General features: G+C 36.8%; 15 protein-coding genes across 34 annotated transcripts; 8 read left to right on the forward strand and 7 right to left on the reverse strand.

Moving 5' to 3' along the window:
• The first annotated feature begins 7,783 nt into the window (after positions 1–7,783).
• Positions 7,784–137,540, forward strand: ANKHD1 (ankyrin repeat and KH domain containing 1). Of its 8 annotated transcripts, none has more exons than XM_074291557.1 (35): positions 7,784–8,308; positions 38,753–38,906; positions 57,043–57,199; positions 58,243–58,390; positions 59,302–59,449; positions 60,201–60,434; positions 63,091–63,185; positions 64,872–65,109; positions 65,422–65,613; positions 67,317–67,426; positions 79,796–79,855; positions 86,584–86,671; positions 88,011–88,138; positions 88,381–88,524; positions 89,651–89,753; positions 96,874–97,626; positions 103,039–103,184; positions 103,346–103,457; positions 103,921–104,066; positions 104,493–104,635; positions 105,004–105,217; positions 108,853–109,028; positions 109,202–109,364; positions 110,247–110,342; positions 112,842–112,958; positions 115,154–115,328; positions 116,764–117,220; positions 118,011–118,157; positions 127,936–128,085; positions 128,236–129,845; positions 132,879–133,055; positions 134,488–134,739; positions 135,427–135,599; positions 136,638–136,802; positions 137,040–137,540. In XM_074291557.1, the coding sequence occupies exons 1-35, from the start codon at positions 7,928–7,930 to the stop codon at positions 137,097–137,099; spliced, it is 7,812 nt and encodes a 2,603-aa protein (XP_074147658.1). In that variant the 5' UTR covers positions 7,784–7,927; the 3' UTR covers positions 137,100–137,540. The 8 variants fall into 8 exon arrangements, with proteins under 8 accessions (XP_074147658.1, XP_074147659.1, XP_074147657.1 ...); XM_074291558.1 differs by having other exon boundaries at positions 134,539–134,739; positions 135,424–135,599; XM_074291556.1 differs by having other exon boundaries at positions 116,767–117,220; positions 135,424–135,599.
• A 5,489-nt stretch (positions 137,541–143,029) lies between these two features.
• On the reverse strand, positions 143,030–149,582 carry SRA1 (steroid receptor RNA activator 1). Of its 3 annotated transcripts, none has more exons than XM_074291578.1 (6): positions 148,927–149,582; positions 148,230–148,355; positions 147,498–147,700; positions 146,447–146,555; positions 145,995–146,065; positions 143,030–143,631 (listed from the first exon to the last, which is right to left on the reverse strand). In XM_074291578.1, the coding sequence occupies exons 1-6, from the start codon at positions 149,030–149,032 to the stop codon at positions 143,611–143,613; spliced, it is 636 nt and encodes a 211-aa protein (XP_074147679.1). In that variant the 5' UTR covers positions 149,033–149,582; the 3' UTR covers positions 143,030–143,610. The 3 variants fall into 3 exon arrangements, with proteins under 3 accessions (XP_074147679.1, XP_074147680.1, XP_074147678.1); XM_074291579.1 differs by having other exon boundaries at positions 143,030–143,643; XM_074291577.1 differs by lacking the exon at positions 143,030–143,631 and having other exon boundaries at positions 145,569–146,065.
• A 3,457-nt stretch (positions 149,583–153,039) lies between these two features.
• APBB3 (amyloid beta precursor protein binding family B member 3) lies at positions 153,040–159,940 on the reverse strand. 2 transcript variants are annotated; one of them, XM_074291573.1, is made up of 12 exons: positions 159,690–159,940; positions 158,795–158,958; positions 158,611–158,687; positions 158,320–158,380; positions 157,691–157,837; positions 157,108–157,235; positions 156,454–156,568; positions 156,249–156,333; positions 155,840–155,923; positions 155,295–155,410; positions 154,863–155,060; positions 153,040–153,655 (listed from the first exon to the last, which is right to left on the reverse strand). In XM_074291573.1, exons 1-12 carry the CDS (start codon positions 159,736–159,738, stop codon positions 153,413–153,415), a joined length of 1,467 nt encoding a protein of 488 aa, XP_074147674.1. In that variant the 5' UTR covers positions 159,739–159,940; the 3' UTR covers positions 153,040–153,412. The 2 variants fall into 2 exon arrangements, with proteins under 2 accessions (XP_074147674.1, XP_074147675.1); XM_074291574.1 differs by having other exon boundaries at positions 154,863–155,054; positions 156,454–156,593; positions 157,106–157,235.
• Positions 159,941–160,149: 209 nt separating this feature from the next.
• LOC141556796 (SLC35A4 upstream open reading frame protein) lies at positions 160,150–164,770 on the forward strand. Its single transcript, XM_074291580.1, has 3 exons — positions 160,150–160,290; positions 161,306–161,404; positions 161,800–164,770. The coding sequence occupies exons 1-3, from the start codon at positions 160,276–160,278 to the stop codon at positions 161,995–161,997; spliced, it is 312 nt and encodes a 103-aa protein (XP_074147681.1). The 5' UTR covers positions 160,150–160,275; the 3' UTR covers positions 161,998–164,770.
• SLC35A4 (solute carrier family 35 member A4) lies at positions 162,432–164,770 on the forward strand. The gene has a single exon (XM_074291576.1). It carries the CDS (start codon positions 162,432–162,434, stop codon positions 163,392–163,394), a length of 963 nt encoding a protein of 320 aa, XP_074147677.1. The 3' UTR covers positions 163,395–164,770.
• A 6,810-nt stretch (positions 164,771–171,580) lies between these two features.
• LOC141556791 (uncharacterized) lies at positions 171,581–180,560 on the reverse strand. Of its 8 annotated transcripts, none has more exons than XM_074291565.1 (19): positions 180,167–180,560; positions 179,667–179,870; positions 179,538–179,592; positions 179,316–179,395; positions 179,174–179,221; positions 178,777–178,896; positions 178,591–178,668; positions 178,387–178,469; positions 177,759–177,845; positions 177,537–177,653; positions 177,282–177,412; positions 176,786–177,000; positions 176,622–176,705; positions 175,218–175,269; positions 175,036–175,121; positions 173,861–173,989; positions 173,619–173,783; positions 173,337–173,487; positions 171,581–173,165 (listed from the first exon to the last, which is right to left on the reverse strand). In XM_074291565.1, the coding sequence occupies exons 2-19, from the start codon at positions 179,682–179,684 to the stop codon at positions 173,137–173,139; spliced, it is 1,728 nt and encodes a 575-aa protein (XP_074147666.1). In that variant the 5' UTR covers positions 179,685–179,870; positions 180,167–180,560; the 3' UTR covers positions 171,581–173,136. The 8 variants fall into 8 exon arrangements, with proteins under 8 accessions (XP_074147666.1, XP_074147665.1, XP_074147671.1 ...); XM_074291564.1 differs by having other exon boundaries at positions 175,036–175,124; XM_074291570.1 differs by lacking the exon at positions 178,777–178,896.
• A 110-nt stretch (positions 180,561–180,670) lies between these two features.
• On the reverse strand, positions 180,671–183,206 carry CD14 (CD14 molecule). Its single transcript, XM_074291575.1, has 2 exons — positions 182,902–183,206; positions 180,671–181,991 (listed from the first exon to the last, which is right to left on the reverse strand). The coding sequence occupies exons 1-2, from the start codon at positions 182,902–182,904 to the stop codon at positions 180,849–180,851; spliced, it is 1,146 nt and encodes a 381-aa protein (XP_074147676.1). The 5' UTR covers positions 182,905–183,206; the 3' UTR covers positions 180,671–180,848.
• A 10,815-nt stretch (positions 183,207–194,021) lies between these two features.
• On the forward strand, positions 194,022–201,517 carry TMCO6 (transmembrane and coiled-coil domains 6). Its single transcript, XM_074291586.1, has 12 exons — positions 194,022–194,559; positions 195,379–195,491; positions 195,730–195,842; positions 196,151–196,334; positions 198,523–198,627; positions 198,740–198,825; positions 199,069–199,185; positions 199,496–199,607; positions 199,792–199,978; positions 200,203–200,297; positions 200,563–200,730; positions 201,119–201,517. Exons 1-12 carry the CDS (start codon positions 194,475–194,477, stop codon positions 201,263–201,265), a joined length of 1,512 nt encoding a protein of 503 aa, XP_074147687.1. The 5' UTR covers positions 194,022–194,474; the 3' UTR covers positions 201,266–201,517.
• Positions 201,472–202,855, reverse strand: NDUFA2 (NADH:ubiquinone oxidoreductase subunit A2). Its single transcript, XM_074291591.1, has 3 exons — positions 202,648–202,855; positions 202,240–202,346; positions 201,472–201,787 (listed from the first exon to the last, which is right to left on the reverse strand). Exons 1-3 carry the CDS (start codon positions 202,749–202,751, stop codon positions 201,696–201,698), a joined length of 303 nt encoding a protein of 100 aa, XP_074147692.1. The 5' UTR covers positions 202,752–202,855; the 3' UTR covers positions 201,472–201,695.
• Positions 202,856–203,089: 234 nt separating this feature from the next.
• Positions 203,090–217,211, forward strand: IK (IK cytokine). The gene is made up of 20 exons (XM_074291588.1): positions 203,090–203,222; positions 203,436–203,502; positions 204,112–204,204; positions 204,442–204,501; positions 205,116–205,283; positions 205,489–205,603; positions 205,798–205,868; positions 205,995–206,041; positions 207,631–207,794; positions 207,912–208,020; positions 210,501–210,540; positions 210,917–211,142; positions 211,757–211,775; positions 212,177–212,254; positions 212,909–212,990; positions 213,203–213,260; positions 216,270–216,358; positions 216,520–216,628; positions 216,866–216,900; positions 217,040–217,211. Exons 1-20 carry the CDS (start codon positions 203,207–203,209, stop codon positions 217,065–217,067), a joined length of 1,674 nt encoding a protein of 557 aa, XP_074147689.1. The 5' UTR covers positions 203,090–203,206; the 3' UTR covers positions 217,068–217,211.
• A 3,040-nt stretch (positions 217,212–220,251) lies between these two features.
• WDR55 (WD repeat domain 55) lies at positions 220,252–224,276 on the forward strand. The gene is made up of 7 exons (XM_074291587.1): positions 220,252–220,539; positions 220,749–220,849; positions 221,147–221,234; positions 221,343–221,522; positions 221,616–221,715; positions 221,818–221,987; positions 222,068–224,276. The coding sequence occupies exons 1-7, from the start codon at positions 220,301–220,303 to the stop codon at positions 222,381–222,383; spliced, it is 1,194 nt and encodes a 397-aa protein (XP_074147688.1). The 5' UTR covers positions 220,252–220,300; the 3' UTR covers positions 222,384–224,276.
• Positions 222,672–225,028, reverse strand: DND1 (DND microRNA-mediated repression inhibitor 1). The gene is made up of 4 exons (XM_074291589.1): positions 224,868–225,028; positions 224,621–224,738; positions 223,701–224,162; positions 222,672–223,473 (listed from the first exon to the last, which is right to left on the reverse strand). Exons 1-4 carry the CDS (start codon positions 224,889–224,891, stop codon positions 223,022–223,024), a joined length of 1,056 nt encoding a protein of 351 aa, XP_074147690.1. The 5' UTR covers positions 224,892–225,028; the 3' UTR covers positions 222,672–223,021.
• A 287-nt stretch (positions 225,029–225,315) lies between these two features.
• On the reverse strand, positions 225,316–234,420 carry HARS1 (histidyl-tRNA synthetase 1). Of its 3 annotated transcripts, none has more exons than XR_012486642.1 (13): positions 234,257–234,411; positions 233,822–233,911; positions 232,792–232,911; positions 231,970–232,065; positions 231,179–231,304; positions 230,616–230,723; positions 230,321–230,419; positions 230,012–230,105; positions 229,597–229,724; positions 229,263–229,505; positions 227,711–227,921; positions 227,429–227,601; positions 225,316–225,758 (listed from the first exon to the last, which is right to left on the reverse strand). XR_012486642.1 is itself a non-coding variant. In XM_074291583.1 (13 exons), the coding sequence occupies exons 1-13, from the start codon at positions 234,344–234,346 to the stop codon at positions 225,681–225,683; spliced, it is 1,536 nt and encodes a 511-aa protein (XP_074147684.1). In that variant the 5' UTR covers positions 234,347–234,420; the 3' UTR covers positions 225,316–225,680. The 3 variants fall into 3 exon arrangements, 2 of the variants coding, with proteins under 2 accessions (XP_074147684.1, XP_074147683.1); XM_074291583.1 differs by having other exon boundaries at positions 227,429–227,575; positions 227,805–227,921; positions 234,257–234,420; XM_074291582.1 differs by having other exon boundaries at positions 227,777–227,921.
• A 5-nt stretch (positions 234,421–234,425) lies between these two features.
• LOC141556798 (histidine--tRNA ligase, mitochondrial-like) lies at positions 234,426–242,202 on the forward strand. Its single transcript, XM_074291584.1, has 13 exons — positions 234,426–234,842; positions 237,159–237,233; positions 237,626–237,745; positions 237,857–237,952; positions 238,370–238,495; positions 238,606–238,713; positions 238,951–239,049; positions 239,610–239,703; positions 239,823–239,950; positions 240,042–240,284; positions 240,430–240,543; positions 240,750–240,896; positions 241,299–242,202. Exons 1-13 carry the CDS (start codon positions 234,708–234,710, stop codon positions 241,356–241,358), a joined length of 1,545 nt encoding a protein of 514 aa, XP_074147685.1. The 5' UTR covers positions 234,426–234,707; the 3' UTR covers positions 241,359–242,202.
• A 685-nt stretch (positions 242,203–242,887) lies between these two features.
• Positions 242,888–251,843, forward strand: ZMAT2 (zinc finger matrin-type 2). The gene is made up of 6 exons (XM_074291590.1): positions 242,888–243,312; positions 244,000–244,093; positions 247,566–247,689; positions 248,367–248,440; positions 249,099–249,244; positions 249,909–251,843. Exons 1-6 carry the CDS (start codon positions 243,295–243,297, stop codon positions 250,050–250,052), a joined length of 600 nt encoding a protein of 199 aa, XP_074147691.1. The 5' UTR covers positions 242,888–243,294; the 3' UTR covers positions 250,053–251,843.
• Positions 251,844–287,551: the final 35,708 nt, after the last annotated feature.

Genomic DNA, 287,551 nt, shown 5'->3' on the forward strand with positions numbered 1-287,551 from the left:
ACTGCGTCTACTAATTTATGGATCTGACCTCATAAGCAAGGGGGGTGCGGTGAACTGAGTTCAAAGACTAAATAAGAGTTCTTGGTTTAACCAGAAGGAAACTAGTTCCCACTTATAAACATGTTTGCTCCCCAAACAGGAGTTATGGGTAGATGCTCTTGAGACTTTGGTATATTTAAAATGTTTCTGATTCTTGATGGTAAAGTCAGAGGTTGAGGAATGGGTGTGGGAGACCATGTTATAAATTTCCCTGAGGCATATTGTACCAAATATGCAGCCTCACTAAATATAATTTTACATGTCATTCATTGAAAGATGAGTTGATCATAAATCAACCAATATCTAGTAGATATACATACTTCAGTGAGTTTGTAAATTGGTTTGAAAAGTTCCCAATTTTTCAAGACTCTTCCTATAAGCCAAGAAATACAGTCCTAAGTCTCCCTTGCTAGCGCAATATAAAGTCTTGGTACACATTCCTTTTTAGAATTTTAATTCAATTATTTGTCTGTGATAAGTTTCATTTACCTATTCTAATATTAACAAATACCAAATAAAATGGACATTTTTATGCTAATTAGACAGAAAAAGAAAATTGTATGTGAAAATGCAGACCTTTATTATGTATAGCTTACTTTACTTTTTAAATAAATAACAAATTAAGGTTTTCAAAACTGTCTTGTTTTTCTGGCTTCCTGTTTATTCTTAATTTAAAATAATATTTTAAAGAGATAAGACACATGTTTTCAATAACCATTTTTCTCCCCATCACATCAAGATAATATCTATTTCTAGAATAGTGATCCAAGGCATAAGTGGCAACTGTTTTTGGCCTGTGCTTTAGAAGTTTCTTTACTGAAATGGAGTCTGACTGGAGAAGGGCTCATGGCTCTAGATTCTTTGTAAGGGAATTTTAAAATCTACAATGTGAAGACCTACTTGGAATAATATGATAAAGAGGTTAAATACAGATTGGATGATTAACTAAAATGTGTAAGAACTCACCAGAATGAAAACAAATACAATACCAAAAAACCAAGTCTCTCCTACCTAGCTGCCAGGCCAGTAAACATAATCAAATGCTATTTCAAAATTCATTAAGAAGAACTTCAAATGGTTAAATTATGTATCAAAATGACCCATAATTTAGTAGACTGAGGTGCTTCTAGTTTGCATAATTTCTAGAATAATATCAAAACCTTTTGTCCTTAGTTCTTTAAAAGAAATGGTTTAGGAATTAAAGATCAGGAACTTCATGTAAGAATTTGCAGTGAGGCTAAATCTTGAAGGAAACTAGGGATTTCAAGAGACTGAGATGAGGCAAGAATGCATAAGCTAATTCAAAGGCAAGAGATAAGAGTATCATGTAAGAGAAATGATAAATTCTGTTTTGGGGGAAATTGTAGAGTGTGCAGAAGGGAATAATGCATAGTGTTGGAAAAGTAAGTTGGAATCAGCTTATAAAGAGTTTTAAAAACCAAAGAGAAGAGTTTATATTTGGTTTTGGACATAATAGGAAGTCAGTGGATTTTGATGAGTAGGAGAGTATCATGGGCAAATCCTTCAGGAAAATGACAGGAGAGGCACTTAAAGGCGACCAATTAGGAAGCTATTGCTATAATCAAGGGAGAGGTAATGAAGGACTGAACCAGAGTGGGAGCCAAGAGAAGAGTAGATGAAAGGGATATTGTATAAATAAAATTGATAAAATTTGGCAAATGAATGGATGTTAATTTCTGTATTTATAAGTGGATATGAAATGGATTTTCACATGTTTATCCACATGAATATTCATGTAAGGCCAGGGATGAAATCCCAGATCTGCTACTTATTACTTATCAGTAAAATGAGGGCATGTATTTTAAATGATCAATAAAGTTCTCTGTAGCTCAAAATATAAAATCCTACTATTTTAACTTCTATAACAATAGTGCTCTAACTAATTCCTTCCCCGTCTTCAATATTTTCTTCTTCTAATATTACAAATTATTATTGAATTACTATTTCAATCTCCACCACTATGATCATGTTAATCCCCTGCTCAAAAGCTTTCAATAGCCCTTAATGAATTTTCTTGTAGCATCCTACAAGTTGAAATCACCTAACGACATTTAAGATCCTCCAAAATATGGCTCTAATTTCGTATTTCTCCCACCCTCTATCTCCTTCACAGGTTTCTTTCAAGGGAAACCACTTAAAAGTGCCCCAGACATGGGAATTTCCAATTCTATGATCTTGTTCATGGGTACCTCTGTTTGGTATGGCAGTGAATCTTGCTTTGTTAACATGAATTGGTCTACCTGCCATCTGGGGAGGGGGTGGGGGGAAGGAGGGGAAAAGTTGGAACAGAAGGTTTTGCAAGAGTCAATGCTGAAAAATTACCCATGCCTATGTCTTGTAAATAAAAAGCTATAATAAAAAAAAATGTAATGGGAAAAAAAATAAAAAAAAAATTTAAAAAACAGATTAAGAAAAAAACAATTTAGGAAATCAACTATGTTTGATAAAACATGCAATATTTTATACCTATAGTCCTTCATCTCTGCAAAAAAGGTAGCCTTCCCCTCATTTCTGCTTATTAGCATCATGTCCATCTTTTATGGGAGATAAATGGCATCTCTTCCACAATCTTCTCCACCTGAAAGTGAACTCTTTTTCCTAAGAACTTTCATAGCACTTTATTAGTATACCTAAGATCACAGAATTTAGATCTAGAAGAGATTTTAGAAAATATTTTTGCCAACACCATCATTTTAGAGAAGGCAATAAAGGCCCAGAAAGATTAAATGTTTTGGCCAAGATCATATAAGTAAAAAATAGCAGACAGAGCTTGAACTGAGGTCTTCTCAATCCAAAACCAGTGAACATTCCTTTTATACCACACTGCCTCATGAATTTATTGCTTTCTGCATATCTTTTTTTTTTGCTGAGGCAATTGGGGTTAAGTGACTTGCCCAAGGTCACACAGTTAGGAAGTATTAAGTGTCTGAGGCCAGATTTGAACTCATGTCTTTATATACTGTACCACTTAGCTGCCCCTGATTTCTGCATATCTTGTATATTCCAAACTATATTGAGGGTAGGCACCATGTCTTTTTCATCTTCATGTGTCCCTCAGCCTAGCACAGGCCTCTTACCCATCAGCTGCTTAATAAATACTTGTTAATGGATTAAGATTATATAGAATTAAAGCTGGTTTTAAGGGTATAATTTGCTTGAATTGTGTCACAACTGCATGTAGATTTAAGAAACATATTTAAGGCATAAGAGCTACTTTCAGTGCTGAACAATCTCCAAAAAGCAACCTGGTAAATTCCCAAGATGCCAGAATACTAAGTAGTTTCTGAAACTTTGGCCTTGTCTCTGGAAACATGCAAAAGATGTGAGTAAAAATGACTGTCTTCTATGTAAGCCTTATTCTAAATTCCCTTTCCCCATTACCCTCCACCTCCTACCAAATCTCTCAAAGAGTAAATCAAATAAAAATGTGGTGGCAAATTTGGATTTTGTACTACATTGCCACTATTGTTTTTTTTTTTTTTTTATTTGACAAAAAGACAGGCCGAACACCATTCAAATTCAGTAGCCCATATACTTCTTGAAGTGGCATTATTAAGTTTTTAGTCAAGCAAAAAAAAAATAATAATAATAATTATTATTACTACTTCCATTCTCAAGACTTTATAAGGATTCACTAAAATTTATGTTGTTGGATGAAAGTAGAGAATTAAAGCATGTATGTAGTAGGGTGAAAAAGGCAATGTGGTTTGGTGGGATTCAGGTCTTAACCCTTTGGCTCTCAATCCTATAATGGATGACTTCCATAAATAGCTGATTAAACTATTCCTTAAGTATAAATTAGGTTTGTTGAAAAGTTGAAAAAGGAAGATAAAGAGTATTTTAACTCTTTTAAAATCCATACTAGGGAATCTCATCTCCTGGAACACTAAAATTATAATAAAACATTACTGTTCTCTGGATTATTTGGCTCATTATGTGACTTCTAGAGCCACATTTGCAATCACTTATTAATCAATCCATCCAATAACTGAGCAACAAACCTTTAATAAACACTTATATGCCAGGCACCATTCCAGATGTTTTAGATACAAAAATTAAAAAAAAAAAAAAAGTTCCCATCTGCAAGCAGCTTATTATATTTTAATGAATATACACACGTATATATGTCTTATCAAATAAATATGCTTACTGCATATCCTGAAGTACATCAAACATAAGGCATGTTGAAATTAGATGTCCTATAAAAAGCTTTGGGTTACATGTCAATAAAATGTGGATTGATAACTTCACTTTCATGAGTATATATCACTGGCTTGGCATTTTTAAATGAAATTATGGAGTTATAGAATTTTCCTTTCTTTGTCTTTCTCTACACTTCTTAGCTTTACATAATACTGTTTGTCTTTGTTAAACTTACTGTACAATAAATACTGTATATATGTTATATGCCTTAACCTTCTACTAAATTACTGAGTCTATGCACCTCCTTGTACCTCCTTCTCCAAGATCAGAACATAGTTATGCATATAAATGTTTGTTGAAATGAAATGACAGCTAAACTAGAGTCAAAGTTTATGTTCCAGCTTATGGATATTCAAATAAATATCCTGATCTCTTTTCTATGTTGTTCTCATATTAATTTTAAACAAAACATTTTCTTAAAGAGTTCTGTGTTCTTCAAAGTTCAATACGTACTAATAACATCTTTTCATTAGTTTACTAACATGTTTTAAAGTCTATTCACATCAGAATGAGTCTCATATGTTTAAAAATGTGGAAACTGAAGTCATTACAAATCATACTGATAAGAGTTTTATAACTTTATCTTGAATGTGCAACCTTATCAATTGTGATTGGGGGGAAGTGATTATAAAATAAGGAAAGATCTACTTTCTTAAAGACCATCTAGTCCAATTCCTTCATTTTACAGATAAGTAAACTGAGGTCCAAAAAGATTAGATGACTTGCTGAAGGTCACATAGTTAGGAAATAACAGAACTGGGATGTAAACTCTGGTCCTCTGATACCAAATCCAGTAATTTTTCAGAACACATTTCTTTCCTCTAACACAAGTTTCCCCTTTAGAAAAAGTTTTGTGTGTAAAAAAAAAATATTAGTTTTGGAGTAAGAAAGTCTTGGTTTCAGATTTTAAATCTTTTTTGAAATTTGAAAATTAAATGTGATAAGGTACATAAAGGACTATGAACCTTAAACTATCCAGTGAGAGCTATTATTAAACCCTGAAAAGTTAAATACTATTTAATATTCATTTTAAATATCAGCAAGTACAAGAGTAGGTTTGGAAATTTTAAAATACCACACTACCTGTAAAACCATTGAGCAAATGTCCTACCCATCATTGGGCAGTTAAATTTCTGGAGATAATTTATTTTACATCATCAGGAGAAAGTTTATTTTCTTAGGGCTGTCTGAAATAGTATACGATTCTAAAAGTCTCTGATGTTGAGTTCTTTTTAAAATAGATTAGAAAGTATAATATTTTTAGATAGTTCAAAAGTATGTTTTGTGTTTTGAGTTTGCAGGTATAGCAAGAAGACCCCTCTCCTCCCTAATAATGTTCTGTCAGCACCTATTTTTGTTACAGGATGCGTACAAGCTAAATCTGATTCATCCAGCTTTGAAGTGGGTTGGACAGTGTTGGGTTTCTTTTGTTATTAGTTTGGGTCATAAAATAGACTTTAAGATTCTAAAACACTGAGGATCTGAAATAATTATCTCATAGGTGCTAGATGAAGTCATAATAAGCTATCTTTAACTTAATATTCTTGTGTAGTATTTAAGAAGTATTCCTTTGCATTAAGTATAAACTCCTTTGAGTAGCTGAAAATAGCAAGCTTATCTAATAAGCTTTAAGGTGATTTCACAAAAAGGGGGGGGGGGAGATCATCATGTTATGAATACACTGCCAATCATCACGTTTCCTACTATTTTTGCAGAATCTGGTTAGATTTTATTTCCAAAGATTTTTTTTGTTACTAGTTCAAAAGAGATGAAACAATAAATACTGCACAACCAAGCTATATAAAAATTAAGCTTTACTAAGGCTGCAAGGCAGTACCAAGCAACGAAAAATCTTTAATAGTCTTTATTCAACTCATTATTCCGTTGACATTTTCTGGGTCTAGCGACAGAAGCTTCTCCAAAGTTCCTCTCTCACAGGGGACAGAGGACTGGCAGGTGGAGCAGAAAAAGCACTGGACCGGGTACTCTTACGGCCTGGATTTTGTTCCTAGCTCGGCCCCTACTTAACTGTGCGACCTCAAACAAGTGGATTTATTTATTGAAGCTCAATTCCTGTAGCTGTCCAATGATGTCCCTTCTAGCAGTGACATTTATTCTAGATCAGCCTCGATAAGACTTTTATCCCATTAGTGCCAATAGCACATAAACATTTTCTCCGGAGGAACCTAAAAGCAGCCCTAATTTAACCGATTTTCTTTTACAACGGAAAATCCCAGTGATAGGAAGCAGTCGAAACTAGGGTCTGTGGATGAACTGGGCCCTAGGCCCTGGGGCGGAAGAGGTCCTCAGCTCCCGCCGCTTGTCCTTTACTCCACAGTTGCAGCCGAGTTTCCCGGGCAGGCAGTCGGCGCAATCCCGACCTATTTCGACACACTTCAGCTTAGGGGTGTGGGGGGTGGGGAATGAAGGTGACACTGGAAGCCGCGGCAGCAGCTCTGGGCTGGGGGGAGGGGCGTAAGCCGAGACTTTGGGTCCGCAGCTGCCCGCGCCCCGGCCTGGGCGGAGTCACTGAGTGTGGGGCTGGAAGGCCTCCCGCGGAAATACCTCGGAGCAATTACCGTAGGCTGCTCCGCGCGCCCGAAGTCCATAGCTTCACCACAGGAGCGTAGAGGCCTGGACCCCAGAAATTTGAGGCTTCCGCAGCTCCCAAGAGTTTTTCTCTCCCTTTGGCAACTCACGACCTTCCACATGGTGGAGAAGGGGCCGGAGAAAGCCGCGGGGAACGCGGGAGGGTGGGATTCAAAGAGAAATGCAGCCTCACCTGCCCAAGAGGCGGAGCTCACTTGTACTGACTGACGGCCAGTTCTTCCAATCATAGTCCGACATGAGGGGCGGAGCCCTTCGTTGACTGACAGAATTTCTTCCTCCAATCATAGGGCGCACTTTCTCTGACCGGCCATAGTTTCCGCGCCTGTCTCAGAGCGGCGCCTAGGAATTGCGTTGCCCTCTTCTTACCCCTCCTTCTCTGGTTCTTTGGGCCTTTGCCACGGAAACCCAACCAACTGGAGAGTGAATGCTATTCCAAACCTCACCTATCCCTGGGCGTCATTCTCGCCAGCATTGAAATCTCGATTGGGGATTTCCCAGCCCCTTCCCGTCACCTCAGATGGGGGGCGGGATGACTGACATGATAACCGGCCAATTGCGCCACGCGACGTCGGGTGACCAAATGACCGACACTTCATTGCGCCAATGAAATCCCCCATTGTGAGGGGTCAACAGGACTGACGACACTGCCGTCTAATCCACATTAAGGTTGGGAAGCGATGGGCAAGGAAGCTAGCCAATAAGAACAGAGAAAGACCGGAAGTTGGCGCGCGCGGTGTAGAGGGTGGGCGCTCGCAACCGCCTCGGCCTGCGCTGCTCAACGCAGCTTGGTGGCCTCGAGCCAGCGAGCAGCGCGTGACGAAGGGACTGAGCGACGGGCAGCCGCGGCCAATAAACGGCGGCCGCCGGGGCTCTGCAGCCAGTGGCGAGTGGGGGGGCGGGAGGCAGCAGGTTAGGCTGTGGGAAGTTAGTGGCGCTGCTGGGACTGGGGGAAGGAGAAGCTTCTTCCTCCTGCAGTTCCTCTCGCTCCGGGGACCAGCGGCGGCGGCGGCGGCCGCGGGCTACTCGGCTGCGGCTCCGGCTCCGCGTGCGAACTATGCTGACAGACGGCGGCGGCGGGAGCGGCGGAGGCGGTGGTGGCTCCTTCGAGGAGGACCTGGACTCTGTGACTCCGCGCTCGGCCCCGGCCGGGGCCTCGGAGCCACCTCCGCCGGGAGGGGTCGGGCTGGGGCTCCGTACCGTGCGGCTCTTCGGGGAGGCCGGGCCCGCGCCGGGTGGCAGTGGTAGTGGCGGTGGCGGCGGCAGCGGTGGCGGTGGCAGTAGCAGTAGTGGCGGTGGAGGTGGCGGCGCGGGCGGAGGGGACGCGGCGCTGGATTTCAAGCTGGCAGCCGCGGTGCTGCGGACCGGGGGTGGCGGCAGCAGCGGCGGCGGCGGCGGTGGTGGCGGCTCCGGCAGTGATGAAGATGAGGTTTCGGAGGTACGTCTCCTCTCTCCGCCTCCCGGATCCTTCCCCACCATACCCGGGGGTGCTGCTCCCTCTAGGTCGAGTGGTGGAGTCAGTTCCCTTTGCCTCTTTCTCGGCTAAGCTGTCTCCTGACAGCCGGTGGGGCCCATGGCGGCGGCGCGGGGCCTACTGCGCACTCGGCCCCATCTTACAGCTTGGGGCTCGGGAGGACTGGCTCCCCGAGCTTCCCTTCGTCCTCTGAACACCGGGAAAGAGGAGACAGTCTGAGGCCCTTCGTCTTCCGGCCCCTCAGGGGAGCGAGGGGGTTCGTAATGGCCCCTCCCCCACCCACCTTCGGGCTTGAAGGGGAGCGGGCGTCGGTCAGAGTGTCCCTGTCCTTGGGACTGAGTAGAATCGGGGACTGTCGCCGAGCACCTGCATCACTTTTTATTTTTCGACGGGGAGAAGGATTAAGACCCTTTTCCCCGCCTTCCCAAACTTGAGTTGGATGCTCGCCATGAGTTCTCTTGCCTTTGGATTTAAGAGGCTTTTTAGTTAATGTGTCGTCTTGGTGTATATGGGAAGTAGGCATTCTAAAGAACATCCGAACGTGCGCTGAAAAATATTTCCTGTCCTCTTGAGAATACACTATGAAGATTGAGATGAAAAGTTGTATTGGTGCATTGTTCCGCTTCGGGATGATAGTTCCCATGGTCTTTAGAAGCCTGAGGAACATCTGGCACCCTAGGGCACCTTTTTTACGTAAAGAGAATTAGTCTTTCAAATCCTTGTTCTAGGAATATTTTCTGCCGTAGGATGAGACCTAGATACCGTTTTCCTTGGACCCTAGGGAGAACGGGATCAAAGAGTTCTTCTCTTCTTATGATTCTTTAGCATACGAGATTGCCTATGGTGCCATTCTTAATTTGTTCCTAAAGTTGTAACATGCAGTCAGCCATTTCATTCTTTTTTTGATATACATATATATACATGTATAACTTTTTTATGTATATCCCCATGCTTCTATGTACACGTCCTGTAAAGGGAAATATTGCTCATGGGCTACAGAGAACTCTGTCCCTTTTATGCTGTGCTAATTAAGGGGTCTTCCAGAATAGGATAAAAAGAGACAGTCTAAGATAATAGGGAAGGGAACTGGCCTTGGAGGCTAGCCGACCTGAGTTCAAATTAAGCCTCTGACACACACTTGCTGAGTGACTCTTCATATATACCTTCCTACAATATTCTACGAAACTCTAAAACTAAATAAGTTACAAAGGAGGTACCTGTGAGTGCACATTTGTAGAGGGACTTGATTTCATCCTGGAGTTACTTATATCAGTAAAATCACAGGTGCAATCCCTATTCATAACTGCACCAGGATTTTACTTAACTCAGGTAATTTGCTTTTTCTGGCTTTTGAAATTGGGGAGGAAGTCGGGGCTGAGATTTTGATTCTAGGATTAAGGAAATGTGTCTTAATTGTGTACCTCCTTTGATATGTGTCTTGCTGTTTAGTAGGTACTTAACAACAAATGTTTAATGAATGTGTGAAATCAAGGTGGGGCAGATAATATTTAAGTAGGCTTGGTTTAGCTGAAGTTAGGTTGTGGGGAGTGTCTAGTGCACTTACTGCCTTAGGCTTATAGATAATTCCCGGAGCTAAAAACCTCTACCCTTTTTAATTGAAAGTGTTAGGATGCACATTTAGAACTTGGAAGTGGGGGGTGGGTGCCGAGGGGGAGATCGAAGGAAAAAGGGAGAAACCTAGAAACTGCAGAGACTTAGGGGAAGAGAAAGTGAAGGAGGGGGGAGGAGAGAGAGAGTTCTGTTTACTGAACTGATTCTTTGGTTTTTTTCCTGTAAATTTGAGCATAGTCAATTGTCATGGGAGAAAAATTCTCTTGACTTTCATATTGTAGGTAACAAAAAAGATAAAAACACTTATTTACTTTATTTAAGTCAGTATTTCTAACCGTTTTCTGGAATTATAATGGGAGAGATCCCATTAGAGGAAGTTTTTGGCTAAGGTTTCACTTTCATGACTTATCATTTTATTAGTTATCTGACACTAGGCAAGTGACCAATCTGACATATTGGTAAAATAGGACACTAAAACTTAATCTATTCCACCTACCTCACAGGGTTGTTGTGAGGATCAAATGATATATTTTGTAAAATTGTAAAGTGATATGGAAGTATAACGTGATAACTTTTAATGTTATTTGGATAGAATTTGAAGGGAAAATTAACAACAGCATGTCTTTATTTGAAGTATCTCTAAAATTTAGTCTTTGGAGTATCCTTATTTTGTGCTCTATTGATAGTGGCAGAATTTTTCTTTTTCTTTTTTTTTTTTTAAATAGAGTACATTCTGCAAATACCCTTACCCTAATACAGATTTGTATGAAATGAAAAAATCGTTATTTGTGGGCCATATATAGATAATCTTTTTTATCCTCTTCCGAGTAAGGGTTATTCTAGAATAATATCAAAACCTTTTGTCCTTAGTTCTTTAAAAGAAATGGTTTAGGGATTTTTCTAGATTCTCTCATGTATTTCAAGGCTTAAATTTTATTTTGGGAATACTTTCTGACTTCCATGGAATAGTGGTGGTACAGGTCCTAAGGACCTACTTACTTACATATTCCCTGTACCTAAGGATTTTGGTGTTGATGTCCAGATAGGTCCACAGTTTTAAGATTGAATTTTTTTTCTACACGTTAAATTGAACAGTTAGATTATACCAAATGCTGGAGCAATTTATTTTTTTTTTAAGTTCAGTTAAAACATAGTCTCTACCCTCATGGAGCTTGAGCAAGAAGATGAGACACATAAGCAGAATATGATATACACTAATTCATGATAAGCCTAATAGAAAAGAGTAAAACAGACTGTTTTGTGATATCCTGATGAATAAAGGTTGTAATCCAACTGAGAGGAATAGGCTTTATGGTAAAGCTGCAATTTGAGGTGAGTGTTAGAGATGTCCAACACACATTATTTGTGACCTGCCCCGTAGGAGGAAGGATTTGTATTTCTATCATCTTTTTATTCCGACATATGTTAGAGGAGGAATCTCCAGAGGATCTGTGTCTTACATTGAATAAAACAAGAATGTTTTATGCACTCATTACTACCTTGTAGATGAAGAATAAGAATAACCTGATCAGGTAACAAGCTCAGTACTTTTTTTCTTTATTTCATGGGAAAGATTGAAACTTATCCTGTGTATCCATTTAATAGTTTGAGTCCTGTAGTTACTATGTAAAATCTTAAGTATTTATTGGGTAGATATAAAAGATATATAATACAGACTTTAGCATTTGTCAGATAATTTTTTGCCTCTTCTCCAAATAGTTTATGAAATCTAGAATTTTTGAAATAGGCTTGATTGAAGATCTATGCAGAATAGGAATTGCTCATGTTTTTAACCTGGGCACATTTGCGGTATTGGGTCATTTTAAGAAATTTTGTGAAGTAGTAAATACAAATATTATCTTCATTTTTAGTGATGAGGAAGGGAACTGATACTCAGAAAGATAAAATGACTTGATGAAGTAGTAAATACAAATATCATCTTCATTTTTAGTGAGGAGGAAGGGAATTGATATTCAGAAAGATAAAATGATTTGTCCAGAGAAACACAATACTAGGCCAGATCTTTTGGCTACACTCCCAAATGTTCTTTCCCCTATATCATGGGACTGGATGAAATAAACCTGGAATTATGCCAGATTTAGGAACTCCATATGGGATCTTTGGGCTTTTATTGCCTTAAATATAGAAGCAAGTATCCATAACATATGTGTTAAGTGAAGCACATCTTGGAATTAAAGTAGATTGTTAGTGTTCTTTATTCAGAGCCTTGAATAGAAAAGTCAGAATTTGAATTGTATCCCATTTAATTAATTGATAGCTATTACTTAGAGTGGAAGATCAGGTTGAAAAAAAGTTCTTTTAATTATCAGTCATTTAGAGATTGTTCAAAATTCATGTTCAAAAATTCAATGGATTCATTCTTGAATGTAGTCACATTTATTTATTAGGTTAAAAAAGAAGTAAAAGACTTTTACAAACTTAGGAATTTTAGACCTGTTTTCTTATTTGTCATCTATGAAGTTTAATTCCTACTTTGGATCATCTTTTTAAGTGATATTATAGTTGTACATATTCTGAAAGCTGTTCACTGGTTTATAAATCAAAAATGTATATTATCATTTTTGTTGGGTGTGAGCTAGCAATTAGGTATAAAATTAAAATTGAAATTTTTATTAGTAACTCAACATGAAAATCATTACTAAAATCTAAAGGTATACAAATGCATGTATAAATATGTATAAATAAAACAGGTCTTTAATCTGTATATATATCATATGAGTAGATTTAGGCTCAATTTAAGGGGGAAAAAATGATAAAACTAGAGCTGTCTCGTAATGTAATATAGGTTGTCTTTGGAAGGGAGTAGGGTTTTCTTTCATCAGGTTTTAAAGGAAGAAACTGAAGATCATTTGTCAGGTTAATTATAAAAGGAATTCTCTTATTTGAGTATAGCATAGATCAGGGCTTCTTAAACTTTCCATTCATGATCCCTTTTTGCTCAAGAAATTAGGTGACTCTGTAAATAAGTATACAAATCAAACATTTACTGATGGCAAATCATAATTTTGCAACTCTCACCTTGTTAAATCTATATGAGGGGTTTCAAACCACATTTAAGAAGCTGAGATGGCTTTCAATTTTGAGATTGATACTGTATAAAGAGAAAAACAGAGAATTACTACTCTCAGAGAGGAAAGCAAAGGCCTATTCTTTGGAGAATTGATTAAAATCTTATACTTTCTAGAGGCTACTTTCCTTATTGATGCTTCTGTCATCTTTATCATGAAAATCCCACCTTTATTCAGACTACATAGACTAGTAAGGTAAGTCACTGCTTTTAATAGCATCTTAAAGTTTATCCTTACTGTTTAGATTATGGAGAAATTAAAAGGGAATTTTGAAAAAAATTTAATGTAAAATTAAGGTTTTTATTTTTATTTTTTTGGTTGAATACCATTTTAAATATTAGCAAGAAGACTTTTGTAAAGAACAGCAGTCAATTGGGGAAAAATACTTGTTTTTAAAAAACCTTAATCAAATTTGCTTACATTTTTTTTTTTTACACAAACTTAACTGAACACTGTAGGAAAAGTAAAGTTAGTTTCTAAGTTTGTATTTTAAAAATGAAGCACAAATTCTTTTAGGCTAAGTTTTGAAGAAATTTTACAATACTTTGTAAATATAGGAATGACATGTTTGTATGCTGAAACATTCCCCTGAATAAAGGTGCAATTTATAAATGATGAATTTTTTTGGCAAAAGGTTGAGTTTTAAAGAAGTTTAATTTCATTGGAATTTTCAAAATGAAACTTTGAAATAAAAGATTTATACAGTTTTTAAAAAATTTCAATGGATTTGTGCTTTCTATAAAATTTTAGGAATGAAGTAAATCTATGAGAATAATTTGTTTAGTTTTATTTGAGAATGATTTGAGAGTTATAAGCCAGATGACTTTTGAACATCCATTTTAAAATGTCTCTAATTTCTTGAAAGATGAAAATAAGTTTTTTTTCCCCCACAATCGCCCTATGAAGTGGATAGTTAGAAAGATCAATGATAAAATTTAAATTCAAATAGTAAAGTATCATATTTGAAGGACAGAAAACATAGTTGCATTAATTATATAATAATAAGTTACAACAAAACAGGCCACATTTAAAAAATATGTAGAAATTGTTGGTTTTGAGCCAGCTTGCCTTTCCTTAGAACAACAAAAGTATCTTTAAAAAGAAAAGGAAGAAAATGAAATTAGCATTCTTTATTAATCACCTGAAAGAAAAAATTACTAGTTGTAAATAGCTGTGAGATTCTAAGGAAAAGAGGTGATAAAATATCTACCAGAAATTGAAATTTATATTGGCATTTAGATACAGGATAGAAAGGCAATAATAAGCTATAGTAGTAGGATTTAAGAAAGACACAGAGAATTGACTCATAAGATATTGACTTTTACTATCCAAATGTTTTTGTGTTTTTCTTTGAGGGATTGTGGGAGAAGAGTTTGGAGTGATTTAAAAGTCAGTATGTCCTTGATTGCCCAAAGTAGGCAGCTATTGGCCTACATTATACTTCAAAATTGAATAATTAGAAAAGGGTATCAAGTTAGCATATGTATTTAATAAAGATAGTAATTAGTGGTTTCATTGATAAAGAAACTCCTAGCTGAGAAAATTCTCTTTACACCAATTTATTAGTATTAAGAGAATTTATCTATACCAGGGCTGTTTAAACTTTTTCCAATTGCAACTCCTTTTTGCCTGAGAAATTTTTACTTGACTGTATATATAGGTATATAAAATAGGTATAAAAATCAAACATTTACTGATTATAAATCATAATTTCATGACTCCTACATTCAGTTATGCAATCCCATATGATATTGAGAACACAGTTTAAGCAGCTTTGACCTACAGCACTGAGAGGCTCAGTGGCTTGCTTAGCCTTTTCTACTTCCCCTCCTCACTCCCCCCCCCCCCCCCAATATGCTATAGTTCATGTGATTCAGAGTTGGAAGAGAGTTTAAAATTACACATTTTACAAAGGAGGAAACTGAGGAATACAAAAGTTTTAAGTGACTTGTCATAGGTCTTAAAACTATTACTATCTTAAGATGAAGGATTTGAATCTAGTTCTTCTTGATTCCAAGCCCTCTTCTATATCTGCTATGCTACACTTTTATGCACTTATTAAGGAGAAAAATAAAGGACATCTTTGTCTATATACATAGTTATATTTCTTTATATAGATAGCTTGATTTTTGGCACTATAAAGGATGTTTTTTAAGGAAGATTTATACACAAAAAATAATATTCTGAAGATTGGCAAAATGTTTAAGGTTCAAGGTTGCATGGGAAAATGTTTAAGGTTCAAGGTTGCAGTACACATATTATGTTGGTTAATAAATTTGTAGTTATTTTCTCTCTAGAAAGGAGTAAGATAATTCTCATTTTCACATGTCATTGGAATACCACACACATTCAATAAATATTGGTTGATTTCATTGAATCATTTGTGGGTTATCATATATTCATATTTTTCTGTTATCCATGACCTTGAAATGGAATGGCATAATTCAATGATATTTTTGAATTGTTATGACTTCTTGAAAAAAAGTTTTATAAAGTTTAAAAGCACTCTAAATGTGAGCTATCATTTTGAGACAGGCCATATAAATACATATACTTTTATTACTGAAATATAGTACATTATAAGATTTCCAAAATGTTCTCACTGTAACCTCTGAGAATAGTTGGTTTGAGGATTGTACTAATTTTACAGATAAACATTCTGATTTAAGGGATTTACCTCAGGGTTTTACACTTAGTACTTCTTGGAACCAAAGCTTAAATTTAACTATTCTAATTCTACCACTCTACATGCCCTACCACACTATTCTGATAGGAAATTTTATCTAATTTGGGGAAAAAATATCTTGACAATTGATTGGTGCTTCACCTTTGGAAATTAGGCCTTTAAAACTTTCAGAGGGAAGACCTGAATATCAGAAACAACTACATAACAGCTGTTCTTTTTAAATATATTTTTTTAAAGTACTTTATTTTTTCCCAGTTACATGTAAACATAATTTTTAACATTCATTCTCTCTCTCTCTCTCTCTCTCTCTCTCTCTCTCTCTCTCTCTCTCTCTCTCTCTCTCTCTCTCGGTGATAGCATTCTTTTTTTTTTTTTTTTTTTTTTTTTTAATTTGAGTTCCTAATTTTTTCTCTTTTTCTCTTCCTCTCATCTTCTCCCTTCCTGGGATAGTAAGCAATTTGTTATAGATTATAAACAATCATGCAAAATATATTAGTATATTGAGTCATGTTGTAAAGTAAGAGACAGATCCAATGGGGGGGGGGGGAATCACAAAAAATAATAAGCTTTGACCTGCCTTCATATCAACTATTTCTCTGGAGGTAGATAACATTTTTCATGAGTCCTTTGGAATTGTTTTGGATTATTGTATTGCTGAGAATAGCTAAGTCACTCACAATCAGCATACAGTATTGCCTGTTACTGTGTACAATGTTCCCCTGATTCTGCTAATTTTACTTTGTATCATGATAGTTCAAATAAGTCTTTCTAGATTTAAAAAAAAAAAAAAAGCCTGTTTATCATAATCTTAGAGTACAGTAAGATTCCATTACAATCACATACCTCAACTTATCCAGCTATTCCTCAATGGATAGGCATCCCCTTACATTCTTCTTAGCCATTACAAAAAGAGATGTTATAAATATTTTTAGACAGATAAATCATTCCTTCTCCCTCCATAGTTCCAAATTGCTCTCCAGATTGGTTAGATCAGTTCACAATTCCACGAACAGTGCATTAATGTCCCAAGTTTTCTTCATCCCTTCCAAGATTTGTTATTTTCCTTTTCTGTCATATAAGCTATCTAATTGATATGAAGTATTATCTCAGAGTATTTTTAATGTGCATTTCTGTAATCAGTAGTGATATAGAACATTTTTCATATGCTTTGATACAGATAGCTTTGATCTCTTCATCTGAAAACTGCCTCTAACAGCTCTTCTAAGAGACAATAGGAAAATGATTAACCAATTGTAAATCCCATAGATTCTGTTAATTTTTTAAAATTCCTTGTTGATTTCTAAAGCCATCCCTACTCAAAAGTGGCCCAGAGGCATCACAAGCTCAAAATGGCCAAAACAGTTTTTGTTCCAAATCGCTTTGACATATGATACTCATTTTAACCATATAAAACCAAACATTCCTTGTAGGATTTAGAAGGCTGTGAAAGTACCTAAGATACAGGCCAGAAATTAAAATACCTTGTTCTATTATGTTTTGTTTTGTTTTGTTTTAAACAAGTTAACTTAGAGAAAGTTAACTGGGAATACTTAAGGTGCCATTAAAACATAGTGGGTTTTGTTGTTGTTTTGATTTGTTTTTTTTACATATGGGTGTTATAAGTTGGAGTTTTCCTGGCATCTGAGTATATGATAAAATAGTTCTGAAATCCAAATTAAATAAATGAGATGTCCATTTTATATAGTATGACTTGGTTAGTTAGTCCTAATAGCCATAATTCTCCCTTTCCCACACAAATTATTGGAGGTTTTTTTTTTTTTTTTTTTTTTTTAAATGAACTAATTCATTGGTGATAGAAGTTGTAAATTGATCCATCCATTTTGGAAAGCAATCTGGAATTATGCCCCCAAAGTTATTAAACTCCCTATGTTCTTTGAAACCAGCATTGCCACTAACTTGGTCTATTTCCAAAGATGGTAAGGGAAAAAAGAAAAGAAAAAAAAATACTATGTTTTCTAAAATATGTAGAGCAATTCTCTTTATGGTGGCAAACAACTGGAAATTGCAGTGATGCTCATTAGTTGGAGAATGGATGAACAAGTTGTGATATATGATTGTGATGGAATGCTATAAGAAATCATGAGCTCAACAAATTTAGAAAAAAAAATGGAAACACTTGCATGAAATAATGAAGAAGAAAATGAGCAGAACTAAGAAAATATATAGTAACAACAATGTGTTTTAAGAATGTTTGAGTTAATAAGTTATTTTGACTACTATATAAACACCTGAGTTTAATCTCCATTCAGAAAAAAAGCTGATAAATAGAAGTATAGAATAATTTTACATATGTATGTGTATATATGTGTGAATGTATGTTATATGTATGGATGTATACATATATACACACCTATTTGTATCTAATGGTAGCTAAGATGGAGAGAGAAAAAAGGGAAAAAGATATTTACATTATAATTTCATTGTATATTTGAAAAGAATAGCAAATTATACATAGTAGATTTGCAGTTTCCTGTGCAATCATCTTTTTTTATTGTACTGTGTTTATGGGAATTTTTGTTTTATTCAATAAATTAAAAAATAAAATTAATTTAAAAATAAAAAGACCATAGATTCACATGGTAGGAAGGCACTTTAAAGATATTGCTCAATCCTCGGGGACAATTTAGTAATATCACAACTAAATAATCTATAAACCAGGACTTTTGACCTTTCCAGTACACTTTCTATTGACTATTCCATGCTGCCTCTCGTGTTATACTGGACCAGTGAACCAGTTAACATTCCACAGAAGCTGCTCTGGTAAATATTAGTTCCAGGTTAGTGTGTAGCATAGTTATGTTTATTTTTTTGTTATTAATTTTATAATTATAACATTTTTTGACAGTACATATGCATAGGTAAATTTTTACAACATTATCCCTTGTACTCCCTTCTGTTCCGAATTTTCCCCTCCTTTTCTCCACCTTCTCCCTTAGATGGCAGGCATTCCCATACATATTAAATATATTATAGTATATTCTAGATACAATATATGTGTGCAGAACCGATTTTTTGTTGTTGTTGTTGTTGCTGCAAAGGAAGAATTGGATTCGGAAAGTAAAAATAACCTGGGCAGAAAAACAAAAAATGCAGTTTACACTTATTTCCCAGTGTTCCTTCTCTGGGTGTAGCTGATTCTGTCCATCATTGATCAATTGGAACTGAATTAGATCTTCTTTATGTTGAAGATATCCACTTTCATCAGAATCATAGTTATGTTTATTGAGAATTGATTTAATATTAGCTGATAACTACATAGTTCAAAACTAAGTACTTAGAATAGTAACTTGCATAAAAGGAAAGATTGCTTATTGCTGCTTTGTTAATCTAGTATTTGATATCCAAAATATTTTAATAGCTAGGTTTTTTTTCTTTTGTTTGCTTGCTTTTTTTTCCCACAATAGTATTTTATTTTTCCAAATCCATGTAAAGATACTTTTCAACATTTATTTTTGTAAGACTTGGTATTCCAAATTTTTCTCTCTCCCTTATCTTCCCCTCCCCAATACAATAAGCAGTCTTGATATAAGTTAAACATGTACAGTCCTTTTAAACATTTCCATATTTGTCATGTTGTACAAGAAAAATCAGGCCAAAAAGGGGAAAAATCATGAAAAAGAAAAGACAAAGGAAAAAAGAGGTGAAAATTCTATGCCTCCGTCCACATTCAGTCTCCATAGTTTTCTCTCTGGATGCAGATGGTATTTTCCATCCCAAGTCTATTGGAAATGTCTTGAATCACCTCTTTGACAGCTAATTTTCATCAGGACTTTGCAAGTGTGCTTCAGGACTCGTCTTTTTGGTCTTATCACCTACTGGGGATTCTGTGGACTTGGAATTCGGAAGACCTCAATTCAAATAAAGCAGTAGACACTAACTATGTAAAAAAAGTCATTTAAACTCTGTTTCCCTCAATTTCCTCAGCAGGAAAACAGGAATAATAATGATAATAATAGTGCCTACTTCTTGTTGTGACCATCAAATGAGATAATATTTATACAATACTTAGTTCAGTGCCTAGCACATAATAGCCACTTAATAAATGCTTGTTTCCTTCCTTTTGTGGAATCAATTATTGTCTGCAAATGACTCCCCAGTCTACACCTTTTATTACTCTATTCTCTTCATACTAGTAGTCCTTGGTACACAATAAGTGCTTTTTAATTCATTTAACTCTCCTAAGCCCAAATTCCATATTGCCAAACCATCTATAAGATGTTTCTACCTGGATTTTCCAGAGGCATCTTAAACTCAACATTTCCCAAACAACTCATGTCTTTCCCCCTAAATTTACTACTCCTAACTCTTCTGTTTGTTTGGAGGGTACCATTATTCTTTGGTCACCCAGATTTACAATTTTTGAGTTATCTTTTGATACTAATCTTTCTCTCATACTTTCCCTCTCCAATCTGATTATTTGCTAATAATTTCCATTGTTTTATTACTTTCATCCCTTTTATTTTCACTCACATGACCACCATCTTAGTTCAGGCCATCATTTACCCTTTTGTCTAGACTTTTGTCAGTAAACTGGTTCCCCTGGCTCCAGTGTTTCTTTTCTCTCTATAATCATTTTTCTGTATATATGTTAAATTAACATATTCCTGAAGATCAGGTTTGTCTGTGTCACTGTTACTCAAGAAGTTTCATTAGTTTCCGTGGGACTCTAGGATGAAATATAAATTTCTGTGTTTAGCATTTGAAGCTTTTTATCATCTAATACCCACTTCTCTTTCTTTTTTTTTAAATATTTTTTTATTTTTCAAAATACATGCAAAGTTAATTTTCAACATTTATCCTTGCAAAACCTTATGTTCCAGCTTTTTCTCCCCCCTTTAACACCCCCTCTTCCCTCCTCTGGACCACAAGTAATTCAATATAGGTTAAACATGGCCCATTTCTTTTCTAGACTGATTTCATATGTGAAGCTAAACAGTATAACTATTCTAAACTTTAGTTTATACATGATATCATGTCTCCCATTTCTATTTTTATTATTTTTTTATTTTTAAATTATTTTTTAATTTTTGCTGAAGCAATTGGGGTTAAGTGAGTTGCCCAGGGTCACACAGCTAGGAAGTGGTATGTGTCTGAGATTAGATTTGAACTCAGGTCCTCCTGAATTCAGGGCTGGTGCTCTCTCTTATTATGCTACCTAGCTGCCTCCCCTCCCCCAGCTCTATTTTTTGGCACAGGATCCCCTCATATTCTTCTCACTTCTGTGTCTTTTCAGGATTATCTTAAATACTCTCCCTCATTTCTGGCTCTTTTAATCCTAAATTCCTTTTGAGACTAAAATGAACTGCCATCTTTTAGTGTAGAATTTCCTTGTTTTAACTACTCCCTCTTTCTATGCTGCCTTCCAATTACTTTTTAATTGTTATTTGTGTATTTTGTATTTACTTGTGAACTTGTTTCTCTTGAATAGAATGTAAACTACTAGAATGGCTAGGACAGTTTTGTTTCTATCTTTGTATACTTAGCACCTAGCTTAGTACTTAGCAAATAAGAGGTAATAGTTGAGTGAATGGTTATGAAATAACCCCAGATCCAGAAATAAGAGCTGTTACAAAGTATATTTTAGTAATAGAAGAAGCTCTCTGTTTTCAGTAGTTAATATATGGTACCTAGATTTATTTTATGAAAATTAACTTGCATGGCCTATTCTTTAGGGAAAGCAGATAAAAAGTCTCTTAATCACTGGAAGTGTTTTGTCCATCTGAATGGGATCAAAATTGTTTTACTCCAAATGGCACACCTTAGCCGAAGTTAGTATTGACTTAGTCCAAAAAGCTAATGTTGGATTATATGGCACTCAAGTTTACATGCAGTCCTTCAAAAATCATATTTTGTCTATATTCACACTTTAAAGGTTTGTTTAACTGGAGTGGCCCCCTCAGATGCTCAGCTACACACCACTGTAGTTTTTAAAAACCCAGTAACTAACTGTGGGAACAAAAAAGCAAGCAGAAGCACATTTTCAAGATACTTGGCTAATTTTCAGGTGATGTCTAATGACATTTTTTAGATTGAGAACAAGTGTTAGTTCATAAGAAATATATCCTTTTTGGGTCCATGATAATAGTAAGAGATTGAAGGTACTGCACATGAGAGAATATGAAGAAAAAAATTCTGCATGTGGCCTGTATGAACGCTCAGTGCTTCCTCTCCTGAAATATTTATTATTGCCTAGTTATTTTCAGTAAATATTTGCTGTTTGCCAGACACTGTTAAGAACCAAAGTTTCAAAGCAAAACAACAAAATCAGTCCCTGTCCTCAGCACCTCACTCTCTAAGATATAAGTGCTATGTTATAAGTAAAAGGTGATATAATAATTGACACAACACTCTTTAAAATTTGAAAAGCACTTTTATAAAAGCATTATTTTGTTTTAACCTCATTGCAGCCTTGGGAGGTAAATACAACATTTTACATGTGGGGAAACTATAGCTCTAGGAGAGATTCAGTAACTTGTCCATGGTTGTATAAAGTGTCACATTTGGGATTGAAGTTAGGACTATCCTTTCTCTTAGTACTTCTACTGTACCATGCTTTTATGATTAAGTTCTCTTTATTTACTTTCAAATATTCAGTAGACTACTTTTTAATTCTTGAAATGAATAGAGACTTGTTAGCATTTTATCACAACATTAAATTGTATAAACTTGTGTTATTTCTTTTACAAATACAAAATTTGGAAAGTTTTTTTCCTGTATATTTTGTGAAATTGGAGGCAGAAATTAAAAGGTCAAATCTTATTTGAAACTTTATATATCTTGTACATCATCTTATAAGTCTCAACATGTAGCCCTAACTGCCTCTATTCTTTTTTGAATATATAAATACTAATTTTTTTTTATTTTTTTTTTTTTTTTTAGTATTTCACTTTTTAAAGTTGTAAATGCTTTTTCATATGAGAGAAGGGATTTGGCAGGAACTAGTAAGGTGTGGGACAAATATAGAAGGAAATAGTAGTCAGATTAGATGAATAAATGCTAGTTCCTTTCATGGCTTAATTTCTGAATGGGAAGTGTGTATATATATATATATATATACATATATATTTTAATACATATATATATATATATATATTTTTTTTTTTTTTTTAAGGCTGAATTTCTGCTCACAATTTTTCCCTTTCTGTTCTGGATTTGAAATTGTGTCCAGTCTTTGAAATTTCAGTGCATCTCAGTGATGAATAGATGATGGCTTTCAAATAAGTCAAACTTGTCATCTAAACCAGGGTTTCTTACAGTTTTTCTACTTAAAACCTCTTTTTTGCTTGATTTTATAGATATCTCAGGCTGCTTTTTGAAAAACATGTCACAGAATCCATATAAAAACTTAAAACTTGTACTTGTTTTCCATTGGCAAAACCTTGACCTTCAAGATCTAATAATCTTTGTTGATGGAATTGATATTTGTTTCCTTATTTATTTACAAGAATTTTGGTAGAGAAGTGGCACTTCTTTTCACAACACCCACAATAAAACAATTTACTCAAGATTCCTGGATATTATCAGTTCAAGGATTCTTTTGAACATTTAAAATTGATTTGTCTTAACATCCAATACACCCATGTAAAGAACCTCTTAGCAGGATTTTTTTTACTTAAATGGAAAAACAGTGAATTGTTGGAAAATTGTACTGTGATTCATTGTTGGTAGGTGTTTTCCAGATTTTTTTTTTTCCTGTTATTAGGTTCACTTGGAGAATATCTGTTAGAATTTTCAGGTTGTATTATAATATATAAATCATTTTCCTTAAATTGTGTTAAGGAAATTTTATGAAATATAGTATAATGAGGATAGTAAATACCTTGAATGTTTTTCCACAGCATCAGATCCAAGAAAAGTATATAATTTCTCTGGCATATTGTATCAAAATTCACTGGTAAAGTTTATTTAGCACATTTAAGCTAAATTTTTTACTTTCAGCCTTATGTTGATAGGATTTAGAAGTGGAAGATTTTATGAAAACATTTTAGTTCATTCATTCCTCTTTATTATAAATGAGATATAACTGAAGCAGGGTGGGATGGGGAAACAAATAGCTTGTCTAAGATCATAGTAGTCAAAAGTAGTAGATCTAGGATCTGCACTCAGGCAGCTCCTCCAGGTCTAAATTCTGAAGTGCCAGAACTAAAAATTGAACCCAGGTCTTTTGATTCTACTACAGCATTCTAAATTGTTATCCTACAAATGAGTTAATCTTTTTTTTTTTTTTTTTTTTCCCTGAGGCTGGGGTTAAGTGACTTGCCCAGGGTCACACAGGTAGGAAGTGTTAAGTGTCTGAGACCAAATTTGAACTCTGGTCCTCCTGAATTCAAGGCTGGTGCTCTATCCACTGCACCACTTAGCTGCCCCCTGAGTTTATCTTAATAAATTGGAAGAGATTTTCTAAAAGTCATTTTTAGAAAATATGAGAAATAACCAGGTTTCAGATATCTTGGATTGTCTCAAAATTACAGATATAAGATATATTATTTTCCCTGTCTTTAGTAACTTAATAAGGATTCTGGCATGACTATTCAGAATTAATGCATATGCACTCAATATAACAATATTTGTTCACTAACATATCAGCATGATAAATTGAAGCATTTGGGAATAGAATTGAACATGTACTCCATCTACTGGCATCAAAGGAGCAAAGCAGGCACTGTACTGTGTTTATATAGGGCTTTAATGAGAGACACACCTGCTAACCAGGTGCAGAGAATGATACATGTGGGTCATTGAGGGTGAGTAGTTTGGGTAGACATGAAGAGGAGAACCTGGCGCTTACTTATTTTATTGGTTTTGATTAATGATTTATGATGTTTGAGGCTCTTTTGAAATTATTAAAGGACTTATTTCTTTTGCAAGTCAGTTAAAAACAATTTTTTTTTTTTTAAATAATGAGAAGATAGGGTTTATTCCAGTTACCACTTGGGAAGGAGTAACATGGATAGGATGCAAGGGCAGAACTTCATTTATTCAGTTGGCTTTTTTTATATTTTAGATTTATATAGGCTTTGTGGTGCTTGCCAAAGTAGGGCATTTTTTTTTTCTTTTGGTGCTATCAACTTTGGGGTAAGTACTGTTAACCCCCCCCCTTTCAGAATGAAAGATCTGTTCAAAGAAGTTAAGTGACATGCCCAAAGTTAAATAGCCAGTAACATGTGAGGCAGGATTTGAACATAGGTCTTTGAGAATTAAGCCCATGGTCCTATCTATTATACCATACTGTCTTTTTTTTTTTTTTTTTTTGCTGCTTGGTATTCTATTTTGTCAGCTTCATTAATATATTCCAAGTTTTCTTCTTGAGGCATTTTTAAAATTTTACCTAGTATAAAAGAGATAAATGTATTTACCAAAAGACACCAAATGAAAACTCTTTGCCCTTTTAGGATAAATCTGGTAAATAATGTGCTAATGGTATTGAAGGTTATCATTGTTGTGATCCTTCCCAAACTTAACCTTTGAAAGAACTTCTTCCAAGGTCCTTCTCACTTAGAATTTTAGGACTATAATAGACATTTTAAAAACCCATGCTGTCCAACTCCCTCACTTTACAGATGAACCATTTGAGACCTAAGGGAAAGTTATTTGCTCACAGTTTCAGAGCCTAGTTAGAAGTATATAACCTGGTTTTAGAACCTGTCTTCTTTCTCCTAATTCTTTACCTACACATCAAAGTTTTGATAGTACTCACTGCAAATAGACCATTTGCATTTACAAAATAAATAGACAAAACCTGGTGAATAAGATCAACTTTTTTTTTTTTCCTTTTAAGGTCTTAATTTCCATTTCTTCGGGGACTTATATGTGAAAAATGTTTAAGCTTTATGAGGGATAGCCTGTGAGGACTTTATTATTTCCTTAATGAATATGGTTAATTAAATTTAGGAAATAATAGCTTTATACTTGACTAACCATAACATGAGAGAAATATAAGAATGTTAGTTTAAATATTTAAAACACTAAAACAAAATCATATATGTTGAATTTAAATCAATCATGCATTTATCATTGCTTACAGTTCAGCCCTGTAATAAGCAAAGGGAATTTTAAGAAAAGGCAAAAGGAGTCTGCCCTCAGAAAGCTTAGGTGGGGGGAATTGACATGTAATTAATTAGGTGTATTCAAAATACATATGGAATAAGTGGGAGATAACCTTTAAGGATAATATTTTAAGGGGAAACTGAGAAAGGTTTCCATCAAGAATTTGGAATTTTAGCTGTATTAAAAGAAATCAGAGATTCTAAGAGACAAGTTGTAAGCAGCATCTAAATATGAGGAAAAGGCAGGTAGATGGGAGCTTATACAGTGCTGTTTATAAAGACTAGCAAGTAGATCAGCAATACTTGTATCAGTTAATGAACATTTTCAATTATCTACTATATGCCAGACATTGTACTATGTGCAGGGGATTCAAAATAAGGTAAAAAATGGTTCCTATTGTCCTTAGAAGAGTCAAGAAAGGCTTCATGTAAAAGATGGCATTCTAGCTGAGACTTGAAGCCAGGGAAACTGGGAGGTGTAGGTGAAGAGAGGAGAGATTTGTTCATGAGGGCAGCTGGGGGAAATGCCCCAAATAGTAGATTGAATGATTGTGTGAGGATCAAAGAATATGTGTTGCTTGAGAGTATTTGAGGAGTAGTATATAAGACTGGAAGGGTGGGAAGAGGGGGTAAGTTTTGAAGGGCTTTGAGAAATTAAGTTTTGGACATGTTGAGTTACATATGGAGTAATGAGTTTTATATATCTGGTAGACAATTGGAGATGTGAGGCAAGAGGTTTGTAGAGGGATTAGGAGTGGTATAAATAGATTTGAGAATCATTGGCATAGAAATGATAATTGAATTCATGGAAACTGATGAGATCACCATGTAAAGTAGAGGGAGAAGAGAAAAAATCTAAAACCAGTTTTGGGGGGCTACCCAGGATTAAAAGGTGTGACCTAAATGAAGATTTAGTATAGCAAACTGAAAAGGAACAGTTAGATTGGAAGAGAACCAGAAAAGATCAGTATCAAAAAATTTAGAGGAAAGAGAGTATCGAGATTGACAGCGTCAGTGTAGAGAGGAGTAAAATATAAGAAGACTAGAAAAGTATGTAGAGACCAGGTTGTAAATCTAAGCACTCTGACCACCATCTATCACTTAAAGTATTATTACTATTAGTGATAACAATCGATTACTGACTCAATTTGCTAAGTTTTTATTTGAAATTATAGTTTTAAATTAATGTTTTAGATTATGATTCCTGTCACTCCTGTACCTATTTCCTGTCATTCTACAATTGTTATTGCAAAATTGGAAAAGGGATATACAGATCTAAGGGCCATTTAATTTTTTTTTTTTTTTTGGTTGTTGTTTCTTTGGGGTTGCTGTGGCCAAAGAATTTTATCATCTCATGGGTAGCCTATTGAATTATAAAAGATAGTATGTTCATTTGGTAGCATGTAATATTGAGATGTAGGATGGCCCTTAGTATGTTGAGGAAAACATGGGAATCATAAATGCTAATGACACAATGATTTGCAGTCTTTTGGGTAGAATATCCAAATTGAGCTGACTCAATCAATTAATCCATTGAAATATGAAATGAATGCTTGCAGGAAGCTTTTGGTTATTTTGTCTCTGTGAATTTAGAAAGTTATCCTGAGAACTAGATGAACCGTATATTGCTATTTCTCAGTAAAAAGGCTTGTTATTAAAGCAGTTTTTATTTAAGTAGATTGTTTATAAAGTTTATAAAGCTCAGTTCTGTGATTTAGTGTCTCCACAGAAACTGTTAACCTTTTAAATGATTCATTTGAAATGTGAAATATAACAATTCTTGGATTGTTTTTGTTGGATTGAAGCGTGTGTGTGTGTGTGTGTGTGTGTGTGTGTGTGTGTGTGTGTAATGAAAAAAGGGGTAATAGTGAGGAAAAGTTACTGTAAGTTTTTGCCTTAGCCTCTTACTCTGTGACAGCTGATAGTTTTTGGTAGGCTTTATATACTTTTCCCCACTTGAATCTTCCCACTTGAGTCTAATCATGCTTAGAGAAAGCAAAGCCTTGTGGGACTAGTTTTAGAATGCTATGAGTCAGTGACTTGAAACAAATTTCCATGTTTTTGAAAAATATCATACCAATATAATGTATCTAAATATTTGTGAATGTAGCTTTTGGCCAGGGATGATAATGTGCAACTGTATCTTTTGAACAGTTTGAAGTTTATTATCATGAAGATCTTGTATTCTTTTAAGTGACAATGTTACTAGATATTTATGTAAGGCCTTATAGACATTGTATATGGCGTGTCATCACATGTTGCTAAAAATCTGCAGTGTTTTTTTATACATTTGTCTGATTTTAAAAATTTCTAATTATACATAACTTAATTTGATTTGAATATTGATATGCAAACTAACTTATGTGTTAGTATTTTAATATAAGTCATCAAAAGTGGCTCATTAATTTTTTTCCCAAACAGTAAATACATTACCTAGATATTCTCTCATTTTACTGGTTTCTTGAAACAGGGGAGCTAGAAGAGGGGTGCCAGTGTTAGAAATAAGAGTTTTCTTAGTATGATTGATTTACATGTAATAATAATGGCCTTTCTTAAAAAGTGTTGGTGCTATTTTAATGTGATAATTGTAATGTTTACTATTGGTACTATCTTAAAGGCAGGGCTTTTAAGACCTTGCATAATTTGGCATCATTGTACCTTCCATCCTTTTTCCCCCACTATTTCCTTTCACTTTTTTGTTCCCATCAAATGAAGATATTCTAAATTCAGTAGTCTAGACTCTACCTTTGAGTCTTTATATAAAGCTAATCCTCTTTTTTGAATGGCAATCCTTTCATTTTTGCCTCTCAGAATCCTAATTTTCTTTCAAGATTTAGTTCAGATGTTACCTCTTTTGAAGCTTTCTTTGATAATTGTCTTCTGACAGTGCCTTCTCCCTCTTTTTTTTTTTTTTTGAGAGCAATAGGAAGAGCAATAATTTCCTTGTATTATATTTAAGTATATTTAAAAAAAAACCTTTTAAAAGAAAGTAAACTCCCTTGGAAGAAGGGATTTTAATATTTTTCATGTCATGGACTCCTTTAGACATTGTCAGATCCCAAAGATAATGGTTTTGAATACATGAAATAAAATACTACAAACGTATAAAATAAACTAATATTGAAATAGTTATCAAATTATTAAAATAAAAACATTCATGGACTTTGGTTGAGAACCAGACCACCTGCTTTATGGATGAGAAGTTTGGTTTTTGTCTTCATATCCTCAATGTCTTGGACATAATAGGTACTTAATAAGTACTCCTTAAATTTAAAAATATTTTTATCATTTTACCTTACGATTGACCTCAAGTATATTATAATAAATTATGAAGAAATTATTATTCACATATTATATAATTAAAATGAAATATTATTTTATTATTTTAAAAACATTTTCTTAATTTAATTTTATTTTCAGATCTACATTCTTGCCTTCCCATTTCCCTAAAATTTTGATTATCTTTTCTAATTTGGTAGGAATTACACCCCCACCCCTTTACTGCATAGTATTTTGATTCTTAAGTCAAATTAGAAATATCCATACCTAAATAAACATTTAATGATTTGACTAAATACAAAGCATGCTTGAAATTCATAGCTTATGATTTTTTTTTAGAAGGATATAGTTTTAAAGTACAATTCTGTGTTTTGCTGATTAGTTGCCACAGCATCTCTCTAATCCATTTCCCTCCATTTACTTTACTCACTATCCTATTTCAGGTTCTCAGTTCTGTTATCACCCCCCAATGGTGTCCCTGTCCCATGTATCTCCTCTTTTCAAAAAATCCTTCACACTGAGCTGTCAGATTAACATCTTTAATGGACACTTTTGTCTCTGTCACTTCTGTTAAAAAATCTTTATAGTTCCTTAATTACTCTAGGTTAAAAATAAAATTTTTTCTGTTCGACTTTTCAAGGACGCCAGACAATCTTTTCAGACTTAGTGCACATTACTTCCCTTTTTGTACTCTAAATTCCAGCAGTATTGGCTTAAGTACTGTTCCTTGTGTAAGACAATCGAGTCCTTTTGTTGAGTTTTTGCATAAGCTTTTCCCCCCATTACAGGAATGCACTCTCTCTTTACCTTTACCTTTTTGAGTCCGTTTCCCAAGGTTTTACCTGGTGTTATTCCTACATGATTTTAAACACACACACACACACACACACACACACACACACACACACACACACACACACACACACACACACTCTCTGCTGGTAATATTATTTTCCTCCAACAAAATCTAAGCTCCTTAAGGGCAGGAACTATTTTTGTCTTTATATTCCCTGCCTGATACTTAGTCTCTTACGTTTATTAAATGATTGAATTATTATGCAGTAATTTGTTGAGTGAATGAATTACTATGTCAGTTTATATCCACTCACTAAGTTCCAGTAGCTTTGTAACCCCCAGAATGAAATAAAAATTCTTTTGTTTGGCATTTGAAGCTATTACATAAGCTGGCCCCCCATTCCATCTTTCTAATTTTCATATGCTTTCATCTTCATGAGTTCTAAATTCCAGCAATGTTGATCTTTGATTTCTTGAATAAGACACTTCCCATCTTCTTCCCCTTGTTCACTTTGTTCTGCCTCCTCACATTTGCATCTCCATTTCCCTGGTTTCCTTCAAGATTCAAATCAAATCTTCCCTGATGTCATGGTCATCCTAGAGAATGAAAGAGACATAATACATCCTACTTACTACAGGCCTTCTACATCCCTAAACTTTCTCCCCCTCTCCCAACTCCCCATTCATAGATCCTTTTAGAAATCTGAAGCCTATGGACTCTTTCTCAAAATGTTTTTTTTTTTTTAAAAGTATAAAGTAAAATAATGTATTACAAAAGAAATCAACTATATTGAAGTAGTTTTGAAAAAGTAACTATACTGCTTTCTCCTTATTCTGTATATATCTTGTCTAATTTGTTGTTTTATATGTCATTAGATGTAAGTTCCCAGAGAGCAGAATCTGGTTTTGCTTTTCTTTATAGCATTTAGCACATGCCTGATACGTAGCAAACGCAATAAATGCTTGTTGACTGACTGACAAAATGGCTTGTTAACTCTTTTGAGCTTCACAACTACCCTGTGAAGTAGGCAAGGTGTCTATTACCTTTTATGATAGATGGGAAACAGACATCAAGAAGCTTGCCTATGGTCATGCAGCATGTGTAGTGAGGGAGACATAACTAAGATTCAAATTACCCTTCTATATTAAATTGCTTTTCACAATCCATATCTTCATGACCTTCAAAATATGAAAGTATTCTGTTCAGTAAACTTGTGTTTCAGGTATTTTTTTCAGACTAGTCAAACTTTTTAAAATGAAGGCGAGAAGGGCAGCTAAGTGGTGCAGTGGATAGACCATTAACTTTGAAGTTAAGAGGACCGGAGTTCAAATGTTGTCTCAGACACTTAACACTTCCTAGGTGTATGAGCCTGGGCAAGTCACTTAACCCCAATTGCCTCGGCAAAAAATTAAAAAATAATAATAATAAATAAAATGAAGGTGAGAGTTTTTTGGACCACTCTATGTCTGTGTGTTTTTTGCCAGTTAAATGTAGATACTACTCAAGGCTTTCTCCTGAGTGATCTTTCTTCTTTTTCCATCTTCAATTTATATTTAGTGATCTCTTCTGTTTTCTTTGCTTTAATGATCCCCAGATTTAGATCTTCTCGGCTTCAGTCTTGCATTACCAACTGCCCATTGAACATCACAAATTGGATGGCCTATAAACATTTCAAATTCCACATAAACTCTGACTCATTTTTCTTACCTATTCCCACAATCACTCCTTTTTCTTTGCCTGATTTTCTATTTTTGTCATTGATATTACTATTCTCCTAGTCAAATTTAAAACCTTGGAGTCATCTTTGTTTCTTTTCCTTTTTTGTTCCCTCACATTCATCCCCTGTGGTTTTCAATTAGCCAACAAATATTTAATAAGCACCTACTATGTGTTCTAGGTATTATAAGTACTGGGATTACAAGAATAAAAAATGAAGCAATCTATTCATGAGGAGAGCTTAATGTTACAGTAGGGTAAAGTTTTCAAATCTTAAAGTGCTATATATTAGGTGGTAGTTGCCAAATCTAGCCCATTTCTTCTTTTCAGTGTGTATCCTGTATTCATTCCTTTTCTATTTTTGTCACTCTAGTTTAGTCCTTTTCCCCCTCTAATACTTTCCTAACTAGTTTCAATGTACATACCTTCCCTTTCTAATCTGTTTCACATACTGCTGCCAATATAGATCTAGAGTTCAAAGTTTCCTTAGAAATATCCTATCAACCTTTCCTCTCTCCACTGCTAGCTTGATACATTAGGAAACTGAGGTTCCAAGAGGCTGAGTAACTTGTCCAAAGTAACCTAGTTTTGAACTTTGGTTCTCTGATTCCAAAACCAGTTCACTAATCCACTTTCTTCTATTCTTTACTGTCTGTCAGTATCTTCTTCATGCAAAGTTTTGATCATTTCATTTTCCTTAACAACTTTTAGCTGCTCCTCATAGCCTATCATTTAAAACATAAACAGCCCAATTTTTAATGCCACAGCCCCAGTTTGCCATTGTTATCTTATGTTCCACTTCCTTATAGTTTCTCACTTTATCAGCCAATTGGAACCATTTTCTGTTCCCTGAACATGTGTCTGTGTTCATCTTCTCTTCTGCTGGAATTATAAAATATTTGTTGGGAGAAGTTGTTATAGAATAAGGAAGAAAAAAATAGACATATTAAGTGCTTACTATGTTCTAAATACTGTGCTTAAATGAAATGCATGACTTTGAATACCCTACCTTGAAGTTAATGCTTCTTCCTTTGATTTCATGTTGTGCTTTGGTATTTATGGCATCATTTCTATCTTGTCTCATATTTATTTGTATGGTTGTGTTATTGCTGTTAGAATGTATATAAGCTTTGTAATATCAGAGGCTGGATGTGTCATATTTGTGTTAATGTGTATATAAGAGATTTAGGGGGAGATGTGATAACAAAAGTACTGAACTTGTCAAGAGATAAGTATTTAAATCCACCCTCTTAGTATTTTATACATTGTGTGATCATAGGCAAGTTCTTTAATTTCTCAGAACTGTAGTTTCTTGTCTTTAAATAAGTAAAACCTATTAGTACCTGCCTCTTGGGATTGTTGTAAGAGCCAACTGAGAACATCTAAGTGCTTTACTGTAAAGTGTAAGTACTTTAAAGCGCAATATAAACATCAACTTCTTTATTTATATAACTCTTATAGTTCCATGACATATGTAGTAAATGATTATCAAGTTGAATTTAGTTAGAATTCATCAATAAGCATTTAGAGATAATGATTCTGAGCAATACATGGAATTATACATGTAAAAGCACTTTGCAAATTTGAATGTTACATAAGTGTTATTAGAACTACTGTAAGGGCAGCTAGGTGGCGCAGTGGATAGAGCACTAGCCCTGAAGTCAGGAGGACCTGAGTTCAAATTTGATCTCAGACACTTCCTAGCTGTGTGACCCTGGGGAAGTCACTTAACCCCAAGTGCCTCGGGGGGGGGGGGGGGGGACTACTGTTAGTTGGAACTTAAGGACAGAAATGAAAACAGTACTTTTTAAGAGGTTCATATTCTTTTTAAAAATAGTATATCATTTTTTTCAAATACATAGTTTTCAGCATTCACCTTTGCAAAACTTTGTGTTCCACAATTTTTTCCTGTCTCCTTTCTCCCACCTCTTCAAGACAACAAGCAATCTGATATAGATTAAACATTTGCAATTCTTCTAAATATATTTCCATATTCATCATGTTGCACTAGAAAAATGAGATCAAAAGAAAAACATGAGAGAGAGAAAAAAAAAAACCCACCAAGCAAACAACAACAACAAAAAGGTGAAAGTACTAGTCTTTGATCCACATTCAATCTTCATAGTTCTCTCTCTGGATGCCGATGACATTTTCCACCCTAAGTCTGTTGGAATTGCTTTGAAAATCACCGTATTGTTGAGAAGAGCCAAGTCCATTGCAGTTGATCATCACATAATGTTGTTGTTACTGTGTACAATGTTCTCTTGGTTCTGTTCACTTCACTTAGTTCACAACTCTTCCCTTCCCAGGCTTTTCTGAAATCAGCCTGCTCATCATTTCTCATAAAACAATAATATTCCATTACATCCATATACCATGATTTATTCAGCTGTTCCCCAACTGATGGAAATCCACTCAATTTCCAGTTCCTTACCACTACAAACGTTTTGCACATGTGTATTCTTTTCCCTCTTTTATGATCTCTTTGGGAAACAGACCCAGTAGAGATACTACTGGATCAAAGGGTATGCACAATTTTATAGCCATTTGGTCATAGTTCCAAATTGCTCTCCAGAATTGTTTTATCATTTCACAACTCCACCAACAAATACATTAATGTTTTCTTACATCTTCTGTCATCTTAGCCAGTCTGAGAGGTGTGAAGTGGTAAGGAGGATCCCATTCTATAGAAACATAAGCCTTGACGGGTTTTTTTTCCATTCTGTAGTGTTAACCTATGTTTAAATTCTCATCAAGTGCCAGATAATGCATAAACTGCCAAATAGTACATTTTTTAATCTAAAATAAGAAGTGTATCTAAATACAATCTTTAGTAGCAATGATAGACTTGATGTACAGTTTATTTAATTTGTTTGAAATTCTGTTCAGTTTTATCCTCAAAACTGACAAGTTAAGTTTGCCAGAAAATGCCCATCTCCCTTTCTGTGTTTATAACAATCTGTGTTGAGCAAGAAGTTAAAATGCAAGGTCATTTTGACAACTGGTAACTACATTTATCCTTCTGGCTTCAATCCAAAATGGATTTTTTTGGCCATTTGTAATTATATCTAAAGAAATAACATTGCAACATAATGTATGGTTTAATTTCAGAAGTTTTTAAGTGAAAGATTGATTATATAAGATAGTCATGCTTCCCAGATGTTCAGAGCTAGACAATTTCCAAACTGTTTGGTGTTTACCATCTTTTATGGGGTATCTCTCTGTTCTTGTCCTATTGACTGGGAACCATTTGGTATTCATTATGAATCATAAATCATCATATGGAGCAGATGCAATTTCTTATAGGCCACTGAAGTAAAAATTGTCATATTTAGAAGAAGAAAAATAATTAATTGGAGTTTTTAAAGCATATAATTTATGTTTATATATACATCTTATAACTATATGTGGTTATAGATTATGACTGTGCTCATCATCTCTTATAGCTTTTTCCTGTTGGTGTTTTTATGTTCCTCACAATCTGAACATTCCTTACTTTCTAGTGTTTGATTTTGGTTCTCTCTGCCATAATTCCTTGTACATAAAATTCCATATCTAGGCTCTTTGCCTTTGTACTAGCTTTCTATGTCTAGAATACTCCTATCTTCTCACCTCTACCTCTTAGAATTTCTGTGTTTCTCTAAGACTCAATTTAAATACCACCTTTTCCTGGAAGCTTTTTTCTTTTCCTTCCTTGGAGTCTAGAACTTTCCATCTCTGATTAACTTTTGTTTACTCTCTTTATCTGGTATATACTTAATTGTTTTCTTGTTGTCTCTTTAAAGACAAGGACTATTTTAACTGCACAGTTTCTGGAACATGTTTTTCAGTTGTGTTTGACTCTTTGTAACCCTATTTGGGGTTTTCTTGGCAAAGATCGGGGAGTGTTTTGCCCCTTTTTTCTCTAGCTCATCTTAAAGATAAGGAAATCAAGGCAACCAAGGTTAAATGATCTGCCCCAGAGTTACACAACTAGTAAATGTGAGGCCAGATTGGAACTCAGAAAAGTAAATCTTCCTAATTTCAGTCCTAGCACTTTTTCAACTGTTACCTAGTTGCCATTCTGGAACACAGTGTTTAAATAAAATATGAATGACAAGTAAGCATTTTAACTGATTGGTCTATTCCTTTGATCTGGTGGTAGTCAATAAATATTTATTTTGGAATATAGTAGATAGTTAAATGCTTGATCAGGGGAAGGAGGCCAGTCAGTCAGTCAAACTGCTTGTCACTCTTCTATTACTACAGCTACAGACAGTTCTACTATAATGCTTCATTTAAAAATATTTTTAAAAATGCTTCTTTTCCAATAGAATTGATATATTAGGGAACATTTTTGGCATAATTCAGATTTCTAATTGGTTTATTTAAAATTTCTTATGCAGCAACCGCACTATTTCACAGTAACATAGAAGCTGCTACTCCTTCATCTCCTACTTCCACAAACTTCAGGACCTTTGTTAAAACAAAGTGTCATATGTTCAGTTCAACTCAACAAGTATTTATTAAGCATATGTTTCACTATTCTAAGTGCTGGGGATACAGAAAGAAACAAAAGTCAGTTATTGCTCTCAAGGAACCCATGATCTAATGGAACAGAGAACCTGCAAACAAAAATATACAAAGCAAGCTATATACAGGATAAATAGAAAATAATTAAAAGGGGGAAAGAACTGAAATCAAGAAGTTTTAAGGAAAACTTCTTATAGCAGGTGAGATTTTAATTGGGACTTATAGGGAGATAAATAGGGTGGAGGAGGGAAAACATTTCAGGCATAAGAGACAGCCTCACAAAATGGGCAGAAAATTTCTGGTTCAATTGGAGTTATAGGATAACATAATCAGGAGTTTGATAAAGGAATATTTCAATACCTGGGATGGAAAGAAGATCAAGGCAAGGCACCAGGACAAAAAGAGATCCCAGAAGATTTCTTAGTAGGCAGAGGAGCAGCCCAAGGATACAACTCAAGGCCAAGGACTATGTCTATTTATGGATTTCCTAAATAGCTAATGTACTACTGTTATTTATTAGATTCTTATTAAAAAAAAAAAATGTAATTGACATTTCTGAGCATTGTGCCCCTTACCCATAAACCCTCTTGTTTTTAATTCCTTGATTTTGTATAGTACAATGCTTTTGAAGAACACATATGGACACTTGTTTCTAGTAGATTTTCCATAATTAACTCTTATAATAAGGAAGGAATTTAAATCATATTTTATCAGGCATCAAATCAGTTTTACCAGAAAATTAGGGAAATATCAGGAAAGCTTGCTGTTTTAGGGAAAATTGGTCCTTTCAGTTGTCTCCATGAAATTTTCTCTTCACGGACCTTTTTTACACCAATAATCTAAAACAAGATAGTCTATAAAATCTTTGATATATATAACTTGTATTGATTTTCTTTTCTTTTTTTTTTTTTCCTGAGGCTGGGGTTAAGTGACTTGCCCAGGGTCACACAGCTAGGATGTGTTAAGTGTCTGAGACCAGATTTGAACCCGGGTCCTCCTGAATTCAGGGCTGGTGCCCTATCCACTGCACCATCTAGCTGCCCCTATATAACTTGTATACACAAAGCAATGTAATTTATACAATTTATTGAAATAGGACAATGGTTTTTATATTAAAATAAATGTACTTATTTTCTAGGTTCATAGAGGTAAACAAATCCCTTCATAACATTTTACTAGTGACTTATGTTCTTACTGATTTACATTGGATTTATTGAAATGTATGAATCTGATTTGTTTAAGTTACTTTAAGTACATTGATGTAATGGTCTATAAGACCTTGGACGAGAGATTTTTTAACCTGGGCTACACAGACAACCTATTCCTAGAATTAGTAGATTTTAGGGGGTCTCTGTAACTTTATTTATTTATTTTTTATTAATAATTTTTTATTATATATATATTTTTTATAATATTATCCCTTGTATTCATTTTTCCAAATTATCCCCCCCTCCCTCTATTCCCTCCCCCCGATGACAGGCAATCCCATACATTTTACATGTGTTACAATATAGTCTAGATACAATACATGTGTGTGAATATCATTTTCTTGTTGCACAATAAACTTTAGATTCCGAAGGTACATGTAACCTGGGCAGACAGATATTAGTGCTAACAATTTACATTCACTTCCCACTGTTTCTTCTCTGGGTGTAGCTACCTCTGTCCATCATTGATCAACTGGAAGTGAGTTGGTTTTTCTTTATGTTGAAGATTTCCACTTCCATCAGAATACATCCTCATACAGTATTGTTGTTGAAGTGTACAGTGATCTTCTGGTTCTGCTCATTTCACTCAGCATCAGTTGATTTAAGTCTCTCCAGGCCTCTCTGTATTCCTCCTGCTGGTCATTTCTTACAGAGCAATAATATTCCATAACCTTCATATACCATAATTTACCCAACCATTCTCCAACTGATGGACATCCATTCATCTTCCAATTTCTAGCTACTACAAAAAGAGCTGCCACAAACATTTTGGCAATATATGTCTCTTTCTGCTCTTTAGTATTTCTTTGGGATATAAGCCCAGTAGTAGCGCTGCTGGGTCAAAGGGTATGCACAGTTTGATAACTTTTTGGGCATAATTCCAGATTGTTCTCCAGAATGGCTGGATTCTTTCGCAACTCCACCAGCAATGTATTAGTGTCCCAGTTTCCCCACATCCCCTCCAACATTCATCATTATTTGTTCCTGTCATCTTAGCCAATCTGACAGGTGTGTAGTGGTATCTCAGAGTTGTCTTAATTTGCATTTCTCTGATCAGTAGTGATTTGGAACACTCTTTCATGTGAGTGGATATAGTTTCAATTTCTTCCTCTGAGAATTGTCTGTTCATATCCTTTGACCATTTATCAATTGGAGAATGGTTCGGTTTCTTATAAATTAGGGTCAGTTCTCTATATATTTTGGAAATGGGTCTCTGTAACTTTAAAGAGGGAATTTTACTAACTAAAGACCAATACTAAATTTGGCATTGTTTCAAAAGTTTTTTCTATCCCCATGAGTCTATATCATTTATCTCTCTCTCTTTTTCTTCCTCTCCTTCTTTCCCTTTCTTTCATACACAGACAGAAACATACATCTTTTTTAAACTTAAGTTTAGCAAGGAAATTTGTCAGTAATTCTAGAGATATGCTGTGGATTTTACAAAATCTATTTAATGGACCTTGAATCTTTAATTCTCAAACAGGTTGAGTCATTTATTTTGGACCAAGAAGATCTGGATAACCCAGTGCTTAAAACAACATCAGAGTTATTCTTATCAAGTGCAGCAGAAGGGACAGATTTACGCACAGTGGATCCTGAGACGCAAGCAAGATTAGAAGCATTGTTGGAAGCAGCAGGTACTTTATTTGCATTCTCATGTTATCCTTGCCAAGTAATTCTCCCTTTATGTACATTTAAACTGTTAGCTGTCTATATAGAATTGATTAAATTTTTCCCATTATTAAGAATATGTTCACATTTGTAAAGTTGAACTTTAAAAATTCCAAGATTAAAAAATTAAATTTTTGAATACCTTAAATTTTAAGTTTTAATGACTTCTGGATTTATCTTTTTAATTAAGAGTATAAAGTTCTGTCATACTAATGGCAAACTCCTTTGCCCTCAACAGTTTATAAAATAAAAATAATATGGAAGATAATTCTCATTCAATTTGAGAAATCTTGACTTTGATTTATAAAATGCTATATATTTCTATGTGTAATCATGATAAACAAATTGAAATTTCCCTTGGAATAAATTAATCAATAGAAAATAAACTAAATTTTTGATAGCTCTACAAGTGATGCTAAATAAGCATAAATATTTTAAAAACAAATGGACAAGAATATTTAGGAACACAGTTTTGAGGTAAAAGTCAATTAATAGTAGACTTGTATTTTCAGACTTTAAAATGTATTTCAAAATATCTCAAAATCTAATATTTGGATTTTAAAAAAGAGATAGACAAACCCATGAAACAGAAGAGATTTCAGACATGGAATCAAAATATACAAAAGATTAATGTTTGGTCAACCTATAGAACGTAAAAGATAGGGAAAGGATTACTCTTTTAATAAATATTAAGAAAACTGGTTAGCAATATGATGGAAAATAGATTTTGTCTTCTAGCTCACATATCTACATGATTTTGTAGATTCAAAACTTTGTTTTAAAGCTTTTTATAAAAATAGAAGAAAACAGAGTAGCATATCTATGTCACTTCTGGAGGGGGGAGGTAAGTATCTATTAAAAGGAAGAAATTGGGGCAGCTAGGTGGCACAGTGGATAGAGCACCAGCCTTGAATTCAGGAGGACCCGAGTTCAAATGTGATCTCAGACACTTAACACTTCCTAGCTGTGTGACCCTGGGCAAGTCACTTAACCCCCCAGCCTCAGGGGGGGGGTGGAATATATATATATAATGAACACCCGTCAAATTTTGGAAAAAAAATGAATGTAGGTCTTCAATGCATACCATATCAAAAGATAGGAACATAAATTTACAAGAGAGGAATATGCATGGTCTTTAAAAAAAAAATCATATTAAAAATCCTTGACAACAAAGAAATGAACATTGAAACAGGTTTAAAGCATCACCTCATACCAATTGAATTATTTTTTGAAAAAATAAAATTTCATTGCTGGCATTATGATGAATAAATACACTCGTACATTTTGAATGAAATTGTAATCTCAAATTTTTTTTAACAAGCAATCAACCTAGCAGTACTCCAATTTTTAACAGAAAAAGAAAAAAAGTCTCTTTAAGTATATTTTTCTTGACACTTTGTTAATGTGAAAAAACTATGTGTTATTTCTGTGTGTGTGTATGCATATACATGTGTGTTTCTGTGTGCACATACACAGTAGTAGGAACTGGATAACTAGGTAGTACAGTGGATAGAATGTCAGGTCTGGAGTCAAGAAGACTTTCCTTTGTGAGTTCAAATATGACCTCAGACATGCAATAGCTGTATCACCCTGGACAAGCCACTTGACTCTTTTTGCATTAATTTTCTCTTCTGTAAAATGAGCTGGAGAAGGAGATAGCAAAACACTCCAATATCTAATAAGATGAAGTTGGAAAGACTCAAGGCACTATTAACCAACAACAAAAATAATAGGAATGTGGAAATAGCTGAATATATTGTTGTTAACAGAATAATCTAACATTATTAGTAAAATAATTATATATCTTATATATGAAGAATGTAAAGAATTTTGATGAAATAATAGAGTCCAAAAATCAGAACCAGAACAGAATGTATTCTAATTATTATTATATAAGATGAAAGTATGCAGAAAGGGATAGACAAATGAGGAAAGGTTATATAGATACCCAGAGAGATTCCCAACAAATTGTTGTTTGCCCTATATTTTTAAATTCATTTTAAATCCATTTTACACTGGGCTTTGTAAATTACCAAAAAGCTCCATAATCCTCAAAAATGAGGCAAGGCAAAAAGAAAAATATGTAAAATGTATGAAGCAATGTACACTTACCAGTTTTAATTTTATTTTAAACCCCTCTCCTTGATTATTTTCTATAAGAACTTTCCTTCAGTTGAAAGACAAGCTTTTTTTAGTGGATTACTCATTCAAGTAAAAATTAGTCTTTTTTGTCCTGTGTGCATAATAGTCTCTTATTTATATATTTTATTTTACTTTTTTAAAAAGTGTGTAAGAGAAGGAAATTTTATAGCTTCTTATCTCTATTTTAAAGAGCCCCTAGAAACATACTAAATGCTCTATATATACACCTTACTTAATGTTTTTAGTTTCATGAAAATAAACTATTAGGTAAAATAACATTACTGTAGGCAGTTATGTAGGAACAGCTTTTCTAAATGGGCAATTCACAGAATAAATTACAAAAAAGATTCTACAACTTTACAGTAGGCCTTTGATTATTATGTATTGTGAAATATTATTTGTCAGAAAAATTTTAAGGAAAACCCATTGATTTTTGTAGGATGGTATAGTGGAAAGAATACTAGATTTGTCAAGAGAACTGAGTTTAGATTGTGTTTGGGCAAGTTGCTTAATGTTTTTATGTTTTAGTCCCTTCATCTTTCAAATAGTGATAATATTTGTATGATTTACTGCATAGGGTCCTTGTGTTAAAAAAGGGCTTTGTAAATTTTAAAGTGATGATAAACAACACAGTGCTTGGCTTGACCAAATAATGATGAGGAATAAGTAAGGATTAAGGGATCAAAATTTAGGGGTGTTTTCATAAGATTATAGAAGAGAATAAGTTGTAAAATGCATATTTGTTTAGGATCTTATTTATCTATATTTATTTATACTATTTTGGAAAAGCAAAGGAAGGATTGCCAAGATGGACTTTCTGATTGTGATTTTTCTGATGAATTAGTGGATGGCTCTAAATTAGATTTATTACCATTATTAAAGCTTTGAACTTAAAAGATTTGAAGTAGAAAAAGATTTTGTTGTGATTACTTTAGATATAGTATAACAAGTGGGCTAAAAAGTACATAGCTTGTTTTAATTCCTTCTTTGTGACGTTAGTTGAGAGTAGATGCAAGGTACAGAAAATTTCATCTTTTTTTAAAATGATTTTGAAACACTGACGATGAGATAGGATCTAGCTAAAAAGTATTACTAATTTAGCCGCTGTATCCATCAAAAGTAAAGAGTAGTAATTAATTCAGAGGTGATCGAAATCATCAGAATGGTGACTCCTCTTCTTGGACCAAAAAAAGAAAAAAAGTTTGCATATATAGAAAACAGTTATAATTAGAAAATTTTGCTTTGTCCAATAGTATATTGTTTAAATATTCCTTATAGGACAAATTTTAACATGATGATCATTCATGGATTCTATTTAAAATAGATTTATTTTTTGAGGTTCTAAAAGAGCCACTATAACAAAGCATTTTTACTGAAAGGCCATCTCAAGAAGTACATATAGATAATAGCATTGTCATGAACACATACATTATTATGAATAATGTAGGAAAATATTTCTGACCTAGTTATGCTTTTTGCCCAAGTTTTTATCTTGTCAAGTTGATGCTGAATCCTTTTGAGAAGTAGGTGACTTTTCATGATGATGTTTTGTACTTGGAAACATTTGCTTTTCCTTTGATATATAATCACTTGATTTTATTTATTGGGGAGGGGAGGAAGGCAGGATTTACATAGCCTATCCAGGGAGGAAACCAAGTTTTGGCTGAATTCCAGTGATGGAGATATGGACTAGGGACAGACAATTACAGTCATTTCTCTTTGGAAGCATTTATACCTCTCTGGAAAGTTTCTAGGAAGCTGGATCAGCTTTGAGATTGACCCTAATGATTTAGGTCTTTTTTAGAGTGGAAATGGGGATCTAATTCATCTCAGATTGAAGGGAACCTAAAACCTTGTGCTTTTCTTACTTTGCTTATAATCTCAATTTGGGCCATAATTCACCTTTTAGTGATAGGTGCTCCTGTGCTATTTTGATGCAAAGGTTAGAACTTGAGATTTAATAATTGTGTGTCGATTTGTTTCTTATTCAGGATATTAAGCAGAATCTTGAGAGGTTTTTTAGAAACCATATAGGAACGTGTCATAAGTGTGTCACTTTTGTCAGCAGGTCTCCACTAAAGTCCTACTTCGATGCCTCATTGTGGCCTACAGGTGACCCTGGGTTCTTGAAGGTTATGCTAGCAGAGCGCAAGCTCCGGCAGGTCCTACCAAGCTGGAAAGGCTTCAAGTGTGGGCCCTTTGAATGGACTCTATATCTGTCATCCATGGACCAACCTAGCTAAGTTCGAAGAGGCTCATCACCAGAAGGTTGGACACCAGGTGATGAATTTTTTGGCTACAGCAATTCATGAAACAGTCTACTAAGGTATGGAGGGGTTGCAATATGCATAGGCAGAGGGAATTCCACCCACATGAATAGAATCATGCATCTTTTGAAGTATTGAAGTATGTCATTAGTCACTCTGAGAAAAGACACCTTAATTCTACATTCAAACAATGATGCCTCAGTAAAGTCCACTTCATAAATTCATAGGATAATAGATGTAGAGCTGAAAAGAACCTCAGAGGTTATCTATCTAATCCAACACCTTCATTTTTCCAATTGAAAATTTTTGTTTATCAAACATTTGTAATTTCCTTAAAATAGTCTTATGAATACTTAGATGTAGCCTTGCAGTTTTAGATTTTATTTAAGAATAATATAACTTTATGCTCTGAAATTATAAACAATTTTAAAAGTTTACAAAGAGTTGTACTTGGCTCAAGTTAAATACTCTTCTCCACAGAGAATCATTTGACAGTGAAAACTGTCTTGAAAATTAAAGTTTAGGAATATCTACTTTTATAATGTTGCTAACATTGAGCTTAGATGCAGGGAAGATATAATGTTAAAAAGTTGAAAAGTATCATCGTCAAGGCAGTTAACACCAATATTTAGAATGCCAACTATTAATACTTCATTACTTCAATGGATCTTATTGATGTGAATATTTTATTTAAGGATGCAGATTACAACCCATCCATGCCTTTTCATCCTATTCAGTTCTTGTCCATGTTATTTATGGGAATAAATTCTACTGAGAGGATCTACCCAGTATAGAGACTTCAGAGGTCTTCCCTCTAGGTCTTTTAACATGTTCTGGGTACTATTGCAGCCATTTGGACTCTCCATCTTTTATTCTTTGATCTTCCTACATGACCATCCCACCTTCTTTTATCATCATACATTTCCTGGGTGACTTTTTATACTACTTCTTGTGTACAAGTGATCCTGGTTTTACCTAATTTGAAGCCATAATAGTATCATAGAGAAAAAGAAGTGCTCATTTATTTTTTATTCATTTGTTTATTTATTGGTCAAGGAGCATCTTCAACTCCTTGAAAGCACTGTGTATTTCTTCCAAATGTAATCTGGTCTGTTCTTTTCTTTGTTCAGTTCTGGACCCAACTCATTGTCCATTTGCAGTGCCTGTCTGAGAATGTACTAATGAACTTACTTAATGTTTTGTTCATCTAACTGCATGTCTGGACAAAAGCACTTTTTCATCCTTTAGGCATTTCTGAATAGATTATTAGATCTATCTCTTCATCTTATGGTTTTTGTTGAAGACTAGCTGTACTGATATTTTAAAGTTTTGTATAAATAGTAGTATCTGGAGGATTTACCCCACCATTGAAAATGGTGGAAAATATCCTCTATGATGGTGAAAAAAAACCATCTTTAATGATCATGTATCCTCTTGTTATTTGCCTCATTTAATATGATAAATAATCATTGAACAGTTCTTCTGCTTATATTTACCAGAGAATCTTGTATGATAACAAAAACTGACATTCTATGACAATTCAAGATTTGATAAGTATTTTAAGTATATAATCTCATTTGAGCCTGACAGAATCCCTGGAAGTTGCAGCCACATGTATTGTTATTCTCCAGTTTAATCTGAGAGAAGTTTGTTGAATTGGCCATGGTGACAAAGTTAGTGTCATAGGCAAAATTTGATCTATGTTTTTCTAATTCTCAAGTACAGTGCTCTATCCATTCTGCCAAGTAGTTGCCTTTTAAATGGGAAAAAAGGAAAGAAATTAGCATTTGTTAAGTACTCTGCTAATGCATTACAAATATATCTTGTTTACAATAATCCTGTGAGGTAAGGGCTATATCATCCCCATTTTACAGTTGAGGAAACTGAGGAATACATAGGGTGACTTGCCAAAAGGTTACATAGATATGAAGTATCTGAGGTCACATTTGAATTTAGTTTTCCTGCCTCCTGGCCCAATATTGTATCTACTGTACCAAATAGATATATGGAAGATTTTTTTTTTTTTTTTTTAATATGACTATCATGGGATCTTATGTTTTTCCATATTTTTCCATCATTTGTGTGACTGTGAAGAAAAGTCTGCTGTGGTTTGTGAAAGCATATTTATTCTCTTCTCACATTTACATCAAGGTTACCTTTGATATATGTGTAGAATGTTCTTTTAAAGATCTTTTGGAGATTAGAATATGTTCCTATGAATTGATAGTCACTGACTTCCTCATTTTCCTTTTTGACTAATATATAGTCATTTTATCCACCCCAATTATTTGGTATTCTTTTGAGGTTTTAAAAATTGATTCCCTGATGCTTCAAAATTATGTTTATACAACAGATTTGATTTGTACTTAGTCTGGCCTAGTTACTTTTATTACTTTATCTAAATATCATTTCCATTTCCTCAAGTGTTTATTAAATCATTCCCAAATGTGATCCTGCTATCCACAGTGAGAATAGATAGCTTCATGTTCTGTTATCTTCCCTCCAATTTTATTTAGGAGTTTTTGAGATAAACTGTTCCATGCCATATTTTCTTCAGATTTATTTTTTACTTAATTACTTTTCCTTGTTTTGTGAGTTGATACTGCTCGTAGGCCACTATGATCCTCTGTAATGAATCTCCACTATTTTATATTCTAAATTACCATTCACTTCTTTTGCCAAATCTTTTCTGCTTGGCAACGAAGCCAGATATTTGTTGGCTACAGAAATTCTTGGGTTCTTTTGGTTACCATTGTGGTAACTGTTCTACCTTGATTAAACTTCTGTATGAAAAGGTAACAATTACTTTTGTTCATTTCTTGTTTAAAAAAAAAATCACTGAATTTGAGCTGTTATAATTGTTCAATGTATCTTCATTTTTAATTCGAAATTTGCTGCTATTTTAAAAATTTGCTTTAGCCGATAATTGATTTGATTTTATATAGTTCAGTTAGAACAGTTCAGTGACTAATAAATCAGTAAGCAACCAGTCATTTTCTGTTTGTTAAAATAAAGTACTTCTTTTTTGTGTGTGTCATATTACTTAGTGTTTGCCATGTCTTCTGTTTTTCAACTCTTTGAAGGAAGAAAGCATTTTGTATTGCACAGACATGAGGCTTCTGAGTTTGTCATCTATAATTTCATAATCTCAAACCATATCCCCTCTCTTGGTCATCTTTGCATTCATGTTATCTAAGTTTGAAGATATATTCAAACTTGTTCTGATGGATCTTGTTATATTTTTTTTGAATTTTTCTTTTACTCTGCCTTCCCCCCCCCCCCTGAGGCTGGGGTTAAGTGACTTGCCCAGGGTCACACAGCTAGGAAGTGTTAAGTGTCTGAGACCAGATTTAAACTCGGGTCCTCCTGAATTCAAGGCTGGTGCTCTATCTACTGCACCAACTAGCTGCCCCTTACTCTGCCTTTTCCACAGTGATTTTTATGTAAGCTACAATCATTTTTATAATGGTCATTATTACTTATGTTCACCATGTACACTGCAGAGTGAGATGACAATGTTATATGAATGATACTTATTGCCTTTTGGTACATGATGAAGCCAACTGCTTTATTTGCTTTCCCAGGTAGAATCTGTGAGTTATCCTTCCTTTTTAGTTTCTACTTTCTTATCTCTTATTTCATTTATATTGAGAATATCAATGTTGATATTCTAAACATATTAATATTGATGTTCATCTCTTCCAGTAGTATCTAATTTAGTTTCAATTGGCCATTGAACATTCTCGAATATTTCAATTACCTAGCATTAAAGTAATCTTTTTAGGTGAATTGAAAGTTACGTGAATCTTGTTATTCTCTGACCTCATTTCTGCCACAGCAGTGTAGAGTGATTAGGGTTTGTGCAGGATTGAGGGTTTATTTATTTATTTTTCTTTGTTTCATGAGTTGCCATGGCCAAATAATTCCTATCATATAGTGACCCAACATCTTCAGATTTGACTAGTTTCTTGATAATAATTCATGTCTGGGATTATACTCAGAGCTTATCTAGTTTGATTTGAGTGAGTTAGAGTTTGTACTCTCCTGGCATATTCTTCCAGTATCCAGAGTTACTGTCAAACCATGTTGAGGCACCAGAGGACTATCAGAGAAATAAATTATCAAGTAATCTTTCAAAAGTGTACTTTTTTACCTGTAAGAAATGAGTTTAGTGATGAAAATGCTCTTTAAAAAATAGCAAGGTAAAGATTATCGGTCATTTTGTGAAAATTTCCTATCTTGACTGTCCTTATTTGAAGGAACCACATTAATTAGATAAAAGTAACAAATGAAGAATGACTAGTTACAGGTAACAGAACACAAGCTTTATGGGTGAAGTGGGTAAGTTTTGTTGAAGATAGGTAAAACTTTATTAATTATGTAACATCAACATCATATTTATTCAACAAATTTTTTTTGGAGTGCTTACTATACACTATTTTGATTTGTTACCTAGTTTTTGTCAGTCAAATTGAATATTGTGTGCAAGGAATATAGCATTTTATTTTCAAAATAATGAAGCCATTACAAACAGACCTAGATTAAAAAATAATGAGGTAGCTAAGTTTGATGTTTGTGTTAAAAGCACTTTTGGAGATGAAAAGTTTTGGTGAATTTTGGTGAGTTGGAAATTTATGTTTGAAAAGTGGAAGGTCAACTTTTTCTGAAACACCAGGCACATTTGATTAAAAAAGCACATGGCAATATGCTTCTTACATATGTATTTATGACTAAATAAAAAGTACTTTAGGATTTGCTTAAACACCAGCTTTTATGAAGATAGGTAGAGATAGGTGATGAAGCTATGATCATGAAATAAGATACTGTCCTTGCTTTCAAGAAACTTATAGCCTAGTAGAAAATAAGATGAATCTGTAAGCGATTTCTGTGTGTGTGTGTGTGTGCATTTCATCCATTTTTGGAAGGCAGTATATAACATGCATGTGTATATCACACCCATGTCATAATACATATGTAAGTATAATGCATATCTGTCTATGATAAGTATACATAAAAATAGTATAAATAGATGTGTAACTCATCAAAGAAGAGGTGTTGGTATTTGTTAGTGAAAAAGCCTATAGAGTCCACTCTGAAGGGAGTTCACATTCATCATAGAACCCAATCTTCAGGACCCTGGGGCTGTAGAGTTGCTCTACAAGGAACTCATATTCATCATTGATCCTGAGATTTAAGGCATCAAAAGTACTGAAGTGGGGCCAGATCTGTGCAGATTGGGCAGTAAACTCTTTGTGTATGGGAAATCTTCTGAATGGGTCTTCCTCTCCCCCCCCCCCCCATCTTGGCATGAAGTCCAAGAGCTGGTGTTGTAGGAGTTTTTTAAACTTTTAACTTTTATTATGAAATTTTACTACTCATCAGCAAATGAATTTTGCTGCATACATGAAGAAGACTATATATAATAAAACCACAAATTTTTATTGTGTATACCTTGAGTTTTTTTTTTTTTTAAGTATATAACAAATTCAGCAAATTAATACCAAAGCTGGTGGACTTAATATCTTTCCCTAAATTTCAGTCTGTTCTCTTTTGAGTCCTTCTGTTTTCATTTGTTCATTCGTTTTTTTGAATATTTAATTTGCTGCTCTTTGCTTTCTGTTTTTGGCATTATCCCTCCCTTCCTCTGTTTAGAAAAAAAAACCTATCCTTGAAACAAAGGAACCTCGTCAAGCAAAATAAATGCACACATTGGCAGCATCTGAAAATGTCTCATTCTGCACCTCTAGTCCATCACCTCTCTGATGGTGGCAAGCATTTTTCATCATTACTCTTCTATAATTATGGTAGATCATTTCATTGATCATAATTCCAAATAGTGTTCCAGAATGGCTGAACTAATTTACAACGCCATGAACAACAGTATTTTAGGTTTTTAAAAATTATTTTAAAAGAATTCTGAATTTAAACACCAAATAAGATGCTTGTTTCCATATAAAACTTGGAATTAAAAAAAAAATCATACTTGAAGCTGCCAGTCTGTTACATACAACTTACTTTTCTCTTTAATCATGTAAAAAAATTCAAAACATTATTTTCAAAGTTTATTTGATTGGGTATACATCAAAACATTAACGTGGCTGGATTCTTGAGGTTTTTTGATGTGATGTATATTTTTTATTTATAAAGATAGGATAAAAATTTTTGCTTCAAAGTAAAATTTTTATTTAAAAATTTGATGTTTAGTTATTTTTATTAGTAATTTAGAGCATTTTTTTCATATGGTTGTTGATAGCTTTCATTTCTGCTTTTGAGAACTGCTTATTCATATCTTTTGACTATTTGTGGATATGCTATGTGAATTTAGCCTAATAATCAGGGACACAAACACTACATTTATTCATCTGCCATGCTGGGGCCTCAGAACTCTTTAAGAGATCATTGTTCTGGGGCAGCTAGGTGGCGCAGTAGATAGAGCACCAGCCTTGAATTCAGGAGGACCCGAGTTCAAATTTGGTCTCAGACACTTAATACTTCCTAGCTGTGTGACCCTGGGCAAGTCACTTAACCCCAGCCTCAGGGGGGGGAAAAAAAAAAAAGAGAAGAGAGATCATAGTTCTTAGTAAACCATGGGTAATAGAGAACAGTTGTCAAAAGAGATTGAAATCCCACAGATGCCAAACCTTCAAGGTATAAGAGATAGTAGAAGTATGCCTTCAAAAGGGATTCATCTCTGTCATAGATCTGTCATATCTCAGAATTATGAAGTCTCTGAAATTCTCCATGTCTGCTGAGTAGGCCTCATTCCCTACTATTTTTGAATGGGGGTAAATGGCTATTGTAAAGTATGAATTCAACTTCACAAGGACACTAGAACATCAACTTATCATTAATCTAAGTATCTATAGTGAATTCTCTGCTTCCTCTGTACTCTTATCTCCATTTCCATGTTTTCTTTCTGTTTTAGAGTAACCAGCTAGAGAAAACAAAAGTCAATGCTCTATACTGATTCTGTGCTCAAACATCACAGGATCTTCCAATCACTTGTATCTTTTCCTCATGTTATGGTGGGTAAATGACATAATCCTGGTCCTGCTTATTCTTATAATCTTTCCATTTCCTTGTACTCAAAGAAATTTAACTCTCACCCAAAGATAATTTATTCCTATTCACCATCCTCCCAGATGCAGTTTTTCCTCAGGCTTCTGGATTCACTGGATTAGGATAAGTAAGTAAATTACAAATATTCTTAGAAGAGGTCCATAGATTCCATGCCAAAGGTTTCCATGATACTAAAAAAGATTAAAGACATCTGCTCTAGATCATTCTTACTTCTTAAGAAGTTCTGCATCTGATTAATATTTTTCTTACTCACTTTAGCTCTTGCTCTCATACTTGAAAAACTTTCATATGCCCTGGAATACTTCACCCTCCTAGTTCATCAATCTGGTCAACTTCTTTGGGATTAAATATTTAGAGTAACTCTCTATCATCTGTAACTGCTGCCTCCATGATCCAGAACTCTGAAATTTTAATTTCCTCTCCTTACATTATTTCCTTGCTCGGTCCTCTTTTTTTTTTTAATTTTATTTTTTAATTAATTTTATAATTATAATTTTTTTTGATAGTACATATGCATGAGTAATTTCTTTTTTTACATTATCCCTTGTATCCATTTTTCCAAAATTTCCCCTCCCTCCCTCTACTCCCTCCCCTAGATGACAGGTAATCCCATATATATTAAATGTGTTACAGTATAACCTAGAATACAATATATGTGTGTAAATCTAATTTTCTTGTTGCACGGTAAGAATTGGATTCTGAAGATATAAGTAACCTGGGTAGAAAGACAGTAGTGCAAACAGTTTACATTCAATTCCCAGTGTTCCTTCTCTGGGTGTAGCTGTTTCTGTCCATCATTGATCAACTGAAAGTGAGTTGGATCTTCTTTATGTTGAAGATATCCACTTCAATTAGAATATATCTTCATGTAGTATTGCTGTTGAAGTGTTACAGTAATCCTCTGGCTCTGCTCACTTTGCTCAGCATCAGTTCATGCAAGTCTCTCCAAACCTCTGTGTATTCATCCTGCTGGTCATTTCTTATAGAGCAATAATATTCTATAACATTCATATACCACAACTTACCTAACCATTCTCCAGTTGATGGATAGCCATTCATTTTCCAGTTTCTAGCCACTACAAAAAGAGCTGCCACAAACATTTTGGCATATACAGGTCCCTTTCTCATCTTTATTATTTCTTTGGGATATAAGCCCAGTAGTTTGCTCAGTCCTCCATGCGTTTAGCATGCTCATCATAAATTTGTACCCTTTTAAAGTTCAAAATTTCTCTCTGGCCTTACTTTACTACGTTTTGATTCTACAATTATCTGGTTTATTTATGCACTTGTCCTTTTCCCTGTTGCCATACAAATCCCAACTCTATGTTACAGTGCTTATTATCTATCTTTTCTGTTCCTACTTGTATACTACTGAATGCTGCTGGACAAAGTTAAATAATTTTACTAATTATATATTTGTTACATTAATTCAACTACCTCTTACTGTTATAAGTAGGATAGAATTTTTTTGTTTCAAAGTAAAATTATTTTAATTTCAAACTTGATGTATTTGATTCTTTTTATTAATGATATAGAGCATTTTTTTCCATGTAATTGTTAACTTTCATTTCTGAACCGCTCATTCATATTATTTGACTATTTATCTGTAGAGAATGTTATGTGAATTTAGCCTAATAACCAGGGGCCCAAACACTATATTTATTCATCTGCAATGCTTTTTTCCCTTTTCTAGCATATATTTCACTACAGCTGTTTCAAGCCTCCCCTTCTCCACCTGTATACTATTTCTTAAATAATCAGAGAGTCTTAGCTCCTACTTTCTGAGAATATTTGTCATGAGATTTCTCCAAAACATTTTTCATATCCAGTTGCTTTTCCATCTTTACATAGCTAGCATCTTAGTTCAGGTCTTCATGATCTCTCGCCTAAATTATTAGAATGATATATTTAAAAAAAAAAAGTTTTTTATTTTCAAAATATATGCTGATAGTATTTCAGCATTCACCCTTGCAAAACCTTGTGTTCCAAATTTTTCCTCCCTCTCTTCCTCTTATCCCCCTCCTCTAGGCAGCAAGCAATATATGTTAATCATGTGTAGTTTTTCTATACATTATTTCTACAATTATCATGTTGCATAAGAAAAATCAAAACAAAAAGGGAAAAAAAAAAACACAAAAAGCAAACAAGAAAAAAAAAAAAGGTAAAAATGATATGTTATGATCCACATTCCTTTCCAACAGTCCTTTCTAAATGCAGATAATTCTCTCCATCATAAGTCTATTGGAATTAGCCTCAATTGCCTCCTTGTTGGAAAGAGAGTTGATCATCACATAATCTTGTTGCTCTGTACAGTGTTCTCTTGGTTTTACTCATTTCACTTAGCATCAGTTCATGTATGTTTCTCCAAGCCTTTCTGAAATCATCCTGCTGATCATTTCTTATAGAAGAATAATATTTCATAACACTCATATACCATAACTGACTCGGCTATTCTCCAGCTGATGGGCATCCACTCGGTTTCTAGTTCCTTGCTACTAGAAAAAGGGCTGTTACAGTTTTGCATATGTGGATCCTTCTCCCTTTTTTTATGCTCTTTTTGGGATACAAGCTCTGTTGTATCCCAAAAATCTGTTTTTGATCTGTTGGATCAAAGAGTATGCACTGTTTGATAGCTTTTTGAGCATAGTTCTATATTGCTCTCCAGAATGGTTGGATCACACAGACATGGTACTGATACCTAAACCAGGGAGGGTGAAAACAGAGAAAGAAAATTATAGACCAATCTCCCTAATGAATATTAATGAAAAATTCTTAAATAAAATATTAGGAGAGATTACAGATAATCATCCTCAGATTAATACACCATGACTGGATCAGTTCACAATTCCATAAACAATGTATTAGGGTCCCAATTTAGAGTAATATTCTAATTGATTTTCTTGTCTCAAGGTTCTTTCTATTATTCTTACTCCTTATTCAGCTGTCAGAGTAATTTTCCTTAAGCACACAGATCTGTTACCCCTCAAAAGTCCAAAGAGTAGGCTCCTGTTTGCTTTTAAAAGCTTTGAAAACTTTCACAACCTGGCTTCAGCCTATCTTTCTAGTTTCTTTCTATATTATCCTCCATATCATGCACTATGATTGATCAAGCTAGCCCTTCCTTTTTCCTTATGTATGATACTTCATCTCCTGTCTCCATGCTTTTACACAGGTAATCCCCCATGTTTTTAATATACATTCTCTTCTCTGTCTCACAGAATCTCTCTTTCAAGATGTGGCTTATGTATCTATTGAAGCTTTTCTTGACCACCTCTCTCCCTTAATACTGCTTCCCTTCCTCTCAAACTACTTTGCATTTAACTATTTTGTTTTCATTTTCTTCATATTTATTTTCTCTCTCTCTCTCTCTCTCTCTCTCTCTCTCTCTCTCTCTTCTCTCTCTCTCTAATTATATATATGCTTTACATTCCATTGAAATATAATCTTTGAATTTCTTGTGTCTCTAGCACCTAGCACTTAATAGACAACTTAAAAATACTTCTTGATTTATTCTTCTCTGTTTCACACCCTAGAACATTATCTCCTCACCATTGTTCCTTTTCTTCATAATCATAGGTGGCATCTCTAATGAAACCTTCCTACCAATACATTACACCTTGAGTAGTATGTCAGCTACTTTAAGATGAAGGTGTATTTCATAATTGGATTCTGAATACCTAGTATGTTGTCACTGCTTATTCAGGGTTTATTGAATTGAAGGTAGTGTTTATGATAAATTTTTAACGTGAGTGCTCAGCAGATAATTGCTACCACTGCATCAATTTTCTTCTTTTTTCTTGTAAAGAAATTAACACTTTTTGTGAAATAATGATTTTAATTTAAAACAGTGAGTCAGCAATTGTGATTTTCGACAATATCCCTAATTTGGAATAATTCTCATGTGAAAAATAAAAGTTTTTCCCTATTTAAAAATATAGTCAATTTCATTTAATTAGCATAAGACCTATTTAGAGTGTCATTTCTTATTTCAGTCTTGTGAGATTATGAATAAACAGAAAAAATGCCTGAGTCACAGTTTATGAAAGGCTGAATAAATTTCAAGTGGTTTGTTCTATCACAGAATTGAATGCAATCTGCTCTTTATCTCCTTTTGTATAAATGAAACATGGTTGAATTACCAGGAATTTGAACATAGAGATATGTGCCACTCTTTCTAGACATACTTTATAATAGTACAGTGAATATTGTTTTTGCCTGTTATAGCAAACAAACTGTCACTGCTGTCATTAGTCAAGGACAGTTTAAATTTAGCTTTCAATTTTCCCCTCTGTGTTTGGATACTGGAAAATTATAATGGCTACTTGCTAACTGATTCTTCTGATAAACACAACCTTCAATTCAACAAACTCTGAATAATCACTGACAACATTACAAGACAACATACTAGATACTCAGAATCCAATTATGAAATACACCTTCATCTTAAAGTAGTTGACATACTATTCAAGGTGAAATGTATTAGTAGGAAGGTTTCATATTAGAGATGCCAAACTAAACAGTTGAGTTTAGTTGATTCACTGGATACTATTTCTGCTATTTCAAGTATTTCAGTACTAATGTTAATTATAATAATGTAGATGGTCAGGATTCACCCATTCAGTATATCTTTATTTTTCACACACCACCTACAGAGACTTACCGTTAGCTACTCTATGGATTTCCTAGAAGATTAGCATAATTATGTGTTTAGTGGAGACTGGCTTGTTTTGTACTAAACATTTAAACAAGTAACTTTAATAACAATATTGGCAGAGGGGAATACAAAGTTCAAAATAGTGGGTGATGTTTTCCTGATAACAATGAAAAAAGTATTAGATTTGCAGTTAGGGAACATGGACTACAGTCCTGATTTTTCTCTTTATTGGCTATGTGATCTTGAGCAGGTAATAACTCCTGTGACTAATTTTCCTGGTCTGTGAAATGACATTAGATTAAATCTTTGATATTTTTATATGCCTTTTAATGGTGTGGGCAGTTTTTTTCAGGTTTAGGAATTGTTAGATATTGGTTGCCTAGAGTTTACTTTTGTTTTTGAGATGGAAATATATAGTTGATTTTTTAAAAGTTAATATTGAAATGTTGGAAATATAGTAAAAACATAAATAAGCTGCTATATCAGACTATTTCCAATGAAATTCATTTGTTTATTATTAATCCATATTCTCTGTATCAGAGAATTTATGTTGGTTTAACAGTTTTGGGTGCCATGGAAAACACTAGGAGAAAATATGAAACAGATTGGATAAAGAAACAAACATATTGGTGTTGAATAAATGATGCTACAGGTAGCCCAGAAGATGATTAACCCATAACATTTTACCAAAAGACAAAAGTTTGGTAATATTGTGTACTTTGACATTCCCTACTGGAGGGATGTTAAAAGGTAGAATTAGTTGGACTTTTGCCTTTTTTTGTATCCTCAGTACTTAGCACAGTGTTTAAGCATATAATAAGTACTTAATAAATATTAATTGACTGACTGACCAAGTAGAATCCTATTCTGCAAATCCTTCTGATCTTTTGGTATTATGTAAAGAATGCTTTATGTTTTAATTTCACCAAGGAATGGCATGAATTTGAATAAGTAAAAAGGTTTAAAGGTTTCCTAAAAGCTTTGTGCTAATCCTTGCAGGGGATACACATACAAGACATTTGGCAAATAACCTAAATTGTCTTCTAATGGTTTAAATTTGGTAGAAGACTAATATTATATCCATCATTAAAATGTCCACAGAAAGAAATTATGCTACCTTTTAAGACAAAGGTCTTTGAGGAGAAACATTCTTCCTAATTAAGAACCATTGGCATATCATCTGGCCTTAGTTTATATAGTATATATTTAAGGTTAGCATATAGTGTACATAATGACAACTTGTAACATTTTGTTCAATATAATTTTAAAATTAAATACCAAAACATAGTGTTTAGTCACACCTGTTTGATATTCTTTAGATGATTAATAAAATTAACTGAATTTTAAAAACTAAGCTGAATGACTCTTTGATGCATTTGTTTTTGGCTGCATACTTAAAAACACAAAAATAATGAAGATAATAAAATCATTTCAACTCAGTTTATATTTTATGAGACATAAATGTCTGTTTTTTGGTTTTTTTGGGGGGGGAAATGTGGACATAGATATTCAAGAGGGCATCAGCATTTTAAATCCATGAAAAACCAAGTACTTATTTTAAAATTTCTCTTCACTTTTTTTTACATAAACATCACCCTCAACCCAGTTGCAAAGTGAAAATTTTTCATTCTTGAAGCTTTTTTTTTTGCTTAATTTATCACTAAATTTTAATTTAAATAATAAATCCAGTAGCCTGAATTTTTGAAACATAATCATCTTAAAACAAGTAATTTAGACTAAAATATAGTGCCTTGTTTTGAACTTTGTTACTTCTGTCTTGTTTATAAATCATTCTTTCAAATTTTATAAGAAATCAAATGTGTTGAATGTCATTTTTCTAGCATGTAATTGAATTATTTGGGACTAATCTTGCATGTGGATGAAATTTTAAAATTGTGCATCTTTTGTGTGATTTTTTTTCTTCCCTGTACTAACCCATGTGATGAACATACTCTGAAGGAATTGGTAAATTGTCAACTGCCGATGGTAAAGCCTTCGCAGATCCTGAGGTGCTCCGAAGACTGACTTCTTCTGTCAGCTGTGCATTGGATGAAGCTGCTGCTGCTTTGACACGAATGAGAGCAGAGAACAGCCATAATGCAGGACAAGTGGACAAGTACGTATTTCATAACTTCAGAATAGCTATGTTTTTTTGGTGGACAATTTTTAGAATAGTAGTTTCCATTAAATATTTTATTTATTTTGGAAAGGGGAACCAACAGATTTTAGCTTGAGATCTTGCTATAATTTTGTTAACTTATTAAGTGCTTACTGTGTTTTAGGCACAATGGTAGAAACAAATGTGAATTAGAGTACCATCCTTGTTTTTAAAGGAAGTTGCCTTTTTAGAAGTTGCAATTTTATTTGATTTAGCACTTAGATTCTAAGTAGATCTTTCTGTATATGCACTGATGGTTTGGCTAGTGAATGAAATGTATTGTTTGGGTAGAAATTTAAAAAAACAACATATATTAGTATTTTTCTTATAGCTTTTTATTTACAAGATATATGCACAGGTAATTTTACAGCATTGACAATTGCCAAGCCTTTTGTTCCAATTTTTCCCCTCCTTCTCCCTACCCCCTCCTCCAGATGGCAGGTTGACCAATACATGTTACATATTTTAAAATATAAATTAAATACAATATATGTATACATGTCCAAACAGTTGTTTGTTGTACAAAAAGAATCAGACTTTGAAATAGTGTACAATTAGCCTGTGAAGGAAATCAAAAATGCAAGTGGACAAAAATGGAGGCATTGGAAATTCTATGTAGTGATTTATAGTCATCTCCTAGAGTTCTTTCGCTGGGTATAACTGCTTCAGTTCATTACTTCTCTATTGGAACTGATTTGGTTCATTTCATTGTTGAAGATAGCCACGTCCATCAGAATTGATCATCATATAATACTAATATATGTTAAAGTATTTTTACCTGTGTATATACTTTAAAATAAACATTTTTAAGAGTCTGGGGGTTTTATTTTTTGTTTTGAAAGCCAAATCTTTTTAAAACTTTGGACCATTTATGCATAATTGCTTACAATAATTCAGGAGTAGAGGTTTAGAAATTTTTTTTAAATTAATTTTGTTTTTTAGTGTTGTCTTGTCCTTCCCACATTTGCACATTTCTGTATCTTTTGATTTTGTTTTTTAAGTCGCAGTTTGGCAGAAGCTTGCTCAGATGGGGATGTAAATGCTGTCCGCAAATTGCTTGATGAAGGAAGAAGTGTAAATGAGCATACTGAAGAAGGAGAAAGTTTGCTCTGTTTGGCCTGTTCAGCAGGGTACTATGAATTGGCACAAGTAAGTAAAAATGTTCATATTAGAAGAGTTTTGGCATTGTTTTTAATGTCCTATTTTCTTTGATTTTTAAAAAGAAATATAAGTAGATTATGTAGCTTGGTTTTATTAATACTAGTAAAATAATTTTTTATAGCTAGCCATTCGTATTTCTCTCAACCAAATATTATATAGGCCCCAATACACATAAGTAAATAAGAGAAATGAGAGGCATGTATATAGAATTTTTTGGAGGGGATAGTTTTTTAAAAATTAGAAGATGAATAATTTATGTATGTTTAGAATTAAATTGCTTATTTTCTCAAAGCAGTATAGAAACTAGACATTAAAGAAGTCTACTCAATCACATAGTAGCTTTCATACATACAGATTTGTACTTTTTGAATACTTTGATAGGAGAAGCAGAATTTGGAAGTTGAAGACAAATGTTTTCCTTTTATGGGCAAAAAGTACTATATTAGTGAATCTAATTTGACAGCCTTGAATTACAGACATTGATAGAGTATTTAGCACTTACTATGTACCAGGCAGAAGTTTAAACAGTAAGGCAACAGAGTTTGAAGTGTGTGTGACCAGAGTCTCAAAAAACGTTGGTCTGAGCCAGGATGTGATCAATCCAAGAATATGGGCCTCAGGGTGGAGGTTTCTCTAGGATAGGAAGGCAGGGAGGTAAAGATGTTCAATTTTTAATATATATATATATATACACACACACACATATAAATAAATATACATATGTGTGTATTCATATGGACATATTTTTATATGTGTATATATATATATATATATAAATTTCTGTTTTCTTGGATTTGCTTATCAAAGGTAAAAAAAATTACCTCAGTTTTTGTGAATTTAGCAAAAATGTTATGAACTCTAGTAGTTATGAGTTTACATGACTATATATTTTTTTTAAGGTGTTGCTTGCTATGCATGCAAATGTTGAAGATCGAGGGAATAAAGGAGACATAACTCCACTAATGGCAGCTGCCAGTGGAGGCTATGTAGACATTGTAAAGCTGTTGCTTGTTCATTGTGCGGATGTCAATGCCCAGTCTTCAACAGGTATGTATTTTCAAAGTATATACAGTATGATTGACAAAAGGCAACTTTAGTTTATATCTATATTTGTCACAACTCTTTTTGCAGTGTTCCAGATTTTGTTTATCAAAAATTTTAATAATTCTGAAATCACTTCAAGGATATTCTTGTTTTTATAGAATTAAGAAAATTTCTTTGAATTTTTACAATAGTGGTGATCCATATGCCACCTAGTACCCCTTGTCATTTAACTGTACCTGTCCCCACAGTGGCTATTTAAAATTAAGGATTGAGTATAAAAATAGAATTTAACCTAATAAACATGATTCTCTTGAAGTCAACTGATAAAGCAATGAGTATTTAGTCCTTTTTATGTGTCCAGTGCTGTTATAGCCCCTGTTGAGGATACAGAATTTTAAGGAATGATTCTTAAAATTGAGTTATTGTCTAGTAGTTTAAGAGATTAAATCAATTTTTGTAAAATCATTAGAAGAAAGTTACATAGAAATTAAGTTATAAAATTATGATATATAAATCAAATTCTGAATGGTATAGTATAGATGACAAACAGCTAAAAAAATGGTTACTCCTAAGAAAATAGCCTTGGTTAAAGCCATTCATTTCTTTCTGCTGTCTATTTTTTGTTGCTTCTCCTTAATACAAAGAAAGTTGAGAGTGTTCCTGCTAGAAATTTAAGTAGAATCTTCATCTCAGCTATGATTGTAACTAGTATAGTTTAATTTCAATTTTTTACTTTTTTCCCCTGATTTGTTAGGAAACACAGCACTAACTTATGCTTGTGCTGGGGGATTTGTGGACATTGTGAAAGTGCTACTGAAAGCAGGAGCTAATATAGAGGATCACAATGAAAATGGACATACCCCCTTAATGGAAGCAGCCAGTGCTGGTCATGTGGAGGTTGCCAGAGTTCTCCTGGAGTATGGGGCAGGCATCAACACTCATTCAAATGAATTCAAAGAGAGTGCACTTACACTTGCATGTTATAAAGGTAGGTGCTTACTACATATTATGTCAAGGTTAGTAATAGCACTATTTTTAATGAAAAAAATTAGAATATTCCTGCTGGACACAATATGTGATGCTGCTTATAATTTTTAAGTTATGTGGTGGCTATAATTGGAATTAAATTTTGTTTTTTCAACCTACTTCTAAAATTCTTTCATATTCAAGGAGTCCCACTACACTGGTTTCATATAAAGTTAAAAACTTATCTACGTATGATTCTTTGTTATATCCTAGAATGCTTTTACTTAGATTTTTTTTTTTTAATTTTATTTTGATAGGCTGTGAGATCCATGACATGAATAATCAGAGTTAAAAGATGGCCATTATTTTAAATAGAATTCTGTGTAGTTACTTATTTTTACTTTTTTAGTTTATGGATCAGTTTGAGTTGTAACCCCTGTAACAAATACCAGTCAAGCAAACCTAGTCAAGCAAACAAGTATCCTTATTGGCCCTGTTTGAAAACTCTGTCTCATTATGTACCCTGTGTCCACTATTCTCTCAGGAGGGTGGAGGGAGAGATATGCTTCATAAGTCCTCTGGAATCATGGTGGTTTGGTGGTCTTTGCATTACTCGGAATTTTTTAAGTCTTTCAAAGTTGTTTGTTTTTACAATGTTGTTTATTGTCTAAACTGTCCTTGTTTGACTTATTTTCCTCTATCACCTCATCCAAATCTTCCCAACTTTTACTGAAAAACAGCCTTAATCATTTCTTCTGACATAGTATTTCATTACATTTGTATCCTGTAACTTGTTCTGCTACTCCTCATTTGGTAAGGATTCCTTTAGATTCCAGTTCTTTGATACTACAAAAAGAGCTGCTATGAAAATTTGTGTACAAATAGGACTTTTTCCTCTTGATTTCTTTGGGACATGGGCCTTACATAGTAATGTTATTGTTGGATCAAAGTTACATATTGGTGACTCTTTGAGTGTAGTTCCAAATTATAATTCAAAATGGTCTGACTAATTTGCAGCTTTGTCCACAGTGCCTCGAAATGCCTTTTCTCTATACCAAATATTTTCATTTTTTCATCAGTTTTGCCAACCTGGTGAGTGTGAGATGAAATCACAGAGTTTGCTTTAATTTACATTTCTCCCATTGTAATTTGAAGTATTTTTCCTCCCAATTTGGCCTTTTCTGTTTTTTTTTTTAAGTGTTAAATTTCTTTTAAAAAAATTAATAGTAGCTTTTTATCTTTCAAAATACATGCAAAGATAGTTTTCAAAATTCCTCCTTGCAAAGCCTTATGTTTCAAAATTTTCTCCCTCCTTTCCCTCTCTGCCTTTCCTTAGATAGCAATCTAATGTAGATTTAAACATGTACAATTCTTCTAAACATATTTCCACATTTATCATTCTACACAAGAAAAATTGGATCAAAAGGGGGGAGATAAGAAAGGGAAAAAAAATCAAGCAAACAACAAAAAAGGTGAAAATATTATATTGTGATCTTCATTCAGTCCCCATAGTCCTCTCTCTGGATGTCGATAGCTCTCTCCATTGAGAGAATTGGAATTGACTTGAATCATATTAATTGTTGAAAAGAGCCAAGTCTATCACAGTTGATCATCACATAATCTTCTTGTTGCTGTGTACAATGTTCTCTTGGTTCTACTCCACTTAGCATCAATTCATGTACATCTTTTCAGGCCTTTCTGAAATCAGCCTGCTGATCATTTCTTATAGAATAATATTCCATTACATTCAATACCATATCTTATTCAGCCATTCCCCAACTAATGGACATCCACTCAGTTTCCAGTTCCTTGCCACTACTAAAAGGGCTGCTCCAAACATTTTGTAGCACATGGAGGTCCCTTTCCCTTTTTGATGATTATTATTATATTATGTGTCCTAGTTTTCCCACATCCCCTCTTGCGTACATCATTATCTTTTCCTGTCAGCTTAGCCAATCTGAGAGGTGTATAGTAGTCCCTTAGAATTGTCTTAATTTATGTCTTGCTTTACATTTCTCAGATCAATAGTGACTTAGAGCATTTTTTTTTCATGACTGGAGAAATGGCTTTAATTTCTTCATTTGAAAATTATTCATATTCTTTTGATCATTTATCAATTGGGGGATGGCTTGAATTCTTATAAATTTGAGTCAGTTCTCTATGTATTTTATAAATGAAGTTTTTATCAGAAACCTTGAATGTAAAAACTTTTCCCCAGTTTTCTGTTTCCCTTCTAATCTTGGCTGCATTGGTTTTGTTTGTACAAAACCTTTTTTAATTTAATGTCATCAAAATTATCTATTTTGCATTTTGTACTTTACTCTTGCTCTTAACTTTGGCCATAAATTCCTTCCTTCTCCACAGATCTGTTCTCCTAATTTGTTCAGAGGATTACCCTTTAAGTCTAAATCATGAACCCATTTTGAACTTATCTTGGGTACACAGTGTTAGATCTTGATCAGTACCTAGTTTTTTCTTTGTAGAAAAATTCACTTATCAGGGCAGGTGAGCTTTTATAAATCTAGTCAGTGGTATTTCGATTTTTGACAGTAAAAGGAGCATTTTATAAGCTTTCATCATCATGAAAGAAAATTATGAAACACCTTAATATATAACTTTTTGATAGTTATTTCTTTCAAAGCATTGTTTTAAAATATTGTGTTTTGGTTTTTTTGAAGGCCATTTAGATATGGTTCGTTTTCTGCTTGAAGCTGGTGCAGATCAAGAACACAAAACTGATGAGATGCACACAGCTCTAATGGAGGCCTGCATGGTATGGTTTTTGAGTTGGATTCATTTTTTTGAGTGGAGAAGAGAAAAATACACTTTTATTTTTAATCTTTTAGGATTTAGGAAACAAACTTTAGATTTGAAAATGTGTTACTTTAATTCTCAGCAAAGTTTTGTCAACTTCAGTACCAATTTGGTTGGCAATTTATAGGTGAAGTTGTTAACTCTAGTCTGCTCACTTATTTTTGTTCATTAAGAATGATTTTTACATTTTAAAAAACAGTGACACTTTCTTTTAAAATGTAAAAGCCATTGTAAAAACATTCTCAGCTTGGTGGATACAAAAGGAGGTGATGTAGACAAATCAAGGAAGAGAGCAGTAACACAACTAACTGTGATTCATTATATTTAAATTCGTAATATAGCATATTGTAGGTTAGGGTAGGAATTAATAGATTAACTGTTCCAACTAATGGATAATGGAAAATTGACTGTAATTTAAGTATTTGATAAAATTCACTTTTATATTTTCATAACACTAGAATCATATAAAATTTTTTTTTTAAATACCTTAAGACTTTAGACTCAGTTTCCAAGGTCCTGGATTCCTGCTAGAACTATATAGTTCTTAATAAATGTTGTTGGAAAATGATTGTATTTTTGAAATGACCACTTAATTTCTTCGTAATTTTATTATCATAGGAGATCAGGATGACATCTACAATATTCATAGTATATTTGAACAGGAATTTTTTAAATGCTATTATAAAATAAGAAGGGAAGAATTAGAATCTAAAAGAAAGGAAATTATAAGAAGGTGGAAATGGAGTATCAGTGTTAAAATATTTCATCATTAATTGATATTATCTAAGCAGATTTACTTAAGGTATAATTGATTATAAGTATTTGAAAAATAGAGTTAACAACTCCACAAGTAAGATTTGTCCCATAATAGCAGGTTATTTTATCAAGGGAAATATATAAAACTGTTTTTATCCACAAAAGAATTTCTCTTAGTTATATAATCCTAAGTGGCAATAGCTACATAGAAATATTTCAACTGTGGTTGTGTTTGTTTGTTTTAGAGTGGGAGAGGAGTAAAGGGAGAGCAGGAGCAGCAGAGACAAATTTATCTACTGACATTTTCTAAACTTTATTATATAATAGCTATCTGTGAAATGAGAAATTTCTAGGTTTATAATTTGGTGGCAGGATTAAAACTTTTATGTGTAACATGATTTCTAAATTATCTTGAAGTAACCTTGGCTACTATATCTTCTATTACTGTGTTATATTCTCTCTTTGTTTTTAGAAGAATACCCAAGTTGATATTGTTTGCATTTTATGATATATCTGTCTGTTTCATAAGTCCAAATTATTTAAAGAAATTATGAGTAAAGGGCAGGTAGGTGACCTAGTACATAGAATCATGAGGGCCTAAGTTCAAATTTGACTTCATACACTTGACACTTATTAACTGGGCAATCAGTCACAGAAACAAAACAAAGAAATTGTGGGATTAATGCAGAAATTGAGATATATCACATATGTGATTGGCACATATAGAGTTGAGAATTTTGATCTTGAAATATAATTGATGGCATGAATCTAACATTCTCTTTTTCTCTCGTTTCTTCTCCCTTCTCTCTTTCTATCAATTTCTTGTTTCTTTCCTTACTGTTAATATACAACTACAAAATGTTTTCCCTTGCTTCTGAAAATCCTGCAGGATGGACATGTAGAGGTAGCACGTCTGCTTTTGGATAGTGGTGCTCAAGTGAATATGCCTGCAGATTCATTTGAATCTCCACTAACATTAGCAGCTTGTGGTGGACATGTTGAATTGGCAGCTTTACTGATAGAAAGGGGAGCAAATCTTGAGGAAGTTAATGATGAGGGTTATACTCCCTTGATGGAAGCTGCTCGAGAAGGACATGAAGAGATGGTGGCACTCCTATTAGCACAAGGTAGGAAAATTTACCTCTTTTCCACTCCTCAAGGTGAGGAGCGTCAAGAGTGTTAAATTGGACCATTTTTTAGTTAACTTCCAGCTTTAATGTCCTAAGAACATAGGCATTTATTGCTAAAATTTATCACATAATTTTGTGTTATATCAACACAAAGTATTTGCAACATATTAAAACAAAATATTTGCATTGGTAATAAGCTAAATAAATAAAACGAGTTAAAAAAAGCAGAAGTGAATATGTGGATGTTTTGTAAATAAAAATTTTAGGAAATTTTGGTAACTAATTTGATTTATCTTTTGGGTACCCTAGGAGCAAATATAAATGCACAAACAGAAGAAACACAAGAGACTGCTCTTACTCTAGCTTGCTGTGGAGGATTTTCTGAAGTAGCTGATTTCCTAATTAAGGCTGGGGCTGATATAGAACTTGGATGCTCAACACCTTTAATGGAGGCTGCTCAAGAAGGACATCTTGAATTAGTTAAATATTTGCTGGCAGCAGGTATGTGAATCACTTTAAAATGCAAAAAAGGACATTAGATTGCACAGCAAATTTTAAAAATTAATTAGTATTCCATCAATAGAGATCATAATCCCTCTGTAACAAAGTAGATTGTCTTTGATAGTTGAGGTCAAATAATTTATAGTAAAGAGCCTCGCCAACTTACCTAGTGTAATCCTTTGAAAATGAACCTATTGCCCCTTACCAGTCCTATGATGTAAGCTTTTCTAGCTTGGTTGATTACCTCCTGGAGCTTGTTTACCATAGGCAGAACTTTTGAGAAGCGAGGGTAACCCCATGCCGAAATGAACTATCACAATAGGAGAACTTGAATATGGAACATTTTAAAAGAATTTTAAGACTTCTTTTTTTTTTTTTTTTTTTCCCCTGAGGCTGGGGTTAAGTGATTTGCCCAGAGTTACACAGCTAGGAAGTGTTAAGTGTCTGAGAACAGATTTGAACTCTGGTCCTCCTGAATTCAAGGCTGGTGCTCTATCCACTGCGCCACCTAGCTGCCCCAATTTTAAGACTTCTTATAAAGTTGTTTTTTTTTTTTTTTTTTAACCATAAAGTACTATATGAACACTGAGCTATTTATGATTTATACTCAAAAAGTATTTCTTGTTGAATATATTCTTTCTATCCTGTGGTTATTGATCTCCAATTCAGGAATAATAGCTACTGCCATTATCAAGTCCATTCTACAGATAAGTATGATCTTAGGATTCTATTAATTCTATTTATTCTCTAGTTATTTGTAAGACTTATAGCATAGGAGTACCTTATTAATGTGCATTTTCCTCCCTCTTTCGCAGGAGATAGTTGACTATTTTTCAATAATGACCACTTATTTCCCTCACTTTTCAGATTGATAATATGAAGTAGCATAGACATATTTTTGAACACATGCATATTATATTTTGTTTTTTATAGTAGCAAGGTAATATTAGGGAGACATTATCTATATGTACTTTAGACATCTAATTGAACCATGAGAAATGATATAGATAAATCTGAATAACTCAGTGTCTTCTGTAAATTCTAGCAAGTTGTGCCCATAAAACTTTTATAAATCAAGAAAATAAAAATTATTAATCTAATAAGCTTTTTATAAAATATTATAATTTGGTGATAGCTTTAACTGGTGGTACAGTCTAGCCACAAGTTTTTTGTTGGTTTGTTTTTGCTTTGAATTATTAATTGAAATTATTTAAACTAGAAAAAGTTGGTATTTTGGATTATGCTTCAGATTTTGAGCTAATGCTCAAACCATGAAAGTTTACCTTACTAAAAGATCTTCCTTTTATCAGGTGATCATAAACTGTCCCAAGTCCCATTTACATATGTGGTTTCATATATGGATTATTTGGCTTCTTTCTCCATTATATTTATTAGACTGTGAGAAGAATGTTTAGTTTGTGTTGTTAACCCATTTTTCCTATTGCCATCTTCTTGTCTGCTTATCTTAAGCTTAATTTTTCTTATTAATACCCTTCACAGTTATTTATACTTATCTATTTTGTACCACTTGAGAATATTGTCCTTAGTTATGTAGCAGAGTACATAAAATTTGTTTCATTATATATGACTTGAATGATTTTTTTAACGAGGAAAATAAACATAATTTGAAAATATTATGTAATTCTTTAATTTTACCAGATTTAGGAATTAAATGGTTAAAATGTTTGTCCTTTGTCACTTAGGGGCTAATGTTCATGCCACAACAGCAACAGGAGACACAGCTCTGACCTATGCTTGTGAAAATGGACATACTGATGTCGCAGATGTGCTGCTTCAAGCAGGGGCTGACTTAGTAAGATAAAATTACTTTTTGTATGTTTTTAATATGGAAGTCATTATATTTGTATTTTACTTTTCAGAAATAGTACTGAAATTCTGGCTTGTATGGTTTATATAAATTGTCAGACAACTTTTCTATCATGCACGTTCTAAATAGATGTGTCAAAGTGTATATTATTGAAGGACCAGGAACCTTAGTTATTTACATTATCTAAGTTTTTGTTGTTGCTTCATGACTTTTCCAGCTCTTTTCAGACTATACCACAGATAAGTTGACATGTATAGAAGTAGCCTTACAAATACCTTTGGATAATGGATTACTTTTATTTTCAGATTCTAGAAAATTAAGTTTTAAATAGCTTTATTCTCTCTGGAAACAATTAATATCCATTGCTATTGTTTCTTTTTAACAAGCATTATTATTATTTATATTTTCATCTCCCAAATTAGAATTAAAATAATTTTTACTTATTCCATTCCACTTTGAGAAGATAAACTTTATGATCATCCTTTAAATTTGTCAAGTGTTGTGTAGTATTTCTTCCAAATTCCAGTTCTCCATGTTTCTACGTAAAAGACCACTGAGTACATAAAGAGTTCACCTTCAATTCTTATAACTAATTTTCAGAAATTTTGGAAAAAATATCTTTGATGTATTAATTATATACAACTAGATTTTTAGGAATTCATTTGAAAAACAAAAGTAGCTTGGGTAATTATTATTTTGTAACATTTGTTTTCAAAATAGTATGCCACCAAAAAAAGGAAAAAGGATTGTGACAATAAAAGTGTTCCCAATAAAAATTAAAGGATTTAAAAAGTACTTAGCATTCATTAATGTCCATAGAGACCTTACTTTATAAATTAAAACCTGCAGGAAACTGTAGTTTAAATCAAAACAGAACTGTGAATGATACTTTGCTTTTGATGATGTTCTATTTTTTTTTTCAGTTTCCTTATCTCTCTCTCTTTTTTTTTATTATGACTTTTTATTTACAAAACATATGCATGGGTAATTTTTCAACATTGGCCCTTGCAAAATCTTCTGTTCCAACTTTTCCCCTGCTTCCCTCCCTCCCCCTCCTAGACGGCAGGTAGTCCAATACATGTTAAATATGTTAGAGTATATGTTTAATATGACATATATATACATATTTATACAGTTATCTTGCTGCACAAGAAAAATCTGATTTAGAAAGAAGGTAAAAATAACCTGAGAAGGAAAACAAAAATGCAAGCAGGTAATAACAGAAAGAGTAGAAATGTTATGTTGTGGTCCACACTCATTTCCCATAGTTCTTTCCCTGGATGTAGCTGGTTCTCTTCATTACTGAACAATTGGAACTGATTTGGATCATCTCATTGTTGAAGAGAGCCATGTCCATCAGAATTGATCATCATAAAGTATTATTGTTGAAGTATATAATGATCTCCTGATTCTGCTCATTTCACTTAGCATCAGTTCATGTAAGTCTCTCCAGGCCTCTCTGAAATCATCTTTCTAGGTAATTTCTTACAGAACAATAATATTCCATAACATTCTTGATGATGATTTTAAAAAAAGATTTGTTATGGAAATCAGATTACTTTATCACCTTCCTAACATCTCCCTGTTTGAGATGATTACTTCTGTAGTTCATACAGGAATGTAGGAGCAGAAATAATTGTCATTTGATGCAAAAGAATTTGGGAAAAAGTCAAAAGATTATAGATACTGTTAATAAAACTTTAGCTCTTGCCTTCTAAATATTTCTCCAGAATAACTCAGCATAACTCTCTTACATGGAAGAGTATTATCTCTTTCATGTATGTTCTAAGCCTTTTATTTTTAAAAAATCAGCAAAGAAGAATTTTAAAGTGTGGCGTTGCTCACAAAATTTGGTTAATTGATGGATAACTCTGAGTTAGTGAAAAATGCTAGTCAGAAAGTATTTTTCTAGAGACGAAATGTAATATAGGACAAGTGCTTTGTGGAGGCTTGATTTTTTTATTAGCTTTTTATTCATTGTATGACTTTGGGCAAGTCATTTTATTTCTTTTGAGGGTGCTTCATCTGTAAAATGAAGGGGGTTGAATTTTAGAAATTTCTTACATTTTTGAAATTTTATTTTAATGTGTACATATTAACTTCAATGAAGTTATAATGTTGACTTTGTATTCCAATGACTAATGAATAAATAAAAGAATTATATTTTAAAATATTTAGAATTTTGGATAAATCAGAATATTTGTAATTAGTTGTTCATGTAGTCAAAATTGTTTAACTTGAAAATATATTTATGTAAGATGTCCTAAAAGTCTTAAAATAGTTAAGCTTTTAATGACTTCAGAAATATAAATGTTGCAATACTTGAAAGATTATTTAGATTTTTAAAATATTGATATTTCTTATTAACATTTAAAATAATCACCATCTTTTGCTATAATCATTCTAGTTGAGTTTTCAAAATTTATAAAAATCTCCATCTGTGACTTCATCTGTGTTTGAAAAGGTTACTTTTGCATTACCTTAGATTAGATCAGATCAGATTGAAAATAAAGTTTTAATGCTATCATGACATTTTTGATATAACCTTGCAAGGAAAAAAAAAAAGTAATGGAGATTAGGTGACAGTATGAGAAAGTCACACGTGATACATTGCTGTTTTGTTAAAAAAAATTAAATTACTCAAAATTGATAAAACTAAGTGTAAAATAAATTTAAATAATTGAATTTCCAAATTTTGGAGGCTGTTTATACCATTTGTATTGCAGAGGTTTTGGGAGTATAAAGCTGTACCAAGACTTTTTGCGTACCACCCTGTATTTAAGAAAAGCTTAGATACATTTTAAGAGAGAGAGATTTGTAACAATTTATAAAACAAGATCTGTTTGTAGTCCTAGCCTTTTAAGGTTGATGAAATGGAAGGCACCTACCTAATCCTCCCACAAATATCTTTTGGTTTGGTTCTCAGAATACTGGGCTTTGGTTCTAACTTATTAAGAATAATTTCTTATTGTCTTAACATGATTTTTCCCTTAAATAGGTTTTTAAAAAAACTTGGATTATTTCTTTTGTCAGTGAAAAGTATCCACAGTTGACCTTCAATAATATTTTATAGAATCTATGCTAATTAAATATTAGTATTCTTTTTAGTTATACATGATATTGTCTCTTTCATCCCTTAATTTGTTAAAATATATTTCTTAGTATTCATAAAATTAAAATTAAGTTTTTATTCTGGAGACCCAATGACATAGATACAAACTTATGGTAGTAGATTTTATAGCCTTCTTTATTTTAAATAATGTATCAGATTTTAGAATGTAACTTTTGGTATGCTTTTTCTTTTTTATTAGTAATAATAGCTTTTTCTTTTAATATTACCTACAAAGATAGTTTTCAACATTCATCTTTGCAAACACTTGTGTTCCAAACTTTTCTTCCTCCCTTCTTTTCTCTCCTCCCCTAGACAGCAAGCAATCCACTATATATTGAACTTGTGCAGTTCTTCTGTATGTAGTTTCACATTTATCATGCCTCTCAAGAAAAATCAGATTAGAAAGGGGGGAGGGAAGCAAGCAGCAACAGAAAAGATGAAAATAATATGTTGTGATCCACGTTCAGTCCCCACAGTCCTCTCTCTCTGCCTGCAGATGGCTCTTCATCACAAGTTTAGTGGGATTTGTTTGAATCATCTCATTTTCATGTTTTTTTCTTCAACACAGTATAGTGTTGATCTTTTTCCATAGAGATGACTACTGAAATTCCTTGACTTAATTTTCAAAGAATTTCTTAACGACAAATCTGTATAAATCAAATGAGCCGTTGATGATCTTTTTTGGAGGCAGTCTCTTGGGGAAGTAGTAGGAAAGATCTAGATGGAAGAATTATTTTCCTTTGTGTTAATTATTTTTTTATTTCTAAGAGGAGTGCCCTGTCAGCATCTAAAACATTTAGGTTTGTGTAATAAGACAAGCTATAGGAAATTTACATGAACTTCAGATGTTGAGTATATTATGAATCTTCCTAAAGTCTTGGATTTTGCTCTGAAGATGACTCTAGGATACTCAAAGGTGATGCCTACAGAACACATAAGCTAGCAGGTCCTAGCTAATTGGCTTGAGTACTGGCTCAGTAATCAGTTAAATATTCACTCTTGGAAGATCAGCTTAGTTAAGTTCGAAGAGGGTCATCACAAGTTTAACAACAGAGTAAGGAGTTTATTGGCCTCATCAGCTCTTAAAGACCATCATAAAGTTGCAGATGGGATATACTTTGTGTTGGCTGAATAGTGAATAAACAAAATGATGGATTATTGTGTATTTTCAAATTTTTATTACATTTTGTAATTAAAATAGAAATGATTCCTTATCTATAATGTCCAGGCTAGCTCTCTGGAGGGCCTCAGAATCAATCACAGTCAGGATTGGTCAAAGTCCTTGGTCTTTAGAAGGAGAAGTGAAGGAGGTAAGCAAGTTGCCATGGAGGTTTGCCAAAGGTCAATTTTGGACTCCGGAATCCAGAGCCTAAAGTGTCTCTCCTCCTTGTCCTTCAGCCAAGTGACTCTGACCTCTCTCCCTCAGCCCTCCAATTCTTGCCTACAATTACCTTACCACCACACATTCAGCAAGCGCCAAGGGTGAGGGAAGCCATCACATCACCATCTCATCTAAGTATATGTATATTATCTCATATCGAATAAGTAATTAGTCTTAAGTGCTCTGCTGTCTCAGATTCAAGAACCTTTTCAGAGTTTCAGTCCTCTACATCTCCCACTTTCTTTTGTTTTAGAACACAGGTGGTCATGCCCTCCCTGACTTCTCAGGGAGGTGAGAACCCCAAAAAGGAGGTGATCATGCCCTCCCCCCACTCCCAGCTTCTCAGGAAGGGAAGTAAAAACACTAAAAAGGAGAGGATCACATTCTCCCTGTCTTCTCAGAAAGAGAGATGAAAAACACCAAAGGGAAGTGGAGAGTCAAACCAGATATTGTTAGTGGGTTTCTGGGCTGAAGGGGTCTTACTAGAAACAAGTATACATAAATCCATCAGCATGGGAGGCATTACACAAGCACATAGCAATATAGCACAGGTTAGTAGTGATGACTCTCCCTACAGCTGGTATAGGTTCAGTGTGGTGTAATAAACATGAATTGTACATGCAAGTAGTGATGTAACAAAACAATATGAATCAACATGGTATTGTAAAAGATTTCCAGAAGTCCTAGGAGGAGGATATGTAAATAACAATCACACCTATACCTCCTTCAGCAGCCCAAGAGTTGGTCCAAAACCAATCTATTGTCCGTTATTTTATGTGTCAGGGAATCCAATGATCCCTGAAAGTTTTTGAAGTCCTGCAACAGTCTGCAACAATTTTTGATGTCCATGAGTCAGTTGCCATAACTGCCATGCTTTTTCAGTGGTGGGGACAATCAATGATGGAACCAGACCAATTTCTTGGGTCTTCTCCTTCGTTTCAAGGGTCTGTTCCATCTCTCTCTGATGGACAAGGCGAATATATCTCGTTGGCACCCATCTGATTCCTTCTCTATCTGTAGAGATACAAGCAAACCCTCTCCCCCAAGCAGTTGACTTATCTGGGTCCCTTCCATTTACCACTTTCTGGATCTCTCCACATCATCTGGCAATTATCTAAAGCTAGTGCAGCTGCTCAAACTGGACACTGCCCTTCCAGTGGGTTATAAAACCTATCTGCAGGAGCCAGTGCAAATTTATCACAATCAAGAAGTTTAATTGTATAAAGAGCTAAATTTAGAAGTTCTCTAGGGTTACCTGTGGCCTCCCCTTTTCTTTTGTTTTTGGAGGAGTGTCTTGATGTCTCTGTTTGTCCTTGAGGATTAAAAGGTATGTCAGTGGTGTGTAAAATCTGATACTGTGCACAAAAGTTTGCAAAATGTTTAGAAGTATATGCAGGTCTATTATATGTTTTTATTGTTTGTATAAGGAATTCAGTAACCACTCGGGCTGCCTCTTTTGCTGCTGGTATTGCAAAAGTAAATCCTGAAAAGGTATTTACTACAACATGAATAAAAGACAGATGATCAAAAGATTTATAATAGATCACATCCATTTGCTAAATTTCATTGGATCTCACACCATGCGGGTTCTTCCCCGGAAGGGAGCATAGGAGTGTGGCAAGCTATACAGGCTTTTACTATGCTCCTAACTTCCTCTTTTGTTATCCCAAATTGCAAATGTAAATCTCAAGCAGCTTGATGATATTTAGAATGAGATTCTTGGGCTGCCTGAAATAAAGAAGTATTGCCTAACATGGTTAGAAGGCTATCTCCCTTTGAATTTCCATCAAAAATAGGACCTGGAAGTCCACTATAAGAGTGGACATGCAAGATATAAATCTTACCTGGATGCTTTCTCACTTGCTCTTGAAGTTCCTTAAAGAGCTGATATATATTAGAAGCTGCAAATTTTATTTGGACTGTGGCAATTCTTTGTACCATACCTACTGGGTAGCTGAATCAGATATTATATTTACATCTCCTGGATAATAAGTAAGAGCTAGAATGGTTGTATACAGTTCATTCTGCTGAGTAAACTAAAAAGGAATTCTGACTACTCTTTATAGTTAAGTCACAAAGGTTATTTTTGGATGCATCTGTAAAGATAGTTGGTCCTTTACCTTTTCTTCAAGAATCCATCACCAATTATGTAATAGTCTGTGTAAAATTTGGAGCCATGGATAATAAAATTTGCCACTCTGGGATGGTTTTACAGTATACATTAATTTGTGCATTGGTACGAAAGGTGTCTATTTTGTCGGGTCTTATCCCAGATAATTGTATTACTCACTCAATAAGGCGTGAATTTTATTGCTAGCTAAGGGCCACTGTTATAGCCACACAGGTGTATCAGTTTTCCATTGAATAGGAACAGGTGAGAGTGTTGGCAGGCCTTCAACAGCAGCTCTGCCTTAAAAAAACCCGAACTACTCGTTTGTAATACTAATTGTTGTAAGATGTCTCTTCCCCATAGATTGATGGGGATCTTTTCAACTACAAAAGGAGTAAAAACTCCTGTTTCACCTCCAAATGTCCATCTCAAAGGGGTAGCACCACCTTCAGCTTCTATTGATCCTCCTATGCCAGATATATAGGTATTTGCCTTAATCTTTGGCCAGTGACTGGGCCAGCTGGTACCTCTAATTGACTGTATGATCTGCACCCAGGTCTACCAACCCTTCCAATGGTATGCCATTTACATAGATAGTGAGCATAGGTTGGTCAGCTGTACCAGCTGCAGTCCAGCATATTCCTGGATTCTGTTGTTGGGAGTCAAAATCTAGGCAAATATCACCAGATTGCCTATTAGGAGTCTGTGTCAGTAAACCTGATGCTACTACTTCTCCTGGTTGATAAAAGTCACATGTTGTCTACCTGTATTTGTGACGGGGATATTATCTACACATTGCCTAGTTTCCCACATCAGTGTATGTCTGGACACTTTTAAGTACTCTTGGGAGGTGGTGTGGTCAAGCCTACTGTGCCTGGAAGCAAGGAATCCATATGCCTGGAGAGGAACAGATTTCACCTTCTAATTTTTTTCATGCTTTCTAAGCATGACCTTGCTATAGATTTCCAATCACTAGGGGCTAAAATTTCATAAACCAAATTCTGTAATAACATCTTAACATAAAATGATGTAGACCTGTAATGTTCAGTTTCTCTAGATTGTAATCGTTCTCTTGAGGGCAGATTTCTTGGAAAGCTTCTGGAGGCAGCCTTCCTTTCAGTTCAGTTCAATAATCCCAAAATGCTTTACTGTCTCTTTCCAAATCTTATCTCCAGATCCTTTATTTTCTCCTTCAAGTCTTGTCTTCTTCATTTGGGGCTCAGTTAGCTTTCTTTTTTTTTTTTTTTTTTCTCCTGAGGCTGGGGTTAAGTGACTTGCCCAGGGTCACACAGCTAGGACGTTTTAAGTGTCTGAGACCAGATTTGAACTCGGGTCCTCCTGAATTCAGGGTTGGTGCTCTATCCACTGCACCACCTAGCTGTCCCTCAGTTAGCTTTCTTAGAGGCCTCTCTCTCTCTTTTGGTTCCCAAGAGCTCTTGTCTGAGTGTCTCCAGCCAGCAAGAAAGTCGAAGTTGGAATGAAATCTTGACTCCTCCTCCCAAAGAGTGGGCTTTTATATGCTTTCTAAAGGTATGAGTCTAATGTGTGGACCAATGAGCAAACTCCTTTAAAGGTATGAACCAAGTACATTACATTGTCTTGAGTTCTGGCCCATAACATCTCCTTGTGGGATCAGATCAACTATGTTAAATTAGATAATTATTGTCTCTTATCCATTCCAGTGACTTAGCACCTTGTAAAAATCCTAACATAGACCCATAAAGAGTGTAAGTCTTTTTCAGATCTTTGATAATTTCTAGATTAAAAGGAATGTATCTTCTTTTTTCTTGACCTGAAGAGTTATGCTCTTCAATCACAGGATAAGTTTCTATTCTCAAATCTTCTGCCTTTCCTCTTTGGCTTTAAGGTAGTGCCTTTTGCAAATTGAGTCATAGAGAGGGTAGTTGCTGGGGATGGGGGATGAGAGGTGGGGGGAAGGCCCGGTGTTGGTGGTATCACTTCCCTTCCCACTTCCCTTCCCACTCCTCCTCCCTCTACCCAGGAAGGTAAAATTGATGGGGGAGGGTCAAGAGCCTGCTCCAGTGGAGGTGGAGGTGAAGCTGGGCTGTGAGAGTGAGACTTAAACACCCTTTAAGTTCACTTAAGTCTTTATGCTTTTTGGCTATTTTATCAGTACTATCCCCCTTCTCCTCCTCTTTCTCCTCACACTTCCTTGTCTGGCTGTTCTCCTTAAAACTTTCCTTTTTTTTAGAACTTGTGGGTTTCTTTAAGGCCAATGGTATTGTGTTGTATATATAGAATGTTTCCTTAGAAATTGAATCATGACCATTATCATTGTAATATTAGTTGCTCTATTTATCTGCCTCTATTTCATCTTCCTTGGAGAACCAAGGGGACGTGCAGTCTAATGTTTCTAAGAGTCCATCAATCTGCCTCCAAGCTATAAGCAAACCTTGCCTCTTTATTAACCTAAGAATGCTTTCTATAGACCTCCATTGGGATGGAGACCGGGGTGGGGATGGGGAAGGCTATTTTCCAAGTAGCCCCATTTTAGCTAGAATAGGAAAGTTACTAGTTTAGCCCTCAACAATGTTTCCTGTTTAATTATTTTGATACTCACCCTATTTTTCTAGTCACAGGGATTTCTTCACTGAAATTACGATCAAGCTTCTTGCAGGTCTTCAGTCCACATTGGCGCCAATATATAATGTCTGAGCTAACTCTCTGGAGGGCCTCAGGATCAGTCAAAGTCCTTGGTTTTTTTTTGTTTTTTTTTTTGTTTTTTGTTTTTTTTTTGTTTGTTTGTTTGTTTGTTTGTTTGTTTTGGGTTTTTTTGTTTTTTTGAGGCTGGGGTTAAGTGACTTGCCCAGGGTCACACAGCTAGGAAGTGTTAAGTGTCTGAGACCAGATTTGAACTCGGGTCCCTCCTGAATTCAAGGCTGGTGCTCTATCCACTGCGCTACCTAGCTGCCCCCTAAAGTCCTTGGTTTTTAGGAGGAGAAGTGAAAGAGGCAGGCAAGCTGCCACATGGCTCGCCAAAGATCAATTCTGGACTCGAGTCTGGAGCCTGAAGTCTCTCTCCTCCTCGTCCATCAGCCAAGTGACTGACCTCTCTCCTTCAGCCCTCCAATCCTTGCCTATAATTACCTCACCACCACACATTCAGCAAGCACCAATAATGAGGAGAGCCATCACATCACCATCTCATGTAAATATATGTATATAGAACCACTATCTCATATGGAATAGGTAATTACCCTTAAGTGCTCTGCTGTCTCAGATTCAAGTATACTTTTTCAGAATTTCAGCCCTCTACAGTTATCCAAGTATAATTTTCTTTGTTGACGTTATTTCTAATTGTATACATAAATTGGGCTTATTAAACTGCCTATTAAGATAAAATTGAAACACTTTATCTCCCTTCTCACCTTCCCTCCTCCCCTAATTTAAGATTAATATCCTTAAGCTGAATATTCATTCTTTTCTAATATCTTTTAGCATTATATGATTGGTCCTTATCTATTATCCAAATACCTGTCCCTGATCATTTTGGAACATGCTCCTTTTCCTGACAGCATCTTTACTTTTGTTAGGACCAGGTTTGTTTTTTTATATTTGGTGCCCACAAGAAAATAGATGCTTTGAACCCATGTAAGAGAATTTATGTCAAAGAAATTGTCAATTCCAGATCCTCTAGAAGAAATAATGAAAGAGTGTCTTTGAAAGACTTACTTAAATCTGGTTCTATGATTATAAGAAATATTGTTATTTGATCTGCTTGACTAAACTATTTCGTTTTTAAACTTAATTTGAAAAATCCCTAATTTTCATCATCCTTTGTTTTCAAAGTATATTTTTTGTGAAAATTTTGATTGATCCAGATTTATTTTTTTGAAACTCAGGCATTTAAAATAATTTTTTGGGGGGAACGACTTATTTAGTTTCTGGAAAGGTGCTAAGAATGATTTTCTCAAAGATCTTAATTTTCATAGTAAGTCTAGACTTTGAACATTAGTCATTCTTTTATATAAATACATTCTTGAGTGGAGTCACTGCAATGTTCTCATGGGGGATATAATCTTCTGTTTCCCATATAGTTTGTGAAAAAAGATAAGTCTTGATTCAATTTTCAGCTTTCTGTGTTAGTTTTACATTTAAGCCAGAAAACATTTGACTGACTTACTAGAGTATATTTGAGAAGTTCTATAGAAACAATATATTATAATTTGTAAGCATTCAAGAAGTTTTTTTAAGATATTCTTATGAACAAAATGGAGAAAAGCAGGCTGGTTATTAGAACAAGTGGATAGATGTTATTGACTGAATGACCAGTCTGAGTCATCTGCCTGGAAGGTCTTGAAGCTAAGATTGCTTTCAGCTGAATATTCGTATTGTATATGTGCAGGAACTAATCAAAAAACTATCAGTATTATGCTTTTAAACAACGATCTTTTTAGTCATACCTTACTTTAATGTCACTATTTAATTCTTCAAGTGATTCAAAAATTTAGATACTGATAAAATAGGCCTAGAAGGCATAACATCTCCATCATAAGGCCTCTTCCATTTTAACTTACTGTTTTTCTTCTGCCTTTATGGAATATTCATTCAAATCAATCTTAACATCAACAAATGTTAGCCATCTCTTTATTTCATGGGATTGTATGGAGTGTGGAACTAATTGGTATATTCTAGAACCTATGAATTTCTTCTTACATAACTCCCAGATCTTCCTCTTTTAAACTTGTTTCTTTTTGCCTCTTCAGGAAGTTGTTCCTACAGGTTTGGTTTTGCAGTTAAGTAACAATTGTCAGTGAAACTTAAGATTCCCTAGAAACTTGCCATCTTGGGAATATATGGTGGTAGAAAAGAGAATGCAAGGCTATGAGAATATTACTTCTTATGTCTTGTTATTACAGGTATGCTCTACCATTATTCAGATCTGAAAGAAACTAGAGATCTGGAAACCTATGAATTAGATAAATTATGTGTGTACACATAAACATGTATGTATATCCTACATACTCTTTAAAATTCACTTTTTTTTTTCTCTTATAAAGTTTACCAAAAAAGCTTTAATTATTTTTTAAACTCAATTTGTTTTCATAAAATTCCCTCAGATCTTTTTACATTGACATAAAGGTGATCTTTTTACTATTTTGGCTATCCAATAGTGCTGATTACTGATACTATGTTTTATCATGTGTTGAACATCTGGATTTTCTTTTAAGTAAAAAGGAAATCTGAAAGGTTGAATTCTTTTTGGTATCTAATACATTAGAAGATATAGATTTATGCTAACTTACTTTTCAGGGTGGCTTTTGTTTTAGTTTGGAATGCTAGAATGACATTGCAGAGTAAAACATAGTCGAATTCCTTTAGCCTGTCTCTTATCACTATATTTTCTTTATGCCCCAATATCCCCCTCCCCCAAGACCTTTTCTTCAAATACTATTTGTATTATTCAACCTGTACTCAACCAGATGTAAGGTGTTGACTCTACTTCCATAGCTTTAGTTGTATTTGGAGACAAAAGGTATCAATTGATGATTTTTGTTTATTTCTTCTGAAATATCTAGTAATTTAGGTTGAAATTTCTTTGCTGGTGGTATTGGACCATTAAAAACATTCTGCTCATACATTTGTTGTTTCTGGCGATGAGAAGCTTTTAGAGAAGAATTTTAGTTTTATTGCTGAGCATCTGAAAACACCAATCACTAGGTCTTCATGGCCAGATGTGATTTTAATTTTTGGAATAAGACCCGTGAGTTCTTCTTTTTCCTTCCGCAGGACAAACAGGAGGACTTAAAGAAGACTATTTTGGAGGGCATAGAGACGGCCAAGCATCAGGTGAGGGTGGCCTTTGATGCTTGTAAGCTCCTACATAAGGAGTAGTTGTTTTTAGATAACCAGGCTTTGTATACCTGGATACCATCCTTGAAGTTAAAGAATTCAGTGGGTAGGTAGTAGAGACGAATTTTTCAAAGTGAAAAACAAAGTCTCAGTAAATGGAAAATGATATCTGAGACATGTCCCTAATATTCCTTCCAGGACATAGACTTAGAATCTCTCTGGAAAGATTTTCTTACTTAGTTATTTTTAGCTGACCCTTTAGGAAAGTTACTCTACTAGTGAGGTTTCAACATTTGTTGTAAGTTTCACATATCTTAACTTTGTTCAAGTAGCAGAAATCTAGATTTTACATGTGTATAACATTATGGTTTTCTGTAAGCCTTCAAAAAAGGGAATTTTTCATGTTTAGTGAAAATTTAACTGTTCAAATGTATATAAAATTATACATTTAAAATTTAATTTATTTGCTGCTTTAGCATTTTTTTAAGGGTGAAGAAATGGTCTAGATATGTGATTTCATCAGGCTGGGGTTCTCCTGTTATAGAAATTTTAGCTTATCTTCCTTTTTTATTTGCTGTAGTCAAAGAGGCATGAGGCATTGAAAGGTTAAATGATTTGTACTGAATCATATGTACCATACAGAAGCAGGACTTGATTACAAGTTTTTCTCATTCCAAGGCCAGTTTTCTATATATTACATCATGCCACCTTCTGAAATTAGTGTCTGAGGCTTATGAATTTTTTTTGAGCTAAGAAATTCTGAGCTACAGTAAGGCTAAAATTAGTCTTTTTAATATCTATACTTAGTCTAACATCAAAATGGTGCATCCCCGGGATGGGAGCTTTCCTTGGTAACCTAGTCTAAGTCAGAATGGAGCCCTTCAGTGCTTCTGAGCTAATTGACTATTACACTTTTAGTCTAGGAATAAGAAGACTCATTCTTTAAATACAGCTCCTCCCCCCCCCCCAAAAAAAGAGAAATTTAATGTCTAAGAAAATAAATATTTGTATGTCAAGACATTTAATATTCAGAGAGATTTGCTTCAGTACCATAAACTCAGGGTGGCTTTTGTATTCCTCATTACAAAAGAGTCTTTCCTCCATAAATTAATTTCTGTCTTTTATGAGGATGTCATTGCCTTTAGAATCCAGCTATTTTTTATTTGATCATTATGCTTTAGAATTTAAATTGATTTTTAGCATTTAAGTATCAGAGATGCATAGAATAGAAATAATTTTTTATTCAAAAGAATGAAATTTAATTATGGAATATTTTATTAAAATATAAACTTCAACATAATTTTAAATTGTTGCCCCCTTTTTAGTAAGACAGTTGAGGTTAAGTGACTTGCCCAGGGTTGGTGTGACCTAATAAATATTAAGTGTTAATTATCTGATGTCACTTTGAACTCAGAGTCTTCCTGACTTCAGAACTGGTGCTCTATCTACTGAACCATCTAGGGTGCCCCCAAATTTTGGTCTTTTATCTAATTTCTAAATTTATTAATTCTGTTTGATGCCCTTTGGTTCCATAGTCTTCCGGGGTTTATCTGATGGGAACAATATTTACAAATTCAAATATTATGGAATATAGTTCAAAGAAATAACAAAAGAGAACTGTCTTCAATAATGACATAAGATGAACTTCATTTTATTTCTTTGAACTATGTTCCGCTATATACTTTTCTTTGACTAATGAACCAATATATAACATTTCTGTTTGTGCCTTCAGCTTGTGATTTGTAGAAGCCAAGTACTAAATATAATCACTAGAATATAATTTCAGTTTCTTTTTAAAATGCTCAAGTATTGTTGTTTTAAGAAAAAACAGGATATTTTAAAAATTGTGTGCTCTTTTTTTTTTTTTTTTTTTTTTTTTTTTTTTTTTTTTTTAGCAAATCAAGCAGCGGTTTCTTAACTTTTGTAGGATAGTTTTCATAAAAGAGCTTATTTAGATTCCTTAAGAACTCTACTTAAATAACCATACTGAAGTTGTAGTATCTCATTGTTTCTTTTAAATCCTATAAAACCTGTTGGTAATCGGTGTACTTTTAGGTTTATAACTTGAAAGATAATATAGATTATTTACTTTGTTAATATCATCAAATTTTTATTAGCTGCCTATTCATTATATGCAAGGTAATGTGAATTTACTCTTATTAGTTTGATGTCTTTTACTCATATTAAGGATTGATTATAAATATATTATATTTATTATAAATATTATATTATTATAAATTATTGTAATAGTATATAATTATTATGAATATTAATGCAAAATTTGAATGAGCAAACCTATAACAAATGGAACAAAGAATCAAAGTAATTTATTTCCTAAATAGTTCATTTAGGAAACATTTTAAAATTCCATTTTCTTTTCTGCTTCAAATTCCTTATGTCTTCATACTTCATACTTCTTCCACCCATTGAGAAAGCCAGAAATACAATATCCATTATAAATATGAAATCATTGAAAACATATTTCTGCATTTGTCATGTTCATGCGAAAAAAGAAAAAATATGCTTCAAACTGCATTCTGAGTTATTGGGAGATTCCTCCTGTTATTGGGGGATAGATAGGATTTTTTATCATGTGTTCTTTGGAATTGTGGTGGATTGTTATATTAATCAGTGTTATGTCTTTGACAGTTGATTAGTAACACAGAAATTAGTAATATTACAATGTTGCTGTATAAATTGTACTTCTGGCTCTGCTCATTTCACTTTGCATTAGTACATATAAGTCTTCATTAGTTCATGTAAGTCTTATCAAGTTTCTGAAATGCCCTTTCATCATTTTTATAACAGTAGTATTATATTATATGCATATATTATGTTATTAATTTCCAGTTGACGGGCATGCTGTCAGTTTCTAATTCTTTGCTAACAATAAGAGATTTGTTATAAATATCTTTATACATGAGTTCTTTTCTTTTTTAAAAAATTGTATGTCTATATGTATGATTGTATATACACACATGTATATATGTACACACACATGTATACATATATCTTTAGGAATATAGAGCTAAGAATGGTATTGCTAGATATTCATAGTTTGTAGATTCGGGGGCATAATTCCAAATTGTTCTCAAGAATGTTGGACTAACAACCTGCCATCTGGGGGGGGAGGGATTAGAACAAAAGGTTTGGCAATTGTCAATGTTGTAAAATTACTCATGCATATATCTGGTAAATAAAAACTACTAAAATAAAAAAGAGAGAGAGAAAAAGCAAAAATGTTGGACTAATTCATAGTTCTTCCAACAGTGTATTAGTGTACTTCTTTTCCCACATCCCCTCCAGCATTTGTCATTTTCCTTTTCTGTCATATTCTAGTCTGAAAGGTACAAAATAGTATCTCAGAATTGTTTTCCTTTGCATTTCTCTAATTATTAGTGGTTTAGAACATTTTTTCATATGATGATAGCTTAAATTTCTTCCTCTTAAAAGTAGCTGTTTAAAAAAAAAAAAAGTACCTGTTCATATCCATTAATCATTTAGCATTTAGAGAATGATTCTTTTTCTTATAAATTTGACTCAGTTCTGTATATATTTGAGAAATGAAACTTTCAGAGATACAAGAATTTCCCGTCCTCCAATTTTCTGCTTTTCTTCTCATTTTTGCCACCTTTGTTTTGTTTGTACATATAATTTTTTAATTTTATGTAATCAGAATTATATTAGGAGAAAATATTCACTAGCCAATGAACCAATATTCAAACAAATGTCATTTGCAACTTAATTTGTTAGACATTTAGAATCTTCCTGCATCAAATACTATGAAACGTTTGGAAATGCTATATCTTACACAATTTGCAGCCTGAATTTTAAAAGTATAATAGACTGTGATTACATTGTTGACAAAATATCATCTTTGTTTACCTGAGTTTTGATTTTTCCCCCAATATTTTTCCCCAAGTCACATGTAAAGACAACTTTTTTTTAACATTCATTTTTTAAAAAATTATAGTTTTTTATTTAAAAGATATATGCATGAGTAATTTTTCAATATTGACAATTGCAAAATCTTTTTGCTCTAATTTTTCTCCTTCTTTCCCCAGATGGCAGGTTGACAAATACATAACGTTCATTTTTTTAAAACTTTTGAATTCCAAATCTCTTCCTTCATCACCTCACCTCTCTTTGAGAGAAGAGTTTGACATGAGTTTTTCATGTTCAGTCATATAATACATATTATCACATTAATCATATTGTAAAAGCAGAGAGACCCAAAGTAGGGAGAGGGGGAGACTCATGCAAAAATATAGAAAGTAAAAAATAATATGCTTCAATCTGTATTCAGATCCCATTCTTTCTTTGGAGGTGGAGAGCATTTTTCATCAAGAGCCTTTGGAATTATCTTGGATCATTATATTGTTGAGAATAACTAAGTCATTCACAGTTGATTATGGTACAATATTACTGTTGTTCTCCTTGATCAAAACTTCTCAAATGTAACCATATTGTTTCTCTAAGAACTTGAGGAAAGAAATATATAGTTGAAAGGTAACCATTGTTTGCTACTGATAAATGAGTATCTTGGGATATGTCACTTTATCTTTTAAGTTTTACAATTTTTGTTCAGTCACTCAATAATGTCCAACTCTTCATGACTCCATGGACCATACTGTCCCTGTGGTTTTCTTCACTCCATATAACTGGAGTGGTTTTGCCATTTTCTTCTACAGTGGATTAGGCAGAAGTTAAGTGGCTTGCCTAGTAAAATGCCTAAGACCAAATTTGAACTTAGGTCTTCCTGATTCCAGGCCTAGTGCTCTATCCATTGAGCCACTTAATTGCTCCAAGTCTTGCTGTACCATTTTATATATATCATATTTTATTTTATTTATATATATATATATATAATATACATTTATATTTTATATATGCCACAATTAATTACTACATACTTGTAATCTCAGCCTCCTATGTTTGGGTTTCCCCTGTGGGATTAAGTATTAATTCATTGTCACCCCATTGTAAATTCTGACAGCCCTCTTTTACATTTGACTTCTTTGTTTGATTTTCTGTTTTATTGATTAATCATGCTCACACACTTATCCTGTAGAAAATGAAAACCAAGTCATTACATTAAAGGTAGGTTTAGCAATGATGCTTTTTTATAGTTGAGAAAAAATACTATTATTAAAAAAAAAAAATTGGTTGCCATGTGTCAAGGATCAGGATAGAAAAAATAAACAACTCTCCAGATTTTTCTTGAGTTACATCTCCAAAATATGGCTTCATTATTTTTTTTCAAAATTAATTTTAGGACATTTGATATACTTGGGTTAAAATATAAGAACATTTGAAAATAGAAAACTTTAAATAAATAAATAAATAAAAAAGAACTAAAGTCTGTTCCAAAGCCAAATATAAATGATTCCTAAATTGATTATAAATTACATAACGTGCTGTAGTAGCTAGATGAAGTCAAAACTTTTTTTTGATAAATAAAATGATAGACAATTAAATATATTTAAAGAATGCCAGTATAGCCCATAAGTCCAGTTTAAAATGTTTCAAGGTTCACATCTTGCATTTACTTTCCAATCTTTGCTTGCTAACTACCAGCTCGGGTAGAAGTCCTTTATTGCCATAGAGTTCTTTTAATTTAAAATCAGTTAAATAAGCCAAAACAAAAAGCTCTTAACTTTCCTGAAAAACAAAAGATGTTAAGTACCTATATAAAGTACAAAATAAGAGATGAAGTAGATGTTTGATCACTTCAATTTTTTTTTTTTTATCTAGCTCAATTTATTTCAAAGCTAAGAAACACTGCTATTCATCTTTATTGAAATATTCCATTATCTGAAAGTTTTGATTTCAGAGGTAGAAAGTTTAGTTTAAGTTCAGAAGAACAACATTTGTCTTAGTGAATTCTAAATAAACTAAAGAGTAGGAAGACATGGGGAGTGATCAGCTTTTCATGAAATCACCTAGATTCTAGATGTCATTGTCTGTCTATGTGTGGAAGAAGAGCTTGACAAAGACATTTGTACTTCTTTTAGGGTGACATTCCTCATCATTAATTACAATATAGTTAGAACAAGCTCATTTTCAATGAAATTTAATGTTGGACACCAAGATTGGGGGGGTATTTTTTCATTCCTGACAGGTATTGGCAAAATTGTCATTTCTTTCTGTTGCTATACTTCTTTCCCTTTTAGCTACTCAAATACTTCTTTAAAAAAGCCGCAGTGGACTTAATATTCTTTGTCTTCTCCATCTCTTTATAATCTGCTTATTTTTCTCTTGGGATTGATTGGTAAAAACTATGTAGGCTTTTGGAAAATTCAAACCTTTTTAATTGCCTCATAAGGTTAAGCTTCCAGTTCATAGGAAATAGTTTAATAATTTGAGAAATAAGTATTTATTATAAGGTAGCTTGGAGTTAGATGAAATTTTTTGATTAGTTGGAATATGAGTATTATTCCTCTATAGATGTTTCTTGATGTACAAAGGTTTGATTTCTGATAAAATGTTATATCTTGTCATCTGCTTTTTACTACTTTTATTCCTGCTATTTTCTAAGATGAGTTGGTAGTAGGGATAAGAGAGAATCAGGTACTGCCAGGTGTCTTTTTAAAATATGTATTGCTTAAAAATCTGACTATACTTGATACATTTATTTTTACTTATGAATTTTGAAATAATATTGTATATCTGGTAGAAACTTTTGAATAGTTGATATCAATATGTATTTCTTTTTATTATAACAGGAGCATGAATCTGAAGGTGGAAGAACTCCTTTAATGAAAGCTGCCAGAGCTGGTCATTTGTGTACAGTACAGTTTCTTATTAGCAAAGGTAAAACATTAAGTGATTGTTTCTATAATTCTTCATGATAGTTGTGAATTCTTCTCTTTATTGTCCTTAATCAAGATAGTTTTTAAAACCCAGAAATTTATTCTATATATAGTCTTTTTTTTTTTTTTAAGTAGGTATGGCTAAATTCATTTTGCATGTAAATTTTATGCCAGTTATAAGAAATTGCATCTGCAAGTTTCAGTAGCACTTATACAAAAGCTTCATTGTCCTATCACAAAAAATTTTGAGATAGGCAAAATTATCTCTGTGGATCTTCAGAAACATCTTGCAAGAGCCAAAGCAACACTGTCAACAGCTCCTGCTATAGCCAGGCACAATAGTAAAGTTGCTTGTAGTCTTCTTCTATAACAGCTTGTAAGTCTTTACTACTTAATGGTGGAAATAATTTAATAAGTATAGTAAATCAGTATCCTATATAAATGTACCTAAGCGATTGGTGTTCTAGTAAGAATAATACTGCCATAATAAATAATGCTTCCTATCATATAATAGGGTCTGAAATTAGCATGCTTACATTTACAAACATAAGATTATTGTTTTTAATTCTGCAATTATTTAAAGAAATACTAAAAATTGTATTTGTTTTTGTGAACATTTTAATCTAGGATATATTATCTTGCTAGAAAGCTGTAATGAGAATCTTGTGGAATAAAAGGAAAGTAAGACATAGGAACACATATATTTGTTTTTAGGTAGTTTATAGATGAGACACAGCTATTTTTTTCTAGGCCCCCCCCCCCCAAAAAAAAAGCAATATTTAAAGAGCCTACAAAGATATTATTTACTAAATGATTCCAACACATTTTTACTTTTTACTTTACTTTCCTTTATTTTCTTTTTAATTATACAGACTATTCAACAATTTAGTTTAAACTAATATAAAAGTAATTTTTTAGTATTTGGAGGTAAAAAAAAATTTTATAGTCGCCAGAGTAGTTAAATTATTTATCATGAAGGATTACATATCTCTTTATTTTTTTTCCTGTTCTTGCTCCTATAATTGCTATTGCTTGTTTCCTGTAACTTGCTGCTAAGGTTTCATTAAATCTTTGTTATTTTAATAGCAACTAAAAAATATTTTCTAAACATTTGGTGAACTCTCAACAAAAATGCAACTTTAATACACAGGATTGATCTCTACTGATTCAGTTTAACAAATCATCAGTCTTTTTTATGTTTTCAATTTTCAGAATGTTTCTTTAAGCAGTCGTGATTTATTGTTTCATTACAAAATGTGATTTTCCTTGAATCATATTTGCTTCTTGTTTTTTTTATATCTTTTTTTTTTTTTTTTTTTTTTTTTTTTTAATTTATGTAGGTGCTAATGTGAATAGAGCTACAGCTAATAATGACCACACAGTTGTATCACTGGCATGTGCAGGAGGCCATCTAGCAGTTGTTGAACTACTCCTGGCCCATGGGGCTGACCCTACTCATCGACTCAAGGTATTTTATTTTACATTTATATGGATTCAAGTCTTCTCCATGCTAGGAACTCAGATACTTAATAAATTTTTTTCAGAAAAATAAATTAATCCTAATCTAATGCTTGATTGAGAAGTCCTATTTCTAAAGTCTATTATTTTGAGATGATGGATCTATGGCAGATAACTTTATTAATTCTTGATCTTCAGATTTTGGCATATGAACACGCAAAAAATTAATTTTAATGATAATTCTTTTCTTAGGATGGCTCAACAATGCTTATTGAAGCTGCAAAAGGTGGTCATACCAATGTTGTTTCTTATTTGCTTGATTATCCAAACAACATTCTCTCTGTTCCTGCCACAGACATGTCTCAGCTTACCCCACCTTCTCAGGATCAATCTCAGGTAAATTATAAAAGGAAGTGTAATTGAGAATATAAATATTTAATAATACTCATTTATTTTATTTTGAGCATAACTACTATATTTTTGCTTCTTGTGTTGAAATACGCATGACTTATAAAGCTTTTGATTCATCGTCTTGGTCTGTGGTCAATAGAAAGGATATTGCTCTCTTTCTAAGCACTTAAAATATTTGAAGCATTAATATCTTTTTGTTTGTTTCTCAACCTCTTTTTTTCCCCCAAGACAAAATTCTTTGGGGGGAAATATAAATGTTGGAGAAAATCTTTTTTCTGAGTGCTACTTCAGCAATCAAATATATTCTTAATTTGGGGAGTTTGTCATATTGAAGTCAGTTTTCCTGATTTGTATCAGCAATTTGACCACATCTAAATTCCAAGGTGTCTGGAAAAAAGCTTTTTCATTAACAACTCGGAAATGTGTCCTGTCTTAAATACATCTTCTTCAAAAATATTAGTTATCTAGTTTGGTTATCCATTAAGCATAATTATCTCAGTTATACTAGAAATACCATTAAAATAGTTTTCAGTATATATTAAGGGCTATTAAAAAAAAAAAGAAGATAACATATGGAAATTAATGAATCATTGACTATTTTATACAAAGATTTTTTTAATATGAAATATCAAAAATGACAAAATTTTTAATTATCTGGGTAGAAATTGATCCAAGGGTAAGTTAAGCAATGAATTTAGGACATGTTCCTAACTGAAAATTGAATCAGCTAAGTTTCACAGGGGTATGAGGGTATTGGGGAAAAGGTATCAAAAGGTTTTTATTTCATAGGGAATTAGGATGCTTTGTAGAATCTGAAACCTATAATAGAGGATTAAGGATTATACTTATGAACTATTTTACAGCCCTTTTCTTAGTTTTGGTTTCATTAAAGCACTTGTAGAATAAATCAAGATAATACCCTTTAAGAAACCATTCCTCTTTTGAAGTTCATATTTTAAAGAAATAAAAATTTAATAGTGTGGAATGTTATGGATGTAAGTGAACTGAACTTAAAATGAAGAAGACACCTGATATGAATTGTGAACATATATAATTTTATAGTGCTATATTATCCAAACTGAGATGAGTTTTTTCTGAGTTGACTTTTTAGGTTCCACGTGTACCAGTGCATGCACTTGCCATGGTTGTACCTCCCCAAGAACCTGACAGAGCTCCTCAAGATAGCTCCCCAACAGTCTTGGGAGTACAGAAAGGTTAGTATTTGAAATTTTTCTCAGAAATAAAATTTTATATCAGGAACGACTTTAAGAAACTCAAATCATGCTTTAATTTTATTTGGTGTATTCAGCATTAAGAGTCAGCTTGATATGGTGAATAAAGAATCTAAGAGTCTGGAAGACCTGGATTCTAGTTCTTTCTTTATTTTTTATTATCTGTGTGACCCTGGGCAAATTATTTAATCTTTTAATGCCCCATTGAACTGTCTAATACCCTTCATTTTTTTCTTGGTATAAGGAGTTTCCTTCTCCTTAGCTTTCTACATTAATGAAGTAACACCCTTGGACACAAATGTGAAAAAGAAAAGGTAGAAATTAAAGTAGTAGAGAGTAGGGGGAAAAAAACTAATGTCAAGAAAAGTAGCTTTATTTAATATATATAACTTCCAAGCTTATTTGGATGTTTAGTACAAGAGAATTAAACTATTCTCAGTTGATTATGCTAAAATTTGTTAAGTATTTTTTCCACATTTAATTTTTGGTTAATCAATTATGTAGTATAATGAAAGAAATACGCACTTTTGATCTTGTACATTCTTAATATTATGAATTGAATTCATTTTGACAAATAAGAAGTTTGAGATTTACTTTCTTTTGCAAGATTGAAATAATGAAGCAGCTTCCCATTAATATGTAAACCTAGAAGTTTGACTATGAAAAAATAGATGGATATATCCAATTAAATTACAAGAGATGGGATTCTATACACTACTTAAAGGACACATTCCTTTGGGCTCAGACTTTTACTTATTTTCTGCAGTGCTTTGCTTTATATGTATAAATTTAAACTTTTCAATATTCATCTGTAAATGTGTTGAATGTACTTTGTTATAAGAGAACCTTTCTCTGTAGAGGAGAACCTTTGAAAGGTAGCAGTAATGTAAAACAGAAAGGAAAAGAGCATCAGGAAAAATATTTTTTAAATGTCAGGAAGCTTTTCTGAAATAGAAAAAGTTGGTTATAGTATAGGATATTCTAAACTAGAAAAAGTTTGTAATTCTGCTTCAGAATATTTCAGATATAGTTTAAAATGTGAAATCATTTAAGTTTTATGAGCAGATCTTAACATTAATGATGCCCTAAATTCTCAAGCAGAAAAATAGATATTGGGAGACTTCTAGTAACAAAGAAAGTTATTTTCATGTGGATGTTAGCAACTAGAATTAAGAACTTAACAAAAATTCAACATAGGTCCTCTGTTTGTATTTGAGAGGATACTATTTTTAAAAATCAGTCTTTCCATTAATTTAAGCCTTTCCACTTGAAAACTGCAGTAATAATAATTTTCAGGAAATAATGTTTTAATCCTACTGATAAATATATTTTAGAAATACAGATTAAATATATTCAAGAGACCCCATTCATTGCTAGATGACTCTTTAGAATATTTAAATTGAAATTCCTCTATTTTTTAACTATTTAACACGTATAAGGGAAAGAATAGTACATTTGGAGTTAAAGTATCATTAAGTTCAAATATTGGCTTTATAATATGTTTGCCCTTGAACATGATATACTTTATATGTCAAGGCTTCAGTTTCCTCATAAAGGAAAAGGATTTTGAACTAAATAATTTTTAGTTCTCTCTAGTCTAAATCTGTGTGAAAAAATAGGGTAATTCTATGGATATTCATCAGCTAGGACAACCATTGCTATATATGTGTATAGGGGAAAGAAATGTCAGAGTGAAATATAAATAAGTGAAAAGTAGTCTTAAGTACGTTCAGAAATAAATACAAAAGAACCTTAGGACATTTTAAAAGTAAAATATTGGCTCTACTGTCGAAAATATAATTTTTCAAAAACTCATGACAAACACATAATTTTTGCTAGGTCGTTGAATCACTTCTTTTGAATAGGAAAGGACTACTGCTTACTTAATTGAATGAAAGTAAAATAGTCTTCCTTATAAATCATTAAGCCAGAAAAAGTCAATTGTCTTAGTCCTTATATCCAAGAGTAGACTTAAGCATAATTATAAATACTTGAGCAAACAAAAATTCTTTTGGTATTACTTTGCAGTGAACCTGCTACATTCATTCTTGTAAATGAATCTTAAGAAAATATACTACCAAAAGAAATCATACGATAGAAAATATATGGTGATAATAACGTGCATTTTCAGAAAAGCTAGTCCTATTATATAGATTTAATGATTAGAAATTTACAATATTTTTCTCACTTAGTAAAATCCTTTATCTCAGTTTTCGGTATTTTTAATATCTTCTATTTTTATTACCTGTTTCTAGAATGTCTGAAAGGAAGTTAACTTCATATAATGAAATAGCTGTTTTGTCCATTCTCCCCTCCCCCCCAATTTTATTCAGTTTGATAAATTCCTTGTGCTTATCTCATCTTTCAGGATCCTCTTTCTGCCCTTCTCTTTCAGGAATCATGCTTTCAAATAATACTTTTCATACTTCTTTATCTAGCAATCTGATGAGCTTTATCCATGCAGTTTAAATCCATGCAGTTAATTCCCTTTCTCACTGTTCTTTCACAGATAGTTCATATTCATTCTACTTTTCCCCCCTTTCTAGTTTAATCTTTTTTTATTCCTTTTCTACCTAAATTTTTAGGCCCTAATAATTCAGCATTGTCACAGCCAGATAGCTGTTCATGTTTAAATAGTAGTGTTGAGTCTATCTTAAAATGATGGTGTTGTTTTTACTGTTAGTTTTATGACCCAACTCACACTAAGAGGATTACCATACTCTCCCTTAAAGATTCAGTAAGATTGTGAGAAAGTTATTGCTGAATTCTCTATAGCACTTTCGCCTTCCAAATCCTAATAGTCATTCTTTGGCATTAAGTTTTATGTATGAATGAAATTCACTTCTTTCTTTCTCTTTTCCTGTTAATAGCAAAGTGTGAAAAGACATGCTAAAGGAACAAACTTAACTCTTATCCATTGCAAGTATTCTGCTTTCAGAACTAATTGCTTATCAAAGCATAAGAATAGTATTTGGCTTTCTCATTTTAAAATGTGTTTTGTGTGTTTATTTTAAAAATGCAATTCTTTGTGTGTGTGCACGCGTGTGCATGTGCGTGCGTGTGTGTGTGTGTGTGTGTGTGTGTGTGTGTGTGTGTGTGTGTGTAAAGAGGGGGAAAGATATAAAGTTTAGGGCTAAGAGACTGGCATTTATTAGGTGATAGAATTGGACCAAGTGGAATCATTGCCATAAACATAAAATATTAAAGATTTAAGACATGCTTACCTTGTATAACTGAGTATGGAGAGTAAATCATCAACTAGGACAACCATTGCTATTGAGTAAAGCATGTGTATACTGGGAACAGAAACATCAAAGTGAAATACAAATAAGTGAAAAGTAGTCTTAAGTATGTTCAGAAATGAATACATGAGAACCTTAGGACATTTTAAAAGTAAAATAATGATTCTACTGTTGAAAATGCAGCTTTTAAAAACCTGATTACAAACAAATAACCTGATTTTTGCTGGGCCATTGAATCATTTCTTTTGAATAAGAAAGGACCACTGCTGAATTGAATGAAAGTAAAATAATCTTCCTAGAATGTTCTTTGTAAATTACTAAACCAGAGAAAATAAATTGTCTTAGTCTTAATGTGCAAGGGTAGATTCAAGCATAATATTAATACTTAAGCAAAATAGTTTCTTTTAGCAATACTTTAAAATTTTGAAATCGGTAAAGAGATGAGATTATGAACCTATTTATTTCTGACCTTTATTCTTAGGAAGTTAAGTATCCATTTATAATTCAAAGCTAATCTAAACTGTCACCTAAGATTTACAGCTCTTAAATTAGCAATAAATATTTATGAATATGACTTTGGATAATAAAAAAGCAAACTTAAAGTTTTTATTATTTGAAATAAAATTTAATGCTAAACCTATATTCTAAAAAGGTTTTCTCTTTCAAACATATTTCTGAAAAACCAAATTCTAGTATTCTTAATCTGCCTGAATTTCTTAATTTGTTCTTGACAAAAGTATATCTCAAACCCATGGACGTTTTCTCCAGTTTTACTAATAGGGACAATAGAGTAAGAGTCTAATGATAGACTTTAAATTTGTCTCCCGAATTAGTCTAAATAAATATGTAGAGGGTCATCGCCAAAAGATGGTCACCAGGTAGTAATTTTTATTTGTCCACAGCAACTCAAGAAGGAATAACTTATTAAAGTTATAAGTAGTATTAAAGTATATAAGTAGTATTAAAGTATATAAGTAGGAATGCCCTCACCATTGACATCATGGATACTTTGAAGTATGAAAATAAAAAAATATATGAAAGAAGGAAGTAGGAGGAAGATAGACATACAGATATAGAAAATATACCAGGAAAAAACAGCATAAAAGGAGAGAAGCATTGGGGAAAATTACTAACATTGAGTCTACCTTATTAAACTGCATTTTCAAGTGGTATTACTTTCATGGTATTACAAACTCATACAGGAAGAGTATATTTATTTGCAATTAACAAAATATATGCCGAAAATGAGGCCCTCTTTGTTTGCTGATACATAACTACCAAAATCTATTTTATGATTTCATTGCCAAGAAGACGCCTATGTCCCTTAATTTAGTCTCTTTCCCTGGAAAATAGATGTTTATACTGCAACATATAGTTGATGCTTCTATCTATAGACATCACATTATGTCTTACTAATGGATAACTGCATTTTATGTCTAGGGCAGAAAAGATTTGAATTGGCAGTAATTTCTGGTCAAAGCTGTGGTATTTGGTTTCGGCATCTATTCCTTTACAGTGGGTTGAGCTAGCACTTCTCACTGACTTCCAAAAAAAAATGTCTAATTTCAAAATCTTTTTTGGGAAGAAAGTTATTCTTTGGATGGCAAGGATAATCATACTATCAATAATTATTATGACAATATTGCTAATATCTGCTGCAATTTTTCCTTGTTACCTACCATTTTCATGGTAATTTTGGGAAGATACGTTAAATCTGCAATGTTGCTACACTCATTGAAATAATAGTACCAATCCAGATTTGAAAGGAGCTACTTTGATTTCATCACTTATTCCTTAAGTTAAATTTATTCCTTGCTTTTTCTTGTTTGGTGTACATAGTTCTAATCACATACATAGGTCAATTTTAATTATGCTTTATTCTAAGTTTTTTCAATGAATTTAAATTAGCAAGATTAACAGTGCCATTTTGACCTGTCATTAACTCCCAGAGTTCTAGAACTTAAAATGGAAAATCACCTTATCAGAACTACCAGTCTTTCCACTATCCCTAATTTGTAAATTGGAATTATATTATAATAACAAAGAATTATTTTGGAGATTCCTGGAGGAATACTCGCTTTGAAGAATTTCCAGATTCAGTAACTGATGTAAATGCCTTATGCAAACTAAATTTGTTTTAAATTTGCTCCTTTTCAACTGTATTTGTCACTTCCCTAATCAAAATAGTACTAGGGGGACAGCTAGGTGCCACAGTGGATAGAGCACCAGCCCTGAAGTCAGGAGGACCTGAGTTCAAATCTGGCCTCACACACTTAATACTTCCTAGCTGTGTGACCCTGGGCAAGTCACTTAACCCCAATTGCCTCAGGAGGAAAAAAATATATTATGAACAAATATATTAAATCATATATATGTTTCTGTGGAATCTTAGAGTAGTAATTGTTTTATAGATTGTTGTTCAAGAAATTTTCCTTTATTGCTGTGTTCATCTGATAATCCAAAATTGAATGCAGAATAATGTTTTTCTGAAAGTTATTTTTGATTTAAAATTAAGCTTGTTAAAAACTTGCTTTGATGTGTTAGAAAAGTAGGACTGGGACTGTCACAAAAGAAGAACTAGATTGCCAGGAACAAAGTGTTAAATACTTTCTTACACATGATCAGCAGGTGAACTGGGCATGGTACTGGAATTTCTTTATTAAGAAAATGGTTGAATTTTCACTTCTTTTCTTCAGAAAGCTCATAACCCTATTATTGTTCAAGGTGTGTTAATGCCTCCTACAGAGCCTTATATTTTTGTTTGGACCTAATAACTATTGTGTGGTTTGAATATATATTGCTTCCAAATTGTTATTTTTTTTTTTTAAGTAACTATATTACTTAAGTAACTATGCATACTAATCCCAATCCAAATGAACTATCAACTATTTTTGGCCAATCTTTTCTAAAACAAGATTGTTTTAATTCACTTCCAAAATATATTTTTTTTATTTGAATTATAAATCTAAAGTTTATTTTTTTCTATTTTGTATTTAAATGGTAGGATTTTTAATTTTTTAGCGGCTAAATAGAAAAAGAAGAAAGGAGGGGGAAAGTTTTGAGGAACTGACCTAATTAAAAAAAAAAAACAACTAATACCTAAATTATCAAATTTAATTTGTTTTAATAGCCATTTAAAAACCAAGTGGTTATAGGAATGTTATCTGGTTTTGTCATAGCCAGAATACCAGTAATTCTCTTTCAAAATGAGTTTGTCTTCTATCCAAAATAATAAATAAGATTTTATTCTTTTGGAATTGTTTTCTTTTGATTGTCCTTTATATACTGAGTTAAATGGTTGTGGTTTTTGTAATATCTAAAATTAAGAAAGCAGCAGTAAGAAAATCTTAAATATTAGAAAAATCAGCAAAGATAAAACATGAAAAATTATAATCCCGATATGCTTTATCTTTTAACAAGAAAAAAAATGGGCAGTTGTCCAAAGTTTTGCTCACAGAGAAATATTTCTTTTATTATCTCTTCTTATTAGGAAATAGTTAATGGTGTTTTAAAAGATTTAGCAGTTTTGCTAAGCCCATTAGACAAATTTCTAAGATTGGACTGATAATTATTTGAATTTGATGCTCTTTGAATCCATTCTAATAAATATAGTCTAAGATTTCCTTAATTCAAAATAACTTTTGCTTAAGACATTAAGAATTAAAATAAAGATCTCAAAATTGGTCACATGACAATTTACAATGTATTGCACATGAGCATAGATGTCTTTTTAATGCTAACGACTTTTTTGACATACATTCTACAGCATTAATAATAAGAGATTTTGTGGGGCGGTCTGGGAAGGGGTGGCTAATTTTTTTTTAGCATGGCACTTTTTCAAACATTTTTCATGTGCTTAGGTACATCCAAGCAGAAGTCAAGTTCCCTGCAGGTAGCAGATCAGGATCTACTGCCATCTTTTCACCCCTATCAACCTTTGGAATGCATAGTAGAGGAAACTGAAGGCAAGCTGAATGAACTGGGACAAAGGATTAGTGCTATTGAAAAAGCACAGCTGAAATCATTGGAGTTAATTCAAGGTGAACCTCTGAACAAAGATAAGATAGAAGAACTTAAAAAGAACCGAGAAGAGCAAGTCCAGAAGAAAAAGAAAATACTGAAGGAACTGCAGAAAGTAGAAAGACAGTTGCAAATGAAAACACAACAGCAGTTTACCAAAGAATACTTGGAGACCAAAGGTCAGACAGACACATCACTAACTCAGCAACAGTGTCCTCATCGAGGTGTCTTTCCAGAAGGGGAAGGAGATGATAGTATCCCAGAGGATAATTTTTCAGTGTTACCTCAAGTTGATGCAGTCTTAGCTAAGGAGGAAGAGGATGATAATGAGCAACAATCTCCACCACCTGCAGAACAAATTGATTTTGTCCCTGTCCATCCTTTACCATCTTCACAATGTAACTTTTCTGGTGACTTAGGTTATAATGGGACAGATTCTCTTGAACTTCAGAAAGCTTTAGGTAATCAGCAGAATGTAGAACAACAACAGATTGCTGGACATGGGCAGGGACTGTTAGTTCAAGAACCAGATGGACTAATGGTTGCAACTCCAGCACAGACGCTTACCGACACTCTTGATGACCTGATAGCAGGTGGGTTAAGAAATATATATATCTATATTTATATATATGTAAAAATATAAAAAAAAATTTTGCTTTAATTTATGTGCTCTGCTTTTTTACACACACCCTCCAGAAATACAAATCTTGATGTTTTTCAATTTGGAAATATGTTCTGTATGATTATTCATTTACTTGTGTGTTTTTGGAAGGGAATGTTATTTAAGCTTAATAGCACTAAAACACAGGAGTTTCTCCCCCCCCCCCCATTCTTTTGTCACTTTGCAAAAATGAAGAAATAAACATTGCTAAGTTCCTTTATTGGAGAACTGGTATATCAACAACTTTAATAACTTTCTCACCTATTTGTATGATTATCTTCACATGGAATGAGCCATGTTATTAATTTTTTTTTTAAAGGACTCTTTCTTGTGGAAATTATCATATGTTTATCTATCATTTTACTATATTATTTAATTTTTTATGCTTGGAATCCATAATATATAAGACAATTTTTAGTTACATCACTTTTAATTTTATTGACATAAGTTGACACATTTACAAAGCTAAAGTACTGAAGAGTTATCATAGAGTGATGGGTTGAGGACTTAAAGTCTACACCTGCTTTAACTAGCTAGATGAAAATACCCTAAAACTTATATGAAAAAAGGCTGGCAATCTACAGTTATGTTTTTTTGTTTAATCATTATCTGGAAAAGTTTTAACTGTAAGCAAATTAGACAAATTTACTTTGCTTTTCATTGTCTTCCTAATAGAAAGGGAAACAGGACAATTAATTTCTTCCCTTCATAAAAATACATAAAAGACCATCTGAAAGAACCTTTGTCTGAAATAGTTAATATGGCTTTTGGTAGGTAAAGAGAAAATTCAGAAATTAAGAACCAGATCAAATCATCAAATGCTAGATCTTGATAATTGGATCCAATACTTTCTCTTTTCTGTTATTTATTGCCTTCTTCTCATATCTCCCATTCCTCAATTCTGTTTTTCCTTTCTATTTCCTTCTTTGTGAGATCAATCCTGTTTAATTGAATAGCATTACCAAAATGTGATTCTTTAAATTACAAGTTTTCCACTTTGAACATTAATTACTGACAAGCAGTTATGTTTAGGATTGTCTGCACTGTTTTCTTATGATATCTTAAGTTTTATGTATCATCCTGCAAATGAGGATTATCTTTATTTTTTAAAGGTAATTTGAAAAACACTTAAAGTTTTCCAATCATTGTAGTTTATGGATTGTGATCCCTCAGCCTTTAATTGTTGTATGGGTTCAAACCACCTCTAAATCTGTTGTAAATTTCAGTGGTAAATATGAATAAATCTCACTGTTTGTTTTGAACTGTCATTTGGACAAAAACAAATCTTGGACTGTGAATGAAACATGGTAAAAAATAAAACCCTGGTGATTTGCATAATACTTCTAAAAACTGTGGATTCCACAGTTAGCATTACTGTAAAGAACTATGATTTCCTAGATATAGGTACTCCCTTCATTTCACAAAGATCATAATAGCTCTATAAGCCTTCATAGATAGTTTTCCTGATTTATTATATTTGGAAAATCAATCACTGTAAGTAACCATTTATTTTTTTTTTTTTAAATTATAGTTTTTATTTACCAGATATATGCATGGGTAATTTTACAGCATTGACAATTGCCAAACATTTTGTTCCAATTTTTTCCCCTCCCCCCGCCCTTGGAAGGTTGACCAATACATGTTAAATATGTTAAAGTATAAATTAAATACAATGTATGTATACATGTCCAAACAGTTGTGTAAGTAACCATCTTACAATTAACCTCTGATCTTAACTAGGCTGGTCGTTGGGTGACTATATTATCTGGACACTTCTGAAAGAAAGCAGGGTCTTAAAGGGGTGGAGGAGTGGATGAAGAGACAAAAGAGGGATTAAGAGGAAAAGAATGGATTTTCTTAGGTTAGATTTATTGGAAAAGTACTGGATTCAAAGTCAGAAGAATTAGGTTAGAATTTGGGTTCTTCCTTTTTTTTTTTTTTTTTAAATAAACTATTTGTGTGAGCTTGAATAAATAAATTGAACCCTCTAGACTCCCTTTTCCTCTTCTAAAAAGTAAGGTTAGGCAAGATTTTCTTTCTAGAGTTTTATGATTTTTAAATTACTTTAGTGCTTAGCTCACATTTTAAATACCCCACATCACTAGTTAGTCAATTGTTTGCATTGTGGAAAAATTTCTAAAAGGGCATGTCAAGTCATCTAATTGATGTTAGCATTTTGGAGTGTTTTAAATTCCAAGTGAACAAAATTTTTTCTTGGTATAATGAATTGCAGAATTAATAATCAGTTTAAATGTAGATTTACAAATATTTTAATTTTTATACGTAGGCAATTATTTCAGCCATTTTATTAAAAGATAATGGATGTAGTCATAATTTGAGATCTGAGTTAGCTATTTGTATCATCTTTACAATATAAAGTATTATTAACACTAGTTTTGTAACATCTGCAAGTAATTTTTTAAAAATCAAATTATTGTAGTATATAACAAAATCATTAAATTTTTCTTCCTTAAGGAACAGGAATGTGAAGGCAGCATGGCATAGTAGCTAGAAAATTATCCTCTGAATCAGGCAGTACTTAAGTTCTAATCCTGGCTCTGTGACTCTGTGCAAGGCACTTAGTCTTAGTGCCAAGGCAATTCTTAAGATAAAATTGTAGAACAGTTATGCCTCTGCATTAGTGGAAGACGTTTCTTCCCTTCGTTCCCTACATCAATGAAATCACAAGTCCTGTCCCAAACCTAACTTCAGTACTTAAAGTTGAAAACATTACTTTACCAATAGTTTAACTTGTTCTGAAACTGTTTTGTAATTTTGGTGGGAAAAAATTGAAGTCAACAATAAAGATAATGTTAGGAATCCTCTCACTTTGGTATCTCAAGTTTTTCAAGCCAAAAATTTTTTGATTTGCAAAACTAAAGCTACTTAAAGGCACTCATTAACTTAAAAACATTTAATTCCCAATTATAAATTATCCCTCATTGTCAACAGTATAACAAATACCACTTTCTTAAGTCATCTTTCTATTTGTACTGTGCTGCAATTCATTGATTAGTTTCACTCAAAGAAGCATTTAGATGTAAATTTTAAATGTTAGTTATTACAAAATAGTAATAACTGGCCATTAATATAGTGCTTTAAATACATTCTCATTTGATCGACTAATATGAAAAATTAAAGGTAAATCACCCATTTAAAAAAATGATAATGTATTTCATTTTATTCTATTCTACATCAATCCTTTTTATTTAATGCTGTTAACAGGACAATTAAATTTAACATTTCAACTTAAGTAATTTAGTGTTATAGCTTCCCATTATTTATACCTGAATTAGATGTGTGACATATGCAAGTAGTAGTACATAGCGTAAAAGTTTTTTAATGGAAAGGATAAATGCAATTAATTAATGAATTTATTTGAGAAAATTAAGGTAAAGAGAAAGTGTTAGGTGATTTTAAAAAAAACTAATATTTGGCATTATTAGAAAAGGATTGACTAATTACAAGCGAAAAGATGTATTTTAAAGTAAATGGGATATACACTATATCATAAAGTAGCATAAATTTTATAATTTAAAAGCATTTTTGACACCTTTTAAAAATATTTCTTATGTGAGTTTTTTAAATGTATATTACATTAGTTTTATACCGCATACCAAATAAACTAATAACCAAATAACTAATGCTATTTACCTTGTTTTGTGTAAAGTTGATATTACAGAAATGCAACCTGAGAAAAATCAGGAATAGGTTTTACTTAATGTTTGTTGTTTAAAAAAAAAATGTTTTTAAATTAGCCCCCTTTAAGCACACATTACCATAATTTATTATGCCAAACGCCATTTCAGAACACATCTTTAATACAAAGCAAGGTTTAATGGGCTTACATTTCAAGGAATCTGTTTTGTGACTCTTTGAAAATTGTCAGGTATAGATGAATTTGTATTTACTTTGTAAATATACTAGTAGATTTCAATAAATAATGTTTTGCCATGGTTCTATTTTATGAGGAGACTTTTTTTTCCCCAATCTAGTCTCCTGCAAATTTCCTTAATTCCATAAAGGATAGAATCAGTGATATCAATCTTACCACTTTTCTTTCTCACATACACTTTTAAATGTTGGCAAATCCTTTGTTATTCTTGAATTAGAGATTTGTTATTAGTTACTGATTACTTTTAGCTGGGGAGGAGAAAAAAGCTTAGGAATTATTACTTTTCTGATAACATTTTCTTGAAATCTTTCCTGTTATTCTATGTGTACTTTAATGCTTTTTAAACTTTTTTTGGTAGGTCTTTGATATTTTCAGTAGAGTTGTTTTAGATATTTCATTTTACTAAAGAAAAATATTTAACTAGCGTTGTGTAAATTGCAGAATGCTATTAAAATACTAGTCACTTAAATCATCAGCTATTAAATGCTCATATGTGTTAATTACTTTAAAAAGAACAGAAAAGGAAAAGCTCTGGAACAGATTCTGATTGGGTAGACTATTGATCTCAAGATATTAATGTAAGTTTTAAGACTTTTATTCAGCATGAATAAACAAAATTCCCTAATTATTTTTTTTAAATTTAGCCAAAAATAATTTTGTTTTTAACTATTAATAAAATATATTCTAAAACCATTCAATGTTTTCTAGTGTTCCAGGGCATTTTAATATATGATCATTATCAAATTTGGCAGTAGTTATCAGGAAGATAAGCAGATATTATCCTCACTAAGGCACTAAGAAATTGTGCGAGAAAAGACACCTTCTTTCAGGAACACAAATGTGTGCCTATTTTCTATATAGGCACCTCCAAAGAATAATTAGCATGGAACCTTTTAAATGGTGACAGACTTTAATATATTTTACTCTCTGATTAACTGGTTAGCAGGTGATTGGGGGGGTGGGGAAACTATTGTTCAAAGAAATTATTAGATACTATATTGATTTGGTTTTTATGTAATATTATTAAGGTTAACCCCAGATAAGAGTTCCTATATCTATTTTATTAGTTTGATTTTAAGACATAGAGTTCTTTTAAAGTAATTTTAAAATGTCTTAAATAATTTTTAAATGATATTTTCCTAATTATGTAAAAATAATTCCAGTTTTTTATTTTTCTTCTAAATGACACTTTTAAAAAAGAATGAATCGTAATGGTAATTTACCTGCTAATAATTGTAATTAAATAAAATAATGTTTTTAACTCCTCATCACAGTTGAGAACATTAAGTACTTACCATTGCATTTATGCATCTTATATAAGCTGTTTATCTATAAAACTTACTATTATGAAATGTTTATTTTAAAAATTTGTGGTATACTACATAGTATGACATACTGCTAATCCCTTTTTTAGAAGAAGAATTCAACAATATGAATTTTATTTTTCAGCTGTGAGTAGCAGAGTGCCCACTGGGTCCAACAGTTCTTCTCACACTACAGAATCCCCTACACCTGAACCCTGTTCACAGACTCCAAGCAATGTGGCATCCCAGCCAATGCTCCCTATGTATCCTTCAGTTGATATTGATGCACATGTAAGTAGATTATTTTATTTAGATTTATCTTTTATACTGAGATTTTAATTTGGAAATTAGAAATGTAATTATATAGAACTTTGCTACAAATGTCTCATATCTCCATTTGAAAAATATTTCATTTAAGAAGTACTTAATCTTTTTACTTCTAAATTTCCTAGACGGAGAGTAATCATGACACTGCATTAACACTTGCCTGTGCAGGTGGTCATGAAGAACTTGTATCTGTATTAATTGCACGAGATGCAAAAATTGAGCACAGAGACAAAAAAGGTAAGAAATAAAGTTTTGGCAATTAGTATCTATCAGCTCTTAGCAAAGAAAATAGCTAGATTTTCAACTGAGTAATAATTTAATAGATTTTATCTCACTTTTGAAATTTAACAAAAATATTTTACCCATGAACATTTAAGATCTTCTGTGGTTCCAATAAGCAGCTTTTAAAAACCATAATGTGCCTCATTTGCTAAATGTGAAACAAGTAGTAATTTTCCTATTTCAAATCTAATCCAAATATAGTACTCAGGAAGGTATCAGTTCTGAGGGCATGAGTCTTATCATTCTTAATAACTTAGAATGGTTTGCCTTTTTTTTTTTTTTTTTTTGGATGTATGATGAATACTTGTCACTAGTTAATTTAATTGTTTAATGCCTCTGCTTTCAGTAATTTTCACTGAATTGAGTGCAGTAAAATAGATGGAAAATGATTAGAAAATAATTACTCTTTTTCCTTTAGGTTTTACCCCGCTGATACTAGCAGCTACTGCAGGACATGTTGGAGTAGTAGAAATTCTTTTAGATAAAGGTGGAGATATAGAAGCACAGTCTGAACGCACTAAGGACACCCCACTCTCACTCGCATGTTCTGGTGGACGTCAAGAGGTAACTTTTAATATTTTAAAAATAATTTTGACTTTCTTTACAATAGTGCATATTTCTTTCATTTTAATAGCATGTAATGGAAACTCTTACACATAACTGTTCATATGCTATGTTAAAGAATGAGATAAATAAGAAATTTTTATGCTTGTAGAAAATTAAGTATGAAATAATTTTAAAGTAGTTAACCATATGAAAAACTAACAGGGTGACATTTTACTGATGTAGCAGTTTAGTGCTTCAAGACTAAATCTTTTAGAAAACAATTTGAATGTGTTTTCGAATCTCTAGAGATTTAAACTTTTTATCATACTTTCTTTTAACCTACTGTATCACAGATTTTGATATAAAATTTCTAGATTTTTTTTCCCTGATTGATGATTTCCTGATTACTATAAATTCATCTTCTCTTTGTACCTTATTTAACAGGTAGTTGACTTGCTGCTGGCTCGAGGGGCAAATAAAGAACATAGGAATGTGTCAGATTACACACCATTGAGTCTGGCTGCATCTGGGGGATATGTCAATATCATTAAAATTCTGCTAAATGCTGGGGCAGAAATCAACTCCCGGTAAGAATTGTTCATTCACATTAATCCTGTATATTAATTGTCCTGTTAAAATTTAAGCCATTTCTCCTAAATGTTTGGACACAGTTTTAGATTGTCAACCAAAACTCCTGTAACAAAAATGCTTAAAGTAAACATCTTGTTTCTGTTTTTGTTATTTTTAGTGATCCATAATTTCATTAATCTCTTTTTTAAAAGAAGGGGGTGTAAGTTAACTATTATCTAGGAGAATCATCATTTGAAATTTTGCTAATAACTTTGAAGTTAGAAAATAAAAAAAAAGTTCTTGTTGGGTTTTTTTCCCCCCAATAAAAGTTTCCTCTTGTGTCTTTTGTGCTTTCTGCTTGCTGAGATGCTTTTTTTCTTCTCAGGACTGGAAGTAAACTAGGCATTTCTCCCCTCATGTTGGCTGCCATGAATGGACATGTTCCTGCAGTGAAGCTGTTGCTTGATATGGGTTCTGACATTAATGCTCAAATAGAGACCAACCGGAACACAGCGCTTACCCTGGCCTGTTTCCAGGGACGGGCAGAGGTAGTCAGTTTGCTTTTGGACCGAAAAGCAAATGTTGAGCATAGAGCAAAGGTAAAATTCCATGCTTTTACAACATTTTATATTGCCTCTCCAAGAGAAGAATAACTTTAAATTCCAGTTTAATAAAAATTCTTTTAATTGTTCATACTGGTTATAATTTCTTTTTGTTACCTTTAATATCTATAAGAATTTGGGCAAAGACATGCTTGAATGAAGAGTAGCTTGAGAATTCCCCCTAACCCCAATTATTTTATATTAAATAAAATTTCTGAATTGGAAGGAAGCTCAAAGACCATTTGCTTCTAGCCCATTTCCAAATCTCTGCAACATAACCAACAAGTGGTTAATCAGCTTATCCTTGAAGACTTTAAGTAAGGGAAAGCTACTGCTACCCAAAGAAGCTCATTTTGCTTTTGCAGTTATTACTGTTTTGAAATTTTTTCCACGTATCATAGATGTATACCTCTTAACATTTTCTTGAATGCTGGTTTTCCTTTTACTGAACTTTAAGTTGATACTCATGTTGGATATGAAAAATGCCCCATTGTCACTTTTATAGTATTTTATTAGGAATAGCTTTAAAGTTAATAAAGTCTTGTTATCTCATTATAGATTTAACATACTTTACAGCATCTATTTTATGTGCTTGTCAACAAGCATACAAATGTTTCATTATACAAAGAATGAGAAGAATGTGTAAGAAAATATAGAATTGTTTGATATAGTCATGTTAATACATAAATTTTAAAAATATTAAAATAGCTACTCCTTGTCCTCCTACTGATCTTTTTGGTTCTATGACTTTAAAAAATATATTTATTACTTTTTTTTGCATTATCTGTCACTACCACACTAACCAATCATCCCCCCTCCCAATTTTATAAGCCTTACTTTGTAAATATGTATAACTAAGCAAAAGCATGGCAGTGTCTAAGAATTCATTTTTCATTTCATTCCTCTAGTGCAGTAGTTCTGAAACTTTTTGGTCTCAGGTAACTTTACAGTCTAAAAAAGTTATTAAGGACACTGAAGACCTTTTGTTTATGTGGGTTATATCAACCAGTATCTCTCATATTAGAAACTAAAATGGATCAGCTTTAAAGTATTTATTTAAAAACAGGAATAATAAACCTATTTGTGTTCTAAAATACATTTTAATAAAAATAACTTTTCTTAATAAGTTAGTAAGGACAATGTATTGTTTTATGTACTTTTGCAAATCTTGATAATGTCTGGCTTATTAAAAAACATGTAAATTCTCTTATCTACTTCTCCATTTAACATGTTGTTTTGGTTGAAATATAAAAGAAAATCTGGCCTTAGAGAGCTATATAATGGAAAAGAGAAAGATTTTAATAAGTAAATCATGTTAGTATGAAAATCATTTTGTTGTTCTCTTGGCAAAGTTAGTGAATCAGTATGTCATGTTCTTCTCCAGCTCATTTTTTATAGATGAAAAACTGAGGCAGACAGATTTAAGTGATATACCCAGAGTTTCACAGATATACTGAGATCAGATTTAAACTCATGAAGAAGAGTCTTCCTGACTGCAGGCCCTGATACTCTTATCTGCTATACCACCTAGCTGCCCACAGCATATATACTTAATATCATTGTAATCCTTAAATTTAAAAAATTTATTTCCTACTAATTACCTTGAGTAGATGGAATCAATTTTTGAATTGATGTTTAATCATTTTATATTTGTCAGTTTATGTTTTATCATTTTATGTTTATAATTTTTCAAAGGAGGAATATATTTAATATTAATAAAAATCTCAAGTAATATTCTGTACTTAACAGTACCTGAGTCTGGTTCTTAGACTGAAAACAAACACAACTTACAATTGACTTGGGATAGTGGGACTCTTGACTGTTAGGAAATAAAAGTTGAATCTCTTAAAAATAATGATTCTTTTTTTTCTACTATTTTATTTTTTCCAATTACATGTAAAGATAGTTTTCAACATTTACTTTTATAAAATTGTGTTTTCCAAATGTTTCCCACCCCTTCCCCAAGACAGCAAGCAATCTGATATGGGTTATACATGTACAATCATTTTAAACATATTAGTCTTTTTGTGAAAGAAAACTCAAAACAAAGGTGGAGGGGAAAGTGAAAATAGTATGTCTCTATCCTCTTTCAATTTTGAATGCGGATAGAACTTTCCATCCCAAGTCTATTGAAATTGCCTTGGATCACTGTATTGCTGAGAAGAAATAAGTTTGTCATAGTTGATAATCAATCTTGCTGTTACTGTGTATAATGTTCACTTGATTCTGCTCATTTCACTCAGCATCAGTTCATGTAAGTCTTTCCAAGCTTTAATGAAATCAGCCTACTCATCATTTCTTGTAGAACACTAGTATTCCATTACATTCCACTACCACAATTCAGGCATTCCCCAATTGATGAGCATTCACTCATTTTCCATTTTCTTGATACCACAAAAAGAGCTGTTACTAACATTTTTGCATATGTGTCATTTTCCCTCTTTTATGATCTCTGGGATACAGACCCAGTGGTGGAACTGCTGGATCAAAGGGTATGCACAATTTTATAGCCTTTTGGGCATAGTTCAAAATTGCTTTCCAGAATGACTGGATCAGTTCACAACTCTACCAACAATGAAATATATAGGGATTTTTTTACTCATAATTTTCAAGTATCTCACAATCTCAAAGCACAAGAAAATAGAACATATAATGTGGAAGCATGTTTTGCATGACTTAGGTATCATTTCTTATTTTCTTTATAGGAGGGGGAGGGATAGATAGAGAAAGAATTTGGAACTGAAAATTTAAAAATAATATTTTAAAAAGAAAAAAAATGGAATTAGCGATGTACCTAAATGATCACCATATCTGGGGATAATCTGACGTTGGGAAAGCCTAAGATTTAACTGATATCAGTAAATAAAATCTTGGGTTTCTTTCTTGAGCTATATTTCCATGGTTAGATTTCCTAGAACTTGAATTTAATTAATTTGGTGTTCAGTTAGTAAACATAATTCCTTTTTAAGTGATAGGTGTTTAAAAAATACTTGTTGAGGAGCAGCTAGGTGGCGCAGTGGATAGAGCGCCAGCCTTGAAGTCAGGAGGACCAGAGTTCAAATCTGGCTTCAGACATTTTAATAACTTCCTAGCTGTGTGACTCTGGGCAAGTCACTTTAAAAAAATAAAATAAAATAATACCCTTTAAAACACTTGGAGAATCATACCTGCTTTATAGTGCTCTTTGCTAATAGTGTTATTCAGTTAATAGATAATTTGTTTATTCTGCTTACAACTGAAAAGGCAAAAAAACTCACTTCTTACTTAGGCTTTGCAATCACCAGAGAGTAGCGATTTTCTAGCATCCTTGATTGTGTGAATCCTGGGGATTCAGAATCTTTTGGAAATAATACTTGTCCAGGAAATGGCTTTTGAGAGCATTGTTATGGCTACAGATAAGTAGATTTGGAGCATTGACTTCTCGTTGTCATCAGATTTGATCAGTCATCAAAATCTTAGTGAACTAAAACGTTCTCTAATATATTGATGGTTATATCCAGAGTGAAACATGATTAACTTTAACACTAGAAGAAAATGTTCTTAAAATAAAATAAATAAAAATTATAAAATAAAAATAAAAGGTAAACCATACTTGCTTGTGCTAACATAACATTTTTTTTCCCATTAATCAGACTGGCCTTACCCCTTTGATGGAAGCAGCTTCTGGAGGATATGCAGAAGTTGGAAGAGTTCTTCTTGATAAAGGAGCAGATGTCAATGCTCCTCCTGTGCCTTCTTCACGAGATACAGCTTTAACTATTGCAGCAGACAAAGGCCACTACAAATTCTGCGAGCTACTTATTAATAGGTAAAGTCAGATTTTATAGATGTATGGATAATCTTATTTCAATTTTGCTAAGTATTAGCTTGTATTTTGCTGAAATTTTTTAAGAAAGGAAGGTGTTAGAGAACACTAGAAAAATTTAAACTTTTTTTTAAACTGAGCATATAATTATATTAAATATATTCTGATTTTTATAGGGGAGCCCATATTGATGTTCGTAACAAGAAAGGAAACACACCACTATGGTTGGCAGCAAATGGTGGTCATTTTGATGTGGTACAGTTGCTTGTGCAGGCAGGCGCTGATGTGGATGCTGCAGATAACCGGAAGATTACACCTCTCATGTCAGCTTTTCGCAAGGTGATTTGATGTGGAAAACTAATTTATAGCAAATTATTGATTAGAATCACTGTGGTGAAATAGAAAAAGTTGAGTCATAAGACGTGGATTTGAATCCTTCTACTCCTGACTAAGTACTACTAAGTAACTAATTACATATAGATTACTTAATTTCACTATGGCACAGTTTCTTAATATGTAAAATAATAATTTTGGATTAGATGATCTCTTCAGTCCTTATAGTTACAAATTTAATGAGACTTTCAGTGATAAGCAGCTAAAAGGTAAATTGCTTCTGAGGCACCAATATTTTCATGATAAATCACTACTTTTTATGTCATTTAGAAATAACTAGAAACCAACTATAACTGGCTGTTACAGTGTTGTCATATGGAAGAAATTGTATCTAAGAAAAAATATTATTTGTTGATAGATGAGCCAATTTCTTATTACATTTTGATAAATTGACCACACAAGCCAATTGTCTTTGCAACATGTTTTCTCTATATTCTGTTTTGTAAGTAGCAAGATAGACCTTTATTTGTCCATGTAGAGCAACTTTTTTACTATGGGAAGGAAAGAAAATACTGATACTTTTGAAATAGGTTCAGTTATATATATTTATATATATAATCATATGTCATATATACATATATAAAATATGTGACATATGTTAATTATAGATAATTGAATTATATCTTTAGATAATTGAATTATATCTTTCAGTATTCCTAGTAAATTGGTTTACAAATATATTGTCTCCATTATTAAAAAATTAATATCCTAATCTCATTTTTAAATGGATAGTTATTTCCTGGAATTAATTACTACTCACTTTAATTTGTTCATAAATTTTTATATACATAGGTAAAAATTAAAGAAATTTTCATGTGTTGTCCTTAGGGCCATGTAAAAGTTGTGCAGTATTTGGTGAAAGAAGTCAATCAATTTCCTTCTGATATTGAATGCATGAGATATATAGCAACTATCACTGATAAAGTAAGTGTAATGTAATTTTTGAAACATTGTTATCTTGTAGAAGTGTTACGCTGTTGGTAAAGTGAGATTCTGTTTTTATTGGCAATCACCTTTATTTTTAAAAAGGTTTGTGATGAATTTTATCTTAGGTAATTACTTCCCAATAACCCTCCAAAAACTTTTCCTTATTTACTGCTCTCCCCAAAAAAGGCAAAACCATCTTATAGAACAATTGAGTAATTGTTAAATAGAATAGATTGAACAGGTTATTACCTGCACATTGTATATCATCACTCTACTGAGAGAAAGGAAATTGTTCCATCATTGATCCTCTTGAGCCAACATTATCACTGCAGTTGCCCTAAATTTGTGTCTTTTAGTGTTGTCTTGATTAATATTATTATAGTATTTGTGCACATCTTCTGTTATGCTTTCAGTTCAAAAAAGTCTTTTCAGGTTTCTTAGAATCATATTAGTTGTTTATTTTAATGAAAAATATTCTATTACATTTGCATACCAATATTCAATCATCTCCCTTGATTTTTCTCTTTTAATTGTTTCATTTGTAAGTTACTTTGTTAACTGTTTTTTCCCCCGGTACAGGATGTATTATAATAACCATGTCATGTGATCTATTGTCCTCTTCTATATGTAGTATTGCCAATTTAATTATAACCAGAGGGGATAAAGAGATGGCCTCTACCTCATGAAAATTTTAATTCAGTGAATCTGAAACTCGTTGCAAAAACTGTCCATAATACAGTCTGGACTCAACCATAATTGGGAAATATTTGACATAATAAAAATGTAACAAAATATAGATAACATTACATTTTAAAGCTAAATCAATGTGCACCCCACAAGGATCCTTTATGTCCAGTTTATTGGCCTCCATTTCTATTTTAGCTTGACACCTCTACTCTATGGGGTGCCTTTCTAAAGGTCCTTCTAAAACTGTACATTATAAAGTAGTTGTCAGTCTGCATTGAAAATGGAAGTTTCTTCATCATGAATTTCCTACATCAATGAGATCACAAATTCAGCTATGCCCAAAGAACTAGAACTATCAAACTCTGTCTATCCTTTGATCCAGCAGTATCTCTACTGGGTCTGTATCCCAAAGAAATCATAAAATAGGGAAAAGGACCCACATATGCAAAAAAGTTTGTAGTAGCAAGGCACTGGAAACTTGAGTGGATGCCCATCATTTGGGGAATAGCTTGATAAATTATAGTGTATGAATGTTATAAAATATTATTGTTCTAAAAGGATGATTTCAGAAAGAGCTGCAGGGACTTAACATGAATTGATGCTAAGTGAAATGTATAGAACCAAGAGAACCTTATTCAGAACAAGATTAAGTAATGATCAATTGTAATGGACTTGGCTCTTTTCAACAATAAGGTGATTCAGACCAATTCCAATATACTTGTGATGTAAAGAGCCATCTACATCCATAGAAAGGACTATGGGGATTGAATGTGGATCACAACATAGTATTTTCACCTTTGTTATTGTTGTTTGCTGGCTTGTTTTTTTTTTTTTTCTTTCTCACTTTTTTATCCTTTTGGTTTGATTTTTCTTTTGCAGCATGATAATGTGGAACTAAGTTTAGAAGAATTGCACATATTTAACCTATATTGGATTACTTGCTATCTAGAAAAGGGAAGGGGGTAGATGTGGAGAGAGGGAGAAAAATTTGGAACACAAGATTTTACAGGGGTGAATGTTAAGAAAACTTCATATATTTTGAAAATATAAAGCTATTGTTCAAAAAAATTAGCAATTCAGGCAAAAACAGTTAGTTTAATCATGTAAGACATGGAGTTATTAAATAATGACCCCTTTTCTAAGACTACTTAAAACTTTTCCAGGGGCAGCTAGTTGGTGTAGTGAATACTGCACCAGGCCCAGGCCTGAAGTCAGGAAGGACCTAAGTTCAAATCTGGCCTCAGACACTTAATACTTCTTGGTTGTGTGACCCTGGGCAATTCACTTAACCCAAATTGCCTCAGCAAAAAAAAAAAAAAAGAAAAGAAAACTTTTCCAGAAATAGTTCTGTTCCCTAAATGTACCTAACATTGTGCCCTAGAGTTGTACTTTTGACTATCATGTAACATTCTAAATAAATTGTGACAGGTCATGAAACCAGAAATTAAAACCTTGCCTTTGTGTCTTTGTTAAATCTTTGTAGTGGGCAGGATAAACTTAGAACAAAAAGAGCTCTCATCCTTCTTATTTTCTACTCCCTTGCTTGGGCTGCTGGGAAATGTCTATATTTTAAAATCATTACATTTTATAGTGCTAATAAAATATATTTGTACAATGACTTTGAAAAATAAGATATTAAAGTCACCTAGTTTTCAAGTTAAATAAAACACTTGTTCTTTAGTTTGAAGAAAGACTGCTGCTGTTTTGGTGAACTTTCAGTAGTACCTTAAGCTTTTGTCTCTAGACTCTATGCATAACTGTTCTATCAATTTTATGTGGCCATTCCACAATTATCATTTTCCATCCTAGGAACTGTTGAAAAAATGTCACCAGTGTGTTGAAACAATTGTGAAAGCTAAAGACCAGCAAGCTGCTGAAGCAAATAAGAATGCAAGTATTCTGCTGAAGGAGCTTGATCTAGAAAAGGTAAACCGGGAAACTATTGTGCAATTTAGGACAATACTACACTGTCTTATAATGCTACATTTCTAAGAATCTGCTTTAAGGGAATTTATTGCTATAGTACCACCTACATTGTTTTGGGAACTGCTTTGACATATAGTACTAAATAAATAGTTTAAAATTTAATAAACCAAATGATTTACATTTTGGAGCAAGCAGGATATTTGCCAAATGCCACTCTTAATAGTTTTAATATTTGGTCTGGGTAACTCGTATAGTGAAAATTTAATAATTTACCAATAGTTTGCTATGAGGGCTAAATTATTAAATGGCCTCTTAAATAATTTCTTGGGGGGGTATTGATTAAAAGGATTAGCTGGTTTGTCATATAACTAAGATTAATACCATTTTTGTTTTTATTATTAACAAAGTATTGAAATGCCTTTAAGTATATCCATATTCTATTCTAGCCCATGCTCTTTTTTAGATAAATAAGAATTCCAAAGACTATTGAAATGCTCATATTAATATTATGAATCAATCAGAATTGTAATGGGTGGTAGACTATAAATTGATGAAACTGTTATAATTTGTAAAGAAATATTTCCATCCTTGATCCGATTAGTTTGTGGTGTATGGTATACAGTCTTGTGCTTTCATTTTTTTCTTCTCTAGCTTTCCTAGGAGTTTTTATTGAATATTTGTCCTCATTCCTAATGAAATGTGTGGTTTATCATACACTCTCTCTCCTTATATACAGTGGATTTTTTTTCTCTGAGTTTTTTGTTCTATTATTTTTATATTTTATATATTATATATTTACAATACATAATTTTTATATTTATATATACATGTTTTGTATAAATATATAATTTTATATTTTCTGGTGCATTAAGCTTGTTAAAGCTACTGCTATATAGATATAAACCTATAATAGTCTTGAATAGTGCTCAAATACTTTCTTTTATTATTGTAAAGGTTACATCATTTTTTAAAATTCTTATTGATAGTATTTAGGAATGTAGATTATATTTGTGGTTTTTTTCTTGTGTCCTGCTACTTTACTAAAGTAACTTTTTTACCTTCATTTTTTTGTTTACTGTCTTAGGTTTTTTTAGGTATATAATTATGTCATCTGCAAATAAAGACATTTAAATTTCTTTATTACAGATGCTTATTCCTTCATTTTCTTTTTCATGGCTTACTACTATTTCCTAAATTTCCTAAAACTGATAAAATAGGAGTGGTAAGAATATTCACTCTTACAACTTCCTCTATAATTTTTGTCTCTAGCTTTGGTACCTAGTAAATAATAGATGCTTAATAAATATTTATTTGTTGAAATGATTTTTTGTTTGTTTTTGAAGTAGTACAGGTATGGGAATGGAACTCAATATAATAGACTTTTTCAACATGTTTCTTAATTTTGCCTTTTTTTCTCCTTTTTTCATTCTTTATAAAGGAAGAGAATGAATAACTTACTGGAAAGTTTAGGTGAAGTAAAGTCAAAAAACATGAATTTTTGTTAAAAAACAACAACAACAACAATTAACATTTATATAATGCTTTATAATTTTCAAAGCACTTTACAATGTTTTGTTATTATTATTATTATTTTTGCCCATTTAAAAATGAGGAAAGTAAGCCTGGCAAAGAGTATATATGAAATGACCAATAAATGTCTGAGACAGAATTTGAACTTGGATCTTTTTGACTCTCAAGTCCACTATTGTATTCACTATACCACTTAGCTGCCTGTAAAAGGAACCAAAAAAAACTTGAACATTTTATCTTTAGGGAAAAGATCTTATAGCTTAAAAATTAGCATGAATTAGGGCTATATTTTCTTGAAATTTTCTGAGAAGAGATGATTATTTAAATCTCTTTATGTTTTTATTTTTTTCTTTTTGATAAACTTCATTTATTTATTTGTTTATTTATTTATTTGTTGATATGCTAATTTTCTATTTTTTTCAGTTTTCTTCAGTTTTATCTCTTTTCGTTAACATTTTTTTACAGTGCATTTTTTCTTAGTGTTCATGGAACCTTGATCTTGAAATGAACAAATGCCAGATACTTATTCATAGTAGTTGTAGAAATGATCATATCTTTTTTAAAATCCCACATGCATGTTTAGTCGTACATTGGATATCTATTATATGCTTTAAAATAATATTTACCAAATCACTGATAACATTATATGATTGTTTTATTTACAGTCAAGAGAGGAGAGTAGAAAACAGGCTCTTGCAGCTAAGAGAGAGAAAAGAAAGGAAAAAAGAAAAAAGAAGAAAGAGGAACAAAAAAGAAAGCAGGAAGAAGATGAGGAAAACAAACCTAAAGAGAATTTAGAGTTACCAGAGGATGATGATGAAGAAGAGAATGACGATGAAGGTAAGTGATAGTACATATTTTTTAAAGTAAAAGTAATTAAATTTTTCTTTTGTCTATATATGTTTTATATAATTTTCATATTTTTATCCAAAGCTCACCATGATGTATGACTTAATTTTAATTTTATAGATACTTTTAATAATGAACATTTTAAAATTTAAAAATATTAAAAACTTCTCTTTTTTTCATCTCCCACCCACATAGAAAAAAGTAAAACAAAACTCCTATAACAAATATACATAGTCAATTAAAATAAATTTCCATATTCATGATGATTAGAAAATAAGTATGTCATTCTGTATCCCATGTCTATCACTTCTCTGTTAAGAGGTCGGCAGCAAACTTCATCATTAGTTCCCTAGAATTCTGGTTATTCATTGTTCTTTTCGGAGCTCTTTTAAATCTTTCAAAATTGTTTGTGTTTACAATGTTGTAATAATTGCATAAGTTGTTTTCCTGGTCTGATTATATACTGTAAGTATACACTTCTAAACATTCTATAACATTTGAAATTAACATAGAAACTAGAAAATTAGAGAAAGAAATCAGAATGGGAAAATAAACAAAAGTAGTTTAAGAAGTACAGTAAGTCCCTTTGTGAAAAATTATGTGCTATGCCTTGTAATTATAATTACCAAGCCTTCCTTCCTAGATTAGATGTAGAAATATATTTCTCTTCTTTCATTAGAGAAGAAGAGGTAAGATAACTTACTAGTATAGAATAATACCCATGCTATCAGACTTAAATTTGAGGTAATGCTTCATTTTGCTGAATTTCTTTATGGTTTTTTTTTTCCTTCTCATTATTACAAGATATGGCTCACTCTTTAGGGGAGAGTAACCATATTTTAAAGAGCACATTTTTTAAAATATTAATAAAAGAAAACTTATGTCATCAAAGAAGTATATTTTTTAAAACCAATTAGCCACATCCCCTCCTCAGATTCTCAATAACTTAAGTCAGAAAAGAGGCAGCACACATAAAAGAAAAGTGAAAGAACATAGTCAGAAGCATTATTTAAGAGGTTTTTATAGCCCAAAAGACTGCATAATTTTACATCATTCAAAATTCCTAACCATGGAGTCCAAAAAGTTGGGGCTCAGCTCCCTAACAATACTTTGTATTATTGAAATGGCTGTACTGTGCTCTGTTTATGCTCACCTTTCTAGGTGAGGTTTTAATTCTAAATTCAAACAATTCTTACCTAAGAATATGTTAACTAAATTTGATTAGGAATTTTTAATGAACTATTTTTTCATATTAAATTAGGTTTAGAGTATGCTAGTATATTAGTTCTGATGGTAACTGAGATTTTCTTATTTAGATGGAATTTGTGAAAACAAAAAACTTACATATGTTTTGATTTTCAGATCTATTAGTGATTATCTGAAACTCATGTTTTGAATATAACATTTACTTATTCATTTTTATTAGCAGAGCAAGAAGTTCCCATAGAACCTCCTAGTGCAACCACTACCACTACAATTGGGATTTCTGCCACTTCTACTACCTTTACTAATGTGTTTGGGAAAAAGAGGGCTAATGTAGTAACAACCCCCAGCACCAATCGAAAAAATAAAAAAAACAAAACAAAAGAGACACCTCCAACTGTGCATTTAATTTTGCCAGATCAACATATATCACTTGCACAACAAAAGGCAGATAAAAATAAAATAAATGGAGAACCTAGAGGTGGTGGTGCAGGTGGAAATAGTGATTCTGATAACCTGGATAGCACAGATTGTAACAGCGAGAGTAGCAGTGGTGGTAAAAGTCAAGAGTTAAACTTCACAATGGATGTAAATTCATCTGGTGATAGAAGATATACATCATTGTTAATTCATTCCCATGAAGAAAAAACCAGCACCACCACTTCCAAAATGCAAACAAGGTAAGTTTTTTATCCTAATTGGTTTTTTGTTGTTGTTGTTGTTGTTGTTTTGTTTTGTTTTGTTTTAAGCATCTTTTCCTTTATACTCGATAATTTGGATTATACAAATTTTATAGTATTGAATGCCAATAACCAAATTTGCTAGATTGTCATCTCTGTTCAAAACAGTTTAAAGTTTGACTGCCTTCCAAAGCATATTTCACTCTGTGATTTAGGAAACAGAACAGTTCCTAACAAATTATTCTTGGTGACTTAAACTAAAAATTCTCCAACTTCAAAATATAAGTACTCCTTCATCCTACTATTTGCCTATAAAACTGACAGGCAAACCTGTTTGAACCTATTTAGGTACTGCTTTGTATAATAACATATTAGGTCTCATTTCTAACTTTTAAATTTAACTTTAAAGTTTAAATTGGAGTATTTGTACACTTAAGTCTATCAAATATTCTGAATGTGATGCAGTCTCTCAAATATGAATTAGAGGAAGTATGTGATTCCATTAGTGTTTGAGAATCAGAAATTTAGTTCTACATCTGCCATTAAATTAGGTGATCTTGAATAAGTCACAGGCTTTGTAAACTTAAAATTTGCTCACATTTCACGTATATACTTGAGAACACAGGAAAACATATTTAAATAATTCTTCTCTAAGGTCAATTACATCTCAGGGATTTTATGATATGTATTGACTGTCTAATCATATGTTGCTAATAACCATCTTCATTTAGTCTTGAAAGAGTTTTGTTTTATTTTGCTTTTACTAGAAGGAGACATTTTGTCTTTACAGACTTGAAGGTGAAGTTAATCCTAATTCGTTGTCAACAAACTATAAATCAGTGTCATTGCCAGTGAGTTCTCCAAACATAAAACTAAATCTTACCAGCCCTAAAAGAGGCCAGAAGAGAGAGGAAGGGTGGAAAGAAGTTGTGCGAAGGTAAAGTTTATTTTTCATAAATTTTTAAGGACTTAAGATTTGCTTAATTAATTATTATTTTAACCTGCAATGTCATAATTATGCCTAAATGAAGTGAAACTGAATTGAAATATTGCATGTGCTTTTCTTTTATAAACAATATAATACAAGATAGGTTTGGGGGGAGTAGAACATGGTACCATATGAATTGAGTTTATTGCTCACTAAAAAAAAATATTTTTTAGCCAGGGAACATACAAAATTTAGCTGAATTTCAGTCTTCAAAGGACCTTACGAGTCTAGTACAAGGGAAACATAAGACATTAAAGACAGGTAACTGTAACATACAATATTGTATGATAGATGCATTAGAGAATATTTTTTTTTAAATCTCTTCGAGATCTTATAGGAAAGTCATTCCAAATAGAGGGATCAGGCTAGTAAGAAGAGAAATTACTTTTGATTTGGTCTTGAAACATTTAACAACTATAAAAGTAGAGGATGAGCATTTCAAACAGAAATAATTTGAACCTTATTTGCTTTGAATGTATGTAAAGGGGAATTATATGAGATATAGCTGGAAAGTAGAGAGAATAACAACTGATTATGAAGAAAAATGGAGGATGATAACCAGGTCACCTGGAAGGGTTAAGTAATAGTTATTTCTTATAATTAAAGATCCAAGCATGATTCTAGGCTGTTGGGAAGGAAGCCAGTGGTGATAGGGTTGAAGATATATGAAAGAAGATGGGATGAAAGCCAGAGCAAGGTCATAGGGAAGGTGAAAGAAAAGAAGTGCTTGTTCAGTGGAGATCAAAGGCTAAGCTATCATATGTTACTATATAAATGTTGGGAATGCAAAGACAAAAAAAGAACAACTCAGGACAAGGAACAGAGAAATGAGCAGGAGGAGAAACAGATGAGGGCCAAGGCCAGCCACATAGGGGCCTGGCTAGAACTGACAGGAGTAACACAGAGGGGTATATACATGGGGAAGGTCATCAAGAGATGACAAGTGATATGCAGTATCTGACGATGGATGAAAATAATTGGTCCTCCCAGAGAAGGATTATAATTTAGAGACGACAAGGACATTATAGAGTAGAATGGGTCAAATATTTCTTCTTTCAATATTGGAGGGTTCAATCCAACATCTCTCCTCTTTTTTTCTCTCTGCATGTCTGTTCTGCTTTTATCTGGAAAGTTGTTTTTAAGGGTTTTTGTTTGTTTGCTTTTTGTTTTTTGATTTTTATTTTATTTTATTTTTTTGGGAGGTGGAAGTACAGAAGGCCAGGGAATCTTAAGCTGAAAGACAGGATTGGGGAGGAGAAGGGAGGAGGACACCACAGCCATCTTTTTGGAATATAGATTTCTTTCAGAATCCTTTGTGTAAAGTCAAATTATGTATAATATGAATATGTAATGCAAATTTATGGTGAGAACTGTATGTAATGAAAAAAATGAATAAAAGAGGAATAGCACTTCTGAACTCTAAACTATATTAAAAGCAACCATTTGGCACTGTTTTAAAAATTGTGTTTCAATAAACAGACTAGACAAGGAAGCATAAAAATAATTGAACTCAATCAGATCTTATCAGTAAATCCAGAAAGTCTAGTTCACCTAGAAAAGAATTTCCTGATTGGTAAGAACTTGTTTGGGAAAGTTGAAAAGCAGTCTGATAGAAATTAAGCTTACACCAACATCTTATACTGTATTCCATGGTAAATTAAAAGTGTATAGGTGATTTGCATATTAAAGATACCACAAATAAATTAAATTCTGTATTTTTCACAGCTATAGATAAGGGATGTTTTAACCAAAGATAGAGGCAATTTCAAAAGATCAAATCGAGGATTTCAGCTACATGAAATAAAAAAAATACTGCACAAGCAAATTAATGCATTTATTATTATCAATGATTATAATTTATATTATAATGTGTATAATTATAACTAATTATATTAAAGAATTTCTGGGTTGCCTTTGAAAAAATCTTTATCAGATATTTCTGATAAGAGTTTATCCAAGACTCAGATAAGTCAAATAAAGGAATAAGATCAAAAGCTATTCCCCGGTAAACAAATACTCAAAAAGTAAGAACTGATAGTTCTCAAAATTACAGATTATTAACAGTTATATGATAGAATATTATAAATTACTATTACTAGTCAACTTTTTAAAAAAAATTTCATTCTAAACATCAATAAAGACTTGCATTTCTATACACATATAGAACCCAAGAAGAAAATGAAAATTCTGTATGAAATTGTGAATCTTTTCACACTGCTTGCTAAAGTACACGATAAATTACATGTGCTATTAGTCTGCCTACTTCTAAAATTCCTTATTTTATCTATGTGTTTTTTAAAAATGTTATAATAGTGGCGGAGGAGAGGGTGTTTTCTTTCTTTTGTATCACTATTGGTAACACCCCCACTTTTTTCCCCTGGAATTAATGGAGAGAATAATAAATAATAGTAAAACAAAATGAATCCTTACAGTTCACGTGTACAAAAAGCATGTATTTGTACCTTATGATCACCACTTTTAAGAAGTATCATTCTTCATCATTTGTTATTAAATATTCATTGTGCCTCACAATGTACTAACTTGGATGGGCTACAATTTCTTTCTTTCTTTCTTTCCTTCTTTCTTTCTTCCTTCCTTCCTTCCTTTGTCTTCCTTCCTTCCTTTCCTTTGTCTTCCTTCCTTCCTTTCCTTTGTCTTCCTTCCTTCCTTTCCTTTGTCTTCCTTCCTTTCCTTTGTCTTCCTCCCTTCCTCCCTCCCTCTCTTTCTTTCTTTCTGGATTAAGTGACTTGTCCAGGGTCACACAGGTATGAAATGTTAAGTGTCTGAGATCAGATTTGAACTCAAGTCCTCCTGACTTCAGGGCTGGTGCTGTATCCACTGTGCCACCTAGCTGCCTGAATGGGCTACAATTTCAAAGAACCAAACACTTAAAATGGACAGGTATGATGAGGAATGAGGCAGGAAAATTGTTAATACTGTTGGGATGACCCAGGCAACAGGTAATGAGGGATTAAACTAAGGTGGTAACTCTGGGGGTGGAGAAGAGGAAAAAAGTATAGTAGAAGTACAATAGATTTTATGAAACTAAGAAACTGCAAAACAACTACTAAAAGGAAAGGAAGGAAAATGAGATGCTCAGAATAAAGCTGGTGACAAATCTGAGATATAGGTAGAATGGTGATACTTTAAGCATGTTTGGAAGAGGGCAGAGTTTGAGGGGAAATATATAATTAATTCATTTTTAGACACTGAACTTAAGATGTCTCTGGGACATCTAGTTTGAAATTTCTAGTAAGAATTTATATCTAGTAAGTTTGGTAAAAGATGCGGATGACTGTGAGTAGATCCCAAAGTCATCTTCATAGAAATAATAATTAATCCTTTGAGAGTTGATGAGGTTACGAAGCAAGAAATTAAAGAGAAGAGAAGATCCAGAACATAATCCTGAGAAATACCCACACACCAGGACCATATTGTACATATTGATCCAATAGGGCAGACTGTGAGAAGGGAGGAGTAACAGGTAGGAAGAAAGCTAATCAGGAGAGAGTGGTGCTATGAAAACCTAAATAACACATTGGGGGAAAAACGGTAATCAACAGGATTATGCAGCAGATAGGTTGAGAAAAATTAATATTAAGAAAAAAGCATCAGATTTGGCAATTGAAAGCATTGCTATCTTTTTTAAAAGAATCATTTCAGGTGAATGATTGTTTGAAGCCAAATTGCAAAGAGTTGAGAAGTAAGAGGAGAAAACACTTTTTCAAGTAGTTTGGCTGAGAAAAGAAATATATAGGACAATAGCTTAACAAAACCATATTGCCTTGTGGGGAAAGTTTTTTTAAGAATGGGGACAACTTGGTCATGTTTGAAGAAAATAGCAAAAAAGTTGAAGATTCAGAAGGGAGTGAGATGATGGAGAATGTATTCTGCTGAAAAAAATTAGAAGTTACCAGGTTCAAGGGGCACAGGTAAAGAAGTTACTTTGTCAGAGACTAGGAAAAAGGATAATATCAAGGGTTTTTGAGATAGAGAATATAAGATAATGCCAAATCAGGTGGCTTCAGACTTCAATCTGATGTAAAAGTCAAGGTTCTAGGGTAGAAAGAAAAAGTTTAAAGAGAGTATGAAGGACTTTACATTTCTCAGAGAAGGTATTTAAAATCTTCTCTTGCCTAATAAATAGGGAAGAATAAAAGGACTGTTTAGCTACAGTATGAGGGTCCCCACTATAAGTTGGAGAACTTGAATTTGTACTGTACCAAGTTAGCACAGTTATAGGACTTCCTTCAGCTTTATTAATCATCTAGTAATAAGAGTGGGAGTTATCCAGGGCTGAGGTTTAGGAATTAAAGAGCAGCAGTTGTATAGGGCAGAAGGATGGAGCAAGGAATTCAAGGACACAAAGAATAGTGTTGAAATGGCTTTTAAGGTGAAGGTTGGTATGGAAGGACAGTGAAATTAGAATTGATATAAACAATCTGAAAAAGTGTTGGAAGATGTAGGTATAAGAGAAATAAAACATAGGGAGAAGTAGAAAGACAGGAGGTTTTGGTCAGATAAGAGAATGTATTTGAATTTTTAATCAGGCAAGTGGAACAATTGTAGGTAATAGCAAGATGTCATATTTTGGAAGGACCTGTGAGTCAGTGCATTTAGAGCTACCATAATTTTGATACAGTAGAAATTTTAATTTTGTGGACTAGAATAGGAAAGTTTACTGATAATGAATAATGAAAATTAGAATAAACATTAGTTTTGTTTTGCCAGCAAATTGGCAAAGATGATGAGAAAACAGGAATAATCCTTGTTTGAGGGGGGATAGAGAAAATCACCACTAATGAACTGTTGCTAGAATTATCAATTCACAGTCATCCTGGAAAGCAGTTTGGAATTATGCAAAGAAAGCAATTAAAATATTCATACCCTTTGTCCCAGAAAAAGTTCATTGATTAAAAAAAAAAAAAAACAAAGACTTTTCATCAAATTATATTAGCAATTAGAGTTAAACAAATTGTGACATAGCAATTTAAATGGACTTCTTATTTTGTTGGATGAAACAATGAACATGATGAATCCAGAGAAGCTTAAGAAGAATACCATGAATTGATGCAAAGTGAAATAAACAGTGCCAAGAAAACAACATAGTGGCAGAAACAATGTAAATGAAAAAAAGCAACAATTATAAAACAATCAAAACTGCATGTTGCAAAATTATAAAGAATAATTTAATAGTGAGCATTTATATATAGCCCCTTAGGTTTGCAAAGTGCTTTGCATATGTTATCTTATTTATTCCTCATAATCACTCTATGAGGTAGGTGCTATTATTATCCCCATTTTACAGATGAGAACTGAGGCTGGGAGAGGTTAAGTGACTTGCCAAGATCACATAGCTAGTAAGTGTTTAATGCCTGACTCCAAATCCAGCAATTCTATCTACTATGCCACCTAGATGCCTCAAGAACAAGTTTGACCCCAAAGAAGAGATATGAGAAGATACCTCCCCCTGCTCCTTTGTAGAGGGGTGTGCAACATTGCATATGACATCAGAATCTTTTGATGCATTGATCAGTTTTGCTGATTTTTTTCCTTTTACTTTAAAAAAAAAATTGTTACAAGGGATGGCAGAGGATGGAGTGAAATGGATATAATGGGAAATCTGGGTGATACAAAACCAAAGGATGTCATCAAATCTGTTTTTTAAGAAAAATTAGGAAGGGATGCCTATTATTTGAGTTTTCAGGGACAATTAAGTATTCCTAGAAAAAGTTCATGTAAAAACCATGAAGAAAAAAGATCTGAAGAGTCAGAAAGAATCCTTGACTTATGCAATGAAATTGGAGTATGTAAGAATGTAATACAGAGGGAAAAAGAAAAGTGGGCTTCTATTGAATATTTTCTTCATACTATCATATAGATTTGTAATCTGAAGAAGGTTAAGTGAATAGCCTGTATCATGGAATAAATAGGTATCTTAGGTAAGATTTCAATTCAGATCTTCCTGACTATAAGTTCAATGCCCTATCCATTTCACCATAATAATTCTTCTTATGAAGCTAACCAACAGGAAGCTCTTTTAGAAAATGAAGGAGTTGCATCTTCTGATGTCTCAGTAGGTTCTTGTCCTCTAAGGAATAAGGATGTGGATCCACAGGTGGTGCTGATTAAAAGACATCTAGTAAGGATGATAAGTAGAGATGTTTAGTGACTCCCTATTGAGAAAAGTCCTGAGATATACTGCTTTGACAACTTGATTGAACAAGAAAGGTCTGCTTTTTTCAAGAAACCCACAATCCAAGATATGACAAGAAATTCCCAAGGCTTTTGAAACTATTACTATTTTCTGCCTCTCGTGATTCACATTGGCACAAATTATATTGCCAGAAGAAATAATTTATAAGAAGATCCTGTGGATATGGATGGTAGTTCTGACTTTTCTATCTGTTACATCACAGGCTTCAGAAAGGAGTTTGACTAGATTTAACTAACTGTTTATATAGCCAACAAGCATTTGTACCACACAATGCTAAGCCCTGTTTAAGGAAACTAGTGAAAATGAAATTGGATTTTGGAATCTTGGCTTTAAAAAATAGTGATGACAGACCCCACTGGTAAGGGATGAAGTATTTCTGACCAGAGTTGATCATACTATGTTTTATTGGAATTTTGCTAACTTAACCTAAAAGTCTTAAACCAAAAAGAAATAGAAAGGGGAAAAAAATATACATGTGCCCACAAAAGTATATCATAAGAAGGTAATATTGGCAGAATGGCAAAAGAGATACTTAGAATTTCATAGGAGACAGATTCAAGAATGGAGCCAGCAATAGAACATAGCCTCAGATAGCTATACACAAAAATACAGAGTGTGAGCTGTTACAAATCCTGATATAAGGAAACAATTTGATATCATAAAGAAATGCCCCATATGCACTGAAATTTTTATGCCAGCACATTATAATTAACAAAGAACAGGAAACAAAATAGAAGTTCTTAGACTTAGAGGAATGGCTAGACAATTTGTGTTGCAAAAAGTTAATGAATGTTAATTGTGCTATAAGAAATAATTATGATAGATACAAAAAAAGTATGGAAGACTTATATGAGCTAATACAATTTCAAGTAACAGAACCAGGAAACATAGATTCACAATAGCTGCTACAACATAAATTTCTAAAACAGCCCTCACCCCTCCAAAAAAAAAAAAATTAGAAACTGAATGTTGTAAAATTGTAGTGATCAAACATAAACAAAAAAGAAATATGAGAAAGCATATTCTCTTTTTATCCTTTGCTTCTTTGCACAGCTGGAAGACTGAATAGAAGTGTCAAGATTTTTTTTTTTTTTTAATAAATTGGTATTTTTTTCCTTTTGTTTTAATAAGGGGTGACTTTATGGGATGTACATTGGGAAGTGTGTTTTGATGTAAATAAAAATTTTTTAAAATATGGGGAAATGGGGCAGCGAGGTAGCGAAGTGGATAGAACACCAACCCTGAAGTCAGGAGGGACCCGAGTTCAAATGTGCCCTCAGACACTTAACACTTTCCTATCTGTGTGACCCTGGGCAAGTCACTTTGAAACAAGCCACCAAGGATGCTGGATTTGGGGGTGACATGAACTTTAATGAGAAGAAAAAAATCTGCATAAATGGGTTATACACCTTTGATTTCTAAAATCATTGAACAACTCAGAATAGATAAGTAATTCTCAAGAATGAAATTCTGAAGCTGCAATTCTAATAAGGAAAAGGAATTTCTTAGAAGAGATCAATCAATATGAATTTTCAGAGAATTCAATAGATTTTTAAAAGATGTGTACAGAAAATAGAAGAAAAGTAGAAGAGAATCAATTTAAAAAGAAGGGCATTGTTCTAGAAGAATAATGTCTGAAGTGTTTTAAAACTCAGAATGAAACAAAGCTAGCAAGGAAAGCTTCAAACATCAAAAATATAAAGGTAGAACAGAATCAACTCTATTGACTGGGAGAATGGGATTCAAAGAAAGGTAACACTAATGACATTGATTTGTGGCATAATTCTATTAATTAGAAATAATAATCTAGAAAAAGAAGTCATGCTCACAAAGAGCTAAAAATTCAAGAACAGTTCATTCTAGACTAATATAATTTCCCTTTTTCACTGATCAAGGAAATACTGTCATTTGTCATTTACTTAGAAATTAGTAAAGTGTTTGACCAAATCCTTCATGTTATTCTTGTGGAAAAGATAGTGATATGCCTTACATGATAGCACAGGTTAGGAAATTCAAAACTGAATAAATGGTAGAAACAAATTATAATTACTAACAATTCTTTGTCAACTTGGAAGCATAGTGCATATTCCTTTGGTTACTTGGATTGAAGTTATAAATGGAGTGCTTATAAAATTTGTATATTATGCAAAACAATTATTTAACTGATTAAGCAATTAATCCACTAGATAAAGGGATTGAGAAGAATCTGTTTAAACCATCAGTCCAAATCTAATAAGATGAAACTTTATTGTTGATAAATCTAATACCTGGATTCAGAAATGATATTTCGTAAGCACAAAGTTGAGAAAGTTTCTCTAGAGAAGTTTTTGTCTCAAAAAAGACCTGCAAGTTTTATGAGACAAGTAGCCAAATATGAGTTAATAGCATTATAAGGTAATTAAAAAAAAAAAAAAAAAAAAAAAGAACTAATATACCCTGGGCTGCATTGAGAGGCATGATGTCCAGAATGAGGGAAGTTAGTCTTGCCTCACTCTGCCCTTAATCAGAACATAGTTAGGGTATAGTTTTTAGCTCAGGATGTCACTTTTTATGAGACACATTGATAAACTAGAAATCATTCAGAGAATGTTGATCATACTTTTAGAAGTTGAGGGTATTGGATATTTAGCCTCGAGAACAGAAGTCTTTGAAAAAACATCTCCAAGTATTTAATCAGCATCTTGTCAGTTACTCTATTTGGCCTCTGGGGCAGAATATGGGAGTTAAATTTAGGTTTACTTTGTAGTAATATTTTCTAACAAAACTGCTATTGACTGTTGACTGCTGACTCCTGGCCTTGGTGTCAAAAAGACCTTCTGTAACTTATTCTGTTAGTGTCTGTAAGTAACTTTAAAGACCTGACAATTTGCCAAAAGGTACTGATCTGAATCTGAATTGTTAAAGGAAATTCTTTACCTGGAGGTCCCTGTATTGGAGAAAATCTTGGACTTCACCAGCATAGTTAAACAAACAAAAAGGATAAAACAAAGCTCTCCAAAAGTGGAATATTACTTTCCTCAGGAGATAAGAGGACAGGAATAATTCTTGTTGGAACGGTATGGAGAAAGTTACCACTAATGCACTGTTGCTGGAATTATCAATTCATGCCATCATCCTGAAGAGCAGTTTGGAATTAGGCAGTGAGACTGAAATGGCCATATTCTTTGTCCCTAGAGATCTTCTAGGAAGCCTCAAAGATTGCTTATTTGAAGAATCTCTAGTGGTGTGGGGAGTTTTATTTGGGTTTTATTTATTTCAACTCTTAAAGACTTGTGACTGACTGCTTTGGGATTGTTGGAGTCAATCAGATAACAAAATCTTTGAGGTTTTTTTTTTTTTTTTTTTTTTAGGTTTGTGACTTAAGAATTCACTTTCATTATGTGATAAATGAGTCCTATATGCCTAGATATGAATCATTTAAAATGTCCTATCATTAGTGTGTTTAAAATGAAAACAGGATATACAAATAATCTGATGTTTTCTAATTGATTTGTAATCTCTCTGGCATAGGTCAAAGAAACTATCTGTCCCAGCTTCAGTTGTGTCCAGGATAATGGGAAGAGGTGGATGCAATATCACTGCAATACAAGATGTCACTGGTGCACATATTGATGTGGATAAACAGAAAGATAAGAATGGTGAAAGAATGATCACAATAAGGTAATTACGGAAATGATTCTACCTGTTGGGGGGATGTAAAGGCTGTATTTATATAAGATGAGAAGCTTTTTTGTTTGACTGCGACAGTTAAAAAAACTTCCTTTAATGAATAATATTTTTTTTCTGTTTATTTTTAATTCAAATTTTCAGAGGTGGCACAGAGTCAACAAGATATGCAGTTCAGCTTATTAATGCTCTTATTCAAGATCCTGCTAAGGAACTAGAAGATTTAATTCCTAAAAATCACATCAGAACACCTGCCAGCACCAAATCAATTCATGCAAATTTTTCTTCTGGAGTAGGTACTACAGCTGCTTCAAACAAAAATGCTTTTCCATTGGGTGCTCCAGCTCTTGTAACTTCACAGGCAACAACACTATCTACTTTCCAACCCACCAATAAACTGAATAAGAACGTTCCAGCAAATGTACGTTCTTCTTTCCCAGTTTCTCTTCCTTTAGCTTATTCCCATCCTCATTTTGCCTTGTTGGCTGCCCAAACTATGCAACAGATCCGGCATCCTCGCTTACCTATGGCCCAGTTTGGAGGAACCTTTTCACCCTCTCCTAATACTTGGGGACCATTCCCAGTGAGACCAGTTAACCCTGGAAGCACCAATAGTTCTCCAAAGCATAACAGTGCAGGTCGCCTTCCTAACCAAAATGGAAATATTTTACAGTCAGAGTCTACTGGACTATCTGCTGCCAGTTGTCCTATCACTGTGTCTTCTGTAGTTGCTACCAACCAACCTTTGTGTGTTACTAATAGCCGGACTCCTTCATCAGTCAGGAAGCAGTTGTTTGCCTGTGTTCCTAAGACAAGTACCATGGCAACAGTGATCTCTACTGTGACGAGCACCTGTAGTTCTCTGCCTTCTGTTTCCTCTGCACCTATCAGCAGTGGACAAGTTCCCACAGCATTTCTTCCCTCTAGTGCTCCACAAACACAACTTTCTGCACATAAAACAGATTCTTTCTCTACTATGTCAACTCCCAAAGAGAAGGTGTCCACGCAAGACCAGCCTGTGGGAAATCTGTGTACCCCATCTTCAGTTGCAAATAATTGTAGTATCTCTGCCAGCAACAACCCAGGAGCCCTAGAAACCCGCTCTTCTAGTAGTCCTGCTCCTCTCAGTAACACACAGGAGGAGGTACTGCCAACAAACATATCTGATTTAAGTCCTATGTCATTGCCTTTTGCATCTAATTCAGAGCCTGCTCCATTAAGCTTAGCATCTCCTCGATCAGTTGCTGCTGATAATCAGGACACCAATAATTTACCTCAGTTAGCTGTACCAGCACCTCGAGTTTCTCACCGAATGCAGCCTAGAGGTTCTTTTTATTCAGTGGTACCCAATGCAACTGTACATCAGGATCCGCAATCTATTTTTGTTACAAATCCAGTTCCTTTAACACCACCTCAAGGTCCACCAGCTGCAGTGCAGCTATCCTCAGCCATGAGCATTATGAACGGTTCTCAGATGCACATTAACCCAGCAAATAAATCTTTACCACCTACGTTTGGTCCAGCCACACTCTTCAATCATTTTAGTAGTCTTTTTGATAGTAACCAGGTGCCAGCTAACCAGGGTTGGGGAGATTGTCCATTATCTTCACGAGCTGCCACAGATCCATCTTTCACTGTTCAGTCAACTTTCCTAAGTAACTCCGTTCTTGGACACTTAGAAAATGTGCATCCTGATAACTCCAAAGCACCAGGATTCAGACCACCTTCCCAACGAGTTTCTACTAGTCCAGTTGGTAAGTTACTACCAGCTAAATCATTTCTATTCAGTCTTGGTCAATCAGCTTTTATTTCTTTAAATGATATGCCCCTTTATATTTTTCCTGAGTCTTTAACACTAAAGTTGTGCCCTGTTGACAGATATTTCCCTGTGTTTTGTATAAAATGACAATTTTGACAAAGGGCTCAGGTGTGCTTCAGGGAAAATTCACAGCTTGCAAACATTTTCCATAGCCTCTGAAAATTGGATGCAACAATGTAAGTTATTTGTGATTTTAGAGCAGATTCATAGAAAAATTTTTTACTTCCTATTCCTGTTAGAAAGCATTTTTAAATTCATACTTCTCCTATTAGCATAAAGTACCCTCCTATTTGATATTTCTTATTTTTGTTGTTATTCTGTCCTTCTAATCCCTTTTGCAGGGTTTTCTGGGCAAAAATACTGGAGTGGTTTGCGTTTTACTGATCAGAAACTGAGGCAGAGTTAAGTGACTTGCCCAAGGTCACACAGCTAATGTCTGAGACCACCTTTAACACAGTCTTCTGACTCCAAGTCCCTTGTTCTATTCGCTGCAGCACCTAGTTGGCTCTCATAAATTTATATATTTGTTTCTTTAAAAGGCTTAAAGTGATTGACTGTTGTTTCTATATGCTTAGAAATCAACTGTTGAATTCACTCCATGAAAGAATTGGGTGAATTACAATACCAATGTCAATTTTGAACTTATTTGGGGAAACTTAGTGTGTTTAACAGAGCCAAAATAAAATGTATTTTGTAGAAATAAGAATGGCACTTTTAGTTATATTTTAGTGAAAAAAAATATAGTTGGCAAATGTAATTTGAGAATGAAATCATTGGGGGAGAAAACCAGTTGAAGGATTTGACAGTGTTATTTATACTATAATCTCTACTATCTTTTTACTGATTGGCTATATTGTTTAAACTGTGTGTATAGTAGACTGGGATGTTCACCTTCCTCCATTGAATCTGTTGGTGTGACATTAAATATACTATACTTAAAAATTTGGGAAGTACACAATAAAATCCAAAATATACACAACACCTTCAAAAGCCCCAAAAGATGGTTCTAGTTTTGTGGCTTCTTAATGAGAAAGAGATAAAGCTGGTTAGATTTCTGGGAACTGGCAAAAGAGTTTGGATTGCTCTTAAAAGACCATTAAAGCAGGAAACAAGGTAAATTAAAGGTTCTGTTCCTAGTGCTGAGGTTACTATGATCACATCAGTGTTATTTAATGTAAATAATGGTGGACTTGGTTCAAGAAACATGAATTTGAATCTTGGCTCTGACACTAGCATCTTCTGATCATAGGTAAATTACATCCGTGTCATATCAGTGTTCTCATTTGTAAAATGAAAATAACATGCCTTTTTCACATTATTTTAAGAAAAATTCTTAATTCATTTTTAAAGTGCTGTAGAGATAGGAGCTTACGTTTAAAATTGTAGCCTGTCCTCCAGAATGATGAAAAAGAGTGTGTAGTTGGAAAACTAAAAGGGGGGGGGGGGGGCAACTAGTTGTGGTGCAGTGGAATGAGCATTGACCTGCCCTCAGATCTCGGCAAATCACCTATCCCCATTTGCCTCCAAAAAAAAAAAAGGAAACTAAGGAGGCCCTTTTGGGTGAATTTTTGGTAATTTACAGATTTTTCACAAGCTACCTTTTCTTAAAATGAACATAGCTATTTTCTTTTTCAAGCCTTTTCCCCTCTTTCCCAGTAGGTGAAAAGGCTTGAAAAAGAAAATAGCTTTGTTCATTTCCCAGTAGGTCTTTCATAATATGTAATGAAATATAAGAAAACTAAAATTCACCCTACAATACACTTGGAAAAAAAAGATTTTGAGTCAGTTTATAACTTGCTAATTTTACTGCCACAAGTAATCTATTCCATATCTGTTTGATTTAATTGCATCTTTCCTTATCAAACTCTTCAGGAACAACAAGTAGTCTTAAGTACTCATTTCTTGAAGGACACATTTCTTTTGGGTAGAGGTAAAAAACTATACTCTTAAAATTTTCTTCAAAACATAGAAGTTAGAAGTTCCATCAAATATTGACATGGATGCTGCTTAGTCACAATTTTTCTTTGCACTGACCTTAGGCTCATAACATCTTAGATCTCAAGATAGGAAAGAGAGGCCAGAGGTGACCTACTCATAGTTGCACAGGTAGTAAACACAGAGGCAGGAGTTGAACCTAGGTCTTGATGCCAAAGCTAGTGATCATTCTGTTTTACTTTTCTGCCTCCTATGATTTTTATCACGCTTTTTCTTTCAGTGAAAGTTAAAAAGTTAATCTAGGTGATTAGCTCATTCTTCAACAGTCATTCTTTTCTGATGTACGTTTAAATATCCTTCATCATAAGATACTAATATGTCATAGCCAGAATTTTGGTCTTAAATATGTATCTTCCTCCTTTCTTAATGCACAGCTGATCACTGACCTTTTGGAAACACAGAGAATAGTATAGAATGGGTTTTTAATAAGTATTGAATTAAAGGATTTTTAGCTATTTCAAGGAAGCGCTTCCTTTCCATATTACTATTTTTTTTATAAATCTTTAGATTAATAGCAAAAATATGTTTAATATATATTGGATTACTTGCCATCTAGGGAAGGGGATGGGGAGAAGGGGGGAAATTGTGGAACACAAGGTTTTGCAAGGATCAGTGTTGAAAAAACTATCCATGCATATATTTTGAAAATAAAAAACTTTTTAAAAAATAGTTAAATGCACTAAACAAAATAAAAAAAAAAAAGATTAACAGCAGAAACTATTTTTAATAGTGTTTTGTTTTTCCAAATACATGCAGATAGCTTTCAACATTAAACTTTGCAAAACTTTGTGTTCCAAATTTTTTCTCTCTTGTCCTCAAGTCCCCTCTCCTTCCCCTGCCCCAAGACAGCAAGCAATCCAATATAGATTAAACATGACAGCAGGAATTCTTTATCTCTTTTCCTAAAAGAAAAGTAAGGCTCCAAGCTTGAAAATCTCAACTAAATACACATCTTGACCATGCTTTCTTTCAGGGTTACCATCCATTGATCCATCTGGCAACTCCCCATCTTCTTCTTCAGCTCCTCTGACAAGTTTTTCCAATATACAAGGAACACGGGTTTTTCTACAAGGTCCAGCACCTGTTGGGACTCCGAGTTTCAACAGACAGCATTTTTCACCCCATCCTTGGACAAGTGCTTCAAATTCATGTAGGAATTTTGGGGAATTGATTATGAAAGTTTCTTAATTAAATTATTGACAATTTCAGGGAATTTTCTTTAGAATTAAGAAAACCATGAGGTACCAAAGTTATTTTACAACACTTTTGATTGATGCAATAATCAGCATGGAAAATGGTCGAACCAACTGGTCATGGTAGCATAGACCTAGAATCCTTGCTATCAGTAAGGCTGGTGGATCACTTTGTCAAAGAAATTCTATCATTCACTAAGTTTGACACTAAATATGGTGAGCCTCCTAGAATTGAAAGTGGGGTAAAGCTACTAAGTTGCCTGAGGAGAAACAGAGCCAAGTCAGAAATGGAGCAGGTAAAAGACCTCCTTGCAGCCATTATGCTTATAGTCTGAGTGAGATAGGGAGACCTAGTCTTTAAAAGAAAAAAAAGAAAATGCTCATATTAATTTTCATATCTTGAAATATTTTTATGGATTTGGGGCTGAGTAGAATAGGAATCAGTTAGTTACTTTTACAAAGATCCTTTGCATTTTGCAAATTTGTTAAATTTGATCAGAAACTAAAAATTGTAACACTGCCCTGATCTTTGTTTTTACATTTAAGAAAATTGCATAAATTTGATTCTTGTTTACAGTTCAATAACCAAGAAGTCAATTGAAACTTGTAATACTTGTAACACTTTCTAATGCTTATCTTTATTTTAAAATGTAAACATTTTCAGTACTTATAATCTAGGACAATCTTTAGCTCTGAAAGTAACTAAATATTTAGTACCTTTCTTTTCTTGCCTTCATCTGATTAGCCAAGGAAATTTTTAAGCCACAATTTTTAGTATTTATTGAATTCTATCCAGAATTATACATAGTCTAAAACTGTTTGTAGAATCTTGCTTTTAGAAACTAATTTTTTTTATCTTCTTAAAAAAAGTCAGTTTCATCATTGTGTTTACTCTCTACTAGCACAAATCTTTTCCACACCTTTATAAGTTGTGATTGGAGTTAGGTGACACAGTGGATAGAATACCAGCCCTGAAGTCAGGAGAACCTGAGTTGAAATTCAGCCTTGAACATAACACTTCCATAGCTGTGTGATTTTAGGCAAGTTACTTAACCCCAACTGCCTCAGCAAAAACAACAACAAAAACAAAAAAACAGTTGTGTGAGAAATATTGATAATCTTTTTGACAATTTAACTTTTCCTTATTTAGCATATGAACTTGTCTTAAAATATAATCCATTACTGGATACTATACTCATAAAGATTTATAATTTTAATTCCTTTAGCATATAGAAACTATAGCATTCCAAAACCTAGGTTTACATCTCCACAGCAATAAAACATTAGAGTAGGACTTTGATGGAACAGTTCTCTTCAGAAGTTTGTCAGATATTTACCCTAATTAGTTTTTATATGTAATAAAACAATAGAGAAATATTTTGCCACCAGGTGACTCTCCTATTCCATCTGTTTCCTCGGGATCATCTTCACCCCTTTCAGCTACTTCTGCACCACCAACATTGGGCCAGCCAAAAGGAGGCAACCCCAGTCAGGATAGAAAGGTACCTCCCCCCATTGGAACGGAGAGACTTGCTCGAATTCGACAGGGAGGCTCTGTTACACCAACGCCTCTAGGAACTAATTTCACAGCACCTGTTGGACATAGTGGTATCTGGTCCTTTGGAGTCAATAGTGTGTCAGGTAAGATTGTCCTATGTTCTGTAGAGGGAATAGCTCAAGTAGGACTTTTAAAGCTAATAGGAAATTCTTGTGATAATAGAATTCTTCTAAATCAGAGTTTCTTAAACAGTTTACACTGGCAACCCATCTTTGCCTAACAATTTTTTACATGAACTCCGGGTGTATAGGTATATTGAAGTAAGTAAACAAATCAAATATTTACTGATAATAAATTATAATTTTTAGCAACCTTACATGTTCAGTTATGAGAACCTTTATGAGATTGTGAAGCTAGGCTCTTAAGTGATAGTGTTTTAGAGCTGTCAACATTACAGCTGTATCTTGTTACTTAAAGTACAGCTGTAATGTTGATGAGTTATATTGTTGTGTTGATGAGTATTGAAAGCACCCAGCACAACAACTAAAAGTGATTAAAGTATATTTCCTTTTCCCTTAAATTAATCTAGCTCAGATAGAATCAAACCTTGGAGCCCCTAAGAAGACCAGTTTATGTCGCTGAAGACATCTTTTGAAGAGGCCTCATGGCAATTACTAAAAAGATTATTCAGAATTTCCTCAGTTTTCTTACTTTGCAAGACTAATCAAGCTTCTGATATAGAACAGTTCTTTTTTTTTTTTTTTTTTTTTTAAAGAAAAGTCTTTGATCAAATTAATAACACATAGCCCATTTCTAATTCTTTCCAGAAGGTCTTTCTGGTTGGTCACAGCCTGTGATGGGAAGTCACCCATTGCATCAGCAGCTCTCAGATGCAGGCACCTTCTCGCAGCACCAGCCACTGGAAAGAGATGATTCAGGAATGGTGGCTCCTTCTAACATTTTCCATCAGCCTATGGCAAACAGTTTTGTGGATTTTTCTAAAGTAAGGATATAAAATTTCTTGAATATGGAATTGTCTATATAGACCTTTATGAAAATCCTAACAAGTTTAAGGGTAATTTTTGTTTGTTTTTGTTTTTAAATATCCCTTTCTCTGAGATGTCATAAACTCAGATTTTGGCTGGTAATTTTGCTTCGTTTAGTAAGCAAGCTATGTCTTTTAATATTTTGGGGGCTTAAATAAATGCTAGCTGAACTGGGTTATTAGAAGAAACTTATTTTGTGGAAAGGGATGTTCTTTCAAGAATTATAATGATAAAGAACTTAGATCTTGATACCAGAGTAGCTGGATTCAAATTCTTTGCTACCTATTCCCTATGTGCCTTAACTAAATCAACTTAGCCTCTCGACATAATTTTCCTTTATCTGGAAATGAATTTGGTCTACATGATACTAAAAGTCCTTTGTAATTGTAATTTTGTGATCTTTTGACCCCAAATTTAAATAGCTTTTCAAGTTTACAAAATATTTTTTTTCAATAATAATCTTATGACATCACCCAGAGAGAGGACTTTGGGGACTAAATGTGGATCACAACATACTATTTTCAATTTTTTTGTTGTTTGGTTTTATTTTTTCTTTCTCATTTTTTTCCTTTTTGATCTGATTTTTCTTGTTGCAGCATAATAATTATGAAAATAATGTATAGAAGAATTGCTTATGTTTAACATATATTGGATTACTTGCTGTCTAGGGGAGGAAGAGAAGGAAAAATGTTTTGGAAAACAAGGTTTTGCAAGGGTGAAAGATTTTTAAAGTAGTCATATTTTTTGAAACTAAAAAGCTTTAATAAAATAAAGAATAAATGAGTAAGTATGAAGTTTAAAATAATAATCCTTTGAAGATTATTCACATTTTGATGATTCTCAATAGGACTTATCTTTTCTTTTTCTAAGATCGCTTTTACCACATAAAGTCTTTGGACTATTTTATTTTTTTGTATATATGAAAAAAGATTTCTGGGCATAATCTGATAATTGGTAATATCCTGATTATAGATATTTTGCTTTCTGTTGTGTAGGGTCTGCCAATTTCCATGTATGGAGGTACCATAATACCCTCACATCCTCAGCTTGCTGATGGTCCAGGTGGCCCTCTGTTTAATGGACTTCATAACCCAGATCCTGCTTGGAACCCTATGATAAAAGTTGTCCAAAACTCAACAGAATGTACTGATGCTCAGCAGGTAAAAGAAATTTAATTCTTTCTCTTACCTTTTACATTTTTTGCATGTTCATTTTTGACTATAAGACATTCAGCACAAAAAATCATTTCTATCATCACGTTACCTTAGTATCAATCCACTATTACTGTGCTTTAAGAGTATTTTCCCCTGATGAAAATGATTGCCATTAACTTTATATTTTGTTTTATAGATGTATAACACTTCTAATTGGAAGTTATGATTTTTCCCCCTTTTCAGATTTGGCCTGGCACGTGGGCACCTCATATTGGAAACATGCATCTCAAATATGTCAACTAAGTTAAAAGGTCTTTTTCTCTTTAGCCTTGTTTGGGAAACCCATGACCTTGGAAAAACCCTGGGGATTTTAAAAAATGTGCCTAACTAAGCAATTTTCTGTGTGGGCTTTAACAATGGAAACTTGATTGCCCATTGTGTAAGAACAAATCGATTTCTTATCCAACTGATTCTGTTCTCCAGTTAGTTTAGCCATTTTGAACTTAAAATCAGATGAACCTAGTGCTTTTGGCTAAACAGTACTGAATGCTACTTGTATGCAGAAGAGAACTAGATGATTACATGATTTCAACCTTTTAGGGTGGTAAATACATGTATAATTGTTTACATACTTAAAAGGAAAAAAATGTTGAGTAAATTTCATGTCGTATAGTGGCTCTACTTTATGTAGCCTGTATTAATGTGAAATATTTACCTGAATATTCAATAAAAAGATGAACAGTATTTGGAAGTTGGTTGTGATCTTTTCATATTTACTGCTGCTTGAGCAATTTCATTGTCACTTGGACCTGATTGGGGAAATCCCTTAAAAATCAGAAGTGCTGTACCTCTCTGAAAAGAGAGAGGTCTTTTTAAACTAGTTTTTCAACTAGTTAACTCAACTTAATAACTCGGATCATTTTGTGAGCCATAAATACCATGGCCTTTTCATCAAGTGAAAGCAAAAACTCTAGCAATAGAGCTTTATAAGACATTAATACAATCACCATTTTGGTAGATATGTCCAGAAAAAGAGCAGGACTTTTGAGTCAGATGATGTTGACCAATTTCAGGTTATATTAGAATTTTGAACATCAGGTAATTTACTTGTGCTTTGACTTGTTTAGTGGGATGGACTTTGAGCATATTAGCACCACTATATGCAAGTGAAATTGTTGTTTATATAATGCCAAGAATGTGATGCAACAGTATGGGAAAGCATTAAAGTGTTAAATAGTTTGGTTGTGTATTCAGGTTTAGATACAAGCAAATTTTCTGCTGCTATAGAGAGTTTATAAAAAGAGATTACCTGAAAATAATTTGTTACATGGAGAAAAGTCACACTTAGATCAAAAGGATTGGAAGGGAAAGGAAGGAGAAAGGAACAGCAGAGAATAATATAGGGATGGAGAAATCAAGTTTTAAAAGATGATGCCTCTTTTAAACAGTTCTCTTACATGCTGTAAATTCTGACGTTTGAGTTGCTCTAATAATGTGGTTTTTTCCTGCCCTAGCTCTAAAATGCTTCCAGTCTGAACACACAGCCATACTTTATACCATATAAAGTTAAAAGCATATTTTTAATGTCAAACATGCCTCTTTGTTTGTGTACTACAACACTATGATATTCTAGCTATCAAGCAGAACTTTTTACTCGACTTTTTTTTTTTTTTTTTTTCAGATTTCAGATATAGTAGCTACTTCAGCAATTTTTTGGTCAGAGAAGTTATTCTCAAATTTCTTTAGTTTGACAGGCTCTTTGAAATTCATGATGTAGTAATATGTATTACCTATTTCCCTTGTTCCTACTTGCCACTTTAAAAAAAACAACTCAAGAGAATGGAGAAAATGTTACAGCTTCAGATTAGAAAGCTAATGAGGAATAATAAGTGAAGTATATTTACTAATAATAAATTGATCTAGCATAAATAACATCACAAAAAGCAATTTGGTGGACTTCCTCATCAGATTGTAATTACTAGAAAGTATTGAAGAGAAAGGATCTTTAGAATTAAAAGTGTTCACTTTCTTTTATCAAGACTACCTCTCTTATTGAATCTAGTCCCCAATTAAACACACTGCCACCTCCACTACTGTCATCCTATTACTCCCTTTTTCCTAATCTCAACAGTATATGAAATAAACTGATCTTTTATTCTTAATATTGTCAATTGTCTCTTCTTAATTATCTATCTGGGATGAGGATATTTGTTTATGGAATTAATGGAAATCCTCAGGGATTGTACAGTGAAATATTTTGATAAATTAGTATTTCATATCTACTGTCTATGATGCATCTTGTAGCAAGAAACTTAATATCTACTATCTATGGTGTATAAATTGCCTTTTCATAAAGCATTCTTCCTTCTAGTATTGGTATAAGTACAAAAGGGCCACCATAATTCAGCTAAGCAAATGGAAAAAGGAAAAGGTAATGGGGATAATGCTACAAACTAAAGATTAAGAAATTTCATATCCCAGAGAAGCTCCTTTGAGTTTGTTCATCTGTTCATTCACCTAAAAGCCAAGATCCCTGTTAAAGAAAGTCATCTGCCACCAGCACTATCATTCCTTCCTAGGTGAATCAATGAGAAATTTTTCAGAAGTGCTTCAATCCAGGAACTATTTATTCCCTGTAAGGGTCAGGTTGGAAAAAGGAAGGGCCAGTCATTTCACAGTTCTCATCCAAACAAAATATGTGGGTGTATTTAGTGATTGTGATCTTACTTCACTTGGTTAAGATCTTTGGACTGTGTTACTATATTTAGGCAGCAAAACACTGAACACTTAGGCCTCATCCCAGGCCTCTTCCATCACAAAAATTATGGTTTTAAACCCCCGGTTAAGTCACTGCTGATGCTTCTATTAATCTAAACTACTTGTCACCTGCGCAAGAGATAATCACTACTTCCTTTCCAAAGGAAATAAGCCCTGGGCAAGGATTTGTTCCAAATATTTAAGTGCATATGCAAGGAAAATTTATTTGACCAACCTCTTTGATTATGTGAAAATTAAAGTTCACCTGTGAGGAGTGAAAAAGAATAGAACTTGGAAATATAACACTTCAAAATCATTCTTTAGTGATGGAAAAGGGGATTTTCCACTAAATTATAATGATTGCATATGCACAGAACTTTTATTTCCATCAACATTTCTTAAGAAAATTATCTGTTTTACTCCAGAGGGAGGAAGAACTTTTTTTTAGATCTACATCCAAATTTTTTCTTTTTTACCCCTAGTAGGAATGGAGAAGAAAGTAGATTCTATATACTGGAAAATAACTAAAAGTGTTGTTTTTTTTTTAAAGTGTCAAAAATTATTAAATAATAAATGTTAAGGGGGTTGGAGATAACTTTATGAAAAAAATGATCTGGAACTGAGGCTACTGTTGCATTATTATGTTTCCTTTGACCTTTGCAGTTCTTCAGACACAATAAAAAGAAGAGAAGGATAAGGCAAATGATGGGGAATGAGGACTGAGTTCAATCTGAGCAATTATAACTTTGCCAAAATCCTTTGTGGTCTTTGGGGCTTTAAAATAAAAACTAACATAAACCTTATAAGGGAAATCAAAGTGCTTTAAGGGAGGTCAGGAAGGTGTACATATCACCACCACCATCAAAAGGAGAAGCCTCTACTCTTGGTATGGATGGCAGTCAGTTTAGTTAGGTTGGGCATTTTTCCTTAAAGCCATGGAATGTCACTGAAGTGAGAGAATGAGAGTGCCTTTAAAATAACATTACTGGAAATATTTAGGCATTCTGTAACTGGACCAAGAACAATTTTTCATCAATGCAATGTTTTCCCGTGCCTCTCAATTCCTTCCCTGGGTACAACTATCACCTTCCAAAGCCTCTTGGATTAAGTTATCCATTCAACTTGTTCCCCTACATTCGGTTAATTGATGAGATAAATGATAATTCTTAAAACCCTAACAAACTATGAATCATTTTGAGATTTAAAAAATTTCTAAGAACAAAATAAAAGCAGGGATAAATGTGGCATGCAGCTTGGACCCCACCCTTGAATTCTGGCCCTACCCCAGTGGGCCCCAACTGTTGTTGCCTAGGGACAGCACATGGTAAGGACCTAGCCATTGCTGGTTTCTGGGCTCCTGTCCTCCTAGCCACTAGCTTGCCATGTCCACCTCTACTAACTGCCAGATCCCAGGGGACCAGGACTACTACAGCACCACACCTGGGGCACACTGTACGCCACCACCCCGGGAGGTCAGCTGAAGGGATTGGGTTTAGCAGAAGCTGTTATAGTTTGGGAGGGTCCAATTAGCCGGGTTGCAGGAACTAGAGATGTAGGTAGTAAAAGTGGGCACTGGGCTAAGGGCAGACACACTATCCAATCTTTTTGGTCTGGTTCTTAAGGCAAACTGTTCGGCTTCAGAGTGAGTTTAGTGACCTGTCTGTGACCTGTCCTAGCCCTGGACGGAGCCTCACTTCTGGGAGGGCTCAGCTCTGTGAAGATGTCTTCTGAGACCACCAGAGTAGAGGGTAGTGGCCCAGGCTGTAGGGACTCCAAATCGACGATCGTGTTTTCTGCCCCAGCCAGTTTCCCACAGCCTTCCAGATGAGGCAACAGTGTTGGGCAAGTGTTAGGCACTGCAACTGGGTGAACAAGCCTGTGCTTGAGATCTCTGCTACTGAAGGGAGGCAGTGAGTTTGGCCTTGGGGCTTCAGAGGTAATCTGGGGCCCTCACTGAAGCGCACCTTAAAGTAACCTAAGCTTGCTGGTGCCAGGGTAATCTCTAACTCTACCCCTCATTTTTTCCCAGACTCCTTGCCAGGGCCATGAAGCCTGAGAATTGTTCAGTGAGGGTCCAGAGTCCCAAAGGAAACATGTTCAGGTGGGGGCTGCCAGGGCTTCAGATGGATGGTAACAATTGCTGGATTAGTCAGAGAACCCAAGATCCTAAATTGGACTACTGCCCAATTCCTCCCAGGGGAAACCAAAGAAGGGGAAGAAAAGAAAGGCACAGGGCATTCTAATATACTACCAGCCCACTCGAGGTCTCAGGCTGAGGCTTTTAGGAATTGAGGACCCAGATGAATACTCTTAAGATTTTAGGCCCCTCTTGGAATAGCCTCCCTATTGCTTACAGCTAGACTAAGGAGTTTATTATTCTCAAACCCTCTGTGCTCCATACTTCCTACTCTCACCCTTTCACCGCACATAATACAAGGATAGGAAAAACAAACCTCTCCTCCATTCTACCCCCTCCTTTGGAAAAGGGATTTATCCTATGAGAGAATTGTGTCAGATAAGTACACATTTAATACCTTCCCCTAAAATCTTATTTTCTATGATAACAAAGATACTGATCTTGTGAAGTTGTATTAGACTGAAAACTACTAAAGCAAAGCTTCCTAAACTGTCCCACTTTATATACTCTGGGTTATGTAAAAATTTCTCCGGTAAAAAGGGGTGGTGAGGTTTAAGAAGCCCATGCGCATTAGTGGATAGTAAGACACAAGTGAGCAGTTTTCAAACATTGCCTGGGTGGCCCAAATTCCTCCTTTCTCAATCCAAGTGTGAGGGAAGGAAATGCTAATGTATACACACATAGTATCCCAGCACAAAAGCATGTTCCTTTACAAGGAAATAATTTGAAGCTGAGCTCTATTCTAGAAAGGAGAGGTGATCATGCACAGAAAGGCATTATTTTCGTAGAATTAGAGATGGAAGCATTTATCTAGACCAGTCTCTCAGACAAGGAAACTTATTTACTAAAAGGTTGGGTTTTTTGTTCAGTTATTCCCAGAGGCAGCAAGTTAGTTTAGGAAGAGTTGGGATTTAGGCAAGGCACTACAGTTCAGTTCCACAGAATCCTGCTCCCAACTTCAATGATTCACTCCCTGTAGGAACTAGAATCATCTATGATCAAAAATTCCTGCTGGAATGTAAGAACTTGCCCATTTCCCAGACACCACCTTGCTACCTCCCCCAGATCCCTCAGGTCACTGTCCCATCACAGGCCCCATTTGCCAAACTGGAGGAATTAAAAGAGCAGAAAGAAACTGTGAAGAGATCCCAGATAAGGATTACAGGTATTATGCACTGGTAACTTAAAAGTTTCAGAGAGAAAGAATTAAACTTTATTAAAAGATCCCTTTGTGTTCACCATGGATTATACACTTTTGCCTTAGCTATCTAGCTGTAGTGGTAGTGTTCAGGAGAAAATAGGAAAAAAAGGTTGTTTGGGGGTTTTTTATTAGACATTATTTTTTTTTAATTTTTAAAAAAATTTTATTTACCAGATATATGTATGGGTAATTTTACAACATTGACAATTGCCAAACTTTTTGTTCTAATTTTCCCCCTCCTTCCCCTCTCCCCCACAGTTGGCAGGTTGACCAATACATGTTAAATATGTTAAAGTATAAATTAAATACAATATATGTATTTATGTCCAAACAGTTGTTTTGCTGTACAATTAGCCTGTGAAGGAAATCCAAAATGCAGGCGGACAAAAATAAGAGAGTTGGGAATTCTATGTAGTAGTTCATAGTCATCTCCCAGAGTTCTTTCGCTGGGTGTAGCTGGTTCAGTTCATTACTGCCCTATTGGAAGTGATTTGGTTCATCTCATTGTTGAAGAGGGCCATGTCCATCAGAATCGATCATCACGCAGTATTATTGTTGAAGTATACAACAATTTCCTGGTCCTGCTCATTTCATTCAGCATCAGTTCACGTCAGTCTCTCCAGGCCTTTCTGAAATCATCCTTCTTACAGAAGAATAACATTCCACAATATTCATATACCACAATTTATTCAGCCATTCTCCAATTGATGGGCATCCACTTAGTTTCCAGTTTCTGGCCACTACAAAGAGAGCTGCCACAAACATTATTGCACATACAGGTCCCTTTCCCTTCTTTAAAATCTCTTTGGGATATAAGCCCAGTAGTAACACTTCTGGGTCAAAGGGTATGCACAGTTTGACAGCTTTTTGAGCATAGACATTAAAGAATTTTAATAGTAAAAGCTGCCCTGACTTACAAAAAAAAGAAGTGCAGAAAACTATCCTCCTTTCCAAGAACTCAGGTAGTAAAGAGGCTAGTTCTAAGTGAGGTCAGGTCTAGTCTTGACCTTAACTACAGAGCATCTTCTAACTGAAAAGGAGTTTTGAGGGAAGCAGGGCAGGGGCAAGAAGGCTTAATGTCATAGTAGGAAATCAAGGCAATCTAACTACCAGGGTCCTCCAGAGGAGGCACAATTTGAAATTGACATCTGACCTGAAATATTTGACCTTGTTAAACACAAGAATTCTGTTCTAGTCCCTGTGTGCTACTGGGATATGACTTTTACCAAAAGAAGCAGGGTCTCAACTTCCCCAGCCATGAGAAAGGGTTTATTTTTGGTGGCTCCTTCAGTCCTCCAAAGTGATTGAGACCAAGGTTGGGGGGGGGGGGCAGGGGCAGGTTCGGATATGGGGTATAGGTAGAAGGTGCTAATTCTAGGAATGGAGGCTATGTGAATTTGGAAGTTCCTTGCTGAACCTTTAATATTTACTTCTTTCTCTTCTTCTGCATTTGGGCAAATTGTAGGACTGGATGCTGCAAACTGCTTAATACAATGAAATGGTCACATTTGTTTTCTTCACCTTATTGCATTGCTTTCTTCTGAGGGAAAAAGGCATCGCTGTACTACCTCTGGTCATCCTGAAGTCAGAATGAGTAATTCTTGTCCCACAGAACTCTGCTTCTAAGATTGGGCCCCATTCCAGCTACAATCAAATGCAGCCAAAGGTAGGGAGCAAGGGCCAGCAGAAGTGTACAGGGCAAGGGCTTGGAACCTGCCAAGGGTTGTTCTGTTCCAGGAAATAAATAGCCTTCCCTATCTGGGCCTCTACTATCCCTATCTGCTCTTTCAATGTGGGACATCTTCCCTTAGGCAAAGGTCATTTGGGGTTCTCCTCCTTTTGGGGTCATTATCACAGAATGTTAGTAATGGAAGGAATCTTACAGAAACCTATATAGAGAAAATTTTTCACATCCAAGGTTACATAAAATAAAGAGCTGAGCTGGAGAGTCAAACTTGAAATTTCTAAAAATAAATTAAGTATTTTTTTAGCAATCAGGAAGATTTTTTTCTGGATTCCTTTCCATCACCTGCCATTTGATTACCAAGATTCATTCATCTCTTTTCTATTCTGAACACCTCGTACTCCCCAACTGCTCTGATTTCTCTTTAATACCTGGTCCACCATGACTTCAGCTGTTTTGGTGAGACAGAACCATTTTAGGTCTTCCTTTTGTTTCTCCTTTTGGCCATCTGGAGCAAATGGAGCAGTGAAGTCCACAGTCAGTGCCTGAGAATGCTAGAACCTAGAAGAATCCTGTAGTGATAAAGCTTCCTGACTTCCTTATCCTCCTGGCTCCAGAAGCAGCCCTGGTGATAAACTGCCCATTTTAAATAAAGTCAGCTCTAATGACTCTGGTGAGAGATAAGGGTGTTAACACTTCTCTTCCAACTACCTTCATTTTCTCTATGCCCAGTCCTAGGAAAGGGACAAGGTAATCACTTATTTCCAAATTTCTATTTTTTCTCACTTTGCAACCAAACTAAATAACATGACTACTAGACTCAGCTATGAATGTTTATAGAGCAGGCTAATCTACATCAATTAAGTAAGAAAAAGAACTAGAGTTAAGATTTTTAAAAAGCTAAGAACCTTTATGTGTGAGACCTATATTTCTAGATGGCTCAAAGACAAATGATTTGGAAAATAAAAATCCCCAATGCCCCACCAAAAAATACCACCGTACAAGAAATTTTTATTTAATTGCATATGTCAGAAGCAATCAATGAACTGCCAACAGTCGTCCCTCCCGAGTCAGGCCAAAGTCCTAGTTGGAGTTGGAGCAGCTTCTCTGCTAAAACTTCCTTTCCCTTTTTCCAACTCCTTATCTCCTGCTGGTATCAAGCATATATAGGTCCCTGGAGCCTAAACTCTACCAGGTCCCATTCAAAGATAGTTCAAGGTCTAGGACAGTGGGGAATATAGGAACTGATGGGGGGGGGGGCGGAGGGAGAGAGAAAATAGTGGATCACAGAGTTGCAGAGAGGCCAGAGACGACCTCATTCTCCTCTGTAGAAGTAGGCTTCTCCTTATCAGCTTCCCCTGAAGGCAGGCTCCTCCTTTCTGCAATTAACCTTTTCACACCCACCATCCATTGACTGACCTCAGTCACATGATCCACCATCAGAGATCGATGTATGTCATCAGCTCCATCCCAGTTGTGGTTCCTGAGCTCTAGGAGAAGACAGACCCTGAGCATAATACAGTGCTTCCCTTCCACACAAAGACTGTTCCTCTGAATATTTAATAGTCACATTTCTATAGAGCTTTAAGGTTTACAAAATGTTTTCTTCGCCACAATCCTAAGAATTGGAAGTATTTTTTAGATAAGGAAATCTATTCAGAGAGGTAAGAGAACTTCCTATAGTCTGTCTAGGTTTGAGCTAGCAAGTGTCTTGATTAAGCACAATACTGATTCAATTTATTTCTACTATATCCTGCTGTCTCTCTAGTAGATTATTCCAGCCCTGCGCTGGCTCAAACCAAAGCTCTTTTGGCCAAAGAGACCTAATGGCAGAATTCAAGGGCATTTTGGGGTCCCTCAATATGGCTCACCTTGCACCAGTAGTGCCATCCTCTTCCTCACAGGAACTGACAGCTTCTCACTCTTCCAATGTCCCTGAAGCAAGGCTAAGCGCCGGCTGATGTCATCAAAGATCTGTTTCTGAGCACACAGACACTCTTTCCAAGTCAAAGCTCTAATCTGCCTTTTCATTTTCCCTTCACAACACTCCCATTCTGGTCTTTTTTTTTTTTTTTTTTAATTCCTACCACTCTATACCATCCTACAAATAAATGCCTTTCTTCCCTCTGAATTCAATTCCTCCAGAAAATTATTGTAAGGCACCTTGGACAGAACAGAAGGGTTTCTCTCTTAAGACAAAGCCAAGGCAATGTGTGAAATGTTTCACCTTAAAGAGCACATAATCAAGTACAATTCCAATAGCTGAATGGGGATAGAAGGAACAAGAGAACAATATAATTTAGGGTTGAAAGGGACCTTAGTAGTTATCTAGTACCACGTCTAGCATATCTTGTTGATGAAATCAGTCTCAGAAAGAGGTATTGTGATTTATCCAAAGTCACAATGAAGTGGGATTTTGAACACAAATACTTATTATTCCTAATCTAGTATTCTTTTTACAAAAGAATTCTTACCTCATTTTACTTCCAATTTTCTTAAACTTGTGGTTCCCAACCCCCATATGGAGTCTTGTAACTTAAGGTAGGAGTTGTGAAATTATTATCAGTAAATGTTTGATTTATACTTTTTATAAATATACCCATATGCCCGGGATCACATACAAATTTCTCAGGTAAAAAGCGATAGGCAGTCACTAGTGGAAAAAAGTTTAAGAAGCCTTGACTTATACTATGCTGCCCAGGTTTAACTTGGCACCTACCCAATCTAATTCCTTCTTTATAGAAAGTAAAGAGAATTTCATTACTACCTTTTAGGAATGGGGAGAGGGAGATTCAAGTTAAGTAAAAGGCAGTAGAGATACACAGATGTGATACAGCCATGTCCTCAAGAGAGTGGCTTGTAATCTTAGTTATTCCCCTAGCTTAACTTCCATCCTGAAACCTGGGCTCCCCAGGGCCTTACCTGTGTATGAGCCCGGCAATCCTCCAAAGCCTGTTCCAAGGGTCCCAGCACATCTTCTAGTGTGGTTTCACACGTGACTGAAGAGCTGGCAGGTTCCAACCTCGAGGGAGAAGAGTTTCCCCCAAGAGGAGGCCCTGGAGTCTTTGTCAGGAGAGGTGGAGGTCCCACTGGAGGAGCCCCAGTAAAAGGTTCTGAGGTAGGCACTGAGAAAAGGTAAGTCAATGTGCTGATAACACTACTGAGCATTGCGGCCCTGACTGGTAAGAAACCAGTGTCATTCTCTCTCTGCCCCCACTAAGTCCTTTCCTATAAGCCAGTGAATATTAATGAGAACCAATAAATATCCCTCAACTTTTCCTAGTCAATGGCCCAAGTCTAGACAGCTGGAAGGGGAGGAATAGAGAAGGAAGGAACAGGAAAATATTTCATTCAGGAGCTAAAGCTGGAACCCTGTCCATTTCTCAGTTTAAAACCCCGTAAGAACAAGAACTACTCATTAAACCAGAAACTATTTTAGGTTTAGGAAATTGGTATCAATGCCCAAAGAGAACAAACCTGAACCTAAATCATTATAACTTTTTAACAAGAACTATCCCAAATGGCAACACAAAGGGGTGTCTTCGGCGGAAAAGGAAAAAGAATCAAAGAGGCCACAACCTCCTGGATAAAAGAAACTCGGGCCATTCTCCCCTGATCACAATGGACGTTTGACCCGGACTCACAAGTGCTCACCTTTTGGAGAACCGTCCTGGGGAGCTGCAACCCGCTTAGTAAGTGGTGTCCTCTTATGACCGCTCCCTTGGGTCTGCAGCCCGTACGAGAATTGTGGGGGGTCATTCCAGCCTCTGTCCTTGTTCCCTGGAATGGAAGGCAAAAGTGGAAAAAGGGAAAGATGGAGAAAAAGCAAGAATTAAAAGCGGGGAGGGGAGGAGACGGGAAGAAAAAATTAGCAAAAAGAAATGTGAAAGCATTGAAGACAAAAACAAATGACATGATGATAAGAGAAAAGGTAGAAAAAGGAAAGAAAGGGAGAAAGAAGAGAGGAAGAAAAGGAAAAGAAGCAACAGAAGGAAAAAGGTTGGGGGGGGGAGTAGGAGGAAAATGAAGAGGGAAGGGAGGGGGGAAGGAGGTGGGGACGAAAGATAGAAGGGGAGGAGAGGGGAGTGTGGAGAAAGGGAAAGAGGAAGGGTTGAAGAGGAGAAAGGAACTGGAGGGCAGAGGGAGAGGGGAGGTCGGGTGAGAAAGCTAGAAGGGGAAAGATGGGACGGACAGCAGACGTACCCTGCACCTCAGCGTCCCGAACCACCACGTGATCTCCTGCCCCCAAGTCTTGTCAACCCCATTCCTCCCCACCTCACACCCGGCCTGCCCTCGCCTCAGTCCTCCAACCCTGGCGCTAAGAGAGGCTAAGGCTCAGAGCCCAGCTCACCCGGCTTCACGTACAGCTCCGCCATGGCCTCACTTCCGCACGGCCAACGAGGCAGTGGTGGCGTCACTTCCGGAGGCGGGCCACGCCGTGCTGCTCTGCTTCTCATTGGGCTGTCTCCAAACTTGCGCTCCGCAAGTTCCACCCGTCCGCTCGTACGGGGGCTGGCGGAGAGGCGGCTACGTTCAGAGTCTCTCCTGGAATTTGGATTAATGGTTGGCGAGCGGGGGCAGAAATTTTAAAGAGGGATGGCGGGAGCGCCGTCTCCTCGGTTCGGCTGCTCCTTTCGGAGCCAGTTGAGTTTATAAGTCAGTCAGTAAGCATTAGGAAGTGCCAAGCGCGGGGACATACATTAAAAAGAGGCGGGGCAGTCTCTGACCTCGGGTCCTCAGTCTCGGGAGATGAAGAGCAAGCCAAACAAAACAAGGTGGAGAAAAAAATTGTCAGTAACCCACAGAGGAGACCCTGGGATTGAGGAGTCGCGAGAGGCTTCCTGCAGTAGATGGGAGTTTAGATGGGACTTGAAGAAAGCAGCGGGAAGTTCCAGGCGCGGGGCTCAGCCAGAGAAAACGTCCCCTACCTGGCTGAGCTACTGGATCCAAGTGTTGGGGGAGGCGTAAAGCGTGAAGCCTGGGAAAGGTTGGGAGGGGGTGTCACGTAGTGAAAATTGTGTATCTGATCCCGGAAGTGACTGGGAGTCACTGGGGTTTTGCCGCGAGGTGTCACGGTCAGATCTGCACTTTGACGGGGACTGGGATGGATTGTGTGTGAGGACACTGACCGGGAGATCACCCGCAGGCCATCCTGATTGTGAGCTCCTCGAAGGCAGGGATTGTCTTTGCCTATTTCTGTCTCCTCAGTGCTTCATCACCATGCCTGACTCTTAATAGGCACTTACTGCTGACCGGTGGTCGGGTAATGAAGACCTGTAACAGCCTGGTAGCCCCGGCAGAGGAGGCAAAGCGTTGCGTGCCAGAGTCGTTGCAGTGACACTGCCGGGACAGGCCTTGGTAACTGACGGGCACAGGGGTCAGAGAGGACGCAGGCGGCCCGGGGACTGGGGAAGGCAGTGGTTCCCTGAATAGTTATAGTCTGAGGGAATGAAATCTGGAAAGTAATTGAGTTCACTTTGGGGGATGTTGAGTTTAAGGTAGTTTGATAAGTCTGAAAGGTCAGCAAGGGGTTTGGGTGGGATGATGATCCCAATCCATGGGAGTTGATGAGATCACCCAATGAAACTGGATAGCCAGAGGAGAGAAGAGGGCCAGGACACACATGGTCCAGCACTTCCGGTCATAGAGACAGGGTCTCTGTGCCCTAGTGCGTCTACGGGAGAAAAGGCAAAAGGAGTAACAGGCGTTTCTGCAGTGTTTTGTGGTTTATGAAGCACTTTCCTCACAAGAGCCCTGCAAAAATAGTAGTACAAGTATTATTATTCTTGTTTTATAGTTGAGGGAGGCAAAAGAAGTGAGATTTTCCCAAGGTCCAAGAGTTAGGGCTGTAAGGCAGGTGGGAGATATGTTTTAGCGAATTCCAGCCTGCAAGAGCAAACATTAAATTTTCAGTGTGAATATTTTACAACTTAGAAATTAGCAATGGCTATAAATCAGGGCTTGATTTATTTCTTGTTAGCTGACCACATTAAACCGATTAAACTTAAAATTGTGTCCTGTTTATATTTTCCCTCCAGAGACTCCAGTGGTTAAACATTTACCAGTACAATACTGAAGATAAGTCTCCCAATTCCCATTTTCCGAGTGCTCTTAATTCTTCTGTGCTGCTGCTTCTCATCTTCCATCACTCTGGGCCAGCTTTCCAGTTTAGAGCAGAGAAGGGAATTTTTGAAATTATTTAGTCCAGGGGAACAACCTGGGGGCCAATATTCTGAACTGGGGAAAAATACATCTTTATTTTCACTAAATATTAACTAAAATTGAAGAATTCCTTCATTGATAAACATAGATAACATTAGGCCAAATGGATCCATTTAAAGGCTAGAATGCCTTTTTACATAGGAGGAAAATGAGACCAAGAAAAGACAAGTATCTTATTTCACTTGACGAGGACCCCTACATTAGGCTGGTGTCAGGTCCAAATACCAGAATCAAATTCAGGCTAGTAATGGCAGGTAACTGCCAGTGACATTCCTATAGTTACTCCCCAGCTCAGCTAACTCCAGTGGTCTAAAATAAGAATGGTAATGATTAGCATATATATAGATAAGACTTTAAGGTTTACTAAGGATTTTACATAATCCTTTAAGATAGGGTGCCATTACTAGCACCATTTTGCAAATAAAAGAACTAAGGCTACTTCTACCTAGTCTACTTATTTATTTTATGCCATCCCAATTAAATAACAAAATTTATGGAACTAGGGGGGAAAAATCATTTGGAAGAACAAAAGATCAAGAATATCAAAGGAACTATTAAAAAAATAAAAATAAAAGCTCTAGCAGTACCAGATCTTAAAATTGTATTATAAGGTAGTAATTCTCACACTATCTGATACTGGCTAAGAAACAGAATGATGGATCAGTGGAAGAAGAAATATACAATACACAGTAGCAAATTATTATACTAATCTTCTGTTTGATAAACATAAAGAGCTAAGCTTTGGGGATAAGAACTCACTACTTGAGAAAAATTACTGAAAAACTGAAAAGCAGTCTAGCAGAACTATGTACAGATAAAATCTTATACCATTTATCAAGATATAATTAAAATGAATATTTGACCTAGACTAAAGGGAAATATAAGTAAATTTAACGAGCTTACCTATCAGATTTGTGAATAGAAGAACTTATGAAATAAGCAAGAGATAGCACTGTGGGATATAAAATGGATAACTTTGATTAAATTAAAAATACTTTGTAGAAATAAAACCAATGGAACCGAGATTAGAAGGAAAGCAGAAAATCTGGGGGGGGGGGAATATTCATACAGTTTCTAGAATAAAAGCTTATATTGGGAATTATAACCAAGGAGTTATAAAACTTTGTATATACTCTTTGACCCAGCAATACCATTATTAGGTCTGATTCCCAAGATGGTCAGGGAAAAAGGAAACGAATCTATATGTTCTAAAATATTTATTGGGAAATGGCTGAAAAACTGTTATGTATGATTGTGATGAAATAGTGCTGTGCTGTAAGAAATGAGGAATAGAAAAAAATGAGCAGGTTGGTGTTTAGAAAAACATGTTAAATAATACAGTGGAATGAATCAAGAGAACATTATATACAATAATATTGTTTGAAGAGTCAGAGAAAGAACTACATATGGACTTATATAGTTTATGGTTCCATATATATCTATTTATCAAATATTGGCCTTTGTTGATGTGCTGTTGGGAGGAAAGGAGGAAGACAACTTGGAATTCAAAATGTAACAAAAAAACCTGAAGCTGAAACTGTTAGTCACTCACACAATAGGAGTCTGGCAGGATTCAAATTTCTTCCTGACTTCAGGTCCTACACTCTATTCACTATGCCACCTAGTGGCCCACGGAAAAATGCAGACTTCTTTCCATGTAACAGAATCTAATTTCAATCTTCTTTTCCACCATACTCTTTCACTCTTTTAACCAAATGGTACTATTACTATCGCTAATGTATGCATCCCATTCTCCCAGATCTGCCAAGACTGCATTTTCTTTACCTCTTACAAAACTTAGTTTACTTCAAAGTTCAATTTTAATGCGTGCTTTCCTACATGAAGCTTTTGACTCCCCTAGCTATTAGTGCTTCTATCCCAAAACACTTTTTATTTACTTTCTGCATAATATTCATAATCTATTTTTGTACTTATATGTGTAAATGTTGTCTGACTCAGAAAACAGTAAGCTCCCTGAAAGACAGGAACTGTTTCACATCCTTTTATTACCAGAACAATACCTGCAACTTAGTAGGCATTTAATATTTGATGATTACCCTTAGGGATCAAGTGCCTGATCATCCCTAGGATTGGCAGGCAGTAGTTCTGCTCAAGAGATTTATCTCTTCTGTATGGACCTTTCCCCCTGGATATATTGTCTCCAAATGAGCCATTTATATCTCCTAGCACCGAGCACAGAAACAGACAATCACCCTTTCCTTGGCAGCACAGTCACACCCAATGAGGCCACTCTGAGATTTTATTTGCACTGATTTTGCTAAAAAGTGTTGCTGAGGTAGAGCCAACCGCCCAGAACTGGACAGGGGCAAGGATCATAGGAATCAGGAAGGAAGGGAGGAAATGAGTCTGGGATAGGGGTAGAGGCTGCAGTCAACCCAGAGAAGATTAATATTCGATATAAATCATTAATATATTAATAAAGAACATAGGGATGGGGCAGGCAGGAAGATGAGTCAAGTAAGGAAGACTTTAAGACCATGGGAGCAGGTGAGAATAGGGAGGTAGTAGAGTGGCCAGTTAGATCCCCCGAATATGAGTGGTGTGAAATTGCTGGCAGGGCTCCCAAAGCCTTTCCCAACCTTCCCCAGCTCAATCTAGGGCATATGCAATAAAGAGGGTTTCAGTCGGAAAGAATCAAAGAAGGAGAATACACCTCTTTTACGGGGGGCAGCCCCAGCACCTCCAACTCCACCCTTAAGCAGGGGGAGTGGGAGAGGCAGGGGTCCTCCTGCTGAGTCCATAGAGCTTGTCCGCTTGAGGCGAAGTCGAGCTCGAGCTTGGGTGCCTCGAGCTTTCCCTCGAGCTGCAGAGGCCACAAGACACTTCTGGTACTGTACCTAAGAAAAGGAATGCAATACAATACAGTACAACACAATGTAAATGCTTAAGTACCTACTGTATACAGTCCTATGATAGTTAAAGAGAAATATACAAAATTAAGGAAAGGCACCAGACCTGCACTCAAGTAGTTTTTAATCTAATTGGGGGATAAAACTCAAATAGATAACTATAATAGCAATATTAAGTATATTAGAGTTATACAACTTAAAGATCTGGAGGAAAGGTTGTCACATTTTCTTGCTGAAAATCAAGGAAGGATTCCTAGAATATAGGGCTTTTAATATGAATTTTTAAGAGTGGGTAAGATTTCAACATGTGAAGAAAGAGAAGGAAGAACATTTGAAATAGAAATTAACATGAGCAAAGGAAAAGAGCCAGCAGATCAACCACATCTTAAGTTTGGAGGATAGAGAATAGTACTCTGACTAGATCATAAAATGCATGAAGGCTGTAAAAATAGAATAGACCTTAATGCCAAGGAGAACTCTGAATACTACTTGAGGGTAAGAGGGAGCAACTGAAACTTTATGAGGAAAAAGTGACATCATCAGGTCTAGACACAAGATTATTCTGGCAGGAATGTAAAGGGCAGGTTAGAACCATCCAAAGATAGCATTCTTTTCCAAAGAATGGATACAGGACAATTTTTGGGGAGACAGTACTGAGGGCTTACCCTAGGGTGTTTACAATATAGAGAAGGAGGAGGTGAATTGTGGTATTGTGGAAGTGGAATTAACATTAATAGGATTTGGGCAATGATCTGCTGGGATGTGAAGGAGAAAGGAGATATCCCAAGGTTATGAAAATGATCATAATGAGGAGTGAGGGAATTCTCCAGGTGAAAAGCATGGAGGGGAACAGCAATCTGAGAAAGAATCAATTTTACGGGATAGAAGGAGGTGGGGAAAGGGCAGTTTCATTCTATCTGCCTACTACTCAGCACCTTGAAGCTAACTGAGAAAGAGCCAGTCAAAAGCTGTGTGCCAACTGATGTTTGCTTGCTCCTCTATCACCATGTGGGCTCCCTAAAGGGCAATAGCTTCAAATGCTAAGGAGGAATCCATGTAGGCCAAGGGGCCCTTAGAGATCAAGAATGTTATGTACCAGTTAAGGAATGAACTAGTTATCCAGAAAATACCACCTCCCCCTTCCCAAGGCCCCTCCCTCATCCCTAATCAAGCTCCTCCCTCCCCTCAAACTCACCATGCATGCAGCCTGAACAGCCTCAGAGAGTGCCCCAGCATGGGGCTGGCACCAGAAGGCAGCACACTGGAACCGTTGGTGACCAAGATCAGCAATGAGTCCAAAGGTGTGGGGGTCATGGCCAACACCAATGAAGGTCACATGTCGTACTGGACATTGCCACAGCGGCTCTTCTTCTGCACCCAGTTCTGCCTGTCCCTTTCACCCACCCCCAATATGCAATCATCAGTGAGGGCTGGCCCCTTACTCAGGACCTCCCCTCCCGGGAATGTTTTCCCCTCACTCCTGCCTCATTCATGGCCTCAACCCCTGACTCAGTGGTCCTGTCGAAGTACTCCACAAACAATAATGCAAGATCTTGGTTTCCTCCCCTTTCCGACTGAAACTGGGATCTCCTCTTCCTAGCACTAAATGGTTGCCAATCCCTGTTACCTGGACAGGCAATGCAGTCATAAGTGAGTCAGAGACGCTGAGTATAGTTGGGGCCCAGGAATGATGGTCCCCTTGGGAAGTCAAGGCCCCAATGGCTTCATTCAGCACATCCATCCCTGGGGAGGGAGAGATATATCCATTGCAGCTTTTATCCTGGTCCAAAGGGATGGGAGTCTGGGAGGTTTTGACCTCAGGGAGACTTTTTAAAGACAAAAATAGTGGGGGAATCTGGCTCACTTTGGGCCAGAGAAAAAGAGAGTAGGATGACCAAATAAATATAATCATGGGGCTAGAGAGGGAGGATCAGGCCCTCAGGCTTTTATATATAATATATTATATATATATTTTTTTAATAATATATATAATATATTTATTTATATAAATTATATATTATAATAATATAATATATATATATATATATATATTTTATATACAAACACTTCAAGACATATACTTCAGAATCTCACATCTTATTTCTAATCCCATTTCCATTCCATGCTCCACCCAGCTGTGTCTTAAATTTCCTCATCCCAGCAGTTCCTTACCCATGGCCTTGCTGACTGGCAGGGTCCCAACATAGAGAGCTTCATATTGCTGGGCAGCCTGGCTCACCGCATCAAGAAGCTCCACTGAGAGGTAGATAAGATCACTGTGGCCCTCTAAAAGTAAGCATTCCTCCCCAGAATATTCAGTGCAAGTGAAGCACTGGAGAGAAAAGCCTCACTGCCCCAATTCTCAGATCTACAAACACGTGGGTAGATCCTGCCACTTATAGGGCTCCTCATTGTGAAACAAAAGCAGAAAAGGATGGACATAAAAAAAGGGCAAAACTCCTGGGGCTACTTTCCCTCCCATTAATAACCGTCCCCCAAGCTACCTCTGCAACTCTACTAAACCTATTTTCATGGCCTCATCCCTGTAGTCCCTACCCTTTATCTCATCCTCTGGCAGTACCTTGCCTGGGTAGATCCTCAGGGGAAATGGGATCCAAGGAACATCGAGGAGGGTCACCACTCATCCCAGCTCTCTCTGACAAGATCTGCAACATAAATACTCTGGGGTCGGGGGTGAGAGATCAGGCAAGGGGAACTCTTCGGACTCATGTTGTTCCCATCTCCCTGTAGTCCCCTCCTACCCTATCCCCTTCAGGGTCCCTCACCTGGGCACATAGCCCATGCAGGGCACTGGCAATGGCCTTGGCTGGGACATCACAGCGAAACACGTGGCATTTCAACATGCAGGTGTCCTTGTCACCCGCCACAAAGGCGAAGTCCCTGTGAGAGGGCAGGGATGGGGTTGGGGAGATGAGTGATGGGAGTGAAAAGGAAAGACACTGGGAGGAGGGAAAAGATAGAAGAAAAGATATCTAGGAAAAGAGGAGAGAAGTCTTCAGAGTGAAAGGGAATGGAAGGAAGTGAGGAAGGAAACGAGATAGGGCACTTGGCCCTGCCACTCACCTGTCTCTGATCCAGAAGCATGTGAAGAACACAAGGGACAGTCAGACTAGCCCTTTCCTGCTTCATCCCCATCCTTCCCAATCTTTCCAGAGGCGGAAGCTCAGTTTACCCTCCCCACCAGGCCCATGCCAAAACAAAAGAGGAGCATCAGCCTTCAGCAGGGCCAAATCTGGGAGATGTCTGGGGCTAAGGTCCAGCATGGCAAGGCCATGGGTCTGGGGTCTGGAAGGAGTCTAGAATCAAGGTCCGACTTGGCAAAGTCAAAGAGTTCATGGGGGTCAATGTCAGAGAAGTCACTCCTGGGGGAGGGGGGGTTGTGAATCTTCAGGAAAACCAGTTGTCCAGGAATTTCTCACCGGCCATTGGTGCTGCCCACACCCCAGACTCGGATATGCACAAGGGGCTGACAATGGATTAGGCTGTGGTCCAGGGGATTCACCAGACTCATCGTGTCTTTCTTCAGAATCATTAACATGTTCTGACCCTATAGAGTACAGGGGACGGGCAAAAAAAAAAAAAAGAGTTCCCTTGAGTAATGAATGAGTTATGGATGATTTAGGCTCCAAGGGGAGACTGAGCATAACTTCTTGGAAAATAAAAAAGGGAGTTGAGTCTAAAGACTAAATCCAGAGGCTTAGAAAAGGGAAAAGAAAAAAAATTGGAGAAAGTTCTAAGTGCCCCTAAGGTCAGAATACTCAAACCCAAAAGGGATTTAGAAGAGATTTAGTCTAAACAGGTACTAAAAGTGGGGTAGTAACATGTCCAAGATAATACACACAGAGCAAGAGACCTGACTCTTGTCTAATGATTTCAAAAAACAAGAGTGCTTTGCTGCCTCTAAGCTTGAATGTTTCTAGCTTTGAATCCTTCTAGCCCCAGTCACAGAAGAGGAGAATTGACAGGCGGGAACAAATTCAAGAAGCCAAGAGATAGGCTCACCTCACCCCAGGCCCTAGCAGGGGGGCGACTTTGACCTCGGCTCTGTGCCAGCTGTTGAATGCAGTTGTTGACAGCAATGCTGCTCTTTCCAGGTGCCAGGTCCTCCTCGGGCACCTCCACCCAGCCCAGAGAGCGCACTGCAAAGCACTGATAGATGGTAGGGCCGGGTGGGAGAGAGTCAATTGGGGAAGAGGGAATTTAGGAGTTGCAGGAATGAGGAGCAGAAAAGCCATGATCCTCCTCTATGGATGTACCATGTACATGGGGTTTAATGAGGTGAGGTAGTATATGCCACCATCATGCACGTGAGAAAACCAAGGTGCAGAAACGTTAAATGTCTCATTCACTGGCACACAGCAGGTGTCAGCATCATCCTACCAGGTAAATTCATCATCCCCTATGAGAGGAGACCAAAGCATAGCCCATGATGCCTTTTCAGCTCTGGAAACACAGGCCATTGTCCTCTTGGTACGTAAAGACAGGCTCTCCCATGACCCTTCCCTGCCACCCTATGCCTAAAGATCTCTCTGCTCCAGTCTGCAATTCTAAGAGCTCACTAAGGCCTGCTTCCACATTCCCAGGGCATCCCTGATGCTGAAAAAGAGATACTGGTACCCACCACCCTCTACCTTGGAGCCTGGTTCCATGCTTCGGATGTAGGCTTCTTCCCCACACCAAGGCAGAGAAGTCCTGAAATAGAGTAGGGCTAGTAAGAGGAGGCTCTCTGTAGAGAAGGACGCCAACTGACGTAGAACCCAAAGAGCCCAGAAGAGGAGGCATCATTCTAATATGGTAGCCACTGGGCAAGATGACTGGCTCTGGTCATCTAGCCACAAGTCGGATGACCCGACTGCCCTCTTCTCCCTCGCTTCTCGGTGGGAGCTCACAGACACTGAGATCCACATCCTTATCCTGATTACCTTCGGTCCAGGGAATTTTCCAAGCTAGAGAAGGATCTCCCTTTGGGGGGCCGTAATCCCCATGCCCCTTCTGTGCCCTATGGAGAGGAAGGTCAACAAAGTCAAACAGGGCCTCTAGCAGAAGAATTACTAAGTTCTCCAGCCCCCACCAGACATGATCATCCTCTTCCCAACCCCTACATACCGAGTCAGGTGGCATGGAATCCCCAGGTTCCCAGACTGGGCGCTGCCACTGAGTGCTGCCACTAGGTACATGCCAGTAGTAGGTGCCAGCAGCATCACGGATTTTCCGCCAACCAGGGGGCAACCCGGGCTCTCCCTCTAGGCTCTGGTCACTCCATAAGTCATCTGTAAGAGCACCGTGGTGACAAAATGCGGCCTCAGGAAAGGGCCTTAGGAATCATCTCATCCAACTCGCTCATTTTGCAGATGAGGACAATGAGTCCCAGGGAGCTAATGAGCAAGCAAAACAGGGAATCCTTTCAAGGGTTCTGGGCTTGGGTCTGGATATTCTGTTAATTTCATGATTTATTATTTAAGTAAGCGGCTTCCTTTGCAACTCTAAGGTTTTTTTGTTTTGTTTTGTTTTGTTTTACTTTGCGTACATATTTAAAAAAGAAAAACCTTCTAAGACAACACATAGGCTTCACCAGACTGCCAAGCTAGTCCACCACTAGGGCTAGGAGTGCCAGAGCTCCCTCACCAATCCGCTCCCCCGTCTGGTCCCGACCCTGGCAAAGCCCCTTTCTCTGGGCTGTGCATGCCTGGAATGGGAAGGGACAGCCGCGATGGGCGTGGGGGTCGCGGTCTCCGAAGTACAGGTCGGACATCCCCGAGCTCTGCATGTGGAACGAGGGTCTGGGGTCTGCTTCAGTTGCTCCCTCAACAGTTCTAGGCTATAACACCCACCACTTTCCGACCCAAACCCTGTAGGGCATCTGGTCCTGCTCGGTCCCGCCGGGGCCAAGGTTTCGGGCTCCTCCAAACACATCTCTGCCACCCTCCCTTCCTCACCATCCCTGGCTCCCTAGTCTCCCGGGACCTCTCGTGTCGCCCACCCTGCCCGGAGCCCCACGCACCGTCGCAGTTGACCAAGATGATAGCTAACATGTAGTCCTTGCCCAGCATGGCCCCGGCCGGCCCGTCCTCCCAGCCCGACCTCGGGATGCGGCTCCTGCACGCCCGGCCCCTCTGCGCCACTGAGCGGGGCTCGAGCCGCACAAACACGGGGCGGAGTCGGGACCCGGCCGGGTCGCGGTGAGCTCAGACTAGCGGGAGTGCGACGTCTGCGAGCGCGCACGTGCGCAGGCGCGATGGAGGGGGGGGGAAATCCCCGCGGGCAGGGGCGTGCATATGTGCATGCGTGTGCGCGGGGACCCTGCCTAAACTACCCCCGCCTTTAGGTGCGAAAGAGCTCTTCGTCCACACCAGACGGGTCTCCTTGGTGCAGCGCGGCACACACCTGTGCCAGGCCCTCCGACCCTCGCGGGCCTAGCTTACACTCTCCGCCGCCCCACCGCGGACGCTCGCGCACCGCACAAAGATGCCCAATCTGGGTGTTCGACCCAGGACCGACATCATCGGGACTCGCCTGCCCGTGCGCCCCCGGAACTCGCGGAGTGCGGGGGCGTGGCCGCAGCTGCGCACTGAGCGCCCCGGGGGAAAATGGCGGATGACAAGGTGAGTGTCCGTGCAGGCGTGGGGCTGTGGGGAGGAGGGCTGTTCTCTGTCCCCTGTGCTCCTCAGACACTGTTCCGGGTGCCGGATCCGCTGTCTCCGCCTTGCAGACTCCAGCCCCACGAGAGCTCTGGGAGCTGGGGGCTCAGGACACTGGAGTCTGGTTTTAGCGCTTGACATTTAAACTCGCTGGGTGGCCTGAGTGCATTACTCCCCTTCCTGGGCCTGGCTTGTGGAAAGTCGCCGGCTGGGCCGCCTCCCCGCCGAGCCTGCCTCCCAGGCCGCTCAGCCCGCCCTCCGGCTCCCATCCATTTTGTAGAAGGCTGAGTCCGGGAAGGGCAGAAGGGACCCCGGCGGGGGCGGTACCCCGTGTCCATGGCCCCCCGCCGGCCGGGAGGGAGAGTTCTCCCACTCGCGGGCCGGTGCGGCTCCCCCGCCGGCCCTCTGTTTCTAGGTTAGTCTAGCCGTCTGGGAAGCACTTAGCCTTGGGGGAGCAGGTCACCCAGACCGAGGATGGGCCTTCCCACACGCGGGTCGGATTCAGAGCCGGGAAGTTCACAATTCTCCGCACGCTCGGAGGAACAGTGCTCATGTCAGTACCGTCTGCCGGCTCCGGGCAGTTCTCTAAATTTCAGGCTCACGGCCGAAGAATTGGGGCCAGAAAGAATTCTGCTTTACCTAAGTACCAAATCGGTTATCTCTCCGTAGAAAGGCCTGAATCTGGCTAACTTGTATGGAAAGGGCGCTCTCATCCATCAGTTCAAAGGGAAACCCCTTGGGTAAAGGGCTCCTGCTTTGGGACATTCTTGTTTGGAGCTGCCAGTGCTAGGCCGGGGTAGTAAGAGAAGGTTCCAGAAGGTGGACCTTAGAAAGCAAAAGAACTGTTCTGGGACATGATTTACTTCTTGAGTTCTCCTTGTGCGTTCTTGAGCTTTGGTAGACATGAAGAAGGGGGAGGGGGGACAGAGTACAGAGGACTCAGTCAAACTGCCCTGTAAAAGCTGCTCTCTTGCCCTAGGACTCCATGCCAAAGGTGAAAGACCTGGCATTCCTAAAGAATCAGCTGGAACATCTACAGCGGCGACTGGAGGAGGAGGTCAAGACAGGTGTGGAACAGGTAATTGACAAGGTTGGCATGAGGGCACAAGTACACTCACACAGTTCCCACCTGATACCACCTGATGGTGGTCGTGGTGTAGCTGAGGTCTGGTACTTTGCTGGATCGTATTCTCCCTCCTTCTGATGTCTGCAGTTTTATAACAGAGTATAGACAAGAGCCGTGTGAGCTACAGAAAAGGAACTGTGGCAGGGAAGAACAAAGGCTTAAAGTGGTAGACCACCGGCAGACTGACTAGTATTCTTCTGGGGTTTTCCGACCAAACAAACTTGAGAAAATATCTGTGTACTCCCTAAGTTCCTGGCGGGAAAAGGAGGCAGAGGTTTTCAGCCTCATTGATAAGGCCTGTGTTCCATCTTGATTTTCCATGCTCCCTGTCTCTGATTTTCTTGCAGGAAGGCTCGTTCCTGTCATCTCCTTTTCTCAAGGGCTTCCTGGCTGGCTATGTAGTAGCCAAGTTAAGAGCATCTGCAGTAATGGGCTTCGCAGTTGGTTTGTGCACCGGCATCTATGCGGCACAGTCTTACGCTGTCCCCAACGTGGAGAAGACGTTGCAGGATTATCTCCGATCCCTTCGGAAGGGACCTGACTAGTGGCCTTCAGCAGTCCTCCCTCCAGGTCATCTCTAGGAGGGCTCTCTTGAGAAGACTTGGAATCTGGGTCAGCATGGATAGGCAGCACACCTGACTGTATAGTTATCGAGGATAGAGTCAGGCTATCTTGCCCTATATCCAGCTTCCCCAGGATTTTAATTGCCTCAGCTGCTCCAGACCACAGATGTTTTCTCCTTGTCCTGTACCTCTATCCTTCCTTCTTCCCACCAGCATCTGTGCTTCTAAACTGTGTGTATGTTCAAACCTGCTTCTTCCACTACTGATTATCCTATGGCATACTTAGTTCCTCATCAGTCTGATAGTGTAGGAGCCAGCTCCATCACTCAATTTTACCAGATGGACTATAGGCTTCCCCCCCACTCTTCTTCTTGCCATTACTTACCTACCTAAAGGCCTAGGTTGGTAGAGTGGGGATGAATGTGGAAGAAGGGGGCATACCGGGCATAGGGCGCCCAAGCCAGGCCCGATGGGTGCTTATGCTCCTCCTGTCCACGACCATGTATGGTGCCCACGCCCCGCTGTTGGCCTTGTGTCGAATAGATGGCCATGTCCCTTTCCGCCCCTCTTCAGCTGTGCTTTGGACGGAACTGACCAAATTGCTGCTATCAGCATTCTCTCTGATGGCCCGACGGCAGCCCAGACTGTGGGACACTCTCCCGTGGCGCCAGGCTGCCCCTTTTGCACTCTCTGCACTGCTCTACGGTGCCAACAATAACCTCGTCATTCACCTGCAGCGGTACATGGATCCCAGCACCTACCAAGTGATGAGCAACCTCAAGATTGGCAGTACAGCTCTCCTGTACTGCCTCTGCCTGAACCGCCGTCTCTCTGCCAGACAGGGGCTGGCACTGCTGCTGCTGACTGGTGCCGGAGCCTGTTACGCCGCCGCAGGCCTCCAGGATCCGCAAGGCCTCCTCCCACCCCCGCCAGCTGCGGCCATGCCCCTCCACGTGACCCCCCTGGGGCTGCTGCTGCTGCTCCTCTACTGCCTCATCTCAGGCCTCTCCTCAGTCTACACCGAGCTGCTCATGAAGAGGCAGCGCCTGCCCCTGGCCTTGCAGAACATGTTCCTGTACTCCTTTGGGGTACTTATGAACTTGGGGCTCTATGTGGGAGGTGGGCCAGGCCCCGGGCTCCTAGAAGGCTTCTCAGCCTGGGCAGCATTGGTGGTTCTGAGCCAGGCCCTCAATGGACTGCTCATGTCAGCCATCATGAAGCATGGGAGCAGCATTACCCGGCTCTTTGTCGTCTCCTCTTCCCTGATTGTCAATGCTGTGCTCTCAGCCACCCTGCTTCACCTCCAGCTCACAGCTGCCTTCTTCCTGGCCCTCCTGCTTATTGGACTGGCTGTACATCTCTATTATGGAGGCCGGTAGAGCCCGCCCTCTGCAGCTACTTGGCCCTCCGATGCTATTAATGCAGGCTCAGTATTACTGTAGTCAACATTGTCCTTTCCAGTAACAAGGACTCACCTTGTGGAGAAGGTGCTTCTCTTCTTCCTTGTTGGAGTTGGAAGGCCCATCAGGATGGGGGCCGCAGGGGGTCAATAGAGGTGTTAATGATTCCAGTCTTATCTTAGCCTCTTTCTACCTATCTGCTGACTCTTAAGTGACTGCACGTCTTCCTTCCCTTGTGGCTTTAGCCTGCTATTTCCTCCTGCTAGTCCCAGCCAGAAACCCTGATTGAAGTGCCTTTGAGAGGACAGGGCTGCAGTCAGATACAGGGAAGCCCCTGGTAGAAGGAAGAGGTCTGAAGCAGAACTGAGTTTTTGCTATGGAAACACTGTTATTGGCTCAAGTTTGTCCCCCAGGTTCTGACAACTCCTGCTTCCTTCATTGTGTAGAACAAAGGGGAAATCAGTTAGGGATTCTGCCTCTATCAGCTGCTGTCTGGAAGACCAGAGGCCTAGCTCTCACTGTATCAATCCTGATGTCCCAAGCAGTGAGCCATTCTTCTCACTCCATCCCTCCTGTCCTGGTCATTTAAACTCCATCCTGGATTACTGAGATGTGAGCTCTGAAAACTAGCCAGAGTTAGGCAACAGAAAGTCTTTTCCTGTTTTGAGTACTGAGTATTTTGTTCCCATAGGTAATACTTGCTTTTCTAATACATCTCTCATCTAGAGCAGAAATGGGCTTGTTTTAAGTCTTTCTCCACTTTATTGACTCAGATCCTATAGCAATGCACCAAAAAGCCAAAATGTTGCAGGCAACTTTGACCTCCTTTGTCCCATCCCAATCTTTCTGAAAAGTTCTGCCAGTGCCATGGTCCATAATGTCTGGCAACTCTACCAATTGGGTGTGTCTCTTCTCTCTTCCCCCACCCTCCCTTACATCCAATAAACTCCTGTAATTACAGAGGGAAACTCAACTCTTCCCCTCTATGCTGCTGTTTGTCCAGAGTCATGACCAAGTCTCCTTTATCAAATCAGGGATGAGCAGGTTCAGAAGGAATGGTACTTGCCCTCTCTTATGGCCCATATGCTTTTGTTACAGTCTGGAGGGCTCTCATCAGCTCTGTTGCTTTATACTCCTGGATTCTGCTCCTGCTAGGAAATCTTGGCCCTTGGCTTGGCCACTTGTCCTGTGATATACCCTTAATTCCTAGTAAGCCAGAAACTCCTTTTCAGGAATAAATTAGACTAGGGCATGTAGGATTTTTCTATAGCTCAAATCAGTGTCTCCTTCATTGTATAAGCAATAAGGTCTCAATAAAATGTATTTGGGAGTAGGGATTTCCCTACCATCTGCCATGCTGCCTGTGTCTTGTGTCCTCTGTAAATTGAAACCATCCCTGATTCTAATTGAGTTTTTTGCTGCTGCTGAATTGAAGATCTTGGAGAGTCTCATATATCTTAGATGGTAAGTTAATGGTGTTAGGTGTCATGTTTCAGGCACCATGAGGTCACTGAGTGCCAGAATGGTTTGTGCTTTCATTGAGTTTTAAGACAAGAATGAGTCAGTAGAGTAGGACCCCCAAGCCTAGGTCCTTTCATACTATACTATACTATTTTCATACTATAAATTCCAGGGGAAAATGAAAACAAAAACCAAACATAAACAAATTTAAACCATGCAACTCTCAACCCAATGCAATCTGGCTTCTGATCATCATCAGTAAAATTATTTCCTCAAAGTTTATCCATAATTTAAATAGCTAAATCAAATTAACTTTTCTATATTCTAATCCTTTGATCTGTCACTTAATATTGTTGATATACCTCTCTTGGATAGTAATCCATCTATATACTTCTGTGATCATCTCTCTTCTGATTTTCCTGTATATTTTTTTATATATACCTGAATTTTCTTCCATTTCTTGCCTCTTTAAAATGGATACTATCCTAGACCTATCTCTCCACTCCCACTCTTATGATTTCTCCCTTGTCAATTTCATCAGTTACCACAGATTTCAACTATCTTTTTGCATGTGATTCTCAATGAAACCTGAATCTATCTACTGGATGTTTGTAGTACATTTCCCCACCTACCTGGATATCCATTTGACTGCAAATTTAAATTGTCCAAAAGACCTGAAATCTTCCCTTCTACTACTCTTCTCCACAACCAACACTTAGAGATATGTAACCTCAGGTTTCATCTTTGTTCTCTCATCACCATCTCCCTTATACATTCACATTCACTCAGTTTTGTCCAGTCTATTTCCATATCATTTCTCATATTCATCCCTTTCTTTCCCTCTGACTCAGAAAAAATAGCCTGTCTCCTAATCATGCCATTTCCTGACTCCCATTTTCAATTTGGTGCTTTTCAGAGAGCAAATTTGTTACATGCGTAGCTATATCTCTGTAATGGAACATGCTAATCTGCATTTGTACAGAGAATTTGCTCACTGGAAGTTCCTTGTACCAGAGAATTTGAAGGTTTAGCCCCAAAAGTAATTTTCTTTGGGTAAAGATATAAATTATCCCTTTTCTTAGGGATCTTAAATTTCATTGGTGGCTATAACAGTCAGACATAAATATATGTATCTGAAATACTTTTTTTTCTTGAAAGTTGGACTTTTTAAAATCTTTTGTGAAGCAATTGGGGTTAAGTGACTTGCCCAGGGTCACACAGTTAGGAGTGTAAAGTGTTTGAGATCACATTTGAACTCAGGTCCTCCTGACTCCAGAGCTGGTGTTCTATCTACTGCACCACCTAGCTGCCCCCAAAAAGTGGGACTCTAAGAGGCAGAGGTGAAGAGGACAAACTCCAGGCATGGGTGATGGCTTATTTAAAGACATGCATATAGAAAGTGAAATGTTTTATACAGGGGACTGCACATAGGCCAGTCTGGCTGGATTGTAAGATGCACATTAGGAAGTACTAATAAGAATCAGACTGGGAATATAAATTGTAATCAAATTGCTATTAAAGTATTTATCCTAAGTTTATAAAGAAGCTTGGAAGTCTTTCTGCCAAGATAAAGCCGGGAACAAAATGAACACAATTATAAAACACGTCACACAAAATTTGAACTTTAAACAATTGAAAGAATATATCAAGTGTTCGTGGATAGGCTGAGCTAATATAATACAAATGACAATTCTACCTAAATTAATCTACTTATTCATTGCCATACTAATCAAATTGCCTAGAAATTATATATATAGTTTGAAAATTACAAAATTTATCTAGGAAAAAAGGTCAAGAATTTCAAGGAAATTAATGGGGAAAAAAATTGCAAACGAAGGTGGCTGTGCCAAATCTAAAACAAAAGCAGTGGTCATCAAAACCATTTGGTAGTGGCTAAGAAATAGACCAGTGGAAAAATGGAATATGTTAGATTCATAAGAAACAATAGTCAAATGTATACATATATTGTATTTAACTTATACTTTAATATATTTAACATGTATTGGTCAACCTGCCATCTGGAAGAAGGGGAAAAGTTGAAATAAAAGGTTTTGCAATTGTCAATGCTGAAAAATTACCGATGCATAAAATTTTTGTAAAAATTAAAATAAATTAAAAAAAGAAACAATCAAGACGACAGTAATGTAACATTTAATAAGTCTAAAGACTTTTGGGATAAGAACTCACTTTTTGACAAAAATTGCTGGGAAAATTGGAAAATAGTATGGCAGAAACTTTAGTACTGATCAAGACCTAACATCTTGTATCAAGATAAGTCAAAATGGATTCACAATTTAGATACAAAGGGTGATACTATGAGCAAATTGGAAGAACAAGGGATAGTTTACCTCTTAGATCTGTGGAGAAGGAAGGAATTTATGCCAAAGAGGAACTAGAAAACATTATGAAATGCAAAATGGATAGTTTAAATTACATCCAAGAGTTGATAAAGCTTCCATTTCTAAAATATATAGAGAATAAATTGACTCAAATTTATAAGAATATAAGCTTTTCTACAATTGATAAGTGGTCAAAAGATATGAACAGACAATTTTTAGATGAAATTAAAACCATATTTAGTCATGAAAAAATGCTCCAAATCACTATTGATTAGAGAAATGCAAATTAAGACAACTGAGGTACCACTTCATACTTCTCAGATTGACTAAGATGACAGGAAAGGATAATGATAAATGTTGGATGAGGGAAAACTGTAACACTGATGCATTATTGGTGAAGTTGTGATTTGATCCAACAATTCTGCAGAGCAACTTGGAACTATGACCAAAAAGCTATAAAACTGCATTCCCTCTGATCCCGCAGTATCTCTGTTGGGTCTAATCTCAGAGATCATAAAAAAAGGGAAAAAGACCCACATGTGCAAAAATATTTGTAGCAGCTCTTTTTATAGTGGCAAGTAATTGGAAACTGAGTGGATGCCCATCAGCTGGAGAATGGATGAATAAGTTATGGTATATAAATGTAATGCAATATTATTGTTCTATAAGAAACAATCAGCAAGTGAATTTCAAAAAGGCCTGGAGAGATTTGCATGAAATGATGCTAAGTGAAGTGAGTAGAACCAAGAAAATACATTACATACATTATACAAACTGTACAAAAACATTATACAAAGTATACAAAAACATTATACACAGCAATAAGATTATGTGAAGATCTCTGTGATGAACTTGGCTCTTTGCAACAATGAGAAATTTAAGGCAATTCCAATAGACTTGTGATTCAAAGAGAAAGAGAACTATGAAGACTGTGAATCAAAACATACTATTTTCACTTTTTTGTTTGTTGTTTATTTGCTTGCCTTTTTTTTTCCTGTGTTTTTTTTTTTTCTCTTTCACCTTTTGATCTGATTTTTTCTTGTGCAGCCTGACGGATATGGAAATATGTTTAGAAGAATTACAAATGTTTAACCTAAATTGGATTGTTTGCTGTCTGAGGGAAGGGGTAGAGGAGGGAGGAAGAAAAATTTGAAATGCAAAGTTTTGCAAAAGTGAATATTGAAAACTAATTTTGCATGTATTTAGAAAAATAAAAAAGCTATTTTTAAACAATGGACATAAAGAAACCTGTGTGTTGGCTGTTGGATGAAAGAAGGATTGGAGAAGAGATTTGAAGCAGGTAGTCTAATTAGGAAACTATTGTATTTGTTTGGGTGAGATGATGGAACAGAACTAAGCTTGTGAGAGAGACAAAGGCAATATATGTGGAACTGACAAACCAGAGTAATAGAATGTGGGGGAGAGGAAAGTGAAGAGTAAAGTGTGACAAGTTTTGAACTTGGGAGACTTGAAGGACAGCAGTGCTCTCAACAGATAGAGGGCAGTTAAGAAGACAAATGAGTATTAGGGGAAAGATAATTTTGATTTTAGAGATGCTGAATTTGAGATGCCTTCAGTACAACTAGATAGAGATGCCCATCAGGTATGGATATGGGACTGGGGCTTTAGAGAAAAAAAGGTTAGGAATGTGAATCAGAGAAATATGCATGGGGTAGAATGGCATGGGGAACAGTACCTACTATATGCAATACACTGTGCTAAGTGCTTTACAAATACCTCATTTAATCTTCACAACAATTTTGTGAAGTAAGTCCTATTACTATTCCCATTTTACAGTTGAAGAAACTGAAGCAGACAGGTAAAGTGATTTGCCCAAGTCACACTGGATGAACTGAAGGTCACATCTGAACCCAAGTCTTCCTAACTCCAAGTTCAGTGCTCTGTCCACTGTGTCCCCTAACTGTCTCTGCCTATTTAGACAGGGTAATACTTGAACCTACAGGAGAAGGAGCTGTCAGAGTACAGGAAGAGAGGATTGAGCAAAGGCTGCTGACTGAACAATTAGGAATCTATCGGTAATCTTAACAAAAAAAAAAAAAAAAAAAAACCAACAACAACAATTTCAGCTGAACTGTGAGATCTGAAGCCAGATTTCAAGGATTTTCAAAATTCTATCTTCCCTCTAAATTCAGCTTCCTGGTCGAGTCTCCTCAGGGTATTTTCTGTTGATTGATTCCCGGTATTGTTAGAGCTATCTTTTCTTATATGACCTTGCATTAGCTTCCCTTTGCATAAATCTCTGGCAGTATGTAAGCTTCTCCTGTGCAGAAACACCCCTTCTCTAGCAGTCTCCAATGTTGTGTGCAAGTAAGAAATATTGATGGATTTGAACTGTGCCAAATTTGCATCAATGTTCTCTTACCCATTTTGATTTTTTCCACAAGATTTTTATCCAATGCTCCCACATCCTTCTCGGGAAACAATTCAAATTCAACCAATATTTATTACATAAGGTAGGCAGCACAACCTTGTGAATAATGGGCTACCTTGGAATCAGAAAGATGTCAGTGCAAGATCTACTTTCTATCCAATTGACTGAGATTTCAGGGGTCTCTTACCCTTTTTAAACCCCCAGCCTATTCTCAAAGACTGTTAAGTTACAGATAAGTGGTTGATTTGTATCTACAGAAGGAATTTCCAGACTAAGAGTTCCCTTCCCTGATGAAAGCACAGCAGATGCAAAAACAAAACCATCCCTGCCCTCAAGAAGCTCATATTTTATTTCAGGAGCTCAATGGATAGTTTACAGAGCTGCTGAGAAGAAATAGTATCAAAGGCAAGGAGGAAAAAACTAATTGACATTAAATGACATTAAAATGAAGACAATAGTAGCACCTACCCCATAGGGTTGTTATTAAGTATGAAATGAAAAGGTAAATCTGTAAAGTACTTTGCAATCCTTTAAAGCACTACATACATGAGAACTGTTATTCAGAAACGGGAATTAAAGGGACAGTTAGATGGAAAGAGCACCTCCTGGAGTCAGGAGGACCTGAGTTCAAATATGGCCTCAGACATTTAATACTTTCTAGCTGTGTGATCTTGGACAAGTCACTTAATCCCATTTGCCTCAGCAAGAAAAAAGAAAAGAAATCGGAGCTAAAGGGGGAAAATGGAGGCTTATAGTAGGAAAGTACTAAGAGTATAATACTATGGTCACATCATGGTATCATCTCCCTGATATCATAGTCCAATGTGACTAAAGTATTGAAGCTTCAACATTTGACCTTTCAGTGAAAAGCCCAAAATAATTTATTTTAAGTATTAATTGATTTGACCTCTGTTATCCAATGGATGTTGTTATTCAACAGAGTAGAATAAAAGACATTAAAGATGAGGTTTTCATTGATTATTGATGAGATGGCTATAATGACAAGGAAGAATAAAAATATTGGAGGGGGGGAAGATGAAACAATGAGCACCTATTTTAGATAATATGAATTTGGACCAATTTGTAGCAGGTGATGGAGTGACCCCAGAGTTGAAAATATTGGCAGACCTGAATGGATCTAGGTCAGGGGAACCAAAGAGTCTAAAGCAGAAGATAAGATATAGCTAAACTAGTCAACTACCATTAAAATCATGAAAGGAGAAAACTAAGGCAAGAGTAGAACAGTCTTGGGAAGGGACATTCAGGTCAAAGTAAATATAAAGACTGTATTTGAGAGAGTTAAAGATAGGTCAGATTATTATCTAAGGGCAGTAATGGTAGAATTCAGAATCAGGAAGGTAACAGATCTAGGGCTTGATGATCTCTGTGGCTGAAATGGAATGAAGCTGTAGGTCATGGTCTGATATAGGACATGGTCTGTGTGGTTAAAACACTTCCTTTTTATTAAGGAAGAATAAGTTTGCTCAGTCAGTCAAAATTAGAAGATTTTACTTAACTTTTTATGACAAAATGCTATAGGAAAATAATTTACTAGGAAGTGATTAATTTGCCAAGATGTCTCAATAAAGAAATTTTAAAAGATATATCATGTTTAATATTATATAATGGAAAATGCAAATGTTAGAGGCAATGTAGGAAAGCTGGTACACTAAGCACTGTTAATGAAATTGTGAACTGATTCTGGAGAACAATTGGAACTATACCCAGAGGTCCAGTTTCTGGAATAAGAACTCACTATTTGACAAAAATTGCTGGGAAGGCTGAAAAATAATGTGTCAGAAATTTAGCATAGACCTACATCTCACACCCATAACAAAACAAGATCAAAATGGATATATGATTTAAACATAAAGGATGATACCATAAACAAATTAGAACAAGGGTTAATTTACCTATATCAGATCTTTGAAGAAGGGAGGAATTTATGGCCAAAGAAGAATTAGAGAACATTATGAAAGGTAAAATGGACAACTTTTATTACATTAAACTAAAAAAATTTTGCACAAACAAAATCAACAGAAACAAGATTGAGAGAAGTATAAAGCTGGGGAAATCTTTAGAGCCAGCATTTCTAATAAAGGTCTCATTTCTAAAATATATAAAGAACTGTGTCAAATTTATAAGAATACAAATCATTCCTCAAATGATAAATGGTCAAAGGATATGAACAGACAAATTTCAAGAGATGAAATTAAACCCATATGGAACTATGCCCAGAGGGCCATAAAACCATGCGTAACGCCCTTTGATCCAGCAAAACTAAAGAGACTTTTAAAAAAGGAAAAAGAGCTATACATACAAAGATATTTATAACAGTTCTTTCTGTGGTGGCAAAGAATTGGAAAGTTAGGAGATAAATATCCATCAATTGAGGAATAGCTGAACAAATTAGTGGTATATGATTTTAATTGAATACAATTGTGTGACAAGAAATGATTGGCAAGATGCTTTCAGAAAAGCCTGGGAAAATTTACATGAATTGATGTGAAGTGAACAGAATAAGGAGAACATTATTCATAGTAACAGCAATATTGTATGATATTCAACTTTGAATGACCTAGCCATTCTCAGCAATACAATGGTGTAGTTCTGAAGGACTTATGAAAAATGTTACCCACTTCTAGAGAAAGAACTAATGGCATCTGAATGCAAATTGAAGCATACTTTTTAATTTTTTTTCTTTTTTTTGCTGAGGCAATCGAGATTAAGTGACTTGCCCAGGGTCAAACAGCTATGAAGTATTAAAAGGGTATACATAATTCTGTATCTGACATACACTGCTCTATGTGAACTATGTGAATCTATGTGGATCACTTTAAACTCCTTGGACTCTATTTTTCTTATCTTTACTAGTACTAGAAGAGGTTGGACCAAGATCATGGGATCTCATTCCAACAGATGAAGAAACTGAGTCCCAGAGAATTCATTGATCTGCTCATGATCACATAGGTTTAGTGTATCTATGAAAAAAAAAGGAAAAAAGAGTAATTGGAAATATCCAGGAAGAGGGAAGATCTTTTTTTAACCATAGTTGAGTATTTCCAGAGATAAGATGAAAAGAGAAGAAAGGGATTGTGTAAGAAGAAGAAGAAGAAGATTAAACTGGCTATGAGGTGGCAGGAAGTAGTAGAAAAGGGCAGTTTTCCGCAGACAAATTCTAAAGCTGAGTCCCCAGAATTAGGAGTGCAAAAAGATGAGAATTTTCCAGGGCAGAAGGCCCTCCCTTCTCCAGAATTTTGTAACATTACACATTCTTCTCCAAACTCCAAGGAGCTGAGAGTAAAAAACCAGAAACTTCCAGTGATATGTAGAGATCATTAAATAGCTGATGATACCCAGAAGTGGAACTGAACTTACACAGGTGCCAGCAAATAAAGAAGACTCCTGGCTGTGGTTGTCAGAAGCTTGTTTTTAATTTGACGCCTGAAGAACAGGTTTGACTCTGGGGCTGTGTCTGTTCGGAATTCCTTTTCTTTATGTAAAAGGTGTCAGGGCAGATGGCCAGAGCTTAAACTTTTTTTCTCCTCTCTGTGACTTCTGTTGGGAGATAGGGGAGAATCAATGAAGCCCTGCTGGAGGATAAAGGCTGGTACCCCAGTCTCATCTCCCCTACTGGTATTCCTCTGTGGTTTAGGACAGAGCTCTAGGACATACTTGTGTCTCTACTTCTATTGTCTTCCCTATACTTTTCCTATTCATAGTCCTTACCCTGCTGGAGTTGCTTGTTCTGGACTTGGAGTTGTTGGTTCTGTGTGGCCAGAGAAATGGCATCTTGTAAAACTTCGGACAACAGGATTCGGTGATGGAGCTCCCTGGCAGCTGTCTGCTCCTTCCACAACTCCCGACAAGCCCGGAACACCTATGTTTTTCATGGGTAGCTTTGTGATTAGAAGAATTCCAAGAAATCCCACCACCTACCTATTTAGCTGGGGCTTGAGTGCAGCCTGCCAGTATAAGATGTAGAATTCACAAATAGCATCCACTACTGACCTGCAGCATGTGGCAGGTCTGGGCCCGGGCTCCTTGCACATGCAGCTCATATAGAGCCTCTAGGTCCTGCTCAGCTGCATCTCGCTCCACTCTCAGTGCCTCCAACTTCAGGACCAGTGCTGTGTGGTCCTGTACCATCCGACTCTCAGCAGTCAGATCTGGGGCCTGTGATAGAAACCAGGTGTTTACTGAGGGAGAATAAGCCTACTCATCAGCCTTATACCTGGAGATGTGGGACTGACCTGATGTGTTGCTGTTTCCTTGTCCTGTCCCAACCAGCTTAGCTCCTCTTGGATCTGGGATTGGTGATGTTCCTGAAGCAGCTGCCTATGGGCCTGAGCTAACATAAACTGCAGGGCCACATCAGGGGCCTGTGAGACAGAACAAGGAGGACTTACATCCTAGTCTTTTCATCTGACCAAGTTCCATTTTCCTCTCCCTTAGAGCAGGAGTATTTAATCAGGGATCCATTATATTTTAGGTATCTGTGAACTTGGATGAGGAAAAAAGATTATATATTTATTTTCACTAATTGTTAACTGAATCCTAGCATTTCCTTCAATTATGAAAGTAGGCAACAAACCTCAATAGTATTTAAGCTTCACCAGATTGCCAGATTGGGACCACAACACAAAGAAGGTTTAAGAATTCCTGTTCTTCTGATATACAATGTTTTGCATGATTTCAAATATGTAATCGGTATCATATTGCTTGCTTTCTCAAAAGGGGAGGGGAAGGAAGAAAAGAGAGGGAGAAGTAAAATTTGAAACAAACAACAAAAAAAAGAATATTAAAAATAAAAATTTAGTTAGATTTTAAAAAGAATACCTGCCTAACTTCCCCCATTGGGGTCTATCGGTCTTCCCCAGTACAAGGTTCCCAATTATAATTACTATCCATACCACAGATTTAGGGGTTCAGCTCTAAAGGCTGTGTATTCCTGAGCAGTAAAATCATAACTACAGTCTAAGGGAGATGGTAGCTCCTAAAAGAAAAGGAGTTGTGGTCAGACCTCTGTATTGAAGTCCCAAGAACCTGAATCTAAATGTCTATTCTTTTATTTACTACTTAGATAGTCTCAGAAAAATAACTTAATCTCTATTGTTCTCAATTTCCTTATCTGGAGAAAATGAGATTGGACTAGATTATCTAAAAGCTTCTTTTTAGCTCTATAATCCTGTGGTTCAAAAAATGATCACCTGTTCCCGATCATCACCACTCTCACCTAGATAAAACAATGGGACTTTCTCTCCCCCTTCTATAACTCAACATGCTCCTTTGTGATTCCTTTCCTCCTTTCAGACTTCATGGTATTTATTTTAACCCAATTTCACCCCCAGGAAGGGACATTACACAATGCCATTTGCCTTCTAGGGAACCCCCCCCATACTCCCTAAAGAAACAAATGAAGCTTTGCCTGTTTCTTGGAGCCCCCAAGAGGATAATTTCTTGATGCTGCTGGCAGGGGTGACTTCCTTCCCAGGTCCAGAGTTTCTGAAGTACCTGCTGCCAAAAAGAAATATTTTTATTCTAGGCAAAGACAGACAAAGCTGAAGAATCCCAAGGAAATAGTGTCTGGGATGTAGACCTGAGACTCACCTTGAAGATGCTTCTTGAAAACAGGGGAAAAGGCCTCTTCTAGTTCTAGCACCTAAATGGAGAATGTGTTGTAATGCAACACCTTCTCTCAAGCCTTCTCTCAAGGATGGAGAGATTTTCATTTTAGTGCAAAAGGTTTGTTTTAAGCAATTATAAATATCACTAAGGTATAATTGATAACATTGAAAAGAAAGGATTCTAAAATGACAACATACAAATAACAATAACAAACTTTTCAAAAGTTTAAGAATGTTGATCAACAAATGCCATGATTTATCTTGACTCCAGAGGACTCCTGATGAAACAGGCTACTTCCTGACCAGAGAGGAAAGAATGAAGGCCCATATTGCAACACATTTTTATAGACATGTCCAATGCAAGGATTTGTGATTTTTAAATGGACTATTTTAAGGCAGAGGCAGCTTGATCTAGTGGACAGAGTGCTGGACTTGCAGTCTAGAACATCTGGGTTTAAATCCTACAGTGACAAGCTAGGCCATGATTATATATACTTTAAATGACAGACAATTCTGTTAAAATTGATTTGTTTGTCCTTCCTTTTTCAATAGGGGTAAAGAATAAGTAGGAAGGGAGAGAAAATTAATTCTTAATTGAAAAAAATGAAATTAAAATTTTAAACTAAGGAATAAGATGGTGACATCAGATGTTAGGTTGCAATAATATTCAGAATACTTATCTTTTTTCCTTCAAGATAAACAGGTATCCAAATAAATAGTTATCAGTGTTTTTTAGTTTGAGTATAGTGCTTGAGATAAAAGCAGGACTAAAAGGAATACCTAGTAATCCTAGGAAGGAAAATAGTAGGGAAACATCTTTGAAAGAAGATGGAGATCTAGGAATACCTTAGGTGGTATATGTACTCCTGGCCATACTCTTTCCTTTCTCTTGAAAATTTGAAAATTATTACTGTTCACTGAAGCCTTTGATCTCTGATTTATTGAAATAGGACTTTACATCACAAAAATCCCTGCTGCTATAGAAAATAGAATTTTCCATTAAAGTATACAAAGGAGATAGACTTTAACATGTTTATAATTTACACATATTGCCTGAGGAGGCTCAGCAATATTAAGTCATCATGGCCCACTTTGTCACTGTAGGATTTGAACCCAGATGTTCTAAATTGCAAGTCCAGCACTCTGTCCACAAGACCAAGCTGCCACTGCCTTAAAATAGACCATTTTTAAAAAGCCATAGTAAAGTATTCCTCTTTGTATCCCTAATGGCTGCTTGTCCTCTTGCCTACTTCTAGTTCTGTACCAGCTTTGGAATCAAGTACATTGTGAAAGGGTGCTGTAAGAAGAGCCTGAGCCCCAGAGCATTGCAATGTGTGCATTGCAATGAGAAGACCATATCAAGATCAAGGGAACTGGAGCCAGATACCTGCAGGTTTGGAAGCCTGGTTACAGACGCTCCAGCTCGATTGAGCACCCTGGTCCCCCAGCTCCGGCTTTGGTTTTTCAGTACCTGTAAATAGCAGGTTCAGTCCATACTTTCCAGAACCCCTGATACCCTACATAGAGGGCTAGTGTCTAGTTCTGTCTCACCTTCAATTCCCTGAGGACCAGGCTCAGCTGGGTAAGCTGGCTCTCCTGTAGAGTCGTTCCAGAAAGCCCAGAACGCAGCTCCTGAACAGTGGCGTAACGAGTGTGGATTTCTTCCAAAGCATCCCATAGTGTGGGAGAAATCTGTTTCCCCTGGCGGGGGTCCCGAACTCCTTCGGCCCCTGCTAGTGAGGCCAAGAGCAGACCCAAGGGGATGGCTGCCAGAGAGAATAGGCAAGGAGTGGGGCCACTTTAGGTAATGGGGGGGGCCTTTGATATAGTCAAAAAACAATCCTGTCCCCTCCTCCCAACCTCTCTTGCCAAGAATCACACTGAGCAGCCTCTTTCCACCGAACTGGCACTGAGTAAAAAGCCTGGATGAGGAGCCAATGCAGAGGCCAAAGCAGGATTTGGTAGCAGAACTTCCTGGTGATTCTCCCCAGAAAGGGTTAAGTCTCATTTCCTCATTTTTTCCTTCCCTCCCTTCTCTCCTTCATACCTCGGAGATCCAAGTGAAGCAACAGGCTGTTGTAACTATTTCCAAAGAGTAACTGAGTCACGATCCAAGGCAAGGAGCCAGTATGGGCCTTAGAAGCCTTCCCTGCCAGTACCAGCAATAAGGGGCAGTCCCTACAAGGAGTGACGGCTAAGGTCAGGCACAGTTTAGCTCCTAGTTATGGGTTAAGGAGAATAACTGTCCCTTATGTGGAACCCTCAAACTGCTGCCCTGGGCTTCACCCCAAGTTGGACTCACAGAGCTTCTGGAAGCTGCAGGACTCTCAATGAGCCTCGACACATGCTTCTGGCCCAGGGCCTCTTTATGATACTGGGCCCCAGGCAGGATATCGTCAAGGTGAGAAGGGAGCAGGCCCTGGAAGAGAAGATGGTTAAGTTAGTGGCACTTCTTCTTAGATTGAGCTCTAAGTTTGTATTTCCTCCCCTCATCCTTTCTGCCAGAGTCCACAGGCTCACAGACCTGTCCAAGCCTTTCATTGCCCTGAGATAAAGTTGGCAGCCAGACTTGAAATCAAGGATTTCTGCTTCACTCGCACCTTCTGCTACCCTGGGGGAAAAGGGGGAAATATATAAGTTTGGAGCACTCCTGGACTATAACCCTCTGCCATAGGTCCCTTCAAAGCATTAAATCCCAGACATAAGAACAAAATGAGCAGGTAACCCATAATCACATAGACAGACTAACCCTGAATAGGACAGCTGTACAGTGGAGAGAGCACCAGCTCTGAAGTCAGGAAGCCCTGAGTGCAAATATGGTCTCAGACACTTAACACTTTCTAGCTGTGTGACCCATCACAAGTCACTTAACCCCAATTGCCTCAGCAGAAAGAGAGAGAGAGAAAGAGAAAGAGAGAGAGAGAGAGAGAGAGAGAGAGAGAGAGAGAGAGAGAGAGAGAGAGAGAGAGAGAGAGAGAGAGTGTTTTTCTGCTCCATTCTCTCAAAAAAAAAAAAAAAAAATTACCATCTGTTGAACCACAGGACAAAACTCAGTAGTCAGGCTTTTGTGGGAATGGTGCTAGGAGGTGGGGAGGAAGGGAGAGCAGTACTAAGAAAAGATATTCACAACCTGGGCAAAGTAGCATACTTACAGACCCAGTGGGGACACATCCAGGAAATTCAGGTCACTAGTTCCAGGTAATAATAAGTCTCGACCCGTCCCACTAGAAGTGAGCTAAAGGGAAGGAGAAAATGTGAGGGATAAGTCTGTGTAGAACTCATAAAAACTTCCAAATCTTGGAGAAAACTTTTCAGGGCTCCTCAATTACTGAAAATGACTTTTAAGCTCTTTTCACCTGCACTAGACTTAGGGTCCGGAGGGAAGGTTCAGAAGCACTGTGAAGTTGAGTTTCCTCAAACAGCATTGCCAGCAGCTGGAAATTATTAAGGTAAAGGTGGAGTGGGGATGAGAGAAAAGATTGGTTCGGAGTCCAAACAAACCCAGACTATATGGTTAGGTAAGGTGGATTCTAGATCCTCACCTGAGGAACCAGATCCAATTGCTTGGCTTCTCTTCCCCTAATGATTACAGACACACTGTAACCTCTGGATACTGAGCCCAACACAGCCCGAATGTTCTTCATAAACTCCTGCTCTGCTTCCTAAATTAATAGGCAGGAGTTCACCTTTTTGGGGAAAGAAATCATCTCCCTGTTCCACCAGGTTCCTAGATCTTCAGATTTGGTTACCCTACTCTTCCTTTGTCCCAGCCCATGTTCCCCTCCTCTCCCCGAAATAGCATTCTCCGACTTGGAAAGGCATAGAAAATTGTCTCAAGAGCAGTATGGGGTATGATGTTAAGAACCAACAGAATAAGACAAGTGGCACAAGGGCTTGCCCCCCCCCACCTTTCTCCCCTCTCCCGCCTTCTTATTTTACCTGTGCATGTTCTGGGCCTAGGACTCGGTCAAATGTGAATCGATGCTCCTAGATGTAAGACCAGAGTTATGAAGATCAATTCTCATTTACAGCCTCTTTTTCCTCCATCCATTTTTCCCACCTTTCCCAACCCCAACAATACCAGAGTCTCAGGTTCTCCTAGATCTAGCAAGAGCATTTTAGAACCATGTAGAAGGAATCTGAGGCTTCCAGTGTCATGACCTATAATAGAGAGTTCACTGTAACATTCTGTTTTTTTGGTTTGTTTGTTTGGTTTTTTTTCCATGCTGACAGCAGAAAACAGCCCCAGCCTACCACCTCCAGGATTCCTTCTAGGCTTGACCTCTTAGAAGGAATTTCTCACCTGCCTCTGACAAGGATGTTGCTTTTACAACCACTGTTACTGTTGCAGACCCAACCTGGAAGGGAGAGAAGATAATGAGGCCCCGAGCCTGAGCCAAAAGGAAGGTTCGGAGGGGAAGTTTCTGCTCACCTGCTCACTGCCAGCCATGATTCTGGAGTCTCTAGGATTCTACTCAATAATTCATGACCCATCTGGTGGTTTCAGGGCGGGGTTTGCTGTCAGTATCCAACAGGATATTTTCAGTGTTCTTCTTCTGTTGCCCCTAAGTCATCAAGTTCTCAATATAATTGATTCCACACACATGTCTCCCCTAGGGAAGTGAAGTCAGAATTTCTAGATGAAGAAAAAAAAAGGGGGAGAAGAAAAGAGGTTCATCCCCCCCCTTTCAATAGTATAGTTTTCAACATTCATTTTTCTAAGATTTTGGGTTTCACATTTTTTCTCCCTTCCTCTCCGATTTCCCACAACAGCAAGCAATCTGATATGGGTTATATATGCACAATCATTTTTAAGCATATTTCCAAATTAATTGTGTTAGGAAACAAAAATCACATCAAAAGAAGGAAACCACAGGAAAGAAAAAGCAAATCAAAAAAAGTGAAAATAGCATGCTTCCATCAGCTTTCAACCTCCATAGTTCTTTCCTTGGATGCATATGGCATTTTCCATCCCAAGTCTATTGGAATTGTCTTGGATCATTGCAATGCTAAGAACTAAGTGTCTCATAATTTTGCTGTTTCTGTGATAGAGGTTCCTAACATTTTTCATGAATCCCTTAATGTTTTGAAATGCTTAAAGTTATTACAAAGAAAACAAGTTATATTTAAGCGTAGAGGACTTTGTGGGTTTTTTTCCCTTAAATTCAGGAACTTCAGGGTAAGAATCTCTGGATTCGATAAACTCCAAACTTCCTTAAAGTATGAGTTTATGACTCCAGGAAGTTAGCTTCCAGTTGTGACGCTGGGGAAGCAATAGACCAGCCCTCTGCCTGGGGCTCTTCTGCTTTTTGAGGGCCTGTCCCAGTTGTGGCAGATTTTCCCTCCTCCTCCTTCCCATCCGGGCCCCGTCTTCAAATCCAGTGTATCTGAACTAGTCTTAAGAGCTGCTGGGAAGAAAGAAATGAGTTGCAGACATTTTGTTTCTCAGTTATTAGGTTTTATTGTGGTGGTTGATTTTTTTTTTTTTGTTTTTTTTTTAAGGAAAAGTAGTAAGAGACCGATATCAGGTTACACTGCAATGCCTGGAATCATAAAGCAATCAGGGGGACTTGGACTGTTTTCCTTTCCTCCCCACTTAGCTCTCCAGCTGCCTTCAGGCAAATCCTCTGACCCCGCACAGCAGCACCAAGGCTGCGGTCCCAGAGACCTGAAAGGCTAGCGGCGAGCCCACGGAGGGCCTGCTTCCTCTGGAAGGAACTCCTTCACAGTCCTCCGACGCTTCCTCCCTCCGCGACCTGGCTAACGCACTGCTTTGGGTAAAGGGGTTTCCTTCGAGGACCAGCTCGGTCCCCTGGTCCTTTAGGACCGGCTGCTTCGTCAGCAGGTTGTAGCTTAGGACCAGCTGCTGTAGCTTGTGTGGCAGAGACTTCGGCACACACCTCAGCTTTGCGTGGGACAAGTTAAGGGAGGTCAGGGTGGGTGGCCAGGTGCACTGAACGGAGGGAGCATTGCTCAGCTCGTTATAACTGATGTCCAGTCGCTGCACTTTTAGCCCCTTCGCCTCCAGACCCCGGCACACTCCTCCCAGGGACTGGAGGCTGGTGTTCCTAAGCGCCAGCTCCCGCAGCTCCTGGAGCTCCTTGAGGCAGAGGGCCGCGGTTAAGCCACTCTCTCCGATTTCTGGATTGTCCGACAGATCTAGAGAGTTTAATTCCTTGAAGGGGGCCAAGATGGAGCAGGGCACATTGCTCAGGCCCGAATCAGTCAAGCTCAGCGTCTTCAGTCCGGGTTTTAGCCAAGTCGATATCGCCGCTATTAAATTGCTCTCTCCGGCTAGCGACACTCTGTTGAGCTTCAAGGCTTTCAGGGCCAGGGCCTCATCACCAGGAGATCGCGGTTGGAGGGGCGGGTGCGAAACCCCCAGATCTTCCAGCGCCAGCTCCTGAGTCCGCGTGTAGGTCAGCGCCTGCAGGAGCTGGTACAGAAGGGGAGCCGGGACCTGGGCATCTTTTAGCTTCAGCCGTCTCAGGCGCAGCGATCGCAGCAAGTCTGCGGCTTTTCTGATGTCGGCATCGCCGCCTTTCGGCAAAAAGATTTCCAAGTTGTGACCGCCCCCGTGGATCTCCACCTCTATAGAGGAAAGGCACATCTGAAGACTATTCCAGTTGGGCTCCGGGGTGGAAAAGTTGCAGAAGCAGTTATCACCCTCTTCGTCCAGGATGCAAGTGGCTGAGGATGGCCAGGGAAGCACCAGCAGGGAGGAGAGCAGCAGCAGCGACAACCGCTGCCAGGGGACCTGGGAATGACATCAGCTGTTAATCTCAAGGCTAGCTAGTCCGCTGCTGGGAAACAGGAGAATCAGGGCAGCCGGAATGGCCGAAGTATTAGTGTCCAGGTCCAAAAGGTGACCCCCAAAGTTAGTCACAGATGGGTGTGGCCAGGTTTCTCAAAAGAATTTCCACTCTTGAACCCATCTCCAAGTCAAGGGGCAAAGTTTATTGTAATCATAACGCCAATGGAAGAAGGCTAAGTTCCTAACGGATTTAGCAAAGAACCGGGGGCTTGGGACAAATTTATCCAGTTCTTAAAGTAGATGGTATGCTAATTTTATAGTCCCGAGGTAAATTGCAGAGTGTCTATTCACTATTGTCTCAGGAATTTGGTTGTCACTGACCAGTGTTTCCTATATCTGTCAGTAATATTTGTAGGACTATTCTAAAGGGAGGAAGACCTTAGAATCTATAACAGATTGTTAGAACAAAAGCACTCCAAAGTCGGGAGACCTCATCACTGCTGTTTCCCCTAGAAGCATTAGGACTACTTTAACCTCAGAACCCAGCCCAAAGACTTCATTTTCTCTTTTTTCAAATACTATCTTTCCCCAATCCTCTCCCAGCCTCCCGCTCAACAACCCTAGTTAAGTAGCTCCAGACCAGCGCTGAAAAGCTTTAGGGTTTGGGAGAGGCACAGATAGAAAACTGGACCAGGGATCCAGAGGATAGTCTCAGACATTTCCCAGGTGTGTCACCCTGTTTACCTCAGTTCCTCATCAGTAAAAATCATTTTAAAATGAGCTGGAGAAGGAAATGGCAAGCCACTGGAGTATCTTTGCCAAAACAAACAAAAACCCAAATGAGATCATAGAGAGTCGAACAGAGTTAACAACAAAAGTGGGGGGGAGGTAAGGTGCGACATAGAACACTCACCATGGTGGGGCCTGGTGCTCTGGTACCTATACTCCTTTTCTGCTTAGAGCTGGGCTATCTGGCTCTTGTCTTATTCAGTCTTGGGTTTTGAAAGATCTTAGGCTTTTCTATACTGTGTTATTAAACCCAAATCTTGTTTCTCCACCCCAACTTCCTCTCTGCTTAGTTTTGCAATCAAGGATGTCAGTACCAAGCAGGGCCAATCCTGGGACATGGGGGCACCAGGAAAACAAACACGGGGTTTTCCCCTCAGCCCGACTTAGTCCTCCAGCTCTTTATTACTCTCCCATCCCTAAGTTCTGCCTAGTTTGTTTCTAGTCTGGTTGGAGATAGATAGAATTGAAGGGGGAGTGAAACTCAGTTCCCTTTAAAATTAACACTCTGAAACTGTGTTCCTTTTTTATCTTGGAGTCTCAGGCCTTCCTGGGAAAGCATATCTCCCTAGATAAGTTGTGTCATTATTCAATTAGAAATCTTGGTCAAAAAGCATCCCACTGATCTTCTGGGGAAGCCCGACTTTTATAAATTCTAATTGGAGATCTGGGCCAGATATTGATAAGCATCTAGGTCTGGGGACTTTGACTTTCTTTTCAACCTGAAACTTGTGCCTCAAGATTCCTTTTTAAAGGGCAATTTCTGAACTCATTCTTTTTTTTTTTTAATTTTATTTATAAATTTTTTGACATTATATATGCATGAGTAATATTTTTTTATAACATTATCCCTTGTATTCATTTTTCCAAATTATCCTCTCCCTCCCTCTACTCCCTCCCCTTGATGACAGGCAATCCCATATATTTTACATGTTGAACTCATTCTTTGCAGAATGTCCAAAGTAGAACCCTGCCTGCTTGATGGGGGTTGAGGTCCCTTTAAGATTCCTTTCTGATTCCCCAACCCTCATGGTGCTGAGAAGGCATTCTCTTCTCAGTGCCAGCCTCCATTCCCCTAATAGGACTTTGCTACTAAAGAAGTCAGTCTCTTAGCAAAACTGGCTTCCTATCCAACAATAAACTTCCATTTTTGCCATTAATATTTTGGGATTCGTGTATTCTTTCACCAAGAATCTGCACCTCCAACCAAAAGGGGATTTTCATCAGAATCACTGGGTATCCACAGTCCATAAAAAGCATAAGTATACACACACACACACACACACACACACACACACACACACACATATATATATATATACATGCACATAACATGCATACACACATGCACATACATATATATATATATATACATATATATATATATATATATATATATATATATATATATATACACATATAAAATTTTTAAATTCAATTTCTGGTAATCTCCCTTTATCTCCTCAATTTCTGAAGCCCTACTGGATTTAAGACAAGTGACATAACAGGACTGGAATCAAAGCTAGAGAAAGCTCATCTGTACTAACAGAAGACTAGATAGAAGAGGCTACAAAGCTTCTTTTAGTCTTGTTTTCAGATCAGTAAAATTCTTAACTTCCTTTCCCTCACAGATAGTCTATCAGTGGATTTGCCTTCTTTATTTTGGGAAGGATTCCACTGGTCTGGATAGAGCTTTTGTTCCTCTTTTGAATTCAAGAAGTCTAGGGAGATGCCTTCATTTGCATATGAATTGCATTTAAGTGAGACTGAGTAGCCCAAACTTGTAAGCTATTTACTAAAAGCTCAGCTCCTAATTTACAGAGGAGTGTAGTGCCTTTTGGGGAGCTGAGAAGTGTAATTATAAGTTAACTTAAAGTCTTCTCACTTTTCTTCACCTCTACTAAATCTATACTCTGAACCCAAACTCAAAATCCAGCTGCTAACTGGGAATGTGGGAGCTGTGTGTAGGAGTGTATTTGTCTAAATTCCCCACAGATTATAATAGCTGTAGTTGAAAACTATTGTAGAGATTATCAGATCCACAATCCTCACTTTACAAAGAAGGAAAATGAGACAAGTGACTTGTCCAAGATCACAGAAGCAGAATCTATCACAGTGGCAATTTGAACCTGTGGATGGAATAAATGAAGATTTCTCAGAAGATTGTAGAGCAGACCGTTGGCCTAAGTTTCAGAAGGTTATGTGACCACTATGAAATAGGATCTGTACTACTATGTCAGCCCTGCTCTTGCTAAATAATGAGACAGTAATATGTGTCTTAGCACAGGAGTACACAGAGTCTCCTAATTTGTTTGGACAAGTCTTGGAGGACTTTGACCCCGACCCAGAGATCAGAGTTTTTCAACATGTAGTTGGCTTATTAGTAACTAGGAAGAAAAGGGAGGAGATCAGCCAGGCCACTATTAGGATGCTGAATTTTCTGGGATCATGGGGACTGAGGGTATCTAAAAAAAAAGTTACAATTTGTGGTCAGAGAAGTAAAGTACCTTGGCCACTTTATCAATGAAGGGAAAAAGAGATTGCATCCTTTTCAAGTGGAAAAGATATTGCAAACACCTCAACCTAGGACTGAGAGGGACCAAGGAAATTCCTGGATTTAATAGGGTACTGTAAAAATTGGACTGATTCATATGCTACCCTAACCAAACCCCTTTATAATCACTGCTTGAGGAAAAGCCAGATCCTAATGGGACACTAAGAGTGAACATCATTTTCAACAATTGAAGGAAAGCTTGATTTCAGCCCCTGTGCTTGCACTGCCCTCCCTAGAGAAACGTTTTCACTTGTTTGAGAACATAGATGAAAGAACAGTGACAAGGGGAGCCCTGAAACTCTCACTCTCTCTCTTGGACTTTGGTGGAGAAAGCTTGGGAACTTCCTCAGAGAAGTTCTCCCTAGAGAGACTCGCCCCAGGGAATCAAGATAGAATGGTTTCATTTTGTTATCTGAGTGGGACTAGTTGAATCCAGGACTACTCCTACTACTTTGATAGAGATTTCTATCCAACTCTATTGAGTTGGAGATTAGTCCAGGGACACTCATTCAATTCCAAGATTCTCTATTCTGATTCCAGCTCAAACTGCTCCCATCCCCCCACCAGGAGCTGCCCATATAACAAGCTTCTTTCAGCTCAATCCCTTGCAGAGGTTCTGGACATCCCAATCCTCTCTCTCCCCTGGCATAGCTGTGACCCTCTGCCCACTGAAAGACATTCTCTTTCAGCGTTATTCCCTCTTTATCTCTCTCACCTATTTCCCTAAAAGACCTTATTCACCTCTCTGTCGTGATTTCTCTGCCACTAAGGAAGTCACCCTCCTAGCAAAAGCTGACTTCTCAGTTCTAATAATAAACTTCTTTTGCAGATTTAATTTTTCAGGTTTATAAATTCATTTACAAAGGTTGCGCTGACCAGAAGGGGGTTCCCACAACTCCCTGCCCTGCACCGAACCTCATCAGTAGAGTTAGTGGTCTTGGCACAAATAAGAGAACAGAGATGCTCAGTAGCCTTTTTGTCAAAAATGTTAGGTCCTGTGGCCCTCCTGGTGGAGAAAAGCAGGAAAATCATTTTTGGGAGGAGTCTAATCATCAGTGTTCCACACCAACTAAGGACAATCCTAAATCAAAAAGCAGGCAGATGGGTTACTGTCTCCAGAATTTTGAAATATGGAAGCTGTATTATTGGAAAAGGATGATTTGATATTAACTTATGACCATAATCTGAACCCAGATTTCCTAACTGCTCACCTGAGGGACTCCTCAGAGTATTTTGCCTAGAATTGATAGACTATCAGACCAAAGTAAAGGAAGACTTGCAAGATTAATTGATTTATAGATGGTTTCTCAAGGGTGGTGGAAGGGGAAAGGAGCTCTTCCTTTAGTCAGGGAACTTACTGAAAGCCTGGTCTGCACAAATCTTCAAACTATATTCCTGAATCAGGACCTAAAGCTATTAAATAGGAAGATTGGAAACATATATTGACTCCAGATATGCTAGGGGGGTGGTATATGTTTTTGGGAAAATATTGAAAGAAAGGGGGGTGATGAATAGTAGAGGGAAGGAATTAGTACATACCACACTGCTGGCTCAGGTTCTAAGTAATTTTTGTTGTCAGAGTCTGTAGCCATTGTACATGTGACAGGACACCAGCCAGGAGATTCTTTTGAAGCCAGGGACAATAGCCATGCTGACTTGCAAGAAAAGTGAGGGAAGAAGAATCTGAGCAGGACACATACATGTTAGTTTTGATCCCTACTTTACCTCAGAATCCACCTTCTCCATCCTGTATTCCAGAAGAAAAACTGAAAGCCCAGAGTTTTAGAGCTCAGGAAGACAAGCAGGGATGGTGATTCTCTCTCCTCCCCACAATGGTTGAGAGGTACTAACAAAAGCAGGTATGAAACAGGTCTGGCAACACTTGCACCAAGGCAGCCATTGGGATGTCCAGAACCTATGTGATGCAATTTTGACCAAGTTCGTGTCATCAGATCTGTACACTTTAGCCCCTCAACTGGTGAATGGTTGTCTTGTTTGTTGAAGGGCAAATAAGGCATCCCAAGGCCGTGTGCCAATGGGAGGGAGACTTCCAGGGCTCAGACCTTTCCAGAGCATTCAGGTAGACTTTACTGAGTTGCTACCAGTAAGCTGTCTCAAATATCTGTTTGTCATAGTGAACCATCTAACCTCATGAGTGGAAGCTTTCCCCTTGTCTTAAACTACTGTCTCTGCAGTTATCAAAGTCATTTTGAGTAAATAATCCTCAGGTATGGAATGATGGAGAGAATATATTCGGATCAGGAAACACATTTCATTGCTAAGATACTCGGATCCCTAATACAAGCCTTAGAAATTTCTTGGGAATTTCATACTCCTTAGCATCCTCCTTCCTCTGGCAAGGTTGAAAGAATGTGGAAGGAGAAGAAACTGACTTCCGTCTGAAAAGGACCCTTCCAGGTACTCCTGACTTCATCATATCCCGAAGTAAAGAATCCAAGAACAAGGCTGGACTCATCACAGCTGGGTGAAGGGATCAATGGATCCTACTGCTATTGATCCAGGACATAATAAGGCCCTGAAACTGCATCTCTGATGCAATCCCCTCACTGGGTGCTCCGGCCATGAGGAACTGGGGTCAGAAGGTGCTGGTTTGCTTAATTCTTGTACTTTTATTTTTTTTTATTTAGAATTTTTTTTAATAATATTATCCCTTGTATTCATTTTTCCAAATTATCTCCCCCCTCCCTACACTCCCTCCCCCCATGACAGGCAATCCCATACATTTTACATGTGTTACAATATAACCTAGGTACAATATATGTGTGTAAATACCATTTTCTTGTTGCACATTAAGTATTAGATTCCGAAGGTATAAGTTACCCGTGTAGATAGATAGTAATGCTAACAATTTACATTCACTTCCCAGTGTTCCTTCTCTGGGTGTAGTTATTTCTGTCCATCATTGATCAACTGGAAGTGGGTTGGATCTTCTTTATGTTGAAGATATCCACTTCCATCAGAATACATCTTCATACAACTTTGAAGTGTACAGCGATCTTCTGGTTCTGTTCACTTCACTCAGCATCAGTTGATGTAAGTCTCTCCAAGCCTCTCTGTATTCCTCCTGCTGGTCATTTCTTACAGAGCAATAATATTCCATAACCTTCATACATTTACCCAACCATTCTCCAATTGATGGACATCCATTCATCTTCCAGTTTCTAGCTACAACAAAAAGAGCTGCCACAAACATTTTGGCACATACAAGTCCCTTTCCCCTTCTCAGTATTTCTTTGGGATATAAGCCCAATAGCAGCAATGCTGGATCAAAGGGTATGCACAGTTTGATAACTTTTTGGGCATAGTTCCAAATTGCTCTCCAGAATGGTTGGATTCTTTCACAACTCCACCAACAATGTATCAGTGTCCCAGTTTTCCCACATCCCCTCCAACATTCATCATTATTTGTTCCTGTCATCTTAGCCAATCTGACAGGTGTGTAGTGGTATCTCAGAGTTGTCTTAATTTGCATTTCTCTGATCAGTAGTGATTTGGAACACTCTTTCATATGAGTGGATATAGTTTCAATTTCATCATCTGAGAATTGTCTGTTCATATCCTTTGACCATTTATCAATTAGAGAATGGTTTGATTTCTTATAAATTAGGGTCAGTTCTAATTCTTGTACTTTTAAACTGTATTTGTGCTTAACCCTTTTCATTTGCAAGGGTGTTATATCCATTTTCCAAAAGTCCTCTTCTGTTCCTCTTCCAGAATTGTAATTCCAGTACCACACTATGGAGATTCCTTTAGTCTCCATACTTCTTTTTATGCTTTTAATCCACCTGGCCCCAAAACAATGCTCCCCTCAGCAAATAACTTTGAATAATTGATATAAACTGCGGCCCTCCAACTGTTGGATTCGTGGAGGACCCCAACAACTCGAATTGTGGCTATGGGTTCTGTTATTATCTGGTTCAGTTAATAGTCCATAATGGGATGAGGTTCTGGAAACCTCAGGAAGGTCCACATGGACTTTCACTGAGAAGAATAAAGGATTATATTGCCTGAAACAAATGGGAGAAGAGGGAATCCCACTGGGAGAAAGCAATTATAAATGGACTTATATAGTTCACCTTCCTGTGAACTGGACCAATAGCTGTTATATTGACCTGGTAATGAAGGGGGAGTGAAATTATGTTCCCTTTAAACATATTACTCTAAAACTGTGTTCCCTTTTGATCTTGGAGTCTCAGGCCTTCCTGGGAAGGCATATCTCCCTAGACAAGTTAAGAGGCGTCATCCGACTGGGCCATTTCTAGGGCAAGCCTGATCTCTATTCAAATTCAGGCTGAGGAAGCCTTCAAAGCAATTTCATTTGAGAGATCCTGGTCTGATCAGCTCAGGCTGCTACAGACCCCTGCCAAGAGCTACTCATATAACAGATTTCCTTATACTCATTTCTTTGCAGAATGTCCAAAGCAGCTGCTGGGATCCTGCCTGTTAAGAAGGCATTCTCTTCTCAGTGCCAGCCTCCATTTCCCTAATAGGACTTTGCCACTGAAGAAGTCAGTCTTTTAACAAAACTGGCTTCCTATCAACAATAAACTTACTATCCATTAATATTTCAGGTTTCATGAATTCTTTAATGTTGAACCTGTGCACCAAATAAAAGGGGATTTCCAAAACTCTGATTGCCACTAACCTTATCAGTAAGACCCAAATTCTTTTTCTTACTGGGATAGGAAGGGAAGCATTTAGGAATCTGATTATAGGATGATCTCAAGAGGGAGAAAATTAGTATAGATACTTCCATTACCCAAAAGAGAGATGAAGATGTGAATAGGTGGTGATGTATATGTGTGTGTGTGTATATATATATATGCATGTATATAGGCTATAGAGGTCATCATTTAATCAGACAGACAAAGCCTTAGACTTATTAGCTGACTAGGCCACCCAAACTAGAGAAGCAGTATTACAACATTGATTGATGATAGATTACCTCCTAGATGAGTAAGGTGGGGTTTGTGGAAAATTAAATTTGTCTAATTTTTGCATGAAAATTGATGACAATGATAACTTGGTCACGGAAATTACCAAAGATATTAGAAATCTTGCTCATGTCCCAGTTCAAATGTGGAAGTCCTCCTTTGATATCTTGTGGTGATCTTGGTTTGGTGGGAGTTGGTAGAAGCAGAGTCTCTGGTTTCTGTTCATTGTTTCTAACAGGATTGTGTTTTTATCCACTTGCTTACCTTCCATGATACATTTAATCACTACAATAGTTTGAATTTCTTTAGTTAAAATGATCTCAGTAGGGGCAGCTAGGTGGCGCAGTGGATAGAGCACCAGCCCTGAATTCAGGAGGACCCGAGTTCAAATCTGGTCTCAGACACTTTAACTTCCTAGCTATGTGACTTTGGGCAAGTCACTTAACCCCAGCCTCAAAAAAAAAAAAAAAAAAAAAAAAAAATGGTCTCAGTAAAGGCTTCTGCTGATGTAAGTCTTGAACAGAAAAGGATGGATCCTAGATACTGAGGAAAAAAATGAACCATCTACACCATCTACAAAATGAACAGTGGGAACAGAGAGTGGGGATAACATGGAGGCACTAGTAGAAGAGATGTATCAGGACTGGTGTGAGAAATCTTCAGATTAGTGTAAATAAGAGGAGGAATTGAATGGAATAAATGAAGATTTCTCAGAAGATTGTACAGTAAAGTAGAGTGGATCATAGGCCCAAGTTTCCAGAGGTCATATGACCACTATGAAACAGAATCTGCACTACCACATCATCAGTGCTTGTGCCAAATAAGGAGACATTGTTGTACATTGGTCAATAGTCCCTTTCCTTTTTCTGAGGATCCAACCAATGAATTTAAAAGTCACCAGGATAAGGGAGGACCCACGATTTTTTCAGCTATATAACCCAGGCTCTGATTCTGTATTGTGCTCCAACACTCTACTAGACTGCCTAGTGAGTGTGTTGGTCCACTTTCTGTTTGTATCTAGAACTGCCTCTGAGAAGTTAATTTGAATAAAGGAGGGCTTAGTTCTTTGCTCCCCACACCTGGGTCTTGTAACTCTAGACATACCTCTAGTCTTTTCGCTTCTCCTGACTGCCTGTTATTTGGTCATCAGAATAGTCCCAATTAAAACTTGGACACTGAGGCATTGTTGGTGGAGTTGTGAAAGAATCCAGCCATTCTGGAGAGCAATTTGGAACTATGCCCTAAAAGTTATCAAACTGTGCATATCCTTTGACCCAGCAGTGCTGCTATTGGGATTATATCCTAAAGAAATACTAAAGAGGGGAGAGGGACCTATGTGTGCCAAAATGTTTGTGGCAGCCCTTTTTGTAGTGGCAGGAAACTGTAATCTAAGGAAACTCCATCAATAGGAGAATGGCTGAATAAGTTATGGTATATGAGTGTTATGAAATGTTATTGTTCTGTGAGGATAATTTCAGAGAGGCCTGGAGAGATTTACATGAACTGATACCGAGTGAAATGAGCAGAATCAGGAGATCATTATATACAGCAACAAGATTATACAACAATCAATTTTGATGGACACGGCTCTCTTCAATATTGAGATGATTCAAACCAGTTCCACTTGTGCAGTGACAAAGAGAACCATGTACACCCAGAGAGAGAACAGTGGGAAGAGAGTGTGGAACACAACATGGCATTCTCACTCTCTCTGTTGTTATTTGCTTGTATTGTGTTTTCTTAGTTTTTCTTTTTCTTCCTTCTTGATCTGATTTTTCTTGTGCAACAAGATAATTGTATAAATATGTACACATATATTGTATCTAACATGCATTTCAACATATTTAACATGTATTGGATTACCTGCCAGCTAGGGGAGGGGGTGGAGGAAGGAGGGGAAAATTTGCAACAAAAGGTTATATACAAGGGTCAATGTTGGAAAAATTACCTCATGCATATGTTTTGTAAATAAAAAGCTTCATTAAAAAAACAAATTAATTAATTTAAAAAAGAATAATCCCAGTTACCTATCTTAGAAATGAGTCCTGTTTTCACTATATTAAAATATAAAATATACTATTATATGTGATATAATGTTGAAGGGGGAGGGAAACTGTTCTCTTTACTGAAACTGTTCTCTTTGAGATTATCACTCTGAAACTGTGTTTCCGTTTGATCTGTGATATCTTTTGGAGTCTCCCCCAGAGAACTTCTCTTTCAGGGATGCCAGAGCCTTTGATTCAATTAGAACTCTTGGTCAAAAAGCACCCCTTTGAAGTGTTGTTAATTCCAACCAGAGATCTGGGAGGGATACTGATAAGCATCTAGCCCTGGAGACTTGGCTTTCTTTTCAACCTGAACCTCAAGGCTCCTCTTAAAGGGCAGTTTCTAAGCTCACTCCTCGCAGAAGGCCTGACGCAGCTTGCTCTGCTGCTAGGACTCTGCCTGCTGAAGAGCATTCTCTTCTCAGTGTCAGCCTCTATTTCCCTAAGAGGACTTTGCCACTAAAGAAGTCAGTCTCAGCAGAACTGGCTTCCTGTCCAACAATAAACTTTCATTTTTGCCAATTAATATTTCTGGTTTCATGAATTCTTTCATGAAGAACCTGTGTGCCGGCCATACGGGATTTTAACAACTCTCTGACTGCCGCTAACCTCATCACTACAGCTTCTCGGAGAGAGAGGAGGACTTTGAAGTCCCCTTGCCTTGGAGTGCTATTCTAACAATCTGTCAATGATTGGAAAAGGCTTTTGGTTTAGGAATATAATAACATTTTCCCCTTAGATCTTAGGGAAGATATAGTAGTGATCCTGAGACCCCTGACCTTAGAGTACTATGTTCTGACAATGTCTGTCAATGATTCTAAAGTCTTCAGGCCTTAGACTAGTCCTATAAACATTACTGACTGATGGGTATAATCTGTTGGTCAGTGACAGCCAAGTTCCTGAGACAATAGTGAATAAGACTCCCCCTAAACCCACCTGAAAGCCATAAAATTAGCAAAGAGGTAACATGAAGCTCTGATCCACCTCTGTCCGTAAATCTCTCTCCTTTCTCTTGGTTCCTTGTAATCTCTTTGGGAGTTTAGTCTGTTTCAGTTGGCACTACAATTCTAATCAACTTTGCCCTTTGCCCCTTGACTAGGTGGTGGGTACAAGCCTGCAAATTGAGACCCCTCGTGACACGGGTCTGTGACCCCCAGACTTTTGGGGCTCCCTTTCACAATCCCAGCGTATGCATGATACATTGGTGTATTAGAATTAGGAGCTCCTCAGCCATAAACACGGTTTTCATTTTTTCCAGAAGTCTCCCCCTGTTAGACTCAGCACCTGCTAGTGCCAGACTTGGAGTCAGCAAGACCTGAAGTCGGACGGAGCCTCAGACATCTGTATGAGCCTGGGCAAGAGCTCGGCTTCTTCATTTGTAAAATAGGGTTAATAGTAGCACCCACTTCCCAGGGGTGGAAATGACATTTGTAGGACGCTTTGCAAACATTAAAGCTGGCTACAGCCATGCTGGCGGTTACTTTTATTATTAATAATGCCGCATTTCCAGAAGAAAACTGTGAGTCTGATGGATTTGTTTGGGATTTCAGCCCTGCTGGTATCTCCTTATTCATTTCCCTCTCTGTGCAGAGGGCTCCCGGACGCCAATTTTCATACAAAAACCCCATTTACTTTAGCTAAGAGAAAGGATTCCTGCCTACACTTGTTTATTCCGAACCCTGCGGTGGGAGGAGGCCGGAGGCCACTCAGGGGCGTAGACTCAGTATCCGGAGCTGCAGGAGTGTAGAGGGGCGGATGGAGACGCGGCTGCGGGGGAGGTCCGGAGAGCAGCTTGGGCTGGGGGCGGGGGTGGGAGTGCCGCCGGAGACGGGGAGAGGGGGCTCTGGCTTCACACACCGGGGAAAGACCGGATAAGTAACTTCCTTCAGGAAGTCGGGAATTAGGGAAGTGAAACCAGATTTGCCCTCGCAAGCCGCGCTGGCCCTCGCAGGCTCCGCCCTGCGCTCCCGCAGCCCCGCCCGACCCCCCGCCACCGGAAGTGCAGCAGTAGGGCGAGTCTAGGCGCCTCCCGCCCCTCCTCCTCCTTCTCTTTTTCCTCCTCCTCCCCCAGCCGCCTCTGCCGCCGCCCGCTGCCCGTCGCCCGTCTTAGGCCTGGTCCTATTGTGCCCGCAGAGCGCCTGGGGTCATGTGGAATCATCGCAGCGGCCGCCTCCGGGCCCATGGCTACAATCTGCAAGAGCAGCGGGATCGCTGGCGGGAGCGGGAGGCAGGTGCGGCCCGCGCCGGAGGGGCCGCGGTGCTCCGGGGCTGCATCCTCCCTCTAGGCTCGATGGCCCCCAGCCCAGAGCCTCCTAACCCTTTTGCCCTCCCCCCACCCCTTTATGCCCCCCCAACAGCTCCTGACCCCTGTGATTCGCATCCACCCTCCCAGCCCCATTCCGGCCTCCTTGATCCCCACTCTGCCCCCGGATCCTCCCATCCCCCAGTCTTGCCTCTGGGATCTGCCCAAAGGCCCAGTTAATTTTGATTTCCGTCCTCTGCTCCCAGATCTGTAACATCTACCCCTCCCCCTTCCCCTGCCAGGCCCTGGCTTTTCAGATTTTACCGCCTAGAGCCTGTAACGCCCCCTTACCCCTCCCCAGCTCTGGCCTCCTCGGATAACTCACCCCCAATTTCCTCTCTGCTCTTCGGATCCCCCCTTAACCTCCTTCCTTCTTTCTGCTCGGCTGCCCCCGCCCCGTTCATTTACAACCTCGGGACTCTGTGTGTCCCCTAGCGGGCCCCCTCTCCAAAACCTCCCCTCATCCACTCTTCCAGTCCTCCCTTACCTCCCCTTCTGACCCACTGGCCCTTGTGACTATTTCTTCTGACCCCTCCCACCCCTAGACCCGGCTTGACCTTAGCCGTTTCCTTTTTGTGACCCCCCCAACCTCTGGCCTCTGACTTTTCTGGCCTTCAGCTTTGGCGTAAACTTCTTGGCCACGTTCTCCCACTTGGCGCCTGATCCTTTGGTCTGTCTACCATCTAGCCTTAACCTGATACCCCATATCCCCCACTTTGGATTTGAGCTCCTGGCCTCTCTTCTCCAGCTTTAAGGAAGGCCAGGAGGGAACAGCACCTGGTCAGCAAGAGATTGCTGAGGGACAGTGACCTGGAAGAACCGAGAGATGAATTCCAGAATAAGCCCCTGGAAGAGCTGGAGGTGAGTTAATGCTGTAGGCTATTTTCTTCGATGACAAAGGATTCTCGGCTGGCTTGTATTTTGAAACACTATCCAAATAAATACAAAACACCTTGACTGTTACGGGTGCTCAGTAGATTGTTAGGTTTGGTTTAGAGAACCCTGGGTTATAAAGAACCTGGGGTTATTTAATTGTTTACATACTTTAATGTTTATTGGGCTTTATCACTTATGTGACTAACTCTCCACTACTCCACAGGTGCTACACTTACTCCGGATGTCTCAACGGGGAACGGAGAAGGAAAAGGAGAAGGCTTTAATCAGCCTACGGCACAGCCTACAGCATCCTGAGACACAGCAGACTTTTATCAGGTCTGTACTGTTATCTCTGTGGCTAGAGTACCTGGGGTGTGGAGGCTTCGGAAAGCAGATTCCTGAGGAAGAATGTGAACCCAGGAAAATGGTTGAATTTCATAGGATTATGTAGTCCAACTCTTCTTCTGGAGAAGGGAAATGAGACCCTGAGAATTAAAGTGATTTGCCTGAGGTCTCAGAGCTATTTACATATTTATAGAGCTCTATTACGTAAGTTGAGATTTGAATCCTCCTTAGTGTAGGTTTGGAGATTGGGAGGGACCTGTTGCACAGGTTGAGCCAAATTCTAATATTTGGTGTTACAGGCTCGAAGGCAGCATTCGGACACTCATTGGACTCCTGACCAGCAACTGGGCTTCACTGCAGATGGAGGCAGCTCGATGTCTGCATGAACTCTCCCATGCTGACCAGCCGAATGTGGCGGAAGCCTGCCTGCCTTCCACATCTTACCTTCTCACATACCTTTCTGGGCACAGTGCTGACTTCATAGTAAGAGCTCACCCTATTCCCTTTAACCCTTCACTTAGTGTGTGGGAGCCAAAAGAGGGTTACTAGAGATCACTAGTTCAATAGTGATAGATATGGAGAACCAGATATATGAGTTGTCTAGCCAAGGGTCCCATGTGGTAGGTAGTAGAACTGAGATTCCTAGGTCCTACATTCCAATTCTGGAGTTCTTTTTACTCTGTACTTATTGTCTCCATTTATGCTTTTTTTTTTTTTTTTAAATTTAATTTTGGATTCTCCAGAGATAATGTTTCTATGTAGCTTCCATTTTTATGATTTAAATAACTCTTTTAAATGACTCTTTTGGAATACATATGCTTTTATTTAAAAAAAATTTTTGGTGAAAATTTAACCTTGAACTTCATTAAGTCACTAAACTTGCTTACTAATTATTACATTTAAATGCATAAAACATCATATAAGAGAGGCAGAATGGTGTAGATAGGGAATTGACCTAGGAATCAAGACCTGGATTCATCTTTTCTTTGTTATATACTGTGTGATCTTGGTTACACAGTCACTTAACCTTTCAGTGTCCAGGAAAATCTGTAAGACTATAAATTGCAGGATAATTTCTGATCTGGCTTGGAATTATGAAATTAGTCGAGCTTTTAAAAAAGCATTATATGAATTTTTGTCATCCCTTTGTTAGATGTTCTTAGCCTGAGGTCCATGACATTTTTTTAAAGCTATACTTAATTAAATTTAACAATTATTTTAAAAAGTTTTTATTTTCTAGCTCTCCAACTCCTCTTCCACCCTTGAGAGGACAAGCAATAATACAATATCAATTATACATGTGAAATCATGTAAAACATATTTCCTTATTAGCCATGCCACATGCAAAAGAGAAAGAAAAACAAAGTGAAAAAAGTATGCTTCAATTTGCACCTAGAGTTCTCTCTCTGGTCTGTGAACATTAAAAAAATATATATTTTGACAACTCTATTTCAGTATTTTATTTCATTTGCAATCCTAAAATTTTTTTGCATTTAAAAGCATTATTCTGAGGCCATAGGCTTCACCAGACTGCTAAAGGTGTCTGTGACATAAAAATATTAAATATAATTGTTTAAGTCTTCATCAGGATTTTTGGTTCATTTCTTCTCATTCATTTCCCACTATATGTAGTATTAATGGGTATTACATTCTATGGTTATGCTTTTTTCAGTTTACATTTTTTCCATAAAGGTTCCAGAGATTGAAAGCTAGAAGGGAATTCAGAGGCTATTTAGTAAAAATTCTTCATTTTACAAATGAGGAAACAGGCCAGAGAGCTTAAATGATTTACTTAAGGTCTCCCAGGTAACAGAACTGGGACCCAGGTTCTTTGACTCCCAAATCCACTAGCATTGTAGCAGATTTTTTTTTTTTTTTGCAAACCTTATACTTGTTATCTTAATTGTATTATTATATTCTATTACATTTATATGGAACAATTTATGTAACCATTCTCTTATGGAATATTTATTTTTAAAAATTACATATACTGTTGTGCTAGCCTTGTGTAATTTTTAAAAATTATTATTTTGATAAGATTTTCAGATTAAATTCCTGACAAAGGAAATACTGGATCACGGGGGTATCATGGGGAATATATTCTCTTGCCACTTTTGGTCTTTACCTTTGCCAGCAGGTACATTAATCAGATGTTTACTATCCTTAAGAATGACTTAATTTGTTTTCTCTCTGTGTTCCTCTTGGTCTTTTTGAGGTCAGACACCTAGTGATGGAATTTGGATCCAAGGGCCTGGTTCCAGACTCATGTCTGTCAATCCACTGCTCAGATGCCTGAAACCCTGTCTCCCACTGCCATCCCACTGCAAGACCTAGTATCAAAATCAGTGACTCTTGGACCCACATTATGTCACATGTCCTTTGAAAGTCATATTATTAGCATTAACTAAAGCGGTGGTATAAGGCACGAGTAGGTACTGATCCCCAGCTTCTGATTACTGGTGCACTGGGATAAACAAGTTTGCTCATGTGTCCAGTCTGATTGATCCCTCAGGGGCTTGGGCAGAACCTTGGGGGTGGCCAGTGTTCACTTGTTGAAATGTAGAATTCCTGGGCTCAGATTTGTTGATAAAAATGTTTCAAGGATTCCCCTCTTCTTAATCAGGGGAAGGGGAAAACCTCAGAATTCTTTCTTGTCCCCTTCTGTTCTCAGGAGCTATGTCTCTACACACTAGGCAACCTGGCTGTGGAGAGTGAGGCTGTGAGGAGGCAGCTTCTTCCGCAGGGCATTATTCCAGCTCTTGCTTTATGCATCCAGGTGAGGGATCCAATGTACTTCACTTCTGCATGCCCTTACTGCTTGGGGAGGATGGCTCTAGACACTGCTTTCTTTCTGCTCCTTCATTAAGATCTACATTGTCTTATTCCAGTCCCCCCACGCAGCTGTTCTGGAAGCTCTTGGCTATACTTTGTCACAACTTTTGCAGGCCAATGAAGCTCCTAAAGAAATCATTCCGTAAGTAAATCGTTTTTTCATTTGGGACAGCAGCACAGGAAGGGAGACTGGTGGCCAAATGTGAGCCTCAGGCTCAGTAAGTACACTTACTGCCAGTGTACTGTTTGTTTCTGGTTTACTTTCTAACTTTCAATCCTGAGAAGGGCCTCAAGTTTGAGTGTCATTTTCACTTACAGTGGGATCTTGATGAGAATCTTATATTTTCATGCGTACTTCAATTTATTGTGCCTCTTTGATTGGCAGTTCTGTCTTGGACTCCGCCATTCTCCCAAACATGCTTCGACTTCTACACCCTACCCCAGAGCTGGGGGCTAGTGTTGCTGTGGAGTTTGCCTGGTGCCTTCACTACATTATCTGCAGGTACCATGGGCTTAAAGTAGAAATGCCACTTAGAATCTTCCTTAGGAATCCCTCTATACCATGAATATATGGAGTATTGAATCAGAATCATAGCATAGTATTTGATGAGACTGCAGGGAGTGGGGTGTGACAGTACTAAATTCCTATCTTATTTTCTTTAGGCTTGGAAAAGAATTTTAAGTACTATTGTTCTCCTTTAGTTCTCAAGGTGTTACAAGGCCCAGGGTTCGTACTGATTTTGGTTGGTGGCTTAGTCTAACTTAAGGATCTGGGATGTGGGGACATGACTATGCTTCTTTCTCCACTCCAGCCAGGTGAACAATCCACTGCTCATTTCCCGAGGAGCTTTGTCCACTTTGGGGCTATTGCTGATGGACTTGGCTAGGGCTGCCTCAGGATCTGTGGATACAGGACTGGATCTGGTAGGTAGAGGTCACTGAGGAATTCTTTACTACCCAGGAGAACCAGGTGTGTCTTCAGCCCTGCTTGGGTGACATATTATTATCTAGGATGTCCTTGGTGTCCTCCCTTCTTGTTAAATATTCCCCTGGCCTCGAATCATCAACTAACCCCTTGGCCTTCCTGCCACCCATCTTGCCTTTGCAGTTGGCCTGCCCAGTTCTTCGTTGCTTTGGTAATTTGCTAGCAGAGGAAGGAGCAGCAGATGCAGGGGTACGAGCAGATTTTGCAGATGAGCGAATTATAGTGGCCATGTTTATCCTCATGGAGTTCTTCATCCAGCATCAACCTAGCCTGGTTCCTGAATGCCTCTGGGTCCTCAATAACCTCACTGGTATGTGATGGGGCTGAGTCAACTCAGTGCAATGATTTTTATCTCTTGTTAAATAGTAGCTTCTCCACACATCTGGGGACTTCTTAGCTTAAAATGAGTTTGGGATGGATTAGAAAGGTGTTTTATTACCTTATAACACATGTGTAACCATGCTCTTTTAACTATAACTTACTTCCTTGGACTTGAGTTCTGTGAGTAACCTGGTCATGGTGCCTCTTCTCTAGTAAAAGATCCTGGCCTCTGCACAGCATTGCTGTCCCTGGATCTGGTTGCTCCCCTCTTGCAACTCTTACCTATTTCACGGGTGGTACGCATACTGGTAAGTAGTGGTTAGCATATTTGTTGATTTACAATTTAGGAACACAAGAGTTTCTATTGTCCTTTTCAATTTTTAGTAGTATGGTGTAGCAGGAAACATATAGGAGTTTGCAATTAGGATGCTTTCCTCTGTACCTTAGTACGTGTGAGTGTAGAAGTTGTTTGGTTATTTCATCTGTAAAACAAATATAATGGAGTACTGAAGAAAGCTCTTTAGATTTTTGAAGTGCTATACAAATGTTAAATGCTATTGTGTTTGTTTGTAGGTGCTCACGATCCTGTGTAACATTGCTGAGAAGGGACCTTTCTACTGCCAAAGGCTCTGGCCTGGTCCATTACTCCCCCACATGCTAGATATCCTGACCCTTTCCGATTCTGAGGTGGTAGGACAGAGCCTGGAGCTGTTGCAACTGCTGTTTGTACACCAGCCTGAGGTGAGTTTTGATTCAGGTTCAGGTTCCACACTTTTGAGTTTCATAGGCTAAAAATAGGACTCCAGGGGGCAGCTAGGTGTTGTAGTGGATTCAGCATCAGCTCTGAAGTTAGGAGGACCTGAGTTCAAATCTGGTCTCAGACACTTAATACTTTCTAGCTGTGTGATCCTGGGCAAGTCACTTAACCCCAATTATCTCAGAAAAAAAAAAAAAATTAAAGATAGGACCCCATCCTAACAAACCCTGATATTCTTTATAGGCATATATGCTCTCTGTGCCCCACCTTCCCCAGCAGAAATCTCCCTCTCTTCCTCCCCCACTCCATTCCCCATCATTCAATGTAGAAAATATGGCTCATAACAAAAACTTTCTTGTCTCCTCTAAACAGGCAGCTAAGGATTTCTTACAGCATTCTGGCCTACAGGCTTTGGAGAAACACAAAGAAGAGCCTGACCTCCAGGAACGCATACAAACTCTTCAGGAGGTGGTACTGGGAGGAAGTTCACTTGTACCGAATGCATTGGCGCTGCCATAACTTCTCCCTTTCTTGCTTGTATGAGCCAGCCCTGTTTTTCTGTGGTTCAAAAGTTATCGTCTATGCTCCAATTATGTTTCCTTTCAGGGTTGACTACATGGGCACCAGATCCTGGATGCTCAGAGTCCCGTCCCATTTCCTGTCCTCCCACCTCTCCCCCGGCCCCATCCCCCCAGCCCTTTTTCCCTTTCGTATATCACAGCTTCTCTGAGAACTGACAAGTTGTATTACATTAAATTTCTTCAGTCACAATGTTGGCGGATAAATGTGTATGTTTGGGGATGGGGAGTAAAGGGAACATTCAGAAAAATTATAGTTCAATTACAATACAAGGTTTACATGGAAAGAATTTTAAAATATGTGGATATTTCATTCTCGGTCCATCAGAGCCAAAGCTCTGGGGCAGCTCTTAATATGTTTTCTTGAGATTTCAGGCTTTGCTATTCATCACATTCACTAGAGCTGTAGCCACTTGTTCGCTATTGAGGTTGTTCAAAGAGACATTCTTCTCCTGGCCAAAAGCTGAGAATAAAAGTTAGGAAACACCTTTTATATACGTATCACTGATGGAAGAAATGGGCACTATTAAGCACAACATGTATTACAGACTGTTTACTGACATTCGGAAAAAAGAACTACCATGAGTTGGAATGCTTTCCTATTTTTACTGATAATGTGTAAATTAAAGATTCCAACTAGATTTGCTGTTAAACTACTACCTTAAGGTTATGTGGGTAGACTAAAGCTACAAGGGAAGGCAAAGGGGCCCCGCCTCTCTGGTTCCATTTTCCCTATGGTTGCAGAAAACCCAAGAGCAGGGGTTTGAGGTGGCTCTTAGCATTGTGCCTATGATTCTCCCATAGAAAAACCCTTTTACAGATGTCATGTGGAGCTGCATTAAGTCTTCCTAGGTCTGAAACCTGTTAACCATGAGCTACAGTGCTCCCCACCACCCCCATTGGTCTCCAGCTCACCGTAGCGGACCCAGAGTTTGGGCTGCACCTGGGAGCACTCGCGGATCAGGATGGGGAAGTCGGGATTCGCTTTCTTTAGTTCCACATAGTGTTTCTCAATGAAGTCCCTGAAGGAAGGAGTAAGGAAAGAAGTAGCTCACCTTTTTATGCTGCTTTGAGATTGGGGAGACATCGACATTTACGTAACGAGAGGTTTGAAACTCACATCAGAGAGCCGGCGTGACTGATCCAAGTGACTTAGGGTTGTCAGAGAGGCTAGCCCTCCCCGGATCCCATCCCCTTTTCTTCCCCTCTAGTGACCTCCCCAAACCACCCGCAGAAAGGATGCGAGATGACCTCCTGAGGTCGTGACCTTTCGACCTCCGCCCAGCCCGCCCCACCCGTCCAAACAACGCCGTCCGACCGCACCTCACTCCTTGACTGCTGGCCGAGCGCTGGCACAAGTGGATGCGGATCTCTCTCAGGTTCTGGCCTACTTTGGAACCGATTCCGCGGGCTGCGGCTGCCGCCATCTTTCCGAAAGACTGCAGAACACCGCTACTCCTTAGCCTTCGCAGGGAAAGCGCTCGTACTGCCAATCACGGAGAGGTACCGTTCACCTCACCAATCCGCTTCGGGCTGCTTTGGTTTCTGGCGAATTGTCTGTTGTCCTGCAGGATTGGCCAGATGCGGGGAAGGGGTGGGGAGAGTGATGACCAAAGTGGAATTCAGCCAATTACGTTAGAAGTATCGAGAGGGCTGGCGGGTTATTGGCCCGTTCATTACCGTAGAGAAGACCAACTCACGTCTACGTGAGTGGAGTTGCTATGGTAATGACACGTAGGGAAGGTGGCACCAAGCGTAAGGCGGAAATCGATTTCGTCGCAGAGAATTGTGGGTTATAGTGCGTAATGAATTGTGGGTAACTCGTTTTAAGTCTGCTCTTCCTGCAGAGTCGTTTGTTTTGGGTACAGAAACCCGAGTCAAGATGCCAGAACGAGATAGTGAGTGCGGGGGTCTACTCCTTCCCCCTTGGAGCTCTCCCTCGGGTCAACCCTTAGTATTAAGGACTTTCCCTGTGCTAATTTAGGACTGCTAGGGCCGGGCTCGAAGGCAGCTAGGGAGGGTTCTTTTCGCGGTCCCTATCTGGCTCTGGGGTCCGGCTAGCGCAGCCGAAGCGGAGAGATGTGGGGGACTCAGTCTTTTATTTTCCTTAGGTGAACCGTTCTCCAACCCGCTAGCCCCGGATGGCCATGATGTGGACGATCCTCATTCTTTCCACCAGTAAGTGTGACTGGTGTGCAGGGGTCAGGAATAGAGGGAACTCTGGTGGGAGGGTGGGACCCCCAGGCTTTTGAACTTGTGCTGCAGAATGCCCCTCAAATGCCCCGTTCGTCGAAGTGACTCTAAACTTAAAGGTCTTGTCAACTGAACCTAAACTTCGTGTGTGCCGGTGTTAATGAAGTCCGTGGGACTTCCGGGGTCAGCACCTAGTGCCTGTTGTCCGGGTTTGCTCTTTGTGGCTAGTTATAATCTTTCTGGACTTCAGTTCCGTTATTTTTTGAAGAAGAGTTTGAACTAGATAATCTCTCTGCATCTTTACAATTTGAAAAGACTTTGTTTTGCTTAAGCGGAAATCTGGTTGCCAGGTGATGAAATTTTTCATTCATATCAAGAACCTCATTTAATAAAACAAATGTGGAAGGTTTGGGGCCTTTGTCAATTACCTGCACTGATTAAATCAGGGACCCTAGAAGTACTGAGCGTTATCTTTTACTTCTATGTTACTTTGTTGTGTAAAGAAGTAATAAGTATCTGTGGGGAAAAGAGGTGCTTAAAGGAAGTGCTAATTTGTCACTCCGTATTTGATACTCTTGTACTTTGTTTCACTAGATCCAAACTCACCAATGAAGACTTTAGGAAGCTTCTCATGACACCTAGAGCTGCACCCACATCTGCACCACCATCCAAGTCTCGACATCATGAGTAAGCTGATGGATATTCCCAATTGTTTCCTATTTCCAACCTATTCTCATTGCATACTTTCCTATTGGAAAACATTTACGAGAGGAATTATTCTGTTGTGGCTGCTGTTGGGTTGGGTTGGTTTGAAATATGTTCTTTTGGAACTTCTTTCTGCTCAGCTTTAATATCTTTGCCTCTGAGACCTCCTCTTGGGATTTGTGAGGATGTGTTATATTTCAATTTTCTGCTCTTTTCTAGAATGCCAAGGGAATACAACGAGGATGAAGATCCAGCAGCACGAAGAAGGAAAAAGAAAAGGTGAAAGGAAGGGAAAGGGAAGTTAGAGCTTAACTGTCCTTAGTGTAAGTGGAACTAAGTTGGATTATAGGAGTATAGTTCTAAAAAGATGAAACTTTTTTTTTTTTTTGGAAGTTTTCTATGGATTTTATGCCTATTAGGGTAAATAGGTGTTTTTACAGAATTTTCATTTTAGAAATTACAAAAGTTCTCTCTGGGCCTGGATATTTTTCTTTCTTTGTTCTGGGTAGTTGGAGCAGGGTGGTATAGGTCAACAAGAATCAAGAGATATTCAGCTGAAATTTGTAAAGAGTTGGAAATCCAAATAATATTCTAAAGCTTTGTGGCTTAAGGGGAATAGATACTTAGCAATTTGAAGGTGACTAAGCAATGACTGAGAAAGCGTTATGTATTGCTTTCCATTGCAGAGTAAATTTCATCATACAGAGAAAGAAAATTGCTGTGAGAGGATATATAAGTAATTGTGTGTATTATAGGGAGTGTGAATTTTGGGTGAGAAGTTTGTGCATAAGTAGAGTGGGTAGAGATGTAGAGAACAGAGTCCAAGCAATAGGCAGGAAGAAATTTGCTTCACTTATATTTGAATGTTTTACGTGCTTTCTTTTCATTCATAGCTACTATGCCAAACTCCGTCAACAAGAAATTGAGCGTGAAAGGGAGCTAGCAGAAAAGTATCGGGACCGTGCCAAAGAAAGGAGAGATGGTGTCAACAAAGATTATGAGGAAACAGAATTGATCAGTACCACTGCCAACTACAGGGCTGTGGGACCTACTGCTGAGGCGTGAGTAGATTTTGGCCTTGGTTCATTTAAGATTTAATTTCCACATAAGCTCCTGTGAAGTTGAATAATTATGGACAAATTTAATTCTATATTTCAGTATCCTCTAATGTGGACTTTGGCCTCCTCCCACTTAAACCAAACTACTATACCAGCCCTATGGCATTAATATTAGATTTATCTGATGATAGTTCCTTTTGTTGTATAGTGATAAATCTGCTGCAGAGAAGAGGCGACAGTTGATCCAAGAGTCCAAATTCTTGGGTGGTGACATGGAACACACTCATTTGGTGAAAGGGTTGGATTTTGCCCTTCTTCAGAAGGTGAGATGTTTTTGTTTTCTTTGTGAATTGTGGATGTTACTGGAATGCTGAATGTCTTTGGGTCTCCAGGAAGGGGAACTTTGGTGGATGGGGAAGAAACCAGTCTTTGGCTGTTGTAGCATTATTTATAAAGATTGAAGGTGGAGTTTTAGAGCATAGTATTGTCCCAAGCACACTTCTTGTTTTTCCTTTAGGTTCGAGCTGAGATTGCCAGCAAAGAGAAGGAAGAAGAGGAGATGATGGAGAAACCTCAGAAAGAAACAAAGTGAGTGTATGAGGGGGAAGATTGTAGAGTTGGAAGGGCAGGATTTGGACTAATAACAGAACTGGCTAATGGCTTCTTGTTTTTTTTTTTTTTTTTTTTTTTTTGTTTGTTTGTTTGTTTTTTAAGGAAAGATGAAGATCCTGAGAACAAAATTGAATTTAAGACTCGTTTGGGTAAGAGCAGAAATGTTGTTTATTAAACCAACAAGGCATTAGCCTTGACATTTCTTGTTTTCAACAAGGTTAGATTTTATAAGAAACTTAAATACCACCAAGTAAAAATACAGCAGAATTGTGCAATTATGCAGAATTTTTGAAAATTCTACACATTTATTTCTCTTTTCCTCTCAAATTGTAATATTTCTAAGTATATGCTTTGAATACTGAACATTGAATGCTATTTTTACATTGCTTTAAACCAGGTTTTAATTCCTTATAGATCTTGTCTCCATTCTCATATACCATCAAAATCAGTTTGAGAGTTATTCTAACATCAACTATATATCCTTCCAAATGAAGATGGAAAATAGCACTTTTTCGTAAAGTAATTTTAAGTGACTTTAAGTAACATTTTGTAAAGCATACATTGGAATATGTTACATGGTCTTTAAACTTAGACAAAGATTGATTGAGACTCTCATAAAGTTTAAAATTTATAATACCTTTGGTATTCTTTACTACTTTTCTGTTTATACTATGAACATTTGCTTGGAAAAACTCATTGTACAACAAAATCACCACTAATCTTACTTTAAGGACGTCTTTCTAAATCATTCAAATGTAACCCAAATATCCCAGTTATATTATTGTTGAGGTATTATGAGAGTTGTACATTTTGCTTCTATGGCAAGTTACAAGGTTTAGAACCTTTTAGTGGAGGTTGGTGAAGAACAATTCCCATTGGAATGAAAATAACTTACATTTATAACTCCTGGGTTTGGCTCTTGCATAAATTTTCCTGTTAAAGGTATCTTATCCTTTTAAGTTCTGATTGGTCCAGTTATAGAATACCTCAAACTATCAGATATTAAACATGAATAGAGAAATCATTGCCTGTAGTTGTCTCCCTATCTGTAACTTAACTATAAAGTATTTTGTTGCCTTTAAGTTGTTACTCAGTTAACTAAGTTTATTTTCTACTCCTCCCTAAGAAGTAATCTGTTTTTTAGTCTCTAGCCTTAATTTTTCCTCCCTCTATAGTATTGTTTTTCTTATCTCCTACCTCTAAATGAAATACTCTTCCTTTCTATTTCTAATTTCTATTCATTCTTTAAGGTCTAGCTTAAGACTTGTAGTTCTCTTTTTTTATCTCTGTCAATCTCCTTTATAAAACATCTTTATAATTGGGGCAGCTAGGTGGTGCAGTGGATAGAGCACCAGCCTTGAATTCAGGAGGATCAGGAGGACCCAAGTTCAAATCTGGTCTCAGAAACTTAACACTTCCTAGCTGTGTGACCCTGGGCAAGTCACTTAACCCCAGCCTGGGGTGGGGGGAGGGGGAATACACCTTTATAAAACAACCCATTCAAACATTGTTTTTTTTATTTTCTAACATTTTCTGATCCTGATAGTACTATGTATTTTAGCATTTATTTTCTTTTTCTTTTCTTTTTTCTTACAGCATTTTTTAATTGTTATTTTTATTAGGCTTGTCTCTTCTATTAGATTATAACCTCTTTGAAAATTAAAACTGAGGCATATGATAGGGCCATGTTCACAGTAGGCAGTTGGTAAATGCTTACATATTAATTATGTTCCCTTAGGCCGCAACGTTTACCGTATGCTCTTCAAGAACAAAGCTTATGAACGAAATGAGCTGTTTCTGCCAGGCAGAATGGCCTATGTGGTGGATCTGGATGATGAGTATGCAGATACAGACATCCCTACTACACTTATCCGAAGCAAAGCTGATTGTCCTACCATGGAGGTACTGGCAGTAATATTCTGTAGGACTACTCTTTGTAGGAAATGTGGGAGGGATACTTTCCTTCTAAAATTGGTCTTTTCTCAGTTAGCTGACTTCTTTTCTTCTTGGGATTTTCAGGCCCAGACCACACTGACCACAAATGATATTGTCATCAGCAAGCTGACACAGATCCTTTCCTATTTGCGGCAGGGCACCCGGAATAAGAAACTTAAGAAGAAAGACAAAGGTTTCTGAATGGTCTTGGAGAAAGACCTTAATTTTCTTTGGAGACTGAATCTTGTTACATGGAATGTTAGGAAGCAATAAGTTTATTTGGTGTATTTATCTTAGAGCCATTGTGCAAGTCAGAGAAGGCCTTGAGAATCAAAACACAGGATATTCTCAGAATCAGAATTGAGTCAACTGGAACATATATTTCCCTGACCAGTTTGGGAAGTAGCATTGCAGTATGAGGCAGATTGAGAACAATGTTGATGGTGCTTACTTTACACCCTTTCCTCCTCACCAGCCAATAAGTATTTATGTAGTGCTTACTGTATGTATAAGAGCTTATGCTAGGGACTATATATAGGTTATAGACTTTTATGTATAGATATTTATATGTTGACTTTCTATTTAATTCAGTTTCTACATTACCTAGCACAACATATAAAAATAGATGACTAGAAGTATCTTTTCATTGTGATGAAATGTTTTTCATAAAGTTATAGTCCATTCCAGATGTCTCCTTTTTCTCACCACCCTTTCCTCAGCTTCCTGGAATCTGGCCTTTGTTTTGAAACTCTTCTCCCAAATGGTACCTGTGAACTCTTAATTGCTAAATCCAGTGGATTTTTTTTCTCAGTTTTTCTCAGTTCTTGTCCCCCTTGAATTCTTGGAACTTTTTTAGACTAGACTGGAACTATCTTTCCCCCATTTAACAAAAACTTTTTTTCACCCTTTTATTCTTAATATTCTCTGTACTTTGACTCCATAATTATCTGGCTTCCTACTTTCTATCTCTCTATTGTTTGCTAGCTGCTGTTTTTGAGCCTTCAGTAACTGGTAGAGTTTTGTTCTTGATTTTTTTTCTATTTTTTTTTTTTTAAATTTTTAAATATTTTTTTCTTTTTTTCCTTTTCTCAATAAATTCCCACCAAGCAATGGGACCATACCTTTTGTCTTTGTTTTGTTTTGTTTTTTTGCTGACTTAAAGGGCCAGTGCTCCATTCACTGTGCCATCTAGCTGCCCCAGACCATTTACTTTTTAGTTTTATTTTTTAAAATTTATTTTATTTTTTTAAATTATAGCTTTTTATTTATAAAATATATACATGGGTAATTTTTCAGCATTGCCAGTTGCAAAACCTTTTGTTACAATTTTTCCCTTCCTCCATCAGATGGCAGGTCGATCAGTACATGTTATATATCTTAAAGTATATGTTAAATACAATATATGTATACATGTCCATACAGTTATTTTGCTGTACAAAAAGAATTGGACTTTGAAATAGTGTACAATTAACCTGTAAAAGAAATAAAAAATGCAGGCGGATAAAAATAGAGGGATTGGGAATTCTATGTAGTGGTTCATACTCATCTCCCAGAGTTCTTTTGCTGGGTGTAGCTGGTTCTATTCATTACTGCTCTATTGGAGCTGATTTGTTTCATCTCATTCTTGAAGAGGGCTATGTCCATCAGAATTGATTATCACATAGTATTGTTGTTGAAGCATATAATGATCTAGTCCTGCTCATTTCACTTAGCATCAGTTCATGTAAGTTTCTCCAGGCCTTATTGAATCATCCTGTTGGCCATTTTTTACAGAACAATAATATTCCATAACATTCATATACCACAATTTATTCAGCCAATTCTCCACTCAGTTTCCAGTTTCTGGCCACTACAAAGATGGCTGCCACAAACATTCTTGCACATACAGGTCCCTTACCCTTCTTTAAGATCTCTTTGGGATATAAGCCCAGTAGAAACACTGCTGGATCAAAGGGTATGCACAGTTTGATAACTTTTTGGGCATAGTTCCAAACCGCTCTTCAGAATGGCTGGATCTATTCACAATTCCACCAACAATGTATCAGTGTCCCAGTTTTCCCACATCCCCTCCAGCATTCCGCATTATCTTTCCCTGTCATTCTAGCCAATCTGCCAGGTGTGTAGTGGTATCTCAGAGTTGTCTTAATTTGCATTTCTCTGATCAATAATGACTTGGAGCATCCTTTCATATGGCCAGAAATAGTTTCATTTTCTTCATCTGAGAACTGTCTGTTCATATCATTTGACCATTTATCAATTGGAGAATGGCTTGATTTCTTATAAATTAGAGACAGTTCTCTATATATTTTGAAAATGAGGCTTTTATCAGAACCTTTGACTATAAAAATGTTTTCCCAGTTTATTGCTTCCCTTCTAATCTTGTCTGTAGTAGTTTTGTTTGTACAACACTTTTTTAATTTGATATAGTCAAAATTTTCTATTTTGTGATCAATAATGATCTCTAGTTCTTCTTTGCAAACCATTACTTTTTAACAAAATCCAGTGGAATAAATTCATACTGATTCTTCTATATGTGGCTCATTCCATTATTTTTGAGAGTGAGTTACCATGCTTTTTTGAATATTTTTTCTATAATATTAAAAGAACTGATGATGACACAGGGGAATGAAATGGCCCTACCATGTTATTCTTATTCCTATTCTTATTTTACAGGAAAGCTGGATGAAAAGAAACCTCCAGAGGCTGACATGAAGTATGTATATTTGTTTATTTTGAATGGGGAAGGGGAGGATCTCCCTCCATAATATGGAGTTTAATCATTAATTTTATTACTTAATATTACTTAATAGTATTCTATTTGAATTATATGTAAAGATAATTTCTGGCATTGTATATATGAGTTCCAATTCCCCCCCCCCCCGGAAGCTCCTGTACCCCAACTCCAAGATCTCAAGTAATCTGATATAGATTTTCTTATTAGTTTTTAATGTAAATAATCATGGAAAGAGAACTTTGTGGGTGACCAGCTGTTCTGGAAGTCTGTGGGAAATCTAGTCCAGGAATCCAAAGACATAGTAGGGTCCATACTTTTTGGGGAGCTACTCACATCTGGGTCTATACCTTTTCAGCATTTTTGAAGATGTTGGAGATTATGTACCATCAACAACTAAGGTTCCTAGGGAAAAAGAAAGGGAAAGATACCGTGAACGGGAGCGAGATCGAGATCGGGATCGAGAACGAGAGAGAGAAAGAGAACGGGACCGGGAAAGGGACCGAGAAAGAGAGCGGGATCGGGAAAGAGAAGAGGAGAAAAAGCGACACAGTTACTTTGAAAAGCCCAAAGTGGATGACGAGGTGAGTCATGAGTTTCAGAATTTTTATCAAATAGAAGAAGATAGACTGATTTTAGATCCCAACTAAATTCCCAGTATGGAAGTCCTTGTAAAAGTTTTTGGAGAGACCTAATATAATTTTCTTGGCAAATGGAGTATAATCTTAAAATTCTCCACATAGTAAATAGTATCTTGTTTTTGCAGATGTAGGGGTGGTGGTGTGAGTAGAGAATGGGAATTTAGAGAGGAGAGAGAATTAAGAGGCATAGGCCCACTCCTTGAATCATAATGATTAGAAGATTGTTTTGTCTTTAATCAATTTGGGAAGATGTCATGATGTGAGGCAGTAATACCTTTGGTGACAGATTTTTCAGAAGCATTGAGTAAGTACTGAATGGTGGTAATATGTAAGGAGGAATAGCATCCCTATTCTTTTAAAAAACTATTTGTAGAAGAAGTAAGTATCCCCACAGTATAATCCTAACCAATTGGGAAATACCATAAAAGTAGTGGATATTTGGGAAAGTGGTTAAGAGACAAAGAAAAGGATAGTAGATATGCTGAATGTGGTTGAGAATTAAAAGTAGGTGTTTTTGATAGTTGATATTGACCTTACTCTCCTTTTTCCCTTTTCAGCCCATTGATATTGATAAAGGTAAGTTATATTCATGTTGTTAAGTGGATGTCATAAAGTGTTCTGAAGAGCTAGAGGCCTGCATCTCAGCTCTTGTCTTTTATTTGACCTTGGATTAAAATTCTGACACACTGCACATGTTAAGAATTGGTATTCATGGTGATGTCTGATTCTGGGCAACAGTGTCCATGATTGCTTAAAGGAATCAGTGTAGCTTAGTTATATGGCATAGAATGAACCCTGGTGTTTGCATAGTAGTAGTAGCAGCAGGATACAGGAATTATTGCTAGAGGAAACATGGAAGTAGCTGAGACTCTCATTCTACTCAGTTTTGTAAGAATTGGGGTTGGGTGTGAGGTTGGGTCCTGGCTCAAGTAAAGTCTCTTTTGCTTAAGAGGAATCATATACTCTTTTATCGATAGGTCCTGGATCTGCCAAGGAGTTGATAAAATCCATCAATGAAAAGTTTGCTGGTTCTGCTGGTTGGGAAGGTGGCGAATCATATCCTTTAACATAAAATAGGATTATGAATTCTTAAAAAACTTTTTAGCTGTACCTTGTTTCTGATTTCCCCAAAATTATAGTTTGACTTGAGAGTTGCCTTCTTCCCCAGAAGACATGTTTATAGCAATCATTCTCTTTTTAGGATTACGGTTTTTCTATGGCTTTTATTCTCTAATTTTATTCTCTTTCCCTTCCTTTGCCTGGACTCTTTTATCATTTGTTTCAGTACATCCCTCATCTTCCTCTGAGAGAGCCATTTCTATTAACGAATGATAAAAAGAAACCAGTTCAACAAATATCATCAACACATCTCTCACCAGTTAAACTTATGAGTCCCCCACCTTTACAAAAAAGAAAAAGAGGTGCACTTTTATACCTGCTTTTTGGGGCCAAGCTTGTTCATTATAATTTCTCCAGCATTTGGTTGTTTTGTTATTTTTCCATAGAAATTGTTTTAGTTATTGTGCATATTATTTTCTTCTGTTCAGTTTCATATTTTTCCTTTCCTATTCAATTATAGCATTTCATACAGTGTAGTAATATTCCGTTATATTTACATACCAAATTTTAAAAAGCTGTTTCCTGGTGGACATATGGTATATAGGCATCTATTTCCTGTGGCACTTGTTATTATACTTTAACACAGCACACACTAAAGAAACCAGAAGATAAGAAGCAGCTGGGAGATTTCTTTGGCATGTCTAACAGTTACGCAGAGTGTTATCCAGCCACGTAAGTGAGGTCTGGGAAGTAGGAAGTGGGATATCAGGTGGGGTGGTTGGAAGACTGAAACTGCTAATAAGGGAATTGTGGATTGTCAATGTTAATTGAATCAACAAGAAAGTAGGGAAAGTAAGAATTTGAAAGGGCAGAGGAACTACTAGTCAGGTTCCTAGGCAGTCATGGTTGATTAGAGCATGTGTCTTTTACTTGTCTCCTTTTAGGATGGATGACATGGCTGTGGACAGTGATGAGGAGGTGGATTATAGCAAAATGGATCAGGTATGTCTATAAGGTTTATATTAAGAATGCGTTATAATATTTAACATGTATAAGACTGCCTGCCATCTAGGGGAGGGGGTGGAGAGAAGGAAAGGAAAAGTCAGAATAGAAGTGAGTGCAAGGGATAATGCAAAAAATTACCCATGCATATGTTCTGTCAATAAAAAATTATTTTTTTAAAAAATTTATCTTAGAAGAAAAAAAAAAGAATGTGTTATGATATTTAACATGTATTGGATTACTATCATCTAGGGGAAGGAGTTAATAGGGAAGGAGGGAAAAATTTGGAACAGAAGGTTTTATAAGGGTCACTGTTGAAAAAATTACCCATGCATATGTTTTGTAAATAAAAAACTGTAATTAAAAATTTTAAAAAACAAAAGGAAAAAAGAATGGGTTATATTGAACCTGGACATCCAGCCAAGATGGTAGAGTAAAGGAAACTTATCAAGCTTTTTCTCAAACTGGTCCAAATTTATTTAAATAATGAATCTAAACAAATTTTAGAGTATTAGAACACATAAAAAGATGGAGTGGAACATTTTTCAGCCAAAGTTAATTTAGAAGGTCAACAGGCAAGATTTTTTGGCACCAGGGTGGGAATCCAGCACACAGTCCTAGTATTGGCTACAATAATGCAGGTGTAGCTGCAACTGTGCCAGCAAAACAAGAACAGGCCCCTGAATCAGTGGCAGTACTGGGAGTTTCTAGACCTTTCAGCCTAGAGACACTTCAGATGACTTGGAAGGTCAGCAAGAAAGATTTGTTAGTAGGGTGAGAGGGCCTTGGGAAATCAGCAAACTACAGAGTGTGCACAAATGACTTAGAAGTGGAGGGGATCAGGGAGAAAGGAAAGAGAAAATAGAATAAATGGAGGGAGGATTCAGTTAACAGTAGTAATTGGAAAAAAGAATTTTGAAGCAAGTTTCTCTGATGAAGGCCTCATTTCTCAAATGTATAGGTTACTGAGTCAAATTTATTTTTTAAGAAAAGCCATTCCTCAATTGATAAATGATCAAAAGATAAGAACTATGCCCAAAGAGCTATAAAGTCATGTATATTATTTGTCCTAACAATACCACCATTAAGCAGGGATATCAAAAGATTTTTTTTAAAAACGAGAAAGGAATTCTATGTACAAAAATATAGCAGCTCTCAAGGTAAAGAATTGTAAATTAAGGGAATGACTATTAGTTGGGGAATGGCTGAATAAATTGTGGTTTGTGATTATGATGGTATAGTGTAGTTCTGTGAGAAATGATGAGCAAGATGCTCTCAAAAAACCTGAAAAGTTCTCCATGTGTTCAAGGAAAAGTGAAATGTACTATGTATAAAGTAATAGCAATGTTGTGGAATGATCAGGTGTGAATGACTTTGCTATTCTCAAGAATACAATGATCCAAAGCTAATCTGAAGGACTTAAGATGAAAAATCCTCTCTACACACAGAAAACTGATTGTGTCTGAAAACAATTTGAAGCATACTTTTTTTAACTTTATTTTTTGGTGAGGAGGAGAGAGAGATCTGTTTTCTTTCACAACATGACTTTTTTATTTATTTTTAAAAATTTTGTTATAATAGCTTTTTATTTTAAAAAACATATGCAAAGATAATTTTTAACATTTACCCTTGCAAAACTGTGTTCCAAATTTTCTTCCCTCCTTCCCTAGACAGTAAGCAATCCAATGTAGATTAAACATATACAATTCCTCTAAATATATCCAATTTGTCATGCTATGTAAGAAAAATCAGATTGAGTGAAAAAATAACAACAACAAAAAAGATGAGAATACCATGCTTTTATCCATATTTAATCTCCATAGTTCTCTGTGAATGGGGATGTCTCTTTTACTCTTTTCATACCAAGTCTATTGGAATTGCCTTGAATTATCTCATTATTGAAAAGACCCATGTCCATCTCAGTTAATCATCACATAATCTTGTTGCCGTGTACAGTATTCTCTTGATTTCTACTCACTTCACTTAGCATTAGTTCATGTGAGTCTTTCCAGGTTTTTCTGAAATCAGCCTGCTCATCATTTCATATATTATTCCGTTATATTAACATAGCACAATTTATTCAGTCATTTCCCAACTGCTGGACATCCACACACATAACATGACTTTTATGGAAATGTTTTACATAACTTGATATTTGCTTTCTTACTGGGGGGTTGGGAGTGGGGGGAGGAAGGGAAAAAATCTGAAAAGAAGTAAGTGCAAGGGATAATGTTGTAAAAAAATTACCCATGCATATGTAATGTAAAAAAAAAAAAAGTTATAATTATAAAATAAAATAAAAATTAAATTATTAAAAAAAATTTAAAAATAAATGCAAAAAATCATTTTACATGTAACTATGGAAAATTATATGTGTGTGTGTGTGTATTTATAAAATGTTATATCCTTGCTGTAGTCTGTAGGGCTATCTTTTTCTGTAGGAAAAAGAGCAAGTTAACTGACTAAAGTATATGTCATATTTTCCACTAGCAGCATTCAGTGATATATTAAGAAAATTAACAGTATCCTGAATGATGATAGAATTAGTTGACTTAACTAAATTACTTGGTTCTACTGAAAAATGAGTCAAAAACATTTTCACCCTATCATGCTTATGCTGCCATTTTAAAAAAAATTATTTTTGAACTCAGGCTCAAGATGGTGGTTGTGGGAAGGGTGTGAATATAATTACTTTAAATCATTTTAGCCAAGCTTCAAGATTTTCTCATATTTTTAACACAGTTATTGATGGAATAGCAAATAAGATTGCTTTGATCTTTCTTCTTTACTGGAAAAGACAGGAGATGGTTTGGATATCTAATTATCTGGAGTAATTGATTATTTTTCAGCCCTTTTATGTTCAAAGAAGCCTAGAACTAGAAAAAGATCCTACTTCATTGGATTTTTTAGGCTCTATCCTGGAATGGTGTTAAATGTGTCTCATTAGCCTCATACTACAAACTAGAAAGGTTTTTTTGTGCTAACCACCATTTTCTTTTTTTGTTACAGGGTAACAAGAAGGGACCATTAGGTCGCTGGGACTTTGATACTCAGGAAGAGTATAGCGAGTATATGAACAACAAAGAGGCTTTGCCTAAGTGAGTAGTATTGAAACTAAACAAGGTTTTGGGAGCAGGGAGAGGGGTATGGAGGAGGACACAGTTTGGTAAGGTAAGTTCTTATTTAAGGCCCTTTCTTTGAATCTTGTTCTTTCCAATCTCACTATAATGATATTTTTAACTTTCTTATCTACGTATAGAGCTGCTTTCCAGTATGGCATCAAGATGTCAGAAGGTCGGAAAACCAGACGCTTCAAAGAAACAAATGACAAGGCAGAGCTTGATCGACAATGGAAAAAGATCAGTGCAGTGAGTATAAGGAGATGGGAAGCTATAGATGAGAACAGACAATTCAGGTGCTTCATCCTTGAAGGCTTGGGGTTGAAAGATTTTGGAAGGAAACTCCAGGATGATTATCCTTTATAGCTAGGAGGGGCTTGGGATAGTTCATTCTGTTTCTCAGAGTTCCAGACCCTTTTCTATCCTCTCTAACTAGTCAATACAGGCTTGAATGTTTTATTACAATTATTTTTGTTCTTTTTGCAGATTATTGAGAAAAGAAAGAAAATGGAGGCTGATGGGTAAGAAATTATATTTTCTTTGGCTGGAGGATGGAACCAAGTGAGGTTTGGTGTTTTTTTTTTTTAATTAAGAAAAAAACTTTTTTTTTTTTTTTTCCAAGTGTGTTGATTGTTGATGCTATTTCATTTTCTCTTGTAGGGTTGAAGTCAAAAGGCCAAAATATTAGTCTGCCGCTGATTCCAGGAAAATTACCCAGATATATTTCAAATTTCTTTCTCTCCCTTTGCACTTTCCTTAGAGAGGCTGCAGTATTTGTGTGTATGTATGTATGAAATTGTTGTTTTGACTATTAAAATTCATGTTAACCCTTTGTTTTTTTTCTTTTTTGCTGAAGAGATGGATGGGATGGGATGAAGGGAAAGATGTGGGTGATAATGAGGACGATTCTATTTCTTGAGGATTTTGGAAAAACTAGTTGGGTCAGTTTCACTATATTACTCTCATTTCACAATTTCTAGCATATATTTAGGAACAAAAATTTACATATGGAAAGACATTTTAATTATATGCTTTATAAACTAGCTTTGGTAGAACATAATAGTTACTTCCCACTTGTAGAAGTTGTGGAAACACAAGCTGGAGCAGGAAGAGCTAGAAGAAGAGCTCTAAAAGCAGAGCCTTCATCTCTGGACTATGTGGTTAAAGGACAGTTAAGTGTTGATGTGGTTTAGGAGAGCAATTGCTGGTTCCAAATGGTGTGTTTGGGGTTCAGCACCAAAATATGAGATTGGTATAGGCAGCAGATGTTGGGGTTTGTTGTGTGAAGAAACCATAATGGCCATTCACTTTGGCCAAAGGAGGAAAGGTTACAGACAAAACTAAGAGACACAATAGATACTAGAAGTGATAAATACGAAATAGAGTTGGGAGAGCATATAATTAGCAAGGAAAGGGATTTAACAATAATGAAGTTATAAAAATAGAGACATAGTGGAGGGTGGAGAGAGATACCATAAGACCTGGTGGGACATGAGAGGAGAGACATCACATGGCATAGGGGAGGGGTGAGACTACAGTAAGAAGATTTAGCAAAGATGGCATGAGCCCTGAGCAGAGTTCTAAGGGAAATTCAAACTCAAGGGTTTGACTGAATATCCACGAACTCTACAGAGGATGGGACTATGAGGCCAAATTGATCTCTAATCAGTGCCCTGGTCTGGGAAGTAGTTAATTCTATTAATGCTCCAATCTCTCTCCCTTGCCTACCCAACCTAGTTACAGAGAACCTCATCTGTGAGGGAGAAAGCTAAAGACTTGCATAGAATATGATGAATTTTCTCACCTTTTCTTGAAGATAATACCAAGTGGAGTTAACAGTTAAAAGCATAATCTCTTTTAATTGAGACTACATTATCTTAATAGATTATAAAACTGAGAAGTAACAAAAGGAGTGGGGGTGTGATGGAATCTCCTTTTAGCATTTCCTGATAAAGCTAGTTTCAGAGTTTACATCATTCCCCACTTTTGGAATTCTCTATGGCACGTTTCTGAGCTGGGAATAAGGATTGTCATTCTAAGTAATTGCTTCTAGCTGAAGGGTTGGGGTTTAGAATTGTTCCTAAAGAAGTTGTAAATGAAAGGCCCTACTTGCTTCATAACAACAATCGTTGTTCCTCCTTTCTTGAAAAGGACCATGACATCAAGGAAGTGATGCCATGACATTTGAGCGAATTGGATTTAAATGGAGGGCTATGTAAGATCACTTGCCTCACTTTTCCTTCCAGAACCCTTTGGGTCCAGTTGCCAGAAAATAGGTCAGGAACACTGGAGATAGCCCTGGATTCAATGGAAGTCCTTGGCCTTTTTGAGCTAAGGTCTGCAACAGGTCTAAGTCTGCCTGAAATTAGACCCATTCAGTGATTAAGGCTAGATAGCAAATGAGGCAAAGAATGACCTCTTTCATCTAGTCCAAAAAAAACAATCTAATAAATTTGGGACAAGACTCAGGTTTTCTGACCAAGACAGAAATGATTGCTATTTACATTCACTCTGAGTTAATCAGGATCCAAACAATGACTACTAGGAAACTTGGCCTGGGATCTATTAGAAATTCAAGATTAGAGTGGTTTTGCTCTTAAAACATTTTTTCTTTTGGATTGCTGAACCCTTTAAAGATATCTTGGAATATACTGGCTAAATTTTTTTTTTTTCATTTTTATTTTGAATTTGATAAATGTCAACAAACATGAATATTTTCATATATAAAGAACAGAAAATTATATACGATACTGTAAATCTATCAAATTCAACTTTTTTTAATATAGTATCTCCAACACTGCTTTTATGTGGCCTCTTCTGAATTTCTGCTCCCTTCTGTGTATGTTTCTTTTTTTATCTTATGGATGCTCTTTTTTCCTTTTTTTTTTTTTTTTTTAAATAAAGCTATCATTACCCTCCCATTCTTCCAACAAATCTCTGTACTCCTACCCTCAAAAGTAAAATACATATGTATAATCAAGCAAAACTAATCCACCTAATGGCTCTGTCTGAAGATGTATATCTCATGCACCTTTACTCTTTGCCAAGAGGTGGGAATCAGCTTTCTTGAATAGTATTTGATCATATAACTGATTACAATTCTTAATTTTTTTACCCTTTTCCTTTCCAATGTTGTATTATGTATTTTTCCCTCTGGTTCTGGTCACTTTTATCAGTTTATATAAGACCTCTTAAACTTTACTGAATCTATACCTTTTAAGTTTGTTTCTTTTTTCTTTGTATTATGCTGATGGTTTTATTTTTTTATTTAATATTTTTCCAGTTACATTCAAAACAAAACTATTTTTAAAAATATTTTGTTTTTAAAATTTTGGGGTTCTTAGATGGGCATCCCTTCGATTTCCTTTTTTTTTTTTTTTTTCCCTGAGAAGACCTCCTATAAATATAGTTTTGGTACACATAGGTCAGTTTCCGTTTTTTTTTTTTTTTTTTTTTACTTGAATCTCTTTTAGTATTCATGCCTAATAGTGATGTTAGGTCAAAGGATATACATGAATTTATAGCCCTTTGGGCAAAGATATCTTTTGATCTTTATCAATTTATTTTTTGTAAATTTGACTTAATTTTCTTTATGTCTGAGAAATGAGATCTTAGGAGAAACTTGTTAAGGAGCTCTGCTGCCGAAGCAGACAAGAGGTTTCCATCTGTATAATAATGGGCCCAAAGCTTCGGGATTGGCCCTGGCAAGCCCAACAGCCTAACCTCCTGCCAGAAGGCGTGCGGGTCTCAAGCTGCCTGCTTGGCAATAGAGCATGCTCAGAGCAATACTTAGGTCCTTCACTACTACCAAGGCTTAAGGGCGGAAGCGGAAGCAACTTCAGGCCTTCCAAGCTTTTCCATCTCGGTGGTACCTGGAAGGATTCTTAAAACTTCCGGTTCCTTGACGTTAGTCAAGCCAGCATGGCGGCCCCCTGCGAAGTGAGACATGGGGTAGGGGAGTGGGACTCCCCTGAGCAAGAGGCTGAGGGAGATTTGGATGCTGCGGTGCAGAGCGATACCGATGCGGAAGCGGAAGACTCGGCGCCCCGAGAGCGGGACACCCCCGAAGACATAGTGTTAGAGGCTCCTGCTAACGGGCTTGCCTTCCACCCCGCGCGGAATGTCGTAGCCGCCGGGGACGTGGACGGGGACGTGTTTGTGTGAGCGCGGGGAAGGGCCGGGGCCGGGGCCGGGGGCCGCTGCTGGGTGTGATTGCGGTCCCCGTGCCGCTCGTAGAGAAGCAGCGTTAGAAGGGACCGGAGCGGTCACGCAGCGCAGCCCGTGCCTCTCCTCTGTCGGAAGCGGAGACCGAGGCCCCCAGAGCGACGGTGGCCCGTTCAGTCCTGTCCCTTCCTCTTCCTCACTGCAGCTTCGAGTACTCTTGCTGGGAGGGCGAAAACAAGGAGCTCTGGTCCTCGGGACACCATCTCAAGTCCTGCCGGGACCTGGCCTTCTCCGAAGATGGGCAGAGTGAGTTCCGGGGATAGAAGGGGCAGCTACGCTGCTTCTGGAGGTCGTGAGGATAGTCACCGGCGCCGCTCTGGAGGGGCTGCGACCTGCTGAAATATCTGCAGCCTGGATCTCCGAGGGGCGTTTCCAGCGCCGAGTCTTAGTTCTTATTGGGATGGGGATGCATAGCCCTGGCGGGGAGTCCGGACTGCTACTTGATCTTTGAACTTTCCTCCGTGTAAGGGAGAATAGGATGGGACTAGACTTAAGACCCCAGTTTCCTTTTTATAATGTGCGTCCCTCTTGGTCTCCCATCAGAACTTATCACTGTTTCCAAGGATAAAGCCATTCATGTCCTGGATGTTGAGCAGGGCCGCCTGGAGAAGCGTATTTCCAAAGCTCACAAGTATGTCAGCATGTGAAGTAAATTGGGAGTTTGGGGCAATGTGGGGATGTTCCCTTGAGGTATTCAAGACAGGGCTTCTTTTTGAATTTCACCTTTTTTACTCCGCAGCGTAGCTATCAACAGCTTGTTGCTAGTGGATGAGCATCTGTTAGCTACAGGGGATGATAGTGGCAGGATTCGGCTGTGGGACCAGAGGAAAGAGGGTCCAATTATGGACTTGAGGCAGCATGAGGACTACATTGCAGATATGGCTCTGGACCCTGCTAAGAAGCTGCTTCTTACTGCCAGGTGAAGAGCCTTGGAAGCTTCTCCCCCCCAAAGTTAAGATTGCTTCTCTTAAGGGTACTCCCCATTAATCACCATTGCTTGCTTTTGCCACAGTGGGGATGGTTGCCTTGGCGTTTTCAATATTAAGCGGCATCGGTTTGAACTTCTGTCAGAAGCACAGAGTGGGGATTTAACGTCTGTTAAACTTATGAAGGTACTATGGAGACTGGGGTGAGGGTGTGGGGTTAGAGGACCAAGAGGAAGGCAGGCCCCCGTCCAGATCACCAGTTTTTGTTTTTCGTTTTTTTTTTTACAGAGGGGAAAGAAAGTTGCCTGTGGCTCTAGCGAAGGAACCATTTATCTCTTTAACTGGAATGGTTTTGGAGCAACCAGTGACCGTTTTGCACTGAAAGCAGAGTCAATTGATTGTATTGTGCCCATTACAGACAATCTGCTGTGCACAGGCTCTACTGATGGCATTATCCGGTATGAGAGGAAGAAAAGCTGGTGGAGGAAGGATGGGATACTTGGTAAAATCAGGGACTAATTCTTTATTTTCTCCATAGGGCAGTGAATATCCTGCCTAATCGAGTTGTGGGCAGTGTGGGGCAACATGCTGGTGAGCCTGTGGAACAGTTAGCCCTCTCCCACTGCAGTAAATTTCTTGCCAGCAGTGGTCACGACCATCGGCTCAAGTTCTGGGACATTACACAACTTCGGTCAGTGGTGGTGGATGAATATCGAAAGCGGAAGAAAAAAGGTGGCCAGTTGCGAGCTCTGAGCAGCAAGGCCTGGGGCATGGATGACTTTTTTGCTGGACTTAAGGAAGAGGAAAACATAGTGCCTGATCCAGTTGAAGAAGAAAGTGAGGACAGTGACTAAAGGGAACCATAGTGGGGAATTATTCAGCCCTTCCCTTTTAGTCCCTCCTCTCTGGTTTTTCATTCCAGTTTAATACTAACTTCTATTTAAGGACCTTCTAAAGAGGCTGCTTCAAGTATGACAAAGAAGGGAAAGGGGCATGTTAAAACCACCAAGCTCTATGACAAAATCTAATGTTTAGATGTATGTTCCTGGGTCAGATTGTAGTCTTGATCTCTAGCTGGGCCCTAATCTAGGAAAGGAAACCCCCCCCCCAACCCTCCATAAAAGATACAAGATGGACAAATATACCAAAACCTTAAGTTTTTAATTAAATATAAAACAGACAAAGTTACACTGGGTGTAACAACAATGAACAGAGGAATCAAAAAAATTGACTTTTAGGTCTAACTAGCAACCAAGTAAACAGCTTGAGCAAAACTATAAACACAGAAGAATTAGAGGGGTGGAGGGGGGTATACCTGGCATAAAGAGATTTCCCCTCTAGATTAGCCAGGGCTAGCATTCCACTTGTCCAGCTTCAGGGCCCTGCCCTTCTTGAAGAACTAAGGAGCTCTTTACCCCCTACCTCCAACAACTAACTGGTGGAATTGACCAGGATGGCTATGACATTATTACAGAGAGGAAATGACAGCTATTTAGCAGGAAAACCACCCCAATCCTGGGCTCTCATTTTCTCTTGGCTCACCTAAAGCTTCTAGGAGGCGAAGGGACACAGCATTCTTGGCAACTTCGTGCCCGCTTGGCCCCTCTTTAGTTACAACTACCCAGATGAGGCCACTGAAAGGCATGGGGTAACCAGGAATCACTACTTGGTACCAGAAGCGGTGCCAGCCTGCGGGCCCAGCTCCCAAGCACTTAGTGAGGAATACGGGCATGCCTAGGTGCCTCTGTTGGCACACGGCCTCGAGTGTGGTCTGGGCACAGTTGTGGGGCACTGGGGTCCCTAATTTCTCAGGTAAGGTCCTATGACTTATCTCAGGCCCCAACCCCCGAAATAAAGGACCTTCTGTTTGCTGTCGGAGTCGTTGCTTCAGGTCGGGTTTCAGCCATTCTACTGTCACCTGCTCACCACAGAGCTTTGAGCGCCCTGCCAGACAGAGGATAACATAGGAGTGATGAAAGGTGGTAACCTAAGTTTGGCAACAAGTATTTGGCCACACCCCACCCCCTCAAACACTAAACCCTTTTTACTCCCTAACCTATTCTTGAGCTTTCCCACTCCCTCAAATGTGTATCTAGTATAACTTTCTTAGCAACAGACAAGGCTACCCTGTTTTTCTCGACTTTACCCTCTTTCTTTAATGTTACTCCTACCTTCTACTAGAGCTTTCTTGGCCATGGCTGCCGCCCGGTGGGAACTAAACTTGAGCAGTGCAATCTGTGTGTTGGGGTACATGAGGCTGGGGAGTAGCAGTGCTTCCTGCAGACCGGACCCGAGAGGCTGCAGGGCCTGAAGCAAGGCCTGGTGGTCCAGGGTTGGTGGCAGCCCATCCAGGGTCAGCTCACATTTCTCAGTGCTCCGGCAGACCAGCAGCGGGCAGGCAGGTCGAAGAGGGTGATTGTGAAGAGTGGCGATGGCAGCCTGGGCCCCGCGGCGGGAGCTGTATCTAGCATAGGCGAAGCCTCGGTTCAGGCCACTAAAAGTCATCATGAGGCGAAACTCGTAGAGACGCCCCACTCGCTGGAACAGTGGAATCAGCTGGTGCTCATACACATCCTGGGGCAGGCGACCGATGAACACCTCTGAACCTGCTGGAGGAGGGCTGCCTACCCAGCCTGGGGATAAAGTAGTCTTTGAACTGCTGATCTAGTTAGGCATACTAACCCCAACTGGGGAGCTTGTGAAGCCGGCTTTTCCTCAACCTCTTAATAAACTCGGATTGGACTTCACACACTGGTCTTTAAAATTAATTCACACAATTTATAAAATCCATTTCAATTTAACTATTAGTATTCCATTTCTCTAAAATGCAAATGAAAGGGTATTCGTTTCCCTAACCTCTCCCAGAGCTTAGTCTTACATAATACATGTGAGCATTTTTCTTTCTTCTTAGGGTGGAAATCAGGGACAGTAAAAGGGCACTTAACTCGCTCAGCAGAAGTTCCGTTCAGAGGCCACTCCCCCAAAACTGGGTGGGGGAGGGGGAGAAGAGGGGTGTTTGTTAGGCGCCTAACTGTCCAGTGTAGCAGGAAGCTCAGTCTACCCATCCCCTGGGGTGGGGGTGCAAATTTACCTGGGGGTGGACCGCCGTATTTCCTTTGCCCGTTCACTTGCACCAGTCGGATCCCCGTTTCCCTCACCCAAGCCTCCAACGCAGCCTTGTTCACTGGATTCACCCGCTCACACCACAACTGGGGAGGGTGGGAGAAGGGGTGAGTACTGGGACTAGGCTCCAGTTCACATCACAAGGTAACAGTGATCGGGCCGGCCCATCTCCCAAATTATCACACCGCAACGATCCCTCACCCAAAGACACTCACCTCACACTCCCGCTTGGACTGCATGTTTAAAGGAGACCCACCCAGTCACACACCTTTATAGCCTCCCCCTCAGCCTCTGGAAACTTCCCAGCCCCTCTAGACTCCCATTGGCTATGGGGCGCGACCCCTCCCCGCATGGGAGGGGGAAGAAGAGACACGTGCTCTACCCTCCGGGGTATAAACAGGTGAGAGAGGAAAACAAGGGATGGGAAGGGGGGTGGGGAGCCCTACCCAATTTCCTTTTGCTTCTTTACAACCAAGGGTTTTAGTTCCCTAGTGTGTGAGAGGAGTATAATTATGTAAAAAACGATATTCAGTAATATCTCGCAGAAGCAGGTCACTAGCATACTGCTTCCAAATTGGAGTGGCATTAAAATATAGGAGGAGGAGCCCTTGGACAATCATCCCCTGATCTACAAGGGAACACAAGAGGGTGACTAGCAGAAACTGAGAAGCAGGCATTTTATTGGACCCATAGGCAGTCAGCTTCACAAATCAATGGGAAATGTCAGCAACATGGCTTTTCTGTCAAAAACAGGGACACAACTCTACATCTATAATGCATGGGGCGACACCCAGGGCCAACACATGTCAGAGATGCTTCAGTTCATTTCAGTGTCCTGGGAAGCTCCAGAAAACAATTTCTCAAGAAAGTGGAGTTATACTCTGGCTATCCTTGCCAGTGATTTAACAATAAAATATTATCTCAGCTTTGCCCTCCCTCTAATTCTTCCCTCTGGAGCAGATGTGCAAAAGCAACTGAAGAAGATGGACTAGCCTCCAAATAGTGTCATTTCTATCCACTGACTTCTTTCAGTTCAGCAGATGGGGAGGATATTGGCTTGTTCGTCTCCTGATTTCTTCCACAAGGTTTTCTTTCCGAATATCCACCTGGCCAAAATTGGGAAGAAGATAGCATGAGAAATGTCTATTCTCCCTTTTGCTCCTACAACCTTCTATCTCCCTTTCTGCTTTCAGAAAGATTTCCTTTTCTAATAATTACAATAGAAGTTGTATAGCCAGGGACTATGCTAAGCAATTTTTTACAAATAGCTCATGTGATCCTCACAATCCTGGGAGGTAGGTGCTATTATCATTCTTATTTTACCAGGTGAGGAAACTGAGGCAAACAGTTTAAATGACTTGCCCAAAGTATCTGAAATCTAATTTGAATTTAGGTCTTCCTGACACCAGGTCCAGCTCTCTAGCCATTATTCCATCTAGCTGCCAACTAGTAGTCATAGTTCACATGTAACCATACACTTACTAGCAGGGTTAGAATAAATTGTGATGAGATTTTAGTGCCATCATGAAAAGCTCACATTTTGCCAAAATATCTTCTCTACTTGTTTGCTAATGTTTAAGACTCCCTTAATTAGGAAGCAAAACCTTGGATTCTATGTTTAGAGATAAAGCATGTTACAATCCAAATATGGTTCAGAAAAAAAGAAATTTCACAGGATTCTGAACCTCCATAGGCATAAAACCTGAATTACTTTGATTCCTGTTGCTTTCATCTCGAAGACTCTGGAGAGGCAGGCTTGATTTGCTTTGGCTTGGCCAACATCTACTATGCACAGTAACATGTCTATATATTAGAAGTAGTCTCCAAGCAAAGGAGAAAAGTTCAAATCTCTGTTTGAGCATTCCATCTGTGTAACCCAGGATACATGCTCTAGGGTAGTGTGTCAAACTGAAATAGAACAGGATCCAGGAAGGCTCCATTTTGACTTAGAAAATGAGAAATTAACATCTGTGTAATATTGTATTTATTTAATTGTGAAACATCTACCAACTATATTTTAGTCTAGTTGGGCAGGCATTCCTTGGCTCTAGGCAACTCAGGAATATCTAGGAATTGCATAAATAACCTTCAAGGGTAGGGAGCTCCTACATCCGGGAGTTCCTAATACCAGAGAACTCAAAGGTCTAGGTCCCATCTTTCAATCTCTTAGACATAAGACATAGCTAAATTCTGATACAGAGATGAAAAAAAAAAATGCAAGGCTTGTTATTTTATTTTAAGCAGCTATAATTTCTAGTCACAGAGGATTGTCTTAAATTCACAAAGATTAAGTTGACTTGTTCATGAATCACAAAGCTGGCAAATGACAAAATAGAACTTGAACTCATCTTTAAATCATCAGGTTAGGTACTTGGTCAACTTCACCCAGCTACCTCTGATAGGTAAATAAATGAGCCTAATTCAAGGCAGAATGCATGGAGGCTAAGGAAAGCCACAGATAATCATTTTAGGGAAATCTGAAGAGGGAAGAATTTGAGATAATGAGAGTAGTAGTCAGGAGACTGGAGAATGGAGGCATGGGAAGTGCAAAATAGGAGGTGGAAGAAGGGAAGCAGGCTATTTTGAAAGTCCTGCAGAGGCTCAGGAAACAACCGTTAGGGTAGGGTATAACTTCTTTAGGTGGCCAAGATGATCCTAGCCTCATCTGAAGCCAAAAAGGGAAACCATTCTTGCTTCAACTTAAAAAAAATTCTTTCCCCATCTCCCTCCTCCACCCTAGTTCTTCAACTTCAACTCCTCCCCCACCCTCACTCACCTCTTCTCTGCTGGCTACAGAGCGCAGCTTGACAACCCCATCCTTCAATTCTTGCTCCCCAATGATGGCCACCAGTGGTATACCAGTCTCCTCACAGTACTGCAACTGAGTCAGCAGTTTGGGGTTCTTTTTGTACAGCAACTCAGCCTGAAGAGACCAGGGCAGAACAGGGGCTGAGACACAGCCTTGCCTCAGAAAAAATACAGGTGTCTGGTCCATAGCCTACTCTGGCAGAGATGCTATACTCTGGCTGGTAGTTCATTTGGTCCCAGGAATTACTACCATGGAAAACTAAAAGAGTCTTAAGACCCATGTTTAGAATCAAATTCTAAAGCAATAGAGTATAGCATTTCCTTCCAGGGTTCTTCATCCATACCTTAATGCCCCTGTCCCACAGTTCTGCAACAAGCTTCAACCTTTCCTCCAAAAGCTTCTTTTGGGCTGCTGCCACAAGCACCTGGGTCTCTGTTGTCCTAACTTTTTCTTCAGATGCCTAAAGAATGGGCAGATACAGCATTGTGTATGACAAGGTAGACTGACAAATAGGATCTCTTCAAGCTTCTTGCCTGGGATGAATGGCAGAAGTTGGGAAGAACAAGCAGGTTAGGAGTCTTATCTTTCTCCCTACTTCCTGCAGCTGAATTAACAGTCAATTCAGATAAGCAGTCCATTCTTCCAACCAAAGAATATTCACAAGATCACACTTTGAGAAGAATAAAGGAGAAACTAGACTACAGAGGAACAAGTGGCTTATCTTTACATAGTTTCCAGAAGTAGATTTATTATTTTTCCCTGAGGCTGGGGTTAAGTGACTTGCCTCAAGGTCCCACAGCTAGGAAGTGTTAAGTGTCTGAGACCAGATTTGAACGTCCTCCTGAATTCAGGACTGGTGCTCTATCCACTCACTGCGCCACCTAGCTGCCCCTCAGAAGGACATTTAATTGGCAAAGTCACAGCTCTTTGCTTTCCTCTCAACAGATCAGCATAAACAGAACTGCAGAAAGTATTTTTTGCATTAATTATAAACCCATTTTCACATATTTTATTTAGTAAAGATAAAAGGCTTCAAAATCTGAATTACTCAGAAGTCCCAAGCAGACAGTTTGAAAATGAGGGCATTAGTATCAGCCTTATAGAAGCCTCACCGCAACTCTATCCAACAAATATTATTATCTCCATTTGAGAGAGGAAGACAATGAAGTTCAGTGTGCTTAATGCCTATAGTCATACTACTGTTAAATATCCATTTAAGACAAAGCCGGGACCAAGGTCACTCTGCTCACTCTACCTCCACATTTCTGAGCATCTCAACTGGAATAACAGAAGGTAGGCTAAGAACTCACTAAAACCAACTGACTCAATAAGTGGTTGCAAAAATAAGGCAGCGCAGAAATTTCAGTCTGGCTTTTCCACTTTCCATGTTAGGTCCTAGTATAGCTTTGTGTCACATTGGGTATATATTTTGAACCAGAGCTAGCATTTCATTGGCAAGGGAAGTTTCCCGGGGAGCACTAAATAAAAGTTTTGTAGATAATTGCCCAGGAAGAGTAGCAAGGGAATACAAGGATCCACATCATCAAAAGCTTACTGGTTAGAGATGAACACTGTAGGCAGGGCAGGGCCCAAGTACCAAACCAAATCCAATATTGGTGATATCCTTTTCTTGACATTCCCTGAACAAATACAACAAAAAAGCCCTTTCTAACTACAGTATAGTTTTAGCTATTTAGGGAGAGGTATACTGACTGGCAACTAAGTTTTAAAGCTAATTACCCTTCTTTTTCTTCTCTTAATTGTGAAATGGAATTGACACACATGCCCACAGGGTTCCTACCTCCATCCTCTGTTCCACAATGGAGAAGATCCTTTCAACCCCAATGCTGAGCCCCACACATGGCACCTTGCGGCCCTTAGGGTCAAACATGCCAACAAGACCATCATAGCGCCCTCCAGCAGCCACACTGCCCACTCCAAGTGGTTCTTCCCCCTGTTTGGCTGGGGCCTGAAGAAGCACTGCTTCATAGATCACCCCTGTATAGTAGTCCAGGCCCCGGGCCAGGCTCAGGTCAAAGGTGATCTGTAGGACATGGAGATATGGTCAGTCCCAATGAACAGACACATCCTGGGATCCTCTGCAGTCTGCTGGGGCCTGCCCTTCCCCTACTCACTTTCTCTGTAATACCAAACAGAGTCAGATACTCAAATAGCAGTTTCAGGTCCCCCAACCCCTCCAGGGCCTGCTTGTTCTGTGAGAGTTTGGGATCCTGTAGTAGTTGCTCTACTAGGGACACTCCACCTGGGAAAAGCAGACAAAGAGAAGAAAGGATGCCATCCATCAAATTTTCATTGTTTACTTGGATTGCACTCAATGTTACTAATCAGGTAACATTACCTCACTATCCCAACTGCCTAATCTTTTTAACCAATATGTGTATTTATCTCATACAAAAATAGCAAGCAACAGCACAAGGGAAATGAAGATATAAGAAGGCACTAAAACAACATGCACTGGAAGAATGATTCACATATAGTAGAAAAATCAGCAATTCTCCCTTCTCCTCTCCCCCCGCCACTAATTCTTACCATGCTGTTTCACATAGGCCCCAATAAGATCTGCCACCTCAGGGGCCAGGCTTTTTTCTTCTACCATTTCATTCTTCACATCTTCCCATGACATCTGCGGAAACATTGGATTCAAAGGGTCCAGAAATGATTCACAACAGTGGAAGGTACAGTTTTTTCTTTGGGATGAAGGAGCTTTAGGGCAGAGGTCACTGCTCCTCAATTTAAGAGTAAAGGCCCTCTCCCTCCCAGACACTGTCTTCCATTTCCTGAGATGGGGTAAATTTCAGGGCAAAAAAGTAGGAGCTGTACATGTAAGTTATTTGTCACCTTGTCTAGCTTGTCCACTGAAGAGCAAATGGTACGGAATTTGCTGTCAGGAACACCACAGACATTGAACATTCCATCCAGAATTCTCCTGTCATTCACCTGAGGATTCCAAAGTCATTTTAAGATGTGGAAATTCCCACCCTCAAGTTATTCCCTTCAAGATCCATGATAGCAACAGTGTTCCTAAGGCCTATTTTTGCCTCTCCAAATAGAATAGAAGACTTCAGTCATAAGAGAGGAAGACTGTTAGAGCTCTGTTTATTACCACCAAGTTAGACACAGCTTTTTCTGTCACCTTAATAAGGAAGTCCCCCAATTGAAGCGCACTCAGGATCTCACAGATTATTTTCAGACATTCTGCATCAGGGATCATGGGGTCAAACTGCCCAGCAATGTCAAAATCCTGTACAAGAAGTGAAAGGGAGAAGCCTCAAGTCAAGAAGACTAATTTCCAAAGCTCCAGAGTGTCCAGACCCCCATAGGCAACATTACAGACAATTGATGCCCTTGACTGCATTCCTAATCCTAGAAGATGACACACATTCATCAAATTCTTCAGAGCACTTTTAAAAATTTCATCTCCATCATCTTTTTGGCAAAATCTCCCCTCAAGGGCTTTTCCTTTAGCCATTTATTTGCTCTTTCCCTGCTCAGACTAAAGCTTTGATTAATTCTGATGTACAAACAAGTGGTTTTCACACACCTTCATTTTTAGCTCCTCATTTGTTCGTGTCTGGATGTATCTAGACACAGGTACCATGTCTATATATGCCACTCTAAAAAGTGAATACTTTATAAATTCTAACTAATCTTAGTGAGGACTCAATGCCTTGACTTTCTTGGCCCCGAGATACTCACACACTGGTAAAATTCCCGGTAACGGCCACGAGTCATTGCAGGGTTATCTCGACGGTACACCTTTGCAATGTGGTAGCGTTTAATGTTGGTTAGTTTATTCATTGCCAAATATCGAGCAAAAGGAACCTGAGGGTAGATTAAGGAGAAAGTGTCTCTAGTTCAGAGCTAATTGCCCTGATCAACAGACCCTGCCTGAAAACAAAGTGTCCACACTCTCCTTGGGAACCCTGTGCAATTGAATTGCTCCAGTGAAGATTATCAGCAGTTTGGAATACTCAGATGATCCTGATACTATAGAAATACCAATGTGGAAGAAACTCTGCATCATGCTTAGTGCCTGCAGGACCACGCTATGATTTTTTTTTTTTTTTTTTTTGGACAATCAGTACATAATAGATTCATCACAGAAGCATAAGTATGTTTTCTGTATCTTTAAGTGCAAAAGAATATTTTTTTTTTCTTCTGCAGATAGTCTTCAAGATAGGCAAAAGAATGGTATTCTACAATAAAGAGAATTATAACAGATTCATGTTTAGGCCCTGGAATTAGTTAAATTCCTGTATGGTGTTCCTAGGAATGGGTCCTGTTAAATAGAATTTACATTTTTTTTTTTTTTTTTTTTTTTTTTTTTTTAAAGAGGGACTTTACCTAACTCATTACAACTGATTCTTTGGATCATTTATTCAAGGACTTCTTCCTATATGTACTCCAAACAGGAGTATTCCATCACTTCCTGTCAATTGAAGTCCAATATAAATGACTGTATCCTAGAGCTCACTTTGAAAGGATACAGTGAGGTCATAACGAAGGGCCAACAGCTCACCACCCTGATCCTTCAGATCATAGATGAGTTTAGAGTCTTCCCCATACTTTCCAGTCAATGTTTCCTGGAAGAAAAAGAAAATATATAATTATATTGTCTAGTGTCTAATAGTGTCTTGAATTTTTTAATGTGAACTGACCACATATATATGTCAGATGTGGACCTTCTCTAGTTGGGGGTTGGAAGGGAAGAGAAAGACAATTCAGATCTCAAAATATAATTATGCACACCTATTATATGAAAACATATAATTTTTTATTATATTTAACGACTATTCCTACTGCCAAATAAAGATGCCTAGTATTTTATAATCCCAATAGTCTAAGAAATGCAAGGAATTGTAGATGTTCTGCCGTCTCTCAATTATAATCCTTCTCTGGGAGGAGGCTTCTTTTCTGTGAATCTTTTTCTCTGTGAGCAGACTTTTTGAGAGGCTTCTGGAGCCTTCCCCTCCAAAAGTGTGGGATTGCTGGACTTGCGAATGCACGGATGTCTTCTCTTTGCCTCAATCCAGACTGCTGTCCAAACTCAATGTCCCAATCTAGACTCTGTAGGATGTTCTGCTGCAGCAACTTCTCCCTCCCCCCAATAAAATAGCTGTCTTAAAACAGGAACCAGAGCCACAGAAATCAATACAGGGATAATTATGTTGGTTCCCAGGCTGGTATTATCTAAGCCCATCTTAATAGGTGATCTTTCATTACTATACCTTAATATCTAACCTACTGGGTATTTGCTCTGTACTCCTCCCCATTTCTTTGCCAAACGCTTTTCCCTTGACTCTCCTCACCTTCAATTCAAACACAGGAGTATCTATTACTTCTGCACCATGACGCTTGAAGCAGCTGATGATCACATCAAAAACCTTCTCCCGAACAGCCATCTGCCTAGGGCTGTAGTCTCTTGTGCCCTTGTAATCAAAAGCAAATAAACAAGTAACTCAGTAATAAGCAAGAGGAGGTAATATTTCAGAAATATTCTATTTCTAATCTCAATCATAAGGCAACAGAATTGCATTTGACTCCCTTTTAATCACCAAGCCAAATTTACATGGACTTAGGATAGATAAGATCCACATAAATGAAGGCTTTAACATAATCTTTTACCATTAGAGCTGTGCTTAGAAAGGGATTATTTATTATTATTTGGTTGGTTGGTTTTAAGTTATGTTAATGGTCTTGAATTAAAAATTGATAAGATATAAAATCTAGAGATAATCCACATTTTATTTCTATAACCACTGGGATTACTACTAATAAATTGGGAAGTGTTTTTAAAAAAATGCAGCGACTAGTTATTTCCACCCGGAAGCTGCCCAGCCTCACTGGATTCTTTCTGAGAATCTGCAGCGGAGGCAGGGCTCCTACAAGTTGGGATGACTAAAATCCGGCCTATCTTGACAAACAGGTGACACTCAGGTGCAACCCCGTTCCAGCCAATGCCCCAAAGTGCCGCCTGTTTTCTAAAAGAGGCTGACTACTCGCCCCCCTGCGTGCCTTGGGAACGTCTCTGGCAGCACTCCGACCCGCTCTCCCCTCCTGAGCTTGTTTTATTTCCCTCTGGGGACTCTTTGAAGGTGGGTTTAACATGACCAACTTTGTGTCTTCAGTATCTAACAGTGTTTTGAACTTGTTAATGTGGACGGAGCACATCTATGTGCGTCAGATGTTGGCCCTTTCTAATTGGAGGAAGACAATTCAGAAGCCAAAAGATAAGTAAGAAAAAGTAAGTATCACGAATATATAAAAAATAAAACGAACCGACAACGCAGTGGGTTCATGAGAACGCCCTCTGCAAGGGTTCCCTAAGAACATATTTACCTTCGGAGTTTTAAGCACAAACTTCTGTTTCCCTTCATCAGAACCCAGCTCTGCCTTCAGCTTCAGGAGCTTGGAAACCTCCTCCTCGATCTGTACCTCAACAAACAGGACAATTTGGAAGGACTGGTCCCGACCAGCGCCCTCACCAGTTCACGTTTCGGAGAAGCGTGTGGGGTTCCGGACCTCTGACTCATAGCTGGCTACGTGACCCCGGGCCAGCATCAACCTCACCGGTATCACAAAGCTCACGCAAGAGAATTAAAAGTAAAGCACCCTAAAGACCACAACGCCAGCGCAAGGTTGCCTTCAGGACCCGAGTCCTGCGCCTTGCAAGCCCTTGCCCGGCCCCAGAGCCAGAGATCCGTCCACCCCGAGAACCGATCCGGCCTTCCTTCCCGGCCTTCCCAGCCCACCCGACCGGGTCGAGGCCCTCACCAGTTCGGCGCCCGCCTTCTGAAGTTTGAGGCCTCGCACTCGCTCGCCCTGGAGCCTCACGGCCTCCTCCAGCGCAGCTCGGTCCGCCATCCTCGAAACGGCTGCGGCTGTCACGGGCTACTTCCGGCCACCGAGCTCGAGCCGCAGATCGCGCGCCCAGAGAGCTTCCGGTCGGCGTGTGCTTAAGCCGGAAGAGAGAAAGACGGGAAGCTAGGTTACCCGAACCTCTCCCCTCCGGCTGCCCGCCCCGCAGCGAATTTGATGCGTGGACTCACTTCACTTTTTCCCTGACACTTTTTGCCTCAGTTTCCTCCTCCATAATCTGGTGACTGGTATTTTCTCATTCTCTGGACTCAGCCTAAGCGTTCCCTCTGCCCCAATCCTTCCCCGCCCCTTCCTCCGGTGTGCAGCCTTGTGCGGGGCTGCGGGAAGAGAAGCCCCGGCCCTCGCCATGCAGCGCCTCGGACCCTTGTCTCGGGAGGCCTGGGCCATGCTGAGCCTCCAGGTGCTGCGACCTCCCTGCACCGGGGCCTCGCTGCTTTTCCGCCGGGTGCTGGGAGGCCCGAGGCAGCCTCCAGCGCGGGAGGTATGTTCCGCCTTCTCACGTTTCTCGGTTTCTCTTGGCTCTCCTTGACTTGACTTTTGTCAGTCGTTATCTCCCTAGATTGTAAGTCCCTTGAGGTCTGAACCTCTGTTTTTTAGTACCCAGTCCCTGGGAGGCTATTCGCTTTTGTTGAGTTTAATTGAGTTTTCTAACTATTCTCGACCTGACTCTACACCGCCGTGCGAATGAATTAAACCCGTTCAGAGCAAGGAGTCCAACTTTAGAATTTGTATCCTACGATATGAGTAGGAATTATTTAAATGTCCTAGTTTTCTTCTCGGTTTAACGAAGGTTTAATAAACTAGTTGGACTCCCTTGAATTTTAACATTTTCGTGATTTTGCATTTTGACTTCTAAATGTCCGTTTGGTCCTACATAATTGACCACGGACAGCAGTCCTTTGCCCCCTAGTGTTTGTGACCGGAGTCCCACAGTCTATGATTTTAATTTATTTGTTTACTTATATGAATAATGTTTAAATACATCGTACAAAGAACCTCGGAATTGTCAATTGAATCATCCACAGGAATCTCTGAAACCCTCCTTTGAATGAATTCTTCAAGACAAGACAGATGATTACTTGTTTGTTATATTGTATTGTTTAGGTAAAGATTTAGGTAAAGAGTGAGATAATTGGCTTCTGAGGCTCTTTCTATCATTGAATGAATGAAGAAACATTTATTAAGTGCAGACTAAGTTCAAAAAATTGTGCTAAGCATTGAGAATACAAATAGAAAAGCTATGCAGTCTATTCTCAAAAAGCTCATATTCAAGTAGAGGAAACCACATATGCATAGAAGGTTTCAATTACAAATCAAGATAGAGCCAATGCATGGTGAAGGACCAAAGCAGATAATAATGTCTTTTTTTTTTTTTTTTTTTTTTTTTACAGTAATACAGTTTGTACTTCTATGATTTAGAAACCTTAACCTTCCTAAATTTGTTTTCTGTTCTTAAAAAATAAGGATAATACTTGCATACTGCTTACCTTACAAATGTAAGGAAAACATATTGCAAACCTTAAAATGTTATATAAAAGTGAATTATCACCATAATTGTTGTTAGAGATGAATAAATTGTTGTCCCAAGAAATTAAATTATTTGCCCCAGTTATTAAATGGCAATACTGGGACAGCTCTGTATTTTCTCAGAAGTCTTATTGGATAGCCTACTATACCAAAACTAATATTTTTACATTAATTTTTTTTTCCACATATACTGCCAGAAAATGATAGGGTCCCTTCCCTTGATGAACTTGCAGTCTAGTATTTTGATGCTATGAAAGGTGATTTGAATTTGTATACAGAAGATCTGAATCCAAATATAAACTGTCACTAATTTCCTTTCCTGACCTTGGGTAAGATACATAAACTTTCTAGGCCTCAGTTTCCCTATCTGTGTTTTTTTAAATGAGGGGATTGAGTTGGTCTTTAAAAGTTCCCTTCTAGCTCCAAATCTTTCTTCCTTTTCATTAGGTGGAAGGGAAGGGAATTAGCATTTATGTAATACCTACTGTCTTCCTGGCACTGTGCTAAGTACTTTTTTTTTTTTTAAAGCAAATATCTTATTTGATTCCCAAAGCATCCCTGAGAGTTGTTGTTATTCCTATTTTGCAATTGATGAAACTGAGGCAAATAATTGTGACTTTCCTAGGGTGAGACATAACTAGTAAATGTCTGAGGCCAGTTTTGAACTTGGGTCTTCCAGACTTTAAAACTACTAGTTACCTCAGTAGAAGAGTTAATCATCTAATGTTAGTGAATAAAAAGCTAATAAATTATTCTTACTGTATCTTTATTCCTTTGTTATTGTCATTTCTTCTAAAGCATCTTTCTGTCAGAACCCACCTAGGTCTAATAGGTCATATAGCCCTTTTGTAAGGAAGTTACTCTTCTGGTCTATCATTTTTATTTTTTTTGAAACTTGAGGCAAGAACCCTTTTTAAGATAGGCTTTTTTTGGGGGGGGTAAGTTTTTGTTTTTTTCTGAGTCTTACTTTCTCTCGGTATAAATTAGCAAAATGCCTTGAGTAAGCTTGTTTAATTAAAAAGTATAACTGGTGTTTTACCTTTCCAGAGATGGAGAGAGTCAGAATAAAACCACACTGTATAGGGGGAAGGATCTTTCAGTATGAGAGCCTCAGGGGAAAATGCTTTATGGACACAATAGACACAATGGCCACAATTCAGGCACAAGTGAAGAGCCTGCTGAACTTTTCTTCTTGTAACTGAAAGACTGGAAATTCAGAAGTCAAAGATCTGCAGCCATTGCTTAGTGTGCCATGATAATTTTTTTCCAGTTTGCAGAAGCCAGGTTGAAGATCCAGCTGGAATCAGATAAAGAGAAATCCAATTTTGTTATCAAGACTCCTAAGGTAAGCCTCTTTCTTCCTTTTTTGTCTCCTTTTCCAGTAGCCTGAGTGCTTAGGAAAAATATCTCCCCCTACCTTAGTTGAAATCTTGCAGTGAATTAAAGTTTATATCATACATTGGATAGAATTATATTTAAGAGTCAGAAAGAGAAACATCATATATTCATATGTTTACTAACTATATGATCTCCCTGGTCAGAACACTTCTCAGTAACTACTTCCTTCAGGTTTGTTGTACAGATAGTGTATAAAATGTATTACAAACCTTAAAGTACTTTACAAGTGTAAACTATGTTGTAAGGCTTGTCCATTGTTCTCTATTTTCCAAGCCCTTTACAATTTGCCTTTAAACTCTTTCTCTACATCCCTTTATTCTGATTGCTTTTGACTCATAGGGTACCAGGGATCTTAACCCTCAACAGATGGCTATTCGAGAGAAAATCCTTAATGCTGTCATCAGATGCTTCAAGAGCCATGGAGCTAAAGGGCTAGACACTCCAGTGTTTGAACTAAAGGTGACAAAGGAAAAGGAGGCGGGGAGGAGGGAGGTGTATTGAAATTCTTACTATCTTAGCCTCCAGTATCCCAGATCATATTTATTAAGCTGTAGACTTATGTTTGTCCAGGAAGTGCTAACAGAAAAGTATGGAGAGGACTCCAGACTCATCTATGACCTGAAAGATCAAGGTGGGGAGCTACTGGCTCTTAGATATGACCTCACAGTATCCTTTATCTTTCTAAGAGCTATTTTACTTTATCCTGAAGTTTCTTTTTTATGTCAGGGGAAGGAATTGTGATTGTCATGATCATATCCAGAGCTCTGATTCCTATTTTATGTTAGATGATTCAGAGAGGCATTCCCATAATAAAATAAGGGCTGAAAGTAGTGGTGAAGAACAGGTTTTCAAATTTAAGTAATCTGGGGAAAGGATTAGGATGAATAGAAGGAAAGGATCCCAGGGTTTTGGAGACCATCTAGATCCTTATTTCCCTTTCCTTGTCTGAATTTTTAGTTTGACAAGATCATGTTGGAATCTATTGCTAAAGGTGTGAATTTCCCTAGTATTTGACTTGTACAAATATAGTTGAATGTCAGCTCTGGAAGGGACCATGCTGCTTCCTTAATAATTTCTTGTGAGGTCCCTTTTGCTCGTTATCTGGCTATGAATAAGATAAAGAAGATGAAACGCTATCATATTGGAAAGGTGTGGCGACGGGAGAGTCCTTCCATAAACCAAGGTCGATACCGAGAGTTCTGCCAATGTGTGAGTGATTGGGGCACTGGGTAGTAGGGAGGGGATTCTAAGAGCAACATCCCTGGAAACACAGATTTAATAGAGGATTTTCAAATTTTCACTATTTCTTTTTGCTACAGGATTTTGACATTGCAGGTCAATTTGATCCCATGATCCCTGATGCAGAGTGTTTAAAGATCATATATGAAATCCTAAATACATTGCAGTTGGGGGACTTCTTAATTAAGGTGAATGTAAATACAGAAGAGGAGGGGGTGTGCATGAGTTAAGATGATTTTCTTCAGGTTTTCATCTTATCTTTATGGTGGTCCCAACCTTACTCCTTGGCTTTAGCAGCTATTTCCATATAGTCTAATTGTAAGACTTCTCTTCCTTTTACTAGAGGGAATCACTGGGAAAGGAGTCTGGATCTTTCTTTTGGGAATAAGTATTGATGGAGTATCTGGTGCATATGGAATTCACAGGTGAATGACAGGCGAATTTTGGATGGTATATTTGCTGTCTGTGGAGTCCCTGAAAACAAATTCCGATTTGTCTGTTCTTCAGTGGATAAGCTGGGCAAGGTAATAAAGAAGATCTTTTTGTTTTCCCTCGTCTTAAGTTTTTGTAGCTTATCGCCTTCTGGGCCATTTTGTTTAAGAAATTAGAGGGACAGTGTATAAAATAAGGTATCACACTTAAGTATTACTATTGTAAAAGATATAGAGAATCTAAAAATGATCTTATTTCAGTCCTTTATTGGGAACTTGGAGTCTACTTCTTTACTAATAGCAGTCACATTATTTAAATATAAACATTGTAATATTTTTAAAAGTGCTTTCTTTACAGCTATCTTATGAGGAAGCCATTAAAATTATCTCTTATAGTAGAAATTTTAAAAAAGCAGTTTAACTGACTTGCTTTGGGTCACATAGCTAGTAATTGTTAAAAGATAAAATTAATTCATTCATGAAAACATGAATCCCATGTTTTCACTCTATCCAGTATTCTATTCTTACTTATGTCTATTATAGACCTTAAGTACCCAGTAGGCATTCATATGCTTACTAATTGAATATAATATCTTTTGTTATGAAAGAAAGTAGGTTCTTGGGGATATGAGCAATTATTTCTTATTCTATAGATGTCCTGGATGGATGTGAGACAAGAAATGGTAGGAAAGACGGGTCTGGCTCCTGAAGTGGCAGATTGTATTGGGGATTACATCCAGCAACATGGTAAGAAGCAAGATTCCCTAAGATTTAAACATATATATATATATATATATATATATATAAAATAGGAATAGGAAAGATCACCATCTTAAAATTCTGACTCTTATGTTTGACTTTCCCAGGTGGAGTGTCCCTAGTAGAGCAACTACTGGAGGATCCCAAACTCTCACAGAACAAGCAGGCCCTGGAGGGGTTGGGGGACCTGAAACTGCTATTTGAGTATCTGACTCTGTTTGGTATTACAGAGAAAGTGAGTAGGGGAAGGGCAGGCCCCAGCAGACTGCAGAGGATCCCAGGATGTGTCTGTTCATTGGGACTGACCATATCTCCATGTCCCACAGATCACCTTTGACCTGAGCCTGGCCCGGGGCCTGGACTACTATACAGGGGTGATCTATGAAGCAGTGCTTCTTCAGGCCCCAGCCCAACAGGGGGAAGAACCGCTTGGAGTGGGCAGTGTGGCTGCTGGAGGGCGCTATGATGATCTTGTTGGCATGTTTGACCCCAAGGGCCACAAGGTGCCATGTGTGGGGCTCAGCATTGGGGTTGAAAGGATCTTCTCCATTGTGGAACAGAGGATGAAGGTAGGAACCCTGTTTGGAATAAGTGGGGAACTTCTTTCCTCACTTTTAAAGACTGGACTGTTTTTCTGAAAACAAGGGGCTTCTTATCCTGATTTTTTTGAAGAGAAATTTTAGCCAGTGTTTTTTGCTTGTCTCTTTTCTCTAGGCCACTGAGAAAATTCAAATGACAGAGACACAGGTCCTTGTAGCTACAGCACAAAAGAATTTCCTTAAAGAACGGATGAAACTGATTGCAGAGCTTTGGGATGCTGGGATCAAGGTAAATTAGAACAAGGGCCAGTGTATTGTGGTCTGGGAAAACACTCCCCTAAATCTTTCATTATTAGAGCAACTTTCTAGGAAAGGAGGACCATGTTTTGGGTTGTGTGGTTTTCCTGAAGGTGGGGGAACATTAGAAGGGAAGTGGTTAAATAGTGGGTATACTATATGAAATACCAAATTAAAAGGATTATCTTTTGCTTCAAGGCTGAGATGCTATATAAGAAGGACCCCAGTTTCCTGACTCAGCTACATTACTGTGAGGATACAGGCATCCCACTGGTGGCCATCATTGGGGAGCGAGAGCTAAAAGATGGTATCATTAAGCTTCGTTCTGTGGCCAGCAGAGAGGAGGTAAGACAGTAATGGCCGAGATAGACTAAATTAAGTGGTCCAAGAGAATTATGTTTAAAAAAATCTTTGGAAATAGTGAATTGTAGGGCACCTGATACACTAGAGAAGATAGTAGCCATCATAATAACTTGGAACAAAGAGCTCAGAAATTAGGCCAGATGACATACATCTACATGGTTAGATTTTTTTAGAAATTAAACAGAATAACCAGATGACATGATCTTGCCTTCTATTAGCTTAGTTCAATTTGGATAGTTGGATTTTACACAAAAACATTTGATGCATGCACATACAAATGCCTTTTTGACAATTGACATGCAGATAGAATATAGGGTGAAAGAGCTAGCAAGCCATTGAAGAATTCATTTTTCTATATCTCACATATCTACTTTCACGTTTCAGGTGGACATTAAACGGGAAAATATAGTAACTGAAATCCAGAGGAGAATATGTGAATCCTGATGTTGCCTGTTCTTCATCTGCTTCTTGTTCCAGTTGCAGAAATCTACTCCACTCTGGTGGTTGGAGTTTTACCGTGGTGGCCCTATCCAGTTTCACATTTGGGTCAGGGTAGACTACACTTCTCCCTTCTACTGCCTCCCTACTTCTGTCATCTTAGAGTTCCTTGTTTGGAGGTGGGAAAGTATCAATGACATGTAGGCTTCTGACACTCTTGCTTTAAATCAGTGATATTTCAGAGGAAGTGGACCATCCATTTTTAACTGGGGGAGATAGTGTCTTCTGTAATAAGAATATGTCTTAGATACTACAGAGACAGTGGTAAATTTGTGCTATCACCAACTACAAACAAGACCTAAGTTGAACTGTATTCTCTGAAGAGTCTTCAAGGGAGTTAACCTCTGAAGGAATCTTGTAGTGTGAGAGAGTTCTTTCTGAGGTCAGAATTCAAACCCTTGCTTAAGGTCTGAGCCAACCAGGAAAAAAGCTTGATTGTTCCAGACATAGGATTCCAGTCTGTTAATAACTATCTTGCTTTGAGTGTTATAAAAAGACGTGAAGAAGGGAGGAGTGGATATCCTAATTGAGTCTAAACTAAAACAAGTTATAAAAGGCATGGTGTAGCTAGCTTCCTTCCTAGCTATCCTTAGCATAATGGAGAAGAGCTAGCTATCTGATGCTTAAGCTTCCTCATGGCTTTAAATGTTGAACTGAGCAGGTCACTAGTTCTCTTGAGTTACAGTTCCTTATCTGTAAAATGAACCAGATGACTTCCAAGATGCCTTCCAATTGTATATGTATAAAAATGTCCACATGAACTATAAAAATACAAGAAAACCCCTGACAAGGGTGAGACTGGTGATTTCTCCTCCCATACAGCTATTATATTATTGTGATCTTTTTCTTGAACCAGAACAGCTGCTGTTTTCTTCCTGTGGCTTGCCACTTTAGTAACTATTTGGAGGTGTTTTTATATTTAATGTAACTAATTTACACATCTTGCAATTAGCATTTTATTTACATAGAATATGAAGAGTGATTTGGGTATAAAAATCTGGGCTATCTCCTATTTGCCAATATAGGTTTACTTTTACATCTTCAGATATTTTTTGTGGAGATTTTTGTGGCAGGCACTCAAGTAGTCTCCTCTGTCATTACAACACTGGAGGGGTGTTTCTGATGTTCACATCCTGTTCCAGCAGGATGGAAATTTTAACTACACTACTGTAAAGTTCATTATGCTCAGAAGACAATGTTTGGCTTCTTGGAATTTTAGGTTTAACATTGGCCACCCACGGACCTCTTGCCTAAAGATTATGTTCGCCAACTCCAAGACCGCCTTTGGAGAAAGAATTAATTAAATTAGTCAACTAATCAACTAAATTAATGAATTGGCAATGGAAAACTAGGGGAGTTGGAGACCTGGGGTTGGGAGAAGTACTGGTTTCTTTCCTCGTGTCTTCAGCTTCTTGGGAAGATCGAAGAAGCCTCAGACCCGGAAGGAATTGACCCCTTTATGGAATCCTCTTCTAGAGCACTTATTGCTGGTGGCAAATGTCGGTCTCCCATCTCCCGCCCCTGTACCTTTTCGGGCATTCTAATTCTGTTTAGTGCTGTGTGAACTAGCCACAACTTCTCTGGCTCCGGGTTTAAGTATTCACGTCTATAACTCGAAGTGTTGAATTTGATTGTTGATTTTGTGAAAAAAGAAAAAACTCCAGGAAACAAAACGTTCTTCCCCTCACTTCGTATACGGCGCGTGCGCAATTTATAAAGGGTGTGCGTTAGCGCGATGGGTTGAGACGGAAGTGCTCATCGGAAGTCCTTCAGTGCTACTCTATCCTGGTAGTACGATAGAGATTTCGGAGGACTGTTCTGCTTTACGGCTCCAAGTAACCTTTACATTAATTTCCGTCTTTATCTTCACTTCGCTGCGAAGATGGCGTCTGGCAGTGGGGTAGGTTCCTGTGGGGGGCGGAGGAGCTTCGGGATTTTCAGCTGGGGATACGAATGTTCTTTTTCACGGGTCTTCCACTACAGCCTGGTCCTGGAGATCGCAGTCTTAGGGCTGCGAACGCTTTCTTCGGCGCAAAGTCGCGCCCAGGAGCTGGCGTCTACGGGTCCCAAGTTGCCCAGGCCGGGGGGCTGGTCAGTCAGAGCTTCACTGCCCGCTTATCGCTGCTGTGCACGGGCATCTCCACAAGCCTGGGGTTATCTCGGGTTTTCTGAAGGCCTATAGGTCACACAAGCAAACAGGATGGGCCTCCATTGAGCAATTACTGTATATAATGTGTGGCAAGCACTGGAGCAAATAGAAAGTTCCCATTAGATTGTGTGGCTTTGTGCAGCTTACTGCCTGCTCCGAGGGTAAGACGTCAATCCAGTTCTGATAGACACTATTGGATGACTCTTGCTTTGTGTTTTCCGAGGATGTGGAGAGTGATGAAAGATCCTTAGAAGGAGATGACTTCTGACCCTGTCTTTACCGATTATATTTAACAAGTTGGGGAAGGGAAGGGAGGATTAATACTCTGAGCTAAAACAGTGCTGTATGTTTTTTATGCTTGAGTATTGAGAAACTACCAACTAGTAGAATTTCCAAGGAGAGTAACAGAAAATCCCTTAAATGTTTCCTTTTTGACAGACTAAAAATCTGGATTTCCGCCGAAAGTGGGACAAAGATGAATATGAGAAACTTGCAGAAAAACGACTTAATGAAGAAAGAGAGAAAAAAGATGGTGAGTTAAACTCCCTTGAATTTCTGCTTTCTCCAGGCATACAGGGATTGCAGAAATATTTTAGTGAATTAGGAAATCTTAGTTCTAGTCTTTGCTCTTACTAGCAGATTCTTGGGCATTTGAGCACCTCTCTAGGTCTCAGTTCTTAATTATGACTTTTTGCCTTTTATTTTGCCTTCTTTCTTTTGTTGTTGCCTTAAGGCAGGGAAATTTTAGAGCTCAGAAATACAAGTTTGAGACTGTGGATTACTATTGTGGACATTCCTCTCTACCTTCATTTTCAGAAAAATCTTTGGATTGAGATAAAGTTTATGTCCCGGACCCAGTAACATCAGTTAGCTTATTCAAAAAGCAGGTGTCTGTATAGTAAAATTTGTGAGTGTAGGTCCTGTGAATTGTACTTAATCTTTGAAATACATTCTTTGAGTAATTTAAGAGTTTGGGGATTTGTTTCCTTTTTGCTGATACTGTTGGGGATTTCCAGGCTTATGGTGCATGAGACCAGGCTCGGGTGAAGTAAAAGAATTTACTCAATTTCAAAATAAAAAGTAAAAGTTTATTTTTAGTCACCAAGAGTGGACAAGAACTCCCAGATGGGAGTTAGAGAGTTCTGTCTGTTCTGCCCACTTTGGTACAGTCAGAGTACTTACTTATATGATCAAGGTTAGGTTTTGAGGGCTTTTGAGACAATAGAGAACTTTTGGGTTTGAATAGGCTTCAGTAAAGTTATAGAAAGTTTGATTAGTGATAGTTCAAATCTATAGAAAGCTTAAGTGGTGGTACTTAACATTAATTCAGTTCTATTGAAAGTTAAGTAGGAAGGGGGCAGCTAGGTGGTGAGGTGGATAGAGCACCAGCCCTGAATTCAGGAGGACCCGAGTTCAAATGTGGTCTCAGACACTTCTAGCTGTGTGACCCTGGACAAGTCACTTAATCCCAGCCTCTGAAAAGAAAAAAGAAAAAAAGTTAAGTAGGAATACTTAGCTTTAGTTCAGCTCTATAGAAAACTTGGGTAATGTCAGCTGAACTCTATAGAAAGGTTAATTAGTGGTACTTAACAGAGGTCAGGTCAGGCTGGCTTCTAGGTGAGATTAGGTGAGATAAGGTGACTTCTGGGGTCTCCAACCTCAGTTTCCCTTGTCAACACCGCTGGATTATTCACACAGTCAGTTTTCCCTTTCTACACTTCAGCTGGCTATTGTGGTACCTTTATTGCATCTAGCATGCACCTTTTGTCTATTTCCTGACAAGCTTTATTATTTTTATTTTCAATCCTACTGATGAAATACCTATCAGCTGCCAAGTTTGTCAGCTTTAACCCTGACATCTCTTGTATCTGTCTTCATTGTTCCATATCTCAGCTACAATTCTACATCAAGCCCACATCATCTCTTTCCCAAATTATTGCAAATACCTCCTGATTGGTCAGATCTCTTTACCCCTTCCAATTCATTTTCCATACCATTGCAATATATTTCTAAAGCGCAGACCTGACAAGTTACTTCTCTGCTTGGCAAACCCTAGTTGCTCTCTGTTTCCTGTTTGGCATTTAATATCAGCCTACCTTTTTAAGCTTATTGTCTGATATAGATTCTAGGGTCCAACCAAATTGGCCTTCTTTTTCTTTTTAAAATAGAATATTCCATCTCCTAGATATGGGCCTTTGCACAAGCTTTCTAATTCTCTTGCATAAAGTCCTCTCTCTGTTTATCTCTTCCTGTTAGAATCTCTAGTATCTCTTTGTACTATATTTTGTATGTAAGTGTGTAGGGGGTGATAGGGTACGGTGCATTTTCAGCTCCTAGTGAAGTGCAAGTTCCTTGAAGGCAGGACTATTTTTTCCCCTTTTCAATCCTCACTACCACATGATACTATAATGTGATAGGTGCTTCAATACTTGTGGTTAGTTGATTGCTTGATCCATCCTCTTATTAAATTACTTTAATCAATGAAGTCTTCCTTCAAAGTATAACTGAAGTCATACCTAAAACTTGAATATAAAGCTGTCGTCTTCAAAACCATTTAGTACTAGCTAAGAGTGGTGGATCAGTGGAATAGATTAGGAAAAATAGTCAATGACTATAGTAATCTATAGTTTAACAAACCCTAAAACTCCAGCTTTTGGGATAAAAACTCATTTGACAAAAATTGCTGGGAACACTGGAAAATAATGTCAGAAACTAGGCATAGACTTCATACCCCAACCAAAATAAGTTCAAAATGGGTACATGAGTTAAGTGTAAAGGGTAATATGCTAAGCAAATTAAGAAAGCAAGGGATAGTTTACCTATCAGATATTTGGAGAAGGGAGGAATTTATGACCAAATAAGAAATAGAGAACTTTATGAAATGCAAAATAGTTTTGATTATATTAAATTAAAAAAGTTTTGACCAAACAAAACTAATGCAGCTAAGATTAGAAGAAAAGCAGAAAGCTAGGAAATAATTTTTACAGTCAGTATTTCTGATAAAGGCCTTCTTTCTAAAGTATATAGAAAATGGAGCCAAATTTATAAAAATACAAGTCATTCTCTAATTGATAAATGGTCAAAGGATACGAACAGACAATTTTCTAAATCATTGCTGATGAGAGAAATGCAAATTAAGACAACTCTGAGATATCATTTGACACCTCTGGCTAAGATGATAGGAAAAGATAATGATAAATGTTGGAGGGAATGTAGGAAACCTGGGATACTAATGAATTGTTGGTTGCGAACTGATTCAACTGTTCTGGAGAACAATTTGGAAATATACCTAAAGGGCTGTTAAACTGCATACCCTTTGATCCAGCAGTGTCGTTAGTTTGTATCTCAAAAATCATAAAAAAGAGAAAGAACCTATATGTGCAAAAAAATGTTTGTAGCAGCTCTTTCTGTGGTGGCAAAGAACTGGAAATTGAATGGATGCTCATTAGCTGGGGAATGGCTAAATAAGTTCTGGCATATGAAAGTTAATGGAATATTATTATTCTATAAGAAATAATGAACAGGCTCATTTTAGAAAAGCTTTGAAAAATTTACAAAGTATTACTGAAATATCTCCTGTGACTTTTCTTCAGGCCATATCTTAGGGATTTGGAAGTTGGTAATTTAGTCAATATCTTTGAGGAGTATTTTGTGTGTCATGGACCCCTTCTCAATATTGTAGTTTTTGTTTTTTAAGTCATGTATAACTAAAGGAAATAATAACATTTACTTTTTTTTTTTCCTATCTAAGCTCATAGACCCCCTGAAGTTTATCATTAGACTTTCTGGGATTCTGTGGGATCCCAGGTTGACACCAAATATAGTAAATTTTTTGCAGCACTTGAGTCTGGAGAAAAGGAGTAATGAAATTAAACTGTTGAATGTACCGAGATACATGCTTTACACTTCATTCCTAAGTGAAAAATACTTTCATTGAAAGGAACCATAGTTTTTTGCATTTCCTTCTGGCCAGGTCTCACTGACCATATCAACTTTTATTTCAGGAAAACCAGTGCAGCCTGTCAAGCGGGAGCTCTTGCGACACAGAGACTACAAGGTTGACTTGGAGTCTAAGCTGGGAAAGACTATTGTTATCACCAAGACCACCCCACAATCTGAAATGGGAGGGTGAGTAGCCTCTTATTTTACCACAGAGGACAGAATGTATGAGTGATCAGTAGTAACTGTTAGTAGGGTAATTTCAGTTTGGTGTTGGGAAGGGTTTTTTATAATAAACTTTAACTTAATCGATAGACTATTATGGATTGGTTGACCATCAACTAAGTTGAAGATTGTTGGAATTGATTTTTTGCAGTGATGGATCTGGAAATGGGATATTAATAAGAAAAATATTTGGGGATGATCTCCAGAGCTTGGAGTAGTGGGACCTTAGGGGTCATGATTGATATTAACTCCTTAGATCTTGAGGATTCAGGCCTCCTGGCAGCTCTGAAGCTTTGTCACATTAATAAGGATTGTCTCCTTAATTCATAGCTGCAGTATAAAGAAGGAAATAAGGACTGACCAATACTTCTTAAGGATTTCCTGACCCTAGGCTAGCCACCATGCTTCTTCTCTGGGACTTGCTAAGATTTTTGTAGGAAGTGGCCATAAATGGCAACTATACCCTCCTGTCTACTTTTCTTAGCAACTTCTCTCTTAGCATTTTTTCCTGTTGATCTTGGGATGTCCAGGAAATAAAAAAAGTTAGCAACTGTTGACCTAAAATTTTCAGTTAGGTAAAGGACAAAGACATGTTTTCATTTCAGAAAGCTCAAATGATAAATATTTCCTTGTTTGTGTAGGTATTACTGCAATGTCTGTGACTGTGTAGTGAAAGACTCCATCAACTTCTTGGATCATATCAATGGCAAGAAACGTAAGGAATGAGGAAATTGGGAATGGGTTTTGGGGATCCCCACAGCTCTTGCTGGAGGCTCAGAGTAGATGCTTTTCTTGCCTTTGCACAGGGAGTTCCTTTCTCCTCATCAGTAGATGTTTATGGAGCTCATGAGGTACATCATACTCTTTTGTTCTACAATACAATTAGCATATCTTCCCAGCCATTCAGTTTCATTGCCCAAATATAGACACCTCCATCTTGTTCTTTGAAGTTGCTAGATTCAGGAACAGAAGAGGTCCCTGAAACTGCCTTCAGCAAAATTTCCTCTTGTTTCCTGAAACCATATTGGTTGTGGAGAGATAAATTGGAAAGAGTTTATTGAGGCATCATGCTAATGTGGCAGCAGTACTTAATTTGGAGACAGTAGATTTGAGTTTAAATCCCAGCTTTGCTACTTAGCTAGCTGAATGACAGTGGACAAAAAACTTCATTTTTCTGGACCTCATTTTCCTCATTTGTAAAATGAGAGAGTTTGGCTAAATGTTCTCTAACATCTCTTCCTGTTTTAAATCTATACTTTTAAGGTCTTAATTTGGGGGATTGGAAGTAAGTGTAGGAAAGAGAAGGGGGATATGAAGGAAACTAGGGAAGTAAGGAGCTGGAGGAAAAATTGTTACATACTTCTCCCCCTCAGATCAGCGGAATCTGGGCATGTCAATGCGTGTGGAACGGTCCACTTTGGACCAGGTGAAGAAACGCTTTGAAGTGAATAAGAAGAAGATGGAAGAAAAACAAAAGGACTATGACTTTGAGGAGAGGATGAAAGAACTCAGAGAGGAGGTAACGTTGAAGCCAAACTGAGATTTCCATAAAATGTAACTTTTATAACCACTGGGAAGCAGTCTTTTGTTAACGTCATATAAAATGGATATTTCCTAAAGAGCATATCCTTCCCCTCCATCCAAATTGCCTTTTTATTGTTTCTAAACCCAGAAATGAGGAATGAAATCAATAGATACAGGCTACAACATGGTTTCTAAACCCAGAAATGAGGAATGAAATCAATAGATACAGGCTACAACATGTAAACCTCAGTTCTAGTACCATCTTCCTGACTTGCTTATGTTTCACAGGGAAGACACTAGTCCTTTAGCAATGAACCCTTTGATCCAGAAAAATTTATTTCTGACTCCTGATTTCTAGAGCTTCTGGTCTAGTGGTCTCTTTTGAAGTTGAAGTGAACAAAAGTTTGAAATAAAAGAAATGAAACTTGTTCTATGTATGAGATCATGGTAAATTACCCTGCCAGTAGGAAAAAAAGAATCTTGAAAGCCATTGGGTATGTCTTTAAGTTTGGTGGGAATCTCTGAAATTCATAGACAAATATCTATGGTGACTGTTCTTCCCTTTGAGAAACTGCAGTTTACTTTGGGCCCTGATTTGGAGCTTCATGATGCTGCTGGTTATTAGGAAAACTAAAATGATCCTTCATGGCTCTTTGTAGGAAGAGAAGGCCAAAGCCTACAAGAAGGAGAAACAGAAGGAGAAGAAGCGAAAGGCAGAGGAGGACTTGACATTTGAGGAGGATGATGAGATGGCAGCTGTTATGGGCTTCTCTGGCTTTGGCTCCACCAAAAAAAGCTACTGATTCCCTCTGAACTTGTCTTATTCCCAAGCCTGACTCTGTGGGATCACTAATATCCAAGGCAATTGGGGAAATTCTTCAAAGACCTGACATGTGAAGGGAAGAAAGGAATTTGTTTCTCTCCCTTACAGCCAGAGTGTGGCCAGGATCTGGAGAAGTTGGGCTCCAGCCCTCTAATTTTCATATTTAATGGAGCTGCAGTTCATCTGTCCTAACTTCCTAATAAAACAGAAACCTCCCACTCATCAGCTGCTTCCCCGAAGCTCTTCCTGCAACCATCCTTCTATCTTCCCTTCTCCCTCCCACACTGATTACCCAAATTTCTGCTTTTGTTCTCTTCAAGCCCTTGCCTTCTCTACCCTACCTCACCTTACACCTCCAGTGTTCTGGCTGTTTACTCCTAATGTTCTGTGGCCATGTGTGTGCACATATAGTGTTCTGCCAGGTACTTGTGTATGTGTGTGTGTGTGTGTGTGTATGTGTGTGCATGAAGAATTCCTGTAGAGGACTGGAGCCCAAGCCATAAGGCCACAGCTGCTCTCATTACTGATGTCTTAGGCTGCGGGCGCCTCCTGTGGCTTGTTTTAGAGCATGTAATGGGGAATTAAATGGATGAGTGTTTGCTGTGGTTTGTTTCTGATGAGTTATTTGATCTTTTATTTAGTCCTGGGCTATTTTAGCTTTTTAATTTGTATATCTTAGATGAAAATTACTCTGTTTTTGTCTTCCTTGTATTTAGGCTCCAATATGAGTTTTAACTGATGCAAAAAGCCCCAGTGTGGGATTTTGTGTGTGCCTGGGGATAAACTAACATATATAATTAAAGGGAAAAAAGTATGTTGGCTGAAACTATTTCTCATAATAGAACTGGATATATCATCTTTTTTTTTTTGTGATCTTTGCTCTTTTTCACACTGATGCTTTTTGCATAGAGCCCAATCTTAAAATTTCCCATCTTTTGATTCCTATTAACCTTTCTATATGAGTGCTACAACCTTTTCCCCCCTTCCCACTTTCAGATTCAGCTTTCTTACTTTTCTCATAGTCAATATTGTTCTGTTCTTTGACTTCTAATAGAGTCACTACACACCTGACTTTTAGCATAACAGCTCAGTACTGGTTTGGGGGTCAATCATTACTAGCTTCAGCAGGCAGACCTATGAAGACTTCTGATCCTCAGGTGAGCAGCATGAAAGGATAAACATTTTAAAACGTTCATTTTGGGGGGGTGGATTTGGAAGGATGTTGGATTCTGTGACATTAAGGAGTTAGTTCCCTTTGGGGAGGGTTTTGAATGGAATGCTTTATCTGGTGAGTCAGTGGAAGAGAGGAGACAGTAGGTAGATTCTACTGTAAAAGTTTTTCCATCAGCATTCTCCTTTCCCTCAAACTCCATTTCTTTCCTCTCCCCTCCCTCATTTCCTATCCATGAGAATGAGATCTGGTCGTGTAAATATTCCATCTCTTATACCTATTTCATAAGTCAGGCTGGCACACTTAGGTGGGATACTAGTAAAGTCTGTTAATTGACTTTCTTTGTTGCCACAGTGAAGGTCAGATTTATTTTTTATTTTTTTGAGAACTAGTGTTTATTCTTGCTTAGCTCTTCTGATTCAGATTTATAGCATCAGTGCCTATAAACAAAACTTTCCAGTGTGCCTAATCATTGATTGAAGCCCTGTATGAGTTACATCTACAGTAATAAATGTGTACCAAAATTCCAAAAAGATAAACTTGTATCAACAGGGAACCAAATAAAGTGAGTCTGTGTGGCATCCCTTTAGATCACATAAATCAGCTTCATGTTCTGCTGGTTCTTTTTCAGTATAATCTTTTTTCAGGTCATGTCCTCTCGTCCCTTTTCATAGGTCTTAAGCTTCCAGAAGGTAAAGGTTTCCATAGGATTTTAGCTTTAGAGTTATCAATTTTTCTGTCCTTTTTAGCAGAGTCCAAGTATTAAAAGAACTTGTCTCATTCTGTAGTTTCCTAGGAGCCAGAATCTGGATGTGTCTTTGTGACTGACGATAAACTCAGATTCCAAAATTATATTTTTTGCTAAATAGCAGGAGACATCCCCTAATTCTGTCAGAGAACAGAGAGACCAGATATGGGCAAAACCCTTATTTAGTACATTCTTTGACTCCTCAAATAAGAAAGTGAGTGCTACTTCAGTTTCTTGCAAAGATCTTTCTTAGTGATATCCTTAGAGCTTTAAATTATCAGTCCTAGTAGCTAACCCATTCCTCTCAGAGCTGCTTTAGTGATTACCCTTTCATCAACAACACCAACTTCACTGTGTGATGTCTAGTATAATTAAATTTTACTTTCAAATTCTTGGTGATTTTACCCTCTTGCCTAAGTGCAATTTTCCTTCCCAGATCTTGATTCCACAAATCCAGATGGCAGGGTCTCTGGGTCATGAGGTAGGAAGCTAAAATTAGTTTTAGTTTGGAGGAATCACCAGGATTGTTACTGGTGACTGGGAAACTTGAAATAGTTTTTGTGCTGTAGATCGTATGGTTGTTTGTTATTAGAACTTTAGGTTCAACTAAAACTGGATGAGAAGGCCATTAAGCCATGATAACTACTTTCTTGCCTAGTGTTCCACCAATATATAGGAAGAGACAACCTTTACCATTTTACAATAATGTATAAGGAGCACAGAGGAGATAAAGCAACATAGGATTCTGCAATGAAACATATTTAGTTTGAATATGAATTATTAGGATTGTTAGAATAAAACCTCACATTAAAATGAAAACCAAAAACCCAATATTATTCACATTTTGGTAACTAGGAAGAAAGGCCTAGTTTATTATGCTGAAGATGAGATGGATGTAGGGGAAAGAGGATCCAGGAGAGTTCAAAGATTTGTCTTCATAATACCAAAGGTAATTGAAGACCCAAGTTTTGAAGGAATATATTAGGATCACCAATTTAGATTTGAAAAAGACCTTAAGCATAGCCCAAGTCCAAATTTTTCATATAAGGAAACATTTAGAAAAGGTAAATGACTTGGCCAAGATCACTAAGGTGGTAAAGAGAAGTGGGTTTCCAATTCAAATCTTATAACTCCTTATCCATTGCTTTTTGTATACCTTGCTAACTTCCCCCCAAAGGGACTCCAAATAAATTATTGTTAATAATTTTGTAGAAACCATAGCTCTGGGTGTGGAAACATGTATAGGGACATAAATTTATTTTTAGTTTACTTACAAATCACCTAAAAAGTAAAATGGAACCAAAGAGCTTTTACTCAAAATTGTGTTTTACTCTTTCTGTGCCAGACCTAGATTCCCATTCCTCTCAGTCAGAATTCCTTGCTCTAGCCCCACTCCAATTACAAATGATCTTTTCAATCTGATCTTTGCCTGAATATGTCCATGTTTCCTACTTGGATTTATGCCTGGATTTTATCCCATTCCAATGAAACAGTTAAAGTAAAATCTGTAGCCAACTTTAGGAAGAATTAGTTGGTAGAAGGCAAAGTAGATGTGTATCAAATGCAGAAGTTTGGACTAGATATGCCCTCAGGCCCATGTATGAGTGGTGAAAGAACTTAGCCACACTGATTCCTAAATGATTCAAAGCTGCTGGATATTTTTGAATCATTTGTCCCAAGAATACATTAGACTGGAAGATTTAATTCATGTTTAATCTGCCCTTAGCTCAGTGGTTCATTCTATGTCAAATTTCAATTATGAGTAGACAATTTTACCCATTAAGGCTGTAGATCCCAATGCATTTTATCTGCTTTTTTTTTTTTAATAATTTTTTTCTTTTTTAGTGAATTGAACAATTATCAACAGATATTTCAACACAAAAGAAGCACAAAAATAAGTGTCTCATAAGAAACTGAATTATGTAAAATTTACACACACATGTACAATATGTGTACAATAGTACACACATAATTCACAATGTGCCCATATATGCATGTGCATGTATACACATGTATGTGTGTATACACACATATATAACAAAATTGTAATGAAACTACTTGGTTTCTGTATCATTCTAAGCATTAAAAATGTAGTTTTTAACTCTCCACCCTACCTTATAAAGTGTATACATAAAAATGTATGTATGCATATGTATATGTTTGTTTATATGCACATATAGACACACATACATATATGTTGGTATTCAACACATTGTCCTTGTCTGAGAAGATATATCTCATTCTGTATCTCTAGTTGGTCACCTCTTTGTCAAGAGATGGGAGATGCTTCATCATAAGTCTTTTAAAGTCATAGTTTTGTCCTGGTTTTGCTCTTTTTTTTTTTTTTTTTGCTTCAATTCATAACCGCCTTTCCATATTTCTTTGAATACACTGAGTTCTTGTCATTTCATTTTTTTCCCCTGGGTTTCTATTGCTAATTGTGGAGCTATTTTCTTCTAAGGCTTATTTTGGGATTCTGTTACTTGGAGTTTTCTTCTGTTTACTAATAATTTCAGCCCAATTTTATTGATGGGACTCATACAGGGCTTGCATGTTCCTGAACTCTGATAGACACAGATTCTGTCTCCTGCCACAATACCAGGTTCTGCCCTATCAGAATTAGGTCTGCTTTAGTCCAGTTGCTACAGTTTTGCCTTTCTTTGTTCGGGATAAGATTGGTAGCTGAGTCATGGTAGCAGTTATTTTATAGGACTAGTTGGGAAATTGTCAAAAGCCAAGTCTTTCTATCTGCAGCCTTGGCCCAAGTTCTGAAGAATCAGGCCTAGACCAAGCCCTAATCACTACATTCTCTTGACTCTGAGGTTGGCCTTGGCTTGTCTCTTGGGATACACCTCAATAGAAATGAGAACTCCACTTTCAGATATGCTGGCTTCAGGTTTTCTTAAGTCATCTAGTTTTGAAACAACATCATCACTAATTCCTCAATTTCACTCACCCCATACATTCAAAGCAGTTGCCAGATATTAACATTTCTGTTAATGTAGCTATCCAAAGTCCCCTTATTTATACTTATACAGTCTTCATTTGAGTTCAGGCTCTCATCATCTCTACTCTGGACTATTGCAATAGCCTTCTAACTTGACCTCTTTGCTTTAAGCCTCTTTTCTCTTTATCTCTCCTCTATTTACCTGTCAAAGTGACTTTCTTAATGGGGAGTCTCATCGTCATCTCTGATTCAATAAACTATACTGGCTCCCTGTTGTGGGCCATCCTTATTGAGAAGCCCAATTTGGCAAATGAGGTTTGAGGTTGGAACAAAATATGATGCTGATGATTCATCTTACAGTTAATAAAAAGAGACATTTAGCCATAGCTAAAGTATTTGCAGCATTGTCCTTGTTAGACTTTAGATTCCTAAATCTCCATTAAGACCTCCATTAAGAAACTTTTTTTTTTTTTTTTCTTCTGCAGAGTGTGGTGTTTCTCTTGCCTGGGAGACGGCCTATAAATCTGGGAAGGACTGACTTTGAATTAATTTTTTATCCTCTCATCCAACAAAGTCAAACAGTATGTGTGCAGGGAGTGAGAGATCATAGAGAAGGAGGGAATATCAAGTGATTCTTTCATTTTACAGTTGAATAGTGAGGGGGGAAAAAGACATCAGTCCCAATCAAGAGAGTAATTTCCTTTTGCAGGTGTTATGATATGGCTGATGTAGCAAATGATGTTACACCAGGTGATGGATGTGCTTTAGGAAAAGTATCAAATGTTGGGGTTCAAGTCATGTGAAGAATTCACAATGGTCATTCACTTTGGCAAAGGGCAGGTTTGTTTAGGGGAAGAAGTTAGACAAAATGATGGGATACAGTAGATACCAGGAATGGTAAATATGAAAGAGTGGGAGAGCATATAAAAGACAAATTTCTTAGCAGAACTCACAATTACTCAGGAGAAAGGGAGCACTCCATGAGGTTGGGGTATGCCCTTGGCTGTCAGGCTAAATTCTACAGGGGACTTAGCACTCTGGGAAAATTAGTTAGCTATAAGGAGAGGTGGGGTCAAGAGAGAAAAGATATAAAACATGGTGGGTTAGGAGACAACTTCAGGCATGGAGGAAGGCTAAGAGAAAAGATAATCACTAGGCAGTGTGCTGTGGCAGACTGACCCAAAGGAGAGCAATATATACAGCATAGGCCATAAGCAAATTTATAGGGAAAATTTAATCTCAGGGACATGACTGGGATTTCTGACAAGGGTGGGACCATGGAGCTATAAACTGATCTTTTATGAGCCTTTTTTCTGCCTGCCTCAGGAAACAATTCCATCAGTGTTCCATTTTCTCTTTGCTAACCACACTCACCATTCATGATGTGATAAGATAAAAAAGAGTGCCAGGTCTCAAGTCTGGAATACTCATCTTTCTGAGTTCAAGACTTGGACTGTACTGAATCATTGAAAAATAACCTCCCCCCCATAAAAAAAAAAAAAAAAAAAAAAAGACCCAGAAAGGTCTGCAGATCTATCTGGGATTTGAAGAATCAATGATAAATTCTTGAGAGATTGTTTAAAAGTCACTAAAAGAACCATAGGGCTAAAGCTGAGCTTTTATTTTTGTACTTAGGAAGTTGGATTGCATCAACGTCTTTAAAGGAAGAGATGTAAACTAGGAAGGTGGAGGGCTAGCCTTATTTCCTTCTATTAGCTATTTTTTTTGTCAAAATGATTTGCAAAGTCAGGCAAAGAGGCTACAAGGTTTGAAAATCCTGAGGTGAAGAATGACTCTAATTGGGACCATAATTATATCAGGCAGGCTGCTTCCGACACACTTTACTTCCTACTCCACCCTGCTTCTTGGGAGTGAGGCTGTTTCCCTTTCTAGTTCTGGAATCCTTATCAGATCAATACTGCCAGCCAGTGTAGCATGAAAAGATGCCAGTTTATTCATTCTTGCTTCCACTCATCTCAGTAAATTTCTGAAACAAAATATTCTTTCCTGGACATCGCATCTTAATGTTTCTTCTCTTCCCTCTATTAATATGTAAGCTCCTTGAGGGCAGAGATTATTTTAGCATTTCTTTTTGAATCCCTAGAGTTTAGCACATAGAAGAGGCATGATTTTTCGTTCACTGGAATGGGCTTCATCTCTATTCTTTACTGCTGCCTGTGGGGTGTTTTTCAAAATCCTTGAAATAGTTTTGAGGCACTGGGATCCCGATCAGAGGTGAAGTAGCAAAGGACACAAAATTTTAGCCTAAAAACATTCAAAAAGGGCTTTGTTATCTCTCCTTGGTTAGGTACAAGTCAGCCTCTCCCACATATCAAAGTAGCTATCATACTGCTCCTGTAAAGGATTCCTTTAGCACCTTTAGCATTCAGTAGATGGCTCTGAAGAGCTGAAGTCCCGTATGATGGAAAAAAGGAGCAGTGGGGTGATCACAAGACCAACGGAGGCGTCCTGAAGAGAGCATCGCGATGATGTCACCTAAGGATGCCGGTGGCACCGCAAATGATTTGCCCTCTACTGGATAGTTGTGTTCACTTCATGTTCACTTCTTTCTAACTCTTAGCTAGCCACTCTGTTCCTAGCATTTGCACATTCCATTTTTGTTCCTTTGTCTCCCGGGTTTTTTTCATTTGAGCCTTACCCTCGCTTAGTAACTTGTGAGGGGTGGGGGTCTAATAATAATAGATAACATTTACGTTATGCATGAAGTTTTGCAAAAACCCATTTTTTCAGAATGTCCAACTTGTCCGTTACCCCAGTTTGGGGTTTTCTTGGCAAGGATATTGGAGGAGCTTAGTCGTTTTCTTTTCCAGGTCATTTTACAGATGAGGAAACTGAGGCTTGTGGTTAAGTGACTTAGAGTTACACAGTAAAAGTCTGAGGTCGAATAGGAAGAGAAGTCTTTCTGACTCCAGGTCCAGCTCTCTCATTCACTAAACCACATTGCTGTCCCGCAGCAGCTTAGAGCTGCAAAATATGCTATGCAGTTATATTTGGCCCTCACAGCAACCTTGGGGGGTAGGTACTCTTACTTTCTGTATTTTTCACATTGGGTAACTGAAACAAGGCAGGATATAAACTCAGGGTTTCCCTGACTCCAAGAGATCCTCTTTATATTAATAGGAAATTTTCTCTTGTCACTTTATTTACTTTTTGATTAAATTACTTCTGGTTGATAAAAAAATAACCATCGATGGGTGCTTGCGCACTCAGTTTTGAGAGGTTTGTGACCTGAAAAGTGGCCAGAATTTGAGGTAGTTTTTCTGTGGGCCCACAGGTGAGCAGTAGTTTCTTTTATTAGCGTAAGGTGTGCGTGTGTGCGTGTGGTGTAAGTGCCCACACACTTCCCTCTCTTTGCTTTTCACAGTTCCGTCCTTGTTTGATGACGTGATGCATTTTACCTACTTAAGCATAAAAAAGGGAATAAGCAAGCGGGCCGGCCTTAGCTCAGCGGTTCCTTCGACTTCACTCGTGCACCACGATTTCTGATCGTCTCGCCAGGGGTTCAAATCCCGAGGTGATCCGAGACCCGCGGGCGCTTTCCGACCCTCTTTTGCTTCCCACCTCGAAAGCACTCTAACCACCAAGTCAATCCAGGTGACGAAGAATAAGAAAAGAAAGGGAGAGAATCAAAACCAGACCTGAATTTAAGCTTTCTATAATTGAAGCTTTCTTGCAGGAAAAAAACAGATGATCTTTTCCCCAACGGAATGCAAGGCAAGAACGTCCCAGGAAAGCTCAGGTCTACAATATTGCCCTGCTGGGAAGATGTCCCTGTAGGAGATTTCTTCGTCCTACTCTGGCACCTACTCCCTCATTAGACAGTGAAATGGGAATAGAATTCGGAGAAAGTAGGGAGGGTTGGACACTTACACTGGAAAGTCATCCGAGTCAGAGATGTTAACTAGATCCCTGGATAAACTGCAGAACGTCACACGCTTCCAGGTGGGCTCTAGCTCCACGATTCCTTCCCTAGGAGTGTTTCTCCTAGCAGCACCGTCTCGCGTGGATTCCCGTTCCATAATTATCCTCCCCTAATTATTATTTTTTTTTTTTGTGGAAAAATATTTCAATTCTGTGCAATTAAAATTAGGCATTTTATTTTTAAAATCAATCAAACCAAACACTGCTTTTTTTCCCCCTAAGCAATCGGGGTTGTGTCTTGCCCAGGAAGGGTCAGCCGACCCAAAGCCCCGCTTTTTCACTCAGATAATAAAATCAAACGATTCTTGGTTTCATCATGGCGCCATCTTGAGGCCAAACTTTGTACTGCATACTGTACTTGCAAGTCCATTTATTAACAAACAGTCACTATTACTTTCACAACCACTTCCCCTTAGAAGTTCTGGATCCCGAACCCAAGAGCCCTGGAAATATCAGCGGCCCCAGACCAATGGTTCCAGCAGTCTCTGGGCAGATGGATCCCAGCTTCTCTGACACTGTATATATCACCAGTTGTTCAATCCCCAAGAAATTCCTTGACACTGTCAAATGGTTCCGCATCAGAACTGTTTATTATTTCATCAGTAGAAATGACATAAAGAAGCTATGTAACATCTGCTTTCCCACTGCAGTATGAGGACCTTTTCATCTGAATTGAAGCTAGATCGATTAAAATGGGAACTATCTGAGAGCAGGGACCATCACAGTGCTCTGCAGATAATAAAACGTTTAGGAAATACATTTTATGAAATTTACATTTTTATTCTGTATCTGGGGACGAGTTTGGTCAAATTACACATTCTCTTTTCCCCCCTCTTTTCTATTCCATTTTCACTTGTCATTTAGTGTTTTCCATTAGGAGTAGAGGACCATGGAGATGTAAAAGTTCTTATTTTGTCAGATTTTTTCTATGTTTTGGTTAATTTTGCTCAACATATTTTTCCTCTCTTTTATTTTAAATTATAAATAATGGCACCTGTGAAGAAAAGAGGGAAAAATACATTGGGAAATGGAAAAACAAAAAACTGGAAGAGAAGCTAAGGATCTGGCCTCCGGTCCTCACTGATGTAGAGAACTCCCTGGTCAATATTTTCTCTTCATCTTAGAATCTTAGAGAATTACCCAGATAACATCCTCATTTCCATATTAATTTGACATGCCCATTGATAATTAATATTTCCCTGATTATTTAACCCTGTATTTCTATTGAGTGTTTTGTAGGTGGATTCATATAGTTCCCAAATTTCTTGATGAATAGACTTGTAAATAATATATTCTGTATTTTTATTGATATGTTCAGCATTTCTGTATCACCAAAATTTTTCTCAGTATTTCTTTCTCTAAGGAAACTTATCGCTTGTAACAAATACTATTTTTTAAAGGAAAAAAGAAAAATTGGGAAATTATAATAATTATTATAAAAAAAGGAAAAAAGGAAAATATATGCAATGTACCATACCTGTGAACATCCAACTTCTATAAAAGATTGAAGTGATAGAAATGTCTTCTCTTTCTTCTTTAGAGACATGTTTGTTCTTCTGTAATGTTGTTGCCTTTATTTTTGATTGTTTTGTGGTCATTCTTCCTTTAAGTTGTTGTAATGGTGATATATATATATATATATATTGTTTTCCTGGACCTTGGCTCTTTATTTTTTTACCAGGTCCTGTAAATTTTTTGACCTTTCTCTGAATTCTTCATATTCACCTTTCTTCATATTTATTGTTTAATTATTTTCTTTTATTTTTTGCTGAGGCAATTGGGGTTAAGTGACTTGCCCAGGGTCAAGTGTTAAATGTTTGAGATCACATTTGAACTCAGGCCCTCCTGACTTCAGGGCTGGTGCTCTATCCACTGTGCTATCTAGCTGCCCCATATTTAGTTATTTTTAATGGAATATCTCTTTCTGTCTCTTCCTGCTGAACTTTGTTGGTAATATACAAGGATGCAGTTGATTTATGTGGATTTATTTCATATCTTGCAATTTTGCAAACAGATGCTTTCCTACCATTAGGCAATGAGACAACTTAAAGCCTAGTGTATTTCCCCTCAAAATTAAAGACTTTTGATTTGGTCCCCAATAGAAAGCAGATCAAGGATTTTTCCTGGTTATCCAACCTCCCTGGCAGTCCACAAGTGAAGATGTGTTAAGAGAACTTGAACAAAGTTGTTGATGCTTTTGCCCAGCTTCCATGGTCAGACCTGGTGGGTGTAAATCCAGAAAATTGTTTTTGAAGGTAGTCTGAAACTCCACATTTGCTAGTATAATAACAGGTTGGAGTGAAGTAGTCAGTCCAAAGAAAAATAAATACTTTACAAATATTATTTCATATGATTCTCACACCAAAACAGGGGGGTAGGTGCTGTTATTATTGCTACTTTACAGTTGAGGAAACTAGTAAATGTCTGAAGCTGAATTTGAACTTAGATTTTCTTGACTCCAGACCCAGTAATCTATCCACTATGTCACTTATAAAGAAGATAAGAGAAAATGGAAGGATATACCTTATTTGAGGGGATAGACTGTGTGGCCTGATAGTCTGGAAGGTTTAACATTCAAAGAACATAATGTCTTTCGGTTGGTACATTGCAAAGCATTAACCATCTATGGGGCTCAAACATTCAGAATGGAAGCAACCAAAGACTGATAGTTGGATACAAAAGACAAGTTGAGCTAAGGCTGACCTACTTAAACCTCATGTTCTAGAGCCCAAGGAGTTCTAAGAGCTCAGCACCACGGGATCGAACAAGATTAAACAGGTCCTTCACTTCTCTACCTTCACTCCAACCCCTTCCCATTAGGCTTGGAATAACTCATCTAGCAATAAGACGGTCTACATTCTGCCTTCCTCTCCACAGCCTTAGATAGTCTTACATCACAGATTAACAACTGATGTTGATCTTTGGATTCACCTAATCTTTCATGTATTCTGTCTACACTGTATCTAATCTATTTTGTGCCTATGTTGCTTTTGCATATGAAAGTCTTTTAATTAATAGTACTGTGCTACCTATCCACCTCTATTGCCTGAGTACTGGGTATTAATGTCCATAGGGTTCCCATGGGTAGCGCCTATATGATATCAATCCAGGTCAGAAAGCTGGAGTCATGATAAAAAACTTGAAAGGCCACTGGGGGAAGGATACTCTAGTATAGTCTCTATTAGGACAAGGTTAAGAGATTCACTAAAGATACACCCTGGCTATTATCACTCAAAACCCTTGACAAAATCCAGATAAGGAACATTATCTGGAATTTGGTACATTTCTCCTTTGCTGGTGGAAAGATTGTAGAAAAATTGCTGAGTAAGGTGATAACATAGTACAGCAGTTGAGATACAAAACTAAGTATAGTCTGGAGTCTCATCTCCACCAGAAGCTTAAATCTTCTTTTGTGAGACAATTGAGGTTAAGTGATTTGCCCAGGGTCACACACCTGGAAGTATTAAGTGTCCAGGATTTGAGGCCCTTCTGACTCTGGGCCAGTGCTCTATTCACTGCACTATCCAGCTGCCCCCAAGAGTCTTGCTATAAGAATTAAGCACCTTATTTGGGTCAGACTGACCTCCTATTCCTCAGGCTTGTGTCTGGGGGTGGAATGTCAAGTGTAGGAAAAACCATAGTTACATGGTACATAGTGCCATAGAAAATGATAGCTCTTCTTTTATTCAGGTTGAGGCTGGATTCTTTGAGCTGCATAGAAAAGCTATGAGTGGATCTGAGACAAGGTAACTCATTGTAGACAACAGCAAATGAAGGATCAATACAGGAATTTTATCAGAATTGAAATAATTATTCTCCTGGGAAAGATTACATAGAGTTTGGATCAGGCTTACAACAAAGTTTCTAAAGGGGTAGTAGTTACTAGAGGGGAATAAGATAAATTATCTGATGGAAAGTGTTCAAGACTCTGGATTTGAATACTTGCAGGTGAAAATATGAAGAGAAGAAAACAGACATTGGGATCCTTCCGGGGCCAAAGGCACAAGATGTCTTGAATACATGTGGTCATCAAGTGTGTTCCTATCTATTAGTTTATTCTATGAATGTGCTTACTTTATCCACTAACACTGTGTGTATCTGTGGGAGAGTACATCCCATGTTTATGGGGGTAGGGGAAGTATTTTGTAGCTATTGTTCTAACTCTGCTTATTATCAGCAGTTTCACTTGGTTTGAACACCAAGGATCGTAATGTCCTTCTCTGGATGAGCCTGGTCATCTGAAATCTCATCATCATGGAATTATGTTGTTTGCCTTTTTCCAAGAAAACTGAGACATCAGGGAAGTAATGCATGACATGCAAGTGAATTGGATTTAATGAGGGAAGGCTGTGCAAAGTTACTAGCCTCATTTTCTTCTCTGGGATCCAGTGGGCTGATGTAGATCAGGACAATTGGAGATGACCCTGGATACAGTGGGAGATATTGGCCTTTTTAAGCTAAGGCCTTCAACGGGTCTCAGTTTGACTGAGGCAACCATTCATTCAATAAGTAAGACTAGAAAGAAAGAAATGAGGCAAAGAGTTGCCTTTTGTACCTAATTTTAAAAAAGATCAATCTGGGAGGGGAAAACCCTCAGGATTTCTGCCCAAAACAGAAACAATTGCTGTATACATTTATTCTGAGACAATCAGAGCTTAAACATAGACCAAGTAGGGTTTGGTTTGGGATCTTTCCTTGACCAATCAATGAGAGCCAGGATGATCTGGATATAGAGTATGTTTTGCAAGAAAGACATCTAGCTCATGATCCCAAGATACCTTAAATATGATATCTGTAAATACTACTAATGACATCCCCAAATACTACTATGGAAAGACACCAATGATGATTCTATAACTGACTGAAAAATCAGGTGAAATGTTGTGGGTAAATGGCAAAGGTGAATAAAGGTAATTTATCTTGCAAATATTTAACCTCAGATATGTGTGGTCTATGTAAAACAAGCAAAAAATTTAAAAAGAAACTCAGAGAATCTGATGAAAGTGAGACCAATGGATAAAATTATCCCAGCTGGAAAGTCAAGGAGACAAGATAATTGAGATCACACCAGTTTGATATATAAACACTACCATCAAGATATAACTAAAAAACAGAACTACTTTCTGTATGACTGAAAAAAGATGGTCATACACACCAAAGTTTATATTCCTTTAGGCAGAGCATCTACAGGAAAGGAAAAGGAATTTGAAGGAAGAAGAAAGGAAGTAATGAAGGGAGGGAGGGAGGGGAAAAAAGGAAGGAAAGAAGGAAGGAGGAAGGGAGGAAAGGAAGAAAGGAAGAAAGGAAGGAAGGGAAAAAGAGAAAGAAAAGAAGGAAGGAAAGGAGGGAGGAAGGAAGAAAAGAAGGAAGGAAAGGAGGAAGTAAGATTTTTACACAGGTTGTTAACATGTAGCTGTGATGGTATTGAACTAATTTCAGGAAGTGGAGATGCGTCCAGGAAAAGTTTTCCTGCCTATTACACTGTTACAAGCATTGAGTATAATCTCATTCACATTTTCTTTTAAATCATTTCCATCAAAATTCATATAATATACAAAAATAAGGGAGAAAATCAAAGATGTGGATTTTATGCTGTTCTGGATAGTGGCACAAAAATGATCGTGTTTCAGTCATTCTAGGAGATACATTTGAGGGAAGTAATTTTGTAACCTTTAAAAGACTTTGGCCTTAAAAAAATCCATATTTGGAATACATTGAGATAATTTTGAAGTTCCCTGCTGGTTATCAGCAGGGTAGTGAACACTCTGACTCTGATGTCCCTAGAATAACATTAATCATTGGAGTAACATTAATCATATCTAACTAAAACCATTTCCATTCTGTTTAAATTTTAACAGAATACTGCAGACAGTAAATTGGTACCTAATGCTTCGACCATTCATGTAGCTTTTGCAGAGACATATGAGATGATAAAATTTAAGTGGTTACAATGAACCTCACAATAGCTTGCCAGTATCTGAAAAGGGTCCTGAGAAATTTGACTTTGTCAATACCCTCAATACCAGGATAATGGAGAGAGTGATTTAGGCAAAAACATAACAAAAAGGTGGAACTTATTACTGAATGAATGGGACATAAGATGTACTTGAGGAGGAACTCACAAGATCTAGCTCACTGACTCCTGAGTTTTACAGGAATGTTTTTAGTAAATTCCTTTGTCTATGATGGATGACCATATAGGTCATTAGACTGTGAACTTCTTGAAAGCAAGAACCATCTTTTTTATTTAATTGTGTTAGCATTTAGCACAGTGTCTGACTAATAGTAAATGTTTGATGAATGTCTATAAACCAATTCACTAACTGACCATATCATTCTTGACCAATAACATGTATTGGTCAAAGGAGTCATCACAACTTCTAATAGTCCACATGGATCACCTATTGAATTCAATATCACCTTTGTGATGTTGAAGCAGAATGAAAAAATACTTATATGTAGATTATATGAACAACAGAATTAAAGTGAAATAATACATCATGCCATGAGTTCAAAATGGCCTGGACCATGTTACTTAGACAAAGATTCTCTGTACTAGACAGTACAAGTATTGTCAGATTCTTATGGAAGAGGAAGACAGGGAAAAGACTGCTGTCATCTGCATAACTGAATTTTACTAGTTTGAACTCATGGCCCAAAGCATCTCAGAAGGTACTTTCCACTTTCCAAAGACATTTGGAGAAAGTAGTTGGCGACATGAACTACTTGCAAAAGTTGGGATGCCTAGATAACATCTTTGGGAAGACCCTAGGGAGTTTGCTAAAAGTATTGGAACTATTAGAAGAAAATGGCCAGAAGCTTTTAACTGAGAAATGTAAAGTTTGCAGAGCTTTTGTCAAGCGGAGTCAGCCACCAGTATCTCAAAAAGGTGTGAATACTGACAGGGAGGTGGAGGTGGAAAGGGGGGAAGGGAGGGAAGATAGAAGTGCTCCAGACTAGTCACTATGAAAGGACCTTCATCATCTAAGGACTTCTCTGGGATTTTGTGGTTATTGTCACAAATTTTGTTAAGAACTGGGATGCGAATTGATACGATGATCAGTTCTGATGGACATGGCTCTCTGTCAACAATGAGGTGATTCAGACTAGTTCCAATGCTCTTGTGACCATATAGATGTAGCCATCTACATTCAGAGAGAGGACTGTGGGGACTGAGTGTGGACTGCAACATAATATTTTCATTCTTTTTGTTGTTTGCTTGTATTTTATTTTCTATCTCATTTTTCCCTTTTTGATTTTATTTTTCTTGTGCAGCATATTTGCAGAAATATGTAAAGAGGAATTGCACATGTGTGACATATATTGGGATTGGGAGAGGGAGTGGAAGGAAGGGAGGAAAAAAATTAGAACACAGGGTTTTGTAGGAGTGAATGTTAAAAATGTTCATGTATATATTTTGAATATAAAAAGCTTTAATTAAAAAAAAGAACAATAGATACAAAAAAGGAAAAAAGAATGGATGCTCTTACTAAATCACCGAATGACCCCATTCAAGCTTTTATTATTGAAGAGGCACAAAAATGTAAGAGAAAGAAATGAGATTTTTCTTTTAAACCCACAAAGCCCTTTGGTGTAAAGATATGAACAAATTTTTAATGTCGAGGTCAATTGTTTCAGGCTTGTAGCAGTTTTGACACTTCATGAGTTAGCTTTTTGGCCTTAGGCCACCAGGAAGCTGGCCCAGTGTCTGAGCTCTGAACCTTGGAAATCAATTAAGTCTTGGAGATATTTTTTAATAACTTTTAAGGAAAAACAACTCTAGCATGATAGATATTATTCCTGACATGCCTTCATTTCCAAATATAATCTCCCCTCCCTTACTTAGTAGTCAATTTCTTGTTACAAAGGAAAAAATAGTTTAACCCAATCAGTCAACATATTAAAGGCATCTAAAATTATGTTATGTTCCAAAGTATGCAAAGGAAAGAAGGAAGGAGATGTTTCTCGTCCTGTCTTCAGGGATAAGTTTGATCATTATATTTGTACATTGTTCTGTTCTGTTTTGTTTTGTTTTACTTTCTATTTACATAGTTGTAGCTAGAGTGTATATTGTTTTCCTACATATGCTTAATTCACTTCATATCAGTTCCTATAAATCTTTCCATGATTCTCTGAATTTTTCATGTTAATTTCTTTTAAAAATAAATTTCCCTTTTTGTTTTGATGAACTTGATTAATGTCAATAAACACAAAACTTTCCCCTATGCAAAGAAAAGAAAATGAGAATTACTTATGAAACCATGAATCTCTACTAAAAATAACTTGTGTTTTTAAAGTACATTTTGATTTTAACATGGTAGTATTGCCCTGTTCTATTGAATTTCTTTTGGTTCTTTACTGTGTACTTTATTGATTCATTTAAACTTTATTTTATTTTTCATTCTTTTCTTCCTTTTTTTTTTTTTTTTTAGTACTACTTATTACTCTCTGTATCTCTTTTTCAAAAAATGTCCTCCCTTGTAACAACTATGTTCATGCAAAATCCAAACATTGGCCATATTTGAAAATATATTTCTCATTCTTCATCTCTAATCTATCAGTTCTCTACCAAGACATAGGAAATGTGCTTCACTATCAATCTCCTTGCATTGTGAGTCAGTTTGTCCAGTAGTATCAAATTCAAATAAAAAAGGTCACTAATCTGTATATAAGAATCCCTGGGAGGTATATATTAATTTAGCTTTAAAATTTAACATCATTTATGTTTAGTTGTATTTTTATTTATTTTGTTTAGTATCTCTTAATTATATTTTAGTGCAGTGACAGTCATATCATACTCAAAAGTTTTTTGGGCCACATGCAATTTCTGGATTTCCTGTAGGTGTGTATTTGACACCTTTGAGTTGGTCAAGGTCAAGTTTTTAATAGTTATTTTCCTTAATAATGTTGCAATAATTGCCTATATAATTTTTCTTGTTTTGTCAAATTAATTCTTTATTAGTTCTTTCATGCCTTAAGTTTGTTTAGGTTTTTCTTTATCTGCCTCTTTCATAATTTCTTATCATACAATAACATTCTCTTACATCATGGAATACAGTTTGCCTCTATAAAGGAGCCTCTATATTATTTACAAGTCTTTGCTAGTATGAACAGTAACAACAAGGTTCCTAAAAGTGGAAGAAAGAATGAGTATAAATTTTAAAAATTATCAAAATTCTTTAAACAAATACTATGATAGGAAGGAAAGTGAACCATTATTTTTCCTTATGAAATGTAGAAGTCTGAGGACTTCACAGAAATAATGTGAAAACAAAAGGATTGCTTCATATTGCTTCAAAATAGAAACAAAATTAATAAAGGAAGAATTTAGGAAAGAATAGAATCAGATATTGAATCTTTCAATGCAGACTTTAAGAAAAAGCCATGATTAGCAGAGTGAGAAAATTTGAATATATAGATATTGATATATATGAAATATATTCTTGTCCAAAGCATTAGAAGCTACAAGAGAAAGAATATCAGATTTTCAAATTAAAATACTAACATAGAGGAAAATTAACCAGAATAAAAGTCAACACAATTTTAAAAATACATAAATCCTATATAATGCTTAAGTGACAGTCTGCTTTTTTTAAAAAAATTTTTAATTTTATAATTATAAAATTTTTTTGACAGTATATATGTATGAGTAATTTTTTTTGTAACATTATCCCTTGTATTTATTTTTCCAAATTTTCCCCTCCCTTCTTCTACTCCCTCCCCTAGATGACAGGCAATCCCATACATTTTACATGTGTTACAATATAACCTAGATACAATATATGTGTGTAAATCCAATTTTCTTGTTGCACGTTAAGTATTAGATTCCGAAGGTGTAAGTAACCTGGGTAGATAGACAGTAGTGCTAACAGTTTACATTCAATTCCCAGTGTTCCTTTTCTGGGTGTAGTTGTTTCTGTCCATCATTGATCAACTGGAAGTGAGTTGAATCTTCTTTATGTTGAAGATTTCCACTTCCATCAGAATACATCTTCATACAGCATTGTTGTTGAAGTGTACAGAGATCTTCTGGTTCTGTTCACTTCACTCAGCATCAGTTCCTGTAAGTCTCTCCAAACCTCTCTGTATTCCTCCTGCTGGTCATTTCTTACAGAGCAATAATATTCCATAACCTTCATATACCATAATTTACCCAACCATTCTCCAATTGATGGACATCCATTCATCTTCCAGTTTCTGGCCACTACAAAAATGGCTGCCACAAACATTTTGGCACATACAGGTCCCTTTCCCCTCTTTAGTATTTTTTTGGGATATAAGCCCAGTAGTAGCACTGCTGGATCAAAGGATATACACAGTTTGATAACTTTTTGGGCATAGTTCCAAATTGCTCTCCAGAAGGGCCGGATTCTTTCACAATTCCACCAACAATGTATCAGTGTCCCAGTTTTCCCACATCCCCTCCAACATTCATCATTATTTGTTCCTGTCATCTTAGCCAATCTGACAGGTGTATAGTGGTATCTCAGAGTTGTCTTAATTTGCATTTCTCTGATCAATAGTGATTTGGAACACTTTCATATGAGTGGATATAATTTCAATTTCATCATCTGAGAATTGTCTGTTCATATCCTTTGACCATTTATCAATTGGAGAATGGTTTGATTTCTTATAAATTAGTGTCAGTTCTCTATATATTTTGGAAATGAGACCTTTATCAGAACCTTTAACTGTAAAAATATTTTCCTAATTTGTTACTTCCCTTCTAATCTTGTTTGCATTAGTATTGTTTGTACAGAAACTTTTTAGTTTGATGTAATCAAAATCTTCTATTTTGTGATCAATAATGATCTCTAGTTCTCCTCTGGTCATAAATTCCTTCCTCCTCCACAGGTCTGAGAGGTAGACTATTTTCTGTTTCTCTAATCTATTTATGATCTCATTCTTTATACCTAAATCATGGACCCATTTTGATCTTATCTTGGTATATGGTGTTAAGTGTGGATCCATATCTAATTTCTGCCATACTAATTTCCAGTTTTCCCCAACAGTTTTTTCCAAATAATGAATTGTTATCCCTAATGTTGGTATCTTTGGGTTTGTCAAACACTAGATTGCTATAGTTGTACCCTTTTTTGTCCTTTGTACCTAATCTGTTCCACTGATCGACCGGTCTATTTCTTAGACAATACCAAATGGTTTTGGTGTACAGTCTGCTTTTTTATAGGCTAAAGAAAACAAAGAAATAAACCTAATGTGAGTAACTATTGCTATATCTATGTTCAAAGTACTATAAAACTATGCATACAATGTACTGTCATGCAATACTGTCTGCATCCAAAAAATAATTTTTTTAAAAGGTGAAGAGGAAGAACTTGTATAGAACTGCAGATAGTGGAGGAACTCTGGATAAGGTATAAGACCCTTTAGCCCAGAGGAAACCTGCTAACAATATCTGGTTTGGCTCCCCATTTCCCTTTGGTGTTCTCACCTTTCCTGAAGAAATAGGAAGGTGTTGACCACCTGTGTTCTACTTGAATCAAGGGATACTTACAAGGTGCTTACAGTTAACACCTACTCAGTGTGATTGATGAGATAACGGCTCTCTAGTTCACACATACTTAGTGTGCTGTAATGATGTAATCATACTGAAGTATTTTTAAAATTAATTTTATAATTATAACATTTTTGACAGTATATATGTATAGGTAATTTTTTATAACATTATCCCTTGTACTCCTTCTGTTCCGAAATTTTTCCCTCCTTCCCTCAACCCCCTCCCCTAGATGGCAGGCATTCCCATACATATTAAATATGTTATAGTATATCCTAGGTACAATATATATGTGCAGAACCGAATTTTGTTGTTGTTGTTGTTGTTGTTGTTGCAAAGGAAGAATTAGATTCAGAAGGTAAAAATAACCTGGGGAGAAAAAACAAAAAATGCTAACAGTTTACACTCATTTCCCAGTGTTCCTTCTCTGGGTATACCTGATTCTGTCCATCATTGATCAATTGGAATTGGATTAGCTCTTCTCTATGTTGAAGATATCCACTTCCATCAGAATACATCCTCATACAGTATCATTGTTGAAGTGTATAGTGATCTCCTAGTTCTGCTCTTTTCACTCAGCATCAGTTGATGTAAGTCTCTCCAAGCCTCTCTGTATTCCTCCGGTTGGTCATTTCTTACAGAACAATAATATTCCATAACATTCATATACCATAATTTACCCAACCATTCTCCAATTGATGGACATCCATTCATTTTCTAGTTTCTAGCCACTATGAAAAGGGCTGCCACAAACATTTTGGCACATACAGGTCCCTTTCCCTTCTTTAGTATTTCCTTGGGATATAAGCCCAGTAGCAGTACTGCTGGATCAAAGGATATGCACAGTTTGATAACTTTTTGGGCATAATTCCAGATTGCTCTCCAGAATGGTTGGATTCTTTAACAACTCCACCAACAATGCATCAGTGTCCCACATACTGAAGTATTTAAGAACTGAGAGGACTGGAAATGAGGCACACACAGACTCCATTTCTGATTATCCTGGTGGCTCTCTTGCCTCCTTCATTTCCTCCACTAAGATCAAGGCTGGTCTCCAGATCCCCCTCCCCCCCCCCCAGCTAGTCCATATACTACATCATTGTGGCACTGAAACAGGGACATCCAGAAGGACAATACAAGAACCGATTTGTACAAAAATATGTATTGTAAATCTTTTTATGGTGGAAAAGAATTAGAAATTGAGGGGATGCCTATCAGTTGGTGAATGGTTGGACAAGTTGTCTTATGTGATTGTGTTGGAATAGTATTGCTATAAGAAATGATGAGCAACAAAAAGTTGTCAAACTGCGCATACCCTTTGGTCCAGCAGTGTTACTATTGGGCTTATATCCCAAAGAGATCTTATAGAAGGGAAAGGCATCTGTATGTGCAAGAATGTTTGTGGCAGCCATCTTTGTAGTGGCCAGAAACTGGAAACTAAGTGAATGCCCATCAACTGGAGAATGATTGAATAAATTGTGGTATATGAATGTTATGGAATATTATTGTTCTGTAAGAAATGACCAGCAGGATAATTTCAGAAAGGTCTGGAGAGACATGAACTGATGCTGAGTGAAATGAGCAGGACCAGGAGATCATTATATACTTCAACAACAATAGTATATGATGATCAATTCTGATGGATGTGGCCATTTTCAACAATGAGATGAACCAAATCAGTTCCCATAGAGCAGTAATGAACTGAACCAGCTACACCCAGCGAAAGAACTCTGGGAGATGACTATGAACCACTACATAGAATTCCCAATCCCTCTATTTTTGTCCACCTGCATTTTGGATTTCCTTCACAGGCTAAATGTACACTATTTCAAAGTCTGATTCTTTTTATACAGCAAAACAACTGTTTGGACATGTATACATATATTGTATTTAATTTATACTTTAACATATTTAACATGTATTGGTTAACCTGCCATCTGGGGGTGGGGGAAGGAGGGGAAATATTAGAACAAAAGGTTTGGCAATTGTCAATGTTGTAAAATTACCCATACATATATCTGGTAAATAAAAACTATAAAAAAAAAAGAAATTATGAGCAAGATGTTTTCAGAAAAACTTGGAAAGACTTATATACAAAGTGAAATGAGCAGAACCAGGAAGATATACATGATAAAACTATGAATGAATTAATTATTCTCAGCAGTACAAAGATCCAATACAATTCTGTAGGACCTATGATGAAAAATGCTATTTCCAGAGAAATAACTGATGGAATCAGAATGCAGATTGAAGCATAATTTTTAAAAAAAACTTTATTTTTCTTAAAATATATTTTGCATGGCTGCACATGTGTAACCTTTATCAATTGTTTGCTTTCTCAATGAGAGCGGAAGAGCAGGGAGAGTAGCAAAATTATAAAAAAAAAATAAACAACAACAACAACAACAAAAAAAACAAATGTTAAAAATTGTTTTTGCATGTAATTGAAAAAATTGTTAAAATAGAAAAACCAAATATAAAGACCTGAATCATGGGTAGCATGGATAGATATGATCTGAGGTTTGGCTGATCCATTGTTAGTTGACTTATTGGCTAGTTGTTGCCTTTTGTTCTCAAAGAAGACCAAAATGACATCACCATGTTAGCATCAAATTACAGTGTGTCTGACTGGGGCTGATCAGACCAATATGGCTTCTGAACACTCTAGCACAGGTTGGATAAAAATACTCAGTATGAACACTTGAGGGGGATACTCTAACTTTGCATGTCTCAAATTTCTTTTGAACTCTATTCTGCTTTGATAGAGCTCTATCAAATTTTTCTCTCTCCATTTTCCCACCCCCTTCCTTAGATAGCAAGTATTCCAATATATGTTAAACATGCATAATTCTTCTATACATATTTCCACATTTATCATGCAGTACAAGAAAAATCAGATCAAAAAGGAAAAACATGAAAAAAAAAACAACACAAAACCCAAACAAACAACAGTTGTGATCACATTTAGTTCTGACAGTCCTCTTTCGGGATGCAGATGGCTCTCTCCATCACAAGTCTATTGGAACTGGCCTGAATCATCTCAACGTTAAAAAGAGCCAAATTCATCACAGTTGATCATCACATAATAATCTTATTTCTGTGTACAATGGTCTCTTGGTTCTACTCACTTCACTTAGTATCAGTTCATATAAGTCTTTCCAGGCCTTTCTGAAATCATCCTGCTGATTGTTTCTTACAGAACAATAATATTCCATAATATTCAGATACCACAATTTATTCAGCCATTCCCCATTTGATGGATATCCACTCAGTTTCTAGTTTCTTGCCACTACAAAAAGAACTGCTTCAAACATTTTTGCACATGTAGGTCCTGTTCCCTTTTTTAATGATCTCTTTAGGATACAGGTCCAGACACTACTGGATCAAAGTATGCACAGTTTGATAGCCCTTTGGGCAGAGTTTCAAATTGTTCTCCACAATGGTTGGATCTCTTCACAACTCTACCAACAATGTATTAGTGTCTCAGTTTTCCCACATCCCCTCCAACATTTATCATTACCTTTTCCTTTCATCTTAGCCAATCTGAGAGTTGTATATTGGTACTTCAAAGTTGTCTTAGTTTGCATTTCTCTGATCAGTAGTGATTTAGAACATTTTTTTTTTCCATATGCCTAGAAATGGTTTTAATTTCTTTATCTGAAAATTGTTTGTTCATATTCTTTGTCTATTTATTAATCATGGAATGGTTTTTATTTTTATAAATCTGAGTAAATTCTCTATATATTTTAGAAATGAGGCCTTTATCAGAAACCTTGGATGTAAAGATTTTCCCCCAGTTTTACACTTCCCTTCTAATCTTGTCTGGATTGGTTTTGTATATACAAAAACCTTTTAATTTAATATAAACAAAATTATCCATTTTGCATTTTATATTGTACTCTACTTCTTCTTTGGCCACAAATTTCTTCCTTCTCCTTAGCTCTGAGAGGTAGACTAGCCTTTGTTCTTCTAATTTGCTTATAGTATTATTCTCTATGTCTAAATCATGAACCCATTTTGACCTTATCTTGGCATAGGGTATTAGAAGTTAGTCAATATTAGTTAGTTTCTGCCATATTAGTTTCCAATTTTCCCAGCAATTTTTGTCAAATAGTGAATTCTTATTCCAGAAGCTAGGATTTTTGGCTTTATCAAACACTAGATTACTTTAGTCATTGACTATTGTGTCTTGTAAACTTAATTATTCCACTGTTTAACTAATCAAATGGTTTTGATGACTGAGCTATATAATATTGTTTGAGGTCCATACCTAACTTTTCTTTTCTTTTTTTTTAAATTAAAGCTTTTTATTTACAAAACATATGCATGGGTAATTTTTCAACATTGACCCTTTTGTTCCAAATTTTTTCCCTTATTTCCCCTCCCCCCTCCCCTAGATGGCAGGTAATCCAATACATTATACCTAACTTTTCTAAAATTCTTTTTATCTCCTTAACTTATTTCTTGTTTATTTTGTGGTTTGATTTATCTAGTTCTGATAGAGGGAGGTTATGATCCCTCACTAGTATAATTTTGCTGTCTATTTTTTCTTGCAACTCTTACTTTCTCCTCTAGGAATTTGGATGCTATACCATTTGCTGCATATATGTTTAGTATTGATATTACTTCATTATAGACCATACAAAATGTAGTTTCCTTCCTTGTCTTTTTTAATTAGAGCTATTTTTATTTTTGCTTGATCTGAGATTGGGATCACTAGCCCTGCTTTTTTTTTTTTTTTTTTTTTTTTTTACTTCAGCTGAAACATAATAGATTCTGCTCCAGCCTTTTACCTTTACTCTATATGTATCTCTGCTTTAAATGTGTTTTTTGTAAACAACATATTTTAGGATTCTGACTTTTAATCCAATCTACTATCAGCTTCTGTTTTATGGGAGAGTTCATCCTATTCACATTCACAGTTAAAATGACTAACTCTGTATTTCCCACCATCCTATTTTTCCTAAGTTATACTTTTCTTTCTCCTTTTCCTTTCCCTCCTCACCAGTGTTTTGCTTTGAATTGTATAAATTCTATAGATTAGAATATAACAATGCATACACAAAAGTGAATGAGCTCTTAAGATAGAATTGGACTAAGATCTTACCTTAAAACAGGACTGAGAGAAAAAGGAGGGGAAAGAAAGATAGAGAGAGAGAAAGGGGGGAGGGGAAAGAATGCTAAGAGAGATCCTCTCTCTGCATTTATTTCGCATTGCAGGCCCCAGAAGTCAGGAAAGGGCAGCTAGGTGATGCAATGAATAGAGTACCAGGCCTAGGGTCAAGAAGACTTATTTTCATGAGTTCTGATCTGGCCTAACACATGTTCTTGTGTGACCCTGGGCAAACCAATAAATTCAATTAAACCACTCCAGTATTTTTGCCAAGAAAAACCCAAATGGGAACACAAAGAGGTAGACACATCTGAAATGAATGAACAACAACAAAGAGGTGAGGAAATGATGAGGTTGGTTCCCATATATGCATGAAGCTCAGGGGGTTCAGTTCTCTATTCAAAAATTTAAAAAATCTTTTTCTCTCTCTCTCTCTATATATATAACATATATCTATATATAACATCTCTCTGTATATAATATATAACATATAATATCTCTCTATATAACATATAACATATATCAGATTTCTTGCTGTCTTGGGGAGGAGGAGGGAAGAAAGGGAGAGAGAAAAAAATTGGAACTCAAAATCTTACAATTGTGAATGTTTAAAATTATCTGTACACATAATTGGAAAAAAATAAAATACTATTAAGTGGAAAAAATAAATGTTTTTTTAACAGAAAAGGACTAAAAGACAAAAAGAAAGTTTCTTGATCTTATAACCACACATCAAAGTCCACTTTTATAAGTCTCTCATTGTTGGTGGAGATTGGTTACTCAATTTTCTAAGACTCATGAGATGCAGAGTTGTCAAGATGTTGAGAGAAGAGAGATCATGATCTTCTGGTGTCCAGCTTCCAGAAAGAAGTCACACAGTTCTAGATTCTCTTTAGGGAGAGATCCCTGAAGAAAGAGAAAACTATGCTGAGAAGCCAGCATATAAGGGAGCCAGTATCTCTATCATGTTTTTGACCCTACCTTAACAAAGTAATAATTTTGAAAACTTCAGAGAATTTCCCCTGGATAAGACTGGGAATTCTTTCTTACTCTCCATCTCTCTGTCTCTGGCTCAATCTTTTTGTCTCTCCCCCTCTCTTTCTTTCTTTCTCTGTGTATGTGACTTATAAAGTGTAAAAACGGAATATTTCAAACCCTAACTGATGTACTCATGTCATGAACATATTTCAGTGATGTCGACCAGAACCATCAGGCATACATAGAGACAATGAAATTATGAGACATTTTTCCCCTTCTGTGATCAAAGCGTTTTATCACCAAACAAATATGAACAGATATGCACTAATACCTCTTACTATATCTGATTTGGAAGCATATTATTCCCACACCCCCTTTTTAAATTCCTCTTAAAATATTAAGAAATAATCTCTCCATCTTAAAACCTTTTTGTTTTAAGAAAGTGAGAAGGAAAAGAAAACTCCTAAGTCTTCTCTTTGAAATAGAATAAGGGTGATAACCAAACAACTCTTGCTTAGGAAAAAAAAAATTCTTGCCTTGCACCTCCAGAAATGGTTCACTTTTGCATTCAAAGTTACATATTGATCACAAAAAGAGCTCCCCCCTCCCCCCCAGTCCTTAAGAATAGTGATCCAAAAGAAAGTAAGTCCTTCTAGAGTATTAACCTCCCCCCCCCCCCCCCAGGCTGGGGTTAAGTGACTTGCCCAGGGTCACACAGCTAGGAAGTGTTAAGTGTCTGAGATTAAATTTGAACTCGGGCCCTCCTGAATTCAGGGCTGATGCTCAATCCACTTCGCCACCTGGCTGCCCCCTAGCTGCCCCCTAGCTGCCCCCTAGAGTATTAACCTTTAACTGTATTTTGACATAATGTGATCTTATAAATTGTACCTCAAATCTTCTTGGGGAATAGATGTCATGAGGGATTATCCTAGTTTAGGCATGTTTCTCTCCAAACAAGAAATGACTTGGAAATGGGTTTATATTAAGTAAAATTATTTCTGGCAAATGAGCCTAAATAACAGAGTACATTAGGAATATTAGTATTTCTTTTTCTTCAGTGATTTAATGATGCTGCTGTACTTGGACACCAATACTTAATGAAAAACTATCACTGGGCCCAGGACTACTTCTCTTAGAAAACTTCCATGACTAACAAACTAGTGGCAAGGGACTTGTTTTTTTTAATTTTGTTAATTTAATTTAAATAGGAGAGCTATCCTAGCCGCTCTAATTTCTGATTGGGCTCACAGAGTCTTGACCATTTGAGAGAAATGCTAATTCTGTTAGATATAATAAGAGGTATCAGTGCATATTTGTTCATGTTTGTTTGGGTGCCACTTCATTTTATGTGTGGTATAAAGTAAGTCTTATACTATATCAACATATGCCCTTCCTTTAGCCACTTTAAATAACTTACTACTCTAAGACAGCCACTTTGAGTAAGCAACAGAATGTAGCTATTCTGCAAATGGCCTCGATAGCAAAAGTATTTGAAGTTAAAGACTCATTGGATGATTAAGAACACCATAAATTATTGTTTTCTTAAACCTTGTTTCCAACTTGGAAAGAAAGAGGCTTTGTCTGAGAAACATCAAATGATTTAGAAAAAGAGAATTTCACTTTACATATTTGGCTAATCTTACCACAATAGTGTTCAGCATGCTTTGCCTGAATTTAGTTGATTAATTAAATTAGAAGCAAAGTTACCTAAAAGGAATTAGGATAGACAATCCATTTACAAATTCTTATTTAAGACACCATACTGGAAATGCTTTTCTTTTTTAAAAGTTGTATTAAAATAGTTTATTTATATTTTCATTAAAAGGTAAATATATGCATGTGTGTGCATGTATTCCCCTAACAATTAGAACCAAAGCTAAGTCCAGGGACTAAGATGTTGTGTCTTCTTGCTCTCCACCAAGGGATCCCTCCAATCTGAACTCATATAGGTAGGGACAGGTCTAGTCCAGAAGTCTTACTTCCAGAAAGAAGGATCAGGCTCTTTTATTTCATTACTCTTTGTCTTTTTACATGCCCATAGAGAAGCCATAGGACAGTGCTTAAGGTTTATTTTATGTTTCAGTATTAAAATATACATCAAAATGTTTAAATAAAATGGTGGAAAAATAAACTTATTTTCCATTAAAAGCTATGTTGTGATATTTATTTTTCAAAATAGAGAACTTTTAAAATATTATAACACATAAAGAAAAATTTTCTCAGATCTTTGACATGTAGGAACTCTTTTTTAATTGAAGTTTTTATTTTCAAATCATATGCAATGTTTTCAACATTGAAAAAGGTTGTGTTCCAATTTTCCCTCCTTTCCCACCTCCCCTAGATGGCAAGTAATCCAATGTATGTTAAACATAGTAAAATATATATGTTATATCTAATATAGGGTATTTTTATATATGCATATTTATACAATTATTTTGCTGCAGAAGAAAAATCAGATCAAAAAGGGAAAAAATGAGAAAGAAGATAAAATTCAAGCAAACCACAACAAAAAGAGTAAAAATGCTATGTTGTGATTCCCCCTCAGTTCCCACAGTCCTCTGTCTGGGTATAGATGGCTCTCATTATCACAAGATCATTGGAACTGGCCTGAATCATTTCACTGAAAAGAGTCACATCCATCAAAATTGATCATCATATAATCTTCTTGTTGCCCTGTACAATGATCTCCTGGTTCTGCTGAGAAATGTTTTTCCAAAGCAAAGTAGGAAACCATCTGTAAACTGTCAAGTTTCATCTCTCATCAGTTAAATACAAAGTTTTGCAATGAATTTGAGATATCTAAGAAAACTGTGTTAATCGGCAAAAGAGATTCAATAGGGAAAAGGAAATAGATTGGAACACAATTTATAATATGTTCTGAAAGTAGAAGTATGAAGTTAAGAAATTAATAGTATTAGAAAGTGAAATATTGACATAATAACTGAAAGTTTTAAAGAGGAAACACAGTTGTGTGACATATAAGTTTCAGAGGGTTAATTAGTTAAAAAAAAAAAAAAGAGAGAGAGAGAGAATTACGAAAGAAATTAGAGGCATTTCCAATGACACAATATAGATCTGAAGCTCAATGAAAATACAGTGAGAAGAGCATCTGGGTGTCATGATGTATAGAATATAGATCTATAGTCAGGAAGTTCAAATCTGGCTTCAGATACTTATTAGCTGGTGACACTAGACAAGTCAATTACCTCTATTTGCCTCAGTTTCCTTATGTAATAAGGAGCTGGAGCAGGAAATGGCAAACCATTCTAGTTTTGTTTTTTTGTTTGCCAAAAAAACTCCAAAAGGAATCCTAAAGAATTGGACATGACTGAAAACTATTGAACAAGAACTATTGTATAAGATGCTTTTGAAAGTAGAAATGTCTTTAAAAAATGCAACTCTGCATATGTTGGTATTTAGTCATGTGGAATCCAGGAAAGTGGTTTCAACAGAAGAAAACTAAAATGAGTGATTTTTCACTTATACAGGTCTTCATTTCTCAACCCCTATCCCCAGCTAACAGGACCTCTTGCAATAGCCAAGAGAAAAGTCCAGGATTTATCACTATTGATTAGAAATATGCAAATTAAAGCAACTCTGGGGGCAGCTAGGTGGCGCAGTGGATAAAGCACCAGCCTTGAATTCAGGAGGACCGAGTTCAAATGTGCTCTCTGACACTTAACACTTCCTAGATGTGTGACCCTGGGCAAGTCACTTAACCCCAGCCTCAGAAAAAAAAAATTAAAAAAAAAAAAAAAGCAACTCTAGGTACCTGACATCTATCAGATTAATTAAGATGACAGGAAAAAAAATAATGAAAAATATTGTAGGGGATATGGGAATATCCTGGTAAATATTGCTGGTGGAATTGTGAACTGATCCAGCCATTCTGGAGAGAGATTTGGAAATATACCCAAAGGGCTATGAAACTGTGCATACTTTTTTTTTTTCATTTTATTATAGCTATTTTTTTTTGACAAAACATATGCATGGGTCATTTTTCCACATTGACCCTAGCAAAAACTTCTGTTTCAATTTTTCCCCTTTTTCCCTCCACCCTCTTCCCTAGATGGCAGATAGTCCCATACATGTTAAATATGTTTAAATATATATTGAATACAATATATATACACATATTTATACAGTTATCTTGCTTGTACATACCCTTTGATCCAGCAGTGTATCCCAGAGATCATAAAAGAGGGGAAAGAACCCATATGTGCAAAAATGCTTGTAGTAGCTCTTTCGGTGGTAGCAAGGAATTGGAAATTGAGTGGATGCCCTTCAATTGTGGAATGCCTAAATAAGTTATGGTATATGAATGTAACAGAACATCATTGTTCTACAAGAAATGATAAGCAGGCTGATTTCAGAAAAGCCTGGGAAGACTTACTTACATGCACTGATGCTAAATGAATTGAGCAGAACCAAGAGAATATTGTACACAATAACAGCAAGATTGTGTAATGTCAACTGTTAGAGACTTTGCTTTTTTCAACACTACAGTGATGCAAAACAATTCTCAAAGACTTGGGATGGAAAGTGCCAATCACATCCAAAAAAAGAATTATGGAACCTGAATGTGAATTGAAGTACATTATTTTTACCTTTTCCTTTGTTTTTCCTTTCTCATGGTTTTCCCTCTTGTCCCGATTTTTCTTTCACAACCTAATATGGAAATATGTTTAAATTGGTTTTACACGTATAATATATATCAGATTGCTTGCTGTCTTGGGAAGGGAAAAGTAATAGAGGGAGAGAAAAAATTAGAAATAAAAATCTTACAATAATGAATGTTGAAAATTATTTTTACATATAATTTGAAAAATAAAATGCTATTGAGTTAAAAAAAAGTCCAGTAAGAAAAGTTCAGGAAGTTTTAGGCCTCACAGAGATAAGAGGATAGGCAAATTGCTATGCTTGTAGAGTTGTGAAACTACACATGGAAGAATGCTTATTTCTTCTTTAGGGAATTGGAATTCATTTTTTGCTAGTGACTTTCAAGTTTAATTTCACAGATTGTGGCATTCTTGTAGATGTGGAAAAGCAAATGGAATTATGGAGGGAGTTTTAAAATTGGACAAAAGAAATTTGGATTTTTAATTGATTTGAGAAATTAATCAGGAACAATTATTATTCACAGAATAGTTGATCTATGTTTTGAATAGTAACTGCTGGTGCCATACTTTTGTAGCTATGAGAGCAAAAGGGATGATGACTCCATTTTGGTTTTTGAATGCAACTAGTATAGAATGCTAAAATTGGTGAATGAATGGAATGATATTTTCATATAGCTAATTTAGAAATGCATTTTCATGAATGGCAAATCAATAAAAATAGCTAGCATCTAAATAGGGCCTGAAGATTTGCAAAGCACCATACATGTTTTCTCATTTGATCCTCATAACAACCCTGTGACATAGGTACTATTTTTATCCCTATTTTATAACTCAGGCTGAGAGAGGATTTGACTGACAATGAATTTTGAGCTTATGTTTTAAATCCAGGAAATGTTATATGTTAGAGTTATTTGTAGTTCTTAACACTGTGGTTTTTGAAAATTATTTATAGAAGGCCTTTTGATTTTAGAATTATACCTATAGCATAATTTATTTGGAACATTAGGAAGTTAGCTCCTCCTTGATCAGAATGTTCTGATTACTTTATGAAATAAGATGGTTACTTCTTATAGATTTTCTTTTGCAAAGAAAGAGTCTTCCTCTGGCTGATGACTGTCTTAAATGTTCAAAAATGTATACTTTTTTTTTTGCCAAAGTGTCAATTTGAATTTCATAAACAATACAGCAGACTTGGGAAAATAGAAATGCTTATCTATTGCTGTCATTATTAGGCCTAAAAATATCCTCAGGAAATTATCTTCAGATCTACTTCTCTGGGACATCAGCATTCAAAAACTGGAAATATTGAGAAGTCCCTTCTCTAAATAAATGTCAGCCTATTGCAAAGAGACTGGGTTCAGGAAAGGGGTAAAAGTGTTTTGTATGAGTGTGGCTACTCTTCTTAATGATACTGTGTTGTATGTGAGAAGATGCATTCCAGATTTATGTGGGCTTTGTTTGTGCTATTCCATTTCAGTGGAAAAATTTACTTTGAAATAATTAAGTAGTTGGCTATAAAGTCAAACACATTGGTGAGAACTTGTGAATGATAACTTTAAAAATATGGATTTATAGAGTACCTTGACTCTAAATCCCTAGCAAACCTAATAAATGTGAGATGGAACGTTAGCCCTGAGTGATGCCATAGTTATTATGCTCCATTTATCATACTTAAATCTTAACACCACAAATTTATAAGACTTTACAAAATTATGACTCAAGAAACTTATAAATATATCATCAACATAAAACAATATTATGAAGAATTAAAACATCAACAGAACACTGCCATTAGTCAGTAATATTTGTCCATTTGAATGCATTTCCAAATTATATATAGGGGAAAAAACTACATGTATATGTCTCTCAGTTTTTTATATTCTATGCTAGTTGTATTAAAAAACCAACAAAGAATATTTATTATATCTATGTCATAGCTACAAAGGTATGAAACCATTGTCTCTCAATTACAATATTGCACCCTAATCAACTCTACCAGGCATAATATTGTCTCTAATCTGTTAAACCTAAGTATCAAATTAAAGTTGTTCACTTGTAATCAATCAGTCAATACTTATTAAGTCTCTACTATGTGTCAGACACTGTGCTAATGTAGTAATTTTAATCAATGATTTTAGCTTTCTTTTCCTAATGTACAATAGGATAGCATCTGTGAAATAAAGTTTGAAAATATTTATAGATCTCCCAACTCCCTGGAGAGAAACTGTATCTTCTAAGACAGTCTCCTGTCCCAGACAATTTCTAACAGCTGCCTGTTCCTCTTCTTCACTGGTCTATTGGGCTTCTCTTTCATTCTATCTTCAATTCTCCCCCCTCTTTTTTTTTTTGGTTTAGGAATTCTAAGCAAATTGTTTATTATTACTAGTGATGGGGATTGGTCTTCTCCCTTGGTCTGAAAAAATTCTACCTTTAAAACAAGCATTTCTCTGGATGGAATTCAAGGCTACATACTCATGAAAATCCCAGTCTTCTGGGTACCTCTCTATTTTCTTGCTCCCAGTGAGATCTTAAAAAAATCTTTCTTTGATTCTTTCATTTTCTTCTCCACATCTTTAATATCTTGCAAATGTCTTCAAACACAGACTGATTCTAGCAAATTGCCAAATTTGCTTTCAAATGATGTTTTATATGTTTTAATTAAATCATTAGTCTTAATTTTTCTTTTCCCACTTCTTTTGTCTTCCTTATAACAGTACACTTTTCAATTTGTTGGAGTAATCAATTCTTTAAAAAGTTTTTCTTTCATATTAAAACACACTATTGTTCAGGATGTATCAAGTGTACTTTTTAGCTCCAAATAGATTTATGCACCTTGCAAAATTTCTTGAATTAATCTCATAACATTTTTACTGTCTTATCAAAGATAAAAACTCCCAAATTTCTAAGTAGTTTCCCCTTTTTTACCTAATTCCCTTGAGGAACTTAAATAATTGCAATTAGATATGCACATATTTTGCTTTAAGTTGCTAAACAATTTAATCAAATTGCTTATTCAGACTGGCTTTCATGGGTAAAGGACATTAAAAATATTGATCTTAAAAATTCAGAGGTGGAAATCTCTCTTTTACCAAAACACATACTCTTTTACATATATATTTTCTAAGAGTGAGGTGTACAGGGTGTTCAGGGAGGACTAGCACTTCTAGTGCAAGGGCTTGCGGAGCCCTTTTCAGGGCTGTTCACCCACTTTTGGTGTTTACCTTTTGCCCATCTTTCATCTGTAGCTCCAAGAAGCTGTAGCATAAGCAGTGGCCATACCTTAATAAAACTATCTCAGTGATGGGCTAAAATCATGTTGAAGGTAATTGGAAAAGTCTAAAATTCTTCAATGAATTTTTTTTTGGGGGGGTCTACCCCAAGCATGTTAAGATTTGTACTGGAGGAATGGATAGATCAGAACAATTTGTTCCAATAGCCATAAAGGCAACTAAAGCTAACTTTTAGAGCTTGGTTGGACATCAAAGACAACATGGTGCAAGACCATTTTGAAGATATCAAAACACTGCATGCTAGGCCATCCCCAGTCTTTCTGACTTTTGCCAATGGAACGTGAGAGTTCTGGAAAGAGAATGAGGCTCATTACTTTGTGCAACTTTGCCTAAAAAAATCCAATTCACATTTAAGTCAAGACATTACCTGGGATGTCACAGGTCCTATTCGAAAAAACAAAGAAGAAACAGCAGTTTTCTAAGAGTTTAAAAAAAAAAAAGCTTCCCTTTTAAGCTGGAGAAGAAAAAATTAAAGGTAAAGTGCTATTAGGAGTAAGGGTCTAACTTAAAACAACTTTAATGATAAGTCCTGAAAACATAGGGTAAAAGAAATAGTGTAGTGCAGAGCTTCTTAAACTTCTTCCATTCATAGCCTCTTTTTTCTGGAGAAATTTTTACTTAACCCTGGCTATATAGATATATAAAATAGGTATACAAATCAAACATTTGCTGATAATAAATCATAATTTTGCAATCTTCACAATCAATTATGCTATTCCATATAGGGTTTCAATCCACAGTTTAAGAATCTTTGATGTAATGTGTATGGTAGTGAGGGAGACTCCTGAGATGAAAAGAGCAGGGAATTGAAAGGGTAGCTCCAGCCACAGATTAGAGGGCGAAAGTTAATTTTCCTTGTGTGTTAGGTAGTGAGAGGCAGAGGTAAATGAGATTTAGATATTTAAAAATTGTATTTTGAAGATATAGTGTTTAACGGATTTGTTGATCACATAACTGAAAGGGTCAATATTAATTTACTTGAAGTCAGTAAGTTTGCTTTTTACTTTTTTGGAGAATGCCGTAAATCTTGCAGAAGGAAATCAGGAAGTCAGTCAGTCAGTTGGTTGAACCATAAGCTTATTTACTATAAGCTGGGTACTAAGTAATGGGAATACAAAGAAAAACAACAACAACAAAAAGTCCCTGAAGTTCACATAACCTGTAAATAATTAGGTATATAGAACACATATGTAGAACGGATAGCAAGTTATCTGAAAGATGAAACTTTAGCATTTAGGAAGTTCAGGAAAGACCTCCTATAGAAGGGTGGGCTTTGAGCTGAACTTTGAAGGAAGCCAGGAGGCAGAAATGAAGGAGTAGAGTTTCTATAGCGATATAAGATTGAGGGTGATGTTTGAGGAACTGTAAGTAGGTAGTGTAGCTTAATTGAAGAGTCAGTGAAGGGAATGATGGAATATTTTTGTTTTATAAGAAATGATCAGTAGACTGAATTCAGAAAGGCCTGGTAAGACTTACATGAGCTGATGCTAAGTAAAGTGAATAGAAGCAAGAGGACATTGTACGTAGTAACAGCAAAATTATGTGATGATCTGCTGTGATGGATTTGGCTTTTTTTAAAAATGAGGTGATTCGGGCCAATTCCATACACTTGTGATGGAGAGAGCCATCTGCATCCAGAGGGGACTCTAGGGACTGAATGTGGATCACAAAATAGTATTTTCACCCCTTTTTTTTTTATTGTTGTTTGCTTGCTTATTTTTTTTTTTTTTGGTTGTTCTTAATTTTTCCCCCTTTTGATTTGATTTTTCTTGTGCAGCATGATAAACTTGGAAATATGTTTAGAAAAATTGAACATGTTTAACCTATATTGGATTACTTGCTATCTAAGAGAGGGAGTGGGTGGGTAGAGAGGGAGAAAAATTTGGAACATAAGGTTTTTAAGGGTGAATGTGGGAAACTATCTTTGCATCTATTTTGAAAAATATAAAGTTTAATAATTTTATTTTTAAAAAAAGCAAAATCACCCTGCCTGATGAGTGGAAAATGGATTGAATGGGGAATGATTGGAAGCAATGAGGTCAGCTCGTTTAGGCTATTTATAGTAATTCAGGACAAAGGAGAGGAGGGCTTGATGTAGTGGCTTTATAAATGGAGAGGATACATAATTGACAAAAGTTAAGAGGACAGAAATGACAAGATTTACAAGAAGATTGTATATGTGGGATGAGTTTAAGTGAGCAGTAAAGCATAACAGTTGATTGGAAATAGGGAGATGTTCTTGGGAGTGATAGGAAAGTTCAGAATGAGGGAGAATTCAAGAAGATAATGAGTTCTGTATTGGACATATTGAGTTTGAGATGTTTATGAGACCTCTAGCTCAAAATGTCTAAGAGAGATGAGTGATACTAGCTTCAATCCAAGAAAAATTGTGATTGTTTATATACAGATTCATATTTAACTGCTTTACATTTTGTCAATAATTAATGCAAATTTTTATTTACACTTCATGATGAAGTTTTCTTCATTGGCCTTAAGAAATATTTTCCCCATTCCCCCTATTTGTGTGTGTGTGTGTGTGTGTGTGTGTGTGTGTGTGTGTGTATGAAGCAATCGGGGTTAAGTGACTTGCCCAGAGTCACACAGTAAATGTTAAGTGTCTGAGGTCAAATTTGAACTCAGGACTTTCTGACTTCAGCACTAATCCCCTATTCATGTTCCCTCTATTTTTAAATCTTTCCTTTTCTATTTTAAATATATTTAACTATGAGACTATAGTCTCATAGATCAAAAGGAATGGGATGTGGTCAAAAATTTACTTCATCAAAACTTTTAAAAGTAAATTTTACTCCTTCCCTCTTTGCTGTCCTCCAGCAGGGAACTAATTGTAAAGTGATAACTGAACCCATGGTGACTACTGAGATCATTAAATGAGATAGTACCATAAGAAAAAAGGAACTCGAAGGTGGACTTAGTGGACAACCATAGAGAAACTAAGGAATAGCCAGTCAAATGGGAGAAGGATCAGAAAAGAAGAATATCTCTAAAATCTATAGAGATAAGATTATTTTAGGAGGTGATCAAATGTTTCAAATGATACAGAGAGATTAAGAAGGATCAGAATTGAGAAAAGGTCATTGGATTTGGCATCTAAGAATTAATAACTTTAGAGAGGGCAGACGGCTTGAGTTGAATGAT

This window comes from Sminthopsis crassicaudata, chromosome 2 (genome assembly GCF_048593235.1).
Source record: "Sminthopsis crassicaudata isolate SCR6 chromosome 2, ASM4859323v1, whole genome shotgun sequence".
In the NCBI taxonomy this organism is placed as follows: Eukaryota; Metazoa; Chordata; class Mammalia; order Dasyuromorphia; family Dasyuridae; genus Sminthopsis; species Sminthopsis crassicaudata.

Coding starts and splice junctions, on each gene's coding strand:
- NDUFA2 (XM_074291591.1), bottom strand. CDS start 202,751: ATGGCGGCAGCCGCAGCCCGCGGAATCGGTTCCAAAGTAGGCCAGAAC. Junction 202,347..202,647: donor GCCAGCAGTCAAGGAGTGAG/GTGCGGTCGGAC, acceptor TCCTTCCTTCAG/GGACTTCATTGAGAAACACT. Junction 201,788..202,239: donor CAAACTCTGGGTCCGCTACG/GTGAGCTGGAGA, acceptor TTTTATTCTCAG/CTTTTGGCCAGGAGAAGAAT.
- DND1 (XM_074291589.1), bottom strand. CDS start 224,891: ATGCAGTCCAAGCGGGAGTGTGAG. Junction 224,739..224,867: donor AGTCCAAGCGGGAGTGTGAG/GTGAGTGTCTTT, acceptor CACCCTCCCCAG/TTGTGGTGTGAGCGGGTGAA. Junction 223,474..223,700: donor CAAGAAAGCTCTAGTAGAAG/GTAGGAGTAACA, acceptor TCTGTCTGGCAG/GGCGCTCAAAGCTCTGTGGT.
- IK (XM_074291588.1), top strand. Junction 205,869..205,994: donor AAACCTCAGAAAGAAACAAA/GTGAGTGTATGA, acceptor TTGTTTTTTAAG/GAAAGATGAAGATCCTGAGA. Junction 213,261..216,269: donor ATTATAGCAAAATGGATCAG/GTATGTCTATAA, acceptor TTTTTGTTACAG/GGTAACAAGAAGGGACCATT.
- LOC141556791 (XM_074291564.1), bottom strand. Junction 178,897..179,173: donor TAGGCCCAGAACATGCACAG/GTAAAATAAGAA, acceptor CTATTAATTTAG/GAAGCAGAGCAGGAGTTTAT. Junction 173,488..173,618: donor AGACCTGCCACATGCTGCAG/GTCAGTAGTGGA, acceptor TGAAAAACATAG/GTGTTCCGGGCTTGTCGGGA.
- ZMAT2 (XM_074291590.1), top strand. Junction 244,094..247,565: donor AGAAAGAGAGAAAAAAGATG/GTGAGTTAAACT, acceptor CTTTTATTTCAG/GAAAACCAGTGCAGCCTGTC. Junction 248,441..249,098: donor TCATATCAATGGCAAGAAAC/GTAAGGAATGAG, acceptor TCTCCCCCTCAG/ATCAGCGGAATCTGGGCATG.
- APBB3 (XM_074291574.1), bottom strand. CDS start 159,738: ATGCTGGGCAAGGACTACATGTTAGCTATCATCTTGGTCAACTGCGAC. Junction 158,959..159,689: donor CATCTTGGTCAACTGCGACG/GTGCGTGGGGCT, acceptor GTGCTCTTACAG/ATGACTTATGGAGTGACCAG. Junction 156,594..157,105: donor GGGCAGCACCAATGGCCGGT/GAGAAATTCCTG, acceptor CACTCATCTCCC/CAACCCCATCCCTGCCCTCT.
- ANKHD1 (XM_074291555.1), top strand. CDS start 7,928: ATGCTGACAGACGGCGGCGGCGGGAGCGGCGGAGGCGGTGGTGGCTCC. Junction 88,139..88,380: donor ACCCTACTCATCGACTCAAG/GTATTTTATTTT, acceptor TTCTTTTCTTAG/GATGGCTCAACAATGCTTAT. Junction 112,959..115,153: donor AGGAGCTTGATCTAGAAAAG/GTAAACCGGGAA, acceptor TTTTATTTACAG/TCAAGAGAGGAGAGTAGAAA.
- HARS1 (XM_074291582.1), bottom strand. CDS start 234,346: ATGGCGGACCGAGCTGCGCTGGAGGAGGCCGTGAGGCTCCAGGGCGAG. Junction 229,725..230,011: donor GGCCTATGTGAAACAGCATG/GTAAGAATTAGT, acceptor TGCTTTTCCCAG/GTGGAGTGTCCCTAGTAGAG. Junction 225,759..227,428: donor CTGTAGCCAGCAGAGAAGAG/GTGAGTGAGGGT, acceptor AATTTTGGCCAG/GTGGATATTCGGAAAGAAAA.
- SRA1 (XM_074291577.1), bottom strand. CDS start 149,032: ATGAGAAGCAGAGCAGCACGGCGTGGCCCGCCTCCGGAAGTGACGCCA. Junction 147,701..148,229: donor CCAGGACGGTTCTCCAAAAG/GTGAGCACTTGT, acceptor ACCTTTTCTCAG/TGCCTACCTCAGAACCTTTT. Junction 146,556..147,497: donor ATTGCCGGGCTCATACACAG/GTAAGGCCCTGG, acceptor CTGTGTGCTCAG/AAACAGATCTTTGATGACAT.
- LOC141556796 (XM_074291580.1), top strand. Junction 161,405..161,799: donor TCAAGACAGGTGTGGAACAG/GTAATTGACAAG, acceptor ATTTTCTTGCAG/GAAGGCTCGTTCCTGTCATC.
- LOC141556798 (XM_074291584.1), top strand. CDS start 234,708: ATGCAGCGCCTCGGACCCTTGTCTCGGGAGGCCTGGGCCATGCTGAGC. Junction 239,050..239,609: donor CAGTGGATAAGCTGGGCAAG/GTAATAAAGAAG, acceptor CTTATTCTATAG/ATGTCCTGGATGGATGTGAG. Junction 240,897..241,298: donor CTGTGGCCAGCAGAGAGGAG/GTAAGACAGTAA, acceptor TTCACGTTTCAG/GTGGACATTAAACGGGAAAA.
- TMCO6 (XM_074291586.1), top strand. CDS start 194,475: ATGTGGAATCATCGCAGCGGCCGCCTCCGGGCCCATGGCTACAATCTG. Junction 195,492..195,729: donor AGCCCCTGGAAGAGCTGGAG/GTGAGTTAATGC, acceptor ACTACTCCACAG/GTGCTACACTTACTCCGGAT. Junction 196,335..198,522: donor GGCACAGTGCTGACTTCATA/GTAAGAGCTCAC, acceptor TTCTGTTCTCAG/GAGCTATGTCTCTACACACT.
- WDR55 (XM_074291587.1), top strand. CDS start 220,301: ATGGCGGCCCCCTGCGAAGTGAGACATGGGGTAGGGGAGTGGGACTCC. Junction 221,523..221,615: donor AAGCTGCTTCTTACTGCCAG/GTGAAGAGCCTT, acceptor CTTTTGCCACAG/TGGGGATGGTTGCCTTGGCG. Junction 221,716..221,817: donor CGTCTGTTAAACTTATGAAG/GTACTATGGAGA, acceptor TTTTTTTTACAG/AGGGGAAAGAAAGTTGCCTG.
- SLC35A4 (XM_074291576.1), top strand. CDS start 162,432: ATGAATGTGGAAGAAGGGGGCATACCGGGCATAGGGCGCCCAAGCCAG.